Raw genomic sequence first — 288358 nt, 5'->3', positions numbered from 1 at the left:
ATGCATCCCAGGATGCCATTGGCCACGAGGGCACATTGCTGGCTCATGGTTAGTTTATTATCAATCAAGACTCCCCGGTCTTTCTCTGCAGAGCTGCTCTTCAACAGTTCAACCCTCAGCCTGTACTGGTGCAGGGGATTGTTCCTTCCCAGATGCAGGACTCTGCACTTGTCCTTGTTGAACCTCATGAGGTTCCTCTCTGCCCATCTCTCAAGCCGGTCGAGATCCCGCTGCATGGCAGCACAGCCTTCTGGGGAATCAACCAGTCCTCCCAGTGTGGTGTCATCAGCGAACTCATCCAGGTCATTGATGAAGATGTTGAACAAGAACCAATCCCTGTGGAACTCCACTGGCCACAGGCCTCCAACTTGATTCTGTGTTTACAAATACGTAAAGGGCAGGTGTCAGGAGGATGGAGCCAGGCTCTTCTCAGTGATGTCCAATTATAGGACAAGGGGCAGTGAGTACAAGCTGGAACATAAGAGGTTCCAAAGAAACATAAGAAAAAACTTCTTCACTGTGGGAGTGGCAGAGCATTGGAACAGGCTGCCCAGATTGGTTGTTGAGTCTCCTTCTCTGGAGACATTCAAAACCCACCTGGACAAATTTCTGTGTGACCTACTCCAGGTGGTCCTGCTCTGGCAGAAGTGTTGGACTAGAGGTCCCTTCCAACCCTTAAGATTCTATGATTCTGTAATTCTGTGATATCTCTCCAACTTAGAGGTAAGAGTGTTGTGGGGGCAGTACCAAAGGACTTGCAGGAGGCCATGTAGATGACATCTGTAGCTCATTCCTTGTCCACTGCTGCAGCCACTCTGTCTTAGAAGGCCACTAAATTAGCCAGGCACATTTTGCCCTTGGCGAAGCTGCGTTGGCTTTCTAGAATCACCTCCTTGTCTTCTGTATGTTTCAAAATACCTTCCAGAAGGATCTTCTCCATGATTGTAAAAAAATAAATATTGCAGAGTCTCTCCCTGGGAAAACCTGGCCATGGTGTCTGCTTTACCAGATAACTATTTGCTTCATGTAATTTAACCCTATTGCCTCTCATAGGTGACTATAGCGTGGGTTTGAATCTTTTGTGTCAGTGGCTTAAAGGTAACTGATGGGATTAGGTTGTAATTATGCCTTCGACTTTCAGAATATTATGTCATTAAATAAGTATCAGTCCAGATAAATTATACTGAGTAAATGTTTTTGTTATTTGGACTTCAGAAGAGTGCCCGTAGAGAAGAGACTGGGAATTTTTCAAACTTTGATAATTGTGTAATAACTCAGAGATTTGGTTTTTTCCCAAGAAGTCAGGATATATAGACACATTTTCCTTTTTGAATGACTCCATTATCTTCCCTTTGGGCTAAAAAACTCCAAAGGTGCAAAAGTAGAGAAGGTTTGAGGGAAACATCACCAGATGTTTATATGAGAGACCAGAAAACATAGAGCGAGCTTGAATGCTGTTTTCATTTCAAAACTCTGATACACTTGACTGTATCTTGAAGTCTTATAAAGAGAATTGGGTCAAGAAGAGAATGTATTTCTCAAGGACCTGCTTAGCAAAGCATTTTTCTCAACAACAGCAACATAGACATTACATTTATTTTAACAGTCAGCTTATGTTGCAGTGTTGAGATTCTCAACACCTTGATGATAAAGTGGCCAAAAGACACAACACTCCAGGAGGCAGAACAGTAGTATGTGTTAATCACCATTTGCATGATCTGCTTGATGTTCCAGACAGTTTTAGGGCTGAGGGTTATGAAAGCTAAGAGTAGGATAAGACAGAAAGAGAAAACTACACACGAAGAAGACCAGGGAAATCTGAGTTAGCTGTGAGAGTGCGCACAGCGGTGTATCACTCCCACAGTCACAGCTCAGTGGCTTTCCTGCATTGATATAACAGAAGCCCTTTGCACCTCTTTGTTCCTTTGACCTCTTTTCCCTTTATGAACTGAAAACCAAAGCCTATCAGAAACTAAATCAAGTAACACTGAAAAGAAAAAAAGTCTATACAGATTTCCTTTATAGATACAAACACTGTCTCTTCTGCTGTGAAGGCTGCTTCTTCATCCTTTTATTTCAACCTGGAGTCACATTTAATTTGAGCACATTCCATTTCCTTGGGAGAAGATTTTCATTCTAATGGATCCATTTTAATGGACTCATTTTAACACACTTCTGTGTAAAAGTGAACCTGAAAGCAAATAAGCAGAGTCTGTTACAAGTCAAACTAAGTACATAGCAATCATTTTGGTTTTCACCAGTTCAAAACACTGATTCTGCTGGTTAAAATAGCTCCAGCTAATTTGAAAGCAAGAGTTAATTTTCAGCATTGCACAAACACACAAAACCATGTGAAATCTGCAAGCATCTGATGAAATTAGCACAGACTTCCACAAAACACTGACAGTGACCTTACCAGGAACGTTGGAAAAAGACTGGGAATAAAGTTTGGGGCAGGACCTAGATTCAGGCCTGGGTTTGCTGGAGAACAGTTGGGATTGAGTCTACAGGCAGGTCAATTCTGCATTGTATCTAACATGGCCCCTGGCCACTGTGACCAATACTGGAGAGGTGCCCAGCCCCAATTCCAGCTCTTCCAGCCTATCCAAAGACAGAGCAGGACATGTCAAAATAATGGCAAAGCAGAATTTTGCCAATTGTTATTATAACTCTTTTTCTCATTTAAGGTATGTAAATGTCTCATCTCAATAATTTCCTAGACAAAGTAAATATTAAAACGAAACAAACAAAAAAGATAGATACATCAGTGCTCTGGTCCCATTTCACCTGTCTGTCTCCAGACTACTTCTCTCCCTATTTTTCTAGGGCCACGCTGGGGTTTCTCTGCAATGTTAAATCCCAAACTCGATGGTCTCTAGCCTCAGTTTTTAATATCAATTGCCATAAGGATGGCTGCCTTGTTCTCCTTGTCAGAACTTCAGCATGGAGGGTAATAGATGGCTTCAGCCTGGATTCCTGCCAAGAGGGCTCTGTTGTTTTCATCTGTGATGCACGAGCAAGAAAATAATGGGGTGAAATGAATTTGATTAGACTGAGCTCAGCCTAGAATAGCATTTAGGCTCCAATTTTGCTCTTCTATGCAATGATTTTATATCCTTGAATTCAGCACAGGTTTAACCATTCTTTTAAGCCTTATTTAGAAAGACAGTATCTCCTTTTAAGCTTTATAACCTTGTCATAGACTCTCTCAGAGCTGGGCTCATTGAGTTTGTTTAAATTGTATATTCTGTATTTATTAACAAATATCAAATAAGTTTTGAAAGAAAAAGACTGAGATTTTTTTTTTTTCCCAGACAAGAAATTCTTCCTCCTGACAAACATTGCTTGATTTATTTTCTTCTCGTCCACAGTGTAGCTTCTGACAGTTCTGCACTTGTACCAGTCACAGGAGCCCCACACACCAGCATAGCAGAAGCCTACAGAAGAACCAAATAAAGAATAATGGAGAATGTCTTACATAGCTTTTCAACTCATGCAGGAGCGCCACACTGTGCAACAAAGAAGATAATTTTGCTGAGAGAAAAGGAGAAAAAATGTGACAGCTTAATCTATGTACTGTTAAAGTTAATGGGAAATATCCAGATGCCTTTAACCAGTGCTATGTGGAGCTTGAGTCTCCTGTTACAGAGACTTAAGGTTCTAAGAGTTGTGTCGTTTCTTGGTGTCAGTTGTCATAACTCCACCTGGAGCTCTACCAGTCTACCCTTTTGAATGTCTAGCCCATTTCAACATTGAATTAATCAATTAAAGAAGAAAATCACAATACAAATTTTTCAAAGACACCATGAAGTTGAATCTGACTCTGTTTCAAATGTAGAAACTCCATAACAGCATCATAAAATCAGCTATTCCTATTTAAATGTGCTGGTAGAAAAAAGACATTGTGGTGTAAACTATTTTGAGGCCAGCCTAGAGAAGTTTACATTAACAGTTGTAAAGATTGCTATTTTTTAATTTACATAATAACTAGAACAAAATAGATTCTTCAAGGACAGACATAGAATCATAGAATCGCAGGATGGTAGGGGTTGGAAGGGACGTCTAGAGACCATCTAGTTCAACCCCCTGCTAAAGCAGGTTCATCTCCATCAGGTCACACATGAATGCATAACTTCTTTGGCATTCTGAAATTGCTATTATACATTAATACTAACAATCTGTCAGGGTGAACTTTTATGTAAACAAGGAAATTGTTATGCCAGTAGATTTGAAGAAGGCTATATGAACTATCTTACTGGAAAGACCAACACCAAAGATGCTGAGATACGATAGTGGTGAGATCTGTATCAGCACACTGCTAAATAAACCAACATGGCCATTAGACCAGGAAATCTACTGAGAAGACCTGTTCCATGGAGAAGGATCCCATAAGGCCTTGTTCAGGTGGACAACCATATGAAACCAGCCTGATATACTTGATCTGCTTGAAGATGACTCTCCAGACTGGTTGTGGTTCTGTGGTGGTTGGGTTTTTTCAAGGTTTTGTTTCTTGTTGGCCTTTGTTTGTTTAGGTTTTGGGGTTTTTTTTTAAAGAATAAAGATGTGCAAGGGAAAATATTTAGTAATTCAGTAAATCAACAATACTCACAGACACACCCAGTCATCTCAAAGAAGACACTACTGTCCTGGTTTAGGCCCATCAGGGAACAAAGACCACGATTAGCGTGACCACAAAGGCCACGATTAGATTACTCTTCATTAGTACTGAAGAGGCTGAGAATTGCTCAAGGGCAGGGAGAGCTTAATTGCCGCTTAAGGTTCAGGACAAAACAGACCAGGCCACTCGGTTTGGAGAAGAAAACAGAAAATAATTTAATGCAACATCAACTAAAACATACCCCCAAAAACCCAAAACATAACCAAAATGAAACAACACGGAGTAATACATCAATGAAGAGTCCAACCAGCCTTTTTAAGAACACCTTCTTGCCACACCTCCCCTCTTCCCGGGCTCAGAGCCCTGATCCCGGGGTTTTTACCCTGTCCCCTCCTGAACGGTTCGGGGGGGCAGGCAGTGGAGGTCTCAGTCAGTCTGCTCCCAATAGCTTCTGCCGTCTGTCCCTCCTCAGGACGGGTGAACTCCACACCAGCCCTCCCTGCAAGTCCGTGGGGTAACTCACACGCATGGCAGCCCTGCACGGGCTGCTCCGATGCGTACTTATTCCAAAGGCTGCAGCTCCTCTCTGCCTCTCGTGTGGGGCTGCTCTGCAGCCTGCAGGCTCTCCAACACGGCCTGGGCCATGGCCGTCTCCCCACACAGTCCCTCGCCCGTCCGGGCTCACTCACACGGAGCTGCTGGTAACTCTCGGTCCTGCCATGGATCTCCATAGGTTGCAGGGGCACAGCTTGTATTCTTGCCACGGCTTGCAGAGGAGTCTCTGGTCTATTGCTTCTCCTTCCTTCCTCCTTCTCTGGCTGAAGGGTCCATGTGGTTGCCTCCATCTTGTATCACTCATACACCTCCTGCCAGCACTTCAAATCCCCGTCCCCTAAATAGTGACGGCAGAGGCGTCACATTGGCCCAGCCGGGCCAGAGGTGGGTGTGAACCCAGGAGCCGGGGGAGAGTCCGAAAACTCTTTACCGGGTCTTCACTGCAACCTGCTCCCCCTGTTACTAAGCCAAAAGCTGCTCCTTGCTAAACCAGAACAACTACTCACAGCAACAAACAAAAACTTGTATATAATCTTTTGTAGGTCTCAGCTATGCACTTCTTGTGTCAAGACTAGTTTTTACTGTGTAGAGTTAGCCTGCCACAGTGAGCTTCATCAAATCTTTATCAAAACTTTTAGGGCAAGCGGAAATGAGTGAGCATGCTTTTCTACTGGTTAGAGCCTGTAAGACTCTGTATTTACAGCAACACTGAACTAGTTCAACTTCTGAGCACACTTCACAGGCTGTACAAAGGAAAGGAAAAAAATAAGAAAAGAAAAAAAGTGCTTTTCCCTGCCACTGAGAAATAACCAGAAATGGAGAGGTCTGACATGAATCTAAAGTTTTCTGACATCTTCCTTCCTGCTATCTGGACTGGTGGTGGAATAACAGATACTTTGGTATGTTGAACTAGGGTGGTAGGTTTTTTATATCTTCCGGTGGATGATGTGGATGGATTTGTAACCACCTCAACTAGCTGAAAGACATTTAAGAACAGACATTTAAGCATAAATTTCTCTGTAATGTAAGACCTCGCCCAGCTGTAAAACGTATTCATACTGAAAAAACCCACTGTGAGGTATCTGAGGATCTTCTGGAATTATGGTTACTATAAATTCAGAGTGGTAAAGATTATTGGCTAGGTTTGACTAAGGGGAAGAGCACTTGGCATTCTTACACGTGATGGAATTTGTAATAAGAGACATCCTGCCATCTTCATTTTATCCTGTAAATATAGAGGCACATAAAAACAACTGACAGGGTAAAAATAGTGGAGCCGAAGGACATAAGACAGCAAGATTAGTGGCTGCCCCTATAGCTTCCTGTTCATGTAGCATGAAAGAAGATAAAATGTCAAGAGAGAACTGAGAAGAAAAATAAAAGTCATGAGGGGAGACATTGTTTCTGTCTCAGGAGCAGATTTACCCTCCCAACATCGGGGACTGGCCTTGGACTTTCTGTATTTTGTGGAGAAGCTTGTGGTAAAAAAATAGATGGAGCTGCAAACATGGTAAAACCTTCTGGAAAGTAAACACTGCACAGATAAAAACAGGTCCATTGAGTGTTTCCAGAGGAAGAAAAAGATCCGCTATCTGAAGGAAAGCAAGTTCTGACTCAATTTATTTCTCTTTCTGGAAACAAAAAGAGCTAAGCAGCTCAGGAAGCTGCAAAACATCAGTGACTTCAAAGAAGCAGGAGGCTGCTGCTGCTCTGCTGCATTCAACAGGAGTGCATGGTCTTATCCAAGAAACAGAACTATTTGGGGAAAAGCTTGCCAATCCTCTCAAACCTGTGGCTTTCCTTACTCCCTCCTAATCTCTACTGGGTTCTTCGCAGCCACAGCAGAAGAAAGAGAGGGGCTACTGGGGAGCTGCCCATGCATTTTGTGTTAGTCTGTTGGAGAAAGTGACAGCCATGTTAGCCTTTACAGCCCCTGCAGAGATGTGCTGACCTCTGCCAGCTGCCTGTGGCAAAAAAGCTGCTCTTTGCCAGCTCTTTGCTCTTTGCCATGTTGTGAAAGGTCCCTGCTGGGGAGTCTCGACTGCTCTTGGTGCAATGCAGATATTGAATTGCAGATAATGTGCCTTTGAATCCCCTGCAGGTGCCAGGGAGCAAGTGGAAGCATGCAGGTTCCAGTATCTAAATACCATACGGATTTCCACGTGGCAAGAGGTTACAGCAATGGATCCCTGGTGGCGTGTGTGGTAAAGGCCTGGGAAAGTTGCAAAATGCAGCTGTGAAGAAAAGTGAGGGTGCTGAGGAGTTATCCATCTCACTGGCAGGGGTGAGAGGGAGCAGAGTGGGAGGACAACTGGTGCTGTAGAGCTGGTTGCCCTGCACCTTCACCTTACAGCAGGTTGGGAGATGCTTCAAGTGTGGTTCTCACATGTCCTCCAGCCATGCATTGCAAGGGCACGTAGACCTCTCAGCCTGACTATTATACATCCTGCAACATGTTCATTTAAAGGCTCAACCTGTTCACTGTGGTTTGATATAAAAACTATTATAATCTTTCATCTGAGCTTGGAGTTCCTTCTTACTGCAGAGAAAAGTCTTCACCCTACCTTTGCAGATATTGTGCAGCACGCTGGGTGCTTTGTGTCCTGGTAATGGGAACAAATCAGCAGGGGTGGAAAGCATGGGCCCTGATGGGGGGGCCACACCTGGAGGGACTAGCAGAGGAGTGCCCAGCAAGTAGCTTTGTGCCCCATCTCACAGTCTCATCCTTCATACTTCACTGCCCTGGCACTGGAGAGCTATAAACAGGCACTGACGCACGCGAGCATCTTACCTGTCTGCTGATGGTGCCATGCTGGGAAAGCTTTTTAGGAGAAACCATTTGCACTCCTGCCTTCAGTTTTTGGAAGCTGTTCAACATAATTTCCACATTGCCAGGAAAACACATGGCCCGAACTTAGGAGCTAAATAATCACTTTAGACCTCAACAGTAACTGATAGTAGCTTATCTTCTCAGGCTTGTCTACATTGCCTACTAAATGATAATCATAATTACAGCCCTAATTATGTTTCAGCCCAGAATATTTGCAGATAACCTTAACTTTTGATCTGTTTAGTCTAGTTTTCCAGGTGGTAACAGATTTAGAAACAGGTTTTTAAACAAGATATGACTATTACGTTTCTAATAATAGGGGAGTGTGATCTCAACATTGCCTGTTATTTACCGACATGTGGTACAACCATTTGAGGGTGGTGGTTATGAACACAGACTCATAAATGTAAGTTCACTTTTTAGTTATTTTCTGTCTATGTTGCCTGATCTAACTCTTTGCATAGTGAATTGGATCTGATTTTTGTTGTTGTTCTGATGAAATACCAGTATTTCAGATACTTCTGATATTTCATATATTTCAGACTAGGAGTGGGCATCTCATGTACCAAGAATTGCTTTTAAATTCACTCCTCAAGGAACCTTTTTTATCCCAGCTCTTTTATCTGTTACAGGAGTGTCTGAGGCAGAACCTCAGCCCTCGCTCTCCAGAGGTTCCCTGAAGCACTGTATTTGTGTCCAAGGTCACAACATGAGTTGTAAAAATGTTTTGAGGTCTGGAGAAAATGCCTTACAGGGAAAGCCTTGAAGAGCTAGGTCTGCTTATCCAAACCAAGGCTTAGCTGTGACCTGATTGTTGGAGAATTACCATAATAGGTACTGTTGTCTCTTGGGAAAGCAAAACATCACATGCAGAGGGCTTTCAGTATAGTTGAGAACTCAGGCCAAGGTACAGATGCAGAAATCAGAGGCTTTTGTATCAAAAAAGAACAATATTTCAGAAGAAAAATATGGTTAATCATATGCTATGATAAGCTATGGAAATAAGGGATGGCCTTCCTGTCTGTGGATATCATTCTGAAAAATAAGCTTTTGGCCAAACTCAAGTATTGGTGATGAGGTCATCACTGTGGGCAATTTCACAAAAGTCTTCCCCTGGTTTTAGACTCTCAGAATCCCTTAACTAGGTCCATCATGCTCATACAGTACTATCTAGGACTGAACAAACTCTACTTCCATCAATACTAGAGGGAATGTGTCCTTGAAGCTGCCACAGTCTTTCTCCATTTGATCAAGAACATGATAGTAATTATTAATGATATTTTTCTGTCTTTGAAAGGCACATCATAAATTACTGTGCAGCTTTTTTTCCCCCTCATTTCCTACCATAAAACATTGCAATATTGTACAAAACTGATGAGCTCAGACTGACTCCTGGAAAGGACAATAATGAATTTAATTTCTGCTAATTTTCTGGCCCTAAGCACTCCTCTGAGCCCTCCTGTTATCCTCTTATGTGTTAACAAACTGCTTTAAGGACTGTTCCAGACACACCATGCTGCTGGGACTAGGGTGCACCTCTTTGAATGGTGGCATGTGCAGAGCTGCACTGGGGACTACCTTTGCTCAGTCCTTCATGCTTGGGCAGGTTTTAGATATAGACTGTCTCAAGTTATTGTCCATGAGATCACCTATTTATATCTCCCTCAAAGATGGAAAAAACACTACTTCAGCTTCGGTTCATAAAGCGTGTTACATTACACTCTTAAACAGAAGTGAATTACATTCCACATGAAGTTTGTTGTTTGGCCCCAGCCTGTTGTTCAGCTCATTAAACTCTCCTCCCAGAAGAAAACATCAGGAACTTTGATCTAAAGTCTTTTAGCGTGAACCACTTGAGCATCACTCCAGATGCTAAAGGAAGTACTTTCAGATGCCTTCTCTGGGTCTGTGTCTCAGGGGACCTGTAGCCTTTCAAATTTGTCCCAGCACGGGTGACTCAGACGTGCTAATGCAGGCTTTCTTATTTGTTGGTGCCTAATTTGTCCCAACCTACTGACTTGCTATGGGTTATTCTAGGTTCAGGAAGCAGGATTTATCAAGCCATTTTAATTTTTCCTGACAGATACTGAGGGCTCACTTAATCATCATTTGTCGTCATCATCATCATCTATCATCAGGCTATTACTACTACATGCTAGTCCATAAAACTGTGAAAAACTTGGTGGCTTTAGTAAAAGTCTTCTGTCTATAGAAACTGATTAGGAGGTCACATAAAATAGTTGCACATCTGAGCTATGATGGTGCCACAAGGCCTCAGCTTCAAAGTGTAATCCATAACCCAGTGTGAGGCACATAGAACCTATGTAGCACTTGGGAGAGCTGATCAAACCTGGAAAGGGATTCAAAATAGCCCAATCATAAACAGAGGGCTCATTAAAGTTAGTAAATGCTAACCTAGGGATAGGTGATAATGGAAATCAAGAATTTCTCTCTGATTACTTTTAACTGACCAGAACTGGGGAATTTTCTTGGACCCAAGGCTTTTTCTTCCAAAGTGAATGCCAGACCCATTGCCCTATTCTGTGTTTTTTCTCTTCATTTTGATGTTTGCTTCATACTTTCCATCATGGCTGAGGAAGTGAAGGGGAGTGCAGCTCCACAAGTGGAGATGGGTAATCCTCTCCTCAGGAGAGGCAGGATCAGTTACAACAGTGCAGGACAGTTACAGACTCTGCTTCCTGGCAGCCTGCAGATATGCACCAACCAACAACTTCTTCAGCATCAAAGCTTCATGTGCAAGTTGCATGGTTTTGAGGCACCAGGTACAAGTGAGAGACAGACAAGCTCCAAAACTACTTGCAGATAAGTATAATAGTAGTGCTCAGCAGTCTCGAGCTCTCTTGTAGGAATGAAACCAAATTCTTCTTTGCTGGGCCACTTCCACCTTTAGCTAAAAATCTGGATTTCACACCAGCTTCTGCGTTGCCTCAGCCCAGCTGTTGATCAGGTAACATCACCTCAGCAATAATAGCTACTCTTAAACCCCTGAAGATCTTCTTCGGTCTATGGTGTGAAAGACACTTGTTGACCCTTTTCCTTTCCAGAAAAAAATAAAACAAACCAGGGAAATTGTACTGCCAATAATGAGATAAGGACATCAGCATGGCATCAGAAGAAGACCCAGATTGCCATTGTCAATCCTATTGCACTGAACATGCTAACATGAAATAGCTGTGCACTCGTTAGATGAGGTCTTCAAGGAGCCTAGCCAAGACAATCCTTGTTTTCTGCCCCTTGACTAAGTTTAGACACCAAGTGATCCAGATACGGTCTTACAAGTGCCAAACAGAGGAACATTCACTTTCCTGGACCTATCTGGCTATAGTCTTGCTAAGGCAGCCCAGTAGGTGGTTGTCCTTCATTGCAGCAAGGGTATATTGCACTTGCTTTCTACCATATAATTTTATGCAAAGCTGTTTTGCAGGCAAGCATCTCCCAGATTGTCATGCTTCCATCCTGGGTGTAGGACTTGCTCTTTTCGAACTTTATGAGGTTCCTGTTGTCTTGTTTCTCCAGCCTATCCAAATTTCTCTGAAGGTTGTCCCCACCTGTGACTGTATTGACCACTTCCCCCAGTTTGGTGCCATTCACAGGTTTTCTGAGACGGCACTCTGTCCCATCATCCAGACTACTAATGAAGATATGAAGATGGAGTACTGGTCCCAGTACTGATCCTTTAGAGTGCCCAGGAGTTACTGAGTGAGAGCTGGCCTTTGCACCACTGACCACGATATCTGCCCTCAGAACTGAGGCAGCTGTGGCAGAAGATGGAGAGCTGAGACAATCTCTTCTCAAGCTTCGTGCTACGCTCCCAGGCCATATAAATATTTTTTTATGCAGCTGGAAGGGACAAGGACTTATCTGGTATCAATCAGAATAGCTCACTGGGGTGATACTGAAGAGGTACAGATAACCCTTGATCTTCCACTTCTCTCAGCAGAGAGCTTATCTTACTTAGTAAATCCCATTACCTGTGATTGATCTGGGCAGGATAAGCCCCAGAGCTTTGATTTTAAAACTTCTACTGTTTTTTTTTTTAGGGAAGAAAAATAAGCATACTGTTTTAAAAATGACTTTCACTGTAGAGTTGCGTTCTCCATTTCTTTGCCTTTTGTTTCCAATGTTTGGTATCTCCATTAACACATTAGTTGCAGATCTGACAGACAGCTGCTATTCTTGGTCCTGTCAACACATTTCACTGGAATAAAATGACAGTCACAGCTGTGACTCATTACAAGAAAATGGCCTAAATATAAAATAAAGGCTGGGTCAAAAAAGCCACAAGAGTTAAAAAGAGGCTGAAATTAATAGCATGACTGGAAATAGGCCTAGGCTTGGTGAAGCAGATGAGACAGGCTGCTGTTGCTTTCCCCATCTTCCAAATAAGTATAGAGTGAGAGTTTCCGAGAAAAGGCTTCCCTTCAAGGAGTGAGTCCATCAGCCCTCGCCAATTGCCTTTGAGCACCTGTGGACTCAATTCCTGGATGTGCACATTCACAGTGCAAAAACAGACCAAGTTATGGCAGAAAGATTACAAAGTGACTATGTGCACCCACAGTTTTGATCTCTTTTTATGGGAAGTTAGTCACGCTTTACAGTAGAGTGCATTCATTAATAGGTTGAGAAATGATTCTTACATCTTTTAATAAATGACTAATTTTATAGAGTCCAACAGTGTCTGAATCACTTATCAGAAGATCTTGCAACCAGCTTTAACACTTTCTCTCTGTTTAAGTAAAACTGCTTGAAAAAGTCATATTATTCATGTCTTCAAGGGGTTGGACTAGATGCTCTTTCGAAATCCCTTCCAACCCTTAAGATTCTGTGATTCTGTTATTCAGCATTGTTTGTAAACCCTATTATAATCATGTCTAAAACAGAGACCAAAAAAATTTTACAACCTAGTGGCAGCAAGAGGTTTAGTGTGCAGGCCTCACTACCATAGGTCCTCAATTTCTGTATCTCTCTCTGCTAATGACTCACTGAAAAATGTTGTCTGAGGAGTTATTTCATTTTCTTTCCCCCTAGTCCTCCAACATCAGCAATCTGAGGATCCGTTACAAGGTGTGTGCATTATGCCTTGAAAAAAGTAAAGTCTCTAATTTGGAGCTGGGACCAAAATTCTTGTTCTTTCTGAGGCCATTGAAGTGCTGTTTTACCTGGTGAACCTACTAGTCTTAGATTCTTCAGCTATAACTCAAAACTAAACAGTAAAACAGTTCTCCCATTCACCACATGACACTGAAATTTTGGATACTGTGAACACATTGCTGTGTCTATGGCACAGGAGAAAAGTGAATGTAGACTTGCAGAGAAGCTGCCCTTCTGCTCTGCTTCTTCTGCCTATATATTAGACTTTTTGAAAAGTTGTATATTCTCCAGGTGCCTTTTGCCAGGTGGTTATATTGTGGAGGAAGAGAAACAAAGACAAGGAATTTCAAGGTAAAGCTGAAGAAAAGCACTGTAAGAAACAGTTTGGAGAAGTCATCAAGGTCATGCAGCCTGCTCCCCACTATTACCATCAACACCACACCAGAACAGAAATTCTTGTCTTTCCAAGCAAATGTTGGCCTAAGCCATTTCCCAAAACCCTCCAGCCAAATGTGCAACAGTTCAGATGTGGAAACAGGCTACCCTATGCAACCTCCTTATTTAAAAAAAAAGAAAGTGTGTGTGTGTGTGGAGGGGGGTAGCCAGGTATAGTTGCAGCACATGCAAGGGACTGGCTAGCTCTGGTCTTTATTGAGTAGTGTGTTGAACACCTGGGCCATGCTTGATCTCCATCTCTAGGGATGGGCTGAAGGATGGATGCACCAAATGAGTAGTCAAACCTGTTGCTCAGAAGAGTAAAAGCCAAGTTTGTGCTTGTTTCAGCTCTGGACAAACTTATAACAATGACAGATTCAAAGTACCGTAGCTTCAAGGTTCCCTGAACTTTGAGGAACATATGTGGAGTCAGACTTGGATCCATGGCTGGCTACAAACATACAGCACCAGGTGATCCAACATTTTTGGGAGCATAAGCTTCCTTATCCATGTAGCCTCTTCCAACACAAAATTCCTCTTCCTCTGATCAGGAGCAAGAGGTGAGTGAGTGCTGCAAGGTCAGACCTTGCCATGCAAGAGCGTGTTCTTCATTTTAGATAGAGTGTCACTGTGAGAAATCAGTACCAGAGAGTAAAAAAAATCAAAGACTTATGCTTTGTAAGATATATGAATGGCCTGCTTTATAGAACCTTCTTCAGTGGTGTGAGAACTGCTCTATCTTCCTCATTCCCTACTGTGCATCTTCTCTTACCAACAGAGGAGTACCTAAGACTTCTTCCATTGTTCTATAGCAGGGAAGGGGGAAAATGTTAAAGAAGGATTATCACCTTATTAACAAGTGTAACAACCTATATCCTAGCACCTGTGTGAAGTTTCCCCTTCTACTCAACCTTCTTGCAGTCACCCAGGCTTTGTTTAAGTGACATTGCAAACACATGGGAAGAAAGATGGAGAGCTCATCCCCACCCAGATCCTGTGGAAAGTGTGGACCTGTGTGGAACTCATCTGTCTTGCTTTGAACAGAGCAAGATGATCTCTGGAAGTCCCTTCCAAATTCAAAGATTCTGTGATCTGGAAAAGTCCAATAAACACTGGAAAACGAGGTAAAAACAGAAAATTTCCTCCATGCTACTTGTGTGACTCTATCCCTCAGGTTTCTTTTGCTCTTATTAAAAATGAAACAAAATGAAACATTTGGTTTCTGGTTGAGCTCAACGTTCTTTTCAACAAGAAAATTAAATATTTCAGGTTTTCATTTTGGCAAGAAAATCTCCAAAATATTGGGTTTGGCTTCAGCTGTGTTCTACCACTGAACTGCAAAATCAATTATTTGCATAGTCCTAAGTGTAAGGTAAATCTCATCAATCTCTTTAAAGTAGAGAAGCTTAACAACCAAATCTTTTCAATGAAAGGATACATTTACAGGCAGGGCTATGATATATTAAGACAGTTTTCCAGCAGCTAAGAGTCCTCAAATTCTGCAAAGCCCATGAAAACCAGTACTGCAAGGCAAAGGAGCTCGTGTGCTTTAATCTTGCAATAGAAACAACAAATATAACCTCTGGAACTAAATATCAGTCTTTGAATGTTTTCTTCTTGAGCCCATGTCTGCTGCCTAAGAGAGAATGAAATAGAAATGCTCAGTTGCAAATGGTATCCCTGCTGCAATCCTGTAGTGTTCCTTGTTTGTGTGTATTTAAATAGTTTAAGTATAACCTAATGAAGCTATTGTCTCTGAACCATAGCAGAAAGATTTGTCCTGAAAAACTAGGTTCTCTGCAAAAGCAAAAGAGGATTTTGAAATAGGCTGAGAAAATATATGAACCAACCCCATGGGCACTTAAATAGGGGGAAAAAAAAATCTTCTATACTTTGCCATTTTTTAGCAATTCTACATTTCTGTCAGTCATTTCAGAGCCTGATTTCTTTTTTTCATTTTGTTTTCTTAAATGACAAACTACAAAGCATAGGAAACTGAAGGGTGAGTTAGAAGCTCACACTCAGTAACAGAGTTACAGTGCCATTGGGATGGCACAGATGCTGTGGGAGAGCTTGACTGAATATTAATTTCATGGAGTGCATTTAAGAAGGTTGGAGAGAGTAGGTGATCACAGGGGGGTTCAACTGCTGGCAAAAGACAGGTCTGAGAGTATGAAGCTTTGCTGTGAAATGAGTCACAAGCCAGTGAAATGATTATTGGCCAGGATCATCCCAACCCTAGTCTGTGGGAAGATTCATAGAATCAGAGAATGGTAGGGGTTGGAAGGGACCTTTAGAGATCATCTACTCCAAACCTAGATCAGGTTGCATAGGAACATGTCCAGGTGGGTCTTGAAGACCTCCAAGGAAGGAGCCTCCACAGCCCCTCTGGGCAGCCTGTGCCAGGGCTCCCTCAGCCCCACAGTGAAATAGTTTTTTCTTATGTTTAAGTGGAACTGTTTGTGTTCCAGCTTGATCCCATTACCCCTTGTCCTGTTACTAGCTACTATAGAAAAAAGGGATGTCCCAACCTCCTGACACCCACCCTTTAGATATTTATAAATGTTAATAAGATCACCCCTCAACCTCCTCTTCTCTAGACTAAACAGCCCCAGTTCCCACAGCCTTTCCTTGTATGAAAGGTGTTCCATTCCCCTGATCATCTTGCCGGCCCTGCGCTGGACTCTCTCCAGAAGTTCTCTGTCCCTCTTGAGCTGAGGAGCCCAGAACTGGACACAGGACTCCAGATGAGGCCTCACCAGGGCAGAGTAGAGGGGGAGAAGAACCTCCCTCGACCTGCTGGCCACACTCTTCTTGATGCATCCCAGGATGCCATTGGCCTTCTTGGCCACGAGGGCACATTGCTGGCTCATGGTCAGCTTATTATCAATCAGGACTCCCAGGTCTCTCTCTGCAGAGCTGCTCTCCAGCAGTTCGACCTCCAGCCTGTACTGGTGCATGGGGTTGTTCCTTCCAAGATGTAGGACTCTGCTCTTGTCCTTGTTGAACCTCATGAAGTTCCTCTCTGCCCAACTCTCAAGCCTGGAAGCCATATCTAGGCACACAAAAGAGAAAAACATGACTGAGAACAGCCAGCATGGACTTACCAAGGGCAAATCATACATTGCCATCCTGATTTTATTCCTTGAAAAGGAGACTGGCTCAGAAAACAAGAAAATACCACTAGTAAGTCCTTAGCAAGGCTTTAGATACAGTTTCCCATGGCGCTGCTGTGGCCAAACTTGGGAGGTCTAGACTAGGTGAACGGACTACAGGGCTTCAGAAAAAATGCTGGCCAGGTTGCCCTACTGAAAGAATAAAAGTCAAGGGTTTGATGGGTGATTTGCTTGAGGGACAGTCCTTAGGGTTTGATAAAGGGACTGATATTGTTTAATATCTTTATTAATGATGTGGTTGATGAGAAGAATGAACCTACTGCCAGTATGCTGATGACAGCAAACTAGTGGAAAGAAATAGAAAGTAAGGTTACTATTCAGTGGTGTGTCAGCTAGCTGATGAAACAAGCTGACAGGAACCTCATGAAGCTCAACGAATCTGGGCACAAAGGTACAATAACTGCAAGGACTGCTACAGACAGTGGACAAACTTCCTGGAAAGCTGCTCTGCAGGCAACAAGCTCAGGCCCAGGTAGGAAGCAAGTTTGGGTGAAGAAGGATCCTTAGTTGCATCAGCAAATGCCAGGTGGTTCAGGGAAGTGATTTTTTTTTTCTTCATTTAGGCACTTGTGAAAACACTGCTGTGGAGCTATGTCAGGTTGTTGGTCATTCACTGGAACAGATTGCCCAAAGAGTCTGGGGAAATCTACATCCTTGAATGTAATCAGATCCTGGATGAACAGGACCCTCCAGACTCTGATCTGACTTTGAATTTGGTTCTGAAAGGAGAGAATAAGGCTGGATGAGGTGATTGCAGTGGTCTCTACCATCTTAAATTTTTCTGTTAATTTCTACTTAGTTTGTTTTTCAGATATTATTGTTTGAAGTCCCAGTTACACCAATTTTTAGAATAGCTGATGATTTTGGAGGGTCAAATGCTCATGTGTGCGGAGGGCAAGCAATGGATGCAGCACGTCTTCACTGTTTAAGTTTTTTCTTGGCCAGAAAAGCACCAAATGCCTAAGCACTTCCTTGAGCTTCCTTACAGAGTGAGCAAAGTGCATAACTGCTTTCCATCACAGGTGGTGAAAGATCCTGGACCAGCTTAAGGAGGTTCAAATCATCACTTCCCACTGCCTAGGAAAGATATCTATTCATCAGGTTATCTGCTACTCTTGGTGTAGGCACTGAGAGTGAAACCAAGAAGTCTCTAGGAAACTGAGGCATTTCCAGCCCACATGATTTGTTGGATCCATCCTTTAGCACCTCCTGAATGACACATATCTGAAGTTCTCAGATGAGTAGCAAGTGAAGCATATTTTAGCACAGTACTGCAAAAAAAAAAAAGTCAGTGACACTTGATAAGCTCATCTGACAAGCAAAAAGAAAAATCAGCGTAGCTGTTGAGAACAAAATGCTCTTTTACATCTACAAAAAACCCCCAAATGCCTCTCTGTGTCTCATCAAAGCTAATTTTCCTTGGTTTTAAAGTGTTAAAAAAATTCTAAGTCTTTAGCTCACAAAGAAATGATTAATTTTCTTTTTAATAAGCAGTTATGGCATTAGTCATCTCTTCTGATTCACAATGAAAGCTACGGGGCACAGTGGGATGTATTTACCCAGAGAAGTGTTGAATTTCGTCTGACATGTATACTTTTTAAAGTATTATTACTTGAAGTTTTATGTGTAAAGGAAGACAGGCATAAAGGCTCCGGAACTGGAAATGGCTGAATAAAGAGAAACCAATGGTGTGTTGGAAAAAAAGAATTCTTCAGAAAGTCTTGTTTCTTCTTGCATCAAAGATCTCTTGTGGGGTTGGGTGTTTTGTACCCTTGTACCCCCTTTAAAACTTCCAGGAATGCCAGCTCTGACCCTTCTCTTGGCAGGACCTTCCTAGGGGTTGTCTTTTAACCATGGCTCACCAGGATATGGTTCTCATTTTCCTGTGCTTTCTCTGCTGGCTGATACAGACTGCTCAGCATTCATCTTCCTGGCTGTTCAGGAGTCCAGTTTTGGCAGCACAGATGAGATTGCCATGCTCAAATGTCTCCCAGCCAAGATCACAGCTCCTGGGAACCAGGCTTAAAGGCTATATGAAGGCATACGTTTCCCCATTCTTTCAGGAGTGCAATAACCACTAGGCTCAGTACCTCCATCAGGATATATGATTAGGGCTGGTCCTCTCACAGGAGGTCTGGGTTCTGTTGGGATGAGGATCCTAAGATTATGTTGTCTGTTTCTTGATGATGAGTTGGGAGGAAGTTTATAAACCTCAAATTTTATCCCAAACATCACCATTTTCTACACATATGTCATGAGTAAGGTGACGAGTACCATTATTCTGTTTAACTTTAGATATGGCTTTGCAGATAAGTTGGTCTTTTCCCTGTATGTGCACATTCTAGAAAGATTTGAAGAGACATTTGAAACTATCTCTAACTGTATAATAAGGAAAAAGAGAGAAATAAAATAATTAATAGTTAATTGTCTGAAGGAAAAGAAACCTGATGAGAAAGAATCAAGTTCCGAAATCAGAGGTTGTATTACAATGGGTTGGGAAACAAGATACATAAATCCAAAACCAGACAGATTTTCCTGTATCTCCTCAGCTTCCTCACAAGGTGACTCAAACATAAGCCTTTGCTCTCACTTTCCTGCGTCCCTCAAGCAGTCACTTCTTTCTTTAGAGCAGTGGGATGAGTTGATGTGTCCCATCTCTTCCACATGTTGTCATGCTTGGATCAGTGTTTCAAGGGAGGGAGGGTAATTGTTTTAAAAGAGATCAGTACTCACCGAATTTTGTACAATCTAAAGCCTATGGGTCAGAGCTCAAATTAAGAAAGTGGCTGGACTGGATTACAGCTAATAAGTAAATGAGACAAGTTAGCAAGTCACCTTTAAACCAATATATATCTGTATCTATCCTCAAGCACTTAAGGTTTAGACCTTTGGTTTTACTCTTGCCCAGTGACTCCTACATGGACCTCTTTTTTAATTTTTTTTTAATTATTACTTCTTCTGCTCTCTTACCTGTGTAAGAGAGGGGTTTTTTTAAAGATTGTTTTGTGTTTTTATCGGCCTGCAGACATTTTAACTGGTTCGTCAGTCAAAAAAACCTCTACCTGAAATTTCAGAGTAGCTTAAAACCTCGCAAAGTTTAATTCTTACAAAAGTGAAAGAGCAACAGCACTGGCCTGACTCATACCCTGTAGGAGTAAGTGCTAGCATAAACCTCTCCACATGTATCTGCTGGTTCATCTCAGCCCTTTCAACAGGCTGCAGTCTGTATTAGCTCGTTACAGCGCAGTAATAGCAAGCTTTGGTAAGAGACTCCTCCCTGCCCTGGGTGAAAACAGCTTTTTCAGCAGCTACTGAATTGTCAGCAGTTTATATCATTGTGTACAAATAGGGCGCCTGAGACAAGGTGTGCTGGGGTTTGTGCTAAAAAAATACTGTATATGTTAGTAATTGCATAGATCACCAGTCCCTTGTCAGACCTGGGATGGATGCATTTGGGTGCATTTGGGTGCAGTATGTTCCCTGCCTTCCTAGCCTTTGTTGCACCCTACAGATACAGCTTAACCTGTGGCAGAAGCTCCATTTCAAAACTCTGATCAGGAGGGTCTTTTCTGCCCAAACACAACACATATACAGGAAATATATAAGAAGTGCTCTGTCACAACTTTGTTTTGCATGGTGCTACAGGAGTGTACAGATAGAAGGTACTCAGTGACACTTCTCCCCACGTGCCCTGCTGGTGGCAGGTGCAGACCAGGAGGTCACTCATGCCCTTTAGTTTGGACCTATATCATACCTCTTGGTGGCACTGACTAAGGAGTACGTGTTGTGAATACCACTTTGCTGCTCTGGTCTGTGGCCAAGAGAGAGGGAGAGGACCAGAAATCCTGTGCTTTGCCTTGAAAGTTCCTCCATAGTTGTGTTTCCTCTCCAGGAGGCCCTAAAAGAGATGAGATGAGCATACGTTAATGTTCCTCAGTTATTTTCTGAAATGATATTCACTGAAGTGTTCACTCTGTTAGTGGATTTTTATTTTGCTGCCCAATGTGTTCAAAGTCCTTTTCCCTCCACTCCTTTCCTGGTTTGTTTTTTCTTTCTTTTCTTTTGCAATATGAACACAAGTTATTGTTAATGTTCTACCAGGATAATTCAGAAGCTTTATCTCTCCTAGGTCCCCACAGAACTGGTCTAGGTGTGGAAATCCACAGTTTTGGAGAAAACAGGTGTAAAAAAGAACGCTTGTTTAGAGCAATTCAGAGTTTGGGAAGAAAAAGGGTTTAGATCACCAACAGGAGTCTAGAACCAAAATGATTTTAGCAGTTGTGGTTAGGTAGGGTATGGTAGGTGGAGCTGCAGTGTTCAGTACTACAGTATTTAATAGGGGACAACGTGTAGAATCTTGTCTAAAGTCACATTCTGGGATACTGATGAATTTGTAAACCATTCATGCATTTACAATCATAGAATCATAGAATGGTAGGGGTTGGAAGGAACCTTTAGAGATCATCTACTCCAACACCATGGCAGAAGCAGGTCCACCTAGATCAGGTTGCATAGGAACATGTCCAGGTGGGTCTTGAAGACCTCCAAGGAAGGAGACTCCACAACCCCTCTGGGCAGCCTGTGCCAGGGCTCCCTCACCTGAACAGTGAAATAGTTTTTTCTTATATTTAAGTGGAACTTTTTATGTTCCAGCTTCATCCCATTACTCCTTGTCCTGTTGCTAGATACAATAGAAAAAAAGGATGTCCCAACCTCCTGACACCCACCCTTTGGATATTTGTAAATGTTAATAAGATCTCCCCTCAGTCTCCTCTTCTCCAGACTAAACAGCCCCAGTTCCTGCAGCCTTTCCTCGTATGAAAGATGTTCCAGTCCCTCGATCATCTTGTTTTTTTCATTTACATTAAAAGAAAACCCCAACAACAAACATCCCAGAGGATGGAGGTGTGCTTAGCTGAGCTTTAAACAGCTTACTCCAACATTAACTTGATTTTGTCATACTGATAACATCTGCAAGAAGAGTATGTTGGAAGTAAGAGCAAATCATTTTACAAAGAGAAAAAAAAAATCACAATCCTTTATTTGCAAGTGATATAATTTCTGGTATTTTCCCTTCCAAATGAAAACACTTTTCAGGCAGATTTCCAGTGTGGCATGTGGTGAATTTGAAGCAAAATGATGATGAACATAAAGAAAACACTGTCAGGTTCGATTTGGCTCTATATTTGGGGTTTAGGAAGAAGAAGGGGGAAAAAAAGGGACGAAAACCAATAGAAAGAATTATGGATGGGCTTGTTTTTTAACTTTAACAAAAGTGGTTAAGGAAAACAAGAATGCAAACACTCCTGGTGGAGCGACCGTGAGTCACACTGCAGCTCTGTGTTGGGGCAGAGGATCTTCAGCACGTGGGACTGAGCTCCTTCTGGGACACAGACCACTGCAACGTCTACGTGAACCAGCACAGGTTCAGCCAGCTATGGCTTCCTCTGGCATTACCTCCCCCTCTGCCCCCTAGAAAATGTCTGTAGGCAGCTGTCTAAAAAATGTGGCTTAAAAAAGCAGCTTGTCTGGCAGCCACCTTGTATGTTGGTAAAAAGGAGAGAGAATGGAAGGGAAGCTTTACAGTGAAGTTTAAGCATAAGATTTGGGTCCTTGTTAATAGCAAGCAAATTATTTTAGCCTAAATTTAGTCCTACAGCCATGAGTTCCTGATGTGCAGGTGGCACTACCCAGTACGCCACCTCAGTGTAAGTCCCCAGAAAGCAGTATTACCTGCTGAGGAGACTTGTGGGTGAGAACCCTGCTGAAGTTTTGAGAGGCAAAAATGGGTTTCTTTAAACTTGAAAGTACCAGTAAATTAAACTTGACACTTCCAGTGAAAAAATGTTGTTGAGAGGAAGAGGAGAAACCAGTGAGAAAAATTACCTTCCAGTGGCAAATGAGACTTTGTTCAGCCTCCTTGAGCATTTTCCAAGTTTTCTCTGTAAAAATAGTGAGTAATCATTTGGGTTGTGTAAGTGGGTCAAGCTATACTCTTCAAGTCCAATTTTAACGAGCCAGGCCCTTGCAGTCAATAACTCCATGGCCATCCTGTAATCAAGCATGGTTATTTTAAAAGCTGACAGCTCTGGTGAGGTAGATGTGGGCATCAATTCAACCACTGTACCTATCCCAGTCCCTGCAGAGCATCTCAAGGCAGGTCAGGGATGCTCTAATTAAAAGAAAATACATCGGCCTCCAAAAACAGGATACTACAAAAAGGCATTAAAGAATCCACTGCATAACTGTAAGTGAGTAATTTAAAAGACAAATTCAGCGTCCTGGGGTGGAGAGAGCCAAATGTTCCTTTTCCTGTCATCAAATGTTATTTACTCTAATGTGCAAACAATGAACAGAAGCTTTTTTTTTGCCTCCTGAACTGTGTGAATTACTGTTTAGAAGAGTTTTCCAGTGCTGCTGATTAAGTCCACAGACAGAGTTAAAATATAGCCCACCACACTGTGGCATTTATTCCTCTTAATACCTGAAGCACTAGACTTCTCCTTATTTGTCAAAGAGAGTTTTTTGCCTTCTTAGCATGCACTATCAATCTGATCATTTAAAGATTACGTGCACTAGTCAATTTACCACCTTGAAACTATATTTAGAAAGGCTTAGCCACAGCAGTAAATACAATGTTCACTGTTTCTCTCAAGCTGTTAATTATATCTAGGACAGTCTGGGAAATTCTTCACGATAATCGTGAATATTAAGAGCTTGAAAAACAGCTACTCGGGATACTCTCCTGCAATTAGCACCAATGTATGTGAATGAGAATCATGTATGCCAATAGCCACCTTATTACTCAACAAATCAAGACATTAAAAATCAGCTCAGTAGGATGGAATTTTGCTTATCTGGTTTATACTGCAGATATTGTGGTGAACAAAGTGGAAATAATAATAATAAAGAATATGGTCTGTTGTGTTACCACTCTGAAGGTCACTTGAGGGCACTTATTTCATGCAACGTTGCCAATACAGTGTGTTTATACTTTGTTGCAGACTCAACAAAATCAAGGCTATTGTGTTCCAAATGGTGTTTTAATGGCAGCATAGTGGTTTTTGTTTTATAGCAGAAGCACCTTAAAGCCGTGACAAAATCTTGGTGACCTCTGATTGTCTTCTTGAATATGCTACACCTTTTTAGGTCACATGCTGATATCCTTGAGGCTAACAGCAAAACTCTCTTTCACAAAAGACATCTGTCCACTTTTTTTAGAATACTCTGGGTTATCCTGGATATTTGTACTACATAGTAATTGCCTGAAATATGAATTAATTTGTTACATATCTGGTCTTACATCTGATTGTTTGCATTAAACTTGTGAATAAACTAGTGCTTGTGTTAGGATGGAGTTATGATGATGATAATGAAATAAGAGTTTTCATGGTTGCTAACATATCTGTGAAACTAGGATGATGATTCTTATGTTTTATGTACTGCAGTTCTGGAGAATTTATTTGGCTGCAGATCAGAGCATTCAAAAATTGGTCACCTGATTGTCCTGCCTAGAAGCATTTACGGCACATAATTTAATTGTATGCCAGCTCTGAGCTTGCTGTAACTTTTCTGTAAATTTGCTCAACTTAGTCTATGAAACTGTCACTGCAGCAGTACTAAATTGCCATAGCAGCTTCTTGGTCTGGCTGAAGACACATTGCTTTAGAGACAGAATGAGTAAGAGGTGGAAAAAGTAGAAAAAGAACCAAGAAAGAGCAGACAACAACTGTGGTGAGAGTATAGGAAAGGTTGAGATTGACCAGGGCAGCTGAGAGAGCTGTACAACCCCTCCTGAGGCAAATAAGATTAATATTACCAACAAGGAAAGCCACATGCTAAAGAGAAGAAAAGAATCCTTTATGGTTGGGCTCAGGGCCTCCTATGGAAAAATACAAGGAGGTATTTATTTTAGCTACCAAGGGTACCAAAATTTGAAACTACTGCCAGTGTTTTAGGCTCCTGTCCAGTAAGTTTGGGGTGGGGTAGAAAGAGGTCAATGCACTTTTTATTATAACCACATGAAGGGTCAGTGGAGAGAAGCAGATACCTTTGGAGACTTGCAATGGAGATTGCCTCTACCCTAGTGCTGAGCTAGAGTGATCCTGTCTGCCTGGTTGGATGTCTGACTTTTCCACAGAGACTAGGGGGACATAATACCAGATCTTAGGTGCACCCATTTGCTGGAGGCTACTTCTGATGCCTCGACTTGCCTTTGCATGGTGGCCTTGTGTTCAGTGGCCTACAAGGACATAGCTCCACCTATAAACTATGGCTTTTCTTTAAAAGTGTTCTGGATCTCAAACTAACTTTTATTATAGCTGTAATAAACTAAACACTGCTTTCTTCCTCTTACAGAGGGAGAAATTTAATCCTGGTCTGATGGTTTTTATATTGCTTGGGTGGATACCACCTGTCTGGCATAAAAGGAAGGACTGACTTATTGTTTCACAGGAAGAGTGATTTAGTTTCAGTGCTGGAAACTATATAGTATTTGCTGCTATGTCGATAATGAAGAAATAACCAGGTGATGATAAAATATACTAACAGACAGAAACAAGAAGGGAAGGATCAATCCTTTAGGCACATCCTAATGTATGTAATTATCTTCAGCCTTACTAGATCCTTCTTAGCATTTGGAACTGATATAGTACCAATTAAACCCCTCTGTTTATCTCCTGGGCCTCAGCACTTCCCACTTTTGCCATCCAAGAAGCTCCACTGCCTCAGGACTGACAGACTAAGGAAGAATTCCCCCCATCACCATCTTCCCATGACATTTATTGATGTTTGTTAACAATGTGCTGGCCCAAACGTTGGCAAGTATTCAGACAACTTTGCCTAAAGGTTTGACTGTGAGCAGATTAGTTGTTTCCTTTTACTGAGGTCTCTGTGAGGCCAAGAACAGATGCCAGCTCCCTGTGTGAGGGCAGGTCTCATGCCTCTACTCACCTGTGTATCAGGAACTTAGGAACTATGCTTAACCTCACAATGCCGACTGCAGTTATTGCAAGTTCAAAGGCTCCACAAAGCATGTTAGCACATGGCTCTCACTCCCATGGCATGTAAAGCTCAATACCTCAGTGCAAAGCAATGGGAAAGCAGAGGGCTGGGGGTGGTAAGTGTTCATCTCTGGAGAAGGTCAATGAGGATGGCAGAATCTGGAGAAGGTGAATGGGAGAGGGGAGTAAATAATGACAGGGTGGGAATTGTATGGGCCCAGTGTCTTTCTTGATCAACAAAGCAGGAAAGCTGGTGCACTGTTGCTTTTGTAGCTCCAGGCAGTTTGTAGCCCAAGGAGAAGGCAGGGCTACTGGACGAGGGGGAGGAGACAACATGCTTGGACTTTCTCATGTCTTGTTAATATTGGCCAGAGAGGCTCTAGCAGCAGGCTGAGACTTGAGAGATGCACAGATGAGTTCCCTTTCTGATTTGAGAGATATTGCATGAGTCTCAGAGGTATCCAAGGAACAAGTGGTGTCTTTGGACTTGCCTCAGGCTTCCCCATTCGTTTCACTGGGCTGAAAAATATACTAACTTGTCCATTCTGGACAAGGACACAACTCCAGAACAGTGTCATTTGGCTGTCTCGGCCTGAATCACAACCCTGCATGATATAGATGGAGAAGGCTCAAACCAGGTCCTTCAGGCTCAAACAGGTTTGCTTATGTAAAACCAGCTTGGTGTCGTGATTAGTATTTAGTAACAAAACAGTCTGTATAGGTGTCAGGAAGAATCCTGTAGGTTAAAAGTAATGAAAGCATGAAATAACTCTTTAAAAAAAAAAAAAAAAAACCAAAACAGAAAGACTGAAGTTGTTTTGCAGTGTCTGTTGAGTGTCCTTGTCCAGGAAAGGACAAAGAATGAAAAGAAGGGAAATTCCTGCTTGGAGATGAAATGATAGAGATGTAGAGTGTCTTTAGTTCATGGATCTGGCATAGCAAAAACTGGTGTTCTCTCTGAAGTGTGGCAGGCATACACGTAAATGAGGAGCTCAGGAAGGCTCTGATGAGGTGGAAGCCTGCTCTGGGAATTTTCTGTCAGTGTTCCTGTAATGGTTTGCAGTGTGAAGAGGATGCTGACTAGTTTTGCCATGGGAGAAGAATACTACAGGATTCATGACTTTTTAACCATGAGATTCAGAAATTATTCTGTATCTTAGCCAGCAGAAGTGAGTGTCATCTGCCCCTGCCTGCTTGGACATTACCCGATAATACCCAATATCTGGGTCTCAGGAAGCTGCTACTCCTCTGAAGCTCACTGGGAATTACTGGTGTGAGGAAGTGGGCTTTGGAACAGCATAGTAAGGGTTAGCTCCCTCCCTACACCCCCAGGTCTCCATGCAAAACTGAAGTGAGTGTGACTCCCTCCCATTGTTGTAACTTTCTTAAGACACTTCACTGAAAACTTGCTCCAGGCTTTGTATACAGTTGTTACAGTTAGCACTCCACAAGCAGCTGCATCTTGGTGCCCATGGAGAGCTTTCCACAGAGACAGAGAAACCTAGGTATTGCTGTCTTTGAATCCAGCTCCTTTCTTGGTGAAGGCCAAAACAAAACTCATGGAGCCCAAGTCCTTTACTTGAACCATTTACTGTTAATCACATTATAATGATGAAAAAAGCTTAGGAGGAGGGGGAAACTTCACACTACAAAAAAAAGAGTTCTCCACAGGCTTAATTTCAGCTAGGTCAAAATATTTGCTTGGTAATTTATCTTATTTGGATGACGCTTTTTTATATAGCTCTCATGCTAATTCATGATCTCTGAGATTTACTGAATAATCTACTTCACTTAATAGTTTTTAAGATTTACAAACAGAGTACCCCATTGAATATCATTTGGCAGAAGAGTTCAGGCACATGGAATGAATTCACATTTCTTTAAGCTATTCTCAAAGCAAGACAGTAGTTGAGGAACTGTAGGAAAATAGTATTTAGGTCTTATCTACATAGGGGAAATGACCAACAGATTGCACTGTTCCCTGATAGTTCCCTAGGTACACATTCTCTTCTTCAATAGGAGTGATTTTATCCTGGAAGAATTACTCCACTCTGATTCTAAAATTTAGAAGAGGTCAAATATTCAGGGCTAGATGCTCTTTTTTGTTCTTATATTTCTTATGTCCTCTAAGGATTTGCATGAGGGAAGTTTTTTCCTATTATAATTATAAAGAATTAGCTTGTGTAAACAGCAATTAATTGGCTAGAGCTTTGCAAGCCAAAGAAAGGTTAAGCTCTCTTTCATAAAAACCTCAGCAAGATACACAAGGAATGAATGTGCATCCCCTGGTGACTGCCTGCAGTTGGCTGTTAGCTTCCTAAATCTGGTCACATGGTTGCCTGCAAGATCCTCCCAGAATGTTTAGAAATATTTTGGTCAGAGGAGTGGAAGGACAGAAGATTTTTCAGTGACTCTCACAGGAGACAGGGGGATGGGCTGTATGCAGCTAATGACTTTCCTGCTCCAGAATAAATTGGCCCTATGTGCAGGAAACATTCTTATCTGATGAAGAATTGGAAGCAGGATTGTTTGTTAAAATGTTGGAAAGACCATTGGGTTTTGGCTTCGTTCTTCACTGGATGTTTGGAGAAGGGCTTTCTGCTTTTGTTGCACTGGTTTCTCCAAGTTGGAAGACCATTTTGCTCCACTTTAATATCTCACTTCAAGTTGAGGAAGCCATGGCAGGGGGCACTTCTCTCAGTTTCTAGCAGGGTCTTATGAAAGGACAAGGCTTTGTGTGAAGAAGCCAAGCTTTATCCTGACATCAAGAGCAGAACCATCTCCGCAGTCAGTAGATGCAAAAAACAGAGTTGTCTGCATTTGGTCCACTGAATCTTATCCTGGTGGCTGTGACACAGGGGTTATTGGCATAGTGATGATGTTTTGCTCTTCTCCTGCTGTCTCACTCTTCTTCACTATATCTGTATCTGTGAGTAATATTTGTTGTAAAATATAGCTGTAATAAAAGGGAGGGCAAAGTCTGTAGTTTGAGATACTATCTCTTAGTGGACAAACAAGCGTAGTTTGAGAAAGCAGGCAAGCTTTCAGGTAGGCAAGCTGTTTTTCTGGGATGGAATAGATGAGGCAGGGTTGCAAAGATAAATATGGATTGTGAACAGTTGCCCTGAGTGTAATCAGATATTTATCAGTTCATTGGAGAGAAGGCCTTTGGGATCTGTGGAGCAGACGTAATCTCAGCAGGGAAAGAGAGGCAATGTCTCTCCTCATTTAGAGCCTGTGGGACAGGGAGACTTTAGTGGGGAGAGGAGGATTATGAAAGGTTGTAGAACCAGTATCTCCAGCAAATCCATGGTATTCCACATCCAGTGGGGTTGTGAATCTCTGTTCCCAGGCTTAGTAGGAAGTGGGGTTTGAGGTTGGTAGGAGTTTGCTGTGAATGAAGAACAGAGATCTAGAAACAATAGTGAGCACTAGCAGAAGCTTGTGCAGGAAAGGGAAGCAAAATTAAATTACTGTTAAATTAGTTTTGTCTGGAAGCTCCTTATGGTAGGGACATTTGCTGAAAGATGTTTTCTCTATTAAAAAGGGTTGTGTGGGAACCAAATTATTTTGCATTTCAAAGGAAAAGTTGGTGATTCAAAAAATTTTCCTTTTAGGAATGGAATAACAAAAAGAAATTTTGGATAATAAATTGCTTAGGAGACAAAATTGAAAACAGAAAAAAATAGTGCTTCTGGTCAGTTAATTGAGAGGAGGGGAAAAAAAGAAAAGATACAGAATACTGTGTTTTTCTGGGAATTTAAACATCTGAAAAGTTCTTAATAAAAAAATAGAGAAGTTGCTTTGAGATGGAAAATCAAATTTTGTCTCAAAGAGGCCGAAGGGGAATGGTTTTGACCAATTTTTAGAAAATTACTTCCATCAAAGAAGCCAAAATTTTTTTTTGGGGAAAAAAAAAGCCATTGTGGAACCAGCATTTTCCATTTTTCACTGCAGAGCCAGATTAACCCATGAGTTCTAAATCCCAGCACCCTGATTGAGAGCAACAGGTAGAAGGGCAAGCACGAGGGTCTTGAGCACGATCCCATTGGCTACTGCTGTCAGCTACCTCTTGTCTTGGAACACTGTGCATAGAAAAGCCTGCAGCCCACTCCAGTCACCCATCTGTAGCCGGCTCTGGCGATCAGAGTGCAGACAAGTGTGACCAAAGCTCTGTTGACCAAATTAAATCATCTCCGCAGCTGGTGTGAGGAAAAGCTGCATGCAGAGTACAGGTAGGTTATCTTCCACGGCCCTGTGCTGTCCCCAGTGTTCTCTGTGGCTTGGCAGGACAGACACCCCTGAGACAAAGACCACTCATGGCAGGCAGAAGTAAAAGCTCAGCGAAGGCTCCAGATGAGTGCGTTAGGGTGACGGCGATAACTACTCAGAGACCTTTATTCCAGCTGTCACAGTGAAACAAAGCATTCGGTTTGCTGCTGCCTTTTTTTGTAAGAGGCCTTTTTATAGTTAGTCCTTTTAAATATATCATTAATTAATGGCCAATAAAAACAAGAGATGGCTACCGCTGGGCTAGGCGATTCAACAGCTGAGTGGTTTTCAAGCTTCTCTACATGCATTTTTGCTAATTAGAGTAAGCGAATCGTCTGTTCTGACTAAACTGTGCAGTCAGTGTTGCCTTCCAATCATTCCCTAGTTTCTGGGAAGCGGTTGATTATTTTTAAGGATTACAGGAATGTATTTTCCTATAGGCTGTTCCTGCCCTGGATTTTTTAGACACACTATAGTTGCTCTTAATGAAGTGTAATCAGTCACTCAAGTCAGGTAGTACTTATCCTATCTTTTCTTTAGAGAGCCAGCACTCAACTAGAAAATATGTAGATATATGTTTGATGGAAATAATGTTTCTCTGAAATAAAAATATTTGAAAACATGATCTTTGAAACTCGTGGAATTCACAAGCAGGAGCTGACTCTGATGATGTTGCACAGAAAACATGTTTCGATTCCTTTATTTTCCATTCTTCTCCCAGCACTCCTGCTGTCATTTGAGGCCATGACCCTCAGCTCCTCACTCTTTGTCTTCAGCTTTCCGTTTTATATGTTGGTTTAAGATATGAGAGAAAAGGGAATGGAACATCAGTAAACTGATTTTCATCACTTCATGGAAGAAGAGCTCATGAAGGACGTGAATAAGGACAGCTTCAGCTCCCTGAGCCACACACAGCTGGAATTTTAAAGGATGCATCTGAGAAAGTGTCTTCATACTTTTGCCCTTTTGCTGTGGACTTGCAGATTGCACTGGCAGAGAAAGAGTGCTAAGATACAGGGAGCTTTGTTTGGGATATGTGTAGCTCTTGTGGCTCAAACCTGACATTTATCTTACAAATATCAGATGACTTACTGAATGAAAACATCACTGAGCCATTCTGCTCTTGGTTTAACACATATCTCACAATTATCATGAATGAGTCCAATCCTTCTGAAGTATCACAGCTGGCTGGTCTCCTTTGCATCTATGAGCAGAGACACAGCTCCTATTGAGCGTGTCCACTTTCAGAGATAACTATGTCAGAAATCCATATTTTTGAGAGGAAAAAAAATGCTACTGTTTGGCAGAGGTTTTTTCAAGTTTGAGCAAAGGCAGCTAGTGAAGGAATGGGAAGGGGAAGACAATTGTGTAGAAAGACAGCTTTCAAGCAAGGATCTTGCCAAATCCATAGGAAACAAAGGCTTTCCAAGCTAGCTAGCACCAGATTGCTTTTTTTCTACTGAATCAAGGCAAACACGTGTCAAAACGAAGTGCCAAACTACACCTTGACATTTTGGAAAATCCCCCTAATTAAGTCTTCTTCACTGCTGGGTCTCAGTGAAAGTAGAGTATTGCCTATTCATACTTTTTCCATAACATATGATGGTGTGGAGGAGAGGAGGGGACATGAAATAAAAATGCAGCAGATGCAGCTTCTCCTTGGTGACAACTGGAGCAATACTGGAGCCACAACAGATTGACCAGCACTGGGAGAATCTCTGTGAGCCACCAGTAATCCTTTTTTTAGCCCCTGTGGTGCCTCCTGGTATCTGCTGGTACTTATTTTGGACCGGGAAGCGGCTTAAGTAAACAGACCAACACCTATTTTGGATTCAGGCTTTCAGGCACATGAGCACCATGAGTGTCCTCCTGCATTCAAGAGTCATTTATGCAATTTTTTAGAATAATCCTAGAAATCCCTTGTCACTGCCTGTCCTAAGGCAGTAGGCTCCCAGCCTACATTCATCATAACCTTGCTGGTTCTGGGATGTCTTTGTGGTCTGTCAGATGTGCTGCAGCCTGATCAACATTCTTACATATGCTCATTGCATTGGTATTTTAACCAGCTGATACAAAATATTTATACTCCAAAGACTTTTAGAGAAGGACATATCCAGTCTCCTTGCTGGTCACACTGAATCTTTCACAACTCACTGTCTGGCAGTAGCTTGTAAAATTATGTTTTTATAGCCTAGCTCCTTGACACTAGAGTAGTGGATTTAACCCTTTTAGCCCTTTTTTTTAAGGATCAATATGACAAAATGAGTGTCAGGGTAACATTCTGATAAAAAGAAGAAACACATAGTGATACCAAAACTGTTTAGCAGAATTTTGCAAAATATGTCACTTAAGTTTTCTTTTTTTTAAATAAAATTAAAAAAAAAATAACATCATGATATTGAAGAAGTGTGTGCTGAAAGCATCAGCTGTGACACTCAGCTAATGCAGTATCTGTTTCTCCTCTGCACAATTCTCAGGGTTAACCTCAGCTTTGGTCCTTGTTTCATGTTATCCCTCTAATATAGCATTTGATTCTGTGTGGTCCTGAACTCTCTTAACTCCAGAGACTCCAGACCCACAGAGATAGGAGTGATAAGACACAGCTGAGCTGACATGTCTTCAGAGAGCAAGGCAGAAAGAAATGCAAACTCTCTTCCAAGAGCGCTTGCTTGTCCTCTTGTGTTGAGGTGAAAAGTGAGAGGCAGTATTCAACCATTGACTTGGACAGCATTCAACTATTTCTGCTGGGAAATAAACCCACAGCATTGTTGAAAGGTGTAAAATTGCCCTGTTACCTCAAGAGCTGGGCCAGACCAACTAAACTGAAAATCTTGATCTGTCTAGCTAAACAAAATGTCACTGCTAATCTTCTTGACCTCACACGTGTTGCCTTTCTTAATCCCACTTTTAAAAACACCATTCTAACAAGACCTGGAAGCATGCTGAGTAGCTGCTGGAAACCAAGACAGAGGGAAGCTCCCTAAGCTATGACTACCAATGTACAGGACAAGTCAAGTTTACTTCTAGCAGGAGAATTGCCAGGAGGAAGCCTTTGTTTCTGAATCTTTGAGATACATCTCTATTGCCATCATATTGTCTTTGGCTGTTGGAACATGGAAAGGATTGGTTTTCTTTCTCAGCCACTCTGGCTACGATCTACTCGCACTGCAAGAGCCTATGACCCCTCCTGCTTTCTAGCTCTGGTTGGTACAAGTGGAGTCTCTAAGCATCTGAGTCTTTGTTGCTGAAGTCTTCAAGCTTGTTTTATCATCTTGCAGGGAATTCTGTAGCTTCTGATATAAGGGGACTGGAGAAGACATCCTTGTGTTTGTTTCAGGTCCAAGTGGCTTGCCACAGCAGCTGGCAGTCTCACAGTGGCCACAGCTTCCTTCCCAGTCCTCCCGTCTAAGTATTGTCTACAAATGGAAAGAATGATTTATGAAGAATGATCATATTTAGAAAACAGATGTTTGCATAAAAAAGCCAGCCAGGCACTTTCGGGGCAAAGAAAGAGGGAGAGAAGGGTCTGCAGGGGAGGCTGAGGGGCTCTGCTTCTGCCACACTTATCCCATCGCCTCCCAAGTTCAGTGCAGCTGCTCCTCTTCAGGGATGAACCCTGATGCAAGGGGAGCCCCAATGCCAGGCTGGGAGTCCGGTTGTGTGCCAGGGCTGCAGGGGATGGGAAATGAGGGTCTTAACTTGCCTTCAGCTTACTGTCATCCAGATGACTCTCACAACATTTGCTTCAGCCCACTCCGCACTGAGAGAAAAATGTCTGGTCCATGTTGTGCAAACCCTCTTTGGCAGTCCCAGCATGAACAGAGCACAGAGGTCCCCACATCACAACACAACACCTGGATGCTTTTCCCTTTCCCTATTTCTGTCCTGCTTCACAGCAGGGGTTTAGGCCAGAGATGGGGAGTGATAAATCCACCCTTTCCACCAAGACCCTTCCTCAGCGTTTGGCTCAGATGAGAAAGTCTGAGAATGTCATAATTTTGCTTGTTTGTTTTGTTCAAAGAACAACATTCACGAAAGTGACTTTCACCTCTTTACCCGAGGTAAGAATTTTCATTCCATTTCCTATGGCTGCAGGAGTTCACAGAAAAGGTCAAAGGGAATAAAAGAAAAATAACAACCAAAGGACACGCACACACACACATTCACACACACACACAGAGATTTGGTCCTCAGAACCAAGCTCAAAAGATGGACACAGGAAGATTTCCTCAAACTGTTCTAGTATACAAAAGGATCATATTTTCTGCTGTCTCATCAGGCATGGGAGATCCACAGGTTAGATGAGTCCATGGGCTTCCTTGAGAAGACACAAATTCTCAACAGGAATTTGTTGCAGTAAGACTTGATACTGACAGCAGTGCATCTTTATCATGAGGAGGAGTGTGGTAGAAGGGTCAATGCTACAAGATTCTCCATATATGTACCCCATTTATCTTCTGGGTTCTGAGCTATACTGAGTTGGCATTTCAGTGCACAACAGAGGTTTCCCAGGTCAGGCTCTGCTTTACAGGGTTGACGTTTGGCCAGATGTGTGGAAAAAAATATAAAAGTAGCTGAGAGCAGTTTGGGTCCAGAGGCATCTGGCAGGTGCACATGTGTATTCTTGCAGACGTGTATGGCAGCTATGAGTATTTACCCACAGAGAGCAGCTTCAGTCAGGTCTGACGACAATGTAAGAGAGTTCTGTAGGGTGATCCAAGTTCAGTGGTGAATCAGGGTGTCTGAACTTAAAAACTGAAGAGGCTGTGCTGTCACAAGAGTGGGCAGGGGACAGTAGGCAGCGTCTACCTCAAAACCACACTCCCTCCTCCTGTGTGCCCATCGTCACTCATAGGAAGAGTACGTGGGTGCCATTGGCCTGTCACCCCAGCAGCTCTGCAACCCTGAAGTACATCAAGGCAGGTCTGCAAGCAGGCTGGGATCGGGAGGTAAGGGGGAGAGAAGGGAGGCAGCCCTGCCCATGCCACGGCACTGCAATGTAGTCCAAGCACAGCGCTACTGTATAATGCTATGGAATACCATCATTGACACCCTCTTCTCCAACCTGTGTTTTACTCTTCCTGGCACACTCATATTTGAACCAGCACCACCCCACAGGTAGATCATATAACATTTATAAGCTGATTCCCCTTTGCTAAACCATTTGCTGTAAGCTCAGTGTTACTCTGGAGAGAATTCCTCTGCATTTTGCGTTGCAAATAATTCACATGGATTGACACAAAGTTATAGTCTGTGTGTACAACATGTAGTGTTTAGTACGATATGTAGCTCCTTGCAAAGCATTATTGCATGTACATGCCTGAGATCAATTATTTTCGTTGGAACAGGAGAAACTGCATGATCAGTAAACCTGTAAGTACATCATTTTATTCCTACATTTGGTGGATATATCACAGAATCAGAGAATGGTAGGGGCTGGAAGAAACCTCTAGAGATCATCCAATCCAGTGCTCTGCTAAACAGGTTCACCTTGGTCAGGCCACACAGGAACGTGTCCAAGTGGGTTTGAAAACCTGCAGAGAAGGAGACTTCACATTCTCCCTGGGTAGCCCATGCCAGTGCAATAAAATAAACTGCAAAAGAACACTTTAAAAGCATCCTTTAATTCCAGGTGACCTAAAGTCTTATTTTGTTTAATGAAAAGGACCTATAATAATGCCTTTTTCTCAACCCACAATTCTCCAACTTCAGAGCTCTCCCTACAGAAAAAAAACCATTCCCAAAGTGACTTCATTGCTGCCATTTTCCTTTCTCCATATTCCAGTTAAAGCTACAGGCTTCAGTCAAAGTTGGCTGTTTGGCATGATAAGCCATGTGAGCACAGACTAGAAAACAGTAACAATCCCCAAATTTCTCTCCTAAAATGCTGGTGATGTGGATCTCTGGCACTATGCTGCTTATAAGATTAAAGGGTGTCAACACCAGCAGGGAACTCATCCCTGCAAACAGGCCACTGCCAAGCAGAGGCTTTTGTTTAAGGCATCGCAAACTTACCTCATGTCTCCAGCAAGAGATATGTTCCCAACTCATGCACCCCAGCACTGTCCTGCTCTCCAGAGATGTGGGTCAGGGAGCCTGTCCAGGGGAGACTCTGCCTGTCTGATGAAGGTTTTCTGAGGACCTTGTCTCCCCTCAGCTGGGTGTTCAAGGCACAAGTCTCAAACGCTATCAGAAGCCTCAGCCATTTCTCCCTTGCCAGTTTGTCAAGCTGATTGGTCCAGGGTGTATTTTTGAAGCATTAAAGCCATAAGAGGCTTAAAGTGATAAAGTATTAGGATAGGGTTTAAGTACATCTAAGCTTTTGAATAGGATCAAGCTGTGTGCAAAGTACCAGCAGCCTGTGCAGGCACATGATCTTATCTTTGCTGCCCTCATTATTGTAACTGTCTTCATGCTGATAGTGTTGTAATAAGTGTAATATGAATAAACAGAAAGAAATATCCTTGCACCAGGGAACAAGCCTTCTGCTTTATTGTATCCATGGCATCGATTAACACCTGTATCCTAGGCAGTCTCTGAGGCACATGAATGTACACCAATACACACTTTGCAGTGCTGGCTCTGAGCTCCTCAGAAGAAAAGTCATTTTTTACCCAAACAGTCTCAAAAGCTGGGAACTGCATCATGTTTTACAATTGAGACACACAGATACTATGAGCTGGCACTTCAGAAAAATTTGACCAGCTAATCCATCCACATGAAAAAAAGCTAAGATGCAAAATCCCACATAGCAGACTGCTCCCTGGGTCTTGTTTCCTCTAGAATTGACCACATTTTGACAGTGTTAAGCAATGAGTCAAACAAAATCAAATTAGGATCTACAAGCTCCTCTCCTCCCGTCTTGGTGGTGAGGATCTGGCAAGCTACAATAGACTGATCTTCTCACAGACCAGATTGGCAGACTTTTTTTTGTCCCTGCCTGATGTGAGCTAAAAGTGTATCTCCTCCTGCAGTAGATCAGTCACCTTGACTACCTTTTGGTCAGTGTTGTGATCTTGTCAGTTGAAGATGTCTCGCTTCCCAGACATTTAGGGAGCTGGAGGACAGGTGAGGGTGGCTCCAAGCGCATGGTTGAGGCACGGTTCAAGGAAAGGGTAATACCTGGATTTCAGTCCTCCTCTTAGTTAAAGCTTGAGTACTACACAGAATGTCTCTCAGGGAGACAAACTTAACTACAGATTTTTAGTGTTCCTGACTAGGTGTCTTCATGAGAAACTTTTTCTTTCCTTCCCCCCATCTGAATTACTAGCCTGTGTATGAGAGGTGTTGCACTTTCCTCTCCTTGTTGTGTTGCACAGGGCCATGATATACGCATCTCACTCTAGAGCTCTGATCCTGTGGACCTTTCAGCATGTTTAAAAACAAACACACAGTCAGATGCTTGTAAGACAGGACTACTGTGTCTTGAATGAGAGATGAGAGTAAACACAGTTCCTAGTGCAGTGGAGAAGCTAATGCAGAGGTCTACAGTGGTAAGGAAAATCTGAGAAAGCTTCATAATCATATGGAGGAAAGAGGAAAGGAGTTTCTCTTAATTTTATTCCTAGGAAGAGTACAGAAAAAACCACCAGTGTTGTCAGGGATCATCTCTATATACCTGATATCCATGGCAGCCAGAGTAAGGCATGACAGGATGCTTTCATTTACTCCGGGGGTCTCTGCACTTCTAGGGGTTTGGATTTGACTGAGTCCTAACACTGCCTTTGGTGTTCCCAGAGATGTAGCATATGAACAGACAAATATTCTCCACATTGGCTTCCTATAGTGCAGTAACGTTTTCTTCAGTTCTATAGTTCTGTGGCTGGGCCATTCACTCCCTTGCAAGAGCCCTCAGAAGAATATCTCTCCCACTTAAATGTTTCCCAATAAAGAATAAATATTCAATATTTAAACATTAAATGAGAGATGGAGACAGAAAATCCATAGGAACAGTAAACCGGCAGCTGGGCATCAGGCTCTACTCCAGTGATTAATGAAACATTATATATGGAGTGAATTACTCCAGGAACTGACACTGGCATCAGTCATGGAAAGTAGTCCCCAGCTGGTGGCTGGCACACTGCTCAAGGAAACAGCTAAGGCAAGTTCAAGTTTTTCCAGTCAGACAGAGGTAGTAAACCTGGAAAATCCCAAGGCATCCTAGAGTGTGAGCAGAAAAGGAAATGCCAGTTTCTTATAACGATGTGTCCAGCAGGACCAGGGAAGGGATTGTCCCTCTGTACTTGTCACTGGCGAGGCTGCACCTTGAGTACTGTGTTCAGTTCTGGGGCCCTCACTACAAGAAGGACATTGAGATGCTGGAGCATGTCCAGAGATGGGCAACAAAGCTGGTGAAGGTGAAGCACAAGTCTGATGAGGAGCCGCTGAGGGAGTTGGGGTTGTTTAGTCTGGCAACAAGAGACTGATGAGAGACGTGATCACTCTCTAAAACTATCTCAAAGGAGGTTTTAGTGAGGTGGGGTTTGATCTCTTCTCCAAAGAGATGAATGGTAGGGCAAGAGGAAATGGCCTCAAGTTGCACCAGGCGAGGTTTAGATGGGACATGGAAAGAGTTGTCAAGGATTGGAACAGGTTGCCCAAGGAAGTGGTTGAGTCACCATCCTGGAGGTAATCAAAAAATGTGTCGCTGTGGTGCTTAGGGATGTGGTTTAGTGGTGGAGGTGGCAGTGCTGGGTTAACAGTGGGGCTCAGTTATCTTAAAGGTCTTTTCCAAACTAAATGATTATTTGATTCTTTAAGAAATGCATTCATTGCTTCATTTCTCCAACTGGTTCCAAACACAGTGTTGCTGAAACACTCTCATGAACTAATGGAATTTAACTGAATGGTTTGACCCGACCTGTGTTTGCTTTACAGGGTGATACTCAGTGGCCTACATCTGTGAAAAGCATCAACTCCTTCAGTGAATACCAGTTCACAAAATATGTTGTTCTGCTGTAATCATGTTGCAGATGTATTTACAAAGAGCTAATAAATGCATTTCTGGCCCCTGGCATATGCACTGATGCATGATGAGCTCTATGAATGAGAGCTTTGGAGGATACAGCAGGCAGCACCATCACACTGCAGCTGTAATTCCCAAATGTACAGGGCTTACTCCAAAGCCTCTTAAAATTAATGGAAAAGATTGCACCCTCATTTACTTGGCACAGAAGGGAAGTTTGAGGCAGTGAAGTGACTGCATATCAAGGTGAGCTGAGGTCAAGATTGCCAGAAAGTAGCCAATTACTTGCTATCGTGTCAATATGAGGGATGATTATAAATTACATCTAGTTCACTAGTTGCACTGAGACTTCATTTAATAGTTTTTCTATTATAAAGCAGGATTCAGATATTACAGAGAAAATCCTCCTCACCAAGCTTGCAGTAAGGGAACGAATTCCTGCACCTTTTAGTGTACTGCATGCCCCACCTCAGCCAGTCACTGAGCTTTCACAAAGGAGAGGTGCAAGCCATGAGCAATGCTTCTCAGCTTCAAGCATGCTTTCCTGCCAGGGCATGAAACTTTCCCAGGCCCCAGGACTGCTCAACCAATAACAGCCAGTCAGTAGTGTGCAGGCAGGAGAAGCAATACCCTGAGATGCTTTCGTCTACCCTGTATCCCTGTGCCTATACAGCATGCTGTGGCCATCGCCTGGGGATGGCTAAGTTTGGTAGACTCATGCAAAATCATGGCCAAGGTTGCTGAGTAATGGTGATGAAAGCAGATTTCACGGACTATGGGAGCCTTATGTCACAGTGGACTTCTCATCCCAGCTGGGGTTGCTGGGGAAAGAGCCTTGGTTTTCTCTGAGACATTTCGTTGGCTTAAAGGCACAAAAACGGGTATCTGGTGGAAAGATTTGAGTCTGAACCACGGTGTTGCATGTTCACTTCTCCCAGTACAGTGTCAGCACAGCAGGGCAATGACGACAGTGTCATGCACAAACATGCTGCAGTTCTCCAGGAGGTGGCTATCCTGCACCTATCCCACACAAAGTGAGAGAGGTAATGGCTGATAAACTCATTATTGTCTGGACATCGGACACAGGCAGGTGGTGCTGGTTAATAGGTTTCATACACGTCACTGCTCAGGGAGGTCTGGTTTGGCTTCTGCTGGTCCTGCTCAGTGCCTGGTATGTGTGAGACGGTGCAGGCGATTTTCATCCCCTTGGCAACACTTCTGAATTTCAGAAGATAATTTAAAATTCATAGGTCTCAAAACAATCTTAAGCCCTAATTGTTGGGTTTAGTCTTGGTTTGGGTTTTTTTTGTCCTGCTCTGTGTAAGGGGTTTCTGTGTAACCTTAAACCTCTGGTGTAAATGGATACCTGGAGACTTAATGATTTAGACTCCCCATTCAGCAACAGAAATGTGTATGCTCAGACAGGGTCAACTCCCAAATGCCTTAGTTGTCTGCTCTTTGGTTGTGAAACAAGAGCCTCAGTATCTTCCAAAGGTTGGCAAACAACACCCTGTCCAAAGAGCACAGCATCACATATTTATCTACATCACCCAGTGCACGTGACAGTGAGTAGGAGCCAAGAGTCAGCCTCCTGAGGGACCCCATGCCCAGGAGGGAGCCAGGCAGGGCTGTTTGCTTTCCCCAGGTTCTATATAAAAGGAAAGGCTCCCTGCTGAGCCATGGCTTTGGAGGCTCGCACTCTATAGCAATTCTGTTGGGCACGCTCTGAGCCCTGCAAGAGACAGACTGCCTTTCATCAGCTTTGTGGATGGGAAATTAAAAAACAAGGTTACTCCAGAAGCTTTGTAGAACAAGTTACATGTGTTAGACTGTGATGGTGACTTGGAAATAAAGAACAAGATGGAGCTTTGGACCAGGCTCGTCAGTGGTGTGAGCTACTTCAATCTGCTGCTTAATTTCTGTTTCTTGGCTGAACATCATACTTTCCAAATGGCAGCTCTGAAAAATGGACAAGGGCAACCTGGGGTCTGACAAAGTGGCTGGGTTCCAGCAACTTCAGGATATTGTCTGTTTACATCAGCTCAGGGGGCCCTGCCATGAAAATATTGCTCATGCTGGAAATCCAGAACAGAAAAACTCTACCCATCTGCCTTCTCTGGTCTGATGTCCAAGAAGGAATGGGGTTGTTTTCTTTGCTTGCTCTCTGAATCAGTGTATGCACTCCATTTTGCTTTTCTGGTCTCTTAAATGATCAGAATAGACACTCTTAAAACCACGAAAAGCAAGTCCCCACTTTGCTATGCTGTTCTCGTCTCTAGCATTTGTTGCTCTCTATTTATTAAGAAACATCCTCTTAATAAAAACATCCAAGAAATCAGTCTTTGTTTGCTGATTATACATTCAGGTATTCTGGATTTATAGCACTCATTTACCATAATTGAAGCTTATGATGAGTGCAAATTTTCTGCTAAAAGAAAAAGAGAAAATAGCAAAATGGTATGGGGCAGCGTTCATGCAGGGAGAAAGCAATGATTGTGTCATTTGTTTTGGAGGGTAGGTTTGCTATTAAGCTGAAGTCTAAAGTAAGGTACATTGATTTACAGGAAATTGCTCACTTACACGCATATTAGACATTTACAAACCCTACTTCAGAAACCCCTGAATACTGATAAGCCTTTATGATTTCAGCCAAATATGTCATCAATAACATCAGTATCTGTTTATAAACCTTCCTTTTTGGTTTTTTTTTCCCCTGATCCAGGTAGTCAAAGTTCAGGAAAATATTTGTCTTTGGTCTTTGCAAAATCAATGGCTTGAAACTAAGTGACATTGTCCTCTTAAAAGGGAACTGAAGGAACCCAATCCTGTTTCCTAGAAAAGCCTCAGAGAAGCAGGAGAGCCAATGTGACTTTCCAGAGACATGACACCCTTCTTTTTGCGTTTGCCCCTTAATGGAAAAAATAATTGATTATTTTCATTGTCCCCTTGCATCTTGGGAGCCTTGAAAAATGTTTTCGTGATCTCCTGGATTACTTGTGCAAGAGTTATATACATGACTTGAAACAATGCATTAAGAAATAAAACATCTTCCTATAATTAGGACAGAAAATTTGTACTTGGCCAGTCCCCATCTGAGCTGTCAGTGGGACCTTTTTCCTGAAAGCCTTTGGCCGCATCTGAAAGTCCTGATTTAGCAAATCACTCAAGCACACGCTGCTGTGAAGTGGATGTAGTTAAGAGCCTCTCAAGTGCAAACCTATGCTTCACTCAACCTTACCTGTGTAAAACTGCAGAAAACAATCTGTCTTTTGCTTGTCTTTGCACTCCAAGAGAGATAGAGCTTTAGCAAGGAGGTGGTGTCCCCTTTTACATATCAACACAAAGAACACAAAATAATAGAACTTGGCACTAAGGCAAAATACATAAAGATCAAGTGGTGCATCTATCTGTTGCTCTAAAGCAAACATTAGGAAAGGAACTGCTGAAGAGCAGATCTGCAGAGAGAGACCTGGGAGTCCTGATTGATAATAAGCTAAATATGAGCCAGCAATATGCCCTTGTGGCCAAGGTGGCCAATGACATCCTGGGATGTATCAAGAAGAGTGTGGCCAGCAGGTCGAGGGAGGTTCTTCTCCCTTTCTACTCTGCCCTGGTGAGGCCTCATCTGGAGTCCTGTGTCCAGTTCTGGGCTCCCCAGCTCAAGAGGGACAGGGAAGTGCTGGAGACAGTCCAGTGCAGGGCCACCAAGATGATCAGGGGACTGGAACATCTTTCATACGAGGAAAGGCTGCGGGAACTGGGGCTGTTTAGTCTGGAGAAGAGGAGACTGAGGGAAGATCTCATTAACATTTATAAATATCTAAAGGGTGGGTGTCAGGAGGTTGGGACATCCCATTTTTGTATAGTAGCTAGCAACAGGACAAGGGGTAATGGGATGAAGCTGGAACACAAAAAGTTCCACTTAAAGACCTGCCTGGACATGTTCCTATGTGACCTGATCTAGGTGAACCTGCTTCTGCAGAGGAGTTGGACTAGATGATCTCTAAAGGTCCCTTCCAACCCCTACCCTTCTATGATTCTATGATTCTATGAATAATCTAAATAATTATGTACAAGAGGGCAGAGCATAGGCCACCATGATACAAGTTTCCCATGTTCAGAGGCAGCTACCAGCACTGTTGTGTTTCCTTTAAACTGGCCACCCTCCATCTGGGCCTTGGATGGGCTACGGCCCAGAAGCACCTAGTCTCTCCATAGGCTGTAAAAGCAATAGGCATGGTCAGACTTTTCACAAGGGCGGCATTAATTTGTTTGATCTACTGAGATTTCACACTTGATTTCCATCCTGCTGTTTTGTGCTCCCCTTCCAATCTCTAGTGGGGCAAAGCTGCTCTCCTACTCACCTACTGCCTCTTGTACATCCTCAACAAATTTGGCTCACATCAGAAAAAAAAGAGAACAGGTCTTACGAAGAATGACTGAAGGAACTGGGGTTGTTTGTCTGGAGAAGTGGAGGTGGAGGAGACGTGCTCACTCTATACACTACCTGAAAGGAGATTGTAGCAAGGTGGAGGTCAGTCTTTTCTCCTAAGTAATGAGTGATAGGACTAGAGGAAGTGGCACCAGGGAGATTTAGATTGGAGATGAGGAAGAACTTTTCCACTGAGAGGGTTGTTAAACACTGACACAGGCTGCCCAACGAGGTGGTGGAGTCCCCATCCCTGGAGATATTTAAAGCCATGTAAATGAGTTGCTGAGGGACGTGTTTTAGTGATGTGCTTGACAGTGTTAAGGTAATGGTTGGACTAGATGATCTGAAAGGTTTTTTCAAACCAAAATGATTCTATGATTCTATGAAAACCAGCAGAAATGGTAGTAACCAGTAACATTTCTGCTTTGCCTAGGAACACGTTCTGTGTCAGCTAATGCTCTAGATATGTGACTGCTCCTCAGTGCTGTGGCTGTGCTGAGTTTTCTCATGGCACTGGAGGAGAAAAATATCAGGCTGGGGTCAACATGAGACTTGAGGAGCATCTGAATCATGAACTGAAAAAAACCTTGACCTGCTGTGTTTGACCAGCAGCTCTGGCACTGCTGGATGGTGTTATTCTGAGGACGTTATCCTGCTGGGATTTTTTCCCAGTGGAAATCCTGAGATAGATGCAGGCATAGAGCAGGAATGCTTTTGTCAATGCATGGTAGTTGGCCCTATTACGCTAGCCCTCCTCATGATGGCCAGACAAGGAGCAGAGGGGTGTCTGAGAGTCTGGCAGTGGTTGGTGAGGTATGGACCCTTGTGGGTTACCTCCCTACAGCCACACAGCTCCCACAGCTAATCTCCACAGCAGCACTCGCTTCAGCTGCAAGAGAATGAAACCAGACAGCAGACAACTCTGCAGATCCCTGAGAATGTCTCTTATGAATGACCATGAGCTATGAGCTGGGCTTCTTCCTGAAGCCTGAGAGATGATATGCCTAAGCTTCTTATCATGGATAATTATGCATGTTCTCATTGTCCATATGGGTGCCTTATCCTCATGCAATGGTACAAGCTATTTCCCCCTTGCTACTCAAAAATGAGGGATGGAGGAAAAGAGAAGGTAGGGGAGGATTCACTGTCTCTTAGTTTACCCTCCTGTCAGTCAATCAGCAGCAATCCCTTCCAGATAATAACAGAAAAATGTGCCTGTGCAGATCAGCAACTGCTCATCAGCCTCTATGAAAACCTGCTGGGACTGAGCTTGAAGTCAGCGTATTGAAATACAGCATGCTGGCCGAGCTAATGAGCTGTAAGAGCAAAGGAGAGGGGGAGAGGAGAGAGTGGGGAGGGGGAGAAAGAGAGAGGAAGTTTGAGGATCCAGTACTTGCTGGGGCTCTGCTGGGAGACGGGCGCTCACATAAACAGTACCTGCAGCATCCCAGCTTGGGAGCCATAAACAGGAGGAACAGTGGCGGCAGCAGGACAGCTCTGCAAGAGTAAGTGGTGCAGAGAAAGGAGGGAAAGCATTTTCAAGATCTACTGTAGCTGCAGTATGCCCTTGAAAGGATCCCTGCCTTTCCTCACAGCCTTTTCAGACCTCTTCAGAGCATCACTTGGGTTCTCAGTGTCTCCCTAAAGCCCCACGCCTAAAGCAGATGTGGCTGTGTTGTATATGTAGTTACACATACATGTACACACACCCCTTGGTATGTCTTTGAATGGGCAGTCATGATGCAGTGTTTGGCATACAGTTTAGCACCCAGCCACCCCTCTGTCGTTAGCAGATCATTTCAGGTGTTTGCAGAATGTGCACACAGGATCTCAGCAGCCATTGCCCCTCATAAAATGATGTTTCCTCCGGAGACACAGAGGCCTGGGGACAGCCCTGCTGTCCATGGCGCTCCCTCCTGTAAAGGACACCCACTTTCGGAGATCATCTCCCCTCTTTTGCAGGCAGCCAGGAAAGGAACATGAGTTTGTTTCTTTCTCAGGTTCATAACAAAGCTATCCAGTTCTAAAATTACCAAAGTGAAATGGAGGCTTATGAAACACGTGTGTGGGTGTTAATGGAGACAGAACCGCTCTCGTAACTGCCTTAAAAGCTATTTCATAAAATAGTTTCATTGTCAGGGACTTTAGGCATACACGATTAATATCTTAACTGACTGTGCCTCATTCTGTATTATCTCAAAGGACAAATTTATAAGATGATACACACTATTTAGTCTTTATAATGCTTACCTCTGTAACTGGCATGGTCTGGGAAAGCTTTACCATCATTGCTACTTATAGAAACGTATTAGCTTGTCATAAACAACTAGAAGTAAATTAATCAGATTCCCAAATGTGTTAAGGAGTTAGCTGCTATATATAAAATTCCAAAAGCAACCTGAAATCTGTATGAAGCGAGGTAAATATTACTTAGAGATATTAAACAACACATGCATAAATCAGCTTAATTTAAAGCATCCTCAAAACTACCAATGCTGTTTTGACTTGTAACATAAGGTCATATATTTTGTAGAAAAGCTTTTAATGAAAATGTGTGGATTTAAAAAAGGTTACAAATAGATTTCCTATTTCTTGACACTTCCTTTTAATATTTGGAATAGTATCATTAGGGCATCTGTCCCTTTTATTAGGTAGCCTCAATGTGTTTAAAAGGGAAAAATTAAAATACCTTTTACAGAATGCCTTAAAACACGCTTCCCAAATGTGTCACGCCTGGGAATTATCTATATGCCTCACTGTACTTGCTGGAATCCCTCTGCTTCTCCAAGCAGTATGGGATGCTCAAGGGAAAGGAGATCTTTCCTGTGAGTGGACAGGAAAAGCTGTCAGCTTCCTTAGTCTTGCAAAACAAAGACAGAAAAGAGATATGTTTGTTGTTTGTGAGTATGTTAGAGCAAAATACCAAAAAAGCTCTTTCATCTAGTGGAAAAGTTTGGCACAGAAGTAAATACGAGCATGTTAAGAAGATGAGAATTGACAGGTCTATGCAGCCCAGAGATGCTGTTTCTGATGTAGGGATGTTTAGGGAAGAGTATAAAAATGTTATCCATTTTAAGTTATCCCCAGCACTCCTCAAACATTGTGAAATAGTACAGGAGTGAAGAAGGATTTGACAAAGTTCTGAGATTAAAGAGGGAATGTGATGGCCTAATTTTCTCTGAAATAAAAGGTGAGCTGTCCTTGTCTTCAAAGACCACTCCAGCATCAGACACATCTCTCCTCTACTTTTTCTTGGTAGAAGTTCTCCATAGCCTCAGAGGGAAGACCAGTCTTCTCTTCTGGTCTGAAAGACCTGGGTCATCCTGTAAAAATAAAAAATCACATCAATATTCTTGACATCAGGAAGTGAACAAAAAGGAAAGAAGGTGTACTTCAAAGCAGAACTGATGCACACCCTGTGTTTCCATTAGCTAGATGTCCCCAGCCCTCTGTACAATGCCTGGGGACACTAGGTTATCCTCCAAAGGTTCTCTCTGGTCCATAACTTCAGACCTAGAGACTGGTTCCATCCCCATTAGAGTCACAAGCCACCAGTTTGCAGAGTATATGCTGCCCAGATAGAGAAAACTGTCTTTGGGGTCATGGATAAAACCAAACAAGGCTGTTTTGACAGATGACATTCCCATCATATATTACTGGGAAAGATTGTATAAATCTTCATCACTGAAGAGGAGATCTACTCGGAAAAGTCATTATCAGAAGGCACACCCTTGCTGCACATACTTCTCATTGCCATGCCTTAGGTTCCTTTCTTGCTTTGATTTATCCCTCTGTGGAGCTGTATCTCCCGCTCCACCACTGATGTCTTCTGCCCTTTTGTAGGACAGCCTCCAAACCAATTTGTCCTACTCAAGTTTAGACATCAAATGAGGCAGCTGAATCACAACAGTGGGTGCACAGTCTATGAAATGGAGAAACACCTCCAGAAGGAGATCGGGCTGGAATTTAGTTTCCTTCTCCTCTGACTTGACTATAAGATACCTTTAGGGTAATTAAACCCCTGATTTACACATCGTAACTAGGATGACTCAAGCAGTGTCAGAGAAAAGATGTTGTCAGCTATCAATTTTTTGTCCATTTGGTGACTTTTTTACAGCTGAAATAGCTTCAGGACTTCCATTCAAGACTGTTCTCCAGCCTGACTTGCCAAGGGCCTGCTTAGAGCTCATGTTGCTACACTGCCTCCTCTTCCCTCTTCATGTTCAGTAAGGGTTTAGCTCTGTTGAGCATCATATTGTTTTGCCTGACAGATCTCTTCTGGAACATCTCTGTAAATGAACATCATTGCATTGGCTGTAAATTATTTCCAAGTGCAGAATTGTCACAGTGAAGGTGGCTTAGGTCTGAGCTCTCTTTCTTTTTTCAGTCTCTGATGGCTTATTTTATTAAATTGCTTTGCAAAGTAGCTTTTAGATGAAGTTGCACAAGCTTTTGTGCCCACAGCTCAACCTTTCAAAGACAGTGATGGACTTAAAAACACAAGGGTATAGCTAAAACAATTTGTGAAACTTCACATTGTCTGAAACATACAGGAGCAAAGGAAGAAGGGAGTTTATTCACCTATTCACAGTTATGCCTTCTAAGTCATCTTCAAATTTTTTCTCTGTCATCTCTGGGTTTGTATGTACTGGTGTTGCTTAAACCTTGCTTAGAACTCACAGGGTTTCTTTTCCTCTGCAGACTGTGCTATTCCTCCAGCCATAGGAAGTCCACTACTTCCTATGGCGAGGGTGAAGTCCACTACTCGTAAACACAGTCTGAGAAATCCTAGCTGTTATTGAAGGCCAGGGCAAGAGACTTGAAAGGTAAGCAAGCAATTGGCACACTAATGGATATTTGAGGTTAGACACTCTCATGGTAGCAACAGCTACCCTGGTCTAAAAATACCTTGTAAGATTACATTAAGCCCAAGGACCCTGTGTAAGAGCTATTCTCACTTGAAAACAATGTCTGTGACTTTCAAGGCAAGCGTATTTGTTGTTTTGCAAAAACCTTCCTCTGGAGAACTTTTCTATCTTCTCCTGTTGTCTCCTGCTCACAACCCCTATCATGGTATTTTTTTCTTGCCACTGTTTAATGTTTATCTTCCTCTGCAAAAAAAGAAGTCAGGTGGAGAACTCCTTTCTGGGTATTCACACAGCATGTATTTGCGTTTTTGGGCAGTATCTCAATAGCACGATGTTCTTCAGATAATCTGAAATCACAGAGGCTATGCAGGTAGCAATCTATGCACAACTATAATCGAGTATGCCAACAAGAATCAAGAGTCCAGGAACAAAACTGTCTGAAAGCACAAAGGTTAGCTGCCAATTTTGCCCCAACAAGTATATACAGTCCTGGCTCCTATAAACTGCAGGTTAAAGGGCAATGGCATCCTGCAGTGGAGAGCTCTTTCTCTGTTCTTCAACCCCAATGAATTTCAGGCTATATTTTACACTTCTGTGTGGACCAGCAGTAGAGCGACATTGGTTTGCAAGAAAGCCTTTAATCTGAAGGTGCTTCAAAAGTGTCAGAAAACCTTGATCTAATCTGACAAACTGCAGCACCTCCAGAGGATTCATTCAACTTGAAGTATTTCTTTTCCTTTTTTTATTTTCCCTTTTAAATCCTCAGTCATGATGTGAAGAGGTAACAAAAGTTCCCTGCTCCCGCCCATTGCTGAAAGGTATTCAGTTTCTCCAGCGCTGATGTTCTGACAGCTCAAATAGCAAGCAACAAGGATTTGAGTTGTTTTTTGTTTGTTTGATGGGTTTTTTTCCTGCTTGCATGAAGGCAAGGGCTGCATTTTAAAAGATGCCACCAGCTTTAGACCGTAGAAGAACTACAGAAAAGGACAGTGGTGAAGGGACTAGATGCCCTGCAACCGGTCTGGCTCATGGTGGGTCCTAAGCAACGCAGGCAGATGGGAAGTTTCTGCAGGAGACAAAGATGTAACACAAGCACCTTCAGTAAAGCAGGAGTCAAGTGTACTGTTTTTACAACCTCTGGCTTGTGTCCAGACTTTAACCTCCCTATTCCCTCCCTACTCAGCAATGCTTGGTCTTGGCTGAGCCTTAGCCTGCTTTTTAGACGATTTCATTTGGCATCTCTGATGCCAACAAAGATCCCTGCCTGAAGGTTTTCAACTGGAACCACTCTTTCCTGGTGTGTCTTTCTTGATAAATTAGAGGTAAGCAAACAGCCTCCAAAACAGACTTAAAGAAGCACCAATATAAACAGAAATGTTTTGCTGCTGTTTTTACTTGGCAGGACCAGAGGCTGAACTGGGTAAATAGGGAACAGAGCAGTATTACACTTCACCTCTTTATCAGGGTTCAAGGAAAATCCTTCCCTCCTTTTTTGTTTTTTTTCATATTTTGTGCATATTTTGGAGTTCTTTTCAGATGATAATTTTATTTTTAAGTTTCAGTTTGGGTTTCTGGAAAATGAACTAGCTGAAACTGATTGTGAAATTATTCCCTAGCAAAAGATAAACATGACTCATGCAGAAATGCTGACAATCAAAAGAGGTTTTCACACACACACACACAAAATCTTTGTTTTTAAAGAGACTGTTCTTTGGTTACCAACTATATGCTTGCATGGTTTAATATTCTCTGTGTTGCAAATAAGCAGAAGTTGCAAGTCTGCCATCTTGGAGTAAACCTAGAGCTGAGCTGATTCCCATCCTGCTTGCAGTGGGAGAAGAGCAAAGCAGAAGGCATCAGGATTTCACAAAAGGGAGCAGCGCACCTTCACATAAGGTCCCCAACTCCACTGTGGGATACAAACTGTCTAAGTACAGAGTATAATGCACAACATTTATTCACCATGACAAATTTCTGAATAATCTTGCTCACCCTATACATGCCCAATGGAGCTTTAAAACTTGACAAGATACCGGGTCAGGCCACTTCAGTGTTTCTCATTTCTACAGCTTAATTACACTCAACATGAAAATACTTCTTCTCAGTTACCAGTTTCCCACCTTTTAATATCAATGGATGTATTAATTGGATTCTCATATTCTTACTCCACAGCACATCCATTCAAAGGAATAAGTGCTTTTATAGCAGTATTATATACTCGATTAAGGTCATGTTACACACTCATTAAGATCAGATGGCTGCCCATGATGGATGGATGGATGTACTCTGAGTTTAGCAGTGGGCTTGACAGTATGAGGTTAGTGGTTGGATTTGATGATCTTAAGAGTCTTTCCCAACCAAAACAATTCTGTGATTCTACGTTTCTCCAGTGCTAAATACAAAAGGATGGTCCTTGGCTATGACTGCTCACAGTTCTAGCAGACAAGGCTAAAAAATGGGGGAAATAGATACTATTTAATAGAATCACAGATTCAGTCTTTCCATCCATGTTAGCTGCTCCAGTCCTTTGCCATCTCTGTGTCCCATCCTGGACTCAATCTGGTATGTCCAGTGTCTCTTGTACTGGAGAGTCCACAGCTGGACACAGCACTACAGGGGTGACCTCACCAGTGCAGAGCAGAGGGAAGGATGCCCTCCCTCATCCTGCTGTCAATACTCTTTCTAAAGCAGCCCAGGATACAGTGTGTCTTCTTTGCAGCAAGGGCACTTGCTGGCTCATGTTCAACTTGGTGTCTACCAAAACCCCCAGTGCTTCAGCTGCTCCTACCAGTTATGCATTGCCTGCACCCCAGTGGGCAGAGAATTGACATCAAAAGAGGAGTGCAGCCCTACTCAGGCCATAGGGGAAGGTTGTGTAAAACCAGGAACTAGCTTAAATCACAATTTCTCCTTTTGTGTGCAACAATTTTTCCCCTTAACACACAGCAACTCTATTTGTTAACAATTTTTAGGAATACCACATCTATTTCCTTTCTGGATGATTTTCATTATCATTGCAATCCACAGTGAGTTGTGACCGGGACAAACTACAACTCAGTCATTCCTCTCATGAAATTGTTATCTAACGAGATAGCTCAGTGTGGAGGGACCTGCATTCACTCTCAGCACCTGCTGGAGTGAGGCTCCAGTTTCTGGCCATCAGATCTTCGCTCTGCCTTCTGCTGCTAAGCATCCTGGGCACCTCTGTTCTCACCTGAGCCCTTCCAAAATTGTGTTGACTCCCGTTAACTCTACCAGCCTCTGCACATTCATCCACCCAGGTCATGCCTCCGCTGTTATTTATCCTCTCTAAACAGAGCGAGTCCTGTTGTTTAATGATCACTAGCAATAACCAGAAAGACCAGGGAGTGCAGGAAATGCCTTCTGGGTCAGATCAGTCTCTGTCTGTCCTGGCTGTCTGGGGAAAGCACATAAATGTTGGTGCTACCCAAAGTCCTTTGTTCTCACAGTGCCTCACACAGCAGTTGTAGGAAAAGGGATGTTACTATGTCCTGGCTTCTTTCTTTGGGAACTGTTTATGTTCATGAGGTTTTTTTCTCCAGTTCTTTTGCTCCTGTCTGTGTTCACCACCTCTAGTGGCAACAAGTTCACAAATTTCTCTATTTGCCACGTAAAATTTTTCTTGCTACCATATGTAATAATTTAATTCACATTTCATTGTGTGCCCACACTTCTGTCAAGAGGTCAGGAGTACAATAGGTTTGCATTCCCCTTGCTATTGCCTTTATGCTTTTTATGCCTCTATCATACCCTTTCTCAGCCTCTCCAAATTGAAGCAATCCAGCCTTTTCAGTCTCTCTCCGTAACCAGTTTGCCCCATTCTCCTCATCATTTTAATTGTCATTCTCTATAGGTTTGAGTTTTTGTTTTCTTTTTATTCTCCTATAACCTTATTCAGATTCAGAGATCAAAGCTGCACACAGTACTCCAGGTCCATGGGTGCACCAAGATTTTACAGCATGGCTATTTACACCACTGAGGCATGTTATGTAAACAAACCAAACCACACCAGACCAAAATGGAGGATACAAACAGTACAGACAGGCTGAGAAGAGCTTCAATATTCTACAATGACTGTAGATAAAAGCAACAGTGAACAACAAATAGGAAGGACATTGAAAAGTGAAGTTACGTCCTAGTGAGCACAGGAGGAACATGATGCTTAATTAGAGGTTTGATATTGAGGCCTTAGAGAAGGAAAAGCTGTAATGCTTGGTCACAGGCAGCTCCTGTGGGCAAGGAGCCAAGAGATGAAAAATTGGAGAAAAGGCTTGAGCAACTGTTGAGTGCCAAAAGAGAGGGGAAATAATCCAAAACCTTCTCTCCTAGGATCCATGGATATCAGAACAAAATGGAGGGTTGAAAAAATACATCCCATTTCACTGAGAATACAACTTACTTAATGGTCTGCAAAGTAAAGAACCTGGAGGAAAATCCACTCTGAACCTGACTTTTCATGGTGAAAAGTAGCTGATTGACACTAGTAACAATAAAGAACAGAGCTACTTAAATTCAGATTACCACAGGGTAAAATCCCAATGCAAACGTCTAGGATTTTATGAAAGCAATTTAATTAGTCACAAGTGACTAAGATTAAGAATTAAAATCAAACACTATAGGAGAAGGCTAAAAGATACAATCTCCAGCTTGCAATAGGAAACAAGGCTCCTGGAAAAGAGCACAAAGGCAAAGAGGCTTTACAAGGGAAGTGAGGTTTAAGAGGGAAACTTCAGCGGTGACAAAAGAAGGGAGACAAAGTGACAAGATAGACAGGTAATTCTGATATAGAAAAGATAAGGCTAGAAGAAGATAAGAAGGTAAGAAAACAGGAAAAGGGCGTTTTAGTGTAGAACAAATCCTCAGTTGTTAGATAAAATCTTGAGGATTTATGATGACAACAAAGATGAGGGTAAATGTCTGTGTAACATACTCCATCTGTACTCCCCACAACCAGCTTAACAATGTCTTTGTAGGGTGGACCTGCAGTATAAGGAGCTGCAGAAAGCTAACTCTTCCTCTAATGTACAAGAAACAATTCTTTATGTGAATGCTTTTCAGTGAATGCTTTCATCTGGCTGGGTGGAAAATGAAGAAATGATCTCTTTCAATAAACATGAATGGCAGTGACAAAATAATCAGTCTTAAAGCTGCAACAGCCTTACATAGATATTTAGGTAGGGCCAAAACTATGCACCTATGTGTGTTTTTACCACTGGAGTTGTTGTCCACAAAAGGCACATCTTCAGAATTTAGACCTGAGTTGTCTTCTGCATAGTTTGGCTGTTTTTTTCTGGCTTTAAGTGTACAACTACCCTTACTGCCTCTTAGTCTTGGCTAAAGGACAGTGATCTGGCATCCATCTACGACACTGCTGGAGAGGCAGAGCAAGAAGGGCAGATAAGCAGATTGGGTCTTGCGCTGCAAGCGGATGCTGGGGGATGCAGGAGGAGGGCCAAGCAGAGCCTCCTTGCTGACCTTCTGCAGGCTGCAGCCAGATAAGGACACAAAGCAGAAAGATTCAGATTAGACTGACAGCATCGGGGTAGTAAAATATCTGCTTATTCAGTGCTGTGGTTTGGGATGGGAAAACTCAGCAGAGAGGCCCTTTCCTCACACACGTGTGTGTTTGGCTTCCTCTCACCCCACCATGGTGGGTGCCTATTCTTGACTCCAGTCGAGCTATTCACGACACTCAGACAGGGGAACTGAAGCACTGAGATTAAGTGACTTCCCCACCAGTTGTGACAGCTGGAAAGAAACTCAGATTTCCTGCTTTGCCATTTTGGGCTTTACCCACAAAGCTTCCCACCACAAGGGCTTCAAATGTCTCCTTTACTTATTCCCCTGCTCCAAGCAAATTGCTCCTCATCATTAGTAAATAACAGCATTGAGGGTGCTCGAGCTCAGGCATGGTACTAAGTCCGTTTGCTTCTCTTACCTCCCTTTCTCTTTCCTTAAAGCTCACTAACTGCTAGTGTTAGCGCCCAAAGCAGAAAGGGTCCTGCTGCTGCTAAGCATCCCCTGAGGCTCTCTGGAGCCTCCTCACCTGCACAGGAACAAGAGACATGCACAAGACCCTATTTCCCTCCATCATCTGCAGGCTACTTCACATGGCCCATTGCACTGCAGCAGGGCTGAGGATCATGCAAGCTGCATGGTATTGAAGTTTATGCAAAGGTGAAAGTAACTGGTGTTTTCTAAATGAAGGGCTTTGTGTGTTTGTGCCTGGCTTGTAGACACCTGTAATACAGAGTATTGATGTTTCTGGCTTCTAATATACACAGGTCTGTCTGAAATGTCATTATCTAAAATCTGAAAAGCTTTTATTCTTGTACACCAGGATCTATTTCTAATGCATGGCATGATCCTTCACTCAGGAGTGATCACTTGTTCCCCATTAATTTCTCCTCTCTGTTTCATTGCTCATTGAGCAACCTCTGATCTTGCCACTGCCCCGAAAACCGTGGCAGAAGAAATGTCTTGTTATCTGCGGGAACACCCTTCCCTGCCCATCATGCGCCCCAGCAGCCCCAGCACAGCCCCTGTCCCCATCGCCCGGCCTGCAACCGCCTCTGTTATCTGTGCTTGCCAGCCCTTCCTCTGTCTTTTCACTCTGCCAGAGCAGCTTCCTGTAATATTTTTTGTGCTGCTTGTATCTTAACTTCTACCTCAAGTAATCTCTGTCTCTAGTGAGCACTTTCCACATCACATCTCTCTGCAGACCATATATCTTTCTTTGCTCCCGTCCCTCACACTTCCTCTGATCCTACTGAATCTCCTCTTTACCGACTTGTGATTTCAAGGTTTCCTGTTCTCAGGAGCCAGGATCTCTAGGCAATATAAACCGACAAACCAATTTGCTTTTGACCTTCCACTTTAAGTATTTAAGCAAACTCTTGCTCCGTTACACTCCAAGCATACATTTTAAAAGTTCATTTCTCCTGTTTCTTGGACATGACTTTGGACCAAACCCGGTTTTTAATCTTTGCTGCAGTTAAGAATTTTCACAAGGAATCAGTTAGAGGCAATGTATTTAACAGCTTGGTTACAGCATAACAATGTGTGTATAGGAGAGTCTAAAAGAAGTTGCAAACATTCCATGTATTAAGACTTAAAACTAAAAAGGATTATCACATTAAAATATATGGATCTACATTTAGGGCTCTCTATATGTATTTCCTTCTGCTTCGGAGAAATCAGGACATTTAGTGAAAATTATGCTTTAAGTATATGGACCACTGAATGGTCAAGGGGACTGGAACATCTTTCATACGAGGAAACACTGCGGGAACTGGGGCTGTTTAGTCTAAAGACGAGACAGGAGAGATCTTATTAACATTTACAAATATCTAAAGGGTGGGTATCAGGAGGTTGGGACATCCCTTTTTTCTATGGTGGCTAGCAACAGGACAAGGGGTAATGGGATGAAGCTGGAACACAAAAAGTTCCACTTAAATATAAGAAAAAACTGTTTCACTGTGAGGGAGCCCTGGCACAGGCTGCCCAGAGGGATTGTGGAGTCTCCTTCCTTGGACATCTTCAAGACCTGCCTGGACCTGATCTAGGTGACCCTGCTTCTGCAGAGGGGTTGGACTAGATGATCTCTAAAGGTCCCTTCCAACCCCTACCATTCTATGATTCTAGAATTCTGTCATATGGAAAAGAACAGTTACTGTTCTGTGCTACAATTTTTTAGCACCAAGCAGCATCAATATCCAAAGTAACACAATTTATTATTAAATTTGCCTCTTTTCCCTTTCAGGTGATTAAAAAAAATAATGCAACAAATAGACTTTTAATTCATTACCTGAGGTTAATGAGAAAAAAAGTGTGAATACTGGCCAATATACATTTATAAAATTTTGCTCATAATTTCAGCACACCTAAATGCAGAAAGAAATACTTTTTTTCCTATTGATTCATTAAATAATTGATCTGTCAGTAGTCTTCTCCATGGAGAGAGCTGGATTACAAGTTTTCTTCTGAGCACATTTGTGATAGTCAGTCTTTGACCAGAAGTATGTTAGTTCTCCAGCTTCAGTTGCAGCCATCTCTCAGCACCCAAGTTCTATGCTGGGAGCTATGCCCTCAACAAGTGCTGTCTCAGGCCCCTCTTGGACTTAAAGTTAACTACATGTTTATGTTCCCATAAAATCAGTTGGTCTTAATTGTACACTGAAGAACTTTGCAGAGTTGATGCCAGAGTTCAATTATGTAGTGAGTGGTTCGAGGGAAAGTGTTAACTGCAGAGACCAGCAATGGAGAGTCAGGAAAAAATTAATTGCTCTCCACACAACACCCTTGTATTCTCCACATACACCCTTGTATTATTTACTTCCCTATTTAACTTACAAATCTTCCTGACAGATGAAGTTTAGATTTTCAGTTGTTTCACTTGTGATTCCTCTGGCTGTTTTCTCTCCTAAAGTTAGCCTGAGTAAATATTTGACTTTGTCCCCTAAGCCACTGCATACCGTTGTGTAACCTAATAAACACTTTTATTTCATTAGCACCAGTTTATCCAATGTTCTGGACTATTTGAGAGTGGATTTCCAAGAAGAAAAAGGAAGAACATGTTCACAACCACAGACACCTCCTCACCTGTTTACGAAAGACAGCGCAGGGTTCTGCAGGACAGAAAAAATCCTGGCAAAAAACACCACATCTCACCTTTCCGCAACTCTCTGCAGTCTGTATCGATTCCCTCAACTAAAAGCCACATCATTCAGTGTTGAGATAAAAATGAACGCTGAAAAGTAAGGCCCCTGTTCTCCTCTGCCCAGTAGGATTATTGGAGCAGATTCTGCATTTATATGTGTGCTGAACACCTCCCTCTCCCTCTTTCTCCCCCTCTCTGCTCTGCTTTCGCAGTCAGGGAGGCAGTTGGACACACACAGGTACGCAGTGACGGCTGCATTTTGTTTGTAGCCACTTGCTTCAGCAGTGTGTAATCCTTGCAAGGAAAAGGGGAACTGTGGGGAAAAGTACAGCCTCATGGCAGCAATCAGCTGGAGTCCCAAGCCTGTGTCCTACCACAGCCCTCTTGGCCGGGGATTTGGGTTGTGATGCCTGGCAGACTCACTGCTCCCACTGTACCCACTTCCAGAAAGCTCACTTTTGTCTCTGCTGTCCTGTGGTCTCCGTTTGGGACTCAGCAGGACTTTCTGGGCTACATCAGAAAACCATGGGAATACAATACTGTGGAAAATGCATGGCATAGGTCTTTTTCCAAGGTCCTTTGTGTCCAGCTGAGGAAAAGACGTATAGTAAATGACTGAAAGCCTTTGGAGGTGTAAGAACATGATCCACTACAAAATCTGCTGTGGCACAACAACTCCTCCCTGAACGAAATTTGGAGTGGCAGAAGGAGCTTGTACTTTGTACAGTGTTCCTCACCATGTAACCACAGCGGCTCTGATGATACTGCCACCTGAAAAACAGATTCACTGTCTTAAGGATCCAAAATGTCACCCTTCAGAGGCCTCCAGGAGCCACCTAGGTCTCTCCATTGACTTGCCAGAATCCACTCTGTAAGTGCTCTGCATTACTCTGAGCCATAGACAGAATTTTATGGTCAGCCTTTACCATACCTGGGCCACATACCCAAAGAAGGTGGTTTGAAAATAGCCTGACACCTCTTCTCACTGGAAGAACAAGGAGTAACTGGCAGCAATCCTCACATGGCAGTCTAACACATATGGTCTTTGTAAAACAGTTCAGAGAATCGTACAACAACAGATGGTTTGAGTTGGAAGGGACCTTAAAGACCATCTAGTACAACCTCCCTGCCATGGGCAGGAACTCCTTCCTCCAGACTAGGTTGCTCGAAGCCCCATCCAACCTGGCCTTGAACACTGCCAGGGATGGGGCATCCATCACCTCTCTGGGCAACCTGTGCCAGAGCCACACCACTCTCACAGTGAAGAATTTCTTCCTTACGTCTAATCTAAACTTCCTTTCTTTCAGTTTAAAGCCATTACCCCTTGTCCTAGCACTACAGACCCTTGTAAAAAGTCCCTTTCTGACTTTCTTGTAGGTCCCTTTAAGTAGTGGGAAGCTGCTCTAAGATCCCCCTGGAGCCTTCTCTTCTCCAGGCTGAATAACCTCAACTCTCTCAGCCTATCTTGACAGCAGAGGTGCTCTAGCCCTCTGATCATCTCTGTGGCCTCCTCTGGACTCACTCCAACAGCTCCATGTCCTTCTTGTGTTGGGAACTCCAGAATTGGATGCAGTACTGCAGGTGGGGTCTCACGTGACCAGAGTAGAGGGGCAGAATCCCCTCCCTTGACCTGCTGCCCACGCTGCTTTGGATGCAGCTCAGGATATGGCTGGCAGTTTTCAGTCATTTTGCCATTCTAGGCATAAAAAATAAAAATCCAAGGACCTCCAAACTGATTCCATTTAAGCAGAAAGCTAACACATTTTTATCAGTGATGTGGTATTCCTGTGTGCTGCCAAGAAAGCCCCAGGAAGCGGATTGGAAGGAACTGGTGTATTTTATAAACAATCCAAAGAGTTCAAGAGCGTTTTCAAGTATAAATTATTACTGAAATCAAAGAGAGGGCAACATTGCTATAACATCCTCAGATTCAGAGCCCTTTCCAAGTGCAAGTGCTGCCAAGCTTATCTTCTCCTGGCATTTGCTTGGGTGGCTGTCCTGGAAGTCCCTGAGGCATGCAGACTCCTCCTGGCAGCACCAGCAGGGCTGCTGTAAGGAGACATAGAGTCCACTCTGCTGTTGCGGACCAGAGCACCAGACCCGAAGCACAGGTGGGGATGGATTCTCATAGGGATAAATGTTTGTTGTTCCAACAGTATTTAGTTATAGAACAGCAGGGCCACCCGACCCAAAGGCAGAACGGCTGGCCACACCATCCAAGCTTCTGACTCAGTATTTGCTGAAGTAAAGGCTATATTTCATCTGCACACACCAAGTGGCTTGTTTGGCAATTTGCCTGTTAGTTCTTTTCAGTCAAGGAGCCAAAGAGACCTACCCCAAGCTGTAAGCTGTGCTCAGGACAGTGTGGCTAAGCACTGCCCTTTGCGAAGACAGACAAGTGTATCCTGCTGAAGCAGGCAGGTGTCCTTGAAGCAAGGTGGGGAAGGGCAGGAAAGGGCAGATCTGCTCCATGACCTCTCTAGTGGGGCCATGGGAGCTGGAAGCATGACCAAGGCTGTTTCCCATCTCTGTGTCCAGGAGATTTGAAGATATTTGAAATTAGGTTGGTATGGTAATTCAGGATTAGAAATGTTGTATTTGGACACTTTCTAAAATGGAGCATACAGGAAGAATCAAGGAACATGGATGACCATTCAGAACTGATACATACAGCAGGAACTAGAGCTTTAAGTACTTCCCCATAACTTAGTCCTTCTGAGGGGTGTTTTCTGAGTAATTTCTAAGGGCAAAGGATCTTTAAGAGCTTAGCCAGTCTTTTAAGACTCATCTTCTGAAAACCATTTGTAAATTCCTATTGAAAGTTCATGAGGCTGCTAGGCTACAAGCAAGGACACCAAAAACACTAGTTAAAAAAACAAGATAATAAAACATGTGTCCTCTTTTGACTCTTACCCACTTCTGATTCGGATCTTTCAAGGTCAACTGCAGATCCAGAGAATGAGCTCATGTCCTGCCTCCAGGCTGGCACTGCTGTTGAGGCCTCTTGCAGAGCCAAGACTCGGCACAGCTTCAGCCCTGCGCTCTGCCCCTGGGCAGAAGGGCACACGGACGGACAGGGACCCACACAGGATGCATCCAGGCAGCTCTCTTTTCCTTCCTTTTTACTCTTTTGTGAGACTCCTGGAACATGTTGGCACATGGTGGAAAAAATGCAAGGAGCAAGTAGAAGTGTCCAGGGCCATCTCCCTCCCCACGGGCGCTGGGCCACGGGTCAGCCAGCACAGCCTCTGCCCGCATCAGGCCCTGCAGAGGCCAGAGGAGCCCCTGATGCCTGTAGCATCACATGAAATGCCCAGAGAGAAGGTGAACTTTGGGGGTAATCCATTTTGGAATTAAAAAAGGAGAATATATCATCTGCACAAACTCTCATCCACAGCAAGAGGCGAAACCTGTTTTAATCAGAAAACTGGCTGGCAAGGAGCACAAAATCTTTCAGAAACTTTTGAACCCGTCTTCTCCTCCCTCTTTTCGTTAACGGGAGTCTTTTATCCTGTCATGAGCAACAGCAACAAGACTAATTAGTTTAACAAGTACAACAAATGGTTTTATTGACAAAAAAGAACCCTTTGAAATATACATTACATTCACAAAGGATTAAATTACACCCTATTATCCACTTTCCATAAAATAAAGATTACTTTGATAAATCACGACTAATGTTATCTTTGGCTGATAAGAACTCTGTGCTTATTTGTGTGGCTTCTATAAATAGTGTGTTCTGAATTTTTTCCCTCCCTAAATATAGTCGATGATACAGTCTGCCAGGCATTTTCCTGCAATTTGACAATGCCACATCTGTGAACTAGGCAGCAAATGAAAGCTTCATTGTCTGAATATGAAACATGCAACAGTCTCTTTCTTTTTTGTCAGCTGCTCTGCAGTAACCTATCAAACATTTCTCAGCCGTATCTTGCTTGATCATGGGGTCCTTAAAGCAAGGTAGCAAAAATGAACTTTTTTTTTCTGTAAAGGGAAAAGTATTTGTTGTTCATCTTTTCATTGTATGCAAAGTCTGGGGGATAACTATAGCATGAGAGGTTTTAAGCTAATTTAGGCCTTAATGTACATGAGGTATTTACAGTAATGTACATAAGGGGTAAGTGTACATTTTCAGGTGTAAAGGCTCCTTTGCACATTGTTATTCCATAGTTTTGCACTAGAGGGTTCTGCAGATTACTGAAGATTTACCCACATCGTACCTTTGAAGGGATGAGCAGTTAGTCAAGGACCAAGACAGAAGCAATGTTCTGGGTTTCCTTCAGCTCTACACTATCTCTACACAAAGTGGCTCTTCACTCCAGGGCGCAGGGAGCTGGAGTACTAGAGGACCTTTGTGCAACAAGAGGTTCACCCACCTTTTGATCATTTGGTCACCACCTTTCCTGTGCTGGTGTGAACATGCCCAGTGGAGCCCCAGCCCAGCAACCCAGCTAGGCAGCGAACTCCTGCTTCACTGCAGCACAGGAGCACATGCATCACCTTTAAAATGCCTGAAAAAACATTTTTTTTTTTCTAAGCAGCTTGATTCTGAAAAGCTGAAGTTGGCTTCCTACCATCATGCAGCAGACTGGAGCATGCTGGAGAGACCCCCCCACAAAGGTCATTCCCTCTTGCACCCTTCAGGACAAATACCCGAGTTCAAGTTACATTCATTTCCCATCTTTTGAAATTCTTTCAAGCTGTCTCAGAGTTCAACTACTGCTTTGTATGCCACTGCGTGACTCAAAGCATCTCATTTTACTCCAAATGGCCCAAGGGTTAGAATTGGAGCAGGAGCTGCAGGATTGTCTTGAAGTTTACTTTGCAAAGGGCTTGAGCGGTGGGGAAAAGATGCAGAGGTTCTAGAAACATTGAGCAAGTAAATCCACTATGTGAGAGAGCTCAGTTGAATGACACACCTTTTATACTACCACTACTTCCACTACCAGTTTGCATTTCATAGCTTCTCTGAACTATTCCAACACAACACCGATTTATGGCATCTAACCCTACCATGGCTGTTTTGGATGGACGCCCTGATCACCAACAAATCTCTTTCTTTCTCTCTTTCTGCACTTTTCCCTCAGAAGCAGGTGGCGGTGGATTTCAAACACACACCCGTGTCTGTGTTGCTTCTGGAGGGTGTGTTTTACTCATGGAAATATGTCTAACCCCTTCGTTTAATTTTCACAATTTGACAAGCTTCCCACCTGCTGGGTTGCCTGCACAGTGACTCAGCAAGGGGAGCAGAGGCATCAAAGAACAGCTAGAGCTTGTTAAATGAATGGAAAAGTTTAGTGGTTCTGCAACTATTTTCTTCCAACACATATTTCAAAAACTTTAATAAAAATAATTACAGCTGAGCCTATTAACAGGCAAACTACAGAGCCAGAGTCATACATCTCAGAGGATAGGGAGGAGTGCTCTGAAACACTGCAAAAACAAATGTATTATCACCTTTCCAAACCTCCTTAAGCTTCTCTTTTTGTACACTAGAAAACAAAAAAGATACCTGTGGCTGGGCTGCTGTGTGCCTGCTACGATTCAACCTTATGCTTTATTTCCATGGAGGTGTGCAGATTTATAAAGAGGCAAGGGGAAAATTGTACACACAAGATTGAAGAGAGAGGCAGTGTCACCAGTGTGGCTGGTGGCTGAAAAACCCTGGGTCCAAGTCAAACCAATCTCCCTAGCTTGGCATTTGATGGCTACTCTGTGGGCAAAGTCCTGGGGCTCTCGATTCTGTTTCGGCAACTCATGTATTGGAGGTCAAAGATAAGGTCCTCACATACATGCCACAGGGGCAAATTCCTCCTTGCTTACTCTATCTCACGTCTCCCATCTTTTGCATTGATTTATGCAGAGCAGCTAAAGTAGAGAGAACAAACAGCTGCCCCATCTCCTCTACACAGCAGTCAAGGATTTGAGTGCTCTCCAGAAAGGTGGGAGATGTCAATTCCAAACTCCTTTGGCCCAGAACCCAGCTCTCTCCTTTCCAACAAAAGTGCTCTTTGTGTCATACAATGCAAAAAGTGGCCTTTCACACATCTGCTCTCAGCACTGGGCTGCTAGCGCCCAACACCAAGAGCACTGCCTGCTGTATGCAGTACCCAAGCAGCTCTCCTCATCCAGCCCTCCCAAGCATCTCTCTTCACTCAGCACTCCCCAGCATCTCTCTTCATCCAGCCCTCCCTAGCATCTCCCCTCATCCACCCCTCCCCAGCATGGTGCTGCCAGCACGGAGCAAGGGCCTCACTCCTTGAAGGTGTGCTCCTCCACATTACAGTGTTAGGCACCAATGGCAGAAGCATTGGCTGACAGCCTCATCGAGGGGAACCTGCTTTAGACTGGATGATCTCCAGAGGCTCCTTCCAATTCCCACCATTCTGTGATTCTGTACCTCAGCACCTCCTCATCACCGTGACACTCAGGTCAGACCTGCAGCACCCGTCTGAGTATGGGCCCGGCCCCAACACCCAGAATGATTCCGTTCACTGCAGTGCTTATGGGTCGTCCATCCAATCGAGCGACTGGAGGGCTGCAGCTTCACAGCTCCCCATGAGGAAATCCTGGGAATCTGCAAAAATAAAAGCATCACAGATGCTAAGCTAGAAAAGGCAGGTCAAAATCTAACCTTTTCCTTCCCTTTGGAAAGCAAGCAAGAGGAAATAACAACGTGAAAGACATAAGTCAGTAAATCAAATGCCTTTATTGACATTCTCTCTCATTTGTGACCCTTTGGCATTTACATTAATTGCACAGACCCAAATTAGTGATTGACTTTAATTTTACAAGTTACCACTTCTGTAGCTTTTGCATTTTTATTAAATGAAGATAAAATCACGGGTAAGTCTCTACGTGGACTCAAAGATAGGAAGTGACTCCTTACTAATCCTCATGCAAACTACAGACTGATTATTGGAGACTGAGGTTGAGTGCAATTCCAGGAAAAAGTTCACTCTTATGAGTATGTTAATCTAATAACAAGCTAATTTATAATCCTTTCACAACTGATGTAATTTTCACATATTAGATAATAATTATAGGCATATTAAGCAATATTAACATTATTAAACAACAATGAACAGCCTTCTGAATACATAGTATAGTAATGTAAAATCTGAGTCATTTAAAATGCCTCACCTAGTAAAAAAAGCATAATTTTCCATTAGAGCTTTTCTAAGCTTCTTCTTACAGATCTCAAGTTTTTAAACAGAACAAATCTAACATTTATGCTTACAGAAGAATTTACGCCTGATCCAAGAACTCCAGGGAGACTTACACTTTCAAATCCTTTTCTATTCTACCAAGAAATTATGCCTATGTGGAAAAGGAGCTATTGCTTTATTGTGGAATTACCAAGGAAGCTGATTTCTGAGTATACTGGGTATCTCTTGTATAATGAGTTTTCCAAAAACTAAAATGTATTGCTGCTGCTCTTCTCTCTTTCTTGCTCTTTTGCAGACATACACTAAACTGCAGACTTGGCTGCCACTAAGTATATATTTTATATGGAGAATATTATTACTTATAAAAATAAAATATGAAAGTTATTCAATATGAATGACTGCTCACCTCCCCCTTGATTTATATCAAGAAGTCACATCTCATATGAGTGGAAACTCAGGCAAATGTAATAACTGTGCAGCACCCATACAACAACAGAGGGAAAAAACAAAAGTGAAACGTTTCCAATGAAACAGTTTAAATAATCTTTTAAAAACACCCAAGCAAACAAAAAAAATGGAACCCCAAAAGGTCTCAAATTCCTTTTGCTAATTTTTGGATTCCTGAAGGTTTCTCTATAACAAACCTTTCCTAAAAGAAAAACACGTTTAAGAGATTTGCAGAAAATTACCACAAGGCCCAACAGAGAACAAGTGTCCTACTTGTGTTCTTCTTTTGCTGGAAGCAAAGGTCCCATAAACCGTAACAGTCTATATAACTAGGGTTTCTACAGAGAGCAGCTTCAGCTTTGCACCGAAAGAGGAAAGAAATGAAATCTTCCCTCACAGCTTTCTACACATCAGCTTCCAACAACTACACATCCCAGCAATTCCACCCACATTCCCAGGACAACCTGTGGCAGCCACAGGTGAACTTCATGATAACGTTTAGGGGTGCCACTGCAGACATATGCACCAAGAAAATTTCTTGGTGGGTTGTTAGCTGAATAAACACTTGTACTAGAGCAGAAGGGCCTTTTCTGTACTTAAAAAGAAGCCAAACTGAAAAGCACATGTGAAGGAAGAAAGGCCATATTGCTGTGCAAACCATTTTCCTAATCTGGGTTGTTTCTGGTCCCAGCCTTAAGAAATCATCAAGTTTTAACTGATATCAGGATTTCTACAAACAGTTGCACTAGAACAAAATCCTTCCATAAAAGAAAACTATACAAATAGCTTAATGCTTTAAGTTCCAGGTTATGTATATGCCTATAGTTCAAATATTTCTTTTCCTTACAGAAAGTACCAGAACTAGCCACGATGACAACTGATTCCAAAAAAGGACATACAGATTTTGCCCCACAGATGTAATAAACAGGATTTGGAAAATACCATCCAATACTCTGAAATTATTTATGAAATGTACAAGTGATGAACTTGAGACATTCAAAGTATATTAGTTGTACTGAAACTACAGTTATCAGTGTTTACTGATGGTAGGCTGAGAAAATAGTGACAAACAGGGAAAAAAAGAGCAAATAAAAAATACTGGTGAGGTCATAAGAGACCCTGGTTCAACCTCTAGTTGAAAGGATTATGTACAGCAAGGAAAAAGCTTCTTTCTCCTTTACTCCCCTTTTCAAAGAGATTGTATATTATCAAGGTCCATTTCTATTAGAGGAATACATTACAATAATTTTTAATCTATATTCTATTTTCCAGCTTACAGAAGGTACTCAAAGACACAGGAAAGACTAGACTTCTGCCAAGCAGATTAAAGAAAACTGCATTCCTACATATTTTAACCATACAGTTACACATTAAAATTCAAACCAGAAAAATAACGTGATGCGAATACTCAACAAATACAGAATTACAGATTCTGATAAACATAGCAAGACTATGAAAGCAGTGCCTGGACTTGATGAGGAGATCTGTGCAGTATGGTTTCTGGGTCCTTATATTCGTTTGAAGGATCCATCACAGCTGCATATAACTCACTGTAAGCTCTGCAGACCAGTTCTGTTGACTGTTTTATTATCTGCTCTCTAAAAAATAAAACAAAGACATAACTTGCAAACTGTAGGGAATATAACTGTACTGCATACAAGGAACTCAAGGTACACACTAAAAATACACATTAAAATCAGTCTCAGTTACATTAAAAAAGCCCTTTTATTTCAAATGTGAAAACAGTTTGAAGTTTTAAAACAAAAGAAGGCTCCTTCACCTCTTTGTATCATGTATAATCTTACATATATGATCTGGATAACCAAGAAATTAATTTCTTTATTGTTGCAAACACGAAAAAAACCAGCAGAAGGATTTAATCTGCACACATTAGTTTTTCACCTGCACTCCCCTGCATCTTATAAAAGATGAAAAAACTTAGTGATCTACTTTCTACCTCTTCTGTAGGAGGCAAAGGTCTGACCTTTGTGAATACACACATATGCTCTTCGCTGTACCTTGACAGCACTCGATTCCGTAATCGATCCAAAAGGAAGAGCGAAATCAATCAAAAAGTGACCGTTGTCAGAGATTTAAAACTTGCTACAGTCTCTTATTAACAATGCTATGAAGTCTGCATCTTGTTCTTTTTCTGGATCTAAATGAGTAACAATGCACGGAGATTGGATGCTAAATTTAACTGGAAAGTTTTGGGGTTTTTTTAAGACCAATTAATATTTTTAGTTTACATTGCCCATTGAATCATTTTACTTTAATCACCATGGTGATGTGTTCACAGTTGCAGATGCATTTTTATCTATGAGAAACAGTAGTTACAACTATTTTACAGCCAAATCCATGCACGTGGAATACCAGGAGAAGATGAGGAAACCAAGGTAACCACAAACCCAGAGTCAGCCTGGCTGCAATGTTGAGCAAAGGAACAAAGATACCACAGCTGAACCTGCTAAAATCAGGGCTGAATTTGACAGCTGTTGGGAACTGGCAAGTGTAAAAAACCTCAACGAACAAGTGCGTAGAATTTCGTCTTTTCAGGAAATACTAAGAATCAGAAGCTATGAGAAAGAAGATTCAGAGCCAAATGTCTAGGATATGACAAAGGATCTTCTAAAATCTGATGCAAAGTATCCAGGTTTTCAATAAAAAAGGATCAACTGCCAGTATTACTGGATTATTAGCATATCTGAAAAACAGACTGGCCTCAGAATAGCAAATTCAGAAGCACTATTGTGAAGGGAATATATTCAAGGTGCTCAGGTAAAACAACTGTCTCTGAACACAGTGTGGGATCACTAAGCTAGTGTAACATGACAATCTTTTAAGACAGCATCGCACACAGAATTTGTAGAAAATTAAGTGTATTGCACCAAATAATACTAAATTAAAAGAAAAAGTTCATTAAAATATTCCAGAGGATTGAACAGCATCAAACGAGTCTTTCCATCACATAATGTCAGTGTCATTAATCAGTACATTAGGATTTCAGTTGCCATAACAACATGATACATTTTATCACTAACACAAATGGCAGCACTTGCTAAAAATAGTAATGCCAGCATTCAGTTTCTGTGATCCGACACAAATGCAAAGAGCTCTTCGAGACCAAGAAAACACAAAGAAATGGCTTAAAACTTTTTAAATGAGGAAAAGAATTTGAGAGACAGGAGCATGCACAGGCAAACATTGGAAGGAACGTTCTTTACTTGCAAAGGTTAAATGATATTGCCAGAGAGTATATAATACACTGGTCCCTTACCAAAAGCATGTGGCCTGACTTGGAGAATCAAAGAACTCCTGGGTTCCAGCTCAACTGCTGGAACAGTGGATCACAAATATGTGATTTCATGGAAGGCATCTTCAAAATTGACATCAAGTGTCTGCAAAACTAACTTGAAAATTGCAACTACTACAGCCAGAGGCTAAAATTATAGTAGATAATTTTAAACGTTAAATGTTTTGCTTGAATTTTGAGAAACTTTAGAACTTCCAGATTTATTTACTACAAAAAAATATTGTCTAGTAAGACCCTGATTCTACATGCATGCATCTCTGTAAACAGGTATCAACTTCAGAAGGATTCCTTGTGTTTAAAGGTATTTGTTTGAAGGCTAAGGAGCTAACAGATTTGAGGGGAGAAGGGGTTTAATTCAGAGCAGAACCTGACCTGTTACAGCAGGTTAAACTCCTGCATGTTACCCAAGCTGCAGCAGCTACAGCAATCACCCTCAGACAGGCTCACCTCTCAGCCGCCCACTGTTGCAAGGCAACATGAATTCAGCTTAAATTGTGCTAAGAGAGCTCTGAAACGCTTATCAATGTGATACAGCTAAGGATGCATACGTGTCTAGTTTATCTTGGTTCACCTGACAGAGGAAATTATTAAGTCAAAGCAATTTCCCTGTACCTGAGTCTTCATGGTAGCATAAAGTCCACCTTTGAGAAATTGCTTCTGTCTTAGCAGTGAAAAATTGAGGCTTTCAAAACACATTTACTGTTATTACAATTTTTAAATAGACCTACATTAAAAAAACAATACCAAGAGCTAAAATACAGGTTTGATAGCTTGACACCTAGAAGCAGAAGTTGCAATGCTTCGTTGACATTACTGCTTAGGCTACCTTGTGTGATCTGTACTGGAGCAGAACAACTGTTACACAACAGGGTCAGTTCTGCTGGTAACCTCAGCAATAAGACCCAGTCAACTACTGAGAAGCACCAACATCCGCCATGCCAAGCCACACAAAAGGTATAGGGCAAGTCTTTGGATGAGGAGAATGTGAGCTGGACTAGCTGATCACTGTAGGTCCCTTCCAACTGGTATTTATTCTGTTCTAATACCTTCCCAACAGTAAATATTTTTCCCTTGACATATGTAATCTTCTAATTGAAAGATGCTGTAATACACTCCTGCTGAGGACAAGTAGTAGTGATGAGACTCCAAACACTGCTGCATTACATATAAGGTGATGTGCTGGTCTCAATTTCTGGTGTCTTCTATAACCTGCATTCTTCACAAGACCATAAAAAACCATGTCGAGGAAAGTTTTTGATCAGTGCAATATACAAATCTCTGAGTTTAAGTACTACAAAATTTCTTCATATGGTTCACATTTAATTGGAAAGAAATTCGTGGCACCTTCCCTAACTTTAGAGGTTCACTTACATTCAAAAAACAAAAGATAATAAAGTCCTCACTTCCAGACTTCCAAGAAGAAATCACTAAACCTACACTGTATTAGGAAAAAAGTAATCTCAGCACAATTGTCAATGAGACAGAATGCCAATACTCTACAGCAGAAGACAAGAAGCTGAAAATTCTAGACCTGACAGAGCAGTGGGGATAAAAGAAATCCTGAGCCAAGAATTGTGCATTTCATTTGTCTTTGGAATGCTTACAAAACAGTTCTAAAACAATTTACAACTGAAGCAACAAAAAAAAACCCAACTGATGACAAAGTGAACATATTTAAAATGGATGAAATGAACTCATTTTGACGGTGACTGTTAAATCAGGAGTAAGTGCTTCAGAAAGGTACAGAATTACATATTCCTCATTGCTTTTGTTCAAAAAGAAGAGGGTCAGTACAAAACTGAATTGAGACCTGACAGACAATATAAATCTGATCACAGCTGACAACTTGAATTCTCATCACGATCCACTAAAACCTAATCAAATTCATCTTTCTGACCATTATGCAGGCATAATAGAAATTCAAAGGTAAGGTACTTACTTCACAGTGGCACTCAGAAGGAAATTCAGCTGGGACATTAACAGACTATCTGGAGCAGACAAATAGCGATCAAACTGAGCCTAGGGGTGGGGAGGAGCAAAATATGAGAGCAATGAATTAAGAACTTGCTGCTAAATGAAAATAGGTAAAAACATCCATCTCTGAGAACTGATTACATTAAAATGTCACCTTACTTGAAAAAAAATTCTCTTTTTAGATATTTAAAATAGAGCTTAACATCATCTACAAATGTTCAAGAAAAAACTCAATAGTCCAAAGGAAACATCTATCTTTAGCACCTATGTCACCAAAATTCTAAGTTTGATGATCAGGGGAATGGAACATCTTTCATATGAGGAAAGGCTGTGGGAACTGAGGCTGTTTAGTCTGGAGAAGAGGAGATTGAGTGGAGATCTTATTAACATTATAAATATCTAAAGGGTGGGTGTCAGGAGGTTGGGACATCCTTTTTTCTATAGCAGCTAGCAACAGGACAAGGGGTAATGGGATGAAGCTGGAACACAAAAAGTTCCACTTAAATGTAAGAAAAAACTATTTCACTGTTCAGGTGAGGGAGCCCTGGAACAGGCTGCCCAGAGGGGTTGTGGAGTCTCCTTCCTTGGAGGTCTTTAAGACCTGTCTCGACATGTTCCTGTGCGACCTGATCTAGGTGACCCTGCTTCTGCAGGGGGCTTGGACTAGATGATCTCTAAAGGTCCCTTCCAACCCCTACCATTCTGTGATTCTATGACTCTGAGGTGTACAGGTGGAGGGGCAAATGAGAATCCAGCTTCCGTAACTGCCCATCTAAGTTTCCCATGCAGCTGGTGTATGTGTGTATGCACCTCTGAACATGAGATTTAGTCTACGCAGTGCAGAAGGAATACAGTAGTATAAGGAATCCTGTAGCTTCCAGACAGAAATCTAGTCCAAGTTAGACATGTTGCATGTTTCTTTTTACATTTTTCTTTTTACTTTTTGGCAGGGAGACATTGCTTAATAATCTAATGAGCAGTTATGTTGGGAAAAACAAGAGCAAGGGACCTAGTTCAGGCTCCTCAAACTGCTTCTGGACCTACTTCTCCTTCCTCATACAGTGAGTGCTTTGATTCTAATAGTTTGGAGAGGAAAACACTAACAAAGAACATTACTCATCTTCAACTATCTATCAGAGAAGTTGTGGATGCCGCATTTGCAAACTTGGAGGTGTTGAAGGCCAGGCTGGATGGTGCTTTGAGCAATCTGATCTACTGGAAGGTGTTCCTGCCCATGGCAGGGAGATTGGACTAGATGGTTTTTAAAGGCCCCTTCCAATCCAAGCCATTCTACGGTTCTGTAATCAAATGGGTGACTATAGAGAAGATGGAGCCAGGTCTTCTTATAAGTGAAAAGGAATATATATTACACCAAGGAAAATTCTGATTAGATAATAATAAGAAAAATTCTCACAAGTAGTGTCATCAAACACTGAATAGGTTACCCAGAAAAGCTGTATGATCTCTACCCTTGGAATTACCCAGAGGCAAGGCCCTTGGCAACTCTATCTAATGATAGCAACCTTCCTGAACACTGGATCAATCTTCTCCAGATGGTAAACACAAAAATCCACACCCATCCATCATTTAAACGTGCAAAAAGTGAGCACACATGACTAATGAAGTCACTCACAGTTATCAAGAATTAACTTTTTGGAGTTATCTGCCCTCATTTGGAAAGCAAAGGAGCTTCAGCTGAGCAAGAGGTATGGACTTTACTAGAAGCACATATGAACAATTTAAAAGGCTGGGACCTGGAAGCCTTTTAAGTTAAGCTGGGAGGCAGTGAATCTGTCTGCAAGTACTCTCTCCACATGGTTTAAATCTCAGGAAGCCAACAGGCTGTTCCATGGGACTTATGTGGGTTTGATTTCAGAGTATTTTAAATGCAAAATTAATAAGTACTACTAGGAACTCACACTGATCTGAGTAAACCACTGAGTGCTCTGTGCCAGGGCTCTGTCCATCCAACCAGCTGAGGAATCACTGGCTTAAAACTTGAACAGGCTACACTGACATAATTAGGAGGGATTCAACATGAAAATTTGTATAATACCTTTCTATTAAAAAGAAATAAAATTAAAGGATCTTTTTCTTCAGGGGGGTATTCCTGTACTGCTGGATGAGCAGGCCTTACTTACAGTTAAACTTTCAGGATAAAGCTAAACTTGGCTAAGCAAGAAGAGTGACAGATAATATTTTGTTGCCCACTGAACCGTGATATTGCTATCTCTATTCAAAATAGCCTTCACATACTCTAAGAAAAACAGTATCAGATGATAATTTATTTTAAAACATATTGTAGCTTTCAACTTAAAAAATAGAACTGTGACATTTGCCCGGCACCTAATTCTGAGTTTAGCTGAACTGTTTGCATAAAATCAAAGCCTTAGGATTAAAATTATAAATGACAGTAGAACCTATATTTCAAAGCATACAGGCAAAAAAAAAAAAAACCCTTTCGAGATTAAAACTAATTAGAGCTAAGTATTTGCTTTTAGCAATTTAAGATGACTCATGGGATAACATTCTTGTAAGTAAAGTTCTGTTTCTCAAGGCTTAGAAACTAATATTCCATTACTCCCTGTTCATAAATAATTTATGTATTTATTACTTCAAGTGGTCAAATTACTACAAATGAAGAAAGAATTCCCAGACATGTAATTTAGCTATCCTTAAAGACTATGACTGGTTAGATGAGTATCTACTACATCCCATAATTAACAGTATTCTTTCCCATGTCACAGTATCATCACCAGTACGAAATTGTAAAATGCTTACCATTGCAACCTTCAGGGACACAGAATCCATATTTGGCAAATTTGAAAGAGGACCCTAAGAATGAGTAGGCAAAAGAAGGGTAAGAAAAAAAGGTCATATTAGCACAGGGAAAAATGTAAGAAATAATAAATTCTACAATCAATTCAGTGTTAAATGTTATTTGATCCTGCCACAGGATCTTAAACATTTGGAAGCTGAATCATTGTATCAATGCTGAAATGCTGTAACAAATAAAAATACTGAGTTCTTAATATGTCCCTTTCTTCCTACTTCACAATTAAAACATAACCTCCAAAAAATCCTTCCAAATGGTACTGGATTAAAAACTGAATTGCAAACTGGCCACATCCCCTTGGTGTTCCAGAAGACAACTTAGCTCAAGTCATCTGTCCTGTGACCATGAAAAATCCAAGTCTGCTTCCCACTAATTCTTCTGTGCTGGTTTGGCACTACGATGCCATAGTGCCTAACCCCCTAGTAAATCCTGTGAAAACATCACCTCTGTAGCCAGGCACCTGGACACATACAAATGGAAATGGCTACATTCTATTAAACAATCCACTCTTGTCTATCGGGAACTGAGTTTAGAAGTGGGTAGGCTCCTGATTAGGAAGCCAAGTTGAGTTATTTATCAGATTTATACGCTTATTTCATCTTTATACATAAAAATCTGTTGAGTTTGGGCACTTTATGCAAAATTACTGGCTGAAGAAACAACTTAAAGCTCTCCATCAGAGGTTTGTTTTTTCCAGACAACACTGTTCTTCCCCTTCACAGAAGATCATTATGGGACAGAGGCAGAGTTGAAGGGAAGAGGAGCTGTATTACCACCCACCACGTAACAACTGTGGTTCACAAGAACGGAACAGCATAAGCTCTGAATTCCAGTTCCTACCTCACTCTTAAGAAATATGAATTTTTCACTTTTATAATCTCACTGTCTTGGTGCTAGATTAGTTAGAGCAATCAATTCTACCATTTCTTCACAGAATAAAGCAGTAATTGTCTAATCAGTAATTGCATGCAGGGTATCCACTCCGTGTATGGTGTGCAATGGAAGAAATCTGAATGCTGCCTGCACTGTAGGTCTAATATGTTCTAGGTGTCATGGAAGTGGTATATATACTCAGAATATCTGTTTTAAAGACAGCTTGACTCTTGGCACTTTCTGAGGTGTATTGAACTGCCTACACAGTTACTGTGAGAACATACAGGATGTCTGTGGTGTATAGATCCTGTTGATGGTACAGAAGGATTGCTGCATACCAAACCTGCTAGGCTTGCTGAATATACACTGTAAGAGAAATCTGTACTAGTAAGGTGCCTTTGTCTAACAGTCCTGGTCCCATGTGAAGAATCAACACATATTACTGAGTTCTGGCTTTCAGAGGAAGCTTCACTTGCAAAAGTAGTAGTGACACAATTCTTCTAGTTGGCAGGTATCTCCTTAACATGTACATTATATAAGCTTACCTGTTCCTGTTTGTGTTGCTGCACAGAGTTGTATATGTAACTCAGACCAGCTCTTGTTAACACATAGGAAGCCTGTTCATTTATAAGTGTATCTAAATGAGCTTCAATCTGAAATTTTAAGCATAAGATATTAAAAAACATGTGCATGAGAATATTAAATAAAACAAGCTCTGGGGTTAAAAGATACAGAAACACAAATCACAAGAAAAAAACAGCTACGAAGAAGAAAAGGCGAGTGATCAATAAAGAAGGGAAAAAAACCCCCACGTACAGGTTTATCATTTTATCCATTTACAGATTCTGTATTAAAAGGAGTCAGTAACAAAAAAATTAATAATTCCTTCATGTCCAACTAAAGAATGGTTTTTTTTAATCCGTAAATTCAACAGTAACAAAAATTAAGACTACCAAAGCTCTGATATTAAAACTTGCTATATAATTTTATTTTGCTATAGTTCTTTGAAAGTATGTGATAAAAATCATCTAACACTTACTGAAAATATTGATAGTAGCATGGCAGCTTTATTACAAACAAGAGAGAGAGACAAATCTTTCATAAAGAAAATAAAACGGAAACTAAAACTTTGCTTTAATTATCTTCATATGAAAAAAGCCATTAAAGTATTTTACATTCTTCCCATAATCTTCACTTTGCAGAGAAACCTAACCAATAAATCCAGTCACAGCAGCAGCAATCATTTTTTAGTTTGCTTAGTCTTAAAATATATTTGGTTATATACACATTATTATTTCATTTATACAGGTAACTACCCACGCTTCTTTTCTTTTTCTTTCAATCCTAAAGAAAAGCAAACACTTAATATTAAACTCTAGTAAAATGCAAGACTTCCAGGTCTGATATTTTAAGAGTTCATCTTTTTACTTCCTAAAATTGTTTAGAAAAAACACACTTTACTTTTTAAATCATGAGGGAAATCTTAATATTTCAATTTGGAGATTTTAACCATCTTAGAGACTTCTTTTTCCTATGAAAAATGTTTTTCTTATTAAATATGTCATTGTAACTCCACTTCAAGATTATACATAAGTAGGTTATTAAAGATACTTTTTCAGACTTTTCCTGTATTTGTAAAATGTCTGAAGAAAGTAAATGGTATTAAATGCAGAACCTGCAGTTCCACTGCTTATTTGAAATCAATTGCAACATTTACTGTGAAAAAGAAACTCTGATAATGGAAATTAGAAGTGCCCCAGACAGTTTGGTGGGGTTGTCTGTTTGCTTGTTTCAGAGCTAAAAGGTGACAGAAATTCTAATTAGGAGTAGAAAAACGTCTCAGATCCAATCTCTTCTGATGCCTTCAAATAAGAAATTGAGCCTTTTTTTCCAAGCCCCTCAGCTCCAAAAACTCTCCTGAGATACACAAAAGAGCTGTTCGTGTAGGAGAACTATAAACAGGCAGTGCCTCAGTTTTCGCAAGTCATATAATCACAGAATGGTACGGGTTGGAAGGGAACTTTAGAGATCATCTAGTCCAACCCCCCTGCAGAAGCAGGTTCACCTAGATCAGGTTGCATAGGAACATTTCCAGCTGGGTCTTGAAGACCTCCAAAGAAGCAGACTCCACAATCCCTCTGGGCAGCCTGTGCCAGGGCTCCCTCACCTGAACAGTGAAATAGTTTTTTCTTATATTTAAGTGGAACTTTTTCCGTGGTTGACAAACTCCATTTTCATTTCAAATGGTACCACATATGAGCTCCCATCCCGGTGCATTAGGCGACACCCAATGAGCAAATCAAGGCAGAAACAAGGACTGAAGTAGTAACTTCCGCTACACTACGTCCTAGTATAAACTAGACGATGATGAACTATGTGACAGAATACAGTGAGATGTTTGACTGAGCTTCCAGCTCCCGTTGGCTGCTTCTTGCACAGTTTGCAGATGAGTATTAGAATGATTAGGATAATGAAGATATTCACTGGTAAGGGTTTATTTGCAACTAAACCAAACCAAAATAAATCTTCTGATTAGTTTTTTGTCTGTTTAAAATAAAAGATGCTGTGTGCCATAAGATCTGATATCTGCTACTTGCTTATGGCATCTGATAAAGAACTCCTTTTATTTCATTTCCTTGATTTAGAATTGACCCAAAGCCAACACTACCAAAGAGAAATGCATTCACTTCACAATTTATAGACTGAAAAAGGGACAATAATAAGTTTATTTTCTTTTGGGGCTGTAAAAGCTTACCTGAAATTGTAACATTTCTAGACGTTTGTCAGTGAATTCAAAGAGAGCCAAAGTAGTCTTCATCATGTAAAGGGAATTTACCATGAAGGTTGCCATATCAGCTGTGCCCAAATTACTAGCAGACACAGTACACATCTGTAACAACGGGTCTAGCACACAAGACAAAACCTAAAATAGAAAATTCACAGAAAAGAGGGAGGAAATCATGTCACACAAAGCTTCTAAGCTCTTTCTGTCTCTATCATATACTTATTTCCCCAAGCAGAAAAGAGAGAAATTAGAGTTTCCAACTGTGAAAATAGTTTTCTACTGGATTTGTCAGCAGATGATCAGGTACCATAGTGATGGGAAAAGTACAAAAACCTGAGAAGAACAGATTCTAACCTAGCGGGAGGAAGAGTCGCCCAGATTAGATAATTGTTAATTGTTCAGTCTTGAGGGTGTATTTACTTAATGGAGTAGTAATTGGATAACAGAATTTAGATACTGTGTTAAGAGTACCACTCCATACTGTACTGTAATTATCCACTTTGTTAGTCACCATCTTATTCACATTACAAACCTGGGTTTGGTAGAAAGCTCCAAAATGAGACCAGACACAAAAGATTAATGTTTACCTCCTTCTGTGTATGGAGACTAACTTATACTTTTCTTACTCTCCCTTCTGTTCAGAGCAATCAAACATTCTTATACCTGCACAAAGTCAGCCTGACGGGCATCCAGTGGAACAACTGATGAGTCGTGAGATGCCAGAACCTCCCGCAGCAAGTTCAGTGTCTGATTTAGTGCAGAGCTCGGGCCAAGATCGGGAGGTGGGAGTTCAACCTGAAGAAAAAGATTATCTGTTTGTGACTGGGTTTTTTTAATCAACAGCAAACACTGTCCAACCTGTTAGCACAAACACAACCTGACATGTTGGTTGGGACAAACAAGTAAAATTAAAATCCTCCTTTTATTTAGACAATGTCTATTTTATAATCTAGAGAAACCCAAACACTACTGGGTTTGGTAGTAAAAAACCTCAAACATTTTCTAGATTAGGTGCCAAAGAACAGTCACATGGTTGGCACCACTGAGTTCACTTTGAGCAGAACCTGTAAACACTCCAGAATCTAGAGGAGGTACAGTTCTGAGATATTAGGGCCAGACTGCAATAGCTGAATGAAGTCCCCTTGACAAGGCTGCACAGCCTCTGCCATGCTCAGCACACTCACGGATGCAAAACTCTTAATCCTGAGCAAATCTGTATCTTAAATTACCAGCGTAGAACTGTGCACAAGCTAAGTCAAGTACACCTACATAAACTGCAACAATACTGCAAGAGCTGGAAGACCTACTTCAAAGATGAGAACTGGGAATCACAGATGTTTTAAAAAAAATAATAAAGGTTTGTAAATCTTAAGAGAAAATAACCACTTTCTAAGTCAAATCATGAAAAGGTGGAGCAATAAAATGGACTGAAATTCTATGCTATCTTTAAATGCAGGTTCACATGCTTTAGCCCTTTTTTATAACTAAATTCATTAAACACTTCAAGAAATGTTTATATAAAACCTAGCAGATCTCTTTTTCCCAACTCACATTCCTCAGGATCCACTCCACATGGTTGCATCTTCTTGTCTTCAGCGCTGCATCAAACTGGGTTCCTGCTGACTCCAGACCCTTACTAGAACCCAGACTGCCAACAATCCTCTTCCCTCCTTCCTCCATCTCCCGCCTACCCAAAGGTAAACATGAACCTGGCTGTGTCCCATGGGAATAAGGAGAACCCAGCAATAGAGAAGAAGCTGACATTTCAAGGCATCACCTCTTTCCAGAAGGATGCAGGGAGAACTAAGTTTGGCTGGGACTGGCCTGTTGTGTCTCAATCAAGTTGTCTGGGTACCGCAGAGCAAGGCATTGTGCCCTTCTACAACATCCTTTAGGCTCCAGCTCAAAAAAAGACGCAGGCAGCTTTGGATTGACCACCAAGACACAGGTAATACGCTCCACACCTTCCCGAGTGAGAACTACTGATTAATAACATAAAAACGTAGCTATCTGAGTCTTAAAGGAAGGAAAAACACAATAAAAATCAAAGGGGCAGAGACTGATAATCAAAGAAACCAAGAAGAATATAATAGGCACTTTCAGACTGGAACATTACAAAGCCTTCAGGAAATGAATCTATACCTCATGAACACACCATCAGAAAAAGAAACAACTCTGTCTATGAAGCCAGGCTCAGCTTTCATGCTTTGCATGTTTCAAAATGTTTGAGATACTGTACATGTCCTCACTCTATTTCCAAGACAGATCAAACAACAAATTTTTGCATCCTTTTGAGTACAAAGCATTCCTCTATTCTCACTTTCCAAGAGATAGTATACTGAATTTGGGGAAGTAATGGAAAACTACATCTAATAGGTTCAGAGAGTTGTGCAGCACAGGCAATCTTGAAAGCATAAAATAAATATTCGAGCAATGAAGTAACAGAAATTCAGAGAGGCACTTATTCAGTGCTGCTTAGTAGAAAAGTTTACTGAAATTTACTGAGTTACTTTCTCCTTGTTTATTCTTGTTATTAGTAGGAGTATTGATTGTGCCCTGAACACACTGTTCTCAGACCTGAACTGGACCGTGTTCAGGGATATTTTTGCATTCATTTGAGACTAGAGTCTGATGGAGTTTTCACTTCCAACACTCACATAGATCATGGCAATGATAATTTCAGGCTTCTTTGCATACAATATTTGTCTGCTGAAGTAGTTGATGTTCAGAAGGCTTCTAAATTAGCTTCATCTTTCATTTAATCTGTTCTTTTGAAGTCTACTGTCTTCTAGGTGGGAGCAAGGAACAACATTATGGAAGAAGACAATACCAGCAAGGAAAAAAGGTTCAGATCATTACATTCTATTGAGGTTAGCTTGAAACTCCTGACTCCTGCAATCGAGGCAGAATTATCAGTAAGTGGAAGGAAAATTAAAGCAGTTGCTATATTACTTTTAGTTTTGAAAACTCAAACTTTTTGCACACAAACATAGACTGGTGTTTTTTCCGAATTAAAAAGGAAAATCTCAAAACAGAAACAGCCAATTTAACAAGGAACCTACTGATTTCAAGTTGTGAGAGATAAATTGCTGTTCTAATTTAAAAAACTTTATGCCTTGATTGTTTTACATGCACTAAAAGATTATTATAATCAATCCTATTTCCAGAAAAGTAGATTTGAAATGCATGCTGAATTTTTATTTTTGAAGTGTGTGCTTCAGATGCAAGCCAGGCAGGAGCTAACTAAACAGTTATCACTGAAGTTCTGCAGCTGCTACTTTACCAGCACTATGACACTCTCTAACACCATATTAAGCGTCTAATCAGTTACAATCAGTTCAGTCATGTAGAAATGAGGCCAACCAGTTGTTCAGCCTTTCAAAGAAAACAAGAAGAAATTTCCAATTTTTAAAATTCAATATACAAAAACTGAAAGAAATTCTCCTAAAACTACAATGGACACTAGAAGTTGTACATAAGATTTACCATAAAGGTTCTATCTTCATTTTAAGTTCTGAGTATCAGTCAGTGGGATTTGTTACTAAGCTGGCAATCCTCCTCCAAATAAATATGCAATCCAAAGCAGGCTTCTCTGTCTATGAGAGCAAGTAGCTCAAAGGACGTCTTGAAGGATTTAATAAACATGACATTTGCCAAAAATCAACAGTCAGAACAAACCAATTGTTACCAGCGCTAAAAAGCACTGGCAAGACTGTCCAACACTGCTTCTGAAAAAGACGAGCCAACAATGCAAAGCAGAGACAGCATTTGCACTAAAAGCTGATGCACAAAACCCTCAGTGACACTGAAGACAAGTGGTGATGCACAGCTTCTACATGATGTCAATCCCAGTCTCAAAGCTGCAAATGGCATTTTAAACCCTGAAAACAAAGTGGCTTTGCAATGATTCTGTTACTGCTTCATGAGTGGTTTCAAGGAGTACTGGAGCCAAAAGAGATTCCCTTATGTATTGCCTTTCTTTGACAACAATGGACTCACTTTCAGGCAGTATGCTGAATATTTCTGTTATCAGATCGTAAAGAGCTGCCTGAGAAGTGAAAAAGAATGACATAAAAAGGGTTTCTCAGACTGGAGAGTCTGAAGTTGCAGGAACTGCTGACTACCTTATTTTCAGATAACAATCAGGATGCTTGAGATTTTCTATGTAATGAAATAAAAAAACATTCATAGGAAAGTGCTTCTGAGCAAGTCAGCAAGTACTCTGAAGTAACCAGGGACTTTTCTGTATCTTTTAGACTGATGGCTTGACAATCAAGAGGAACAATTCCGATGTAAGACTGCCTTTAAATTTCCATACAGCTCCGTGTTTATGACACTCCTTATGTAATATGGGACTTTTCAAAAACAGACATGAAAAGAAAGCTATTTTCCTGTCCTAGAAAGAAGAGCCTTAAGTCTCAAGTTTCCCATCGTGCTTCAGAAATTAAATCCCAGGCAGTTAGAAGGCAATGCTCAACTCAGCATAATCAGTAATCTAGGGAATTAAACTCTGGTCTCTGGTGATGAGGACACCAGAGCCAAATGACCATCCAGTCACTTGACTATACATCCCAAGGAAGGGAACTTGAGGTGATAGTATATTTAAGGAAACCTGCTTTGTCTATATGTATATTCCCAACTAGTTATACTTACGAGAAACTTTTGCATAAATACTATTCTGATCTACTAGATAGACCATAGCTCTTAAAAAAAACATTAAGAAAACACATTCTCTTTAGATTAAATAAAATTTGTATAACTGAGTTCCAATAAGAATTTGTTGCTTACAATTTTCAGGTTATTAGCAAAAACTGACGCTACTGATGGAATATGATCACTGAAATGGTGTAATTCACAGGGGCTACATTCTTTACTTTCCAAAAGAGGCACTTGAATTTATAAAAATAAAATATTTTTTATTTAAGAACATCCTATTTGTATTTCCATCTATTTCCAAAGTTATTTAAATTGCCTTAAGAATAACATTTTAATCACACTAACCAACAGCTGACACTCTTTGAAACAGGCTTATCAATGCCTTAGGATGCAAAACATAAGCAGAAAGAAGGAGCCATGATTTCCAGGCTAAGTGAAAAGTAATTTACTAATTTTACAAGTCAGTACTCTCTTAGTGCGTAAAGGAAGTAGCAAGGAAGCCTTTGCAATTGCATATGTAAGCACAAAGGGTCTGTTTTCCAGTGCTTTAATCTTCTCTGAATATAATAATACCAAAAAAAGGTGAAAGCAGTTGCAGTGCACACATGGCTAGCAAAAGGCTAGTAAAAAGGTTGGGAATCCTACTAATACATATACATGATTTTGGTCTGAACACAGACTAATGAAAGAGATGGTAAAAAGCAACCTTCAGGTTCCTCAAAACGTAATAGCATTTGCTACTATAAATTAATAAAGATATATGAAAAGGCATAAAAGCTGGTTATCTGTATATATGAACACACAATAAACCAAGTAATAAGAGAATTAAATTTATGATAGAATAGAATCTTTATCTCATGGAAATGAATGTTTCTCTGAGTTTAATTCAGCCTATTAGTTTTGTGGTTTTTGTGAAGTAAAAATGATTTCAGTCATGAGGAGATAAAGACAACACCCAATCAATTCAGTAGTCCACTTATAAAGGTAGTAATACAAGGTGCTTCAAAGGACCGACTAAAACTCTCGGTTACAAGAAATATGTATCAGTACAGTAAGATTATTTCTCAGCTTCAGCTACCTCGTTGCTAACTCCTGAAGCACAGTGATTAATAAATAATTGTGGATGCCTTTGTTACTCATCTAATCCTCTTCTCAGTCTCTTTAAGATTTTGACCTCAATTATATCCTGAGGAAAGATCACCATAGGGCACATATGCAATGTAAAATTGCCAATGTTTCAGATTTAATTTAGAAAATGTGTTTATGAGAAAGAGCAATATTATGGCCTTTTTGCATGACATGATAGGCTCGGTATGCCATCCAGTATTTGTAATAAAACACCACTGAAGGTGGCACTGCAATCACTGCCTCTCTTTATAAAAGAATGGCGGCATCTAGAGCCAGAATCCAGGCTAAGGGCTGAGGAAAGGGGAACTAAGATGACAAAGAGGATTACACAACCTTCCCATAGCAACAATGCAAAGCACATTCACTATGAACTGGCAGATCACGATTCCTTTATCGCTCCTTTTCTCGTTCTGAATTCTACATGTCTCCAAACTGAAAACAGCACATCACCCAAAACAAAAAGTACAAAGAGTGTGAGTTACTTGAATAGAAAAATCATGCTGGATCCTGTTTGAGTACAGATGTAAGACCCAGCAGGATAAACAAAGCAGAGCTAAATATAACAGATTAATACAGAGCTATCTTAACAGTTTCAACCAAGAAAATGTCCTTCCTTAAGCACTACTTTGTTAGTACATTCTTTGCAAGTAAAGAGCAGTCGTATTTTTGCTAAGGTCCACCAGCCATTTCTCTTCATAAAAGGAACACGTACACAGATATTTCATTTTAGCTTACATATTAGGAAATAAAATGTATTGAGCAACTCATATACAACTAGTGTATGCTCAGAGCAAGCTGAAAGTTTTATTTATTTATGGTAAATTCATATTGTCCCTGTCCACTGTACTTTTTATGAACTCAAGCTTTAACTAACCCTTGAAGAAGCATGAGGAACTACTATTCTGTGATACCTCATTCACATGGAAATACCCCATGACAACAAACAACATACTAATTGGACTATAGCAGTAAGGACTGTGAGTAGTAGCAACTAAGAAGCAACCAGAAACAAATGAAACCACTGAAAGAAGTCACTGTGATATAAGGAAAGGAAGCAGAGGAGGAACAACTGTTCCTTTGAGAAAGTCATTCCTTAGGCCTTGCAGAAAGACAGGAAATTAGGACCAGACACAAAGCTGTGCAGAATGAGAAAACGAGTCACAGAGTAGACTCAAAAAATCTCACTGCAAACTGTCAGCAAACTGCAAGACTTTGCAAAAAGAACAGTTTCTGTAAATCTGGGTATTTTTTTGCATTTTTCCTGCAGGTTAAATACAAATAATTTAGAAATACATTTACAAAACTTTACCATTTGCCTTCCATTCCAAACTATTTTTTTTAAAACTGGAAAAAAAATTAATGTGAGAGCTTTGTTGATCTCTGGGGTTATACAATAACTAGGAATACAGAAAGGCATGTCTTTTTGGGTTTAGGGCCCCGTAAACTCATCACATCTCAGACAGGGCTGCTGGATGTTGGCTCTCCCTGATAACCATCTTATCCTTCATATGTTCAGTGATAACATTCAGGATGAGTAGTTCCATCACCTTTCCAGGGATGGAGGTGAGGCTGACAGGCCTGTAGTTTCCTGGGTTGTCCTTCCTGCCCTTTTTCAAGACTGGAGTGACATTGGCCTTCCTCCAGTCCTCAGGCACCTTGCCTGTCCTCCATGATCATTCAAAAATGACAGAGAGAGGCTTAGCAATCACATCAGTCAGTTCCCTCAGCACTCTAGGATGCATCCCATCAGGACCTATTGACTTATGAGCCTTAAGCTTGGCCAACAAGTCTTTAACCTCTTCCTCTTCCACCCAGGGCAAGTCAAGGATGATTTTGAAACAAACCTTGTCCATTAGTTTACTTGCATGAAGACTCAGACTATTAAAGAATATTTTCTTGCTCAACAAATGCATTTCTTCAATCGTTGTCAACAGTGTGGCTGCACTGTTTCCCACAATACCACTGAAAAGAAAATTAAGATTAATTAAATAATCTGAAAGGCAAGCAGGGAAGATGATAAGGTCAGATACTTTAGAGAGCATTTCAAATGCAATCCTTTTTTAAGTCAAAAATTTCAACAGCTAGTGGCAGGGAACAGCTCTCTATATTAGCCGAGAGATTTGCTCGTAAGATGACTGTGAGAACAACCACTATCAGCTCCATCATTAAGCAGATATTAGGTACAGGGTAGATAAAGCTTTGCACAAACTTTTTAGCTGAGTTCCAAAATCTAGTGGATTTTTGGTTTGTTATTCTGTAAATCTACTTCTGTTACAGAAAACAGATTACACTAACAAAAGGGGTTAATAACTATTCTGTCATACTGTCCTTTCTTCATTGTGATGTTAGGCATCTACCAGAACATAAGAATTCATCCCTTGAAATTGTGTTGAGCTATTACACTTACCACAAATACTTTATAAACCTAAAACGGCACTACAGGACTATGCTCCTCTCATAGGTACACTTTCTATCTAAAATGAAAGGGCTTTTAAGCTACAAAACTGGCAGTGAAAATTCACTGCAACACAATAGAACTATTTTAAACTTGTAGCTTCATTTTCAGATGATAATCTTATTGCATTTAATAGATCATTTCTCAAACTGCACATTCACAGAATCACAGAATCTTAAGAGTTGGAAGGGACCTTGAAAGACCTTCGTTACTCAGGCATATTTCTTCTATGCAGAGGAGATTACTCAGTTGGCAGGAGGTATTTCCTTCAGTGGTCTTCAGTGTGTCATTAACAGGACAAAAAGCAATAGATAAGACTGCCTAAGACCTTCCATTTTAATATCACATTTTTGATTGTCCCAAGCTTTATAACCACTGGGAAACATTAACTTTGGTGACAGAAAAATGACAGCAACAATCTTTTTTGGCAGTAAAATTAGGAATAGGTCTTATATTTGTTCTACCTCTGACCTGTAGTGCCATCACAACTGATGAATTTTAATACAGTGGGAGGTGCTCAAGAACCACTTATCTCTATCTGTCCAACACAGAAATGTCTGGGTAGACAGAAAAGAATCTCAAGTAGTAACATTAAGTGACACAAATTCTCAGAAGTGCAGTTCAGTCCAGGGTTGTGGAGGAAGACTCTTCCGCTACTGCTGTTTCTAACCAACACCAACTACTGCAAGTGTCACAATGTATAAAACCAGCAGTTCTGACTTCTTTCCTTTCTGTTTTCCTGGTGGTATCTGGGAGGTTAGAAGATGCCTGGTGCATCTTCCATAACGAGATATGGAAGGAGGCATGTATCTTCCCAACAGAAAAATGCAAGTGCATACTTATAAAAAAAATGGTATAAGAACATGACTGTTTAAGGAAGCAAAGAAAAATTGAAGTTCTAGAGACAATTTAATTCTAACATTTTCTTGAAGAGGACTTGACTCTGTCATCTTCAGTGTTTTGCATAGTTTTTTGTAGACCATTTGTATCTACACAGAACAACAAAGAAGCAGTTTACGTGGAAAATTGGTGTTATATTCCAAAACAGATTTGAGATGAATTGGGAGATGACAACAAATAAATAGCATCTGCTTGACATCATGCACGCTGATGCCACAGAACAGAGCAAAAAATAAGCCTCAGCAATACTTTTTTTTACTGTACCAATCTTTTTGCTAACATTGTGCATATAAAGAGATCTAAAGATTACATACTTCGTAACTCTGCATACCTGATTGTATGGTGGTAGAACTTGAGAAGATTAGAAATCTTGTAGAGTAAAACTGCTCCTGGCTCGGCAACAATCACCTGCTCAATTCTAACCTGCAGAACAAAGAAACAGAAACATCCTTCAGGTCACACATTACAAAAGCCAACCTCTATGATTTTATATTTATTATTTTATTATTTAACTGGAAATAAATTTAAGAAGAGAATGTCCAGTTCACTGTAGCATTCTGCTTGAAATAAAATGCCTCTTGGTTGCCAAGCCCCTGAGTAGAAAGCAAGTAGGTACTCATAAAAAAAAATTAAAATTAGGTAAAAAAAAATCTTGTTTCCCTATAGATTTTTGTTGCAACTTGTTACTGAAAATTTGAAAATAATGAGATCATTTGATGGATTAATACCAGTACATACTGGAATTCTCCCCAGCAGCAAGTACAACTGCAAAGTGCAAAATCCCTAAACTACAACAGTTCATCATTAGCATCATGCAGCTACTCAGAACATCCACACTTATTAGGTATTTTACTCAAAACACAACATCTCACCTGGATTAATCTCTCCTTCACTTAAAGGAGAGATTACAGTCCTCCTATTGGTATTTAATCACATATATTTCTAACTAATGACCAGCTATGTTGAATGTTTATCTCAGCCAGGGGATATTGGCTACACAGACCACAACAGTGCTGACTGTCTTCATAGTTGGATAGTTGATGTTTTTTCTCCACAGTGTACACAGTCTCAATCCACTCATAAAAGTCTGTCCCAGGGTCTATCTTTGGGCACTCATGAAGCAGTGACTCTGCACTCTTCTCCCACGTGCCTGTGTGTAAAAGGGCTACACTCAAATCATAGCTGCCATCCACTCTCCCAACTTGTTTGTCTGCTGTTCAACAGAGCATGATGTGCAGCACTGACTTCTTATCAGAGCCAGCTGGAGGGAGAGTTAGTTAACGAAGATTCTGCTTCCTCGATCCTTTCCTTTTGTATCTAAGTCATAGCCCAAAACCAAAGCACATTTTTTGGCCCTCGTTTGCAAAGCTCAACACACAAATTTCAATGCTCAAGTGAACTTTGCTCCTCAATACGTATGTATATGCAGAGATATGTCTATATATATCTCAAATATCTATCTCTAATGTTGTATAAATGGTCATCTGGGCAGGGATACTGAGTACGCTCCAGATGTACATCAAAGAGAATAAGAAAGGCAAGAGAAAAAGATGAAAATAAAAATACTTATTAAAAAATAAAAGTAATTGAAAAGAAAGAATTGAGAAACAGAAAAAAAGACAGAATAAGCAGGAGAAGGAAAAAAAACAAACAAAAACAAAGCACAAAGATTTTAGCGTTAGGAAACAAAAATGGTAACCAAAAAAACTAAGCAGGAAAAGAAGCATTGCTACTTCCCACATAGAAGCCTTCAGTGCATAGAAGAACCAAAATTTGCCAATGACTCAACCTAATGTGCCCAGGGAAGTCCTTACAGCTCTTATTGTTCCTTAATCCTGTGCATCCTGTAATCAGTTGACCATAAAAGACTATCTGAAGTCTACATAAGACATCAAAAACATTTTTTTAGTTTTGACCTCATCTTAAGTGCAACGGAAAAGACGAGGACTTTAAATGTTTTTTAGGGTCCTCCTACTTCCATCTGAGAGGCCTGTGGCAAAGTATACCAATAGTGAATACTGGAGATTCACTTGGATGCCTAAACTCAAACCAACTATTAGTAAGGAATGCGGGCAATTTATACTGTATATAAGTATAATTCTTCTTCAGAAGTAAGAAAACTGTATCATATTGTCCATTCACATGGAAAGGCATAAACTAGTAAGAAAATTCTACATAATTCTGTTTTTTAAAGTGCTCATGGAAGTTCTATGACTTGGCTTTTCTTAAGATATTTTATACTTCAGCATCAACTCAAAGTGACAGTTTTGCAAGCACCAGCAGAAATCTACTAGAAAAGCAGTACACTGTGGTGCCACGCAACTACTACAAAGAGTATTTTCCCAGAAATTCATGCAGTTATTTTTCTTATTGTGGACAATCTTCAGAAAGAACAATGTATTGTAGAAAAGACTCCCCTAAACTCGGTCTATTTTTGCTGCTCCTCTGAACACGATGCTTTGCAATTATCTAACTGCATAGTACAAAGGCTTTTCAGCTTGAGGGGGTGGGGGGGTGAGGTAGGTTCTACTTTTTTTTTTTTTGTTCTATGGAAGATTTCCCCAGGAGAAACAATAGGTACTGCATATTTTACCTTGGTAAGTCTAGACTGGCAGTGAATTCACCTAAGTTGCATTCTATTAAAATACAGAATACAATGGCAAGTCTTTAATTGTTCTTTTAGGGTTTCTTTTTTCATTTTTATAAGTAACTAACTACTGACAATACTTTGAGGGGTATTTCTACAGATAGCAGAAGCACACAAGTGGAAGCAGTTTGGCAATCAAAACAGACCCTATTCTGTACCAAGGCATACAAATCACAAACACTCAAAGACCAAAACTCCCTCTGACTTACACAAAGGTTTGATTCTATCCCTAATTACTTTGTTGGAATGCACTGAAATACTGAACTCAAACATCAAAATTCAGTATTAACATAACTAAAGCATGCAAGAACATAGAAATCTTAGAAAACATCATCTTAAAAATAAAAGCTGTGATAATTGTTTGTCTAATGTGACAGGTGCTTCTCAACAGGTTAAAAACTACAGGCTATAAAGGATGATTGTGATTACATGGCAAAGGCACAAACTGAAACACAGAAGGTTCTGTGTCAGCATCAGGAAATATTCTTATTGTGAGGGTGACTGAGCACCAGCATTAAGTTATCCAAAGGGGCTGTGGAGTTTTCATCCCTAGAGATATTCAATAGCTGTATGGACACAGTCCTGTAAAACATCTCAGGGTGGCCACGCTTGAGCAGGGAGTTTGGACCAGAATATCTCCAGAGGTCCCTGCCAATCTCAACACTTCTGTGATTCTGTGACATTCTAAATGTCACTTTCTTGACTTTTTTTTCTCTCTTTAGACCTTACCTCTTCCATATCAGGAACGCATGTATAGTATTCTACCTGTTAACATATGACACTAAGTACCTGGCAACTGGACACAGTTGTTATAGCTACAGCACCTTAAAAGAGCTTAATTATAACAGTATTTAATACAGTAGATTTTACTTCAAAAACACTTGGATTTATACATTGCACAGTCAGGCAATTATTGGTAGCTTCACCATCTGAATTATTTTATTCTGTGCTTATGTGAAACACTAAGGAGACAGTCAATCATTTGACACAATTATTAATGGTCTCCTAAACTGACTAAGGCTACAGCTTGAAAAAAGATAACTGTGGAGGGATGTGACAGAAATACAGCAAATCAAAGTAGCACAAAGATGGTAAGTAGGAAACAATTTTTCATGGTCTTTTTCAATACAAGAGCTGGAGCTGCTAAAAACGAAAGGAGTTGGATTTTCACACAGCACACAGTTACACTGTGCACTTCTCTCCTGCAGGATATGTCTCAATTACCAACATTTAATATCAACTTGACATAGTCATGCAAGAAAAATCTACCGATTTTATTAAAAATAAAGACAATATGGGTCAGTAAGTCCTTAGAATGTTCTCAGTAAGCCCTTACAAACAGGTGAGTACGATATTCTACACAAGTATCATGACATGAGGGCATAACCTGTACACTCTTCCTTAAGTGTGGTCACTATGAAAAACAGGGCAGTAAATTAAGCTGATTTTTCATTTAACCCACTACTGCCATTCCTATATACTTATCCCAAAGCTATTTTTTTATATAAGCACTGCTAAACTTAGGAAAATAAAACAACATTAAAATGCAGATTTAGTATCCTAGTATGACTATGACTATTTAAACCAGGCATCTATGAAATCTTCAATTTTGAAGGGTTTTATGATTCTCAAAGTTAAGAGTTGTTAACCAAGAGTGATGAAATACATCGTAGAGATGGGGACACAGAACATCAAAAAACATGGCAGAACAATTTTTATACTAGAATGCTAAGGAAACCAAAATACTTCACCTTCAGTGGCCTGCAGACACCTTCTGTGATGTGCCCAACTACTTCTTGAATATTTTCTTCCACACCTACAGATAACGCAAACACATGCTAAGATTATGCAAATGTAATTCTCTTTTCTTCAAGACTACAAAACAAATAAATAAACTAGGAGCTACTCCTCCATAAAAAACATATAAAAAGCACGTTATTTTCTCCACAAGACTACTTTACACCTCCACTGAACTTCAAATCTGGCCATTAAAAAATAGCTACATAACAAAACAGAGTCCTAGAAAGCCATTACCTTATGCTACACAGCTGCTTCCTAGCACAACCTAGCGCCTGGAGATTTGAGAGAGAAGGAGGAAGGGGAAGAATATATGATCTAGCAAGAAACTGTCACAGTAAGGCTCAGCACTAGTACTTCATGAAATAAACAGGAAAAAAAAGGCCAGTGAGACACTCAAGGAGCAACAGTAGGTACCGTTTTGAAAGGCCTGAATCGTAAATACATGTGCCTGTCAGCCTTTGGTACTGACATGCTCATGGCACTGTTACAAATTAAATCACATATGTACCTCCACACTGCTGTGTGCTGCAGCATTAGCAACTGAAACTCATCTTTCACAGAACCATGTACAAGACAGAATATTGCTCTATCTTATCATGGAGCATAAATGAATTGTTGCATGGCAACCAGTACTGTCATAAATCAATCAAACTGAAAGCAACAGATCTTCAAGCTCTCACTTCAGTAACAACTCAGAATAGATTTATGGAGAAAGCAATACTTTAATTCTAATTTAAAACTTGTCAACAGGAGTTCATCTTCAGATGGGACCCATGCAATGAACAGTAAACAAACTGACTGTGACATGTGATAGAAATCAGGTAACCTGAAGCTATATTTTGCAGATCTTATTTGAGACTAAAAGAGATCACCTCTGAGAGCAAAAACTATAGAAGATCAGAGATCTGTGCCAATGTCTTTTTACACCAAGATATGTGAAGCAGAAACCACTGAATTCAGCGTGGTGGCTTAACAATTTCAGTGTCCTAAACCGGTAAGGTAGTAAAAACATGATTATATTTTTAAGTATAGATATCAAAGAAGAAAGCAAGATACCACAAGATATATGGTCTGTTATGTAAAAGTTAGCTCCCAGATACACTCCAACCATTTACACATTTTTTAGTAGGAACAGTCACACTTCTGCTGTTCATCAATATAACAAGCACCTAGCACATATTTGCAATGGCATATCCGGACCAGATTGACTAAACAACAAGTTGTTGTGTATGAAAGTTTCAGCTGCAAAAATATGCAAGTTCTAATACCAAAGAACATGGAATTACAATCTTGATGTATCATATGCTTGTGCTTTCATGTATGTTTTAATGGCCAATTAGACTATTTTAGATTCTGCAAACAGTAAAAATAAATCTTCCAGCACAATGGGTTATATTTCTGTTGCATTAATACACCATACTGACATAAAAGGACTATGGAATAAACAACATCTAGAGACCCAAAAATAACTTTCAGAAAACAGCCCATCACTGAAGATATGCTTCTGGTCATCTGCTACACCACCTATTACTCTTTTCTTTGTATGCTTTTACAATGGAGAGATCTTTCTTGGACTTCATTTGGCTTCTGCTCTCCAGCTGAGTTCCTCTAACTCCATGAAAAACAGGTTTCTATTGCAAGTCTTAAACAGATTGCCTGCAATTCTCCCTTCTCTCCGAGGTGCAGGACCTTTCTAAAATGGGAAAGCTCCTCTTAGCAGAACACCTAAGCTCCAAAGAAGAGAACCAGATGCTTTATGTTTGTCCAGTACAGTGTAAAATAGTCAAAATTTTCTGAATGTGTTTTCAGTGCTTAAAATTTTAATACCATTTTTGGTGAGACTAATTTTAAACAGAAAACATTTGCATGCTTAAAGTTGTGAAATGTTTTAAGAGCTATTTTTGAATTCTTGATTATGAGCATCCCTTTTTTCTATTGTATCTAGCAAAAGGAAAGGGGTAATGGGATGAAGCTGGAACACAAAAAGTTCCACTTAAATACAAGAAAAAACTATTTCACTGTGAGGGTGACAGAGCCCTGACACAGGCTGCCCAGAGGGGTTGTGGAGTCTCCTTCCTTGGAAGTCTTCAAAACTCGCCTGGATGTGTTCCTATGTAACCTGATCTAGGTGATCCTGCTTCTGCAGGGCGGTTGGACCAGATGATCTCTAAAGGTCCCTTCCAACCCCTACCATTCTATGATTCTATGAGTCTATGATTCTAAATAGTTTGTCCTCTTTAAAGTAAAAACTGGGATGGGAACATTTCTCCAAAAATGTGGCATTTACACGATTTTTCTTGTACTGGAACCAAATCCACCTCTATCTTACCCATAGCTACACATGTGGCTTTTTTTTAAGGGAAGTTTTCATGTACCTGCCATTTACCACATTCTTCTTAGTCTTTAAATTACACATAGCATACAAGAGGATTTAAATAGAAATCTGAACTCAGAATGCAGATGTATCAATTAAAATGATAAATCCAGTTCTCTCCGCAAAAAGTTACTCAAGTTGAAATAAAATTAAAAATATTTGACTGATCTAACTTTAGATTCCCAGGTAGGTGTCTCATCTATAGTAGCTGCTTGGGCTCCCTCTATAGGTACAAGAAAAAAACCCAAAACAAACAGTTATGATTAAAGTCTCCAGAAATGCCTACATTAGATCTAACTTTCGTTGGCAAGATCTGCCCTCTGGACATAAAAGTCTCTGTCACCATCTTTAATAAATGTTTACTTTTAAAATTACTACGTGATATTAACTCAATCTCTGTTGTAGCCTGCACTACCAGACACCTGAAGGCTGTACAACAGCACAGGAAATTCGACTTGAATTTCTCTGTACTGTAGATGTCATACTCACTGATTAGCTTCTATCAACTCAGGACCTGTATTTATATAAAGTATATAATCTCAAGGTACTTTCTTGAGAAGTGCACTTCTCATCAATGGTTCTTGTACATCCAGTGTTATTAATTACTGTTCTGTCTTATAGATCTTATCACATTTCCCAAAGATGCAGAGGAACAGTTAACAGACAGCACCTCCCAGGCTTTGATGCTCCCAGCATGAGGCTAGGAATCCCTCTTTACATTTCTTGGGAACTGCACAACAGTAATGGCAAACCCATTCCTGTAGAGCTTAGGAAAAGATATTTTTGCTTCAGACATAAATATTGAATCCCTTATTTCTACTCATCTCTTGGGGAAAAATGTTTTGGTCTAGTGATTTTTTTTAATGTCATTTATATTCCCTGTATTCTCAAGTAGTTCACTCTAATGTATGGCTGAAATACTCTAAATATACCTAATTATGTAGCTATAGCATCTCAGTCTGGTGTCCTGCCAGAAGACCAAGAGACTTAATAGTTAAAGCATTGCATAAAGATCTGGGAGAACTTCAGAACAGAATGCAGGCCTGAGCAGCTTTAGTAGACCTGTCTACAGCAGAACCAGATTCAGTAACAGCCTCCCTGGGGTGAGCTTTTCCTGAAGGACTCCCCAGTTATAGCTGAAACATCAGACAGTCACCTACAAAGAACTGCCATGTCTTTTTCTCTACAATAAAACCACCATGAGGCTTGCTTTCCTGTCTCCCTGAGATACCGTCAGTAAAAAGTATTAAATTCACTTCTATAGCCCATTGTAACTGTAGTTTAAAACAACATTCCTTCAGTTTGATTTACAATGGTTCCTAAACAGCCTACTTGCTCATATACTGTTAATTGAAAAGGCAATTAATACATCCAGCAGTAAGCAAAATGAGAATTCATGTTGACTTTAAATCCCAGAGCAGGACTCAATTAAAATGTACAATCTGAAGAGCTCATCAGATACAGATAAACATAACTTCTTATGAGTTTATTACAACTGAGTACATATGCTTTATTTATTAAATAAGGAAATCTTGACTGAAGCTATGGAGGTAAACCACACTACGGCTTCTACAGGACAGAAGTCTTTAAAGTATAGGTCAAACTATATAGCTCAAACTAAAGTATAAGTTAAAAAAGAGCAAAGGAGTTGAAGAATAAGCATGAGAATCTGTAGTTCTGTTAATTAAAGAAAGCTTTAGTATTAAAAAGGTTCACATATGTGTGAGTGGTCTACTTGGAGCTCTGTAAATCTCTACTGATAACATCACATGGCAAAAAAAACTCATTTTACTTCTAGCATAGAAGGAAGCAGATTACAGGAAGAAGGAATTATATTTTAAAAATTTACTAAACAAACGAGCAAGGCACAGCAGGAACCCACAACATATCAATAAGCATATCATAACCTATGACAATGTTTTGAGAAAGGTCTGTATTCATATATCTTAACTGACAATTTTTGAACTCTCAACTACAGTCTATAATGTCCCTTTGTAAATTTAGTGTAAATCTATCACAAACACAGTAAAATGAAAAGAGTGCATTTTGAAATACTACTCTTTGTTAAGGTCTTTCTTCTGGCAAAATGCAAACACTAGCTTTCTCAAATTACTTCCAAGAAAATCTAAGCTCAGACTCTTGTAAGTAAAATGCAGCCTAAGAAATTAATCACACTCTCTGACTTATCACAAACTCACTTTCTATCACTTCCCAATTTATGTTTTAAAATCTAATACTACCTTGAATAGTTACAAGCTTTAACATAGCTTCTAGGTGTTCTTTTTCAGAAGCAGTAGCTTGATGCAGCCAGGCCAGCATGTCTCCTACGTACCTAAATAAAGACAGAAACTTCTGCATAAATCAGTGGTTTACAGTGTCAGGGATTCCAAGTGCTAACAGGCAAAAGAAGGATCACTTCCTATACACCCTTGCTAGTACTGTACCTCAGAGGATCGTGGGAGTGCATTTCAATAGGGCGGGGAGTACCTCCCAGACCTCCTCTAGTAAGAGCATCTATAAAGCCACGGACTACAGCACTCCTCCTAGCTGTTCCAAACTCATCCAGCGTGTATCTGTTATTGAAACACGAAAACAGGTTAAAACAAAAGTTTACCTCATCATAGTTTATAAGTTCAACTTTACAGTTAATAAAAGTAAACAGTTTTACAGTTCTAGAAATCCTGCATCACTGCTTCGACTATGAAACATTCAAAATCATCTGATTTTCTTGATTCCTCTACACAGACACTAAATGTAACTTACCTTACCCCACACCAATAAATCAATGAAAAAACAACTTTGCCATTTTTGTACATAGGAGCATGTATTGACAGGTCTAGGACTCCTGTTCACATGTGGTCCAGCTGACTGACAGAAGCAGTAACTTACTGCACTGCAACATAAAGCCTTCTCCTTCTAGGCTACCATATCATTAGCAGAAAAAATCCCTATTTCTATATGATAGGTATTCACCAGTTTTAATCAAAAGAGGTTTAGTCGGATATTTAGTAGATGGACAATAGATGGCCCAGAGTGAATAATCTCAAATGGCTTTCAAGTATTAGATGAGGTATCAAAAACATATACAGCTCATTTTTGGAGCAGGCTACCTTCCTGTTTGGGCCGCAGCACAATAGAAAGGATGGGAAATGGGCACTGCCTGTAACATCTGTTCAATAACAGGATTTTTACAAAGCCACTGAACACTCCTATTTCCTTAAAATATCAAAATTTAAGCATTTTGAACAAAACATATAAATTACAAAGGAGAAAGAGAAAACGCACATAACAGTTTATTTCTTCAATATAATTGAAAAAATGCCAAAGAGTGAGCATGGTGTCACTTACTGATGACACCCAGCAGCTGAACAGATATAAAAACGTTAATCATAAAAAGCATGTTACTCACTGACTGAAGTTAAATGAGGACTGCATTGACAAGAGATGTGCAGAATGAAATATAAAAGAATATAATATATTGTTTCAACTATGTTCCAAGTTCAATTCTACTATGTTTAAAAAGTCTGAGGGAACCTTTAGTTTTGCTCTTTCAATCTATGTTACTACTGGGGGGGGGGGAAGGGCGGTTGGAAAGTACACTGAAGAATCCGAATATTTGTTTAAATCTTTTTCTTTATATACCATACTTATAAATTGAGAAAGTAAATATCTACCATTTTAGGGAAAAAAAAAAAAGTCCAATGAACAATATCTTTAACAAATTTCTATCTGCAAAAATGATGCAATTAAAAGCAGGAGAGTTCTGGCATCTCTCTACTACCCACAGTCCAGGAGTAGCAGCATTTGCAGTGAAAAATATCTCAACTGTTGTAGTCTGGCTAAGCTTGGGGGTTTTTCTCCTCTATAGGAGAAAATACATAATAGATCGTTATAACGATCTACATAATAGATCATTAAAAATACAGCAGTGAAACAGATCTCGTGATCTTGCTATTAGTTTCAAAATAGCACATAATAATGATCATTTTGTTTTAAAGAGAAAATGGAAAATACCAATTTTCCTCCTGCTCTCAGTAGAATAGGGTATTACTATGACAAAATCCTGCACCTTAAAAAATCAGTAATAACTGTTATTTACTCTAGAAACACAGTATTTACTACCATGATATTATACATACTCATGTTAGAGGAAGAAAAGAACATTTGGATTCTTTTCAACCCAGTTTCAATTTTTTAAAAACCCAGTAAAGTAATGATCATTGTGGGGAGAAGAAGGAGGCAGGAAAAAAGCTATGAAAATCAGTGGTTGATGAAGAGGAACACTGCTTTAAGCTATGACTCCATGTATTTTCTACTAACAATTTTCAATTTTTCTGTTAGAACCAGGAAGTGAAAACCAAACTGAAATGTTTATTTCAGATCCCTACAGACTACACTTCCCTATTCATGGTGCAATTTTTCTGCCACCTTAAGTTAACTAAGACATAGATCAACATACGAAAACAAGAACTTGTAGTTTTGTTTCTGAACTGTTGCCCTTCTCCACCTTACTTTCACCCAATCAAATTACAATTGTTATTAGATGCAAGGGTGGTGATTTAAAGTGTTTAGTTCACACAGCAGTGCTCACATGCATAAGCCCAAAAATTTAACATGAGTTTCTTACGTGACTTAAATTTTTACATTTTTAGCTCAGCAGTTTATTATGTTCTAAAGATATATTTTTTTTTAAAAAGAATAAACAAATTCTCAAGACTTTAAATGTAAAACATCAGTACTGCAGTTTTGACAATATTGCTGTATCAAGTAGTTAAACATGATAATCTATGATGAGAGACATAGGGCTGCGTCTTCCACAGTAACATTTATTCCTGGCAAAAGTCCTACCTACCAAGTCCTACCTTGGGTAATACTAGTACTGCTGTTTGTGAGAGAGATGTCAGAAGAAAACTAAAATCTCTTTTGCAGATTCATTTTAAACTGGCCAGCTGTGGATTTAGATAGAAAATAAGTTTTGTTTTTTTCCATAAATGTTAAGAAAGCAAAACAACAGCTTTATGAAGTTTGAAAGTAACATAATGTAACAAAATATTTACTACAGAAAATATAAACTGTAGCTATAAAAAAATCCTGTAGAAGTCGGTGAACACAGTTGTGACTGGTCTTTTGCATCTGTGAAAAGAAAGCCTGGAAAAGAGAAGGCAAGAAGGGACTTTGCAATCGCCAGCCATCACTAGATGTATGGCAACAGCCCACACAATAAATAGCTGGGGAGGTCGAATGTCACCACCTCTCCCTCACATTAACTAGCAGAACTGACTGAGCATGTTGAAATGTGCTCTCTCTCTGACACTGACAGAGTTTTTAAGGTCCACTCGCGCTATGCATTTTCCCCGTGAGGAGCTCCATGGAGACACTGTCACATACCTAAACCTTTGCACATTTGACACTCTTGAAGAAAAAGTTAGCCTGGGAAAGACTGCCTAGTACCCTGCTGTCCTGGATGCTTATGGGTAAAAGTAATTTGCAATAGTTGCAAAATGCAATGAATGAATATTGAAAATTAAACAAAACTTAAAAGCAAAGAAGTCTTAACCAGTACCTCTCTGGGTATGGTCACAGTAAAACAGTTCTTACAGTGCCACCTCGTGGTTAAATTGTCTTTACTAGCCACCACTTGTTACCTTAACAAGTCCCTTCAGCAAATTCTGAACAAGACCTAAATAGTAGTATTATATATCTATATACACGTATAAAAATGTATCCCTACGCTTTACAGGCCCATACGTGGTAGATGGTTTTTAATAGATTACTATGCAATTCATAACAAAAGACATTCTTACTACCAGTAGTACTTCACTGAAAGCTAATCAGCCTTTATCAATTTTTTACTTTGGGAATTTAGATGAGACAATCACATGCTTTGAAGGGCATTTTTTTTCCTCAGAAAAAACCTACAATGAGAGCAGCAGAAATCTACAATTCATTTAGATTAAGATGAAAACAGTCTGACATTTTACTTCAATTAGAAACCAGTAAGTTGGAAAAAGTCCAGTGACATTTACTGTACCATAATTATGTCAAAAAGACTTCTGAAGTTTAAAGAAGCTGCAATATGACTTTTTAGACTGTTTTTGTTTAATTTTTAAATTGCCACCATCTTGGGCACTGTAATTCATTCCCTTCTTTACATTTTGTAGGCTGGAAATAGTAATTTCTGTTACATATAATCATAAATATCTACTTACTTATACAGGACAGGCCTATCCTGTAAAGCCTCCATGGCTTGAGCAAGAACTGGAGAAATGTCACATGATTCCTGTGTTAAAGTCCTGCATTCATCTATAAAATACCAAGACAGATCAAAGTGCATTCTTTACACTGTAGTATCTTTTATAACAATATGCCAAACAAGAAAATAAGTTAAAAAACTTGACAGTTTTTGATTTTGAAGTCTTCTGAATATGCTATCTGGCCTAGTTCATGTTTAAGTACACACCTCCGCAAGTAGTACACTTTACTGCCGAATGCATGTCCATAGCAGAATTCAACCATAAGGAAAACTAAAGGAAACTATAATATCTGTTTGTGTCCATTTACAAATGTTAAAACATTGTTTCCAGGTATAAATTTATAACACATTCCAGGTAAGCTATTAAGGAAAAACGGAGCAAGTCTTCAAGCAATCTGTTTAACTGGTTTTTTTTTTTTTTGGTGGGGTTGGGAGGTTGGTTGTTTTTTTCACTTTAATCACATTAACTATATAATCTTGTATATGCCATGCAAGAATATGGTAACCAAATAAACTACATCAAACACTGGCATAAAAATGATTAATTTCATTAGAGCAAAATCACAACTCTTATTTGAGGTTTCAGCACCCACTGAAGCACAGCTAATGAATGTAATATCACACTGCACCAGCTTTATTCTGCAAATCTTCCTGTCAATGTCTTAGGAGAAAAACAATAAAAAGCACCTATATTTTACACTATCAAGATGCTACATCAAACACTGACACTTGGATTCAGAGTATATATGCAAAAAATTAATAATCTACTATAATTCAAAAGAGCATCCTGGTAAGATAAGGTTGGGGTTTTTTCTTTACTAAGGTAATAAAATAAGACACTCCTCTCACTAAACTAGATCTTACTACTAATTGTCTAAAACAACAACTTCCCTGTAATCTGCAAGAAAATGAAATGCAATACATTTCAAATTTGCTTAGACTACCAAACTAATACTAGCTGTTCTCTGTGGAAAACCATCTAAAATACAAATAAATAATATACTTTTTCAGATAGAGGTGAAATTGGCCCAAAAAAGAACAGAATCTCCAATTAACTATTTGGTTCACAACAAATCTTTCACTAAGAAGGAAACTCAAAGGTTTGTTAATGAATCTTGGAAAGGGTTTTTGCTCAGTTCAATCCACAACAAGGAACTGAAGGAATCATCATAATAATATTCATAAACATGAAAACATTCTCAGTCCTACTTTGAGTCCATCTGTAAAGTCGTTCATAAGATGTCTCTTGCAGTAAAGCCATCTGTTCCATAATTTCCAAGCTACAAGACAAAAAGATTGTATTTGTAACTACCATTTTAAGTAGTACTAGTAAGGCATATACAAATCAACTGCAAGAAATCATTATTAAAATGATGAAAATTTAATATGCTACTATACTTTGGGGGTTAGTGAAATACTCTGTATAAGTCACATGAAGTAAAGAATGAGGCCTTGCAGTAATTTCTGGTTTTAACTAGTAAGTAGCTATCATGAGCTCATTTAAGTAGTACTCACCCAGCCCTTTGCTGATTTGTCCGGAGAAGAATCTTGACATCATCGTGAATTTGCTTCACTCTTCCCAAAGCCTTGAAAAAGTCCTACATCAATTTTTTTAAAAAAGAAAAAAAAAAAGCACTGTTTAAAAGCAGTAACTTCTCATTCAAATCTCTAGCACTCTATGCTCCTCATTTCAATTCCATATTTATGTTCCTTGCTGGTTAGTGATCCAACTACTGCTTTTAAAATACAGCTTCTCTCTACCACCTCTCACCTTTCATCCCACCTTAAGAGCCTTAGGGATTTCTTCTTTCCCATTGCATCATCCATTTCCTCTATCAATAAAAAAAATTTATAGCAGTAAAGATGTGTTTTAAACCCATTTTTTGTGTGGCATGCGTGTTATACATTTATCACATAACACTTGGGGAGATTTTGAGGACATTACTATGCATCCCATCATATTCTCCCCATAAACGCCAGCAACTACAGTGATACATTGAAAAAATTATAGAATACAATGATTAGAGGATGACATTTCTGGTTTGATACAACTGGGTAAGAATTTATTAGAAAAATCAAACATTTGCAACAGACCACAAAAAGGTTTTGCAGGATAATGTTTCCCACCCTGAATAACTCAGCAGCAGCAAAGGTAAAAAAAAAGACGTGGATGTACAGTCAAAAAGTTTATTTTGTTACCAGTTTAGAGATCATATGGAAATCCACTAACATTTTAAAACGGGTCTTATTATAAAGTCATCTTTCATATATTAAGGAGGAGACTAGATAATTCAGATGTAACTGCTACACCTTTTGTAGCCAGAATACAGCTTCCCTCAGGAGAGTAGAGTTTTATTTGGCTCAAGTCATGTAAAAATACACATATCTTAAGAGAAGAAATACACTGCTTTAACCTACTGCTTTGCATCAACTGTGATGAAGATCATGTTTATAAGAATCAAAATCACTCCTTTTTCAGTAAAAAAAAAAAAAGCATTTAAAAATTGCCAGAACAGAAACCTAATTAAAAATATTTAAAATGTTTTAGGCACGCTGGTTGATTCTCTCACTGGGGAAAAACACACGCATGATTTTACTCAAGTCTGTCATTTTGGTAGCACAATTGTGATTACATCTCAGTTACTTCCACACATATATTACATCAAAGTATCAAAAGGACTAATCCTCCTGGTGCTGCAAACCAAGCACTGAATAAGTAGCACAGCACTGCTAACATTGTTCCCTGCAACATGTGCTTTTTAGAAATCTGAATGTTCTTTAGCAGTTGGTACAAAAGCATACAGCAATTACTCAAGTGCACAACCATTTAACATATTCCATTTATGCTTTCATTAGCATTGTTTATGGTTATCTGTTCCATGCCCTTAATAATGTCTTAACTGCAAACAGGATGCCTGCAGAAAGGAGATAGTACATCTCAGCAGGTAGTCTACATTTAAGTGAAGGTTTCTATGCAACTACAATAAAAAAAATCTATTAAGTGTACTCAGTTCTCTCATTATTCCATTTGTTTTTACTGCAGAACAATGTGACACCTTATTCAAACTATAACCATATTCAAAACCTTCTTTTGGAAGGTGGCTAGAAGTGAATCAGCACCTAATATCTTCATTAACCAAATAATAATGAGGGAGAGTCTCAGCTTACGCTGTTTCCAGTCACTGAATATATATGTATATGCAAAATACACTCACATGCACAAGGGTCATACTACAAATTAAAGAAGCACTGCAAGTTTCTCATTTGCTTTATTTGATGAGGTTTTAAGACATCTTCACTGAAAATTCAGACTTCATAACGAGCTTTTTGAAGTACGGAACCACACGATAGCTCATTTGCCCCTTAAACTCATCACACAAACTAGAATTTAATGTTCATTTTCTCTCTTGTTGCTTGAATCTTTCATCACACATTTCAAACTCATCAGAAATTCACCATTCTGTTAAAAGGTACATTCCTCCATAAAAAATTAAATTAGAAACTAATAATAAGATCTCATGTACAATTCAGCTAGGATGCTTCTACCATTTTAGTTCAAGGCAAAGCTTTTAATGTTCATTGCACTACCTCAGTAATTGGCTCATCCTTCGTGCCTCGAAGGAGGTTCATTTCATCTGGTGTCAGCTGGAATTTTGCTATGAATGCATCTGCAACTTGTGCTTTCATTTCTAGTCTCTGACTGTAATAAAACAAAATGAAGAGGACGTTATCTTTTCATGCTTATCTCAGATTTATTTTGCATATTCATACTTTTGGAAATATAATTAGCATTAGAAATGAGCATTGCTAAGTTTTCATAGTACATCTTTAGTAGTACATAGTTACATGTTCACATACAATTTTCTATTAAGCTTACATAGATTACTGAGTAAAGACAATATCAAAGTAACTTAGCATGTTTGAAAAATAGTATGCTCTTTGAAATAAAATACTCCTTTAGTGTTTGTATCACAGGTACTTTGTGCCTGTACACTTGTCATGTTGGCAGTTAGTTCCTCTCAAACTCATGAAGGAAAGAACAGGATTTCAGAGAGAAGCAAAAGGCTGCAGCACCTAAATGAGAAAATGTTCATTAGATTAATCTACTTTTTTCTAGAATTGATCCACTTCTTTTTAACACCACACAGTTGGGATACAAATTTATGAGTCGCACAAGCAATCAAAACATTAAAGGCCAAATCTCTGGCGTGTGACCCTCTCTGAACAAATGCTGCAGGGATGGGAGATGCAGACGCCATCTCCTGGGCAGTATCTTTATGCCGGTGTTTTGTCACACACTTCACAACCACAGAAGGATCCACAGGAAGGGACTGGGATTCCTATAGCAACGGAAAAATTGCTCAAACCATGGTCTGAGTGCACAGCACTCCAGGAAATAAAAACTATTTTTTCATGACATTGAGAAGGCACTAACTAGCTTTTGTAGAAGAATATGGTGTTAAAGTAATTGAACCATTTCAGCAATTACTGCAAGACAAATACACTACTACACAACTACACAGCTTGGTAGGACAGGCAAGTACGCTTTTAATACTGAATGCAATAATTCCATTTCCTTGGAAGATCAAAGCTTGAAAAGTAAGCTTTTATTTACTCTTACCCCTTTTCTATTATCTAACTGCATCCAAAACTGAGAAAATGTGGGCTGGACGATCAGGTAGTGAGGTGGATTGTTAACTGGTTGAAGGGAAGAAGGCAGAGAGTTGTGGTCAATGGGGTGGGTCTAGTTGGAGGCCTGTATCTAGCAGAGTCCCTCAGGGGTTGCTGATGGGACTGGTACTGTTCAGTATATTCATTAATGACCTTGATGAGGGAACAGAGGCACTGTCAGCAAGTTTGCTGATGATACTAAACTGAGGGGAATGGCTGACACACCAGAAGGCTGTGCTGCCGTTCAGTAAGACCTGGAACAGGCTGGAGAGTTGGGCAGGGAGAAACCTAATGGAATTCAACAAGGGCAAGTGCAGAGTCTTGCATCTGGGAAAGAATCACCCCATGTACCAGTAACAAGTTGGGGAATGAACTCAGAGAGAGTAGTGTAGGGGAAAGGGACCTGGGGGTGCTGGTGGACAGCAGGATGAACATGAGCCAGCAATGTGCCCTTATGGCCAAGAAGGCCAATGGCATCCTGGGGTGTAGGTCCAGAGAGGTTTTCCTTCCCCTCTACTCTGCCCTTGTGAGACCACACCTGGAATATTGTGTCCAGTTCTGGGCCCCTCAGTTCAAGGACAGGGAGCTGCTTGAGAGAGTTCTGTGCAGTGCCATCAAGATGATTAATGGAGTGGAGCATTTCTCTTATGATGAAAGGCTGAGGAAGCTGGGGCTCTTTACCTTTGAGAAGAAGAGACTAAGAGGAGACCTCATTAATGTTTACAAATACATGAAAGGTGTGTGTCAGGAGGATGGAGCCAGGCTGTTCTCAATGATGTCCAATGATAGGACAACGGGCAATGGATATAAGCTGGAACATAAGAGGTTCCAAAGAAACATAAGGAAAAACTTCTTCACTGTGAGGGTGAGGGAGCACTGGCGCAGGCTGCCCAGATGGGTTGTTGAGTCTCCTTCTCTGGGGATGTTCCAAACCCACCTGGACGAGTTTCTGTGTGACCTACTCTAGGTGGTCCTGCTCTGGCAGTGGGGTTAGACTAGATGATCTTTCAAGGTCCTTTCCAGCCCTTGAGACTCTGTGATACTGCCTGGACTACCTTCAGCTGAGAAGCACAGAAAACTGGCTTCCCCTGTGTAGACATGTATGACCTTCCCATCCTGCAATGCCACAAACTCTAATTTTAGAGAACAGATTAAATGTTTTGCAATCATCAGTGCTCTAACATCCTCAACAGCAAGAAGGAGGGGTATATAAAATCCAACAGTATATGAACAGCAGTTTATGACAATCAAAAAGGAAATCAACCCAGTACCTGTAAGTTACATAGAAGACACCTAAACAAAAAGGAAAACCAAAAACGCATACAATACTACATCTTTAATTGATAAGTCAGGTTTCCACAGGGTCCTACGCAGATGTGGTTATTTTGCCTTTCCATTAACAGTTTTGCAATGCTTTTAATTCATTTCATTTTCTCTAAATAAACACTACAGTTGCAAATTCATGAAACTGAATGTTTCCCAGGGAAGAAACAAAAGTGATGGAGGATGACTTTGGCCAACTAAACTGGCAGTGACAGCAGATGCATCCATAAAAAAAATACAGTACTTGCCAAGCAATCTGGTGGTAGCTTGCTGAGCGAGGAAGAACAGTGAAGGAGTCTAAAAAGGCGGGGGCGGTTCAAAAGTGCCGACACAGCTTGGAATAAAGAAAATGCAGGTACAAGGAATAAAAATGGTATTTGGAAGGAAGGAAAGACACCAAGAAAACATTGTGATGGTGAAGGAGTTGGAGTCAAGTTTTCTAGCACAAGAAATAGAGTGAAGAAAGAAATTAAGAGGGAATGGAAAGTACCAAAGGATTCTAGCTAGAGATGAGGGGCAGAGAGGGTAGATGTACAAGGCAAACGGTCTGAATAGATCAAAGTTTCCCCGTCTTCTCTTAGAATAATTTTGTCTCAACCTCTCTTATCAGAGTGAGGACACAAAAGACCATCTTCAAACTTAAATAGACTTGGCACTGTTTTCTAGCCTCATTGATATGCTTTTCTGACACAGGAAGTGTGACAGATCTAAGCAATGGAAGAATGCTATTTTGAACACATTTATTAAATTTTCAGAAGGAAAATTAGGTGACAAAATCCAAAGAGTCTTCTCTTCAAGGTGTAACTTCAGATGGAGATAGAAGAAAAAATATCCAGAGAAGCTGTACATAAAACATTCAAAAGAATTAACAGATAGGGGAATAGTAACTGAGAGATCTTCTAATAACTATGTCATTCTCACAACACAGGTCAAAGGTGGATCAGGTCTGCTCTGTAGTGACATATTCTGCCTCAGTCAACCCTGCTCGTCCTTGCTCTGCACTGTCCTTTCCACTGTGCCATAACTGTTGCTTATACTATCATGGAATTGTAGAATCGTTTCAGCTGGAAGAGACCTTTAAGATCATCGAGTTCAACCTTTGTCCCAGTCCTATCCACCACTAGATAATTTCCCTAAGTGCAACATTCTCCGTCTCTTAAACACCTCCATGGATGGTGACTCCACCACCTCCCTGAGCAGCCCATTCCAACGCCTGACAACCCTTTCAGTAAAGAAATTCCTCCTCATATCCAGCCCTGAACATGCCCTGGCACAACTTGAGGCCATTTCCTCTTCTTTTATTGTTACTAGGGAGAACACACCAACCCCCTCCTTGCTACAACTTCCTTTCGGAAGCCTTCTTTTCTCCAAGCTAAACAGCCACAGATCCCTCAGCTGTTCCTCATATAAGATATGCTCCAAATCCTTTAAGAGCTTGGTAGTCCACCTCTGGATCCTTTCCAGCACCTCCATGTCCCTCTTGTAGAGAGGGGTCCAAAACTGGACACAGGATTCGAGGTGCAGCCTCACCAAAGCTGAGTACAGGGGAATGATCACCTCTCTACTCCTGCTGACAACACTGTTCCTGATCCAGGCCAGGCTGCTATTGGCCTTCTTTGTCATCTGGGCACGCTGCTGGCTCATGTTTAGCTGCTGTCAATCAACATTTCCAAGTCCCTCTCTGCCTGGCAGTTTTTCAGCCACTCCTCCCCAGGTCTGTAGCACTGCTGGGGGTTGTTGTGGCCCAAGTGCAGGACCTGGCACTTGGCCTTATTGAAACTCATGGCACTGGCCTTGGCCCAGCCATCCAGCCTATCTAGATCTCTCTGTAAAGCTTCTCTACCCCCAAGCAACTTGGTGTCATCTGCAAACTTACTAAGGATGCACTCTATCCCCTCATCCAGATCATTAACAAAGATGTTAAACAGGAGTGGCCCCAGTACTGAGCCTGAGTGGTGTCACCACTTGTGACCAGCCACCAACTGGATTTAACTCCATCGATCATGAGTCTTTGGAGATCTAAAGAGTTTTTCACCCAGGAAAGTGTACGCCCATCCAAGCCAAGAACTGCCAAATCATGCAGTGAATCGGATCAGAAAATGAATCTGGAAGGAAAAAACCCAAAAGTTTTTCATATATTTACTTTTGGGTAGCCGAGATTATATGTATTCTTTAATCCAGTTTACCACAAGCCTGTACTAAGTGACTAAGTACTGTAAAGGGAACCCCCTGCACTAAGTGGTCTGCCAGGACTGCATGCTGCCACAGGAGCACAATGACTATTTATTTCACTGCTGCCATGAAACTGCTCATGAAAATGACACTTCAGAACTCTTCTGGGGCATCAAAAGAGATCATCTCAACAGCCAGTTACAACAAATAATATGACATAGCTACTAAAATTGGAAATCAAACAAAGACAATTAAAATGTCACCCAATAATGGTGCTTTCAACAGCACATTCCTGTTTCATGCAATTGTGCTGAGAAAGTCTAATCCATCAACATAACCATCACCGGATCTATTGGAAACAATGGACAATGCAATTTAGTGAATTAACTGTATTTAATAGTTGCTCTGAGTCTCTCATCTTGTGATGGAAATCTCAATCACAAAGCTGAAAATACTTACACTGGATTATCGCTCCCTTTAGCGAAAATAAGGAAGGTAGGAAAGAGACTAGAGAAAACAATTGTGAGCCATTCTTTGGTTTAAATTGAAACAAGATCTCCCATAAACACAGGAACAAATGGGATGTTGAGAAACTTTCATGTTCTTTGAACCTGTGTATCTCCTTGAGTATCTCCTTTTAAATGTTCTTACAGAAGATCTCCATTTACTATTATCTCCTGTTCTTCAGATATTTTTTTTTATCTATACTTTCACCAAACTGGGGGCAGGCGCAATTCTGATTTTAGTAAATACAATATACAAGGCATAATGGATTGTTTTCAGCTTGCTTTGCAGATTTGTTGGAATTAGGGTTGTAGACTTTCAAAACACAATGATTAGAGTCAGCAACAGTACTGAGAACATGTTTGTTAGTTCTCACTGGACTTCTTGTCCAGTTCACTCCTAGGGTTATATAAATTAACACTGGCAGAAGATCTCTCCAGTCAATCTCTCTTCACTTGCAAGCCCTCATGCTGCACAGCCCTCTCTTTGTTGCTTTTTTGCTGCTACAGAGACCAGGGTTCAACCAAGCACTGTGCTTTAAAGCCATTCCCATTCCTGGCTGTGTCTTTTTCTAACACCTGCCATAACTGCTCACTGACCCACTGTGCACACTCCAATCAAGTAACTTCTATAAAACACAGTCAATATATTAAACTCCAGCACGCTGGCAAGTTAGAAGTTTCACTATTCAAACAGAAGAGAACAACCTCAAGGTGGCAGCAATGTTCCATCTACCTTTCTTAACATAGCGACTCTGAAGAGGTGAGAAACATCCATCCTAAATCTAATAGCTCACATCTCAATTTTGATAAAGAAATTTTGAGATTTCTTTTAGGCTCTTTAAAAAGAACATGGGATTTCAACAAGCTTCTTGGTTTCAAAACCCAGGTTAACAACCTCTGCTTCTGCTGGCTATGAAAGTTGCTGTGGTTATCAATCTCCCTAAGAAAAGGATCCTATATCCTAGATTATGGATCAGGAATAAAACACGCAAGTGCTACATACCCTTGACTTCTATCAGGCAGTATACAGTATTAATGTGATCAATATGTTCACATAAGTATTTAATTTCTTTTTTCCTCACACATAAGTTAACAGAAAAATGATTCAAATCCAATAATTCTTATTAAAGCAAGGAAGTAGATTAAAATACCACTCAAGTTTGCTGTAGTTACTTTACTTTGGTAAGTGCTATGCAAAACATAATGCTGGAATAAGGCCACCTTACATATAAGCCAGAGCAGTCAGTACCTGTGCAGACACTTGGACATTTCAAGAGCCATTGGCTTTTCTATAAACATAATCATTTCTAAATTGTATTCTAAGCACTCACGGACTACAGCAGAGGAAAGGTCACACTCTGCTGTTATTCCAGAATGTGGTTTCTTTTTTTTTTTTTCTTTTACCAAAGTTATCCCTGAATAAAGAAACAAAACTAACAGATCATGGGAACACTACACTGATGAAAAGTGGAAAGTGCCAAGCACTGGTAGACTTTGGAGCTTGGGCAGGGGACAGGAATCCAACAAAGAGCAATTCCCCCAGCTTTAATCGTTACCAGGGAGACAAAATTCTTTCGCAAGAGAACTCAAAAGGCTGGGCAAACTATGCACTTCATGCACTTTTCCCTTGAATGAAATACAAATGTGCCCTGTTTGTTAGGATTATCACCTAGACAGCTCAAAAAATGAGCTGGAGAAGAAATAGGCTTTTCCAAAGTTTAATTTTATCTTGCCACCAAATACAGTGTAAAACTCTGCTAGCTTCCTTTGACCAGGACAACTCATAGCAGCACATTCCAGAGTTATTTTCTATCTGTGGTTCTGAGGATTCAACACATTTTTAAAGTCTCAGAAAGATGGAGTATTTGTAACTCAAAGAAATAACCACCTTTAACAGATACGTTTAAATGCATTTCAGCAGTGGCTGGAAAAAGTGTTTTTCTGTGATTTCTGTGGAAGGCAAATATATAAACTATATAACCAAATACCTACACACAAGTAAGCCTTAGGAAACCATTCCTAAGAATAAGTACCAGTTGAAAAAATGCATTTGTAAATGCTGAGAATAAATGTTTTTATTCTACATTTTATTTGTCAAAGAACTGAAATACTGTGAGAAGTTGCTCAGTGACTGATTCCATCCCAGATTATAATTATGAAATTTTCTCCTTAATTAAAAACTAGGCAGGCACAGAAAAATCCCAGCGAACTAATGTTCCCAGGATACAGGAAAACAGCAGTAATATTACAGAAAGCTTTAATGAGGCCTCATCTGGAAAACATATCACAATCCCCATCATCTGTGTTCAAGAACAATGGACTCCCATCAGACCAGAGCTAGCTGCATGAGCATGGAAATGGAGAACCTAATTTGTGAGAGGACATGAAGGAAGCTCTTAAGATAAAGGACAAGATGAGAAAACTGCCAATTTATATCCAAGAACTAAGTTGGAAATTATCAAGGGGCTTTTACTGGAAAGAGCAAGCTTTTGAGCTAAGTGTTCCAAGAACAGTAACACATACAAAATGCAAAAATAATTCCTTAATTATATGTTGAATAGTTGATGAATTCATGAAAGTCATCACGCAAGTGATACCTGGCAGCAGTAGAGTGGACTTGAACTTAGAAGGTTTCTCCCACCTCCAAGTTCTCTCTAAAGATTGCTAACCTGCAATGCTGCAGCAATGCCATGTAATACATTCTCCTCTAAAAATAAATAGGTAAAAATCAAAAAGGCTAAATCAGAAGTTATGCAACACACAATACTAATTGCACTGAAATTATTTGAACCTTGCCGAACAGATTACTAAACAGTAGAATTAAAAAAAGAACCTTATACACTGTAAATAAATTCATAGAACTCTGTAATATTCTACTTGCACACCAATTAGGCTTCCTATAAACATCTTTGATATGTATCTACAGAGTAATCTGAATAGGCAATTTTTGCTTGCAGAACTTTATAACAATCATGTGATACATATGCTTACTAGAGAAACCAGTCTTTAGAAACTAAATCTTGTGTGTTTACTATTGCTAACTTATCAACACACATTAAGTTAAAAAGCACTGTATTTCCAGTGACTAGATTCTTTTTCATCTTGAAAGGGTTAGTTGATACTATCGTACCAAGCGAATATGGTACCAAACTGGTATCTTCAGCATATCTTTTATACAATCTGATAAAACACACATTTGAAAGGGGCCTGCCTAGTCTAGCTTCAAATTTGCCATCAAATTCAAAAATGCCGCCCAAGGCATGAAAATAACACACTGTTCTCTACATCCACCTGGAATAAGATCAGAACAAATGAGCTTAACCAGCAGCAAAAGGAGAACTAAATCAGATAGTAGGAAACCAATAAAGAACCAAACTCAATTTCCAGGGAAGACCATGGGCTCTCTGTTCCCGGGCTCTTCTAAGGGCAGATTAGACAAAAATCAGCCAAGAATGGTATGTCACTGATTCTGCATTTCTGATGGATGTTTCCTCAACCTGTAAGACCATGCCTTATTTCATACTGATCAGGAGTACTTCATGCCTCTACTGAGTATATGGTTGCCAGGTAGAAAAGCTGGCACAAAATAAGCCTTTGTACTTCCTCTGCTGGTCATGGCTATAATGTGACAAATTAAGAGGTTTGTTTTTTTCTTTCAGATCAATTTTAGCTGGTTTGATTCCTGTGTTATGTCCTGTCACCTATGCTTTACTTTGGTGCAAAACAGGAAATAAAATCAGCCTCAGAATTTCAAGACTTCATCCTCCCCTACACGGAGTTATAATCTGATTTAGGCAATCACTGCTTTTTCTCATGAAGCATATTCATAGGAATAAATGTAATTACAGCTTTCAAAAGGTCGAGACATGAAATACATCTCATCAGTGCAAACCACCAGATCACCACTTCCCTCAGCATGCACTGAAAGCAAGCCTCTTTAACCTACTACAAATACTGCTGAATTTCCTACATCATTTACAAATTGACTATCCTGAGAAAGATATTTGTTAAAAACAGACAAAAGCACCACCAAGACACAAGCGTGAGAGATCTGTAGCCTAGCACTACAGCAGCAGCAGATGTTTAGTAAGAAACATTTTTCCAAAGACTTTTGACCTTGTATTGAGCACAGAGGTGACAGTCACTGAACTCCCAGAACTGCATTTACTGAATTTAAATAAAGAACAAGTCTGAATGTCATTCAATTAAAATAAATTAAAGTACACACTGCTACATTGCAAAATATGTTTGGGAACGTCACTTCTTAAAAAAATATAGTTAAATGTAACAGTCCTAGTGCTACAGAAACTGCTTTTCCAGAATCAACATAATTAATAGGGACTCTGACACCAAAACACACATTGTGCTCTGTTTAAGAACACAATTAATTGAAGCTAGCGAAACACAATTAATGTGTAAACGTGTTCAAGCTTGGAAACCTTAGCCTGACACAAAAAAATATCTGTCCATGCCATTTCCATTCTTTTGTATGGTTTTCAGAGCATGATGGTCTTCACTTCCAGAAAACTACTTCTGACTCTCACTGATTTTCTGTCTCTGCAGGCTTATTTTCTTTGCATTCCCTGAGCATTTACATACACTCACATAATCACTCTTATTTAATTTTTAAGAATTATTATTATAACTATTACCTTCTGGTCTCTTTCTTCAATTGTTAGATCCATGACTGTCATTTGTGGCTAACCTCAACAGGAATCTTGCCTAATACATTACCATTAAGTGGCTGATAGAACTACTGTAAAGCCAGGCTTCTGGCATTCTGTGCAGAGTATTATGGAACTGAATTGTTCTTTCTCAGGTTCAGGAACTACTGAAATCTAGGATACTTTTTTCCCATTGTAAGGTGAAGTAGTTTAGTATTGCAAGTAAACTTTTAGCTTTACACAAAGAAAAGAAAGAAGAATCCAATTTTAGTAAAACGAGTCCAATTTTGGTAAAACAAGTCACAGCAAGCTTTCATTAATATCTCAGATGAAGGAGCAAGATCCTTTTTCTATCAGACTATTAGCAGCGGCAATAAACAAATCCACATATTTTTCAAATGCAGTAGATGTTGTTTGAAAACAAACTAATCTCCTAATTACTATACATAAAAAGCCTAATGCAACCTGAAAGCAGTATTAGTGTGCTCAAGCAAATGTACAGAAATTTAGTGAAGACACTGAAGCGGATTTTGAACAATTCACACAAATTGTCTGAATTAACTACCTCAGTTTTTCTTTATTATCAAATTTTGCTATGAAATACATTAAAAGAAATATCCTTGTAGTGGGTCTGGGATGGTAGTGATTTTCCACAGCAGCTCTTGCAGTGCTGTGCTTACTGTTGATATCAATATTGTGACTACTGCTCACACAGCATCAGGGCTGTCCCTCCAGCATTCCTACCCCCACCTTCACCAATAGCTGTGGGTTGGCATGATCTTGGGAGGGACTATGGCCAGAACAGCTGACCCAGGCTCACCAAGGAGATATTCCATACCATATGACATCAGCTCAGTAATATAAACTGGGGGAAGAGGAGCAAGAAGGGGAGGCGAGATTCATTTCTGGCCTTCCCAAAGCAACCACTACACGTACTGAAGCCCTGCTTCTCGGGAGGTGGCCGGACATCGCTGCTGATGGGAAGTACAGAGTAACAGCTTTATCTGCTTTTTGCTTTGCTTCCCACGCATGCGGCTTTGCTGCTTCTTTATTAAACTGTTTTTATCTCAACCCGTGAGACTCCCATCTTATTTTCTCCCCTTCCTTGACTTGCTGAGGAGGTCGGGGATAGAGCGGTGTGGTGGGCACCTGGCATCCAGCCAGGGTCAAACTACCACAATTCTATTTCAGATTCTACATTACTGAACAGCAATAAATTAACCTTGTATTACAGAGAGATGAGTTGAATGGTTTGGATTACTTTATCTCACACTATACGGTTCCTTAAAGTTGTGCTAAGTCTCAATTTTAAGGAGAGAAAAGGAAAAAATAAAACTCTAGTTCCTATGTTAAGCAGATTCCATAACTTAAACCATGTGAAGGAAAACTGTTCTGTTTCTACTGTAAGGTACAGTTATTTTAACTCGTCCTCACAAGAAATAAATTTAGAACAAGCAATCTACATAGTCAAATAAATGCAGCAACTCTGACATATTCGGAAATATAACAATGCCACTGCATTAATGAGAGGGTACTTTTAAAATTTGTTAATCAAGTAACATTTTATTTAGCATTTATGTCAAAATGGGTCTGAAGCTCACCAACTAAATTACAACAATGCTGCAAAGCAACAACCTGAGAATACAGAAGTTTTCACTTAAATTTGAGACGAACATCTAATATTTTCTACCTCAACTATCTAAGTAAGTGTCTTAAATTATACATTTTACCAATATAAGACATCTCAAATAGCTCATCTGGATTACCTGCAGGTTACTGCAGATGGACCACTATACTTTCAAACCACAAAACTGAGAGACCAGGATGATCGACAAGGAGTTCAGGGAAGAAACTTAGGAAACTGAAAAATGTCTTAGAATCACAGAATTGTTTCAGCTGGAAGAGACCTTTAAGATCATTAAGTCCAGTCCTTGTCCCAGCTCTGTCAACCACTAGACCATTTCCCTAAATGCAACATCTCTTAAACACTCCTGGGGACAGTGACTTCAGCACCTCCCTGGGCAATCCATTCCCATGCCTGACAACCCTTTCAGTAAAGAAATTCCTCCTAATATACAGCCTGAACCTCCCCTGGAGAAATTTGAGGCCATTTCCTCTTGGTTTATTGCTTTTTACTAGGGAGAACATCAAATTAATACAATGGAAAAACTCCTCAGTATAATAAACCTAATACCCACACAGAACCGCTGACATAGCCACCTCTTCACAAGGACTAAAGAAGAGAATGGACACACACAAAGACAAAAGCATGAACATTTCTTACTTAAAATGTTCATCCTCATACTGAAGTTCCCATGGCTACTCTGCACCTTTGGAAAACTTCATTCTTCACTCTGCTATCATGCAGCTCTTGATTTTAAGAAAATGCTAGAGGTTCAAATGCCACCAATGGGATAAACTTCTGAAGAGATATTTTATATATGTAAGGTGAAAACATACTGCAATCTAAGAAAACAGTTCATTAACTATTTCAATCTGCCCTTTATTTACTTTGTATAGCTAAGGGAATAAAGTTACAACTCTAGTGAAAAAGACTTTGTCTATTGACTTTACCTTCTCTGGCTCTAAAGTGAACATCCTGCTCTTTTAATGGCAGTTTGCTTTAAACTTGATACTAACTGTAACACCTTTTGACAAACATTCCACAACAACTGATCAGGCATGAAGAGGGTTTACCCAAACCAAAAGTTCCACCTATCATTTACTAAAATCCGTCTTAAGACTATGACAGAGAAACAACTGGTCATTTTATTTTCATGGTAGCACATTTTCCCTAAAATTTCAGTCAAGTACAAAACTTAATTTTTTTTTTAGAAGGTAAATCCCTGATTACTATAAATGCATGGGAAAGTTTACTCTCTGCTCAGTTTCAGAACACTGAATCAAAATGTAACATTTTCCTCCTATGAGAAAATGATCAGCTAAAGTAGATCAAATAAATGGTAAGCATAATAGATGACCTTACTTTTGACCAACAGCTAGTACAAATCGTTTACTACAAGCCAAAGTAGTTTCAGAAGCTATGGTTTTTAATGGCCAAAACCAATGAAAACAGGTGAGGATTCAATGTAGCAGTGAGAAGGGCAGAGTCAAAACCAGTGTAAACAGCTGGTTCAATAAAAATGACTGAGTGTATTATCTAAATGGTGAATGGCAGGAAGATGGGACATCCCTTTTTTCTGTTGTAGCTAGCAATAGGACAAGGGGTAATGGGATGAAGCTGGAACACAAAAAGTTCCATTTAAACATAGGAAAAAAACCTATTTCACTGTGAGGGTGAGGGAGCCCTGGCACAGGCTGCCCAGGGAGGGTGTTGAGTCTCCTTCCTTGGAGGTCTTCAAGACCCGCCTAGACACATTCCTATGTGACCTGACCTAGGTTGACCTGCTTGTGCAGGTGGTTGGACTAGACGATCTCTAAAGGTCCTTTCTAATCCCTACAATTCTATGATTCTATAATCTCTGCTGTTACACAACGTTCAGTAACTATCATTGTGAAAAAGAACATAACTAGTTTGAAAAAGAAGAACCTAACTGATGTTACTTTTCAGGGTAATGTTTAAAAACATACCATTTCTCATCACTGATTTAAGAACTTAACTCAGATTCTGCAGTACATAAAAGGGAATTTGTTTTTTAAAATACATGTTGATGCTCAATTAAAGAAATTACACAGAAAATTCTGACATTGGTGCTATTCGAATACAAATTCCCATCATTCTACACTTCAAGAAACTTCTACCTAACTCATCTTTTTCTTGTGAAATACCTGCCATAAAATAAACAGCTGGGAGGACTACACAGAGTAGAAATAGAAATCTAAGATTGGTGAAATCTGGAGACCACTGTGACTTTCAAAAGGAGAAAAGATAGATCTTTTTACAGAAAGAACTAAAAAAATGATAGGCTCAGCAATTACTATCCTGTTCTAGATTGATTGTTCTTGCTTTAGAATCACTGTTCCAACTACCTTCTTTTTGAATGGGTCCAGGTTCTACCTGTGGATTTTAACCACACAATATTTTAGGACAATCCTTAGAAGACAGAGATGGCATGCTCTCTCCATTTACAACTCTGATGGCTAAGAAATGTCATCTAATGTGCTTAAGGAATCAGCAAGACCCATATTTTGTCTGACTGTAGGCAAGATTTCAGCTTTTCAAGAAACCCCTAACATTTGGCAGCTGATGTCTCTTCATATGCCTGATGTACACCAAAGTGATGCACCAGAACAGTATTTAATGAATCAAAAGCAAAGGTGATTCACATGCCCCACACAGAACAAAATGGTCATCCCCCTGCTTTTGCTTTTTATAAGTTTAGCCAGGAAAAAAGTTAATTTTATTAATAAGTGGCACCACGAATCTTCTATAACCATCATACTGTAATGTCACAAGAATTGTTTGGCTTCTGCTAGTGGATACTTCAGGATATAGTTACAAAATAGCCTTTAAAGAGAACTTTTCCCACATGTGCACTCTAAGGTCATAGCCTTAGAAGGACAGGCTACTTCCAATCGTTTTTTCTTCCTCACACCATGGGGATGTTCTATCTCTTAAAGGAATTAGAAGATTTAAGCAAGCTATTGTGCCAGTAAGGACTATAATGTAGAAATACTGATGTACAGTCTGCATAATCTCCTTTAATGGAACTTAAGGCCAATTAGACAATCATCATTTGGGATTGGTCTTAGTGCTTCAGAAAAAGGAATCAAAGCAGTTTTCCTTTTCTTGAGAATATGGAAAAAAGGTGATCCCTTCTCTGTCCTACTACTTCACATACTTGTATTTAAAATAACAAATTTTGTAATATATCACTTCTGTTCACTTAAACTGTGACTTTGCCAAATTCTTCATTTTATACCAACCAGTATTGTCTTTTATGTAAATATTCCACATTAAACTTTTAAAATTGAGACTCTCGCAGGACATAATCTATGTCTTACCACAGTCCACAACATGAACCTACTGATTTTGAAAGCACACACAGAGCTATCCAAAGTCATAATTTCTTCTAGAAACTTATCACTGGAAATAATTATTTCTACTCTCCAGCGAAGTGCATATAATTTTCAGAAAAAGGTTATAAAGCAAGGAGATTTACTCTTTTCCCGACAAAGGCTAAAGCTGTAAAAACAGACGCCTTAACCATAAAAATGACAAAGATTACTTGAATCTGTCTCAGGACATTATCCCCTTCCTATCAATAAAAACACTGAAAAGAGCAAAATACAAATCTTTTCTTCCACTAGAGGTTAAAGAACCAAGAGAAAAATTGGCCTATGTTAAGCTCATTAAAGAGCACTTACACATTTCACAGTTAGCTTTAAATATGGCAGGGCAGATTATAATCCAACTTTCGGTTCCTACATACAGTCCCTGTACAAGAAAGTGATTTACAATGGATATGGAGCACTAGCAATAAGAAGCTTGTGAAGCTAGTGAGACATAGAGTAGTTCCACATCTGTTACAAAACAATGTAATTCACGTTATCAGCAGACATTAGGTAAAGTACATCCACGTAGAACATGCTTCACAATTGTAACCGATTCCCTTCCCTAAAAGGTCATCTTTTATGACAAAAAAGTACTAATGCATGTTCTTATCTTTTTTTGTATCCTTTAGGAATAAACTAAGAATACGGTGTTAAAAACAAAATACAAATATAATAAAAAATCTAAAGTCATTACTCAGAAATGAAAGCATCAGAACCAGATGTAAAATAAAATTGCATCAGTACTGTCATGTCTTCAAGAAACAAGCAAGGTGGTATACGTACTTTTCTGCTTGGAGCTTTGTGGTTTTTACTATCAAGTCCTGGGTTTGTTCCTTTGCTGCCTAGAACACAATTAGAATTGTTAAGTATGTGAAACGAACACAAACATTTCAAATGTATTACACAACTTTTAAATTATGTAATACTTTCGAGGCTTTCTGACTTTAAGCAGTTCAGTGTACTCTTTGAGACAAAGGGCCTTCTTGAAATAAGGATTCATTACCTCTCCCTATTTTGTGGCATGAAGAAATAAATTCATGTCCTCATCCATATATATTTTCACCTTTATGTACATTTATATTCACACAGTAAATTTTTAATTTACATTTAATACAAAAGCATAAATGTTAGAAGATGTTCTGATTATTCCATTTCCCCCTCAATAAGTTTTTGTTGCTATAAAATGGAACAAGTTCCTTTGGATGCTGAACTGCTCAGCACCAGTGTCCATCCAGCAATTTTAGATGTGAACACAGCTGTCTCTTCCAGTCTTCGGAAGTTTTAGCTCTATAGTACGATCTTACAGGACCATAAGGACCAAGCGCAGTGCACTTAAGAAGTCCATCAGCTGCATGACTAAAGGGATTGCTGCAACTGAAGTTAAAAGAGTTTAGAAATTTATCCCTCAGCAAGAGGAGGAGACATCCAGAACTGTTCATTTCCCACTGGATGCCATCAGCAATTTTTTTAGGCAGAAAAATGTGAAGATTTAACAACAACAAAAAAACTCTAAAATCAAAGTGCATTCGGTATGGAAGAATATTGCAAGAAGGGGAAAGAGCTATAAAGATGTTCTGCACAAATAATTTCAGGACTGTAATATGTGTAAATCATGGTGTTTGCCAAAATGATGATGCCAGACTTGGAACCCGTGAGAGGTCTAATTCAAGTATATAGACACACAGATTCCTTTCAGCCTATCTGCCACGTTACACTAGTTACAACTGAAAGAGGAGTCAAGGCACAGCAGACCTTAGAAAGGTGAAAGGACTGCAACCACTCAAGTATAACTTGAGCCATCAGAGAGAATCTGAGTTGTTCCACAAATACAGAGAGCAGGCACCGCTGAGGGGCCAGTTGCTGAAGGACACTGAAGGACACTATTGAGTACTGGTATGCAAATTTAATAAAAACTCAACAGAATATACCAAACATTTGGTAATTCCAAAATAATGTAAGATCTCCTTAAACTTTTTATATCTTATATAAATCATATTTAATATAGCTACGTTAAAAAAATCTGTAGTTTTTTCTAATAATATTGATTTTCAGTGCTTCAAGCAAACATAAAAACCAGACTATTGCAACAAAGACTGGACCAGAACGATTCACTATGGAAATCTACTAATTCCAGACCAATTTTCCCCCCTTCCTTCAAAATTGCAGATTTTAATAAACAACAACAACAACAAATAAAATCAAGACACACAATAGAAAGAGAGAGGAAGGAAGGCAGTGAGGGCAATTTTTCTGCATCTAGCTAGATACATCAGGAAGCCAGTTTTTATTTCCATGTACTCAAATACATACCAGACACTTATTACTGTAGGTAATGGAAGAGCCTACATCTAAGCAAAGCAAGGTAACTGTCAGAAAAGATCCAGACACACCCAAAAAATCAAAAAGTTGACATTTAATATTTCTTACAGATCGAAAATAGCAATTTTTTTTCCTCTGCACATCCCTATGGGAATTAAAAACTTTCATTATCATTCAACTCCACTTTATTACATTCCAGTACTCGCATTCTTCTCTCCCTTTCAGCTATTGCATTTATCGAGTCTCTGTCCTGAAACTAAATCTGACAGTATGTGGTTATTTGGATTGGATGGTATTACAAATTTGCAAAATAAAAAAATGTAGCAGACATTTTTTGTTTATCATCCTTTCCTGTCTTGTATTTCTTCTCTCTTAGCATACTTTTCTGTCTTTTATGTTATAGCTCCTCCTCTTCCTATCCATTTCCTCTACTTAGCTCATTTTTGTCTTCTTATTCTGCTTAAGCACATGCTTGCAAGCCTTCATGTCCTATTATAGATAAAACACCAGAGTATTGCACAACTGAATGCTAGCTCATGGGCTTATTAATCTACTTTACCTTCACACAGACAAAGAAAACATGGGTTGAATTAAGACAAGTTTCAGGTTCCGCAGGGCTATAGAGCAAACCTCCTGTGGGGCACAGAACAAAACTATCTACTCACTTTAACAGAAAAATAAATCACTGGAGAGTAGCTCCACTCTGAGCAGTAAAAAAAAATAATCACTGATGATAACTGCACTTCATGATCTAAAGACAGGAAAAGAGCAAAAATGTCCATGGACGATTGACTCATTTCCATACCTAAGGGTTTAATCAGTTCCTGAACTGCACTAGAGAATACACCCACATTAACAGTGTTTAAAGAGATCTGAGACCTTCGAGGTGCATCACCAATGGCCTTTCAAAATTGAAAATTAAGTACTGCAGTAGGCTACATTGTACCCTCACACTTTTTGGAACAAGTCCATCAACCTACAAGCATTCTTAAAGGAACTATATACAATGACTACGAAATCTAGCCATCTAAGGGTAGGGGGACATCTAATGGCCCCACACACGTTAGGAGGTGAAAACCAACTGTTTTCATAGGATTTTTTTTAGTGAAGGACTCTCATTCAAATGCTGTAACTTATGCACTCTATTCAATACAGATTTAGTTTGTCAAAACATCTACACTTCAGCATCCATAAACCTTTTAAACTCATCAGTGTATCAAATATTGAATTTATACACTAAAACCAAGCTAGGTTTAGTAACATATTCTAAAATATAAGTGTGTGTTTTTTTCCCCTACAATATTATGGATTCAGCATTTGTATGAAACAGAATTAGTTTTGCTGCATATCAGCATTTTGATACAATGTTATGAAACAGACAAGTAAAGACTGCACAATAGATTTGTCTCTCCTCTATGGATTACAAGATAATTTCTTATGAACATACTTGAGGTACTTAAATGAACACATAACAGATGTAGTCAATGCAAAAGGCACACAATTTTTTAATAGAAACATACAATTGTAATTAACTATTTAATGTCACACACATTCAGTCTAATAAAGTATGTTCTCCACTCACATAAAAAATGGACATCACATGGCTATTCTCAAAATGCATTCTAAATGCAATTTGGAAGAGATTAAAATTATTTCCTCAACATGTTTTCTGAACAAGTAAAGAAGATATATATTAATATCCTGAAGTAACATAATGTCACAGCTCATCCTCCCAAAGAATTATTTACCCTGTTAAAAAAAGGTACCTGTATCTCAAAAGGAAAAAAATGAACAAAAGCATATCTATTTACATATTACCTTCAAACGACTGGACATATCTTCACAGCAGCTGCTCATCGCTTGCACATCTTCATTTATACTCTCAAGCTCCTAAATAAGTTAAAATAACAGTGACTGTGGTTTAAATCAGAAATGACATGTCTAGGCCCAGCTTCATCCCACCAAAAGGAGATGCACAAGGTACAAGGGAAATAGTTGCTCCCTGCTGATCAGCAGAGAGAAAGCACTTCAGCAGTCACTGGGGATTTTTATCTGTTTGAAACATCACCTCTCTGCACAGAACTGTCATCAAATGAAACATTCTTACTGTGGAAGTTTATTTGTCCTGGAAAGCCCAAATTTCTCTTAATTCTTTTTTAACTTTAAATCCCATCACAGTACACTTCTAAGGCAGCTAGTCACACTGTAAAAAAAAACACAAACCAAACCCAAAACAGCTACCTCCTTAACTTGCTTGAATATGTGGACAAACTCTTCATTTATGGCTAAGCTTCGCCGTTCGATGTCTCCACGCAAGTTCCTTCGGGTGCGCAAACTATTTTCCACAAAGAAGGTCGAGAGAGCCTTGAGAGCTTCCAGCATTTCCTAGAAAATAAAAAGAGACCTTAACTTTCTGCACAAAGAAGCAGGGTTACAAAGAAGGAAGGTGCATCATCTGTGACCATCCCAAGCCCGTGGTGTTATGAAAAAAAAACAACAAACCACCTACCTACTACATGTAGGTTAATTACTGCATGTAGGTTAATTACTATACACTTTTAGGGGAAAAACGACCTTAACACACTCCAGACCAGCTAGCAAATAATTGAAATAATTGCTGAGTCTTTCTTCTTCTCGTATGTTACAACACACAACTTTATTTTAGAATACACACAACTACTATTTTACAATAGCTTCAACTAGTAGGACTGGAGCAGTTAAAGCGTGACCGATCCACAGCCAGAAAACATTTAACTCAAAATAAGCTTGAGCCCTCCGAGCTCAGCAATACCAACCTCCCTGCGATCCGAAGGGACCGCACAGGTGCGTGGCATGGCACTGGACAGGCAAAACCCCGAACTGTATCTTTGCTTAACCCTGCAACCATCAGCTTGCGGCTCCGCAGCGGAACTGAGGCTATGACAGGGCTCGCTTCCCAGTGTTGGAGCCTATCGCGGCTCGCAGATGCTGACGGCTCATCCGGCCGAGTCGCCGCAGGGCGCTCCCCGCTGGGCAGGCCCGGCTCCGGCCCGCAGGCCCGGCCCCCGCCTCGCCTCCTCAGCTGCCGCCCGCCTCACCTTGTCGTTGTCCAGGCGAGTCTCCAGGATCTTGTTGAGTTTGCGGGACAGCGGGTTGCTGCCGGGGGCTGCCGGAAGCCCCGAGGCAGGCGCAGCGGGCGGCGGCGGCGCGGCGGTGTCGGCCATAGCTGCAGCCCTCCCCAGGCGCCCGCACACAGCGCCTTGGCGGACCGGCTCCGGTGGAAACGCGCTCCCGGGGCTTTGGTTCCGGGCCTACGGTAGCTGGGGGGGCGGCTGCAGCCCTGCTCCCGGTGCCGGCGGCCAGCGAAGGAAAGATTTTGGGCTGGTCATGAGAAAGAGGGTTCGGTTTCTGAGGTCGGATAGCCGTATTTATTTCGTGAAATAAATGCTTTAGTTTTGAGCATCCCTAAAAGGGATCAAAAATAAATTGACTGTGTTGCATAAGCTGACGGCAATGACAGGCAACGTGTTGGAATGCTATTTAATTGTCGTTTGTTTGCTTCCTCGCACAGAAAAGGCCAGCTTTTCTGCACAGCCCGTGTAGTGTCTCATTTCCACTCTTGGTTGGTCAGCAAGCAGGTTTTGAGTTATTATCAGACACCTTGATTCTCTTCTTAGTTTCTGTTCCTGCGCCCTCTTTCACAGATGTTATCTCCTAGATACCCTTCTGACTAAGCTGCCAGGAGCCGGGATCTCCCTTCTCCATGTCAGAAGAGATAAAACAGCATGTAGTCATCACAGGTGTGAGCAATTAGTATTTAAGCATGTCAAGAAAATCCTATAATTGGAAAGATCCCCTCCCAACTGTAAGTTGGATGCTGTTAGCAGTTTGAACCTTTTAAAGGCTGTTAACCTGGCAAATGAGTTGACAGAGTGAAGGCACACCCTGAAGTCTGAAAGATTTGAACATCTAAACCACAAGTGTTAGATAAGTCAAGATCATTGCCAAGTCTTGTCCAGCAAGTTATACCACAAACATACAAGGAGCCACAAAGAATTTTCCTCTATTAGTTGGTACATGCATTTTCTTTTGAAGCATCCAATTCTTCTTTCAGATGCTCCTTAGTGGCTGTGCATTTCTTCAAGAATGTGTTTTATGAGACAGAGTGCTTCTAGCTAATGGATCACACTGGGCTGGCAGGAACCTATAGGATTTTGAAACAGCACATGTTTATCTGTGCATGTGTTCTCCTGGGAAAATGAGAAGAATTTTTTTGAGGGAGAATGTTTTAATCTTCCACAACTGAAGGAAATATTTATATGAGGACACTAGAGCTTATCTTTTATTCTTTTTTAAGGAATATTAGATGCAGCTACCAAAAAAAAAAAAGAAATTCACAGAATCACAGAATCTCTCTTTTTCTCATACAGATAATGTTTGCAGGCTAGATTTTTTTCCTCAGAACACAATTTTTAAACCAAAAATTCAAATGTGATAGTGAAAACAGGTCACCATCTAAAACTCAACTGATGTGCCGTGGCTTGTATGAGTCATGAAGGTGAGTTTGTTGTGACATTCTTACCAGTTTGCTTGTCCACCAGCAAACCTCCTGTTAACTGGATGTACATTGTGTGATAAAACCATTGTGAATTTATGACCTGTAACTGTCAGAAGGGACTTTGATTTCAATTATAATTTTCTGTGTATCAATGAGAAGCAGTTTGTGTAGTGTATGTAATTTACTCAAGCATAATTTCCCTCTACCAAGTCTAGAAACAGCAGCAAAACTACAAGTGCAAGCAAAACAATGTCTGGTACACGAAGTTTTGTGTTGATTTTCTTATCTTGATTCCTTATTATGTTGAGTTTTAGTGGTTTTGGGTGTTTTTGTGTTTTCCCAGGAGTGGATAGGAAAATAATTATTTTCGTGTTTTCCCAGGAGTGGATAGGAAAATAATTATTTTCACTACAGCTCATGAAAGTGTTGATAAAACACTTATTAGGTGCACTACAGAGAGGATCACAATTTAGCCTGCAGAACAAGAAGTCTGTGGAATACCACCTGCTATCTACATACCCCGAGCTAATAACGCTGTTGTACTTTCAAGTGCTTGAAGGTACATGTATTTTTTGAAGGCAACGACAAAAAGGTTTGCAGTAGTGACCTGAATACATTCCTCAAAAAGCAAAGTAAGAATAAAACTCCAGTGGATGAATGGGTTGACTGGGGTCAAAGATGTGACTGCAGCTGGTATTTCCCTACCTTATGGCTAAAGAGGAGTGATAGAACAGGACATAAAGAAAATCTTTTCTTAAATACAGAGGAAGAGGAGTAGCCTTTGCTATGAGTGTCGTCATAGGCAAATGGGGGTGAAAAGGGAGAATTTTTTGTGGTGAAGGAAAACAGAAATGTAAAAAGGCATTAAAAGAACAAACATGGAAATTGAGGGAGGAAAAAGGAAGGGAAGGAAGGGAAGGAAGGGAAGGAAGGAAGGAAGGAAGGAAGGAAGGAAGGAAGGAAGGAAGGAAGGAAGGACTAACGCAGAGCTTGCCTCAGTATGATACACAGAGGACACAGGAACAGGAAAGATTATGAAGTCAAGGAGGTGAAAAGACATGTAACAAATGCCTATTAGTTGTATTTTCTCATGGTGTACTGGATAAAGAGAGTTTGACAATGCTACTGTTACACACAGTTTACAGGCCCTGATGCTTTCAGATGCAGTGAAGAAGAGCATCTGCAGGAAGCTGGCTATGATAACTTGCTGCTCAACTATGCCACTCCTGTGAAAGTGGTAACAGCCCTGCAGCATCTGTAGAAGATCAGGTGAGTGGAACTTGTCTCTGCCAGGCTCTCCATTGCACACAACACACCCCAAAAGAAATCCATCATTGCCTTATGTTCTTCAGTCGTTCTATGCCATAATTATTCAACTTATGCATTTTGATGTCGTTTTGTGCTGTGATTGGGCTAGAAAATCTAGCCGATAGGCAAGAGCACATAAAAACACTCCATGTCTTTACGTCAGAGTTGGATTTTTTGATGGTTTATTTTCCAGGAGGTTAATATTGTAGATACATTCCACCAGACCAAATCAGCCCATTCCTTCAATTAACAATTTTTCAAAATCTCAGAGTGTTGACCTCATTCTGCAAATTAAGGTATGACTGTGATTGATTTGGACAAAGCTCTCCCTGACAGCAACTGCTAGTCATGTAGTGAAACCTGTCTGTGTCCCCTGAAGCTCCAGAAGAATGTATGGTTCTGAAGTTTTCAGTAAGCTCATGCTATCTCACTTGAGGATTTATTGTCATGGCTCACAGTCAGCAGAAGTGGCTATAGTGTATGTGATGCTGAATCAGCCACCTGGTTGAGGAGCTGTAAAACTCCTGTTTGTTATAATTCACTGAAAAGATAGCACTAGCAGTACAGTATGCACTTTGCATACCAAACCCATGAAATCTTCCTGTTCATCTCCTGCTAAAAAAAACCCCCAATCATTGATTTTAAGGAAACTACTGTGTGTTAACAAAACTAACGGGGTTTGGTCTAAATATATTTGGCTCTAGAACTCTACAGAATACAGGACTCCTCTAAGAAAACGTTTGACTAAATTACATGGCCACATCCCGGGCAAGGTCCGTAGCATTGGTTGTGGTACTGCCACTCACTTCAGTGAGGGCCTGAATTTCACCTAGAAAAAAGGAAATGGCTTAGATGGTGGAGCCAGGAGAACTAATATCTGTCTGTGGCTAACTAGCTGTATAGCCTTAGTGACACTGTCTCTCTGTGGGTGAAATATAAATCTTATTTTTCTTTACCTATACTCATTAATATGCTGATGAGACCTGTCATACAGCAGATTACTGTTGTAATAACAATATATTATCCTTATAATAACAACATAGCAAGTAAGAGGAAATTTTTTTTCCTGAAAAAAACCCTGGAAGCAGAACATGAGTAACACATGATATAATGTTAACACTGTATGCCAGACCTGCTATTCTTTCTCTTCAAACAGTGGCTGCCTATAAGTCTCTGGAATGTGTTCTGTTTTACAGATGAAGTAAAAGTAACCCAAACAACTGAAGAAAAATTAGAACTATTCACCATCAGGCAAAGAAACAGTAACCTTCACTAGGTACTGATCTCAACTGACATCAGTCTCTAGCAAAAAAAATCAAGACAATGATACCTAAATTACTGGGCGGTGCCTTCACATCAGCCAAATATGGCATTGCTGTGACATGGATCATGAGAAGCCAAAGATATACCTAATCACTCATATAACTGATGGCATTAGAAAAAATATGTTTTGAGTAAGTACATGAGCAGCACAAGCTTTAACATGGGCCATAACTGCTGTAAACTTGGCACAGTTCCCTTTTTCAACAGCTCCTCCAACTGCTGTATTTTAATCCAGACCTGTGGGTCAAATATCCATGTCTTACAGATCTCAGTCAAATCTCTCAGTGTTTTCTTCCCTTGACTTTTCTGGTGTGTTTCCTGTGAACAGAGTGCTCATTGTGATCATTTAATGGAAATCCAGACTACTGCCTTAAGACCTCACAGCTCATGATGAACCATGACTATTCTTTACTGAAATGCCTGCATAGCTTAGGCAATTCTTGTTATTCCCAGAAGCCAGCCACTATGGTTGCTTTGTGTTTATGATTTCAAGTCGCTGAAGACACATGATAAATGTAGCACATATTGCAGCCATTCAGGATTCATACAGGATTCCAAGATAATATTACTCTGCTTGGCAGCACAAGAGATGCATAAATGTAGACATAGTAATAAAACGTATAATAAAGTACATTTTTGCAGCCTTTTCCATTTCATTTTCTCTGTTGCATTGACTGGCTGGTCTCCTCTTTTGAAGATGATTTGTCTTTTCCAGAGCTCCTTTTAAACTCCTATTGTATAGCTTCAACCCTCTTGCCCATTTTGCATCTACCCCCTCCACACTTCTGCTACACAGGCAGAGTAATAACACTGGCTTCTCTCAGCTCCAGCCAATTTCTTTACCAAAGTATAGTCCCTAGTGTTAAGAAATGCTATACTGGATCTGTTCCTTGGGATGAAGTTGCATGATAGATTTTTCACCTTGCTAACCAGCAAATCCTGCACAAATGTTTGTGTCAGAACTAGAGGGACAAGAGTGTCTGATCAGGGACACCCAGGGGATAAGACTTCCCTTTTAAATTGCAGCCAACAATGTTGTCAGTCAAAAGTGATTCTGGAAGCATGAGAACATAAGGAACTCTTGGGGGGACAAGCACTGGTGTGGCATGGGAGCAAAAGTGGGGCACTGTCCTCAGAAAAGCCATTGTTTTGTGAGACTGCACCTTGGGGATGTTGCTAGTGCAAGCACATAAATGTATTGACAACCATGGCAATTTTCATAGCACCATTGCAACATCAGCCAGATTTTACAGGTAAAGGGTTTCTCTAGTGCTAATAAAAATACTGTTTGGCTGAATTTAATGGAATTTTATTGCTACAGCTGGAAAATTAAAAGTTCTCAAAATGCTACAAGTCACACTGTGTCATCTGTCAGGAAGGAAGAAAAACAACTTCTCAGCATCTCCGATGTGGAGTTACCTGGTATATTTGGGTTTGACTCCTTCTGTAAAGTTGACTCAGGAGTGTCCTCCATGCTCGCCTCAACCATTCATCTTTGTGTGGCAGCTCATGTAGCCCTTCCAAAGCTTTGGCAAGATGCCATCACCCTCAGAGATGCTTGGGATCTGCAGTGGATAAAAATAACTTATTACTTAACAGCTGACACTGGCTGCAGTCACTGCAAATGAGTTGCAAACATTTTCCCTGCAAAGATCTGATCACCTCCAGAAGAAATATGTTTAATCCTAATGTTTCTCACTAAAATTATCCTTCTGGTGGTCATTTCTGTCCTCATGGCACCATTACAGCCCTGGCAGCCAATAATTATGTCCCCAAGGGAAGGCAAAGGTCATAGGAAGCAACCTTGTTTCTAAACTTCAGCGTTTCTGGTGCATATTTATCCATTTGCAATCTGAAAGCGTAAGGCTGGAATGAATCTGGACAGCTCTGCCAAGAACAGGCAGAGTGGCAGTGACCGAGCCTGTCTCAGGGTCCCTGGGTGGCTGTGGGACATCAGGCAGGAGCACGGTGATGGGCTGCCAGCTTTGAAATGCTACCCTGGGTACATCACCCAGGGTAGTCAGGCTGTCAAGTGGCTGGATAACACAGGTGTCAGTCTATGATTATACTGGAAGGAAAAAGCATTGTACATTTTGCTGCTGAGATGAGAGTTTTGCCAACGCAGGAGTTCTCTGTCAGCATGTACTGCAGCCGAGTAGGTTGGTTCAGCTGGTGTACAGCACGGCATCAACAGCTTTGTGAAGCACTTGCATTCCCTGGCAGGAGCTCAAGGAGCATTTCCAGCAACCTACAATTACAATATTAATTACAAGAGACTATCAAGTTCCCTAGAATAGGCTCCAAGCTTCCTTTTGCATGCAAACTAGCAAAGACTTTCTTGTCCAGAAAGACAAGAGCAGGTAGAGCTCTCCTCAGAATATTATCAGCCTGTTTATACATCACCCATCACTGTCAACTTCCCTTAAACAATGAGACCTTAAAACATTGCAGCACATGCAGATGAAATGCCTTTCAAAAAACAAATGCCATGTTGAGTGAACTGTCAATCTGGAGGATTTTAAAGGACATTTTAATGTTAATTATTAGGGAGTTCTTTTGACTTCTGTCAAGTACATCGCCTTTTACATTATGAAGTCTAGAATCCTAATAATGTAGGCACAGTAACACCTTAAAAGAGAAGCATCAGCTGCCTTAAATAGATTGTAGATTGCAGCACTAACTGGCAGAAGTTAGAAGACTATCTTCAAGCAATTTTTGTGCCTCACTGAGGAAAGGTTATGACAAGAAATGTCTATGCTAAGCTTTCCTTTCACTGGTCAAAAAGCAGATGCTTTTGATGCTTTACCAGTGATGTGATTGCTGTTCCACTGCTGATTTAGAAAACTCTAAATATTACATGGCCTGAATCTCTTCTCATGCTCTTCAACTTGGGGACCTGAAGACTTTAAGACAAAATTAGGTACTTATGGTGGGGTGCATCTCACCAGTCTTCTACACTCTAAAAGTCAGAGATGAAGTCTATAGCTAAGCATTCTATCACAGGAGTGATAGAAAGGCACTTTCAGAAGGCAGTTCATCTTAAGATTCCTTCCTAGTCCACTTGCTGCATAGAAAACTTGTATGACAGAACATTGAATAGACAATTTACCCCTATTGATCTGACTATTGCTTTTGCTTTCTCTGCAAATAACACTAAGAGTATGCCCCAGCTTCAGGATTGCAGATATGAAATACTGTGTTTGAATTCTCGTGTAACTCCAGACTCTCTTTCTACTAATCAACAAGAGGGTAAAAAATGTGGGACGTTTGATTATATGATTAAATAAATAAGGAGTTTTATTGCAACAGCTAAATGATCCACTTGGGAAGTGTAGGCATGTGATATATCAGCCAAATCCATATAATTTTGGGTGAACTATCGTGGACTTACCAGTTGCAGGGATAGAACTGCCCAAGGGCTAGTTCAACTTTTGAACCTGAATCAGAAAATCTTGTAGATTTTCATTAATAAATCAGTGGTGCAGTCTATTTAATACAGGCTCCTGTTTCCTCTTTTCCTGTCTCTTGTTTCTTCATTTTGTCACTTCTTCTTCATCTTCCTGTGCAAATCCTTCTCTCAGAGGTACGTGTTTCAGTCTATCAGGTATGCCTACTTCAGACTCATTACTCATCTTCTCAGATACCAACATGAATCTAATATTCTTTTACTATGATAGGATTTGGACACAATTTCTATTATCAGTAGCAGAGATATTATTCCAACATGCCACCAGAGGGATATCAGAGAGTGCTTAATTCATTGAAACTAATAGTTGTTTTATGAGAGTTGTTTTCTGAGAGACTAGAGCAAGAGCAGGTATTTGTGTGTCAAGCTCTGTTCTCCAAAGTGTTGGCCACTGACTCAAAGATGTGTTTAAGTGCTTGATGATTCATGGCTAGAGTTTCTGTGTTTTACAAGGTTGAGACAAAGTTCCTTTCTTTTTTTCAGTCACTGAAATTAACAGAAACACTCATGGATGGCTACTGCCATGTAAATTAAGTTCAGATGAAGAAACATGATGGTTGAGAAGAAAGAGGAAGGACAACTCTTACTGCATCAGTCAGAGAGGAAGGATGCATTGCCTTGCTGAATTTGGAAGAAGAGAATAAGAACTGATTCTCTCCTCATCACTACCTCAGCCCAATTCTGCCTCATTTTCCTCCAGATCATTAAAGGCATGAGCAATGGGCAGTTCTTTAATATGCAGAGCTACCACAGAGTCCTCTCTTCTCAAATGTGAAAGTGGTTTAGCAAATATCTGGCTTCTCTAAGGAAAGCTTATGGTCTATGTTTGATGGTGTATGTTTGAGGGAATGATTTTTTTTTTTTAAGAGTCTTTGGTTTAATGTGTAATTTCCCTTGAAAGTGGTAAACTGCAAATTAAATGGCAAAAAGCAATTAATTATTGAAATGATAGTATCCTTGTAAAGGTTAAGAGGTAATATAAATGAAGTTCCTGTGAGCACATTAATGGAATTACTATCTTCCCCCTTATAAGTGTCAACTGTAACGACCTTGCTAATTAGCTTTTTCATTGGGACAAGGAATATTGAAATATGTAGTTATATTGCAGAAGCACAATCTATGACTAGGTTATTTTGCTACAACATGATACAGAGAGAACCCTTTTACATGTAGTTAAGAGCACTTCCCAGTGCATGTGGCTTTTGGTGGACACAATGCAGTTGAATGGCATAGGAAGAACAACTTGTAATTTTTAAGGATAACAGAGGCCAAAGTAAAAGATTAACACAGACACACAGACCAAAATACACCTCTCTTCATCTTGCTGCAGCTTTGCTGTAAGTACAAGGCATTGCCAGAACGTGCTTCAACCCACTGTGGCTGACTATCGCTCCCCACACACAGTGCTGGGCAGATAACCTGGGGTCTACAGCCCAATCTGAGTCTCAGGTACTCCCTGTGTAGTATTTTTAATATGTGGAAGTGTAGATACACGTCTCTAATACATATATTTACTAGATTTCCTATTGACAAGCCTTTTAGAGAGCTTTAAAAAAATGAGCTTGATTTTTCCTCCATTAAGAACACATTTCAGATGTTGATTCACTGGAAAGTGGGTACTGTTTGGATTTCAGATGGGAAGAGTGGGGGTTACAATTTTTCTGTGGCTAAGTCCGTGTGACATTTCAGAGGTCCCAGCCTCATGGAGTGCCTGTGTATGAACCTCAGGGTATGATGGGGAGGAAATGAACTTCCACTTGTAAAAATGAATTGGCCTTTGTCCCTGACAAGAGGATTTTCAGCTTTTCTTTCTAAAAACCCCAGAAATCATTAGCCTCATCCTTGGGAATGTGATCTAGCATGGTGACCTAGATGCAAATGATTGCTATTGCTCAGGAGGAGAGGCAGCTCAGCTCCAGTTCTGCAGCAAAAACCTTGGGAGGAGGAATAGGAGGATGCGTTGCATTCCCTTGACAGATACAGAGTCACCATTACATATTGTGCAGATGCACCTCACAAGCCTCAAGATAGTAGCACCAAGGTGGTTATGAATTACATAAATTTTGTGGAAAACAGAAACAAACTGCTTTCTGCCCCCACTTTTCACATGCACACGCTTCTCTGCAGCCTGCATCAAATGCTTCAGGCGAAAGCAAGAATAAAACCTGTTCCATTTCCTTGGGGCCCAGGAGGTCTGAGGCCTGCCTGTGCATGCTGGCTTCCTGCTTCCTACTCCCCACTGCTGACCCAGGCCCACTCTCCCTGTCCCAGTCAACCAGCTCCACTCCCTCCTGGGCTGTGCTGAGGGCTAACCCAGGGGCCCAGCACGCTTCTGTCCCTGTTTTGAAAATGTGAGTCTCAGCTGATAGCCAGTCCCTGAGGCTATAAACTCGAAAGAAAAATCTTCTTCCCGTTGCATGCATCGTTAAACAATCTCATTGTTCAAAACGTGCATGCCACAAAGTGCAGGAGAAGACTGCGCTTTGTATATTCCCCATATCTTTCTTTCACAGTGTCTAGGGAGATAGACAGATGCTCTCTTGGTAAATAAGATGACATAATTAAATTATTTGTATTGGGTCTATAAGCACAGAAAACATCTTTCCAGTAGATGAGCATTTCTTACTGGGAAATTGTTCTTTCATCATCCTGGTGTTCCTTATTTTTTTGAAGGCCACTTGGGAAATTCTGGACTGAAATCACCCCTGTGTTTTTCCTGAGTTTGTGTAGGACTAAGGCAATTCCTTGTCAAAGGAGGATGGATCTGGGACCTGTCATCGCAGAGCTTCACCACCTTGGCAGTGTTTGCAAGGGCAGAGCAGGCATTTCTTCCTTCAGCCATAGGGACAGTGCAGAATAAACCCCTCTGGCCAATCCCACAGCCACCAGGCTTGTCAGCAGCAGGACACAAAAGAGATAATCAGCAGCTTGATTTACTATAGCTACTATTTTAGAGCCTTGCAAAACACAAACCACCTGGTGGCTTTTATATAGTAGATGATAAGTAATGATTTTAGAAAGATGAAACAACATAAGGAGGGTTTAGGGCAAACAATAAAGAATACTTCCCCATTTTGCTTTACATTGACATTTGCATGTGAGATTAAAAGACAAATGTTAGCAACAACAGCATTATATCCAGTAAGATAACTGTCCTTCAGAAACTTGGTTAGTTCTGCTCATGAACTGTTAGTAAGAGGACTTATATATCACCATGAGAAGCACGATTAAAATAAGTACTAATCACCATATAGGCTTGGAATGGAAGTGGAGAGAGTATCTTTTGTTTAGAGTGAAGTTTTTAGGCCAGGATTCAGGTTTAGATGTGACATCCCAAAATCTCAGGAGTCTAGTTCCACACACAATAGAAAACAGGCACTCTCTCTGGGAAGAGACACCATATGGGTGTATTAGGATCAAGGTGACTTGAGTTTGTTTTCTTACTTTCCTCTAAGAAATTTGCAGGTGTTAGACTGGAGATTATCTTTTTCTGCCTGTTTAGTTGATGTTTTGCATTTCTTTTCCAGCTGCTGCAGATTAGATGTAATTCCAGGCAAATATATTCTCATATTATTTTCCTAACAGTACTTGTCTTTTTGATTTTTAGTGACTGTATTTGGATAATTGGGTTGGCTTTCTGTTGCTCCCAGTCCATGGCCTCGAGTCTATTGTTCTGCCTACACCTTTCTTTTTCATATAAAATCGAGTACAGACATGACCTGAAGATCCAGTTTTGTCAGACGCTCGGAACCATGTTTGCATGATCCCTCTCCTGTGGACCACACAAAAGAAAACCAGATGGCAGCCTGCAAGATACAAATGTCTTGTTTCTTTTTCTTGTCAAAGACTGAAGAATGAGATGGAGGTTCACTACCTGATGCATTTTCCTTGGGATTTGAGAGCATATGTACTCCCCTGTGGCATTTTATGTGACAGTGGATTGTCTTCCAGGGTATGCTGTAATGAAAGAGTCTGTGGCCAAGCCTGTGATGTGTATATTTAGCCAGGATTGATTTAAGCACAGTTACAAGATTTTCTCTCTTTATTCTGCTACACTGATTAGCTCCATTGAGTCTGCAGGGCCCCATCTGTAACAGCAGCTTAGTCAATGGATTGAGGAAAAGAGAAATGGTAAAATCTATAAGCCCATCTTACTGCTAGGGTAGTTTTCTGATAGTATATTCATGGGTCTATGATCTAGTCTGACTTTCAGTGGTTCCAGCAGTGGGAAATCTGCAGCTGAGGTTCCCTTAACCAACTCTGGAACTTTCTCAAAAGCAGATTCTCTTAAATTTCAAAACACCAGAACCAATCTTAAAACCAGCTGCCATTTCAATATAGATGGGACCCTGGAGACCAGGACTTTTGTTATTGCTCTGCTCCAAGGAGGTCTCTCTGCTTTTGTGGTTACAAGAGAGATTGCAGATCCTGAAGCACCACATAATAACTCCTTTTTTTTTTTTTCAGACAATTTAGATGTGTATTGAAATATTTCAGCTAACTTTCCCAGTAAAAATACCTTTAAGCACAACATTCCCTAAAAGGGGCAGCAAATGTTGATACAGCTGAAGCATGTTGAGTTGTAAATATTAGGGAAAAAATGGAGTAAGAATTTGGATGTTAGCTTATACACACAATGTGTTTCATTTGTTTCTAATCAAAACAAAACTCCTTCTCTTATTTCCTTACAAGTGACTAAGTCTTGCAGCCAGTTTGCGGGGGCATTCAGAGACAGTTGGCAAGATAAGATGCTTCAGGAGAGATGCAGAATTCAGAGTACAGTTTCCATGAGGGAATGCAGAATGGCAGCAGCTAAGGGAGTGAACGTAAAGGCCATATAAGGGAAGTAAATGAACTGCTGTAGAGATGCCATTGGCAAAGCAAACACTGGCTTGGGGACCTTGGCATATGCAATGGAAGAGATAAATTGCATGAATAAATGCATACTTGCTTGCTTCTCCCTAGGTTTACAAAGCCAGATTTAAGAAAAACTGTTTACATGTGTGAAACAGAAGTTTTAGTCATTTTAATGCCAAGCAATTTCTACGCGTGTCTAATCCCAACACATACCCAATTTAGACATATTTCTCAGTTTCATTACAACCGAGGCCCTTGGCTAAGGAAAGAATATCAGACTGGGTCTTTAAACAATTGTGAATGTAATAAAAGCACTTCATTCTTCTTTACACCAACAGTGCAGTTGAAATGTCACAACGTTAACACAGTCCCTGTGTCATTTCAGGTGTTGGTAAAATGAATAGCAGGTGGTAAAACACCTGACTGAGTCAAGTGAAGGCATGAGAGCAGTAAGTATAGAGTGTCTACACTCATTGAGAAGTGCACAGCTCCTTGCAGAAGAGAAGACCAGAGAACTGCTGCATGCTCCAGGGGCGGAGGCTTGGCGCCAGGCAGAAAGCTGATTTGAGGGGAGGGTGCTAGAATGGCATGCTGCAGAGCCGGCTCAGCCCTCAGCCTTGGGAAAGTCACACTAGCTGCCTTTCTGTCAGCTACCCTGTGAACACATCCACAGTTGTGTTTTGGTGTGGATGAAAGGCACACTTCGGGAGTCAATCTCCAGATCATCCCCACTTCACATGTTTTGGTTTACCCAGCAGTTGTGAATACACAAAGTGGATGCAGACTTCTACACTAAGGCAAAAGACAGCTGCCAGGAGTGCATCTGAGGCATTATGAGTGCTCATGGGGTCCTCGGTCAGTCAGTCCATAGACATAGTCAGGCTGGAGTGAATCTGAAGAAAAAACTGTGGAGAAGTGTGAGTGATCATTCAGGTCCTCAGCACCAATGGATTGGATCTGATCGATCTACATCACTTGTTAATATAGACATATACTGGGTGGATATAGCCTAGAGGTAGTCAGGGGGGCACGGCTGTTTTGAGGGTATGCTTTCATTGTCTTCCTTGTGAAGCATATTATTGCTTACATTCTAGCACTCAGCCTATATTTAACCCACTTCTTTTCCTTAAAGAATGTGCTTGAAATGTTAGGATGGAAACCTCGATCTTGCTAGATACTTTCCAATCCATTTTTTATCCCTTGAGAAAAATATGCATTTCAGTAGTGTTCTAATTTTAAGACTTTGCATTATGGGGAAAAAATTGGAAAGTCTTATTTTAAAAATCCAATAAAGTGGCTTTGTAATTTAATCCTGAACATGACTGTTGCTATTAAATGGTGTAAACACGGACTGAGTGCAATAAACCTCACTTCCACTTAGCATTAATAATATTAATGATCAGTACTTAAATCACCTGCCATGTTCCAGGACTATGTAAGAAACATTACCAAAGAGATTTTGCATGTCTGGTGCTGACATAATTTAAACCTGGCATAAAATTGTCTTCCGTCTGAAGGAATTTATTCAAGCTGCAGGGCTCAGGGGAAAAAGCAGAATAGGAAATCTCTTTTTCTCCCAGAGGCTCTGTGTGCACCATTCCTCCTCCCCCTCAGAAGACAGCCCCTCCCCAAAACTTTCCCACTTCAGACACCCTGGGAAAAGGAGCTACCGTCTCTCCGCTTGACCTAACCCAGCCGGGATGAGCTGCTTGGTACTCTGGTCACATTTACTCTCGCCATAGACCAGCTCCTGGAGTGTTGCGATCAAAATGCTGGATCAGCAGATCGCACGCAGACATGCACATACACACACACACGCACCCGACTTACACGCACACCATCAGGTGATTAGACCATATTTTCCCATGTAAAGACTGCAGTCTTCCTCCTCTTCTTCCAACACTCCATCCCCGCCGGCTTTTTCCTCTTCTCTCTCCACTCCTGCCCTTTCCTCCTGTCCCTCCGCGGTTCCGCCGCCCCACGCACCCCGCAGGCAGTCGCCGAGCCGCGGCGGGCGGAGCGGAGCCCAGCCCGGCGGCGCCGCTGCGATCCCAGCGGCTGGCTCGGGGAGCCGGGAACCACCCCCTCGGCCCCCACCGCCCCAGCCCAGGGAGGGCTTCGGCAACAGAGATCCACCAGCGGCCCGACCCCTCGCAGCCGATACCCCTGCCCCGGCTGGCGCCCCCCCCCCCCCCCCCCCTCAAGCCCCCGCCCGGCCCCACGCCTCCGGCCCCGCAACTGCGCCGTCCGCGGCGGGTCCCGCCCGGGGAGGCGGCGGCAGGGGAAGGGGGAGGAGAGGCGGTGGAGTGCATTGCCTCCCAAGGAATCAAACGGGGGGAGAGAGGAACGTGCGGAGGAAGAAGGCAGGGAAGGACGGGCAGGGCTGGGGAGGGTCCCAGTGCCGGTCCCGCCCGCCTCGGAGCGCCCGCTTCGCCCTCACGCCGGGACCGTGAGGAGAGTCACCCGGGGCAGCCGCCACCCGCCGGCTCCGCGCCCATGTGCTCCCGGAAGCCGTGGAGGGCAGCCCCCGCGCCCGGTGTGTCAGTAAGTAGCCCTTAGCCTCCCCTGCACCTTGCCTGGCCGCATCCTGGCACCTCCGGACCCCTCACCCTCCAGCACTCCCTGCGCGGCTGCACCCCCTTCCTCTCTCGGATCCCTGCCTTCCCGCACTCCCTGTACGCTGCATTCCCTGCACGACTCCAGATCCTCGAGCCCTAAGAACCGCGTTCCATTCCCCGATCCGTATCCACCCTGCACGGCCACATCCCGTGGACTCTCTCCTCTCGGATCCCGTTCCCTGCTCCGACACCCTGCCCCGGCCGTTGCCCTTGCCGTTCTACTGGATTCTCCGGAGTCCCGGATCCCTAGCCCTCTCAGCCCCTTGCCTTCCCGCATCCTACCCCTCTCGGGCCCCCGTCCTTCCCGGATCTCCCTGCCACCCCGGACCGCTCTCCCTTCCCGCACCTCTGTATTCTCCTCTCTCCGTTCTCCTGGCCCACTCGGATCCCCAGCTCTTTCAGCACCTCTCCCTTTCCAGCCCTTCTCCGGCCGCATCCTCCGTTCTTTTCCCGGACCCTTTCCCCCTCCCAGCTTACTCCTGCCGGACTCCGTGTCCTCCCAGCCCCTTCGCTCCCCGCACCCCCTGCCTCTCCCTGAGCTCCGGCACTCAGCCCGTTGCTTCCCGGCCGCCCTCGCCCCCTCTCGGCCCCGCGGGCGCGGAGTTCACTCGCTCCGCAGCCTTCTCCTCGCATCACCCCGCCGAGTTTTGGTTCCCGGCCGCCGCCTTCCCTCGGAGGGAGCCGGATCTCTCTGCCGCCCCCTCCCAACCCCGGAGGGCGGGGAGCGGGGTTTCGGGGCCGGAGGGGTGAGTCCGCCTCCTCGGAGAGTGCACCGGCTGCGGGCTGGCAGCCTCCGGGGAGGCAAAGCTGCTGCCACGCCGGAGCCGGCGGGTTTGTAGGAGCAGGACCCTGCAAACCTCCATGTTATCCCATGTTTCCAGCCGTACCTCCTCCCGTGATTCAGGGAATCATCTTCCCCAAGTGCCGTGACCCACTTTGCCGTAGATGTTTGATGCCATGCCAAGACACAGGCAGATTTTTCTCCAGATGATGCCTCTGGAGGGATGGAGGCACCCTATGCCCCTCTCCCAAGTCTTTTATTCCAGAGTGGGTGTTTTGAAGGTTGAAAGGCACTTCTGTGGGTAGGCTATGAGTGGATAGATGCATATTTCTTGAGTAACAGCATAGACCGTTTTTGACATTACAGGAGGGAGTTCTTAGAGTTTTCAAAGTAAACAAAAGTTTTCTGTGGCTCACATGCTTCATTTCACTTACAGACTCTCTACATTCCCTCCTTGTGCTGAAGTAGCATTAATTTTATTGCCTGTACATGAATTCACTGATTGGTGTCTAATCATGCTTAGGGAAAAAAAGAAAGCCCCTGTAAAAAGCTATTGGAGTTAATTCGGCAGCAACTGAAAGAAATGAACATAAATTTACCAATGCAGTTGGAGCAATGATCCAGCATGGATGTAACAAGAAAGACACCTCAAACCCCTGAGAAGCAGTGTGTAGGTTTCTGAGACAGTCACATGCACTTGGTCACACAGCTTGGAAGCTGGGAGTTGTCCGAGAAGGATGCAGAGGGGTTAGGGCTCCTGGATTTGATCTGGGAAGAGGCAAAGAAGAGAGGAAGCTAGGCTGGAATACTACAAGAGACCCCTATGCTGCCTGAGGTTCTGTGTGGGTGAATCCAAAAGATGTGTCAATGTCTTCACCTACCAGGAGCCTATCCGGGAATTGAGGTTCCTGGCACTTCCAGGCATCAAGTGCTACAATCATTTTTTGCACAGAGATGCCAGCAGCTTAAGGGAGTGCTGGAAAAAATGTCGCTTCATAACACTTCTCTCAGGGGTATGTTAATGAGGTTTACCTCTACCACAAGGGTCTGATCTTGAAAAGCCTTAGGCACTGTGAGTGGTTTTGCACTGAAGCTCTGCGGGGCCGTGTATAATGTGAAGTACATTCCCCAGGCACTGCAGGAGGAAGGCCCGCCTACCTAGGGATAAGTGAGACCTAGCCTTTTTTTCACTATCCGTGTGGGAAAGATGAAGACACAGAGTGGAGAAAAGTGAATAGGCAAGTACACAAGGAGCCCCAGAAGGTGGCTGCAGAGTGTTCCTGGATGCACACAGCAGCCTGTGCTGGTCAAGCTGCCTCCCACCACCGGCCCACTGTCCCCAGCAGCCAGTGTTGCCAACAGTGATTCTGGCAGCTGCTTCAAAGGATGGGACAGAAAAGTGAGATGTCTAAATGAAAAGAACTGTAGGAAGGAAAAGCACTCTGGGACATAGACATTTTTTTAAATGTCAAAATTACTGAACTTGTGCTTTTCTCCTTTTTTTGTGTGCTGTTATTTAATTAGGGACATTTGACTTCATGATGGGACAGAACGTCACCCTAGCTGTTAGGATTCGACATTCCCCTGGTGTGAGGATTCGTCAAGGCTGAGAGACTCTGAATTATCTATAAACCTCCTCTAAAATACACAGCTGCTTTTCTGCCTCCCCATTGCAAGGCGTCTTGGAGCAGATACAAAGATGGCCTCTAGCCTCACCTGTGCTGGCATCGTCTGGGCCTTCCTCTCTTTCTTCTGCGCTGCTGCCTCCTGCGTGGGCTTCTTCATGCCCTACTGGCTCTTGGGGTCTCAGCTGGAGAAGTCAGTTTCCTTCGGCACTTTCCGGAGGTGTGCCTACCCAGTGCGGGATGAGAGCCGCCAGACAACCGTGATGGTGGAGCAGTGTGGCCGCTACGCCTCTTTCCAGGCCATCCCAAGTGCCGAGTGGAGGATCTGCACGGTAGTGACGGGCCTGGGCTGTGGGCTGCTCCTCTTGGTGGCCCTGACGGCGCTCATGGGCTGCTGTGTGTCTGAGCTCATCTCCAGGACTGTGGGCAGGGTGGCAGGAGGCATCCAGTTCCTGGGCGGTAAGTGCTCATGTGGGGAAGGGAAGTTTTAAATGCGTGGAGACTCCTCTGCTGCTTTGGGATGAGGGGGGAATTAGTCAAACTTTCTGCTGGTGAGGGAGCCCACTTGACTTCCTCAACAGTTGAGCTGGTTGTGTGTATGCCTGAATATGGCCCAAAGATGCTGTTGCCTGTAGTTACTCTTGTACTTATGTCCCTGTCCAGTTATTGAGCAACCTTTGAGAGTTGCATGGCAAGTGAACTTCTGTGGGTCAGCATCTCTGCAATGGTTTTATGGACTGTAGTTTCCAGCAGAGCTCAGCTGGGATGGAGGTACCTGGAGAAATGTGAGCGCTGCATGGCCTCAGGGAGCATCGTGGTTTTGCAGAGGAGAGACTGTATTATGTGGGAACAAACTCTCTTCTTTCTCCTGCCTACCCTCATCGCTGGCACAGCTCCCTCCACCTCTGCTCTCTGCAGCTGTGTGGATCTGGCAGCAAGCCTGTGGCCCAGGTTTGAAGTAGGGGTTGTTTATCTCTGGTGGAGGTGGCTCACCATCTCCCAGGAGGATTCCCGCCAGGCTGTCTGACCCATGCTGCCTGCTGATGGTACACAGGTTTGTTGAGTTCACGGGGTAGATGGTGTGTGGGAGAATTACCTCCCCTCCTTTTTTTAGCTTGTAATTGTATGGAGTATTTGTAACTGTGGAGTGTTTGAAGGGTATGAGACAATAAACAGGATCCTCAAGCGTGTTTTTTATAGGGCAGTTTTCCCAGTAAGTCATCACTCCCTTGTCATCGGTGACATGTGACTCAGTGGCACTCACTTTCGCCTGGTGCAAGCACTCCACTGCCTGTGTGTGCTAACTCCCATAAGGAGCTGTGCTTTGCCGAGCTTTGGGTGCTGGAGCAGCACAGGCACCAGTGTTTCGGGTGCCCTGTAATGTCTGGTTCCAGTCAAACACCCCAGCTCATGCCCCAGAGGAACAGACTGCAGTGGGACCCCCGCCTCCCTCCCCTCCAAACAGAAACTTTTCCCATAAGGGCAGTCCACACACATGCCAAGTCTGCAGCCCTAAGAAAGCATAAACTCTGCTACTGTCTGGCTGGGAGTGGGCAACCAAGGCCAGGAAAGGGTCCTGTGCTGAGCCTCCAGCCAGGTGATGCCAGTGCAGCTCCCTCCTGGCTGCATGGAGCCTTGCCTCCACCTTTTTGAGTAGTTTCTGCACTTTAGAGCAAGCTGACCCCGTCACTTCCCTCAGCTCTGCGACCCACAAGCATTCCTATGTTTAATCCGGCCGACAATTTGAAAGTGCAGCAGCTGCTGGAGAGTTCTCTCCTGGGAGCTGCAGCTTCTTGAAGCCTGCTCCGTTATACAATTCCAGCTGGATAGCCAGGGAGTGGATTTTCTGTTCAGTGACACTCTGCAAGCCTGTTCATTCTGGTTGTTTTCACTTACAGCCATCACAGACTTGTGCTTTAACCACCCCCTTCTTTCCAACTACTGGCCGTCTCATCTGTTTTTAATTAGCACTTAGCCCCTTCCTTGCACTGTGCTCCCCTGCCCGCCTGCAGAGCGGGGCTGGCTGTGCTCGTGCCTGCTAACAGCCACTCCAGCAAACACTGCAGCTCCCAACATGGCAGGACCCTTGCTCCTGCATGACACTAGTGTGGGATGAGGGTGTTCACCCTTCTCTGAGGCTGGATGGTGGCTCCTGTGCAAGGAGGTGAGAAGTCCCTTCAGAGTGCAGCATGGCCACCGCTGAGTTTGTTCCAGCTGACCAGGCAATATCTCACCTCTCCTGGAAGTGTGTGGGCAGGTAGCACTTGTCCTCCAGGTGACAATTCAAAGAAATGTGAACTAGTGATACAAAATGAAAATGCCAACAACTTTGCTTACAGTTCAGAAATTAGTTACACAGCATATCTAATTTTCTCCTCTGCTGGCTTTTATTGTTGTCTCTCATTTCACTCAGCACTGCTGGAAGTGTGTAAGAAATGAGCAAAGTGAGAACCTGTCATTTCTTAACCTCCTTAAAGCCCAGCTGTAGGGACACAAGGGAGAGGGCCAGGCAGTGAGAGCCAATGATTTGAATGAGCTGACGGGATGTATTAGGGGAAAGTTCAGATCCTTACACCCTTAATCAGATCCTTAGCTGCTATAAATCAGTATAGCTTCATTGTTTAAATGACATGACTATATTTATTTATATGTCCAACTTCGGCACTGTAATTATTATGTTGTTTTATGTCAAGATAGCCATGAGCTGTTCACTTTATTTGCTAACCATTAATGCCAGCTCTCTGTTCCCTGTGCTACAGTTGTAGGTTTAGTTATATACCACAATGTGTGCTTTGAATATGGCTCAGTGGCAGTACAGTGATTGTCATTTTAATTGGCCTAACCAAATAAAACACTCATCAGTACTTCTTTTTTTTTTTTTAATTGGGGGAAAAGAACCTCTTCTTATCTTTATGTGAAGAAAAAGCCCAGGGAAATAAACTGCCTGCTGAGTGGTGGCATTAATTCATCCTCTGTGTTAGGGTAAGGATATGGCTAGGTAGTTTCCGTTTCTTTCTGTTTTAGCCACCTGCACCAACACCCTGCTGTAGCTCATGTTCCAGTGGTGGAGGATGAGTGTTGGAATAAACCATATTTCTCTTGAAGTTAGAAACCAGCACAAAGACATGCTCAGTGTAGCTAGTTTATGGCTTTAGCAGTGTTCCATTAGTCTAGGATCCAGCATGATTTAAAAACATAGGCTTGATGAGGAACTAATCCAATTGACGACAGAGTATTAGGGAAAGCCTGAGGCTGGGTGAGACGTACAAGCTTCTGAAGCCGTAGTGAGCCAAAGCACTAAGGCTGCTAAAACTAACAAATTCCAACACTGGAAGAATTTTAACTCCTGTGAGGAGATGACAGAGAGGTTTGCTTACCAGAGGTGGTAAGCAAACAGCCTGATCCTCTTCCTCTAGCGATACATAGGAGTAACTCCAAGTAGGTCAGTGGAATAACACCTGTATAAAAGTAGCACAGCTTACACTCACTGAATGGTGCCAAGGTTTTACAGCTGGGATTTCCCCAAGTCGTATGTGGCAACTCATGGGAGTGAATTATTCATGAGTGCTTATACCATAAATCTGCTGCTCCTCTCATAAAAATTGAATGGCAGAAACTGCAAGAAACTGCAGATCCATGCAGAGTTGTAAGGGCTCTTTAGATGTTGGCTGATCTCATGTACTTAGTCTATATTTGCTATTCACATGATGCTGGCTACAGAGCACATATGTATTTTAAGATATCTCTGGGATGATACACATTGAGCTTCTATTCCTAGTAGGAAGATTACAACATAGGCTTTTCCTTCCATGTGCCATTATGAGACCCACTTCCTTTCCCATGCATGGCCACATGGCAGCTCTGTAGCCATTGCAGCAATGGCTTACATGAAAAATAATGCTATTTTTAGCTTTTTCTAAGGCAATTTGGTAGTGAGTGACAAGCAGTAGCCAAGACCCCAAGGCCAGCCATTTCTGCAGTGGCTGTCAGTGGGCTGCAGTCCATGGCTGGCAAACTGTTGCTGCAGTGTATCAGAACATGCTTCACAGATGTTACTGTTGGATTGCTTCAAAGAACTGACAACTGAGGTGAAAGTTATGCTATCTGTAACCTCTTGAGGGCACAGTTATGTAGATGGATACTGTCTTCACTGATAACAGTAAAGGCAGAGTTTCCAGCTGGTTTCCTTTGAATGTTTGGAAGGCTGAGGCATATATAATGTAGCTAGAACAGACTGCAAGGACGTATCTTTGCCCATAACTGTTGAGGGCATGACAGTAGGAAAGGAAATTTAACAAATCTGTGGTAAATTGTACTCTGTAATTATTGATCTTCTTTTCATTGTGCCATGGTAAGTCAATTCCACTTAAATGGGGAGACTAGAAATTTGCAGGTAGGTAGCTCAGATATGACATACTAATTTGGTGAATAGTTTCACTCTCTGAATGCAGAGCAATGATTTTAAGAACATAGCAATAATTTTAAGAACATAATGAACTTAAAGGTTAGCCAGTTTTATGAGAGGCAGTGGATCAAAAGACACAAGTCTTGCAAGGATGGTCAATTTAAAGAGTGTTACACTGGCAAGGTGAAGATTTTCATTAAAATGGTCAGCACGCAGGAATTATAGATGAAATCTGCACTATCTCAGAACTCCCTTTGTCTGTGTAAGACAGCTAAGCCAAGCTCAGAGGGGTATAAATCCAAGGGAACAGAGCATGAAACAACCTGCTGATTTAGACACCTCTCTGAACCCGACTCTTTGGCCCTGATTCTGAGTGGCATGTGGGAAGCAAGCCCTCTGCACGGTCACAGGGTAGCCATATGGTTTGTATTGTCATCTTCAGTACTCATTGCTTGTTTATTGTATGCAAGTAAAGTACAAGTTTTTGATACTCCCTTCAATATATGAACAAAATTTTCAGTGTTGTCTTCTCATTTCTCTATCTTGTTTCCCTCGTGTCTCATGAGAGTGCTGAAACTCCTGAAACTATGGTCCTTGAATTGCTGCGTAGGAAATCTGGAGAGCTCTTGAAGTAGAGGGTGAGAAAAGGATCATTTAGTTATTTGAGAAAAAGGAAACATCTTAACAATTTCTGATTTCATCTCTGGAAAAAAGTTGTGGCTTTCTGAAGAGAGCTTCCAGCATCACATGAAACCACTGCAGAATCCTTCTTAAGTGTTCTATGATAATAGTGGGCTTAATAGTTTCCATCACCCATAGAGGGCTCAGGACAAGTGCTTGGTGGGTGCAGAGAGTAGAAGAACAAAGAATATTCCATCAAGTATGGAGTGTAGGGTTATAGCTCTGTGTTGTCTGTGATGAAATCTTAGAGAAAGCCTTTGAGATTTTGGGCTGGAGATTTTAAACTGACAGATCCAAAGGAGATCTGCAAGTTGTTTACATATTAATGGCTGAATCTGGATTTGCAGGTGGTACTATCAAGTGTAAAATGTAGAGGACAGAGAATGGAAGAGCACTAGGTTATGGCACTGTGAGACCGCGTAGAGAGGCTTTCCCTCAAAGGAAATGCTTTGAGGAACAGTTAAAAGGAGAGATGGAGTCACTGAACCTAAGTCACATTTCAAGGGATGTGGCTGGCAGTCAAAGACAACCCATGGGTCAAGGAGAACAAAGGCAGTCTTGGTTCTGAGATTGATGAAGAAAAAGTCATTAGGAGCTTTGGTGAAGGTAGTTCCACTTGACTTCTGGAACAAGTAACTCTTGGGAAGGGTTTGTGTGGAGCCGGAGGAAAAGAACTGCAGGCAGTGACTAGTAACCAGTATTTTGTCTGACAGCTGAAGTGTCAATCTCTGTTTCCTGCCTGGAAGACTAAGGATAATTTTCTGCCTATAGGACAAAAATGCAACCAAGAAGAGGCTTCTCTTGGTCAAGAGGTTTCCAGGAAGAAAACAATCACCTCAGACTCTCTTACAGTTCTTCCAAGCCTATCCCATCCGTTTTACCCATCTATATGCATTCTTCCCAACTCCTGAAAAAACCCAGGCATAAAAACATGCAAAAATGGCTTATTCATTCTTTCATCCTCTTCAGCCTAAAAATATTTTTTGAAAGGCTAAGTTTTGGAAGAGGCTAGGGAGAGGCATCTGCTTCTGTCCACCATCAAGCCCTCTTCTTCCCCTGTAGATTAGCTGCTCAAGGCTGTTTTGCCACATGTTCCTCTCTCTTTTTCTCTGATGCAAAGCCTCAGTGCCTTTGCTGTGCTCATATAGACTTGTGACAGGGAAATCTTCATCCTAGACAAAGACAAGCTGCAGGGTAGGTAGTTGTCCAGTGTATATCTGCAAATATAAAGACACTCCAAGAGGGGCATATAAAAGGAACAGATGCCTCACCAGGTGGTAACAGAAGAAGAGCAAACAAAGAATGTGGCACTGTTAAATGCTGTTAGTGAGTGATGACATGTCATATCATAGGCTCATGGATTCAGCAATAATAAGGCCAACAGAGAACACTGTGACTATTTAGTCTGAGGTCTGCTGTAGCAGTCTGAGGTCATAGAACAGCCTTCATATAATTTCAGTTTGAACAAGAGTGTATCTCTGAGAAAAAACAAACTCCTAGTCTGAATTTAATTAACTTTGAGAAAAGCAGGACCTTCATAATTGTTCCAGTAGTGAATTACCTTGACTGCTTTTCTTCCAGAGCTTTAATGCAAATTTTAAAAATGTAGCACCAAGAACATGTCATTATAAAGTTACATTTTCCTGAGGATCTTGGTTTCTTTTAAGATCCAACAGTTAGATAGATCCAACAGCCTGTATTGAAGCTGCTTCATAGCTGCTATGTTTCACACAAGTTCTCTCTCACGTTTTCTATTGGCATTCATCAAAAGATTAAGTGCAGTATGCAGTCTTGCAGCTTCATCCCTTTTTGGCTTGACTTTGACTCGCTAAACTGCATCCTGTGCTTGCTAGTGCCTGTGTTCAGTATCTGCTTCCTGGCACTATAAGGTACCTTCACATGCTGTGATCTCCATGATCAGGGGACTGGAGCATTTTCCTTATGAGGAAAGGCTGTGGGACCTGGGGCTGTTTAGTCAGGATAAGAGGAGACTGAGAGAGGATCTCATTAATATTTACAAATATCTAAATGGTAAATGTCAGGAGGTTGGGGCATCCCCTTTTTCTGTGATATCTAGCAACAGGACAAGGGGTAATGGGATGAAGCTGGAACACAAAAAGTTCCATTTAAACTTAAGGAAAAACTATTTAACTGTGAGGATGAAGGAGCACTGGCACAGGCTGCCCAGGGAGGTTGTGGAGTCTCCTTCCTTGGAGGTCTTCAAGACCCTCCTGGACACATTCCTGTGCAACCTGCTTCTGCAGGGTGGTTGGACTAGATGATCTCTAAAGGTCCCTTCCAAACCCTACCATTCTATGATTCCTGATTCTATGATTTGGAGTCCAGATAGGTAAGGCAGGGAAGTGTTATTGTTTGGGAAGATGTTCAGAACAAAGGAATTTAGACATTGATGTTATCTTAACAGATTCTGTAGCATATATTTTATTGAAGATTAGCCATCTCTGTCTCTGCTGGATTCAGATAGGAGTTAAAATATAAGAAAAATTCAGGACTGAAGCTGAACCCATGCAATATATGTCCTCTGTTGCTCTCAGTTTATAAATAACATTACTTAGATTCCTGCTGTCTTAGTCAGGTGTAGCCTGCATTTCTTGAATCTTTCCTCCATGCATGGGCCACCAAGTCTGACTGGAGGGGAACTGAAGTTAGCAGGCATTTAAATGAAATAGGTAAAGAAAAGGTGCAAACTTAGATTCTGTATATTCTTAAGAGAGAGTCTTATTTCCTGTGGTTGCCTTTACCTTGCTCACATAAGTTCCCACTGTGGCTGTTCTGCTGCCCCAACAGATCTATCTGCACAGCTCGTTTTGCGATTGTTCCCTAAGGAGTCCCACTGAAGGAGACCTGAGTTAGCAAAGATTCACTATTGAAACTAACACCAGCCATTTTAAGAAAGCAGGTTAGCAAGGAAGGATCAGTAATAAACATTACCGGTCATAAAGTGCAGGATTGGTAGCTCTGAGAAGGGCATCCCTGCCAGCAAGGTCATGAACGCCACAGAACAAGGAGGGAGCTGTAATGCTGTTAGAATAGTGGAGATGCAACTTGAGCAAGACAAATGATGCAGAGAATAGCCTTCATAATTAGCTGTCTTTGTTTTTTTTTTCTTTCTGTCCCCAGCCACTTCAGATATCTTGACTCTTTTGAGGTTTCAAAATCTTAGGGGAAAAAGCAGCAGGGCCTTTACGGGCTGCAAATTTTTGTGTGTCCTTTGACATCAGTGACACTTACTACAAATGACATCAGTATTTCTGTCCTAGGGTGAGATTGTTTGATTGTGACATTAGCCTAAAATGAGTGTGGTTCTAAGGCTGAGTTTCTTCTTGCAGAGCTACCCTAGTGAATTGTTTGTATATAATTGTGCTTCAAAACACACATTCCTTTTTTTCTGATTGATTCATTGTTTTTTTGTTTGTTTTTCCCAATGTTATTTTCCCTTAATATAAATTTTGACTAAATACACGTGGAAAAACCCCAATGATGCAGACTTTCAGCCTAGAGCACATTCTGCAAATTGGATTTTAGGTACTTTGGAAGCATATTAAAAATGGAAATGCTGATGTATTAAAAAAAAAAGATGGTGCTAAAATATTGGGAAGAATCTCTTTACTTGTCTTATTTTTCCTATTGATGTTGAATTTAAAAGTGATGTTTTGAATATTGCTGCAGCTCTGTTGGGTTTAAGCAGAATTTTGCATTAAGAACAGAATTTTTGATCTAAAGGAAGTCCTGGAGTGCTGTTTTATTTTTCTGTAGAATGGAGTTCAGGCTTCTTGCTTTTTTCTTTCGTCTTTTATTAGAAAGGAACAATGATGTTCCACACTTCTCTGATGCTTTTCATTTCAAAAGGCTTTGCTTGCATAACCTAATGAAACTTCAGAAAATATGAGGCAGGGGAGCACATAACATATTTTGCTGGTGTAGAGTTAAAGTAAATTCAGCGCTACTTCACTTCAGATTCTCTGCATTTGTGTTGATTAGAGCAGAATCTGGGTTGGACTTAGCAATTTCGTTTCTGCATTGAAAGATGTGGCCTGGTTTGTTTTCTGAGCTTCAGGAGATATTCAAATATCACTGGGAACTTCATTTAGGCATAAAAATGTTTCAATATTTTCCAGTACAGATGAGGTCATATGCTCTACAGACAAGAGAGGACTATTCCCAATGGTGTTTTTTTCCAGGATTTTGTCCAGTCTGGTGTTCAATGTCTATATAATGTGGGGTTTTTTTCTTCATTTCTCTCAGGAAACACAACTTCCTAGGCATTACACTTGGAATTTTTGCACAATATTCAAACTGAATTTTCCTTTCCTTATTCACCTCCATTTACTTCTTCAATAGACATTTTTACCTTCTAAGCCCTTTAACTTTGACTTTAAAGGTACAATAAGGCAACAAACTGTCTTCAGTTTTCAGTTTCTTTTCTCATTTCAGTGAAGTCAGGTGTAGAACTTGAGGGTAATGAACGTATTGCTCCTGCATGCAGGTAAGTGAGCAGGTAAGAAGGAGCATAGTGTAATTAAGAAACACGGGTATTTGTACAACCAAAACTCCACCCACAGTTGCATGCCTTGTGATGGCGATTGTGTTGGCTGGCGTCCTCTTCAGGGATTTCCTTTGGCTTCAGCAATGTTAAGCTTTTTATCTTGCCCAAGTGCAAGGTCCTACGTGGCATTCAGACCACGTGAGGATGGCCTTAAGTCACAGAGGATAAAGAAGCACAGCCTCTCCTTAGTCTTGGGATAACTCTGCCACCATAAGACATCATAGATCAGAGGGGAAATATTGTCTTTGACAGATCCCTTCTAGTAACTGTCCCATATCTTCTCAGGCACAAAAAATTTGGCATGGTCAATGCATCCTGATAATACTGGGGATAAGGTTAATTCAGTAGGCTTGATTAGATCTCATTTACATTGTTTTTTCCACCGTCAGTTCTCTGATGTCATAGGTGTTTCTGAGAATAGAGGCAGATTTTTTCCCTCCAGATTGACTTTTCCTTAGAGCCTGACCTGCTGAAATCAGCAGCGATATTCCTCCATGGGGCCTAGGGGAGGGCAGGATCTGGAGCTCAGCGCTCTTGCTACTCATGGTGGCTTGTGGGATTTGGAAGAAGTTGCTGATGTGTAGCAGTGCAGAGACCTTTGTGGGATGCCAGATCCTACCTAATTCCCCCAGGTACGGAATATTAGTTGCAGCATGACTAATGCCTTAGAACAAAACTGAGAGGGCTGGTGTACAACAAGCTGTGTCCATGTGTGCCTATATAAGCCCAGTCTTTCATGAGGACTGACCGTTTTCAGTTGATTTGCAGGTACAACACTGGGCTAATAGACTATTAAGTAAGCTTGACAGTAGTCTGTAAGAATATAAGAAAAATATTAATGAAAGAAAGCCTAAATAATTACCTATTAGAAATCACTGTTATTTTTATCTTGTAGCATGATCCAAAAGGCTCCAGAGAGAATGAAGCAGAAAATGCAGAGTTCTGATAAACACTGTATCATTTCTGTAGTAATGTAAAGATCTGACCCTTTCCTTTGCAATCTGTTGTTCAGATGTCTTACACTGTCTTCCAATAAAGATGCCTTTGTAACATAAAGTGGTTATTGCTGCTTTGAGAAGAATGGTTTTCTAATAAATGCGAAGGGATGTGGAGTTTGTTCCTTGCATTGAGGAGAATGGATCTGAGATAAAGCCACGAATGATCAATAAGGAATAACAAAAGCTGGTTCTGAAATACAGCACCCTGTGAAATGACACGAAACCCACTAACATAGTGGAGTGTAAGAAGTAGCCTCATGGTTTCCAGGGAACGTGCTGCCCAATTTCTTCACAAGCTCAGGCTTCTGTCTGAATCTGATGCTATCCGAAAGCTTATTTGGGAAAATGTTTTTAAATATATATATATATATATATATTCGATCACAACGAACTTGATATTCAGAGTATCACAAGTGATTGTGGTCAGACAGACTATAGCTGAATGCCAGTTACTGGGGAGAGTTACCAATATGTTTAGTTTTGGGAATCTATAGAAACTGGAGTAGCATGGTGTTGAGGGACTTCTGTGAATGTGAGAGGAAATTTCTTTGTATTTCATTTCAAACTTTTCTATGACCCAGCCCAGGTACTGCTGCATGACTATGAGCTTTTATTTGTACAAACATCTTCAGACGAACTGATTCTGACTAATTTCTTGTGCACTTTCTAGAGTAGCAAATGAAAGGAAACCTCTAAATGTCTTAGTAACAAATGACAAATCTATTGCTTTCATGGGTAGAGCCTCCTCTTCAGATAACCTGCATCATTTTGAAAGCTCTTTTACTTCAACTGCATCCTCAGAAAGGTGTGAGCAGAGATGGGAGCAGTAAGAGGCCAGAGTTAGAGTAGGCAAACACAAACAAAGAGAGCAGTATGTTGCGCACTGAAGGAAGCAGGGAGAGGGGGCAGGAGAGGGCTGCAAGGGGAGAGGAGCTTTACTCCCTCGTAAAGCTCCATTTGCCCTACCTACAGACAGACGTATCCTGTGCTGCTCCAGACTCGCTGTGGGTTTTTCAGGTGTATGGGTTACATGCAGCAAAATACAAAACTTAAGATTGCTGTAATGTGTTTTAGATTTCAAGAACTTCTGTTAGTTTTCAAGTCCTTTTTTTTTTTTGGCACAGCAGAATAAACATGATGAATGGCACTAAGCACTGGGATAAACTCTTTGCAGACAAGAGAAACCCCCAAACCAGTACATTCTGCAAAATCAAGAGGTTATTATAAAAGTCAGGACATGCTTACAAAAAGTGTGTTTACAAGAAACCCAATGGCTGGCTTTGGAGAGCTTTGTTCAGTACTGGAAATCTCCTCTCTAACTAAAAGCTTGCTCTCTGGAAAGTATTCTGGGGTCACCATCTCCAGTGAGTGTAGAATCTGGCTGTTCGGGCTAGGCTGCAAGTTTAAGCAGGTTGCAGTAACGAAACCCATCAGTGAGGCAAAGATACAGACCCCAAGGCTCTCTGTGCAGCCAGGGACTGAGGCAAATGCTGATGTACCCTTACCATCTGTCCCCCAAACTACTGAAAACTCCTCAAGCCGCTGACATGATGAATGTAGCTGAAGCTATTTCCAAGAGTGATGGGCTGCACGGCTTTTTTGTCACTTGTTCTCAATCAGGGTTTGAGGGATCACAAGCATAAATGAATGCAAGCACACTTCTGTTTATGAGATCAGTCTTTTCTTAATGCTGTTTCAAAGCAATGCTCTTGTAATAACTAAGGAGTAAAATGATTTCTTAACGGACTAAAGCAGAGTAATGCTTTGGAAATTGTTCTCCTTGTGAGCACTGAGCTATCTGTTGAGCAGTCTGTTGGTTCCTTCTTCCCCTACGATAGCATCGTCTTCTATTTCCTATTCTCCTCCACTGACTTCAATTCCCCAGATTGTGGAAGGAGACACCATGGCTGAAGATAGTTTATGCTGATCCATTCACAGTTCTGTTTAGCTTGTTCCTCTTTTCCGTAGCAATTTGCAATAAAAACTGTGTGAGGAAAGAACTCGGTGACCTGTGAGGGCTGCGACAAGCCTTACCCTGGAGATGGCAAATTCCATTTCAGGCCACTAAGCCGGAGATCCGGTGCTAAGAACACAGGAAGCTGGGAGGATAAATACTGCAACTTTTCATCTCATGCATAAGAATTGCAGTCTGTTTTGATCTTGTGATAGAGAAAAGTCATTCTGCTTATCTCATCTAACATGGTGGCTAGCCTGATTACAAACTTCCCTGCTTGGCACCTTTCTAAATTCAATTTGGCTTCCTGTGCCCTTGGCACACAGTGGGCTTCATTAAATTTCACAGCAGTTAGTTTTCATTCCCTCTGTGACACCTTTTTATCAACATTTGACTCTAGTGTAATTTCAAGCAATTGTGCTTTTTTTACAAAGCGCTTGTACCATAATAATTTGGCAGAGCAGGTTGGGGAAGATGATTCTGACACCGTTGCAAATCTTCCGTGTAGAAAACTAATATATGGGAAGCCAGGACAGCGTGCAAGTGTTTTTCACATGTGATGATAACAAAAAGGAGCTGCTTCCCTTCTTTCTCTGGTGGTATCATTGAAGACTGTCAAAAATGCAGTTAAAGAGCTTGCTTTAAGAGGCAAATTCTATTTCCTCCAGGCTAATCACAGCTTTATTTGAAAAGCAGAGCTAGTGGACTGCTGCTGGATTGACAACCCAAGGTTGTCAACCTGGGCTGCTTAGCAAGTCTACGTGACTTTTCTTTTTAAAAGCAGCTGAGGAAACTGGTTTTTTAGGAAGGCGTGTGAGTGCGGGAATGCAGAGAGCAAATGTGATTGTCTTCCTCTTAGTATCTGATGTTCATTCCCTGGCAGGTGGGATGAAGGAATGCAAGAACCCCAGCATGGACCTGGCATCTCTTGTTCACATCACTGCTACCTCCTCCCCAGTGCAGAGGCTTTTTTTTCAGATCTCTGTCTAAGGCAAATGCTGGGCAGATTTGTACAAGTGGTTTTGTGTAAGTGGTTTTGAGGTGCACTCTAAAAGCGCATTTTATTTGCAGAATGCCAGCCCTTCTGGAATGTTGGCCCTTTTTCAGTCTGCGAAACTGAACATCCAAAAATAATGTGTTATGGTTTCTCAGTAAAATTTTTTAAAGTACCTATTTAAATATTAATTCAAAGTGAAGCCAAAAAGTTCTTAAAAGTGAGCTCTGCATTCGGAGGTAACTCAGAGACTGACAGACCTGTGCCTCACTGCAAACCAAGGGCAGCCAAGATTGGGAGACCATGAATCATTTTCAGAATGAGACTGCTGATTGATGAAACTTTTCCTCATGCCCTTTAGAAGGTATTAGTTCAAGTCCTTTCAGTTTAACTAATGGAGTGTCTTGCTTTCCTTTAACCTAAGGTCTTCATAGTCCCTTTGTTGGCAAAAACATTTCCAAATGCACAATCTTGAGCCTCCCTAAACATCTCAGGTTTTCCTTAAGCTTTCCTGGAGGAGAGCTGGGGATTATGGGCAACTCCCCACCTTCTTTCCTGGAGGGATCTTCGTGTTCTGTAGTGCCTGTTGAGAGAAGACCCTCTCTTTTTGAGGATTTTCCTCAAAGAGACCCTCTTCCTTGGAGGCTTCCCATGGGATGGGACTGGTCAACCCTGTCCCTACATATATGCAACATCTTCATGGGCTGACTGTAGTTTAGATCTCAGGCAGTGGCTTAAGTGTACTAGGAAGGAGGAGACCTAGTTGTGCCAAGAAAGCAAAGAGTGTCTTGCTAGCAGTGTCTTTAAACATGCCCTGTGTCTCTGAAGGGCAGCGGCTGCTGCAAGCACTGTGTGCTCAGGGTGCCACTTCTGAACTGTGAGCCACGTATGCAGCCAGTGCAAATAGGCACAGTGCTGCCAAAATCAGCCCTGGCTTGGATCTGACTGGAAAAGGTGGCCTCACCCTTTCTTCTGGGGATAGAAAATGTCTTTCCAGATACCTTTCCAGATATCTTTCCAGAGTACTGTTTCAGTGCATGGGCCTCTGGCCACGGACGGAAATCTTGCTTGTTTTTTCCAGGTTGGCTGAGTATGTTGCTTTATGGATGAAGGCATAACTAATGGTTTCTGTGAGGCTTTTTTTCCCTACTAAGCTGAATGTAAGAATACAGATTATTCTTTGTTTTAATATGAGGGCAGGAAGTTCAGGATCTTTCCTCAGCATTTCCAGCACAAAATACTTCAGTGTAAGCAGCAGACCTAATATAGCAGACTGTTCAGCAATAAAATTGCTCTGGGTGAAGTTTCTTTCTCTTTCACATAATTAATCATTAGTTTATATCTTGAAGTCTGGATATCCTTATAAATTTTCTACTTAGGGTAACAGTAGAGGTTTAAATCACAAAAATCGTGTAATCAATTATAACCTAATTTTTCAGGCATCCGATAAGCAGGATTATTTAGGCATCAATATTTATAGAAATGTTTTGCCAATGTGGCTGTTGGCAGCTCCAAAAAGGTAAATAATCAGAAGACTATTTGAGAATGCAAGTACATGTAAATCCTAGAAGAGCTATATATCTCCATATTTTACATCTTAGAAGACTATAATATATGACTATGCCCTTTTGTTTTTAGATGATATATTTCATTATCAGTGTTGCTGAACACCTGACTTGGTGGGTCTTCAGCTAGAGAGAAACAAGACTGCTAATGCCACGTGGATCTTGACAGGTGTCTCTGAGTATTTACAGGCCTTGATATATATGCAAACTGGATATTTCAAAACTGATTAACATTTCTGAACCCTAGTTAAAGTTTATACTTGGCATTTCAGTGGTGTCAAGGCAAAATTAATGAGCTCAAAAGATATGCAGTCTTACTGACATCTTAGAGACAGAGAAAATATAAGCCACTGAGATGAGAAACGTCCCGCTGAAAGACAGAATCTAACTTGGATTTTGGAAGAGGATCTGCAAAACTGGCTTAGTGCCGTGGGCAGACTCCGGTGTTACACAATGGTGTTGCTGGCTTTTAGTGACTAAGGTACCATCTTATATGACTCAGGACTCTACCGAGTTGTATGTCCTTTAATAAGTCACTTGGAAATCTTCTTGAGAAACGCTAACATATTAAATATACAAATTAATCTCTTGAAACAGTTCATATAAACAGCATTTTTAAATGTACCCAGTCAAGAAGTTTTTCTGTCAGTGATGCTTAGCAAGCAAATGCAGTGGCTCTCGTGAGAATAGTCACTTTATACTTAGTGTTGATTTTAGGCTGCCTATAGTAAAAAAGAGAAAGAGGAATTAATTTGTCATGGTGAGGTTTTGGTTGTTTGTTTTACATGGGTCAGCAGTAATCTTTACACATTTAAAAAGTGTGAATTCAGAACCAGTTGATAATTTTTAGGACCCAGTTAGAAGAGCATCAGATCAAATACTATGGCTTTTAAGAAATCATACTTTTTATTTGTTTTGTAAAATAAGACCCCAAATCAAGAATAAGCAGTAGTCTTGTTTTGATAACACCCAGCATCTGTAGGAGGGTATGATGAACTAACTGTGTGTCTGTAGATGGGTCTCTGCATTGCCTGATAGAAGGGCTGTGTGGCCCTTCTGAGTGTGGTGGAACTGGCCAGCTTTTTTAGGTTGAGGAGGAGCAGAAGCTAATTGTTAAGTTATTTTTGAAACTGCAAATATTTTGCCATATTTTCACTCTGCAAGAAACCATCCAGTGAATAAGGCAAAAGTAAAGAAAGAGGATCTGCATAGAATCAGATGGCACTCTAACCACTAAAGCGAAGGTAGCTAGGGAGGACCTAGGAAGGGAAGATGTTTGGGATGGAAGACGGATTGGACTATGTAAGTTTCTTTCCCCTTCTAAGTTTTTAATATATTTTTGTGCTTGCTTGTCAGAAAGGTTATCTTAATTTAGACTTTAGCAAGGGTATAACAGCCCCCACTACTTCCATTTACCACTCATTTCAGTACATGGTGACCTATGCACTGATCCATTGACACAGCGACCTGGATTTGATCTTATGTCTGGAAACTATTCATGTCTCTTTCATGAAATCTCTTTGATTCCTTTTCATATTTTCGTCCTTTCATCCCAGGATGCTCTTTGGAGTACTTTTTGTTGTATCCAGCAAGCATTCCTTAGTCATCATGATGGGGGTTGTTCCCATTTAAGACCAGATTGCTCAGGTTCTCTTTAAAATATCAGAGTTTTTCCTTAACCTCTAAAGATACAAGGACAATGGAGAATCTTCTGTCTTGCAAACAGATGGTGAGAGGTGCTGCTTCCAGATCAGGAATAGAAGCTCTCTTAGAAAACAGAGTGAGACTGATGTAAACCAAAGGGAGAGGTGGTGTGCTTTTCAGTGATCTTGAACAGCACCTAAACGAGAATGGAAAGCAAATGTTGACACATGCCCACGGTCTCAACAGGTTTAAATGTTGAATTCACAAGTTACAATCAGATTTTTCATTGCAGCCTGTCTCTAAATACTCACAAATCAAACTCACAAGGCAGGTGCATCTTTAGCAAAACTAATCCGTCTTTGAGATGGATAACGATGGCAAAACAGAACAGCAAAGAAAGGAAGATTTGAGGGAGCTTAAAACTGCACAATTTATTTTTTTTTTCTCTTCACCATTTAACTACAGAATTTGATGCCATCTCTGGAAAAGCTGATTGACAGAATCCCATATTCTAAGTTATAAAAGTACCTTTCCATAATTTATCTTCGCAGTGTCTCGTAGCACAGATGCAAGGAATATTATTTCCATTTTACAGATAGGAGACTAGAAACTTATTGAAGGTTGCACATAAAGAATTGTTGAGTAGAGGCCTTCTAAGTCTTAGGTCCATAAGCAGGCACTGAAGCAGCTATCATATAAAGCACTGCTAAAATACACAGGTATAACAATGTGCATCTTCCTTACACGAAGTTACGACTACAGGATTATCTGCTTGGCATTTCTGAGGCAGAAGAAATCTACACTGTGTGCACCCTGAGCTGATGGGTGACTGCAAACAGTGTTGGTCACAAGCTAACACACTGTTTCTCAAGGCAACTTAGTGTCGAGCTCCTTGCTGCCATAATTAAGTAGCTTTTTTTAGTCTAGTTGTGCAGAAGGCATGTCCTGACTGAAAGACACAGCTAATTTTCTTTTCTTTGTGAAGCTCTTTTTGTAATAATAAATGGTATCCCATGGTTCAAAAGAGGTCATGGCTTCTTTTATATGCAAAGATAATATATGCTTGTTTAGATGACTGGTTTTCAGCCTTTCCTGACTGGTTGACTCCCTAGACTGCTGAAAGGCATGACTATGCTTGCTCTGCTTAGTTACCTTTTGTGGAGCCCTCACAAAGGTCCACGACACCTCCTATGATCTTGGGTCACAGTCTGAAACCCACTAAAAACCATTGTAAAAAAATGTAAAGTTTTCCATTTCCATGGGTTTGTAGGTTAGAGTGGCTTTGTTGTGTTTAGTGAGTTCTGTTAAGGACATTCTGTTCTCCCTGCATACAAAGAGCAATAATCCTGTATGCTTCTGGTCAGAAAAGAAAACAAGCAAACAAACAAACAAACATGCAAACAAGGGATAGATCTGCCATACAGATTACAAAGGGAGTCAAAGATCTCCTGGAGCCATTACGTGGTCATCTTTTGTATATATAAAATACATAATTCCTGTACTATTAATCTGTTGTGGAAATACATATTTAGAAGGTTACTGAAATGTGGATTATGTATTCTTTCAAAAGCGTTATTAGAGTGTTTCTCCACACTTTCTAACTGGGTCTTTCACAGAAGCAATTCATAGCTCTGCAAATTACATGGCACTGAACAAACAGTGCTTTGCAGGATGCTACACAACATCATATTCAGAAGGAAAGAAACATTTAATACCAGTGGTAGACTGCTTTATAGGTTGGCACTGCACCTACTTCAAACCCTATGTGCTCTTAACTACTCTTGAGATACACCTGCGTTAAGGGAACTTAAGTACAAAACATTGCACAAAAGCTCCTCCCAAGCACTGTGGTCTTCCTGCATTTTAACTTCCAAGCTGCAGGACTCTGTCTTTCTTTTGCATCTTCTCATTTCAGGAGGGATGCTCAGCTGGGTAGCTCAGCAGAGGGTAAATGGTTTCATTGAAATATAACCCCCATATTTGCAAGAATCTGAGATGTCTGTCTTTTTTTCATATCTTCTGATTTCAGAAGGGATGCTCAGCTGTTTACCCTCAGTGGAGGGTAAACAATCTCATTGAAATATGCCCCCATCTCTCCCTGTCAGTGCAAAGAGAAACAAACTTTCTGCCTCACAGCATTTTGAAGGGCAGCAGGAAAGCCGAGGTGCCCAACAACCAGGCTGATGGCCCCTGCACCATCTGAAGAGTTTCTTGTGTGAGGAGCCTGGCAGCTTGCTTGGTTGCCATGGCATGGGGTCTGCTTCTGGGGCACATAGTAGGGAACATCAGTACTTGGATAGCGATGGAAGTTTTACCACCTGTAGGAGCGGGACCTTGATATACTGTGCAGCAGTGACTTGGGATCTATGTATGATACCTGAAGAAGAGTCAAGGCATTGATACACCTCACTGCAAAAATTGCAGGAAATCCTGTATAGCTGAACCTGTCAGGCAAGGTCTAGCACAGCGCAACTGGTCGTATGGCATGTCCCAGTAATGGAGTCTTTATGGAATTGTGCCCATGAAGAACTTAGGCAGCTCCTTTATGTGCTGTGAAGTAGGACAAAGTGCCAAACAACAGAGTTTTGTGATAATGGGATTGCAAGACTAATTGGCACATGCAGGTAGCAGAGGACACAGGGAGAATTTGCATTTGCACGTGGGAAGAGTGAGTTAGAATGACTGTACCTGCTGCCTGTTATGTGTCACATATATTTGATATTTTTAGTTTAATACTTCATTGTTTTATTGATTATTTTAATTTTCCGAACTACCTCAGTGTAAAAACATATCACAGAAGATGATAATGCTTTTTATTCATGTAACATGCTTAAATGATATTTCTGAAGTATCAGCATTTCATTTATCTTGCAGTCATAGTTATTCAGTGTCTCCTCCATCTGCTTTTATTTAATTGTGACTGTATAGGCAGCAGCCACAAAGATAAGTCTCTTCAGGTCGATCAGTGGCACAGAATGCCTTCCATGTGCTGCAATGAGTTTTCTTGATGTCTGGCAATTAAATGGAGCAATCTTTTTTGTCACTATTCATGACGACTGGCATGATACTGGGCATCCAGTGATGTGGCTTGGTGCTCACGTGCGTGGCAGACTCTCCCTGAAAGTACAAAAAGGATAGGTGAAATAAATAATTATAGAGTTGTCAGCTGCTTTAAACAGTCCTGTTCAGCTTCATAACCTGGTCTTGTCAAGTTTCTGGGATTTGATGCATTTTTGTGAGAATGTATTCTTCAGCCTTTTCAACTGTTGCCAGAGAGAACCTCCCTCTGAAGTTACTGCTGTTTAAAATTCAAGAGCGCTTTCAACTTCCCATCTAAGGCAGGGTTTTCTACAGAATGAAGGCATTCCTTATCACAGTACCGTATTTAATACATCCTTTTTGATGCTGTGAACAGTGACGGAGAGACTGGAGTCTGTGTATGGCTGTCAGCTGAAATTATACTCTTCTACATCTGTTTACTGCTGGGACAATACCATTGTTTCTTGTGGGATTTCTCCAGGTTCACTCCTCATGTAACTGAAATCCATATATGCACCTTCCAGCTTTCTGGAGCACACAGACACAAGCCCAATTCCCTTTACAAGGAAAGGAATTTGCCCCATGTAGGTTTTTTTTCCCCTCAGACTTGTGTGTATCCTGACTCTTCATTGACATGACTTGGATCTACAGAGTTACTAAGCTCAATGGAAAAGAAAATATTAAATTAAGAGTTTATTGACAATTTTATCACTGAAAATTACTGTGTGTTCACAAAGGTAACAGCTTGTCTTTCCTATTCTTTTTCTCATTACACCTTTTGGTTTTTTTTGTGAGCAATGTGCTTTAACTTGTGTTATGACTTTGAGACACTAACAATTTCCAAGAGTGGGTTTAGTTTGTCATTTAAAGAAGCAGACGCTTTCATTAATTTAACAGTAAGCTAAAATCTATTCCCTTTGATCAAAACATTGGAAAAACTCCTTGAACTTACCTTAAAACAGTGATGAACCAGCCTTATTTCTCAGTGGTTTCTGATATGACTTGCATGTGCTCTGCCTTAATCCTCATCATACCACTCAGTTACCCACTGGGAAATAAAAAAGACATCTCCCAGAGGGAAGAACAACAAAAATTGCTTTCCAAACTATTTTATTAACTTTTTTTTTTTTTAAACATTAAAACTCCTTGGACACATTCTTCTCTTCTCTTGGACATATTCTTTTATTTTTATTGTGTTTTTAGTAACAAACAAATGCTGCCTCACTCATCCCAGTAATAAAAGGTGTTTCAGCACAGATTCACAGGCAGCCATACAAACTGCCCACTATGTGAGGAGCTTGTGCAAGCTGTTTGGTGAAGGGTTGCACTCCTTTAGTAGGTTTTTTTTTTTTTGCAGGTTGACAGTTTTTTTGTCCCTCTTGCATTTGTAGGAGCTCTGTGCCCTTACATTTTCATGGGACCAACACGTGGCTTCACCTGGCTCCTCTGTGACTCTTGTAGTTACCCTTATGCTTAATGTTTGAGAAACCCTCCTGTTTGACTGAGGAATCAGGGTGAGGAGACCATCGGGTTATGGAAGGAATGGCAGCCAGGTGCTGTGGCATGGCTACATGGTGCCTGGCTGCAGCAGGGTCCTGTGTGAGCAGAAGGCCCACCTGCAGAACACAAGGTTAGAGCTCCAGATAGGGAAGAGACTACTACAAGTACAATGTTGATCACTTCAGGCCTTTTGAGAGAAAAGAACTTCTTTTCACTCTGAGTGATTTTATATTGAAGACCTGCTCAGAGGCTTAATTACCTCTCTCCCCCAGTGAAAAGCTTAATTTTGGTCATGAGTAGTAGTAATTCAGAAGGAGCAGTTGGAACAATTAGGTGAAACCAAGATACAAGGAGTGAAAGGGTTCCTGAAATGACATTTTGATAGTCCTTTCTGTGTGAGACAAAGAATTGTTCTGTGAATTAGCCTTTTCCTGTTGAAGCATGCCGATGTTTCTGTCTCACTTCTTTGGTTTGGAGTACTTCTGCTATCAAGTTTGTTTCATATTTCCACACTGAAGACAACTTTTTTGCCCAAACACCTGTCTCTCCTGTGCTTGAGCCAGTGGATCACCTCACAGCACTGTTACATCCTCCTACTAAAAACAAAAAGTTCAGAACACGTTTATAGATTTTTGGCCATTTACGAACATTACTTAGCAACTGGTGGTAAGAATGAGCCCAAGATTCATAATGAAGACAGTGTGCTTGCTCTGTTACCAAAGTGTCCATAGTGTCCCTGGCATGATGAAAACCCATTGGTATCCGAGGAGATCAGCTTTTTCGTTCCTCTCACATGGTAACTTGCTGCTGAGCCTCTCCACTCTCTTAATTAAATGGAGTGCTGGATGTAGCTTTGTCTTATGAAGGCATTTGAGATGCCTGCATCAGGTCTGAGGACTTCTGCCAGTTTTGATGTTCATCTGTGTTGTGGTTAATAACTGTATTTAGCTGGAGCAGGGCACAAAAGCGCCCCTGGAGATCTGGCTTGAGAATCATCTCAGTATTCTTACAACAGTGACAGTCTTGAAAACTCATACCTTAGGTCCCAATGAGCCAGATACTGGGATCCAGGAAGGTGTTCTGATCTCCTGACCACCTCCCAATCCTACTGGCCAGCAGATTTCCACCACCCTGCCACATCAGGAGCTGGTCTGCCTGAAAACTGACTTGGGAATAAAAAAGCAAAAAAGCGCTATTTTTAGCTGGATCAATTCCCTTATCTGATTGCCAGCATGGCTGCACAGATGTTTGTGCTGGCATGATGGAAAGGATGCTGTGGGAGTGGGAATGAGCAGTCACAGGAGAAGGAAGCCAGGAACTGTATGCATCACCGAAAAAGGGTCCATACACTTGTAGCTGAAAGGCAAGATCCTGCCACTGAACTCAATAGGAAGTTCAGTGGAGTTCTAAAAGGACAAGTATTTAAGAGTAACAGTAGATATAAGTGCAAGTCATGGTGACTGTGGAAAGTGAACATTTTAATGTAAGAGAGGCAGCCAGAACAGTCTGAGAAGCATTGACTGGAGTTACAGAGCAAGAAGTTTTAACAGAGCCTTGCTGAAGCTGTGAGGGTTTTTGTTTCAATGAGCATAACCGAATCATCACAAAAACAGCAGGTTGTCTCTCATAGACAGATTTTTCTGAGTACACACTGTGAGAAGTACATGTGATAAACAAGGTTAGGTGCTTAATTGTTTAGAAAGGAAATAACTTCTATTATAATGCATTTTTGCAAGGGCAGCTTCTGACTTCCCTGCCCTGCAGCATCTATAACCAAATTCTTAGTCACAGCTCAAGGCTGCAGAACTTTGTCACTATTCAGTGGACAATGCAGAGATTTCATTAATCCTCAAGAGGTGGGGGGAAAAAAAAGAAGGCAAGCTCCTATCAATGAGATTTCCAAAGCCAGAGTTTATGCACTGTAATGAGAACAAGTGAAACAATCCTATGGTTTCTTTACAAGACAGTGTGAAGTTTGTACCCAGGAGTGCTTGGCGGTGAGGCTCCTGTACATAACATTTAAACAGTACTTTCTGGAGGGGAGAAAACAGATCTTAAATTCAAAGTCATGGAAATTTCTAATGCAGTTTTTCAGGTTTAATTTTGCATGTAATTGTGACACAGTCTGTCTTCCTCAGCAAGACCTAATGCTGTAATACATCACAGCACTTTTCTCTGTTACATAGTGGCTGCAACCAGATTGTGAAAATTTGAAGCTTTTTCTCTGCAAAGGGAACACTCATAAAAAGGTGTTTTTCAGAGCCGTGTCAGCTGAAGTGTTTTTGTTGTTATGCTTGATTGCTTTATGATGCTGTTAGCATCTTCCTTATGCACTACACCAAACTGATCCGTCATGTCACTTCAGTACCCAATCTGCCTTACATGCATCGTCTTGCATTTTAAACTTAAGACACGGTCCTCCAGTTGCAACTATCTTCTCTTTGTGGCTGTAAAACCCACAAAGAACAAGTTTACTGAGGATTGCAATATAGAATTTTTTTTCAGTTATATGAGGGAGAATGGCAGAAGTGTCTGTGTTGCCAGGGACTTTGTGGAAGCTTTCTGTTTCCAAATAATGGAGCAGAAGGTGTCAGAGGCCTCAGAAATCTTACCAAGCTACAAAGAATTGCATTGGTATCCCAGAGTGAACGAAATCCATGCAGTGTATGTTACTAAGCACCTCCAATTAGGACCACTGCTCTCTGAGTGCTGGCGAACATGAAACCCCCTTCCAGAGACCCAGTGGATTTCAAATCTCTCACTTAAAGCACATTGCAATGTTATTTTTTTTACACATCTCTCCCTTTGGTCTGCTGTATATTTGCTTGCTTAAGGTCCAGTCTGATGTCTGACAGTGCCAAGTCACTGTGTAATTTTCAGAAGAACATAAATATCAAAACCACAACTCCAAAATTATAGCTGAAGTTCAGTGTGCTCTATTTTAGCCTTCTCCTCCCATATCTAATTTGCAATGGGCTGCTGAAGTTAGCTGCTACCGCATGGCTGCTCATTGTGAAACCAGTGCCCACGATCACTTGCTTTTTCTATGGAACCAGTGGGGCACAAGGGGAAACCCGTGATCTCGGTGACAGTGATAACAATGCAGAGTCGGATCCTGACATGCAGGGTAGCTGGGGTTGAAACTTGGCAGTCAAACAAAAAGAGCTCAGTTTTAAATCTCCATGCTAAATTTTCCTAACACTTAGATTTAAATGTGGGGCTGTTTTTGACACGTGCACGGTCTCTCACACTGGAGTGGGTAATTTTTTGGTTCAGAATAGTTATCTCGGTATTTGTGGATCCTGTACTTCAACAAAAGGTTACGAAAGCAGTTTTAAATACTTTGTGATAATGTCTTAAAGTGTGCCATAAACATAGCAGTTCAGCTTCTCTACAAGCAATGGCATTCCAAAAATAGGAGATGTTGCTACTCTGAAAGGCTGTTCCAGACCCTCAATCCTTTGATGGTTAGAAGTCTTCTCATCTCCAGGCTGAATTTATGTATTGTTATTATGTACTGGCTCTTGAGCCAGTGTTGACCCTCAGCCTAAATAGCTGTTTCCCTTTCTGCTGTAAATTGCTCTGTTGCATTTATATGGAAAGCAATCTCAACTTTCATTGTGTTGTTCTTTTATATTTTTGATCTTGAATTAATTTGCCTCCTTTTGTAAGGTAGAATTTGGAGTCACCTGTCTCACCTTGTTAGTCCTTGTCACAAATGTGCACAATTTTGTTGCTGTTTTAAATTTTTACAGCCCTCAGTTCTTCAGGTGTATATTTTCAGCCAGCTGCTGACATTCTCTGTGTTCAGTGAAGGGAGACAGGCACCTGCAGTAAAAGCTTGATCCCACCTGGCTTAGATCCCACACATATTAAGAGAGAAAAAATAGTCTACTGGAGATGTCTCTGGTCAGCATGGAGAGAGCCTTGACAAGTCGCACATATAAGATGCTTCACTATTAGCTAGCTAAAGTTTGGTGAGATGAACCCTACCCATTCTGAACAACCTTATAGGGTAGCAGTCAGTCTCTTGATGATCTATGAGTACACCCATGCCCGATATTGATGTGGTTCTCCTCCTTCAAACTGGCATTGTAGGGCAGGAAAACACCTCACAATCTTTTTTAGAATCGGTTCAATGACACCACAGCATAATACTCCATCATAGGTTATGCTCCACTGCACTGAATACATCCCAAAGGACAACTCTGGGAGGAATTGGTTGCTTGCCATCCATGTGGAAGGCCCACTTCCCTGATTGATTATCTGGCTGCATTTCACACTTCAGATCATCCCTGCATAAGATAACTCTGCCCAATGAATGCTAACATTGGCACTACAGGTTGTGCCTTGCTTAACATCAGGACTTGCATTACTAATTTTCATACTTTGGTTTCAAGATCTTCACTGGATGACCCTCTGTTTGCATATTTAAATGACAGGAGACTCCATGAATTTGCAAGCATAGTGACAGCATCCTTTGTTCACTAATTAGGCTTAGTAATGAATTGTGAAGCTTATATTTGCACAAGCAGACCAGTCAGGACATGGTGCAGCAAGTAAGCGCTATATCCTGTATTAAATAGACCTTTTTTTGGAACTTGCTCCATTGGCATGAAATTGTGCCACGAATGAAACAATGTACTAGAATAAAAAAACCTCAATGGGGTGCCTTGACAATGTAGTTTGTTAATGCCTGAACATCTGTAGCTGATTTCAATTATTTTTGATATCTTCTATCCTGCCAATAAACATACTGTAATCATTTTTTTAAAGTATTGAATTCCTAGAAATATAAGATCTTGCTACTAACATAAATTCAAGCTCTACTGAGGAGTGGGATGAGTCCCCTTGGGGGTAAAGAGGTTGGTGAGATCTTTAAATGTGTGGATTAGCAATGGGAGAATTAATGAGTTGTTATTATTTATAGAAGCAACATCTGATCAGCGTTTCCTCATAATTTATTCTTCCCAGAACCTGGTTATACTTTACTTTTCCTCAGCTAGAGGCTTTTGACTCAGTAATATTTCTTCTACAGAACCGAGATTTACCAGTATTTTAAATGGTGTCTCCATTTTGTGCTAGAGTAATTACTCCTGATTTATGTTCTATCTGTTTTACATACACTAGGCCAAGTTCCGACTTAAAATTCATGCAGCCCCATTCATGTGTAATAGTTCAGAGGCAGAGCAAAGCAGCTGTGGAGATGCCTGAGACCCCAACTCAGACCAGAGATTTCCTTTGTGATCCTGACCAAGTCCCTCAGGTTAGATTAATTCACCTGCAAATGAGATAGCTGCCTTGAGCTGCTCACCTGGTCTCTCTCTACAGTCAGAGAGAGCAGGTCATTGATCAGAGGTTATTAATGTTACCCTAAAATAAACAACTCCTAGGTTTATGACAGAGGCTTCATGATTTGTGCTCCAATATTTGGTGCTCCTGCATGAATGTCGGGGACTTGCCGGAAAGCTCCCCTACTTTGCAGTTTTGTGTAATTCAATGATATTTGTGTTGTAGTAACTCCTACCACAGATGCAGCTTATCTGTATCATGATACCTATATTGCTTATCTATATTGCTTATCCTATATAAAGGAATAACAGTGAGGAATGCCTGTATAAAGTAAATGCCTGTGAGTTTGCACCAGGAAGAAGTGGAAGATGTTAGAAGATGACGTATGGTTTCACATGTGATATCAGCTTGTCTGGAGCATCAGTGCTATCCCAGCACCTCTGGCTGTATTTCATACTGTCTGAGCCAGCAAAGTATCTGAATCACTAGGATCCGCCACTTGAGAGCCTCCCTTTAGTACTGATTTGTAAGCTTTAGCCTCTGTGATTATTTCTGTTCCATAATCTCATTACCTAAACACTCCTATATTGAACAGTCTGAGTCACTTATCATCCTGTAAACTAATTTATTCCAGTCTCTTCTGAATGTATTTGCTTTTGTCTTCTGATGGACAGAAATACCTTTGTGCCTTCTGCCTCATGCTGCTGGCATCCTATCTATTTCTGGCCTTTTCCCCAGTCCTCCTGGTACTCTCTTAGATAGCTTCTATTTCTTTAGTTGAAAACATCCTTGATTCCTCTACTGTCTTTGCTGCCTTGTTCCAGGTCCTTCTTTTGTTCTCCTTTTTATTTTCTTTTTAGTCTTGAGTATATTTTCTTGCAGTCTCCTCAAAATCATGTTTAGTAGTTTCCTTGATGGTTTTGTTCTCTGTACGTATGCCATATTACAATAACCCTAACTCACGTATGAAGGTGTCTTTTCCTATTATTACCATTATTATGCCTGCCACATTCATTACTAACTGGCAGCCACAAGCTTTACATATTAAAGATTTTTCCCTTGAATACCCTCAATTTCTCCTCTCTCAAGTTTATTTTCTTCTCAGTGTATGGGACAAATTATATGCATAACTACCATTAATAGTAATGGGAACTGTGTGTGTAAATCTCCCTTGTGTTGGAAGGAGAGTGGGCCTCCGTGTTTCTTGTCATCAAAGATGTCATCCTGGTGGGCTTTCTCAGTGCTTCTCCTTTGGGGTTTCCCCCTGCCTTCAGCCCCTGGCACATGATATGCAACTTGCAGGGAAAATGTGGCACAAGTCACGGTATATTAAACAGATGTCAAAATCCATTCCGAAGAATGGGTAAGCTATGGTGAGGAAGTGCAGAATACAGACAGTCACTAAGGAGGATAAATGTGAGCTGTGCTTTAATAATTAGATGAAACATAAATAAAACAGTGACATGCTTTGTTTCCCCACTTACCTCATGAATAGGAGACACCAGCTTTGACTCTTCCTTGCTGGAAGGGAAGCATCAAGTTCAGTGTTGTTATTCCAGGTTTGAACTGATGAAAGTGAAGAAAAATTGGCTTTATTTTGAGAGATTATATGGAGGGAGTTGCTGGAGAATAATGAAGCTATTGAACTGTTTAAAGTCTCCTGTTATAGCCTTGTATATGTCAGGGCAGAACTCACACTTCACCTGTATTATAAATTAGTATCTGCTGCAGATATACATATTACGGTACCAATGTGTTGCATGAGTGAGATAGGAGACTGAACCTTGTCAGAAAGGAAACCGTAAGGGAATTAAGCCATTTGGCATGGTAAAGGAGGCTATACTGTGAGGGATAACAGATTTTAATACAAGAAACAGCAGTGCCACATGATGACTCCAGTGAGTGCTTTAGAATGTTGAACAAAGCTACTTAACTGAAACAAAAAAACTTGGCCACATTAAAGGCTATCTTGTGCTTTTCTTCAGAAGTCATAAACAGACCACATACTGAATATTGCTTTTTGCATGTAGTGGAAGGCTCCCCATTGTCCCATTGGTTTCAGTAGAATGAGACTGATTTGTAAGGTCTGGCTTCTCATGCAGGTGCCGCTGTTATTATTCTTTATTAATTTGTACAGCATCCAAGCAGGCACTTTGCAGTCAGATACGGTGAGGTTTTTCCATAAGGAATGTAAGACTGTAATTAATCCTAGCAGTGGTTTCAACAGGACATTTCATGCACTTAAAATACACGTTGTTTCTAGAATTAGATCTAGAGGAGAAGTAGGGACCACTCCTGCAAAGCTGTGGCATCTACCCTGCAAAGCTCAAACTCCTTGTCTTTACCTGTCAGCATCTCACCTGCTCTGTGATCTGCTGACCTTTTGCACTTGGGCTTTGATGTGTAGGAAGGAAGAAGTCCTGGAGCTGCACAGTGCAGTTGTGCACTCCAAAATGCCCCACTAGGAAATCCCAGGAGTTGGAAGCTCATAGCCGAGCTGTTCTCTCCTGGTGCTTGTCTTGACTGAGATGCAGCCGTTGTGTAGGTTATGTAGCCATAGGTGATCTCCATCCTTAGCAGAGAGTAGAAGTCCACCTCATGCTACATCTGGACAGCAGAACACCACAATTTCATAAATACTTTGTGTGTTTTCCAGTAAGACGTGATAGACTATTCTTGTCAAATATCAATGATTTTTAATAGTCCCATGTTTTTGATTTCTATTTATTCAGGACAAATTGAGTCCTGGAATAAATAAGAACAGCTCCAAGGCACACCTTAGGATCAAATACGAAGCAAGGCTCTAAAGATACATATTTCATCTCATTTGGCAATGGGATGTGTGCTGGTATGTGAGAAGAGGGCATGACTTGGCTTTCACACTCTTTTTTGGTTTTGTTATAATTGTCTGGGTGTCTGTCCTTGTAGTTATATGTCCATGTAAGGATTTACACACTTTTAAGTGGCTGCAGACTTGAGCCTAGAAAGTACCTTTTACAAGTCAAGAGTTGTTGACAGCTGATGCACCATTTACGTTTTACTTGAACAAAGCATTTCTGAAAGCAGTAGAGAAACAAAGACTATGCTCAACCTGAAACTAGTTTAATGGACTTATTTTTTTGAGTCTTTAAATTATTCTAATTAAAAAGTAACATTAAAATCTACATAAAAATTACAAGTAATAATCATAATAATGATATCTAGATTTTATGTAGCATTTGTATTTCTTATTAGTGGCAGTTTCCAGCTATGATGATAATGTGTGAAATAATTTCCATGGGCTCATGCTCTTGCTATGAAAATATAAGCCAACCCATACTCTTTAGTGAACACTTTGTTATAAAGAATCTTTATAAAAAATTGGTCACTTGGGAAGCAATTACTAATAATTACAGAATCCTTCATCACTGCTTTTGATCTCTTGCATGCATGGATCTAAACCCCTAATATTCACATTGCTGACAGTACAGCATAGTTCAACAATAGCTTTGATGCCAATAAGAACAAAAGGGCTTTTAAAAAATATTCAATTCAGCAATTACTGTCACAGCTCTACTCCTTGAATGCAACTGTGTGTGTTCTTTGCAGTTAATGAATTCATTCTACCTTTTAAAATTTACAATACTTTTTTCCAGCCATTACAGTTTTTAGATGCAATAGTGATATCCATCATCACTAGGTGTTTGCTCTGTTGAGCGTGTCTTGCTCTGTTTGTAACGTGTACAATTACTTTTGAACTATAGACAAGATAATAGTCTGGCCATTTCATGCCTTCGGCAGGGGACATCTGCCAAGCATATATTGTACTCTACCAATAGGTCTTCAATCTTTTGCATCCCCACAAAACTAATTTTTCCTGGGGCTCTGTATAATTTGTCTTGTCTAATGAAAGTAGAGTCATTTCACAAATGACGGGCAGAATGATTCTGGAAACATGTATTATAGAAAATACTTGCCTTCTTTTTCAATGTGAAAAGCTGATTTCTTCAATGAGAACAGTTTTCCTTTTGATTTTCCTGGGAACTGTGACAAGAAAACATAGAATGAGACAAACACAGATTATTATGCTAAGGCAAAGGTATTTAGAATAGGTCTGGAATGCAAAATGTACCAGTGAAATAGATGAGTCATACATCCATATGACTCATGTCATACATATATCAATCATACAAGGTGAAATACAGCCAACATCGTTCACTTGTTGTAAGCTGCAACCCATCACTGCCACATCAGGCAGTGTAGTCTTTGATAAGCGATCATCTCACCATCCAGCATCATCACCTCAACAGCATCTCAGAGTGCTCCCAGCTTTCTTAGAGGTTACTGCTACCTTGTGCCCGGTCACTGAAAAGTCTTTAGTCACATGGAGAAGGGCCACGCTGGGTCCTACTGCAGTGATAATAGCCTTTGCTTCCTACATCTCAAGGCAGGAGATGCAAGGTTCTGTGTCCTGTGATCAGTGATCACCAAAAGCTGGGCTGTGGCTGGTGCATGTGCCATCTAGCAGGGCTTCTCTGAACATGGGGCTGGATGTGATCACTTCTCCCTTTCACTAGCCCAATATAGAGGCCTCTTTCCATCTTGAAGGTACCACCTGTACCTACCTGGTAGATGCCAGAGCAAACTGACCAGCTCTGCCCAGCTGTGGGGCCAAGGAATAGAAAACTACAAAATCCTGGGTGAGGAGAGGGTGGATAAGGGCTAAACATTCGCTGTTTCATCCTGGGAAAAAATGAACATTCATCAGATGGAACTACTTGGGAGATGAGTTCAAAAGTGACAGGAGATTCCCTGTTTAACAGGCAATGAACCCAAGGGACTTCCTGTCCAAGGATATTATGAAAGTTCACAGAGAAACTGGGCAAGCATTTGAAAGAGAGATTTACAAAGGATTTAAACAGGTGAAGCACACAAGACTTAGAAAATCTGCTCCGCTGAAAATAGTCAGTGTCTAAGGTAGTATGTGGGGGAAATATTGTAAATATTCACCCATTTCTCATGTTTCACTGGACATGGGCTTATGGCCACTGCTGGAGGCTGGAACTGGGCTAGGTAGACCCTTTGAACCAAAATGTCCACTCATAAGTCCTCGTGTAAACCACAGCGCTGGGACAGAAGGCAGCAATCACGATCATCCCCTGCACAAAGGCAGCAGTCTCTTTATGCCTGTCTTGGAAAGATGACATGATTGGAAATCAGCTGAAGTTATGCATGTCTGGGGCATTCAGGAATAGGCCCTGAGATGTGTCTGGCTTGACTGTCCTTTCTTACCCTTTTAAAGCCTTGAAATCATTTATTTCCAGAGGATCTTGAACGCTTGCTATGTCAGGTTGGAAGTTTGCCACTGTTGTTCTGCATCTGTATCTCTGGGGATTTGCTGAATGTTTTGGTTGAGTCAATTCCACTTTAAATACACTTCAAATTTTAAACAGTGATCCCAGCAGCAGATTCAATCAGCAACAACATAAACACATAGCTTTCCTTCCTCTCTGCCTGGACTCCTGTGCCACAACTCCTGATACGCTCCTGGAGCGTGAAGTGGCTGTGGAGTTTCAATGACCTGGCTTATCTCCTTCTGTCAACTTAAACAAGAAAAAAACTCCCTTAATAAATCATGTAATTACAAGTTACACAGAGATAGGAGTCTGAAACCTGCTGGATTAAGGAGTTCTACCTATCATTTGCTTCCCTCGAAGCAAAAAAATGACCCCTGGCATCCTCGCTCCTCCTCTGCCTGGTCTTTTGTCATTCTCATACCCGGAGGGCTTTACTGTGGACCTGTGGGCTTCCTTCCACGTTGATCAGTGCAGAGTCTCACTCTCAAATTAATCAACTGTTTATGATGTAGCGTTTCCTCTGCTGTGCTAACCACTTTGCTTCTCTCTGGAAATGACTTGCAGAAAAGCTGGAATACTTAAATACCTGCCTGTATCTCCAACTGTGTCAATTGCTTTCATTAAAAAAAAAAAAGTTTCTTCCTGCATACTTTACCTTCCCAATATCCTTCAGTGGTCTATACTACAGTAGAACCACATTGAGAATTAGCCAATGCAACAATGGCTTATTAAAAAGCACTTCCATAAATTATTTTGATCTTAAAAGGAGTTCCTAGTTTTATGAACTTTACTTCATTTGAAAAATCATTTTCATTGGCCTTTACAATAAGAGATGGATTTCTAAATTTTGTATTTTCTTTCTTGTACACAATGCTGATAGCAAGTCTTTTCTAAGACAATAATTTGAGATCATAGGATGCCTCAGACTTCCTCAGCAAATGTGTCTAGGAGCAAACCTGTTTTGCAGGTTTTTTTAAAATACATGTATTTTAGACCTGACCCTCTGTGCTTTGCAGAAGGGAGCTCTAAGTTTGCAGGCAGGCAGGCAGGCAGGGCCACATCCGACTTGATGATGGAGTGAGTGTGAGACTGGGTGCTGCTGCAGGATCTGCAAGGCGACACGGAGCCAGTGCAGCCTTGAGTGAGACCCTCAGGTACAGAAGAGCCAGCTGAGAGGCTGTCTGGGCTGTGAAGACTTGAGACCTCCTTTGCCTTTTTCATCCTACTAATATGCTAGTGTGTAGTATAGACTGCTTTTACTGTGCTCATCACGATACTGCCTGCCTACAGGAATCAGGCTTGTCTTTTTTTTTTCCCCACAAACTCAGCAAAGTGTAGATTAATGGCACTTTCTGTTCCTCCTACTTTTCCTCCTACTCATTCATTTGCTTTGGGCAGCAATAAACTCAGCAATTATAGCAGCAGCAGCCGCCGCCAGCTTCCAAACAACAAATTTGGCCAAGAAGAAAAGCATTCTTCAAACCTATACCATGCTGCCCAGCCCACAGAACAAAGTCTGTACCTCCCAACAGTGAGGAAGGCAAATGCACTGAAACAGAGGCTTGCAAACACTTTTCCCTTCCTCCCTTGCCAAAGGTAAACACGGAACTGGTTTGCAAATCTGGCTGAGGACAAGGAACTGTTTACCCCATGTGTTGACAGAAAGAGCTTCCCCTTCCCTTGCCTTTAAATTGATAAATGTCTAACATACTTCATTGTCAAGCAAAATGTCATGCAATGAGGACATGGGGGCATAAAATTACTTGGACAGATCCTTACCTGCCCACACAAGAGGCACTATATTTCACATTGCATTGAGGGTTTTTCACCTCCAGACTCAGGTTTTCAAGCATTGCTCTTGATAGCTTTCTGTTAGCTGCAATGAGGGGAATGCTGCAAGCAGTGACACATTATACTAAGCCAAAGTTTTTTTTATTTGACTATGAGTAAATCAGAGTTTTCACTGGCTTACCTTTGATTACAATGTTCATACTCTTTGGACAGTTATTACCCATCTTAGGTGAGTCAGTGCCAGAAGATGTCAAAAATGAGGTCTGTGATAAGTATAGAAAACGATGAGCATGGAACAAAGGCTGATGGATCTCAGCATTAGGGGCAAAAGGATCTGAAATGACCACCAGACCTTATTCCTTTTCCAAGGCTAAAGGAAAAAATGAGCTTTCCTTTCACAAGAAATTCTATGTCAGTTTAGGATCTGCCAAGATTTATAAGGCCAGATACTGTCCTCTCCTGACTTCTGTGGCAGCACTTCACGTGGATCTGAGGACAGAGCATAGTCTACTTTTCAACGAGTCTCCATCCTTGTCTGTTGATAGGCAGTGTTTTGAATTTAAAGTGAAGCTGCAAAGCCAAAGTGAAGTCCTCATGGACATTTCTTCTTGTTTTTGTTTCCCTTAATCAAGGCCAAACCCAATAAATGTCACTCAGACTAAAAAATCAGATACTTTTGCCTGCTGGGGGAATCTGTGGGACTCTTTGCTCTGATAATCACTCCTGTGCCTGAGTCAGTTTGACCTGGACCAGCAGGTCTGATAATTTACTATTGCTTTTTCTAAAGAACTATTTTGGGGATTCCCTGATGGCACTCATTAACAGAGGTTGCCCTGTGGACTGCAGTTCCTTTGTGTCTGCAGAAATGCCTCCGGACAGATGAGAGATGGGCCTTCTGTGGTTAAAAATAATTACATAAAATAGTACTGCTAACTGGGAAAGGCAGTAAGGCCTTTGACCTTTAGAATAAGTACTGCCAGAAATAAAATAAGGTGTCAGGGTGTTGTTAGAATTAAGTGTATTACTAAGTCTAGTCGGAAGAAAGCCAGCATCTTAAATGGAGGGCACCCGAGTCTCTTGTTGATTGCAAATGACACTGCAATGCAAATCATGAGCCAATGTTTCAGGCTGTTCTGTTCCCCTCTCTCTACTCCTGGGATCATTCTGTAGTCACTTAATCAAGAGAAGTCATGTTTCCTAGAGATGCATAGGGGCCCAAACAGCCAAGCCAGCAAAACCCACAGACTCCCAAACAGCCAAAATCTCCTATTGAGGAACTGTAAGAGGAAAAATGCTGAGGAATCTAATACTTGATGAGTGTAGGGTATTGCTTTTTAAAGCTGCCCTCTGTAAGCTGCTGCGGGGAGGGGAGGGGAGCAGAATAATAATTGGAAAAGAAGTATGTCAGAGTGTTACCCTCCTTCTGCTTCTCAGAAGGCTTTAGAGGTGGGGTAGTGCCTCTGCTCCATTTCCTGTATAGACAGGATGAAGGAGTTGTTATTTTAAGAGCATGGACAAATTTCAGCCCCTGTCTAACTCCACATTATACATGGTGAGGATCTGCTATCTTTCTCTGTGTTTATACTAGGCCATGAAGTGCAACATTAGCTGATGTATGCTCCCTGGCCATCCTAAGGCTGATAGCTGATGTTCCAAGAGTACACGAAGAACAAAATAGGATATAAATCTCCTCTTCTTCATAAACAACTGTACAAGGTACTGTAACTCTTCTGTAGGAAAGGAATTTTCATTTCACCCATGTGTGACAGAAGATCTGTTAAATAACCAACAGGCTTGGAGCTTTAGAAAGGACTGTAGCGTGATCTCTGTGGACAATTATATTACACTTTAAACAAATGAATTACCAGTGGAATAGGAAAGAGAATATGCCTGAAGCCAAATGTCTCCATAAACCATTGGAATAACAAGGAAACTGATCCTTCCTGTCTCCCATTTGGGCTCTCTCAGCTGCCCATTCTGCATTGTGATGCTCATTAGACACCCTGAATTTTACTTTTAAACCACCAGCAACTGTTTTGCTATAAAGCTGAGCCATATATGTTTTCTAAGGCTTTCCTTACAGATATGAGAACAATACAGTGAAGGATTAAAAGAGCAATTGCCATGGCTTTTCTTTGAGAGGGGTGAGTATTAACAACCCATTTGCCCCAGGGGCTCAGTTGCAGCTGGAACTAAGTCTCAGTGGCTGGGTAGACCTCTGATTTGCCCGAGGCCATGTGGCAAAGGCAGAGGCAGAGGCAAGAGCTGAGATCAGGAATTCTGGGCTTTCCAGACTGACTTCCTTCTGCTCTGACCTTGAAAATTTAGAATTCCAAGTCTCTCTCCTCATATGCATTATTTAATAAAGAAGAACCTTTTCTTAAGTATTCAAGAAGGCAGACACCTTACATTTCTTCCTTCTATTCTACTGTCTCTCACTCTCACTCAAGAGCTAAGCCTATTTAAGTTTCCTATAATGATGCATATTGTAAAAGTTTATTACAACAGAATTTAATGGCTGGGAAGAAAAAGTCTGCAGTCTGAAGTATTATATCAAAGGTAACCTTTTAATAGGAAATTTTGCAGACATGGTAAATTTAATCCGACTCAACTATTTGACTCTTCACAGTGTCTTTCTCATATCTCTGTGAGACGGGGAGAAAACAGGCCTGATTTCTCCTCTGCCTTGCATACTTATTTATACTTCTGCAAAGTGCATATCAAGTTCTTCCAAATCCCGATGGCAGGATTTTCCATGCAATTGGCAGAGGAGCTGAGAAGTGCAGAAGGGATCAAGCAGCAGAGAACAGCGGCTGTGGCCCAGCCTTATCCTTCTCAGCTTTAGGCATCTGTAAAACTGAGCTTTTGCATGTGGTTGCCATAGGTGTCCTCTGTAGTCAGTGATGAGAAATAGGCCACCTGCAATGGAAATTGTCATCTAAAATTTGGTGAATCAATATCTGCAGGTAACTCTGCCTAGCTCCAGCATAAAATGCTGAATTCGGTTGCCTTAACACAGGTGTTTAGCATCATTTGAGATGCCCAAAGGAATCTTTCCTGTCCTCCAGCTGCCACTCCAGAATTGCATGGGTTTACCATAGATCTTATGTCATACCTGCCAGACCTGTGCAGACATCTGAGATACCCTAGGGAATCTCAGATGTCTGCACAGGTCTGGCAGGTATGACAGAGATACCCTAGGGAATCTCAGATGGCACCAAATACTTATGTTTACACAACGGATTTAATCTCTAATTAACGAGACTACTAGATTCTGATTGGGTAAACTGAGATGAGGGAAATCTGAAGTTTGGAATAGGCAGTCCTGAATATAGCCTTTAGTTCTTGCACGGACGGAGAACAACAGATTTCCATCACCACAGGCTAACCAGTTTAGCTAATAATAGCACTTTGGGCATCTCTTGAATGCTCTCACTGAATTAGATGTGAGCTCAGAGGAGGACAAGAACATAGACTCAAGTGAGCTCTTCAAAAATCAATTGTAGACTTCCCTTCCCTGTTTTCCCATATTGCCAGGTGCTTGGGATACAAGCCCAAGAGTTGGAGAAAAGATTGCCTGGAAATCAGGTTTTCTTGCTTTTCTAATTGTATCCTGGATGTTCCTAATAACATCTTTTCACAGCCTCCTCTTCTTTAGCTGGGTGTCATGATATCCCTTCTCAGGAGCTTTGACAGATTGTGGAAAAGACTCTGTGTTTGTTTATTTTTGGGGAGTACTTGTCATCTCTCATATCCTGAAAAGGCAAGGTGTGAACTACACTGGGATATTTAATGGAAGAAGTAGATCCTGTATGTACTTCAGGGTGGTGCTGTGGATGCATGATCTCTTCCTCTAGCAAAAAAATACTGCATTCTGTTATTCTGAGAAATGAATCACAGTTCTAACTGTAAGTAAAATCAGAAGAGAAACACTGAAATTCTCTGTGATGTGATTGTTACTGACCCCCATTGCAGTTGTCATAAAGTTTGATCTAGCATATATAATAATCTGACATTGATCTAGTGAATTCCTTGCCTATCTTGAATACGAATTTCATTTTCTCTGTTTCTTCTCCTGTGGTTCAATCCTTTACTACTTCTGTCTTCTGCTGATTACCTAGGAAACCTATTGTGTTGTTTCTGTTACTCAGGAATTCTTCTACCGAGAGCTGTCATGATCTATAGTGCACATCCTGAGCTCCAGGTGACAAATCACATAGAGAGTGAGCCCAAGATTTCCCATGGCCAAGTGAATGCAAATTGTCTGGTCCTAGAGCAATCAGTTCTTCTATCAGAGGGGGCATTGACCCCCACCACTGTCAGGAATACTCACTGTTTTTAATACAGAGCTAAGCTCAGTTTCCACACAGCGTTTGACCTTGCCTCCTTGTGGAAACATATATAAATTTCTACAGGGCTTAAGTTAACACTCTCCCAGGCTGTCTAATAGGGTTCTACAAAAAAAAATTGGTGGGCTGTTTTAAAGAACAAAAATACATTTTTTTAGAGGTAATTTGAACCACTTTGCATCATGCCATGAGACTGGCATCAGTTTCAGTTCAGTGCAGGGGGGTTATTAAAAGATTCCTAGGAAAATGTTGTTTTCTATTGCATTTTCTAGATGTTTCTGGCAATATGTTTAGGAGGTGAGTTGAGTGAATCTGTGCAGATTTCAATAATCTAGCTCTCCAGTGGATTTCTTTTCTTAGTGGAAATCCCCTGCTTAGCCCCTTAAAACCTTTCTAACTCTTGGTTCCCGTGGTGTGTTAGTGGTAGGTAGCCTTCACAGCTAATTCTCCTTTAAACTGAAAGAAAGCATTTCCAGTCTAAAGAGTGGCTCCTACTATATGTTTAATTTGGTTTAACGACTTCAATTTCAATGATCAGTTTCAGATACTTCCGTTAATGTTCTTAATTGCTTCCTGTGGGTAGGAAACTTGCCCCCGTATGAACTTGCCTATATTTGATACCAGAAATAAGTTTGCACAAAGCCTTATTCAGACTTAGTGGCATGTGTCTTTGTAGCATGAAGGTAACAGAAGGTCAAAGAGCTAAAGAGAACAGTAGGAGACATACACCGGTAAAATATCCAAGCAGCATGCACCTAGTGTGCACGCACGCATGTTCTGGGTTTGCATGGCACCCTACCTCAAATTCCTAGGTGCTACTGGCATCTATAATTGATCTCGGCATTGCGATGGAGGCTATGAAGGACACCTAATGAAGCTTTCCTGGGGGATAACTCATTTGTCAAAAAAGATATATAAAGTATCACTTTGTTATAGGGAAGTCATTACACAGGATGATAGGCAATGGATTGATAGCCACCTCCTAAGGCGCAGTGATCTTTTGTCTTTATGATGTATAGGCGTGCCATTATCCTAGGCTCTTGTAACAGGGGTGGTATTCAGCAAGTGAATGGGGCTCAACTGAGCTACTGGAAAGCTTCATTTGATGTGCAAATGAAACGTCCTGTTCAATAGGGTACACATGTCCTGAATGTGTGTACATGAAACTCCACTTAATTTCTGCCAGAGCCTGTGAAGAATACAGTGTAACGGATAAGAACTGGGACCCCTTGAGGGGCTGCTTATCTTACTGTCACTAGCAGGAGTAAATTGAATTTCTAGTCTGTAAGAGCTTTCCATTCAAAGTGAACAGCTTGACGTGTGCTGTAGCCCTGATTAGGGAATGAACTCATGAACCAAAGGTTGAAAATTATCACACCTAACCAGAACATGCAGGAAGGAGCTTTCAAGCATATACTTCAATACTTACATCCTTGAAAACAAAGCTCTTAGCAAAAAAAAAAAAATCCAGACAAAATATTCCTTCATAATCTTCTCCTCCCAAAGGTGCATTAAAAATATCTTTGCACTTGTCCGGCTTTGTGAAGGAAAGACAAAAATGTGAGATCACATCCCACTAAAAGAAAGACAAATATCCTACATGTGTCTATTTTTTGACAAACTGTGAAACTCAGAGAAGCTGCTACTGTTTTCAGAGAGGCTTTGCACCTGCCAAAGATCCACTCAAAACACCTTAAAACTAAGTCAGGTAGACAGATCTTGTTTCCAGCCAAGAGCGTAACACTTGAGATGATATATCTTGAACTTCAGTGTAACGTAAATGGGCCTAAGTGAAGTAGTTTAGCACAATAGGAAGAATCAGATTATGCCGTTAGAAGGAACAGCTGTATGTGAAACCGAAATAATTCAGATCATGCAGTGTGCTTCTGTTTAAGCCAGAGTAAAGATAAACAGCCTTTGTTGGATTTTAACTGGGCTACTTGGAAAATAAAGGACTACTCAGTCTGAATAAAAGTGAAGAAGTCTGGCCCTTTAACATGAAACTAAATAAACCCAATCTTTCTCTCCTGAATACAGGAACTAAAAGAATCTGTTCTTGAAAACATCTATTTCTTTTGTACTCAGAGACTAAGTTAAATAATTTCCTAGTGGAAAGTAGATTAAATTCCAGTTATGTTAAGCAGTACTTGCAGCAGGAGAAACATTTAAAGTGAAATATTTAAAGTTAAATTCAGGAGAGTCAGGACTAATTTGTGAATCATCAAATGCCCCAAAGGCAACTTGCATATAAATGCTCAGGTTTGCACTTTAGTTTGTCATCATCATCAAAATCAATTCTTCCATACTGTGTGACTAATATGTACAGCAAGACTTACTAGTGGAACAGAGGTTATAATAAAAGCTTTTGTCTGTCCAGGTAAGATAAGGCTCAGGCACAAATTTACACAGCTCTCAGTACTCTGTACTAACTCTCCACAGGGTCTCTTTACTGGTGGGATGTATTGCGCATATAAAAGTATATATCTTGCCTAAGCTGACTGGTATAGACTCCCTTGACAGCCAATGAGGAGAAATGGGTACTTCAGTGATAAGAGAGAAGGGATAATTGCCCTGTGATGCTACACACCTTCCTCCCTGCACAGGGGCGTCTACAAAGGGCTTTTTAGGGGGAACTTTTTGCTGGCTACGTGTAGCAGAAACTAGTTTCTCCTTGTGGACAAGGTAGTTACTTCTACACCGCATCTAAGAGAACTATTTCACATCAAAACGTTTTCAGACATGCCCTGTCTAGGGACTGCATTTTGCTTATTGGTGGCTTATTTTGGATTTGCATAGGAATAACTGAAAAGAGGTTTTTTTTGGCTTATAATAGCCAAAGATTACTTATTATAAGGCTAAAATTTTGGCATCCACAGAGATATAGAAGATGAAGCCTGAAAATAGAGAGTAAGATTTATAGAAAAGCCTCCAATAAAATAAAAAGTAAAGTAGAAATTAATTTACTGGACTAGTGACAGAGAAATATATAAGTAATAAGAGGGAATAAAAGTGTGACATGCAGGAATCCTGGCAAAAGATGGCTTCTATTTTATGAATGCAGTCATCTAACATGGATAAATCTGGCTTCCTAGGCAGGGGTCAGTCATTCATCCCACCATCACAGAGGTGATGAAATTATTTCCCTAGGGAAATAATCGACAAATAACAGCAGAAAAACTTGAAAAAATCGTTATAAAATGTGCAACCACTGCACACTATGATTTAACCCATTCCTGTACACCTGAGTATTCTTGCTCTCTTTTCTCTGTAAGGTTACAGACAAAGCCAAAAGCCAGTAGGCCCAATGAGCCAAATGGCTTTTCTTTGAGCCACAGCTCATGGCTTTGTGGTACCATGTGAGGAGTATACAGAATTTTGAGTGATTTATTTCATTAATTTCTTCTTCTTTGCCTTTTCCTCCACCACAGCTGTGAGCACTAGTGGACAGGAGGGAAAACACAAAGCAGTGCAGAAGGGCCCCATTGTGCTCATTCTTTTGAAGATATGTTGTTAGTTCTCCAGTGAGTATCAGAATTTGCTGTCTCAACATCAGGCTTCTCCGTGGCATGCTGAGTGCTCCTACCCACTACCCAGGACGTGTCTTGAGTCAGCTGGAATCCAAATGTGCTTTTTGGGAGTTGCAAGAAGACTGTGTCAACACTGGAGGATTTATGATTTATGTCTCCAGTTAATGTTCTGTGGTTGAAACTTTCCAGTTCACTTCCACAATGATTTGGTGGTGATTGCTGGGAAAATAATTATTTTCCATATCGAGTGTGTCTGCTCCAAGCTAAGCTGATAGCATGTGTCACAAAAGACCGATTCAGAGCCTCTTGGTTGTGGCTCTCTTTTGCTGGGCTGCCTGAGCCGCTGAAGGATGAAGGTGCTGTGGTTCATGAAGGTGCATGTTCAAGTTGCAAGACATTTGCCTTCCTTTTTCATTACCTCTGTTTATTACCTGTCCTCATAATTATAACTGGCAATTGATAGAGATGGAAGAATATGAGCAGCCAGATGTAGTCTCTCTCACACCTTGCTGGGCTCTTTACAACCTCATTCATATTTTAGGCTTGGCTGTCACTAATTTTATACAAATTGACCGTGTTGCAAGACAGTGTTGTGGGAATCTGAACCCTGAGGTCTGCATGCTTGTGGGGTGAGGCATGGAAGTACACAGCCTCTGTGACAGCCTTTGCAACCTATGAGACCTTTGGGTACTCATTGCCTCTCTCGGGGGATGGGGTTGTCCCCATGCAACCATGACCACTGGAGAGGCCTCTTGGGTAAGCATTTCCCTGCCTTGCCCCTCCTTGCCCATGCCCTCTGTTTAGGGGCATGACCTCCTGTGTAGCAGTGTGGGACCTAGTGTGAAGATGGAGATGCATTTTTTAGGGGCACAGCTGAGAGGCAGCTCTACTGAGCTGTGCCTTTACGGTTGGGCAGTGATTGGACAGCTAAAAGCTCCATCTTGAAGGCTCCTGCCCTGAAAATGCTGGCATTAACTAGCAGTACCTTGCATTAAGGTTATGCCTCATGAGCATTATGCCCCCTGTACCCCAGTTTTCAAACGTACTGAGTGCACTGAGGTTACCAATTCGTTCTCACAAATTAGTAGGTCACGGGACACGTTTTCACACGTTTCCAGCTTGTGTTTGCACCTGTCAGAAGATCTGAATCCTGATATGACATTTGGGAAAATGCTATTTGCAGACCAGAAATTATTTACCCAGCAATGGAATATTTTGCTTGACCAAGGCAGTCTTTGATCTTTTGTTCCAGGGTTTTAAGAGTTGCACCGCCAGTCTCTGGCAGACTGGTAGCCAGTGCCTTTTGTAAGTAATCTCCTTTCAAAGCCAAGTGACTTTGGCTACCTCAGAGTCTGAAGATTCCTTGTTTTATATATTAGATTAATTTTCTGGGAAGTGGATTCACATTTTAATCTGCATTCGAGCATCCACCTTGCAAATCCATTTAAAGCAGCTTGAATTATTTGGCACGGCAGCAGAACCCCCAAGTGTGAGTTAGCTTTCCCGAGGAAGATTTTCACTCATTCAGATTTGGGTTTTGAATACTGCCAGCGACAAAGCAGAACAAAGAAACTCAACCACCTAAACAGGGTTTCCTCATTACACCTGGTTGGCTTTGTTTTTCAGGCTGTGAGTGAACCACTGAATGAGTGCACAGAAACACTTCCAAACTTGTAGTTACTGTATAGTGAATATACTATAACTCATTTAGATAAATGAAAATACTGGAGGGCCTCAGGCAGCCAATTAAACATTTTTCCCAAGTTAAGGTAATGCCTCAAGAAGATCTATTTTTATACCTGCTGACAAATTATGCCTATGCTTTTTTTTCCTTCCTGACTGTAATTCTCAGACAGTGAAGCGCAGAGTAACTTTCCATTGCTTTGCTCTGATGTTTTACTATTTCATGAGTTAAAATACTGAAATTCAGAAAGAAATGGACCAATGAGACAGTTTGCCAGGTAGGTGTATTATTCTCCTGTAGTCAGATGTCTCACAGATCACTGCTCTTCTAACACTTTTTAATTAACTTAATATATTTTCTATCAGCAACTCAAAACAAGCAACTGTTTTCAGAGGGAGTTACTGACTTTGTGGATCCCTCACTGACAGCAATATGCACAGAAAGAGTTTAGAGAAACTGCTTTAAAAAGCGTTGTGTATTTACAGCTGCCTCTTTTTCTACCTCCAGCCTCTGCTTGTGCAGCATTACTAATTTACCTTGACAATTGACACTCGTCGTGTTTCCAGCAACAAAATCTGTAGTGACACAGTGACTTAGCTTTTCTGTTTGCTGTGAGAGCAAAGGGAATTATGCTGTGCATTGCTGTCTGACCCTCATTATGCATTGCATCTCTTCTGGCTGGGTGCTGCAAGATGGGTTCATTCCTATCTTGCCATCTGCCTGAAGTTGTCATAGTCCTTTCAAAGCCACAGACTCATCTTGCATTGTTCCATACAATTTATGTATAATTAGGACTCTGACAAGCTTTTGGGTCCTGTGTCCTGACTGTAGGGTATCAGGTAATGCAAGATGGTATGCAGCCTCTCGCCTGCTCTGTGGGTATCTGAGTGTCAAGTCCTTCTGGTGCTTCACGGTGGGGAGGGAGTCTGAAAGTCCATGCTATGCACATGTGGGAGATATGCTTACAGAGGAGCACAGACGGACAGCACGTGCAACCTGGCAGCTCAACAACGCCATCCGTCCTGTCTTACCACCTTTACACTTTGTTTAATAAACTTAGGGAAGGGAACCTGCCGTTTTATCTCTGTTCTGGGAACACAGTCCTGGGGCATAGGCTGGAGGGGAGGATGAGAGGAGGAGGAGGGATCCCTCTGCTTCAAAATCCAGCCTTAATTACTGCCTGTCTCCTGTACTGTTTCCACCCCCGCAGCTGGCACGGTCTTCAAACAAGGGCCATGGGCAAAGCCTCAGAAATGAAATCTACATTCATCCCCACCCTTGTGAACAAGAAGCCCTGGCAAGAGCAACTCCTGAGCTGATGGCAGCAGTGAGATGCATGAGCTGGCAGCCCATCTCTCCTTGCTGCTGCTGCCTTTGGGAAGTCACTGTAGACTATCTCTTCCGTGGAGCCACCATAGAGAAATAGCCACCAGTAGATAGAGAGTATTTTTATTTTAGATCATCCCAGGAGAATCTTCTCGAGCACTGGACACCACCCCCTGGGGCCAAGCTCATTGGGGTGTGGCTGTGACTCCGAGACCCCTGATCTGCCTTAGTTTGTCCTAGGAGAAGTCTCATTTATCTTCTGTCTTGCCTGCTGCACAACACAGTATCTGACCTTACCTGGCACCTGCTTCTCTGTGCAGCCACTGACAGCGTTGGGATACCCAGAGGCCACAGCTGACTGGACAGGGGCTCGGGGAGAGGTGATGTGGCAGAAAGTAATCACAAACATTGGTGTCGACACTGACTCAGGAAATGCCTGAGCTGCAAACACCTGCTGTAGGATAAGATTATGTTTTCTGCCTATCTGTTTTTATCTCTATGTGTTTTCTCTTCAGTCACACTAGTCTGTCAGCATCTTCCTTTGGACCATCTGATTGAGTCCTGGGCTAGATCAACCTTCACTTTCCATCCTGCCTTTGCGAGGAATAACAATCTGCTCTTCACCTGGCATCTACTGGCAAAACAAAGAATGACTAATGAGCTCACTGTTGGCATGAACTATTTTAAAAAGGGGTTTTTTTTCAATTATGTAATTATATTAGTATATGATTATATATTAAAAATGATATTTGTTTCCAAAGGAAACAAAACCACAAAAGCAACTGCATGCACTTTACACAGGAAACTTGGAGAGAATGAATTTGTAGGCTGCAGATTTATAGATGTGTTTTTATGGCTTTTATCAATTAGGCTACAAGTAAGAGCTTTGACGTGGTCAAACGCAGGCATGTGCCCTTAAAATTACTGAGAAATTTCTCAGCAGTTCAATAATTGCCAGATATCGTAGGTCACACTTGTATAGCTCAATTGCTACAATATATATCAGAATTCATATTGAGCATGTTTTATTACTGAGTTAGGAAAAGAACAATGGACACATGAGATGATCCAGGTTTTTCCTGATGGGGAAGGGATGGGAGGCATCCTCCCTCTCTCCTCTGAAGGATGCAGGATGATATTGTGTCTAGTTCTAGGCCCCTAGGTTCAAGAAGGGTACGGAGTTGCTTGAGAGAGTTCAGCACAGGGCCACAAAGATGATGGAGTGGAGCATTTCCCTTATGATGAAAGGCTGAGGGAGCTGGGGCTCTTTAGCTTGGAGAACAGGAGACTGAGGGGTAACCTCATTAATGTTTACAAATATGTAAAGGGTGGGTGTCAGGACAGTGTATCCAGGCTCTTCTCAGTGATGTCCAGTGATAGGACAAGGAGCAATGGGTACAAGCTAGAACATAAGAAGTTCCAAAGAAACATAAGGAAAAATTTCTTCACTGTGAGGGTAACAGAGTACTAGAACAGGCTACCCAGATGGGTTGTTGAGTCTCCTTCTCTGGGGACACTCAAAATCCACCTGGATGAGTTCCTGTGTGATCTACTCTAGGTGGTCTTGCCGTGGCAAGTTGGTTGGACTAGATGATCTTTCAAAGTCTCTTCCAACCCTTAAGATTCTGTGATTCTGTAAGAGGTACCCTCCGTCAGGAGCAGCTCCATACTGCTGCTGCCAGTGCCTGGTTTGCTGCCACAGGGATCACTGGGCATGGGCACTGTAGCCCTCAGCATGGACACCACTTTGCACAACACAGTATGGCTGCTGCTGCTGTGGCTCCTGCCCAGCTGAACACTGGGAAGCTCTTTCCTCTTTGCTCCAAGAATAATTAATGTTCTGTGAAGACAGGCTGAGGCAGTTGGAGTGGTTCAGCCTGGAAAGGCTCTGGGGAGGCCTCAGAGCAGCCTTCCAATACCTAAAGAGGCCTAAAAGAAAGCCAGTGAGGGACTTCAAATGGCTTTAAACTGAAAGAGAGGAGATTTAGAATAGATGTAGATTTTTTTTTTTAATGAAGACGGTGAGGCACTAGAGAGATTCTGGATGCTTTGAGGAAGCTGTTCTGGTGGAAAGTGTTCCTGTCCATGCAGGGGGGTTGGAATTCAGTTATCTTTAAGGTCCCTTCCTATCCAAACCATCTGTGATTCTATGATTTTTCCTAAAGCAGCCCTGGTGAGGAGTTGGGATTGCCAGAGGTCGTTTGGGAACATTTGCTAATGACCTCCTTGGTCCCACTGCTGAATACTCATTTACATTATGAATTTCACTTGACAGTCGTGTTTGCTGCCAGAAGTGCTGACTCAAGATGCCATGAGGTGAAGATGTCGGAGCTAGCAGAGATATTTAGTAAATCTGCACAGGCTGCACTAATCAGGAAAGAAAGGGATAAAAATTCTGATTAGAGGTGACATCATTTAGCCTAACGTAATTTTTTTCATGCTTTTAAGAACATTGTCACACTGAAGGTTCATATACTATCTGCATCTTAAACCTAGGCTGTTAAAAAAACTTTGCATATAATATCCAGATCTAATCTTACTTTGCCAACCAGCAAATTTCCAGGAAGAGCAGTGAGAATCTGTAATTTAATAGCGTTTATTGTGATGTGCAATTGATGTTAAGAGAAGAAAATTTAAAAACTAGCTGTACTAACTTTGAAGGGCCTGAAACAAAAGGGGAATATGCATGAATAGCTGAAGATTACTCAGATAATAGTAACATAATAAATTTAGAATATTATAACATACTTTGTACAGTGAAGTAATTTCATATTCCAAGTGGAGAACAAATATAAAGAGCTTTCCTAGAGCGTGTGGTAGATTAATGAATTTCAAGCAGGCACATCAAAGTACATCTAACAATAACACTGTCACAAATAAAAAATACTATGGGAAGAAGTTAAAACATAAAGACAAAGGGCTAATTTTTTGATCTCATTATGCTGGTGTAAATCCAGCATAACTTTGTTGATCTCTTCTGTGACTCTGGGTCTAGAGATGGGAGTGACAAAGTACAGAATTTGATTCGGGCTTAAAGTGGGGAGAGTATAGATCTGTGGGTGAATAAAGCCCCAGGTTTTTAGGAGATGAGAGATCTCAAAAACATGGAGAAGGAAAGCCTGGAGGAAATGGTTGGAGAAGCAGAGCTGTCTTTTGCTGAGGTGTGGTGTTACCCTGGCTATAGGATCTCCATCTGGGTGAATGCTGATCTACAAAATGCAGGAGGAGTCTCTCCAGAAACCCAGAGATCAAAAGGGATCTGAAGAAAGGGATGACTCATGGGTGGTTTGGGAAATGTGTGGGGTTGGAGGAGAATGTAAAGCACTTTTAGGAACATGGCTTCTCTCTGACAGAAAGCAAGGGGGAGAAAGAGGAGAGACACCCAAGGCAACTGGTCCCCTGGGTCATCTACACGTGAGCTGCCCATGGCAGAGTGCAGAGTAGACCATGGAGGGGGTGGGGGCTGGCTGTGGGGCTGCTGTGGTGGGCAGCACATCTGGCTAGGGCAGTTCTGGCAGATGACAAAACTCTGGTGGGTGAGTGCAGGGACATCCAAGCCAGGACTCACACATCGGGGAAGCACACTGGGACATTACCAGACCCATCACAATCAAGGCATGTGGCTCCTCATCTTTCCAGGGTCAAGCACTTTGGACCAGCTGCAGCTTTGCCATGAGATAGCTGAGCCTCTGATCCTCCCCCACTATAGGGCTGATTCAAGGGGAATTGTTGAGTCATATGCCACCATCAGTGCCTCCAAAGCTCCTGCCTCTCGCCAGGCAGCAGAAAGAAAATGAAAGAGGTGTTTTTTGCATCCTGAGGGTTGTCAGTAATGCTTGAGACTCCTGAACATTTCAGCTGAAATGGAGAAATACGCAAATTCATCCACTGACTGGGGTGACTTTAGCATCTATATGGAGATGGTAAAGCATTGAAGCCTGCATACAATGAACGTAACCAAATATTTTTTCTGGAAGCTGTTCAGTTGTTACAGGCAGGGAAAGTGTGGTTAAGGTTGACACGTCCTCTCTCTTCTGTTAGCTTTATTCTTCCTTAATAGTGCCTCTGTCATAACAAGCACATACACACATACATAAAGTTGAAGACTGGGTAATGACGGGACTTGGCATGACATGCTGTTTGGGTTCTGCAGCAGCCTACTGAAGTGCCACTTGCCTGGTTGCTATTCAACCTGAAGGGATCAGGCAGTCGGTGTATCACATAGTAAAGGTTCCCTGCAAAATGGAGAGGACTTGTGTCAAACTCGGAGGAAGTATTGTTTGAAACCAGAAGAGGAGTTAGTGCTTCCTTCAGTGTTTCTAATCTGTCTAAATGACCCGCACAAAGAAACCAGCTGCAGACTTCTTACGTTTGCTCTTACCTCTAAGTGCAGAGCAGGCAGCAAAAAGAAATCAAAGGGATGTCAGATGTACTGTGAAACTGGGTCACTGCACAGCAAATGGAATTTAATGTGGAAATAAAAAGAAAATGGTAGGTAAAAACATGAAATAAATGAAACTAATGAGAACAGCTCACAAAGAAAGCCTTTGGAATGGCAATTGCCTTGTGTTACTAAAAGGAGTGAACATTTGAGAAATCAATTTCCAAGAAATAAATCAAAACTGGAGAACCTGCTAAGATTCCTTACCACAGCAGTGGGCTCTTCAGTGTGAGAGCATTGTTTTCATCTTATGGGCAGGGAGCAGAGAAGCAGGATATGGTGCCTGCTCTGATTTCCTGAGATTTCACAGAATCACAGAATCTTAAGGGCTGGAAGGGACCTCAAAAGATCATCTAGTCCAAGCCCCCTACCAGAGCAAGACCACCTAGAGTAGGTCACACAGGAATTCGTCCAGGTAGGTTTTGAATGTCTCCAGAGAAGACGACTCCACAACCCATCTGGGCAGCCTGTGCCAGTGCTCCCTCACCTGAACAGTGAAGAAATTCTTCCTTATGTTTCTTTGGAACCTCTTACATTCCAGCTTGTACTCATTGTCTCTTGTCCTATCATTGGCCATCACTGAGAACAGCCTGGCTTCATCCTCCTGACACCCGCCCTTTACTTATTTGTAAACATTAATGAGATCATCCCTCAGTCTCCTCCAAGCTGAAGAGTCCCAGCTCCCTCAGCCATTCATCATAACGGAGATGCTCCACTCTCTTAATCATCTTTGTGGCCCTGTGCTGAGGTGTGAGGAAAACTGCATTTAGTTCTGGGCAGAGCTTCAGAAATGTGTGTCTTTCAGGGCAAGGGGAAAGGACCTTGGGAGGCCTTGGGAGAAATCCTGCTACAAAGTCTGTGGGGAATTTGAAAACATACTTTAAAGTTCTGCTGGTATCCAGCATAGTGCTTGATTGAACAGAGAGCTCCTTGTTAAAAGCTGATGGCTGCTCCAGGGACCAGGAGGAGGAAACAGGGCAGATCTTAAGCAGGCAGGTTTCCCTGGCATGCTATGGGAGGCTTGGGGATGCAACATGCACGCTGTAATAGGAATAGGCAGTTGCAGGTCAAGAAGCTCTTTGGGATTTGACAAGAAAAGTAGGAATGGAAAACTGTGAAAACTTTTTTTCAATTTCTTCTTTCCCGATGTGGGCATTTAAGTTCAGGAGTAACCTCAGGACACTTCTTCTGAGTGGGTGGGACACTGCATGACAAGTTTCAGCAGTAACGAGGAGGTTGAGCAGAGAACACACCTGCACGTTCCTCTCCTTTAGTCCTGTGCCAAAGGATTTTTGGGGTAGGATGTAGTGTTGGCCTAGACGGTGGCAAGGGTGGTAAAAGTAATAATCTGTATTACCTAACTTGGTGGTAGCCCCCGACAGGTACAGGGACAGGTACAGAGTGGAAGGAGAGGTGATGTGTACTGAATATCTTCACCACAAAACTAGGTATTTGCACATGCAAACAGACTAAAATGTTTTTTCAGTTGGCTTTCCAAGCTAAAGCCATGGAGACAGAAACATAGTGGTGTTATTCGGTATATCATAAGCTGCCTTCTGGGAGGAAATAGAGCGTTAAAGTGAACTTTGATGAACCAAATGGTCTATGCTTGTTCCATCATTTTTTATTAATTGCACCAGGTGGTTCACTCTGGGTCTTCCAGTGTATACCTGGATGTTCTGCTGTGTCTCTGAATTAGCACCTGGACTCTCGTTACTGGAAGCCTAAGGTGATGGTGACAAACTATCATCCCCAGGCGTTCTCTGGTAGGGAGATGTAGAAGGAGAAGGACTTCACAGATGCAGAATATACAGAAGCCCCTAGAGTGTACAGATAGGGGCCCCAGAGGACACAGGGTTTTCTGCCCATCAGGAACTGAGTGAGGCCATTGGGGTGTAAACCAGACCGTCTGATAACAACTGTGCTAGAAATTACTCTTCACTGCTAGTTTTTGATCTATGGCTTCCTCATGAGGGCAAAATGACTTTCACACAGATTCTTATCTGGGCACAGGGGTAAGTGAGGTTGGAGGCAGACAGCGAATGCCCTTTTGCAGCAGGCCTGAGCCCAGCACTCTCCTCTGCCTTTGTTAAGAAGAGGCTTTTTGGCAGCAATTGTAGGTGAACGAGTTTTTCTTTATGCCTTAAGCTGCTTTGTTGCTGGCACCTCAGATGCCGCTGAGCTGCCACAGCAATGACAGTTCATCCTTTAGATAGAGGATGTCAGTTGCCAATACAGAGTATTGATTTCTGCTGATTGCTAATGAGTAGGTTGGACTGTAACTCTGCATGGAGAGATTGAGCTGATTCGGACTATTGGAAGTGTCACATGGGCCGCTGCAAATTTCCTAGCTAGGGTTTAGCTGTGTGCTTCTTCAGCAAAGGCAGTTCCCTAGTTCACCCTCTCCTTCCCTTGGTTTGTGAAGTGGGTTTTCATAAGACTGGTGCCTCACCCTAGCCCAGGGCAAGGAATTCAAGGGAGGGGATCAGTCCTCACATCAGAAAATGAAACAACGTGACATATTCATATCTTAAAGTAACTATTTCTGGCCTGTTGAAGTTCATCTGCCTTTAGAGTAGCATTTACCGTGGATAATGTAATGAATCTCCAAGGGTAGGCAATCAGCCATCTCCCATCCCTACTGGATATGCAACTCCCTAACCCTATTTTCATGGATATTTCATCTGCACCAACTCTTAGCTTCAAGTCCCAACTTCTGGTCTGTGTGGAATAATTTCTGATGGTATTGAAAATACCTGTTCACACTTTGTTGGAACGGGACTCAACTGTGCAGAAAAAGAAAAAGAAGAGGTAAAAAGGCTCCTTAATGCAAACTGGATGAGAAATCTTTCCGTGGGAGTTCTAAGCAACGGATCCTCTGTCATCCTTTGAGATTTATTCAGCTGAATTTTGATATTTTGATGTATCTCCTCTGTGCTTTGATATATTTTTCTCCCTGTCAGCAAGTCACATCTTAAGCAGTAGCAGATTCTTTGCAATTAACCAGCATTTTGAAGAGTCACAGTTCCCTTTCCCCCCTCCTTCTCTCTCTCCAGTCTTCATCTGGTATTATTCTTGCAAAGTCAGTGGCAACTGGAAAACTAATCCTGTTAACCTCACTGTAGGCTTTCTGAAATTAACTTCTAGGAAGGAAACTTACTTCTTACTGCACTTTGAGACTTCAGAATTACTCACTTCCCTTGAGCTATACTGCTTTGAAATCCCCACTATGGAAGCTGAATAAAACTTAAGACAAGCATTCAAGTTAATATTAGTCAAAAATCATGTTAGGATGTCAGTATGGTCATGTGGCATAAGACTAGTGCTCCAGCTGGTCACGATCCACCTTCAGCTGCTTCAAAAGAACTTTTCAAATTATTATCTGTGTAACTTTTCAAATTTGTCTTCAACTTGATAACAAAAAAGAAGGGTCATCTAGCACCATATTGATCTTTCAGATCTCTTCTGAAGGGGTGGACAGCTCAAAAAGGTGTCCTCTGTTTAGTCTAGGTGGTTTTCCACCTAGCTATGTTATTCTGTGCTTGTATGTAAAGAATTATTAAGATAGGCAGGATAACTTGTTTGGTTTAATTTGGAAGTTGTGTCTATTTTTTAAAAAGGACCTTCTTTCATGTCATTATGGCTTGGTTTACTAAGTTTTAAGGAGGTCAAACGACTTTGCCACAAATCACAGAGGGACCAAATGTGTAGGGGCATTATGAATATATCAGTCTATGAAAGAACACCTGAACTCTGTGCTGAGAAGGCAGGATCACCTGTACAAAAACTCTGTCTCAACATGCTTTAGCTTTGTGCTTTGTTTTATCCAAAGGTGAGAAACGAGTCACAAGGCTTGCAACATGGCAGATGTATAGCCAAGGAATGCATAACCTCGTGCTGGTGAGGTGGAGTCCTTGCATGAAGCATGTTGCTGGGCTGATACCTCCATGTCTGCAGACTGGTATCTGTGGCATGAAGACAAGGTGGCTGGTAAATAAATTATATCATTTGGATGGTATGAAAATTAGCTGGAAATGTTTTGTATTCCTTTCCTGGAATAGCTGTTCAGGGTCCTTGTTGTTGCTGCAGGGCTTTCAGTTTGCTGATAACATATGTTAAGTTCGACTTACAAGAAGATGTACCGAAGGGATTTGGCAGTGTGAAACTATAATTAAGCCTCCGAAGAGTTTGGGCTTTTGGGGCATGTAAGTTAACACAAGGAAAACTTGGTGCGACTTTAATGGAAAAATACCTACAGTGAACAAAGAACAGCTTGTAATTAGTTCCTCGGGAACCTCAGCATTGTGGAACTTCTTAGAGTTATTTATGTATTTTGAAATCAAGGGTTTAATCAGGTGAGAGGGCTTCTCGGTCAGTGACAGCATTCAACATTCCTGGAGAAGATGGCTTTGCTCTTGAACATCTTTCATACCTAAATGCTATTCATCTCTTATACAAGAGCAAAAGGGGACCTGAGTCACCAAATTCAGCTCTCTGATATCACAAGCAGCCGAATGGTGTGATGACACTGGCACCAACAGAATCTGTTCTCTTAATGTCCTTGTACCATGTATTGGCCATGTTGCTTCCTCAGCATGGCAAAGGAGGGAAGAGGACCTGGAGCACAGAGAGCTTGCTGGGGCTGGAGAGATGCTCACCGGCACACAGATGCATCCCTACAGCCCCTTCCAACCCACTTACCCTGCCTGACAGGTGGTGAAGAAGTCTGGGGCAGAGTCCAGGAACGTGGCAACTTCTCACTGCTGAAGGAGGAAAAAGGTTGAAACCGCTGAATCACACCAACTGCTGCAATTTATGTGCAAGGGAGATGTGGGGAAAGAGCTTGCTCTTGCCATCAGATATGCAATCCATCTGTTATTGATTTGGCCCTTAATAACCTATGATCAACTCATTTTTTTTCTCTGCTTTTCTATATAGCATGGCACGGTGAAGCTATCACAGATCTGATGTTAATACACAGATAATCAGCAAGCTAGTTAATCACAGCATTCAGATGGCTCTGAGCCTGCCTTGCTCCCTGGCAGAGATAAATTAGGGAATGAGAGCGACATAAAACAGTATTTTAAAACTATTAAAACCTAAGTCCACATTTCAGAAGTGATTCTACCAATTACAATTCTGATAGAAGTTAGAAGTCTGTTTCCCATTTTTTATACAGAATGTACATACGTATGTGTATGAATAATTGACACCACTGGCAGTTTTTCTATTAGTAAAGCTACTGTTTATCAATAAATGTGATTAATAGCTGCTTTATCCCAAGATTACATTAGGTCATTCAGTGCAGAGCATATAGCTCCTTCCTCTCTGCCTCTGGGGAAGCAGAAACCTCCTGATCTCTTCAAAAAAAAAGGACGTGACAGTTTACGGGGATGCAGGCAATCTGCTGAAGAGGTTGCAGCAGCTCTTGTGTCTTTGCAGCTCTGCCTTTGGAATCTGCAATCTTTCCTTCAAAGTTTTCTGGGAAAGGCCTCTGTCTTTGTTGTCCCAAAACCTTGTCAGTACGGTGGCAGAATAAAATGCTGGAGCTTGTAAAGCTTGATGGAATCTGAGTTGCACTTCTCAAGGAAGACCAGTGCTACATGACTGTTATAATCTCCTTCGAAGTCCCTGCACAACCATTTGTGACCTGCTTTGCACAGAGGGTTTTGTGACAAAAGTCAGAAAATTAAACCTTTCTCATGACCTTATTACACACTGCTGATGTTTGCTTTAGTAAAGAAATCTTCCAGGAGACCTTTGGTTTCTTTCAAAAGCAATCATACTAAACACTTATATTTAGATATCCAGAAAGGATATCTTCCTCACTGGAAGTAACTCAGTATTCAAGCCAGCACAAAACCTGTGTGTGTTGAAATTCCCCCCACCACTCCTTAGCATTTAATTCCAAACACATGGCCAAGACGCAGATAGACATCAGGTAGAGAACCATTCAAGGTCTTTAGTGTATTTAGGTTTCAAGCTGACCTTCTGTGAGGCATGAGTTGCCTGAAGAGTCTATGGGAATTCAAAAGATGCAACTGCATATCTGTATTAAATCATTTTCTTATCAGGATGCTAGTACAAAAGCTGCCATATCTCAGCATACTGAATTCTTTCCTGATTTTCAAAGAATTTGCTCTGAAAAGGTCTTGTTTGTTCCACTGGAGTTCATGAAGACATTGTGATCTAACTTCACTGGGTGAAGGGACTTGCTTTTTCCTTAACTATGAAGAAAAGGAACCTACCAGTGAAAGACCTTTGATGAGCTTTTGGATGATGCTGGCATGAAGTAGCTTTTGTGTTGTACAGCATACATCTTGGCATGCGGTTGTGAAGAGAACTGCGTATCGGAAAGGTTGTCTCGCTGTGAAAGATCTGGGTCTTCTAAGCAGGAGCCAAGAACACTGGCAGAGTCACTTTTACAACGGTACCATCCTGCCTTCTCATCTCCATGGCTGGTCAACCAGAAAGAAAAGCTGGTCCCAGTCCCAGACTTGTACTGGCAGACTTGTGTTTACTTCTGTACCTGACCATGACATTGAAGTGCCTTGTTTTGTTCCTCGAGGACCAAGATACTCTGATGCACTTCAGGGCATTGCCATGGAGAGAAGTGCATATGCAGAGTCAGCTACAGCAAGAGAGGTGGCTTGGGACCTACAGCAGATTGTTCTTTAATCCACATGGAAGGTAACCATTGTAAACCCTGAGCTTTGTTTCCAGTTTGGCAACCATCAAGCTTTTTTTTTTACTGCAGCACTGAATAACAAAGGGTTTAAAAATACCTGTGCATAAACTCATGACCTCTAAGAGGGTTTTTTCAAAGCAGTGCTTATACTACATTGTAGTTTTGGGAGATGGCCCAAAAATCTCCCTGAGTTGAGACCAGAATAGCACCCTTAGAAATGTGTGCAAGCTGTGAGGGATTACAAGGGTTAAAGAATGCTTATAGCAGTACTTAGGTAGAGGCCGATTTGCCAACCTGAACCAAACCTCAGTTTCTAAAGGCAGTACTTTTGAAAGCTTAATGTTGCCTTCCAAATAGCACCTGCCAGTGCTGTTGTTAATTAATTGATAATCTTCTGTAAGGCTTTATGCTTGGGAACACCACTCGGGAGAGCCCAGACCACAGTCCTTACTAGTTACAATAGTAGTTGGGTCATCGATGTCAGTTGGCTTTGCATCCGGCCCTAAATGCATCTAATATCGAATTATGTGGCCGCTGTGCATTTTCTGTCAAACTCCGCAACAAAGCAATTTCCCACTGCACATTACACTAGGAAACGTGGGCTCCATTGGAAAGTGAGGAAAAAGCCTCCCAACAGCATTTGTGCAACCGTTGGCCGCCGCTGCTGCTACTTTCATTACAGGAAACATTTCCTTAAAATTGCTACTTTGCTGGTGTTGCCCGTTCTCCCATCACTGGCTGCCAATATTAATAAGTCAGTGACAAAGTTGTGCCGCAAAGTTCCAGCTCTGACTTTATTTACCCTTGAGGGGAGATACAATCTTGGGAGGTGCTTTGAATCCTATTATGGTAAACCGTGGCTGCAGTGGCAGGCAGATGAGATAGAGAAAGCCACACTTCCTTGTCTGAAAGCTTTATTAGTAATGTTCCTGAGGGTTGTTTGGTTATTTTCTAGTTTTTCTAAAATGTAAGGCCACCTGCTGCATGTCCTTTTTAATACAAATGTGCTGCTTGGGATGCCCTTCATGGTACCCAAGAGAAATTGCTGTGAACGATTGAAAGGGATTACTTACTGCTGTCTCTGGACCCAAACAAACCCTGAGACTCCCAGGTTTACAGGCCAGAAATGCAGCAGATTTACCACCTAAGGTCACCCCAAGATGAGACAGGGACTGCTGCCTGTGCTCCACTTTGACATGAGTGGAGGCTTGCTTAGATCAGCCTGCTATGTTGGATACTGGGACCTCAGCGGGGCCACAGCAGACCACATTGGACAATGATGCTTTTGACAAACAGGCAGCAATGCAGCCATTTCCAACGAGGACAACCCACACATAACTGGATAATGAGATTTTTCCATGCGGTCCTCACAAGAGATTTGTTTGCTCAGGAAACAAAGATGCGTACCAGGACTTTTAAGTCTATAAATGAGACCATATCTCTCCTCATATTTACAACATGGCTAGCTCTGTCATTTTTGATAACAACACCAAAAGGGCTGTTTGCTCAGAAAACAAGCCCTCATTGTTGAGGAAATTACCATTTAAATTTATTTTATTTTATTAAACCTCTACTGTTTGGCTACCCTTGGTGTGAGAGCATTGGAACGTATACAGAACAGCAAGACTCCTGAAGTCTAAATCAGTCTTTAATAAGGGAATGTCATATTTCATTTAAATGCTTCTTCTCACCTTCTTTTTTCATGTCACCAAGTGAAAATAAAACTAGATTATAATTACATTCCTGCCTCCGCTTCACGTTATTTGTGAGATCTCTCACATTTCTTTCCACCCCTTTTCCACTCCTCCCTAGCTTTGCTACTTGCTTCATGGGCTGTTGGGATCCCTGTGCTCCCTTGAATAAGCAGATGACTAGCTGTGGGCCTTGTTCTTTATGGGGTGACAAGCTCAAGGAGTAAATGCCTACAACATGGAAAGTTTCAAGCCACAGGGTGTCTGTCTGACTTGGCTGGGTGGAAAATGAGGTGGCCTGAGCTTTCCCACTCTCTCTGGAGCATGAAATTGGACAGAGAGTGACTCTGACAGATGCTCACCCTCATTGAGTTCTTATTGCTGCTCTCAGATCCACCCTGTCACATTGCTGCATTATGCTCTTACAAACTAACGTCAAATCTTGCTTCTCCTTAGAGTGCTTGACAAACGTTTTGGCCCAAATCCTTCTTTTTATTTGCCTGAAGCCTCTTTTTATTTTTTCATTCTCGTATCTTAGACCCTTCCTTCCTACTTCATTTTTTGCTGCTTGGCACTTCTCCCCTTTTTGTTCTCTCCCATACTTCTTAATTCCATTTTCCTTTAAATCTGTCTTGTGAATAAGCCTGTTGATCTCATAAGATTTTAGACCATTTGTTTCCTGGCCTTACCACTTCATGGTAGCCCCATAGGGCTCCTAGGACTTCTGAGAGGCATGGCCGTCAGGTAATGGGGATGCTAGACTGCAGTTTCTTCAGGCAGGGATTTTGTGGCTCTGTGTCTGCTAAATCCCTGGTCTCTAGGCTAAATGGTGTCAAATGGTTGCATTTGTGGTACTTAGGACTTCTAGAGCAGTTTTGTTTTGGAGAAAGCAGGTTGGAGCTGAGACAAACAGAGCTGGGAAGTGCACAGACTTTAGCACTGAGGCTAATGAGTAGCCTGGAGATTCATCTCAGTCCCTGCCTCTCTTATTTAGTAGATTGCATTACATTTGGTCTTTGGGAGGTTGTACAGTCATTAAACACCAGTCTTAAAGTCAGTGATTGTATAGTATTAACAGGAATAATAAGATTGTAAAGGTGAAATGAAACTCTTGGGTCACTGGATTCAGTCTTCTCTTGCCACAGATGATCCCATCATGCAAAATCTTATGTAACAGGTAGATATTTTCTTTTGAGGTAGCTGATTGCTTCCTTAAATTAGGGAAGTATGTCACTGACAATGCTACATTCATTACATGATTTTTGCCTTTTGAACTTTAAGCTGTGGTTATACAAGCTTTCTCATCCCAGAGACATCAGTGCTGCCTCCAAGAGTGGCGGGCCCATCTCTTCTGCCTCAGGTGCCTCATTCTTGTCACCTGCTTTGAGCAACATAAGCTTTCATACACTTGGATTTCTAGACGTTATAAGTAAGTGCTATAGATGGAAGCTAACAGCCAGAAAAAAACACACGTACACACAAAATCAGAACATTATCTGACTTGATGAGATGAGTCCCACTATGAAGCTATATGAACACTAGAGCTAGAACCTTGATGCAGCTGGGAAGAGCCAGGAGAGTGCCAGAAGACCTGTTCTGAGCAGTCTGGATTTAAGCCAGGTTAAAATGACTCTTTACTGCAGCCTCATAATCGCCTCTTTTGCTAGTCTTCACAAGAGACAAGAAAAAACCAGCTGCACATTCACTGCCCTTTATCTGATGAAGCCCCTTTCAAGCTTTTCATAAAAATGGGCAGCATTGTTCTGAGTAAAAGAGAAACGAAATTTAATGGGAAAGATAATGGCTGAGCACCCTATAGTTAACAGGCCAGCCATTGGCATGGGCTGATGCAAGCTGAATGCTGTGCATCCGTCTTTAGCCCAGGAAGCAGATGAGTGCAGAGGTTATATGGCACAACTGGTTGTTCTGAAGCTGTCTGATTATGCAGGTCTCTTCATCTGGAATAGTTGCTTGAATATATCTCTGTGACAAGAAGGCATATTCTGCGTAAACTGCTTTAGGCTAGTACACTTAGCAATTTACCATGCTCCAGCTTTTAACAAACACTTATCAGAAATATTTCATGGTAATTCTTGCTGAGATAGATACATGCAAACATTCAGTAGCAGCATTCAATGGAAATTTCAGGAGCTTTTCCACTAAAGCCGCTCAGTGTGTCTGAATTAATTTGTAGTCAGATTGATCAAAAAGGAACATGGCATCTAAATATAAAGGATTCAGTTTGTAACTGATCACAGTCCTTTGTAAAGCCCAATAAATGGGAATTATTTTAAAGGCTTTAAACATATTTTTTATTTCTTATCTTATTTATTAGTATTATCTGTGGCAAGATGCTCAAACAAAGCACAAGGTTAATCTGGGCGATTTACCATTTACTGCTATGATGTTTATTTATTGTACATGGAAGTCCATGGATGTGCCAAACAACATTATTTACTGAATATAAACCCCATCATTAGCCTCTTGGTTTGCATAGCCAATGGTCTGATCTTCACAAAACAGTATAAGCCAACAAAGCCCACTGCCTAATCCAACATGAAGTATACAGCAGCTAATGCAGCTCCATAACAGTAAACCCTAATAACGATCCTTGAAGTAAAATAACGATCCCAGTAAGGACTGACATCCATTATGGTTATTCTTATTTAAACAACAACGAAAAAAGCAAGTACTGGACGTGCCATATGTAAAAGCATGGAATCAAATTTCAGCCTAGAAACTGCTTGCCAACACAAAGTTTCCTGGAATTAGCACAAGTTATAAAATATGTTTGATCCTACCTCCAAACAAGATCTGGACTGTATCTTTGGTCCCTTCCAACTCGGTGTTTTATGATTCTGTGGAGTCGGTGGAAAAATGTCATGGAACTGGTGAGAATTTCACCTTGCAGGTCAAAAGGGGCAGAGAGATAAAGTGATACCAGGAGGCAGTATCAACAGAAGAACATGAGATACAGGCAAAAGCAGTTTCTGGTTTCTTGTATTTTATCTCCTGGTGGGAATTTTTCCTGCTCTGTAATTCCCTCATGTTTTGTGCTTCACGTGTACTGATTTGCGGATTTGTAGCTGTGACACTTTTATTACCCTTAACACCAGCGTTGCCCACACAGACATTGCTTTTCAAACACAGTTGTGGAAATGGAATAATGTGGTGGACAAGTACTTGCTGTTCATCTTTAAAGAAGTATGGCCATTGTGGGTCACTTTCACAGTTTTGAGTTAGTCTTTCTAACTTACTAGTTGTGTTCTACACAATGTCTTCTGCTTTGCTTTCCAGGCAATTTCTGAGTTTTATGCTTCTGAATTGCAAAACACCCTGTATTTGTGGGTTTCTCATGGGCAAACAAATGCAAAGCTGAAACACAATCACCTGGTGGTGCCAAGCAGAAAACTCATCATTCCTGGATGTAAATGTAACATTCTTTGCAGAAACAAAATAATGCTACTGGTGCAGCTGAGATGTGAAAATAAAGAAAATCAGCTTGTGAACACGTAATGAAAAGAACTATGACGCATTATCCTTTTCTTCTGCCTTCTGTCTAAGAATATATACATTTTTTATTTAATGTCTTTGTCCAGAGAATGAGCATCTCTCATTGTTTTCTCCCACACCACATCCTTGAAAAATAAACACAAGCTGTATTAGCATAAACCCTACTTGCTAGCTTCTTTTTGTAAAACAGTGACTTTTCTAATACACTGTCCATATGTCAACAGACCTCAGAGTGTTAAAATTCTCTCATTTCAGAGTTGTTTCCATGAGTGTTTTGTGTTACTGTTACAGCCCTGTGCTTGTGACTGTACTAGGTGCTTTTGTTCCTGCTGGGGAGTTGCTAGTGCTGATGCTTACTCTGCTGTCTGCTGCTGCTGCTGGTGAAATCAATGGTTTCAGGTCCTCTTTGATCTGTGTTAATTACAGAGGGGCATGAAAGCAATGTTAATTGCTTAGCTTCTGACTCTAGTTCTTGTCCTCAGAAATACACTTCTTCTCCCATAATGACTTTGTGTATGCAAACACATAGGTTTTATCAAATGATGGACCATGCCCTTGCCAGTTCTCTGTGACCAGACTTTGAGCAGCAACTTGTTCTGCTCAGTTATATGCTGACTGGTGCAAAAGCAGGCTCCTTGCTTCATAGTTGCTTCCTGTTGGGTGTGAAACCTGAGCAAATAATTCTCTTTTCAAAGGGAAAGTTTATATTGTTTTCTGGATGTTTATCCCCCCACTGTGTAGGTATTAATCTCTCTGTTATGCGCAATATTAATAATTGACAGAGGGCAGGAAACACAAACAGTTTTAATCTAAGCTTCATACATTTATTTAACAACAATGTATTCATTTTTAATGGCATTATGGATTTTTGAGCAGGAGAAAAAAAGTGCACTTGTTCACTGGGATGTGATTGAGGTCTTACATTCCTACGTGGCAGAAAAAGTTCAGACCTGACCTTGAGGCATTCAAATACAATCTTAAATAGTTGTGATAGTACTTAAACCTACTAATTTGTGTAAAAGAATCTTCAAAGGAAACTGTGGTGGAGTGCAATCACTGGAATGTACGTATTCTAGGGCTCTGAATTGCTACCTAAACCCATAACAAGCAAGACAGCACCCTAGACAACCTTTATTAAGTACCCCATTCTGTGAGGGGTGGGTCATGGTCTCTTACCACCAATTATTAGTTTTAATGGCTTTCAGAGTATAGTACTAACAAAAAACTCCAAGCTAACTCCCAAAGCAAAACATGATCCCAGAGTCTATTTTATTGCAGTCTACCCTGCTGTTCAGAAGTAATCTTGTATCTCTAAGTGCCTCAAATACAGCTGAAAATATAGACTGTAAGAAAGCTTTTCCTGTCAGGCTTGAATATCCCCTTCTTTTGCTGAATGCTCTCCAACCCAACCTGTTTCATGTAAGGCTTTTTCACTGATGTCAGGCAGTCCCCATCTCTTGGTGGCCCCAGCCTTGTGCTGGTGCTGATGTTTGTGAAATGGCACAGTGAACTGAGCCAGGGAACTGGCCTGCCTGAAAACAAAATAGCAGGGGAGCAGGGGAAAAAATAAAGGTCTCTGGATTCCTTGCACTTGCCCTCTGTGTGGCAGACTGAGGTCAGAGAAGGTGGAGGAGCTGCTCGTGGGCTTAAATTACGTTGCTACAGGTTGTCTAACCGCAGCCTCAGGGTGAAGCCCTTCAGTGATGAAACGGTTTCCATCAGCTTTGTTAGAACACAAATTCCCAGATGTGGGCTAGCTGAAAGGACCTTCAACAGAGCTTCTGCAGTCATGTAGACCTAGACAAACTGTGCTTGATGGCAGGAGGACAATGCTCACCAGCAGCAATTGTCCCTAAAAAGGTCAGAGAGTCATGTTTAGCATCTTTCTAGCTGAGAAGACTCCTCACCTTTTTTTTTACAATATGACTCTAAAGAAGTTAAACCTTGAATCTTACATCTTGGCTGATACATTCATAAACCAGATGCAAAAACGCTTGCCTATCTCCATCATGAAAGGCATAGCAAGCAGAAATGCCTGGGGGCTTTCTGGGGAAATACACACTTGTTTCATCGCAATCAGCTGTGAGAAGCTCTGGCTCGGGTCTTTGACCTGAATCAATTGATTTTAGGGAGTCAGTTGCAACCTTCTACTCGAGGCAGAAGCTCTAACCAATCTGCCTGATGCCTATTGTAGGGAAAGACTGTTAGAGGTTTGGTGTTGGCATTCCATGATTTTTCAGGAAACAATATTGAGATAATTCTAAAGGAGAACAGGAACCATTTTTCAGTTTCTGAGAATGGGAAAACACATTTTCAGATCAGCCTGATCCTGAACAGCCTAAAGCCTGGGGAGTTATAGGAATTTTAGGGATGTAAGTGATGATAAATGGTAACATGCACATACTGATTTGACAATGGTTGGCAATAAACTAAATGGCTGACAATAAACCAACCATGAGCCAGCAATGTGCTCTCGTGGCCAAGAAGGTCAATGGCATCCTGGGATGCATCAAGAAGAGTGTGGCCAGCAGGTCGAGGGAGGTTCGTTTCCCCCTCTACTCTTCCCTGGTGAGGCCTCATCTGGAGTCCTGTGTCCAGTTCTGGGCTCCTCAGCTCAAGAGGGACAGGGAAGTGCTGGGGAAAGTCCAGTGCAGGGTCACCAAGATGATCAGGGCAGTGGAACATCTTCCTTATGAAAAAAGGCTGGGGAACCTGGAGCTGTTCGGTCTAAAGGAGACTCATTAATATTTACAAGTACATAAATGGTGGGTGTCAGGAGGTTTGGGCATCCTTTTTTTCTATTGTATCTAGCAACAGGACAAGGGGTAATAGGATGAAGCTGGAACACAAAAATTTCCATTTAAACAGAAGGAAAAACTATTTCACTGTTCAGGTGAGGGAGCCCTGGCACAGGCTGCCCAGAGGGGCTGTGGAGTCTCCTTCCTTGGAGGTCTTCAAAACCCACCTAGACACGTTCCTATGCAATCTGATCTAGGTTGACCTTCTTCTGCAGGGAGGGTGGACTAGATGATCTCTAAAGGTCCCTTTCAACCCTTACCATTCTATGATGTATGATTCTATGATTTTATGATTTTACTTCCCCTTCCTTTGATTATCTTTGGCCAAGAGATAGGACAAAATGTCTACTGCATACTTTGGCATGAAATATTTCTATAAATGTAGGCAGACGCTGAAGCTGACTGCAGCTGACTATGGGTGGTAGCTTGAATGTATTTTGTGGTGTTTGTCTTAGGCAAAGGCCTTTGGGGATAATGGACTTTCCCAGCTGGAGGTAAAATGTCAGGACCAAGGTGGGAGTTATTCCACACGGGCATGCAATACAGATGTTACTGTCTCACCTTTACAAGAACTGTTTCTGCCAAGCTTTACTCCTGTGAGTAAACCTTCCTTGGGCTAATTGTCTCATTGGATTTCTGTGGATAGAAGAAATATTTTCATGTGAGAGCAGGCTGAGGCGAGGTCTTGTGCCTTTGCTCTGTTTTGGCTAGATGCAGAACAGCAACATGACTTCAAGATCTTCAAAGCTGCTTTAGTGCTAGATTGTGTTTGAGTTCAACACATTCTCTTTCATAGCATATTGACTCAAAGGCCTGCAAGAAGGCTGAGCTTAAGCACATTATTTCAGTAACATGGATGTAAGGGCTTCCAAATCAGAGCAGATAGTAGTCTGCTCAGCTCATAACACACAATGGTGGAGCTCAGGGGTATGCCTACGTGTCTATTAGATATGCACACAACATCTTTCTCTGTTGCAAGTTTGGACATAATCGCAACTAACATCATTGCCTTGGAAGATGTCTACCCCTGCAGTGACAAAATACTTGTACTCAGCCAGGTGAGATCGCACAAAGAATCTCTCAGAGCCCAACAGCAGAAATCCTATCCCCGTTAAACTCTGCCACTCCCAGCTACAACTGTCTGTACATAGGCAGGATTATCAGTATAATTCACAAACCTAGATAAAGAAGAGAGACACCTTCTGAATTAGTGGAGAGCTGGTTAACAACAGAGAACTCTCTCTAAAGTCCTGCCATTGTTCATGAGAAGAATGTTTTTGTCCAGCCCCAGTTTTGCTTAAGGAGAAATATCAAAGAAAGGAGTGAAAGAAAGGAGAGCTATTATAAACATGAACACCTTAATTTCCCTTCATCTAGAACACTGAAATCTGTAGGAGTCTTGCACACACATCTGGCAGTAGAATTGGGTCTCATCATTTGTGGCTTCTCTGTCATTTCTGCGTTGTTTGTGGTTTGGGTTTGTTTGGGTTTTTTTTTTCATTTTGAACTCCTCCAGTCATTTCATGCTTTTGAATAGATGTGGTGACACAATAGATGTGGTGACACAATGAATGTGGCTGCCCCCTGCCACTGCTATGATCTCTCTGATAATTCTGTCTCTTGAACCCCATCTGTACCCCCAGCTCAAAGTTAGGGCATTAACTACAACCCTTTCAGCTGCCTTTGGTGGGACTTTACTGCTTTGGAGTCGTGTTAAAGTTGATATACAGCTCAATCTACACTGCCCACAAAAGGTAATTGTTCAATTTTATTTTTATAGTCCTTCAATTTACAGCAGGTAGTTAGATTTTGTATAGGTTTATGCATTTCAGATGGCAAAGCCCTATCATTTTAGTGCACAGGTTTCATGTAGCCACCTGCAGACTGTATTTTAAAAAGCCTGGCATTTTTTTGTTGTGGGTTCTGGGACAACTTTGTTACACCTGTGGTTTAATGTGATGTAAGATTAATTATGTCCTACAGGCAACTCTGCAGCTTTTGTCTTTGCCTCTGAAAGGAATACTTTAGAGTTATCCAACCACATTAAGGGGGGAAAACATTACTGCTTTGCCATTTTTCAACAATAGACTGGCCATTGCTATGTTTTAATGGTTTTGAAGCTTCAGAAATTGCATGTAAATTTTTCTTTGCAGTGGGCTACTTAATCTGTAAAAATTGCATTCCTGGGGTCCCAGGCATATTATGAGCTGTAGAGAGTAGCCCAGTCTATGAACACCACCACATGCCACACAATTATTTCCCCGAGCGCAGATAAACCTTAAGAGACACTAAAAGGAAAAGGAGATGCTGGCTGTACTGGAAGACCTGAATGATAGTCAGCTAGATTAGATGGCAGACAAGCAGAAAGCAAAGTTGTTTAGCTTTCACAGGAGACTGCACACTGTTACTTAGTTTAATTGTACTCCATTAAATAATAAACACTGCAATCAGAGCCTAAGGGGTGTTTCTTGGTGTCATCCAAAGTCTTACATCTTTGTTTAGTGACCAACTTCAACATTATGCAAGAACAGACAACTGTCTGTTCTGATGCTGTAAGTGAATTTAATCTAGTGTCCTCTCACCAGCAATGGTCAATGCATCTGAAAATGGTTCTGGATATTCCATATTGGAGCTAATGGGACGATCACTTTCAAAATTTTATCAGTTGGGAACATGTATGTGATATCAAATCCCTTATGCACTTCCTTCCCATGCTTTGGTTGATGATGAAAAGTTAAGCATAAATAATTTTGTCAGTGCTAACTGTTACTGTTGCCTCTGTATCATTAATAAATTCAATTAACCAACAGCTCTAGCATGGAATTTGTGGGCGTCCTGCTGTTAATCTTTAGGCCCAGTAAAAGCAAGCTGACTATCTTTGATTTCAGTCTCTTAGCCTCTTTCCAAGGCATGGTGAAATTTTATCTCTCATCCCATGAATACTCATTTTTCATAAACAAGTCTCTAGTGAGGGACTTTGTCAAAAGCTTTTGCCAGTTTAAATAAATGTCCTCTGCTTGTTACTAAGGGACAGAGTATTTTAGCTGTCCATGTGAAATGTGTGAAATGTATGGGTAATCGAAGGCCAGGCTTTCTCACCAGCAAGATACAAGCAAGGAAGGAGATTCTCAGCTACCTTTAGCTGTCCACACACCAGCTGTGTACTCTAAGTTAGTTGTATAGACTATGCATGAAGAGGGAAGGAAGTAACTCCAAAGAACAGTTAATTTCATCCTAAAAAGGTGTGTTTAAAGGCCTCATTTGCTAAGATGCCGACTTCAATGGCAAATCTGGCTGAGGTAGCTTCTGCTCCTGAATTTGCAATTCCTCCCCTTTGGATGTGCTGGTATAGCTGTTACTGAGACTATGCAAGAAGAGGGAAACTGAATAAATTTGGATGATTTTTAACCTCACAAGCATTTTTAATGGAAATTAAGGATACGGTTTCACAGGCAACTGAGCTGATTTAATGGGTAATTAGCATTGAAAGGTGAAGGTCTGGGCCATCTTCTCTCCTCTCCACTCTCCTCTGACAGGACAGTCCGATCCTCCCTTACGTGCCCAGCCATGTGTTTCCATCTTCTCTCTGCGTCAGCATGATGCTCCTGTACTTGCATAATGAACTTGTCAGGGAAATCATTGAAGAGAAAATGAGCACTACCAAGCATAATGTTTTTAGCTACATTATGTCCTTGGATTTTCTGTTGTTGCACCTACCAGAGTGGCAGCACTGGCGGTAAGGGAAGAGAGTGTGGAGGAGATTGGGCCGGGCCACTTGTTAGTAGTGTGTATTTCTGTGGATGCTAAAATGACTCACGAAACCAGACACTACGTAGACACTGAGTGAGTGGTAAGATTATGTAATGCTTTAAAGCAGGTTGCCTAAGACTGTGTTGAGATTTTCAGAATCTGACTGGACATGGTCCTGGGCTACTTTGGCCTAGATGATATTGATTGAGCAGAGTCCCTTCCAACCTCAGCAGTACTCTGATTCCATGATTAGGGACCGTTCCTCACAAAGACTCTTTTTATGCTCGTCAGGTCAGTGGTAGGCTTTAAAGCCTGGAACCATAAACAGCTGTAATGGCACAGTTGAGAAGTGGCAAACTGGACAACGAGAGCGTGAAAACTTGATAGAGGGTGTTAGGGGATGGGAATTTTATAAACTATTTTTGCTGCTGCAGTCAGCATCTTGTTGAGCTATCTTTATAGAGTTTGAAGCAATTTTGTTCACTCCAGGCACCTATTTCACATCATTGATTGTAGGGGAAGACTTGATGAGTAGCTTAGATTAAATGGGTAACTTTCAGATGACTTAAGTTTGTCAATATGTGCCTTGCTGTAAGCTGCTTCCTATCAGTGCTACTTGAGGCCCAGAATGCAGCAATTGTAAAGAGTTGGCTAGTGTAGCCTTATAAGGCTCAGGGAAAGCCTTTCAGAGTATGGTAAAATCATTTCACTCCTGGGCCTGTTTTTTTGATGTTAATGTTATGCTTGGAAACCTCAGCTGATCACTGCACTTTCCCGATTTCCTGTCTCTAACTGATTTAAGTGGGGACTCCATTAGGACATCACAAATGATGCGGTAATTTGGTATTCTCAGAATCTCTTCATTTATTTAAAAAGAATTAAGGCAATGGGTGAGTCATTCATTATTTATTCATAGCACTTAAGAAAGCACTGTGGTGGATGCTGTTGCAAATGGACATGTTATGTGATTGAGCAATTGAAATCTGTGGATGGCACTTTCTAAAGGAAAAGTTTCCAAGCTTTGACAGCTTTGAAGGAAACTCCTTCTAAATCACCTGAATGACTCTTTTCAAATGGCACCAAAAAGCTACATAAATTCCTCTACACCCTCTGATGCCCAGATGTTGTACATACTTCTTGAATGAGAAAGGCCACACTCTTCTTGATGCATCCCAGGATGCCATTGGCCTTCTTGGCCATGAGGGCACATTGCTGGCTCATATTTAGCTTATTATCAATCAGGACTCCCAGGTCTCTCTCTGCAGAGCTGCTCTTCAGCAGTTCGACCCCCAGCCTGTACTGGTGCAGGGGGTTGTTCCTTCCCAGATGCAGGACTCTGCACTTGTCCTTGTTGAACCTCATGAGGTTCCTCTCTGCCCAACTCTCAAGCCAGTCGAGATCCCGCTGAATGGCAGCACAGCCTTCTGGGGAATCTGGGAATCCCAGTTTGGTGTCATCAGCGAAGATGAGGACATCCACGTGAAGGTGAGATGACTCCTCTTAGTGTATACCAACCACCACACACACATATGTTTATGTAGTCTGCCTTTCTGTGTGTACATGCAAAGTCAGTCTATTCTGTGACTGTTGCAACTCAGCAAGTGTAATAAAAAGCCTGAATTCAGCTGGCTTTCAGGAAATGAGAAAATTGGTGTGCGAGTGGAGGATGAACATAAAGGAAGAGACTTAACTGGTTAAAAAGCACCAAGACAAATATAAAACTGCTGGCTTGTTCTTTAGGCTCCTGGAAAATAAGTCGTCTGTTGTTCCTATGAGCGTTTCACAAAAAAATGCAAACCCCTTGCCAGGTGAGATATTTGCTTTAAAGTTTCTGCACAACATGGAGCCACTCAAACTCATATTCCTCTCTGCTATTTGTGTTCTTTCTACTTTTTCTAAGTATCTTATCAGTGTTTAGAAGAGTCAGTAGATGCAGCCTTGTGCCAATTGAAGATTGCAAAATTGGCATATCTCTGTATGTAATTAGTTCAAGCACTGTGCCAAACTAATAGGACTGCATAGCTAGACTGCATAGCTTCCAGATTATATCTGACTGGCTTGGAGAGGTGGAGACATCAGAACTGTAGGCATCTACTCCACTGGACTGAGAAATGTGTTTATGATATCAAACATGATTTTTTTTTCTGTTGAGTGACATGTAAAAGAACTAAATCAAAACTGTGATTAGTGTGATGAGGTCTACTTTCTCTGTAATTGGTTGTGGCCCAACACTAAAGTCCTATGCTTACTCTTTAGAAGAAATTTGAGCTTTACTACTGGATTTTTTTCTTCTGTAAATAGCACTATATCTATTTTGTGCAGACAGTCTTTGTTGTTATTCTGCATTGGTATCTGAGTAAAAATGAAAACCTGTAATAAACAAGACATCAGAGGAAATAAACTCAAGATACCTTTTTAGTTTCAGTGGGATTTTGAAGGGCCAGTTGTTCTGCACCAGTGCTGGAAATGTTATAGGTTGTCTTAATACATAGCAATATCGAAACCAATCAACCTTAGAAAGTATCTGGTTTCCATCTGCAGGAAAAAAAAAAAAGAATCAAATAACTGTTGTGGGTTTTTTTAATACTGGTCTTTTGTGCTTTCACAAAGCCTGAATATTTCCAGGCAAGACTTTCTGCCTTCAGCCATCCATAACAAACAAAAAAAATATATTTAAATACTCTCCAGATATTTTTACTGTTGATGCTGGAAGCCCAGAGGGTCCTTATCTCCTGAATTTTCCCATACCAGAGGAGATGCTGAGGGAAAAAATCCCCGGTCTCAGATTGCTGTAGACTCAAGTGCAGAGTTCCTTGAACTTTTCTGAAGCTTTGCCTATATGAAACATTTTTAAAATGATGAAACAGCAAATTCTGCAGAAAAGAGTGATTTAGTAGCATTTTCCTGTCATCGTTTTTTCTGCTGAAGTCACTGGCAGTGCTCCCATTTATATAAATGGCATCAAGGTTTCATCTCCAGCCATGATGGTAATATTGCACCTATAGTTTTGCCATGTGTAAACTTTCTATGAAGAATGTTTTTGGGAGAAATCTAGTTTTGTTCTCCCTTCATTAGCCTGTGTAGGAAAACAACAGCATTGTGGACTATGGTACAGCAGGTTAATAGAATTAAAGATTAATGTAAATGTTCTCAAAAAAGTTCCAATTCTGTAAGTACCAACTGATCTAATTTTGTTAATTTATGATGAAACCTTGCTTTTGCACATTTTCAGTGACCTCTTACGGAGTGGGAAGAGAAATCTATACTGTTAGGAAGCAAAGCAGGTAGATTCCAAGATGACATGGTCAGACTGCATCAGCCTCTTTGGAGCTGAATGAATCGGGATTTCTGAGAAATAGCAATATAGTCCAAGTGCTGCAGTTCAATGCACAGGTGACAAATGATACCAGAAACTCACTTGTCCAGAATAACCATCCAAACGGCTTGTCCTTTTCTTTAATAGGAAAGCCCTCACTGTGAGTGGCAAAGCAATGGTTATATGGTCCAAAGTGTCCAGATGAGGCCCTCTGATACGAAGGACAGGATTTTTCTTGAGTGACTTCATCTCCCTGAAGGCCAAACTTCTACCCTAAAACTATGGTTCCTTGAGTATTTCTCTTGATAGCGGTGCTACTTTAACTCTGCTCCTACTCTGGTTGCTCATTCCTGCTCCCATGTTTTTCCTTTTCATGGGTCAATACTGCTCTTCATGTGCCTAAGCACTGAAATGCATCAACCTAATTTGAGAGTGAGGTGAAACAACCATACAGAACAATCTTTATATTTCTCTTTGTTTTGCCTTTCCATTGCTTTTTAGCTGGACTAGTTCTGTCATCTGATTCACAGAATGTCCTCTCAAAAAGCTGGGCTGGGACCTCTGACGAGCAGTGAAGTCTTGCATCTGGGAAAGAATCACCCCATGTACCAGTAACAGGTTGGGGAATGAACTCTTAGAGAGTCATGTAGGAGAAAGGGACCTGGGGGTCTCTGTGGACAGCAGGATGAGCATGAGCCAGCAATGTGCCCTCGTGGCCAAGAAGGCCAATGGTATCCTGGGGTGTATTAGAAGTGCTGTGGGCAGTAGGTCCAGAGACGTTCTCCTCCCCCTCTACTCTGCCCCTGTGAGACCACATCTGGAATACTGTGTCCAGTTCTGGGCCCCTCAGTTCAAGAAGGACAGGGAGTTGCTTGAGAGATTTCAGCTCAGGGCCACAAAGATAATGAAGAGAGTGGAGCACCTCCCTTATGATGAAAGACTGAGGGAGCTGGGCTCTTTTCCTTGGAGGAGATTGAGGGGTGACCTCATTAATATTTACAAATATGTAAAGGGTGAGTATCAGGAGGATGGAGCCAGGCTCTTCTCAGTGATGTCCAATGGCAGGACAAGGGTACAAGGCAATGGGTACAAGCTGGAACATAAGGTGTCGAACTGCTGAAGAGCAGCTCTGCAGAGAGAGACCTGGGAGCCCTGATTGATAATAAGCTAAATATGAGCCAGCAATGTGCCCTCGTGGCCAAGAAGGGCAATGGCATCCTGGGATGCATCAAGAAGAGTGTGGCCAGCAGGTCAAGGGAGGTTCTGTTTCCCCTCTACTCTGCCCTGATGAGGCCTCATCTGGAGTCCTGTGTCCAGTTCTGGGCTCAGCTCAAGAGGGACAGAGAACTTCTGGAGAGAGTCCAGCGCAGGGCCACCAAGATGATCAGGGGACTGGAACATCTTTCATATGAGGAAAGGCTGTGGGAACTGGGGCTGTTTAGTCTGATGAAGAGGAGGCTGAGGGGAGATCTTATTAACATTTGTGAATATCTAAAGGGTGGATGTCAGGAGGCTGGGACATCCCTTTTTTCTATAGTAGCTAGCAACAGGACAAGGGGTAATGGGATGCAGCTGGAACACAAAAAGTTCCACTTAAACATAAGAAAAAACTATTTCACTGTTCAGGTGATGGAGCCCTGGCACAGGCTGCCCAGAGAGGGTGTGGAGTCTCCTTCCTTGGAGGTCTTCAAGACCCGCCTGGACATGTTCCTATGTGACCTGATCTAGGTGAACCTGCTTCTGCAGAGGGTTTGGACTAGATGATCTCTAAAAGTCCCTTCCAACCCGTACCATTCTGTGATTCTATGATAAGAGGTTCCAGAGAAACACAAGGAAGAATTTCTTCACCGTGAGGGTGAGTGAGCACTGGAACAGGCTGCCCAGATGGCTCGTTGAGTCTCCTTCACTGGAGACATTCAAAATCCACGTGGACGAGTTCCTGTGTGACCTATTCTAGGTGGTCCTGCTCTGGCAGGTTGATTGGACTAGATGATCTTTTGAGATCCCTTCCAACCCTTGAGATTTTGGGATTCTCTGAGTCTGGGGAGAAAAGAGAGGGAATGGGAATGTTATGTACTGCCCGTGCAAAAACTGTAAACTGATGTTTCAGATACATATCTTACAGCATGGGATGACTCACGTTCCAGAGGGCCTATCTCTATCTGTTGACCATGCATACAAGCTAAGCGACTAACTTAGATGAAGGAAGTCATTTGGGTGCCAAAATCTAGTTGCCTAGTTGTGTGCTTTAGGGTATTCTTGGCCTCTGACTGACACTCTGAGGGGTAAGTCCTATGTCATAGCTGCCAGGCCTGTGCAGATACCTTGGCTCTGCAAAGATGACTAAAATGGCACTGTTTGTTGGTGTTTGGGCTCCTGAATTGCTCTAAAAGTCCAGCTTCAGATAGTTACAACTAACTTCAGTTAACTAAGTGTGTGACCTCCTCTCCCAGCCTTTTTGACCTAGTCTGGAGCAGTGCACAGGAGGGCTTATTACGTCTATCTCCTAGTGAGTGATGGAGACCAGAATCCAAAAAGAAATGGGCAGCCAGTACAGCCAGAAGTAACTAATAATTCATCCCTCTTTTTTGTTCTAGTGCCTGGAAAAATAGCTGAAATTATCTTTCAATTAAGTTACCTTTTTAATGGCCATGCAATGACATAAAGGAACAACAGACAAGAGAGACATAGACTGCAAAAGATGGTGCTGAGGAGGGCCCATGGCCTTGCATCTCTCTTTTCTACCCTTGGTATGGACATAATATGTGATGTGAGCACACATGCATGACTTCCATCAGCATCCCCCAGAAAGAGCAATTATTCTACTTGTGCACTTGTGAAGCAATTTCCCACTGCCCTTGACTAGCAGTAAAGCATCTCATGTTACTGGCCAGTAGGCTTGAAGGCTTTACCTGTTACCATTCTTGGCTGTCTACCAGCCCTGTAAAGGGAGGGAATGTCTTTTACTCTTTGCCTGTCATAAGCCACAGGAAGGAAATAATGAGTGGAGGAGTTTCTTATTTCCTTGCAAGAATGTGTGGTCCAAGCTGTAGTCTCAGCCCATGCACATACATATTAATTCATTTGCAAAATGTCCTTTTTACTAATGAACTTTCTCAGAAATTTGCCTCTTGCTTTACAGTGTGTCCATGGAAAGCCCATGTGATTAAAATCCTTGGGCATGCCATGGAAGACAGGACCTGCTTTAATTATAATGTGTTGTTCGCTGACCATTAAATAAAGATGAAATAAATTGTCCCATTTTCTGTCTCCGAGGCTGGCTGTTTGAGCATATTACTCATCTAGGGAGAGTGCATTGTATTGCCAAGGCTGAGAGCACACACATTTATCATTAGTAACAGCACAGGGATGAGTTGCTTTTTTGTGTAGCCTTGTCTTTGGTTTGTGAGATTAACTTGTTTTCAACATAGCAAATTCAATGTTACAGAACAATTCCATACTCAGTCATTTGAGAACTGAATATGGTTTTCCATGCTGTATAAGTGCAGGGTTTTTCTGTCTTGATCAGGATCCTCCTAAGATTTTACGGTTATTGTTTGCTACTGGAATGATATATAAGGCTTTAAATATAGAGGAATCACAGTATCATAAGGGTTGGAAGGGATCTTGAAAGATCATTGAGTCCAATTCCCCTGCCAGAGCAGGACCTCCTAGAGTAGGTCACACAGGAACTCGTCCTGGTGGGTGTTGAATGTCTCCAGTGAAGGAGACTTCCACAACTCATCTGGGCAGCCCATGCCAGTGCTCTGTCACCTGAACAGGGAAGAAGTTTTTGGTTGTGTTCCTTTGGAACCTCTTATGTTCCAGTTTGTGCCCATTGTCCCTTGTCCTATCATTGAACATCAATGAGAAGAGCCTGGCTCCATCCTCCTGACAACCACCCTTTACGTATTTGTAAACATTAATGAGGTCACTCCTCAGTCTCCTCTTCTCCAAGCTAAAGAGCTCCAGCTCCCTCAGCCTTTCATCATAAAGAAGGCAAGGTCTTTTCACTATGCATGTAGATGCATGCTCTCTTTGCTCTCTTACATTGGATCTATTTTGTTTACCAATGAGAGTATTTAATCTGCAATATCTATGGACTCAGGCACCTTTAATCCAAAATCTGACATTGCCTCAAATCCCAAATCAAAGCAATTTGATATTTAGAGCTGGAGAGTCTGCTTAAACCATTCTAATTCTTGTCCCTGCTGCAAAGTCAAGTCTCTTTATTTTGGTGTCAAATACGGATTTAAATGCATGATTTTGTCAACCTTTGGCTTCTAATAGTGATAGGCCCATTAACTTCATGACAGAATGGAGAGAGAGACTGAGGAACTGATGCAAAGGAAAGCAGTCATTCAATCCGCCTGTCTGGTATGTTGCCATCATGGAGGCCTTGCTTTGTTTAGTGCTTATGAGGCATGGGCATGTGAAAAGGAGGCAGGAGAGCTTCACTAACATCTTGGTTCAGAACGTGCCACCTAACTTCCAGCTGCAGCCCCTCCAGAAGCTGGGCTGCAAAAGTAGTTTGATCTGTATCCTCTTACCAGTCATGCGGCTGTGAATCCATGGCAGCAAGGGGTCATTTTTGGGTTCAGATCTCCAAAGAGACCCTGGAAATCACGCTGCCTTTCCCTCAGCTGCTTGCAAAGTAGATGGCTTCTAGCTTCTAGATGCCTATGCCCATCCACTGTAAGAGGGCAACAGCTTTGTAATGCCCTGAAGGCACTTCTCAGCACCTCCTGGTTTCTCTCTGAAAGAGAGAGCAACCCTTTGAGGCAGGGATTATTTTATTCCCAGTCTCACAGAGGACAGTGCAAAGTGCTGGTGACAGAGCTGAGGAAACTCATCTTCAAAGTGAGGAGGTAAGGCAGCAGCTGCCTCATATCTGAATGGCCCCCTGCCAGGTAGCACACTGCCGGACTGTGCGTATTACATTTATTCCCCTGGAACAAAGGATCCAAATTCTTAGTGCTTATGGGGAAAAGGTTGGAGGCAGCTCCAGGGCACTGTGTGAAAGGAAATAAAAAAGCAGTTGTAAATCATTACAATCCAGTGAGAGGGGAAAAAAAAATAGCAAGGAGCCCATTGTCTTTTATTACAGTGCTAAATCAACAAGAAAGGAGGTGGGTGATTTATCAAGGTGGAATCCACATTGCTTACAACACCTGAACTTGCTTTAATTCAAGTGTCAGTTTTCTGATCAAATGTTTGTTTGGGTTGTTTTTTTTTTTGTAAATCATGAATTAGCCTTTATGCAAAGGCAGCCCCCAAAAGAGTTAGTTCCTGCTCACAAATAAGAAATGCCATCTGCATGGCAGTGGAGTTGGTTGTGTAACTCTCCTTCTCAAGGTGAGCACAGTTAAATGTAAAAACTCTAACAAACCCAGGGCCCCCAGATCTCCTCATATAGCCACAGTAATAGTTAATAATGCCCTGACTCGCTTTTATCCCTGCTGAAAGCCAGCACTAAAGCAAACACAAGTATAAATAGCTGATTACAAGCAGCAAAAAGACAGTTGAACTAAAGTATTCACAAAAGCTTTGTTCAAAGTTAGGCGATGGGCAATTCCAAGCATAGAAAGAACATCGTTTTAAAATGTTTTGATCTCATCTGCATAATCAATATTCCCTTTTCATGTGCTGTCTATACCGTTTTATTGAACTTTCTGTTTTCATTAATCATCAAGTCTCCAGACTGCCGTGGAACAGCTTCAGCAGACATTCACACATTCATGAGGAAGGTTGCCTCAGCAATTCCACCTATATGGATTGAAGGCAAGAAGGGGAACCATGTGTGGGCAGCAGTGGGAATCTCTACAGCTGAGTAAATGTTCTGGGTAGAGAGAGGAAAGATTTTGTAGAAGATACCATGGTGTTGCTTGTTTATGAAGCATCCTGAACTGTAATATTGGCCTAATATAAGCCATATAATCAGCATAATATAATTAATGTAATATTTTTAAGTTTTTGCAAAGTGAGAGTGGACAGGTCCTGTGAATGGACTCATTAGACACCCTGCAGTGCCAGATATGTTTGTCTGCCTCTTCTCAGAGGGTCTGGTCTGTTTCTGTGCTGGGCACTCTCCAGCAGCTTCCCTGGGTGACGTTTATGAGAAGTGGTGTGCTCAGGACAGCTGTGGTGTGATGTTCCGGTGCAGAGAGACAGAAAACACTCTTTTGGGGGTGACCTTATTTTTTTAGTTGTAATTCTATGTTTATAAGGAACTCTGACTTCCTCTTCATCCTTACTGATAAACTGACCTGGAAGCCAAAAGACATGGATGTTTCTTCCTGTTTCATGCTCCTTGTGTCTTAATCACTGCAAATGGACCTGGATGGTAGACATGTATGGAAAGGACATGGTGGGCATCTGATGTCTGGTATGAGGAGAGACAGCTTGACTGCACCACAGAGGTATTGCAACAGGTACTGAACTGTGACATGGGGCCTGGAGAAATATTAAGGCTTCCTGGGGGTTCATTCAGAGCTTTGCTGAGGGGACAGCCACCATTGGAAGAACCAAAAGCCTGTGGGGAAAGGGTAACAGAAAGTTGTTTGGAACCAAGAGCGAGATGAATTACACCTTTGTAAGAGCTGGGTGTAATCATTTTCATTAAGAACTATTGACTGATGAGGTCCAGGGAGCATGGTTACAATGCAGGGGTGGGGTGGCCCTGTCCAAAATCTGGACAGATCTGTCTAGGAGCAGGACTCCAGCATGTATCAGACCCTTGTTTACACTGTGGTTTCCACAGGTTGTGGATATTGTGTTTGATACTGGTTATCTTTCCTCTCCTTCCCTAAAAAGATGTAATAGAAGGAGAAAAAAAAAAGTTTAATAAAAATTGTAACATTTGCTAAAAGTTACAGAATAGGTTCTACATAAGGACTAAGCAGGTAGGACTGGAAAAGAAGTTACTGAAAAGGTGATGTGAGAGACTTATAAAGTAGTGAGTGATAAAGTGAATAGCAGACTCTCCTGTTCGTTATAAAAACTAGAGGGCATCAAAGAATGTTAGCAGGGAGTGAGTTCAAACAAACAAAAGGAGGAGTTTCATCAACACAAATAGTGAGCAACATCCATAGCAACTGCTGAAAATGCTGGACTGCCTCTTTTAGAAGAGTAAATCATGGCACAAAAAATCTCCAAGGTCTGTTGAGTAAAAGGATATTGCCTGTGGCTGGGAAAGTCCTTGAGCTGCAGTCTGAGAGCCTGGAGTGTCTGTACATGCTTGCTCTGTTCTTCTTCAGATGGCCAGGTAAGGAGCTAGAAGGATCTTTGATCTAACCCAGTAAATCCATAATTGTGATCTGAAAGTTCAGGAAGAGTTTCCATCCCTCTGCATCTGTTTCAAAGACCTGCCTATAGGAGGGTCAGCTTGAATCCTCTTGAAATATTTTCTTGTTCTTCCACATGTACATTGCTGCTTCCTGGTTCAACCATATGCATGCACACTACTGTTGTTGCAGCCTGGGAGACTCATGTGCAGAAAGGAACAAAATCCTGTGCTTTTAAGCTATGTTTGGAGTGCTTTTTAAAGCTTTTTTTTTTTTTTTCAGTCTTTTTTTGTTTTTTTCCCCAACTGTAAAAACACAGCCATACGCTGATGAGCTGAGTGCACTGGGCTTAGTTGTCTGCTTCTGTTCTAGGTAAAGATATGGAAAGGTAAAGATAGTGTAAGCTACCGTGGAGAATTCATGGGTCCAATGTTTTCCAGGGTGTACTGCAAGGCCTGCCAGCTCCTGATACGAAGATAGTTACTTCAGAGCTGCTTTAATTTATGCTTATCTCTACAGGCTTTGGGAAACAAGTTGCAGGAGAGCAGCACACTCCAATTACGCCCTTGATACACTCCTTATCCCGAGGACGACAAGCGTGACAGCCTTTATTCTGCTCCTTGTGTCTGCACCTTGAGAAGGCACAGAAAAAGGGAGAGAAGGAGAAAGGGAGAGGAGTCCTGTGTAGGTAGCAGGAGGGTAATTTCTCTGTCTTTTAAATTCCTTTAGGATTTTTCTTTCTTCTTGGATTTTCTTATTTATGAAAACGCAGCGACTTGCTAGTGCTAAGCTCACCTTAGTTTGTCACAGTAGGATGAGATTTCTAGCATAATGGACAATCAAGCCTCATAGAGTGCTGCAGGCAAATTGAACATTGGTCCAGAGATTTCCAGAACTGCTTTGTCTCTGTCGCTTGGAATTCCCCCATCCTTGTCATCATCAGCTCAACCTCTGCATACCACGTCCACTTCCTTAATTCACATCAGCAAAACAAGACAAAGCATCCTTCAGGCATAAAATATCAACTGTGAACCCACTGATGTGTGATTTCACTTCTCACCACCTTCTCTCTTGCTCTCAGAAATGTTTATGCTTTCATGCCTCCCCAGCCTGCCAGGAGCAGCCACTAAGGCGTTTGACTTTAAATGATGAGTCTGTAGCTGAGGAGGGCAAGAGGCTGGTCTCCTAAGCATGGCTGAGAGTTATTAGTCTGGGTTAATTACTAGGGAAATTTATGTGGTAAGCATCAGTCAAGGCTTAGGCACATCAGATTCTGCTGTATAAACTTGCCTGACCAAAACAGCATAAGAAGACTTTTTGTCTTAATATTATTACTGTATTTGTCAGCTGAATATAGAGCCCAAACACATTCTGAAAATGGGAAATTCAGGCAAAAAGCATTAAATATCCCAGGACTGTGAACGTCAGTCTGCATATCAAATGGAGTAAACTTGGACTGCCTGGGGTGAATGATAAATTATAACAATTTGGCACTGATAGGAAAAGGGCTAGTAATGGAATATAACATGTTGCCCTTGCTTAGGGTTACTGAATCATGTCAAGGGATTATGGAACTGGCATGAGCCAGTTTTGCTAGTGAGATTGTGGCAACACACTAGACAAAAGCAGGCTTGTGGTGCTCATATTTGTTTCATCGAGCCAGACGCTCTTTGAAGCACTTGGGAACAGTTGAGTATTACTCACTTCTGGGTCTGACTTCTCGAGGAGGAGACGTTTGTCAAATAAAAGTGATCAGGTGATCCATGGTAATAAACAGTATTTCTAAGTTTTCCATACAGGATACAAGTGAACCAGAGGGGAGGAAAACTGAAAATAAATAAAATGTTCAGAAAAAAATCTGTTGCCTTGTCATAACATTTTCTTTGTCTCCCAGTTCACTGTAAGAAGTGTCTCCTCAGTTGTTCCCCAGTGTTTCCTCCTGGGTCCTGTGGAAAGCATCTTGTTTGGCCTAGATTTAGGAGAGGGGTAGAGTGACAATGGAATGGCTCTCAACCCATCCTGGCTTCAAAGGAATGAGTCAAAGGTGTGTGAGATGTGATCTGGACTTTCTTCCCTGTTTCTTTAAGCACCTTCCCAGGTGTGGTGGCTTTGAATGCCTGTTCCCACTGAAGCTGCCACAGAAAAGACACTGGGCTACCTGGGACTGCAGGTGGGCTTCAGCCCTTCAGTGATGCACTTACTGAAATGGGTGCAAACTTTGGCTGAGGGAAAGCCTTTGGAATCTGAATTTAAGTAAAACAAAATAAATGACAACAAAAGGCTCTGTGAATCTCAGTGATCTGCAGGTTAACAGTTACAGTAACCAAATGTATTTTAATAAAACGTCTGAGGAAAATCACCAAGGCTGTAAAAAAGGAAGCAGACTCAGCCTTTGCTGTGTAAACCCAGGCTGTTTAAACATGTTACAGCACAAGATGCAGAGCACATAGTACCTGTAGGAAAATCCCAGGGTGCATGTACAGCGCCCGTGAGCAGGGGATGGGTGGCAGTGCCTGCTCCTGCCATGGCCTGCCTGGGCAAGGAGATAAAACACACCATGTTTAGGATCGATGAGCTCTGATCAACGGCTCCACAGTCAACCCTGCCAGCACCACAGAGTGGAAAATCTGCAGGGTTCAATCGGGTTTTCCTATTAACATTCCTCCATTGTAAACCTTGGGCAAGTGCCATGTAGCTGGGGGTGTATGGGAAGAGAGGAGGGCAAACCCAGGCATTATTTCCATGACTGGATGGCAGCATGTGGTGGCAGGGACATCATCTGCTGCTGATAGGGGAGGAGAGAGCAAAGGCAAGAGTAGGAAAGGCAAGGATGGAGGAGAAAGGCAATGTCTACTGTTCCTCCTCAGAAACCCTCATCTTTAGCAGGGAAAAGAGGAGGCTATCTGGGTGGATGTCAGAGAAAATTTCATTCCTTCAGTAATCACAGGTGGAGGTAGAGGTTTATAGCATATGAGTACTACACAGTTAGGTTGTAGATAATGCTGATAAACTATGAAGTTTACAGGTGAAGCCCTCACCAGCACCCTACAGTTTTAAAATGGAAGGATGAGTCTCTCTGCTCTTGCTGGAACAATGCAGTGGGAGCTCTGTGCATCAAGACTGGCATTCCCAAGCGGGACTTAATCTGCTCTCACATAAATAAACAGCATGCAGCTGTCATAAAAGCTTTCATGGATTCAGGGCAGAAAAAAGAGAGGATAAAGATATCTGGCAATTAAAATATTTAATATTCAAATGAGCCTGATATCCTGTGGAGCTGACCCAGAGTGTTTTCTTGTTAGGAAAAGCAAAGCCAGCCAACTGGATGCCTTTGCTTTAACAAAGTAAGGGATTGCTGTAGCTGAGCTGATGCTCTCTGGTACACTATACCTGTCATGCTTAAGGTGAATCTGGCACTGTCTAGAGTGTCATTGCCACACAAAATTTCAAGCGTTGTCCTCAGACAGGGAATTCCATCACCTTCCTTAAGCCAATGAACTGACTGATTCCTTCTCATCCCGCTTTACACTGTGATGCCTAGGCAAAACTAACTTTTTCTGTCCTCTTTGTGAAGCCTGCAAAATCCTCTGGTGGGTAAAAAGCACACACCTCCAATTTATTAATCAGTTGTAAACATATTTTAAACATATTTTAAAGCCAGTAAACAAACAAATAAGCTTAAGTGGCTAAATAAAGTGGCTAATAAAGAGAAATGAAGTGCTCAAGAATGCATTTGTTTCATGTGTTGTTCGGTTTGCAGCTGCAGTGGTAATTTTGATGGCTGTGGTTTTAGGCAGAACCAGTGTGAATGCTACCCTGGTTAACATATAATACAATACTAATGTAATGCCAATTATAGATAAACATCTTAATTAAAAACTGAGGAAAGCATGCCTTGATATTTTCTAGAAAGTAAAATTGGAATGTAATCTGAATCTTTACAAATGCAATGGGGAATAACAGATAATCTTGATACTCTGAGGCTTTCAGCTTGGAAACAGCATTTATTTTGAAACAGCAAAGCCCTTCTGCACAGAAGCAGGCCTGTTTTCAGAAAAACTGCTCACCGTGTTGACAAAAGAAATCAGTGTTTGTACTCAAACACAAGACATATGACTATTTTGGATGTCTTGAAATGAAGAGCATGTTTTCCAGAAAAGGCTAATAGGCTGGCCTATGTAATTATTGAAATTCAAAGCATTTTTGGCAAATGCTTTACACAATAAGGCTGTTGTGGTCACAGTCATCTTATTTTTGCTTGCTTCTCACATATGCCTGTTAATAAAACGTGGCAGCTGAATTAGGACCTGGTACAGGCAGAGTTTCTAGGCACCCTGCTGCTCACAGGGTCCTATGGGTAAAAGCAGGAGGATGCTGATGAAGTTCTGCTGAGGATATCAAACAGCAGTTGAGTGCCACATTTGGCCGGGTATTTAATAATTATCACCTCCCACATCCTCAGGTGCTGCAAATTGTCAGGGCTCCACTGAGCTCTGTGGGCTGTGTTGGTTTCTCCTGGGACATTCAGGCACTGCTTTTCTGCTTATGCATCAAAAGGCTCTGAATCAAACCTCTGAGGAATATGTAGGATGAAAAGTACAATGAATTTAGGAGCAGCTACCCAGGAAGCTAACTTAGTGATAAGAACTTGTTAATAAAGTGGTCGTTGAGAAAGGGAACTGATATTTGAGAGTAACAGGCCAACAATGGAGCTCAAAGGAAATGTTTGAGGCTCTCAGATGTCACAGCTGATTTTTGATATTGAAAAGATATCAGATAGTCGGAGCTAGCTGCACACTGGAGACCAGTGTGAAACATGCTGAGAAGTCTGTCTTCCAGCTGACAAAACAGCCAGGCCATTACATGGCAATCTGGCTAGCATTATATCTTTTAATATATTTCCAGACTTTGGTTTCTGAAATCTCCAGAGGATCATGAGTCTCCGAGGTCATCAAGGTTTCGACCTTTCTTTTATTGCCATAGCAACCAAAGCTGTCTTTAGTGTTTAAATTAGTTAATCAATTGCAGTCCTTGATTTATGCTGGTTGGCAGCAGCCATCCTTGAAAGCTATTTCTTGACTAATATGTGCTTTTATCACAGGAGGGTATTCCCACACCTCAGTTGAATAAGACCCTTTGATAGAGGAATTCACTTCTTCATCTGAATTCAGTACCTCATCTGGGGCCAACTAGTATGAATTACTATTATAGATTTTTTTTCCCTTAGAATTCATCTTAATTTTGGTTTACAACCCCTTAGAAGGAGACGGGGGGTCACTTAATTGGAAAAAAAGCACCAGCTCTAATTGCTACCGTAAAAAAGGAGAATGTTCCACCTTTGAACTGTGTGTAAATGAACTTCCAATGCACAAACACATTAATCACTTCAAAGAATTCTTTTGAATGCGGTCAAAATATGAACCATTTTCTGTTTAACTAGCATATTCTCATAATCCCAGATTCTTCTGAGAAATAGCATGGAATAAAGGATTAAGGGCAAGGTCACCGACTGAAATGCCCTGAGTCCCAAGACTGTGTGTTGATTTACTGTGTGGGTTTGGGTACATGAGCCCTCTGCGACTCAGGTCCCTGAATTGTGAGGTGCAGCTAATACCTACCTTACTTGAGAGAGATCAGAAAGGTTAAGTGATGAGTGTTTTCCTGTTTGAAATGGCACTACCTTCTCTGTTTCCTTTCCTCCGTTAAACAGATATATCTGCTCAAGCACAGGTGCTTGCAGCCAGTTGTGCCTGTGCTCCAAGTTAGCTGAAGACAGTCATAGGCTCACATGGATGGAAAGAGACCTCTGGAGGTCTCCAGTCCAAGTCCTTGGTCAAAGCAGATACTGCAAGTTGTTCAGACTCTGTCCAGGTGAGTTTTTGATGCCTCCGAGGGAGATCCCACAACATCTGTGGGCAGCCCACAGCTTGAATTGATGCTGCTTCATCTCTGCAGGGATCTATTTCTGAGGATTGCAGTCTCCCAGCGATACTTCTTTGTACAGTAACATATTTTAATAGTTTTGAACTTAAAACCTGCTTTGTTTCATTGGACAATTGATGAAGTCAGGCTTTGGCTGTCTTGTGCCTGTGCACATCCTAAGAAATTAGCAGTGCATGCTCCCTGTGGCAGCTCTGTCTTAAAAGTAATTTTGAAATATTAATCAAGCTCTGATCTGTGAGTAGGGTTTTCTTTCTCTTCTAGTCATTGGTAGCAGCTATAAGAATGCCAAGCATGGAGAAAGCTGGGAATTTCTCAATTAACTGCTAGAAAACAAAGATAATGTCTTCTCTGTTTTTGGGGGTGGTTGTCGGGAGGATGAGCCAGGCTGTTCTCAATGATGTCCAATGGCAGGACAAGGGACAATGGGTACAAGCTGGAACATAAGTAGTTTCAAAGAAATACAGGGGAAAATTTCTCCACTGTGAGGGTGAGGGAGCACTGGAATGGGCTGCCTAGATGGGTTGTTGAGTTTCCTTCTCTGGAGACCTTCCAAACCCATCTGGACGAGTTTCTGTGTGACCTAATCTAAGTGGTCCTGCTCTGGCAGGGGGATTGGACTGGGTGATATTTCAAGGTCATCCAGCCCATAAGATTCTGTGATTCTGTATGCTGTCAGCCTGGATCTCGAGGATCTTGACTCCTGGTGAAATCACCATCGCTGGAGGTATTTAAAAGACGGGCAGATGAGGTGCTGTGGGACACGTTTTAGTGATGGGCTTCGCAGTGTTGGGCAGGTGAGTAGTTGCACTTAAAGATCTTAAAGCCCTTTTCCAACCAAATAATTCTGTGATTCAAATCTGACAACATTCAGTTGAAACGGTGTATAAGTACTTCTTGTGATGCCTCTCAGTACCTGTTATTCATTGTGCTTCAGAGAAGGATGTGGACTCTGCAGTGCCAAAGCCCACGTGATGCTGAATGGTGAAAAAGTGCTCTGAACCTTAGTTTTCACTAATGCAGAGTGAAGCGTGCAGTTTGCAGAATCAAAAATAATCCCTGCAGTCCAGCACATTGATTCTTGCTGTTGTCTTAAACCGGTGGTCCCTGGGGACCCGTGTGCCTGGGCTGGCTTCTGACAACATGACCCCATCGTTATTCTAAACTGATATTCCTCCTGTCTTTACACAAATAGTCTTGCAATCCAAATGAGCACACTCTTTGTTATTTTAAAGAGTAGCTGGTACCAAAATGAATCATTTTTCTTTTGATTAGCATTTACAAAGGATAACCTTCGTGAATTTTCCACAGAGGCTGCTGCTGCCGCACAGTGCATCTGGTTGAGTTTTAATCATTTAGCAATTCTTGGCCTCAAAATGCTGTTCTTCCTGGGACTCCTTGCAAGTTGTGTCGTGATGGTCGGTGGGGACAATGCCTTTTTCCCAATGTGCATTCATTGTGTGATAGGATTCATGTTTTACATCCTCTATTAACTGCCAAGAAGGCTGTTGTCGAAGGGAAGGTGACACCAAAGAAGATGCATCTTTGTAATGTGTAATGGCAGCGTATCTGTGAAAGACATGGGACTGAGTGCCAGCTTGGCAAATCAATAAAATCAGAGCCATTTTCATATGCTTGCTTATAGCCTTGGACTCATTTTCCCTGTAGCTCTAAGAGAGCTTTAATTTGGATAACTGTTGATGCAACTTTGATCATGAAGCTGAGGCTTTGCCACATGTATCGAGCGCTTCAAATGAAATGACAGGCACCATATTTGCAGCTCCTGTGGAACAACACTATCCGTTTGCAGAGGGATTAATTAGTTATGGTGCTCAGAGAAGGGATTTCAGCAGTAACTTAAGGAATTTATTGCTTAATGTAAAAGAAATGAAGTGGGAGAGGGGATGGAGATTAGGATGCAGCTTGCTATTCTATAATATTTAAGCTGATTGCAAGTATTCAGAATAGTTCAGATGTCACTTTAGCACCAGTATTGAGCCTTTTAATCTGAGTTTATTTTCTGATGCGACTCCATGGCCGAGAGGCATCCAGGCCCTTTGTGAAGTTAACAAAACCGAGCAAGTGTGGGTGCTGTGGCAGACTGTGCGTGGCCAGCAGCCATCAGTCATCCTTGCCACTGCCAGCTGTGCTATGAGAAGCAACAACGTGCTTTTAGTTGCTGTCAGGATTCCTCGTGACTCCTGGACACTGTTTAAAAAGTACCTTACAAAAATAAGAGGCTGTGGTGGCCTCTCCTTGAAGAAGAGGTAAACCAACAAGACTTATGAATACAAGATCTTGGGACCACAGAGGAGGTTTGTGTTGGACTTTTGAACTCCTTCCTAGCTTTTTGGTCTGACAAGGACTGCATCTGCTTCTGGGGTAACACCATAGCGCTGCCAGTGTGCGTGGGATAATATATTCAGGCCTTGGTCATATAAGAAACCCTTTAAATTATTTGGCAGCAGCACCCCTCATGGGAGTGAAACTTGTGTGTGAAAACTGCCTAACAAGGAAAAGAGGGTGAGAGGAACCTTACAAGTAAAAGGTAGGATTTAGTGTCTTCTCATTTCAGATGTCTGATATTAAAGCCATAGATGTCATCTGAAAAGTCACACTGAGGAGAAGCCACTGAATGAAGAAACCTGTGTTTATAAGCACACGTGAACTGCAAAAAGCAGAGTATGCCTTTGATGTCCATGTTATCTGTGGGGAATGTTTTAATTGTGTGCAGGTCACGAGTGGTTGTTTTGTATTGATTTCAAATTACATAACCTTTCACTCTCCACCAGGCTTTACTCTCATTTCTTTTTTTGCTCTGCACTTTACCTTTTCCTAGCTTTCTCTGGTTTTCCCTCAGTTATTCTTTACTTTTAAAAAAACCTGCAGAAACTTCCTGTTTCTGTCTTACCATCTGGTCTCACTCCACAGTGGCTTTTCTGCTAGATTGCTGCCACTGGAACTGCATAGCAGGTATATGCTATTCCAGGCACATAAATTTTCCACAAGCAGCTGTTACAACAGTGGATTTTGCCTGGAAAATGCAATTTCAGCATCAATTAGGATGACAGTGGTTTGGACCCAGGATATTTAAAAGCAAGATGCAATTAAACCAAGATCTATTTCTAAAAAGGAAAGGAATCTAATCTTTATAGCTATTAGTCCCTCTTCAAGTACCAGAATTTTATCATATCATTTTGTCCTTTCCTTGTTTACATAGAAGCTCTGCTTTCTCCTACAGACAATCATCCCTTCAATATTCATCGCTATAGTATCCAAATGTCTTCCTCCATGTGACTAATGATTGTCATATGTTTTCATTTTCACCCTGTCCCTGAGAGCAGTGGGATGTTCAGTGACATCATTTTGCAAGTAGTAGGAAGAGATTTTGTTTGGGTTGTGGTTCTGTTATTTTTCTTGACCCTGGTTTTTGGTGATTTCTTCCACCACACCCTCCCCCACCTTCTAGGTCCTGCACAGGGGCTTTCATTTTTCTTTTTCTTTTTCAATTTGCTCTAATAGCCTTCAACATCTTCAGTCATTCTCAGTGCATCTCCACCTCACAAATACATCTAGATCTGAGATGATTAATCATGGCATGGCAGTTTATTTTCTCAAAGGTATGCATAGCTGAGTAAGATTTAATGGGCTTCAAAGGACAAACTCTCAGAGGAGCAGCAGGACATTTAAATTATCTTTTTGAATAGTTAGAGGAATTGTCAGGAAAACAATAGTAGTGATACAGATAGATATTGCAAGTGAGGGCAGCGTGGGGAGATGATTTAGTTGTAAAATGCATTAGCAGGGGACTCCTCTGCTGACACCAGAAAATTCAGGTTACTGCTGAAAGCCGGTTTTTAAACCTCACTCTACCCATGCTGATCTCTTCATCCAGGATCGTTTCTAGCAAGTGAAAGCTCAGAACACGTTGACTCTTCCAAATTAGCCGAAGATGGCATTTTCCTGTTGATTAATGAAAGCCTGGCAACCAGTGAGCCAGACACTGACAAAACCAGGCTCATGAAGCACTCACTCCAGTTTTAGTGAGCCTCTGCCCTGAGCAGCGCTCCTCCAACCCTTCCCCTTGGCTGAATACTTGCTGTGTTGAAAAGCATGACTTTTAGTCATCCCAAAAGTATTTGGGAGCTTGCCCTGAGATTGTTGGAGAAGTTTTAAGGATGAGGGTCACCAAAGAGGACAGTGAGGAGCAAGAGGTCTCATGCTTGAGAGCTTGAGCCAGGAGGCTTGCTGCTGGGGAGATGTGAGCCCCTGTCTCCTGGGAGAGCAAAACTGCTCCTGGTGTGCTGGTTTCAGTCCTGCTTGTGGAAGCTGTTTTATCAAGTATGTACATAGTCATTGCATTCACATGGATAAATAGGAATTTCCCTTCCTAAGCAGACTACAGCCTCTTTCACGCTTTGTCCCGCAGAATAGTTATTTCTTCCATGCAAAAGGGGGCAAGTCCAAGCCCTGGGACTCATCTGGGCTTACCCTTACGTGGGTCAGGATGGAGCAAACTGCTTCTGAGGTGCCCTGGGTGGATGCATGAACCCATGAGCTATTGGCACTGTCCTGGTGTGAGTGTGCCAAAAATGAGCTTTTCATAGCCTTTGTTGTTCAAAGTGCTGATAGAGAAATTAATCTGTTTGGGATTTTTGTTTCACTGACAAATACTTAAAAAAAAAAAAAGGGAACTAATAATTTTTTGCTTTATCTGATTGGTTATTTTTTTATAAGTCAATGCTGTTTTCATTTTTGATGTAGGGGCCAATTATGACATTAACCTTGATAGCTGTAATATAGAGCATTACTCCATAATTGTTTCTCTCTGCATTTTCATTGCTGAACTGTTTCAGTTTGAACTCTGGTGTTTTCCTCACTTGACAAGCAGCCTTCATTTTATAGCTTAATGCTGTTAAACAACGCTATCATCTGCTTTCTCATTTTGTAACGGTGTTTAGCACTAATGATTCATGCAGATGATGTATACACTCTATAACAGAAAATAAATACCATGGAGTTCACTAGAAGAGTCGTAATACAATATTTGAGAGCCTTGTTCCCCAGAGAAAGGGAACTGTAATTGGTTCCATAATGCGTTTGCCTGATGACTTTTCAGCTTCACAGTCTATGGGACTGACTTCTTCTCTCTGCTGGCTTCCCACAGCAGGCCGAGTTGAGCCCCAAGGAAGGTCTGGAGCACAGTCCCACGTCTCCAGTGGGGAAAGAGGAGCATAGCTCAGTCCCAGAGCTGCTGAGCAGCTGCAGCCATGGGCAATGAGTTTACATGTGAGTGGTGGCAGCTCCCTGGGTCTCTCTTTGAGGCAACCATATTGCCTCAAATCCCTGCAGGGATTCACCCAGAGCTGTGCATGTCAAGGCTTTGGGATGTCATCTTCATGGCTTTCTTCCAGTCTGGGGAAGGTCTAACTTCTCCTCTCCAGTCCCTTCTCTGCTTCTCTGAGTATTAGTAGCTGCTGGAATTTGGTGGATGGGACTCAACACCGTGCTGTAGTCACAAGAACATACTTTTTCCATCAAGCACTTTAAGGGTGAACTGCCGAGTTTCTGAGGCATCCTATTTTAATCAAGTGGCTTGCAGCACTTTTGGTGAAGGAAGCTCACCACAAATCACAGTCACAGGTATTTTTTTTTCTGAAATCCAGAGGGCATAACCTACGGCCAATAATTAAGAAAGTAACCAGTGATTATGTTACCTCACTGCTGCTGGGGATCTCCTTATAGGGGGCTGCTTTTCAGAGGCTGAGCACTTAATGCTAGGGATAGACTCAGCTGAAGCACATTAAGCCCCCCTCATTTCATTAGTGATGCCTGCAGCAGTGTGCGTTTCTGGCTGCACTCTGAGGGAACAGCTCTTCTCATCACCAATTAGTTATCAGGACAGAAATCAAGCCATCCTTCTGTGTTAATTCTGGGTCTTTGCACTGCAAAATCACCTGGCTGTACCAGAGGGATGCAGGACAGGCACTGAGCCATGCTCATATTCCTATTGAATTTTCCAAGGTGCACACTGAGTTTTGTGCTAGCTGTTGGGTGACAGATAACATGTGATCTGGCCTGAAGTTAGGGTGCTTTAGGTTCTTTGAAGCACAATCATCAAGGAAAACCTTTCAACATTTTTACCAAATTTGAATAACTATAGTGAATTTTACCTGTTCAGTACTTTATATCATGTGGCTGTTGCAATTTTTGCTTTGATACAAAACATCATGAAACTAGATAGTCTTGTGGACCTGTGTCCACATTTAATCCCACAGAATGCCTCATATTCCGAACCTTCAGGCTATACTCCATAACCACAGTTCACGCTCTTTGTTGAAAATTCCTTCCTGCTTTCTGCTCTCCCAGCTCTATGTTTTTGTCACTTGCTAAACAGATTGTAGCTTCAGACAAATAGCTTTCCAATAATAACTAGAGGTGGTAGCAGCCGTGTCAAGGATATTATAAAATCCTGCTGTCTGTGCTGTTTTGCTTAATCTTGACAACACAGCCAAGAGAACCAAGCACTGAACAGAAGGGATGTAAAATCTCCTAACTCAGGGCAATGACAGATAGCATGCTTTGCCCTTTTGCAGATCTTTATGAATGGTTAAAGTTACAGCTAGGCTTGGATTAAACAGCACTTGAACCAAAATATTGCATTTGGGTCTTTCAGACGTTCAGTCATTTGAAAGATGGGGGAACATTTAATCTTACGCCCACACAGACATCTTCATTTCCAAAACAGGATCTCTCCTGATGTTTAATGACTCTCCAGCCTGTGTTGAAACTGAATGCTGAAAGGAAAATACATCAGTCAGCAAGAGAATGCTAAAACTCTCTCTGTACTCATTCAAACATCATTGTCAGCATCTCAGGCTTTTTAGGGGTTTGTACATGCTAAATATTCTGGACAATACTCTTTGTAGCCTGGAATATCTTTACCGTGCCTGTTTTGTGTAGCAACTCCTCTTTTCTGTCAATCCCACATCTATATTTCATTAGCCAATTCTTCTTTACTGCCCAGAGTAAAATACTCTGATTCTCCACGAGCTGGTTCTCTGTTTTGCCTTGGTTACTGATTTCCTTCATGTCTGATCCCTTTTGACAAGTTGTTTGTTCCTCTTGAACTTGACTCAGACCAACTGGAAAATGGAAACTCTGGAAACTGCTTACTGTGTCTTATTTGAGATCTGCTTCATAGATGGAGTTCATCTGTGTCACAGATGCGATGTCAGGTTATTCTAAGCTCTCTCCTGTCTTAATGGCAAACTTTTGTTGATTACATTTTTTGTGAATAATGGAGATTTTGTGTGAATGCTGTAGTGTTGTTCAGTTACTAATTAGCACTGAGAGTTGTCAGCAAAGTAAAGGGAAGGTTTTAGATGAACCTAAATTGTAAGGGATGCTGAGCCTGGTTAGTGATATCACTTCTTTTATGGGCTAGTCAATGTCTGAAGGTGTCAGTAGCCCTCATGAAGATCAGAATATCTTCAGTGGCATTTGTCACTCTCGGGGCCAGACTCTTCTGAAGCTGCCCCCAAATAATCATCTCACTTTGACATGGCAGTAGACCAGGAAGCCAAGAGCTACATAAAGGCACAAGGAGACTTAGTTTAAGCAGGCAGCCATCAGCTAGGAAGTTCACAAGATCTTATTTTATCTTGTGTGTTATATCCTGTCCCTGCCTAAGAGAATGGGAGTATCTGGGGGAAAAGAGGAGGTCCAAGCCTTACAGATGGCAGCTGTGGGGCAACAACACATATTGTGAGCTTGACGTGTCTGTGCTGGAGCCCTACTTGAACATCTGCCAGCACAATGAGCCATCTGATAAGGTTTTTTAATGTTGATTTACCTCCACTGGCAAGCCTGCCAGTGAAATCAGCCAGGAGTTTCAGCTCTCCACTTACACCATGGACATTTGTTGCATGTGAGATCCCCTGAGGTGAGTGAAGCTGCAAAGGCTGTAACCCAATCCTAAGGAATTACCACCAAATCCACCCCCTCAGGAAGCGTAAAAACCCATGCACGTGGCTGCAGGGCAGCTCAACTCAGGTGGTTCTTCTATTGCAAACCACTCTCCAGGTGACTTATAGTCACTGGGGAGAGTATCACAACTATTACTGCCAAGTGAAATAACGCAGGAACTCTCCGCTTTCCTCTCACTTTTATTTGTGTCTCTCTGAGACCTGGTGGAAAGAGTTTAACTTTTCCTGTGGGCAGAAATGTTAGCATGAAACCCAGCAACAGATGCTAGTTTTTGGTTTTTTTCCCAGCACCTTGATGTCTGCTATTTTTTCTGAAAGGGGACATTTTCTCTTTATTTTCTTGACATTAGTTTTCATCATGTAGTTTTTTTCTTTTGTTTGTGAAAAGATGAGAAGTTGATAGGAATTTAGAGCAGAAGGTGAAATGGCAAATGTGTTCTTTTCACTACTTGCAAGTCACTTGGCAGACAGTTTGTGACAGTAATAGTGTCCTTTCCACTCTTGGCACTCTTTGACCCACCATAACTTCATTCAAAACCACTTTTTAGAAGAGAGACCTTCCTGGGAGATCAGCCTTAGTTTGGTGACATAGACACAGGCACCTTTGTTGTACTGGGAGGTGCTGGTTCATAATGACCCTGGTATGACAGGTACTCAGGCTCTGAAAAGTATTGCTTTAGGTGCCATTTGTTGGATCCAACACTATAAAGAGAAAGGCAATAGCATAAATAATCTTGTCTGCTGTGAGACGCTGCAGATGCTGAGCTATGTGGCATGTGGAGCTCCGGTAGCAGCACTCCACATAGGCCTCATCTCTGCAGTTGTTACTCCATTTTGGCTGTTCAAACTCTTACAGGGTTTTCCTAGAAGAAAACAGCCCCATTCATCATTCCTACTGTGAAACAGAGGATATTCACATGACAACTTGTTGCTGCACTGTTAAATAAATGCAAGACCACGTAGGTTTGTGATGGTTGGAGCTGTGTCTGCCCGGTACTAAGGGAGAGGTGTAGCACAACATAGTCCTGAAATAAGTCTGCACTCCACATGTATGGCTTTGTCAGAAAGCTGTCATTCAAAACAGGTGCTGCATTGGTTTTTTTCAGCAGACGCAGCACACAGTGCACTCTCGTGCGTTAGCTAATGCTCAGTGGTGGTTTCATGTGATGGATTAGCTGTAGTTTCTTCTACTCCTTGGGAAGGTTACATTGCTGCCAGTATCTTTAATCCTCCTGTAAAATTCCAACATTCCATTTAGTATGCAAAAGATAATTGTTATCATTCATGTTTTGAAACAAAAACAGAGATGAAAAATATTGAGGTAAAACAATCAAAAATTTCAAAGTTTTTAATCCTGTAGAACTTGAATATGCTGAAAGTCACAGATTTTGAATAGAACAAAATACTGCTGAATCAGTAACAAAAGCTATCAGACTTGTTATTGATACATTTTTGGCATGGTAGTTTCTTTTGTTCAGTTGCTTGTTTTGTACAATTCCTTAGCAAAAGGTTTTGTTGAGAATGACAGGCGGTTGGGGGAAGGGAGAGATGGGGAGTGAAAACAAGAGAAGGTACGGAGGCAGGAGAAAAAGAAAGGAAAAGAAGGAAGGAGAGGGGAGAGAGAATGAGAGTGAGAATGAGACAAGGGAAGAAGACGACAATAGAGAGAAAGCAAGCAAGCAAAAGAACAAGAGCAAGAGAGCGAGAGAGTAAGAGAAAGAAAGAGCAAGAAAGAAAGATAGAGAGAGGGAGGAAGGCAGGCAGGCAGGAAGGAAGGAAGGAAGGAAGGAAGGAAGGAAGGAAGGAAGGAAGGAAGGGAGAGTTAACTGGACTGATCCAGTTTCCAAGTTAAAATACAAAAAGTGTTGAGTTGGGGTTTGTTTGCTGTATACAGGGACAATAAAGAAAAAAACCAAACCTCAACATTCAAAAGAGTACCATTCTTTGATTCTATGAGTGATAGATCTCATTTTTTTAATTGGTTCCACTTGTTTCTTCCCACGATTTTCCCCAACTATTGGGAGTGTTCCCTTCACATCTTTTGCTCATGGAAGTCGCTCACCAGTCTACAGCTCTTGTTTCCTCTAGTGTCTTCTTAATACTTGCTTCTTTCACAGTGCTTATGGGGAGGTAATTCAGCAATAGTGACCTAAGACAACATTCAGGTGGATATTTTTCCTATCTGAGTAAGGGTAAGACGATATTATAACTATTTTCTTACCTCTCCCTGGCTTGGTTTTAATTAATGTATAACTTTTGGTTCCGTTGCATAAATAAGTTGCATTCAGTTACATCAAAGCAAGATAAATGAAAGTCAGTGAACTATAGGCTTCCTTTAGTCTGTGTGTGAATGCTGTTATACTGGAGCCCAAACTGCGGTTGGTTTAGAGCACAAAAAGTTGCATGTGCAAAAATCAAGCGTAAGTTCTCCTTTATACATTTTTTATAAGCCCATATAGTCTCTTGACTTAATTTCCTTTTTTTGATAAGATTAATTTTGATCTCTGAAAGGAGAAATAAGTTGATCTGTCATTGGTATTTCTTGTGCCTGGAGCATCCATTACGACACACAAGCAAAAATGGCTTGTCTTTTCTGAAAACTACTGACTACAACAGAAACCTGAGCATGTCAGATCATAGCAGAAGCTGTCAGGCTCCAAAAATTAGCAGAAGCTTTAAAAAGTTAAGTCTAGATGATCTAGCAGTGTTTGAAGTAAGGTTAGTTCTTTCCTTAAGTTGTTCTTGCTCTTCCTCTCACATTTTGAACTAGAAATTGTGGGAGCGGGGAGTCAGGGCATCTAAAACTCTTCTTCACTTTTAAAGAATTAAGGCATCCTCCCCCTGCATTGCTCCCTTGTGATGCCAGTAGAAATGTTATATTTGATACAAATCTAGAGCTATGGCCCAAAGACTTCAGAGTATTAAGGAAATAGAGGCTCCCCGCTTCCTCATTAAGAGTATTCTTTTCTTATCTACAAATATATGCAGATAAGATGCTAATTATGTGGATCCATCTGTTGTAGTTAAAGTGTCATAAATGTAGATCCTAAGTTTAAAGCTGTTCGTAGAAGCTTATTATATTTCAAGTCCTTCTTTTTAGAGCACTATTTGCATCTGGAACAAAGTTTAAGAGGCTGGGGAGGCCTGCAGATTGCCCATAGGATAATTGTGAACCATATTTTCCCTCTCCTTGGGACCGTCTATGGCAAAGCATTTTACTCAGCTGTGGCTCTTTTTGTGACATCAGCTCCCAGCACATGAACTGTACATCTATTAAACACCAGGAGGAGTAGTGGGAAGGAGGTGTTTTCCTTCTTTCTTCATCAGTAATCTCTTAACCTGCTGGAGAAGAACTTTTGCATCAGCATTTCTACAGATTTCTTTACTATGTCTAATTTTCATGTGTTTTGTAACGTTCTCTGGGATGAATAAAGCCTTGGATAGGAGAGAGAAAAGGAAAGATGCTTGATTTTGAAGTACCTAAAGGGCAGGTGGGAGAACTGGGAGCTCTTTTGATGCAAGTAGATTGTCAGAAGTACACTGGAACTTTTCTTTTTGTTTTAATTCTGATGCAAAATCTGAAAAAATCAGGGAAAGATGCACACAATGCATTGCTGCATCAGTGGGAAAGTCTCAGATGTCTAGCACTCTATTTTTCTCTTACAGTTCAAAGCAAACCCACATAACACATAGCTTTCTTTAGGAACACAACTAAGCACTCACATTTGTCTCTTGAACCACCTCTGACAAGAAGATCCCACAGTCTCTTTTTTACCTGCTCCTTGCCCCACCTCCCGCCACAGGTCCAAACCTTGGCAAGCTTCTTGCCTTCACCATCGCTTTCAGATGCTTCCTTGGAGAGCAGATTTATGAGAGGACAGGGATATTTACTGGTTTGTAGTTTTCTCTTGTGGTCCAGCAAGGTGTGTCACTTCATGGAGATGCCAGCAGCTGGTAAGAACTTCCACTAGATGATGTTAGAAAACACTAGAGACCTTTTAAAGAAGGGAAGCGGCCAGTTTTCAAGCAACGTGAACCAACAATAAATAAGGACAGGAGAATGAAATCTGTGCACGGACGGCTTCAGTCAGGAAAAGCAGGCCAAAAAAGTACTGCAGTATGGCAGTGAAGGATGCTAGTGCCATCCTGTTCAATTGCTGTCTTGGAGGGACCTTGTGTGAGATTAAGGGTTTACAAACCAGCAGTGAGCCAGTTTCATGTGCTCTCTCAGCATGTGAGGGGGCCCTTCAATGTGAATGCTGAAGGAGTCATCATTGTCACATGGCTCTGTCCTCAATTTTACTGCATTTTTCTTAAGAACACGATGAACCCTACCTTGCCTTTTGGAGGAAAAAAAAAAGGGGCAATATCATAGAATGGTAGGGTTGGAAGGGAGATCTTTAGAGAACATCTAGTCCAACCCCCCTGCAGAAGCAGGTCCACCTAGATCAGGTCACATAGGAACATGTCCAGGCAGGTCTTGAAGACCTCCAAGGAAGGAGACTCCACGGCCTCTCTGGGCAGCCTGTGCCAGGGCTCCCTCATCTGAACAGTGAAATAGGTTTTTATTATATTTAAATGGAACTTTTTGTGTTCCAGCTTTATCTCATTATCCTTCTATCTTCTACTGCATTCTTGCTTGTACATAATAACATCTATTGGTATTAGCCAGAAAGTTTTCTGAGGGTGTCCTAGAAATGTATAGGTACTAAAAAGCAAGATTTGGTAGAATTTGGATGACAAATCAGTATAACCTTCCTTTTCACTTTTTCAGGCCAGTTGTGATGGTGGAAATTACTGTTTTCCTTGATTCTTACTATTTCACTATTTTTCTCCTGAAAATATTTAAATGTAAACTCCCGATGCATCACAGCTCCCATTTCACAGGGAAAATGTGGCCAAATTAAAGCATGGTTCAGATTCGGGATCTGAGGCCTTTGAACATTTGTGATGCGCAAACTTTTTTAAAGAAAGCAAATGTCATCCAACAGTGAGTCATCAGACATGAGAGAGGTCTAAGGAGCTTCCTGGGAGTCTTTCATTATTCTCAGTTGTTGACATTGCATTGGGTACTATGTAACAGTTGGATCACTGAGAAATGTCTCTTGTTGGAAGTCAGCCTGCAACAAGGTAGTGTGCTTCCTCACAAAGGCTCGTGGCTACTGGAAGTGAAGCTGAGTGAATAGCTTCACAGACAGGTTAAGAAAGATTTGACAGAAGGTAGGTAATGTCTATAGAAAGCAAACATCCTCCTACATCATCCAAGCTCTATCAGGAATGTGTAACCAAGTCTGAACAGCTTCAGTCTGGCAGGCAGCAGCTATTAAAGCTACAAAGAAATGTAATCAATTTGCATTTTGCATATTGATTGCTGCATTTTCCAAGATACACCTTTCTATACTGATACTGTCACAGTCCATATGCCATCAGCATTAACACCCTCAGATTCCCTTCTCCTGGATGGAGCAATGGAAGGGGTAGCTAATACAATTTGACAGCCAACCTGAGACACTCCAGAATCTGCAGCATAAGCTGGCTCACATATTTTGAAAAGGTTTAGCAGAGGTTCTCCCCCTACTCTCTGACTGGGGGGGAGTTATATAAAAGACTTTTTAATATTAAAATATTTCCTTTTTTCTATGTGGTCTTTAAAATAAAGCCTCTGGGGCTGTTAATATCTCTGATGTTATTGCTTTGAAGACTGCATAAAATGATTTTAAAGGAGAAGCTTTTAAAGCACTCATCCATTTCTAACACTGGCAATCAATTTGACTTTGTAGCTTTAGATATAAGTGGAAACTTTGATATAACAGAAGTTAAAGGCAAAAGATTTTGCATGACAGTTTGAACAGATGTGTTATTTCTAAGTGCTGAACTTTCATTTGTTAGGATTTCATTTGGTGAAGGATGCTTTATAGAACTGCAACCATCTCACTGCATTTGACTGCAAATTGTTAAGTGTAAAAGATCTTTTACCTTTTAGGCAGCTAATTCAACAAAGAGAAAAATGAGTCTTTTCTACCTAATAGCGAGGAATTCACAAGATTTTTAGCACATTAGCCTTTGCATCAGCCTGGAAGGAAAAAAAACCCCAGACACATTAAGCAGTATCTTTATTAAAAAGATCAGGAAAATGTCTGATAAAAAACGTTAAACGGTGTTTAGATTGTCTTTGCCCTGTTGCAACTTACTCTTACATGTTGCTGTGTGGAAGAGTTTAGGTGGGAAGGGGAAAGCTTACTGTTTTGCAGCATGGTTTCCTCATTTCCATTTCTGAGAATTGAAAATAATTCTCATATTTTGAATGACAAGATTTTTCAAGATTTTACAAAAGCAAAAAGGCCACGGGTTAAATGAAAGGTGGGTGAACTTTGAGCATTGAGTGGTGGTGTGAGACTTCTACATTGTAGATGATGACTGTATCTACTGAGATGGAATCAGTCTGATAAGAGCTTCCCCCTAATCTGGCTGATGGAACACTCATCCCTGTGAAAGAAAGTTTAAACTTTTATTATGAGATCCTGTAGTTCACACATCCTATAAATTTAACATGGGGCATGAGTTTGCAGAGGGAGGCCTTTTACCCTCGTTTTAGGGCAATGATTCCATCTTCTGTCTAAACATTTTAGAATGAAAGGGATAAAAGTTTCTTCTTTGACAAATGACAAATTCTGTTATAAAAATGTTGCATTCAGTGTTTGTTCCACCACCTGTAATTGTGTTCCACATCTTGATTTCTCCAAGGTTATTGTAGCAGCAAGAGTACCATCACCACAGAAGGACCGGATAATGGATTTCTTTTTTCCAGATTAGTATGAACCGTCTGACATTCTTGAACTAAACTCAGTCTGCTCTTCTAGCATCTTTTCCATCCTTCCTCAATACCTCTTCAGCATTTATTTACAATTCACCTAAGATGATAGTATTTAAGTACTGCTTTTCCGTAGAGACATATTTTTGAGTGTTTCACTTTTGGTTTTGTAAAGGAAGAAATATGACTTAAGATGACTGCATTTTTCCAAGTGGAAAGGATGTTGTAATATGAATTCAGTATCTTTATATCTACACAGCTGTATAGCTACCACTGGGGACCGTGCTTCTCTTATGTCTGAAATTACTTTTTGCATTTGTGATAATACAGCTATTTAGATTACTTCCTTCCTTCCATTTCTTGGAATCATTTGCATTTTTCCTTAGAATGTTTCCTATTTTTTTGTAGTTTACAAGAGACTTGGGGTTTTTAATATGTAACATAATATAAAAGGAAGGCTATATACCTTTGAAATATGAAAATTAATGCATTACAAATATCCACATTGAATAAACAAGTTTTCTGGTTTCACACCAGAAGTGTATGATGTTATATGGCACTTAAATGATGTCTCAAAATGTCAAGCTCATCATCTAAAGGGAAATGATATCAGCATAGCATTTAGCTACATTTTGAGCCATTATTCAATTCTTTGACGGTCAGGTTTCAAGGAAAAAAAATGTTAATCTGGCTGATACTGTAACTACCCTCTTAGAAAGACAAGAAATCTGCCTCAAAATGCTATCTGTTGTCTTTATTACATCTGTTTATGTTTTATCTATTTATATTGTGGTTGATTTATATTTATGTAACACACAATTGTTCACATTCATCTGTTACAAAACCTCTGTGTCGCAATCATGGACAAAGAAGAAGTATCCTGCTAGCCAAATCAAGCATTGTGAGAACACCTGAAAAGCACATGTTTCTCAGCTGAAATTACAATCCCTGGTCCAAACTTGCATCTGGTCTAACTTTTCAATTCAAAACAACATCCATTTCAACATGCATACTGTATGTGAGGCAAAATACATCCTTTGAGAAGTGGATTGAATCTTTCCCCAGATGCAAGCTTGCATGTGTTTGTGACTGCAGTTGGGAAAACTGAGAAAACAATAAAATCTCTCCTTTCCTGCCCCAGTATCCCCCCTAGTTCTCTGGGATTAGCCTCTCTGATGAGCAGTGTTTCTGATGCACTGTGGGGTCCTGGTCCCTCCCCATTTCTGTACTTGTTCTCATCCCAGCATATAGTTGGGATGCCACAAAAGTCACATGCAGAGGAGTGGAAAGCAGTCCCATAGTCAAAATGTGTCTCTGCAGACAGACATGAATGGAGTTGCTGGTTTGGTTCGGCTGGTGTCTGGCACGTGTCCCAGGACAAAAACCAGACGTCCCAGCAGGTTTGATTTCCCTGGGGTGCTGAGCACAGGTTTAGTATCTCTCACAATGTGGAAGACCACAGAAGACAGCTGAGACAAATGGGCAGGGCAGCATAGCAAAGATTGCTGTCAGGCATTAGAGACATTAAACTCATGTTTTTATGGTGCTGATGAGCTCACTGGGTTCATAGTTCTTGCACTAAAAGAGTACAGTGAGGCAGAGCAGGGGCAATTCTCCTGCACTCCTCTTACCTTCCCTTCAGGAGCCAGATACTGTCTAGTGTCAGCTCTTGGCGTGTAGATTTGATTCATGGCATCCAACATCTCACCCAGGATTTATGCTATGTCCAAGGGACTGTAATCCTCTGTTTAAAGTTTCTGTGATGAAAGGCTTCATGTAAGTCGGCCACTCGGTTGCATTAGTGGATGTTTATTGCTATTCTGATAGAATACTTACAGGTATCATAACTTTTGTCAGACCTGAGCTCCAGGCAGAGAGGCATAAATAGCCAGGGGAAGGCTGCTCATACCACAGTCAAGCCCAGGACACACACCCTCTTCAGTGGAATCTGGCTGCGTATCCCCTCCCGGGGACTTCTGGGGTGGCATAAGGATGCAGAGAGATTTGCCAACACAAGCATCTCTCTCAGCCCACCATTCAGGAAGATGCAGGAACTAAAATGAGGAAAATTGCAGGGAAGACTTGCCCAGCTGTAGAGGAAACTTCAGGATGACAGAGATGTTGATTTAGCCTGGTGTTGTCATTCTTTGCAGTCGCGCCAGCTGCCCCAGGTTCTGACTGTTCATCCACAAAATTTCAATTCACAATCAGTATTGAAGAAGCCACACTTCAGAGATTAAGTAAGGCCTTTTTTTTTTCCCTCACATCTGCATGTACTAAAGTAATGTCAAACTGAGCAGAGAGCAGAAACAGAAAATATAGCATGTCCCTCTGCACTGAATAAGTCACATGATTTATTTAGCATTTCTTTGCCAAGTGAGAAAATAACACATTATTACCTTTTTTACTCTGAAATACCGGTGCTTTCACTGCTATCTCGAAGTAGCTGTTCAGGGTGCACCAAATGTGACAAGAACTATTTTACCAGATGTTTTCAGCTTAACATGAAACAGAGACTGGCTCTTTGTTTTCCTAATGTGCTGGCGTGCGCCCTGCTCTGCTCTGCGAGGGGAGTGAACTCAGAGCCCTGTTAGTCACTCACCCATAGATGGAGTGGGGCTAATGTTCACATGAAAATGAAAATAACTGTGATTCCAGTAGGTCAAATTTCTCAGAGTACAAAATAATAAAATGGGCAAAATCTATATTTCACATGGCACAGTCGCCCACTAATGAAATTCCTAAGTTGTTTCTGAGTGATTTCAAGACACTGTGCCGTAAAATCTTCAAGCATTTCACTAGAATAAGCATGTGGTTCATATGTAACAGTCAACAAGCTCCAGAACATGAATGAAGCAGTAAGGGCCTTTCTTAGAGCACTTTTGTTGTGAGATTTATTTTGCCTTGGAATTATTTTTCAGAACTGACATTTGTGAATTATAAGTATTTTTTTCTGCCGGATAATGTGGCTGGAAACAAAACCATGCAGAAAATAATGTACTTCTATATTGTACAAATGCAGTTAATACTCTATTAAAAGAAAAAAAAAGTGTTCTCAGAATTTTTTTGCATGTCACAATATGCAACTGCTGTATAAGCCAAGTGATCTTGCACAAAGGAAGTCCTGTGGTGAAGGTTTTGATTGTTCTTAGATAAACAAAAAGGAGTCTTACAGATTTCATAATGACTCATAACAGCGTGATTCATAGCAGCTAAGCTGTTGGGGTCTTTGAAGAAGCTCAGGCCCTGAATTTTACATACATTAGAGTTTCTTTCCTGCATTTTAATGGAGTTAAGTAGCAGTGAGTTAAGCGTAAAGGGCTTCCATGATCAGTTAAAAGTACTCCTGAACCGACAGAGTTGTAAGGAGTTGCGGTGCAGACTTCTGGATAGATGGATTCCCACAGGACTGTGCAGAGTTGATGCCAGAGGGAGCAACAGAGCCCAGAGAGAAAAGTTTAAAGCTTTGGAGGCACACACCATGCAGTGCCCCTGCATGCTGACATGGGGTTTATTGAACAGCATGATTGAGCCTGTAAATAATCCTACGGGACAATGGCATTTTACTTCTCTTTCTAAGAAAAAAAAAAAAAAACGACCATCCATTGCTTTTTACTGTCTTGAGTTTTCATTAATCTACTGAATAGATACTTTGCACTCATCCCATGTTCCCATTTACAAACTGCAAGTTCCTGTTCAAACTTTCCGCTCCATCAGTCCATGTCCTTCCTAGCTTATGCCAGATATCTCGTATCTCACTGCTATTTGACTCACAAAAGTTGCATTTCCCAGTTTACAAGCATTCTGATTTCAGCCATCCCTTTGGCTTTTGTCCCCATCACTCCTTCTCAAACTGTATCTGGGTTTTTTTTGTGACTTTTGATACATTTAATTAAGTCTATTCTGAAAGAATAGCTTTCTTCATAAAATTGCCCAGCAATCTCTCCTAGCTTGTGGGCTTGACCTGACTGACCAGCTTCAGCAGCCTGCAACCCTCAAGAGATGGAAAAGAGATTAAGCTCATTGCTTATTAGCCACCGATCACAGCCCCAGATGGACTTCATTGCTAATGATAACTTAGGCCCAGATCTAGTGCAAGCAGATACGATTTAGGGCTGGATCACTCTGGTTGATCACTCTGAGTTGTATTTCTCTCTACTGTCTCAAAACACCAGCCCTTACTTTAGCTGAATTGTTACTACTCAGTGCTTTTGGGTGCTAGAAATGTAAAACATGGGTGCTTCCCTGCAGAAGGTGATCACACTGAATCTGGCATGTGTCATAATAATAGTTATTCATTTAACTTGATATTACATGACAATATGACCTCTCTACCAAAATAAGCATTGTCTAGGACTTTTAATAAAGCTGAATCTTCGTAAATCCATGTGCTGGTCATGGTGAAGTATCATGATGTCTTTAAACTGTACTCTCTACCTTCCTCTTCTTTTCTGTTAATCTCTGACCAAGCTCTGGATTAATTTGACTGTTTACATGCTGTAAATCTCGCAGTGGGTTTTTCTTTTGTGGGACTTTGATGTTAACGCAAAAGAGCCACTGAGTCCTGTAAAGTCAAGGCTGTTTAATTTTATTGAGACACCACAACAGAGAGGTTTTAGTGGTTAAACCAGTTATTTTATTTGAGAAACTTAGGAAAACTCGCAGCTGTGACATGGTAGCTCAAAGACTCTTGCTTTAATGAGAGGCATGCAGATGTCTGTTATTCAAAGCACGAGATAATCATCAGTGTCTGAACAAATTCAAGCTGATATCAGCTTCTGCTCATTTTGTTATGCAATTTCCACTTACTCCATCTGTCACTCATATTATAAAGAGGAGATGCGCTGATAAAATAGAGGATTTACATGCTTCCTGGAAGTAAAACCTCGATAACCAAACAGTAGCATCTGGTTTCCACATCCATTGGTGAGAACCACTGTGATCTCTTTCTTAATACAGGCACGATCCAAAGCGCATTGAAATTTGACAAAAGCTTCTGCATCCTTGTAGTCCAGCTCATTGCTACTGAACCCTTGAAGAGCCACCACAGCGTAAAAACTGGCCCCACAGTTTGTTCCCCTTAAAGCTTTAATAGCCTGCATTTTGATCCTTCTGACTCACAGCTGTACAATGCATTAGTAGTGTAAGTGGGTCACATAGCAGGTACCCCTCACGGCATTTTTCATGTCTAGGAAAGGAAATGTAGGATTTTATGCAGTTTTTTAATCAGAGGGAAAAAATAAACTCCATTAATGAGACACTCCAGTGTCTCCAAGGCTTCTTCTGCATCTTCCCACATTACTATTGTCAATAGTGTATCAGCTGGACTGAGCTGCGTATGATGGATATTGAGCCTAAAAATGAAGGAACATCCATTAAACCCATTCCTCCTCCTAATAATGCTTTAAATCATCTGCTGATGCCATCTCAATGGTTGCAAATCCCCAGCCTGTTTCTGTGCTGAATTGCCCCGAAACATATCGGGACACAGGCATGGGCCAGCCCTGGGTCCTGATCCTGCTGGTGATATGGAGGGGGGATGTTTTCACCTGCTACTGGAGTGTGGTCCATGGGAGAGCATGAGGCTGCTAGAGAGGGCCATAGTTCACCAACAACCTGAGTGATAACAAAGACCTGATTCTTTGCTGGAAGTTCAAGATGGGAAAGGGGGAGGGCAAAGAAAAAAGAAAGGGAGAGCTGTTGAAAGTAATTCACTAATGAACTTCTGGAGGAGGACACGTGGGACCTGGCTGTGCTTGGGTGTTCCACTTGAGACAAAGCCAACGGCTTCCTCTTCTGTTACAAAGATCTTAGGGTTATTGTTTAATGCAGTGATAAGTACTGCATGAAAATAATTGGCAAAATAAATGATGACAGTAAGTAATGTAAACTCCTAAAACCTTATGCACAAATCTAACTCACCCCCCCCACACACCACAACAGCCCCTAAAAACTGTTCCTCATTTGCACTGTTTCTTCTCGCCCAGCTTTGATGCAGTGATTTGACCTAGTTTATCTCTGTCTGTCAAAAGGCTACCCACAGTTTCACAGGGAGCAGGGCTGCTCACCAAGCCTGTCCCGTCCCTGGCACTGCCTGCAGACTGCTGCCTTTTAGGAAAGGTGCTGCTGTGCTCTACATCCGTAAGAGGATCATGATAATCTCCTTGACTATAAAGTTGATACCAAGCAGCAGCATTAACTCCTTTTTTTATTTTTGCTGCTTAGGTGAGGAAGAACACTCACAAATAAACTCTTTGGATATTATTTTTCTAAGATAAGCATTTCATTTACTCCCTGGAACAAGCAACATTCTTCCCAGGAGGTGGAATAGGTTTTACTGTATAGCAATGTCTTATTTTTTTCTACTCTTCATCCATTCTCTCCTCCATCTGCATTAAATTGGTTGCACTGGCTGACCTGAAAAATGTCAGCTAAGATCTTCCTGCACTGAAACTCAGGAAAAACTAGTCTTATTAAAATAAACATGACAGGTTATGGCAAGAAACCCGGTGATGATTTTCTCCGTCTTCTACTGTGGGCCAATTTGGAGTTTGTCATGACTATCTGCTCACTAAGTCTCAAGCATTTCATTTCTTGCTGATGAGTAGCAGCCACTAGTGCCTGATACCATCTCCCCATGCAAGGACTGAGTCAGCTGGCACCTCCAGCTTGACATTTCACCTGGAAAATGCTATTATGTAGATCATCCAGTTTCCCATCTCCCATTTAAAACCTGTGGAGGATGAGTGAAAACTGAACAGGTACAAGGGGACATAGGAATTGCTCGTCTTCCCCTTGGTCTGCATGGAGTCAATCAGGTGACCCTGGAGACTGCAGAATGGACTCACTGGAAATGCCCATGAAAGGTAAGAATCCCACTGATTGTTAAAACAGAGGGCTTTAGTTGCCCCATATCAACTGAGCTGCGGTAGCCCCATGGCAAGAACTTCACCTGCCACAAATGCAAAACAGTTTGACTTACCTTGACCTTCTCTTGTCTCTCCCGTTGGTAAGGAGGCAGATTGTTCCTGTAGGCAGCTCACTCCTACCTTCTTATTCAAGCTGATATTTTAGTAAAATATCATACCACCTCTCTCTCTCTCTCCACTCCCATCAAAAAGCATCAGTGTTATGGCTCTGCCTGGAAAAGCATAATCTGTCTGAGGAAGGAGATCTGGCTGGTAGATGTGCTTTAGGTAGTGATAGCAAAGCAAGGAGGGGTCCCTGGTTTCAAATACTGCAGGAAAAAAGACATTGCATAGCATTCAACAAAGTAAAAGGGCTTCTTTAAAGGGGCAAGCTGCAAACTGAGGCAATTCCAGCCCAGAGAACCCTTCAGAAGAGAATACAAATCCAGATTGCTCTGTCCTTACTTTTCATGGACCCTGCTGGCAGGAGAATTTTACTGACATTCATCTTCATTATTCATTTGCAACTTTCACCTTCTGCATTCAAGAGGCATTTTGACTGACAGAGAAAAGCGAAAAGAGACAGATATACTCACTGGGGAAGGCTTATATATAATTGAACATGTAAACATTTGCAAGTCACTGTTATTTTTACAATTATATGAATAACATTGTCTTATACTCATAGGCCTGAGCCTATGCATTGAGCTATGTAAGGCTGTGTACAAAGCAACTCCTCCTAATTCACTGCTCTACAGGCCCTGAGCAAAGAGCGAGCGCCAGCGTTGTGTGGTGCTTTGCGCACCCTCACTTCGAGGCATCACATTGCAGTGAACACTGGAACGTGGGTGTCAAAGACAGCTTTTCGTTGGCTCTGCAGAGAAAATACAAGCTGTACCTACTGCAGGGACTTTACCTTGCAAACTATCCACCCAACTCTTTCCTATGCTGTGAAGAGTCAATAAAGTAAGTTGTTTATGTTCCTACTCCATTCTGCTGTTGGGAAGTATCCAAAATCAGCTGAATTAGTGTCAGCTGAGTGGCAGGGTAATAACAGAGGAGTCCTCAGAATGCTTGTCTTGTGGCGGTTCATAAGGAATTAGAAAAAGTTTCCCTTGCACAGCTTTTCAGAGGACTTTTCAAATGCACGAAAGGGTAAATCTATTTGATGATTGCCAGCAGCATATTTTCAGTACTGCTGCTCACTGGGAGGAGCTTCCACCCAAATGAGATTGGAAGGGATCTTCACCCTCAGTCATAACTTGGTAATGCTCTTTGTGAGTACAGTGCCTGTGCTCAAAAGGAATCTTGCAGGGAGACCACCCTTCTTACCCTGGGAGTTAAGCTCTCTTTGGTGGTACACATCTCTCACCATGGCAATGGGAATTGAATTTTCCGCTCCCTGAGCTCTCCTGGATACTTAAACCGGCCTCATGTAATACTATTGTGGCCAGTGTCATTGCACCACTGAAAGCTAAATGAATGAATAAATTAGAGCCGTGGCGTCTTGGGTTGCAAATTGCATCCAAGCTTGTTATTGCAGTCGTGAACTCCTTTTGCGCTGACAGACAAAATGATGCTTATTAGGCAGTTAGGCAGATCATTGTAACGAGCCAATGCAAGAAGTACGGCAGCGAGGCTGTGTATCAGAGAACTGAGAAGGGATTATCTCTTAAGAAACCTCTTCCCAACACCAATTGCCTTTTGACTGCAGGGCCCTTTCATATTACACAACAGTTTATTCTCTCTTATTGATGCAAGTAATCCAAGTTTATGGCTCCTATCACAATCTTTTCCTCCTTGGCCTTTTAATGGCATTTAATATAGAAGCTATTCCCATCTCCTTGAAAGTTTGTGCTCCTTGAGCTTTCAGCTTTCATCCTGCTTCTATTTCTTATATCTCTGAATATCCCTTAATGTCACATTTGCAGCACCCAGTTCCCTCTTTGTCTCTTTTCTGTGCAGTTGTCTTTAAGGCTTATTCCTCAGCCCCACTTTCCATGTTGTTCCACAGCCACTCTCAGCCATGAGCAGCACTACAGGTCCCCTCGGCTCTGCACACCTCTCCAGGACTCACTCAGGTGCCAGACCACTGTTTTGGATCCCCCTTGTTCTCTTGATGTGTCTAAACTGGACTCCTGACCTGTCTAGGTTGCTTCATGGAGGACTGAAAACAAACTGAGCTGGGCTAGAGTTTGATAATGTGCCCAAGCTGATCTGCTGGCTACTTGGGATGAGATGGCCCTTTGCCCCTGACATGGCACTATGTTACCCATCAGTATGCCAATTGAGAGGGCTAATGCCAGCAGAATAATAGACCTGCAAAAAGCAATGGTTTGGGTGTTTTGTTGCCAGTGAGGTGAAGCACCTGGAAATCATCCTGGGGCCAGAGAAGCCCCATTGCTCAGCTTCCGTGCAGGCACAGCAAGTGACACTGAGCATTTCCCAAGGGAAGTGGCAAGCTACTGTGCTCTGGAGGAGGCTGCTGTGCCTGGGGATAACAGCAGTGTTATTTTGGGCTGCTGGTCCTCACAGTGTTCTGTTTGATGAATATGAGGATGAGGTCAAGCTGAGTCTTTGTCACCTCAATGGGAATGAAAAGTTAATGTGATGAGACAGAAGATTGCCATCTAGCTTTGGGAAGTAATGTTGTCTTCATATAATATATCTATGTCTATATATCTAAGAATGTTCCAGGAGAGCTCGTAAGCGCAGATGTGTTTTCCTGGTGAGATGTAGATATAATCCTCCATTTAACTGCTACCCTGAAGCCAGACCAGAATGATCCATTTGGCTGTGGAAGAGTTGCCCCAAGAAAGCCATAAACCTTTACTGCTTGGAGACCTTTGAAATTGGACTGAACTCACCGTGGTGTTCAGCACAGATGAAAGCAATGTGCTGCAGGGAGCAAAGCATGACAGACTACCTCAGGGAGCAACTCGCCCCTTGAGAGGCCAGGATTGGGTGCATATTGTCCTTTTCTGTTTCCTATTTGTGGAGCTTTGCTGTGTCTGTTAGAGACGTGTAACACTGTGATCTGCTGTAGGGTGCAGTGGCACCATATCTTAATTTTCATTTTTTGATAGCTTAAGTTGGTTCAAGTATTTTGCCACATGCCAGCCTCTCATTCCTGACTCTGTGTTACCCCTTGTCCCGAGGAAGAAAAGAAAATGCTTACTTTCTACTTAATCACTTTGTCAACACATAAATGTTTGGGGCAGTAACATGCTGGGACAGTTGTGGAAGAAGTGAGGATGGGAGGGTTGTGAAGGGTGCAGACAGGGCAAAAGAAGCCTTTCAGACTGATCTTCAGTGACAGCCAGCTGGAAAGATGGTCTTACTCTGGTTCCTGTTGCTGACATTGTTGAAGTTACCTTGACAATGCTAATGTATTTTTCAGGTGCAGATTTGGATCCAATATATAGACACCAAAATCCCATCTTGATTAGTTTTTGTGTAAAAGCCACTTTCCAGGGACATTTTAATAAAAAATAGCAGATGTTTGCACTATCAAGTTTTGTTGTTGTTGCTACATGCAAACTGCAAGAAGTACCTCATATTTAATTTATGCTTATTTCACTTATTTAAAAGCAAACAAAAGATGCATTCATAAACCATGAGGAAGAGTATATCTTTAACTGACAATTTGGTATTGTTTCCCAGGGACATGTTGTTCCCAACCTGGGTAGGTGGCCAGTGAGGTTATTGTAAGTGTTGAGGCATACACAATGAAAAAGGTACAGTGGATTTTGCTGATTTCTAGAATGTGGGATTTGTCAGCCTGTTGGATTATACCTGCTTATTGCATCCTCTGGCCAGTCCCTATGGCTTCTGCAAGAGGAACACTTACCTATATCACAGCCTCTTCAGATCCCAGCTGGATCTGCTAGGTTAAATGGCTAATTGAAGGTGAGTGCTGCAGTGTACACTAGTCAAACTCTGTAGTTAAAATGGCAGATAATTTCTTTGTAGCTGCACACAAAGGCAAATGTCTCTGTTTCTTTTGTTCGTTGCCATCCCCACAGCCAGCTATGAAAGGCTACTGACTTAATTGCATAATCTAGCAGGACTCAGTGGCAGGGCTTTAACTTAACCGTGTCTAAAGTATTTGTGTCATACAGTCACTCTTTCTTCTGCCTTTTTTCTGTGCACTCATTCCTCGTCTGTGTTAAGCCACATGGGGATACTGGAAGATGCTGTAGACCCAGATGTCTCTTGGAATCCCAGACTGTGGAATTAGCTGTGGCCATTTCAACACTAGCTGGAGAGATGTATCATTTAGTGAATAACGTTTAGTTTTGGTGACAAGATTTGCGTATTGAGGCTTCCACAGACTGTACCACAGGCTGTGAAAGTAGCTGTGCCCACTCTTCCTGGAGCAAGAGTTGCAGTGGGCTCTGCCCTTGGAAAAGTTCAGCTTGTTTATTTGCTTGTTGGTTTGATTTTTTTAAAGTTTCCCCCTTCCCTATTAAACAGAAGGATTGAAGGAGAGTCTGAATGAGTTTGAGTCCAGCCTAAGTCAAGCAATAAATTACGTGATTCACCCAGTTGTTCCTTTTACTTTTCTTCTGGGTTGCAGTAGTTCAAATCTTGCGTGAACATCTTACCTCCTCCTACCCTCTATGCCTCAGGGTCTCCAAGCACCACATAGAGGCAAGAAGTCCCTGTGCCTTTTGGAGCTTTAACGTAATGGTTGCACAGAATCCTCTGGTGGGAACTGGAGTTATGGCATTCATGATTCGCCCAAATCTCTCTAGTGAGCTTGGTAACATTTCTCAGTTGTTATAGGTGCAGCTTTTTTCCTTCAAAAAGCAGCATCATGTCAATAAAAGATAAAGCAATCCACACCTTATATGTGTTTATTCAACTCCATGTCTTCCTTAAGTTGCTTACTCTGCTCTTTGAATCCTTGCAGCTGAGAGACAGTTGGAGCTGCTTTGCTTTCCAACGGAGCCTCCACCTGAGTACTAGCAGTGTCTGGAAGTTGCACCAGAAAGGCAGAGCAGCCAGGGTGAAATGTGCTCTTTGGGCCTTGGCCCTTTCTGCTTTGTTACCGTGAAAAGCCAACAACTGAATATAAATTCGTTTGTATTCAACCTGGCTGTTCTGCTTCCAGACTTCCTTTCTTGTCTGCAGCTGACAGGATGTCACGAGGAAGTGACAAGGCACTGACAGTTTGTATGTCATGGTCCACTTCTATTTGAACTTGATTTTTATCTAGTAATGAATCAAGCCACAGGAGTCCAGTCTGGGAAAAAAAAAGGAAAGTGTCCCAAGGAAGCAAGCTGAAGCCAGGAAGTTTTTCAGTCCATTTGGAAATAAGAATGCATTACAATGTGCCTTTTCCCTCCTTACCAGACCCCTGTGTTCTCACAAGGTAGATTGGGTATAAAAAGGGTTTTGCATTATTTATTAGTGTGCCTCTGTCACACATAATGAGGGCTATAAAGTATGTAAGAGATTATAATTGGCTATCTGCAAAAAGTAATCCTAAGGGGGCTGTGTAAGGATCAAATAAATTATGCTTCATTATAGTAGTTATGCCAAGGATATTAGAAAATTGTTTTTAGTTGGAGGAGGAAAAAGAAGAAGCAGAAAAAGAAAAAACCCTCATTACTTCCCAGACTCACTTCTGTCAAAGCTTTTACAGATTGAGGCAAGATTTAGGTCCTTCTCTTTAAAATTCCTGACGTACTCAAGATGCTAAATAAGCACTTGTACTTGAACTTGTACAAATGCTGCATAAATGAAGTTTATCTAAATTGTTTTATTAATAAACTTTATTGAACTCTCCCATGCAGTTAAGAAGTAATCCCAGTTTCCTTCTATCCACTGTTGGCACATCAGCTTTCAGAAATGAAAGTTTTATCTCTTCTTCTCGGAGGGATATGAATTCCTTCACCACCCACCCCAGCCCCTGAATCTAATTGTTGGTCTGTTAGTTCAGGACAAGGGAAGAGTGGCAGTAAAATACTAAGGAAAAAAAACAAGATGAACAGCTGGTCCTGGAAGCTGTGATGCTATTATTTTAAAATAAGCATTTACATTTCAGAAAAGCCAGGACAAAAGGAATCTCCATGCTTCTGACTTACTTCTAGGGTTCTTCTGATGCTTCTGAGTATAGTTTATGCTACAAAGGGGATGCCCCTGGAGTACCAAAGTTAGACAAGGAGAAGTCTTGTCAGATCCGGGGTGAGGGAATATCCCTTCCTTTGAAGCAGTTGCTTTGTAGTATTCTATTATTAAATAGAAAGCCAAGGAAGGACAGAGTTTTTCTCATGGTACAACATAATGGAACAATTTCCAGCACTGGAATTTACCTGTAGAAATAGCGAGCTAAAGACTGTGGCTAAAGATCTGACTTCACTGAAATCTGTAGCTAACTAAACTGCTTGATTTCACAGGGGCCAGGGTAAGGTTACAAGACTGAGTCTGCAAGGTTACATGTTCTTTTGCATGTTAAATGTAAGACTTTCACAAGCCTAAAAATATACCTTATAGCTCTTAAGGTGCCATAGTTGTACCAGTTCCTGTCCAAGCTGTAAGGTGAACTCATGTTTTGGAATTCATGGGTAAACCAGAGTATGGACAGAGTTGTGTGAAAACTATAAAAAGCAGGAGCTGACTGCAGGGACAAAGAGCAGTGGAGGGATTGCAGCCTCTATATTGGGTCAGCCTGCACACCAGAAGCCTCATCCAACTCCAGTCTTTGGCTGTTTGGTGAATGTGTAAGTCTGTAAAACAACTTTGGCTTTAGTGGGTTTATGTGCATCTCAACAAACGTATGTCACTCATTTCATCTCTCAAGTATAAGTTGAGGGGATTCAAGCAAGGATCTGCTGCACAAGTGGCCAGCAAGGATCTGGATGTGTCACAGGAGTCATCATGGTTCTGAGCAAAGAATGCAAATAATGGCTAGTATACAAGGAGAGCTGAAACTAGGAGACCTTTCCTCCTTGAGGACTTTATAGTCTAAGTGGCATCATTAGTTGCTTCTGCACCATCTAATGTTAATCTCTTAGCTTGTTCATTTTCTGTTTGCTTCCATTGTTTTCTTACATTCGCTTTTAGTCCCTGTAGGAGGTCCAACCAATGCTACTATTGCTCTTTAGCACTCACTACTCCTAGGTCCGAATACGAATGTCTTCTTATGTCTAGCAATTGCATGCTTCAGTCACCAAGTATTAATCCATTAAGCCAATGATCTTGTAAATTGAAGCAGAAATATTAAGTGCTGGGGATGGCATCAAGGCACTGATAGGCTTTTATCAAGGACAGCCTTTATAGCAAAGATGTACTTGAAGAGTCTTCCACTGCTTATAAAGCATCATTCTTGGAAAGTTTTTAGGAAGAGAGAACAATAATGAGCTCCAAGAGTCACGCAGTTCATTTTATAGTATTGCTATTTAGTGTTGCCATCGCCTTCAAGGTCTTCATTTAACTTGATTTAACTCTCATTTTGGTTTCTCTCAGTTGAAAGCAACAAGTTTCATTCATTATCTAGCTTCTCTGATAGCATTCTGGCTTTGCCTTTTGATTTTTGAAGGAAAAACTCCAACAGATTGTTGAAGCCGGCAGCTGCAGAACTCCTCTGGATAGAGAAGTCTGTATGGAATGGACAATTCCATCAGGAAAACCAGAATAAATTTGAACTGCTTAATCCATTGGAGAGAAAGCTACCACAAAAGGGGAAGTAAATGGGCTTCTCTTTCAGAGCCCTGGTAGAGGTTTAACAGAGTCTATGGTTTAAGGAGTGAACTTAAATTACCAGGTAAAATATACAGGTTAGACGATAAGAAAAGCTGCTGTTCCAGATATGGAGCCACAAGAACTGACTGTTCAGAAGGTAGTGGGATCTCTATTGTGAGAGGCTTTTAAAGAACAGATTAAACCAATATTTCTCTTGGAAGGTATGAGTAGAGCTTGTCCTGACTTGGAAGCTGAAGGATGGATTAGATGACTGCTTGATGTTGCTTCCAACCCAAGTTTCCAAGACTTGTGTGTATATGTGTGTGTGTGTATGTTCTCTGCATAAAAGAATTTGCTAAATGATACAGGAAGAGGATGACGGGAAGCAAAAGACTCCCAACAAAAAGAGCTGGACAGTACTGATGCATTACTCCATTGCCTTGGTATAACTCACAGGTGGGTGGGGAGAAGGGGATTTTAAAATGAAGTCCAAGGTGGTCTCACAAGCTCATTATGGGAGAAGCATATATTTCTACTCAGTTCTTTCCTGTGGCGCACTAGTCTTCATTACCAGAAAGAGTTAAGTATGTTTGAGACGTTGATAAGGCTGCACATATGGGTTTTCTCTGGAGAGGATAAGCAGTGGTGCCAAATTTTTCTGAGCTGCAGATGTGCAATGTATTTGTAACAAACTGCAGCTGCTATCCAAAATTATGATTTATCGTATTTTGTGGCAAACTGAAAAATGGGACCAGTTTGAGGAAAATTGACTTGATAGAGTGCTTTTTCCTTTGCAGATTGGGTCAGTTATTGAGGTTGAATACCTTTGTGGAGAAAGCACAGAAAATTCCACATTTTCCCATTATTTAAAAACATTAAATAATATCCTTTTCTTGGATATGTCAAATGAAGCAAACTTTAGGGCATGTAAAAATCATGCAAAACAAAACACAGACAGTGTGGAAACAGTATTTTGAGTGTCACATAGTTCTCACTGGAGCTGAGCTGAACCTTATCATCTCATTGAAAGCAAAGTAGCTGAGAATGAGGTAATAGTTGTTTCTAGTTTAATTGAGGAAGCCATCCAAACAATCCATTTCCTGTGGAGTCTATTATCACTTAGCTTTTACTCAATTTCTTTTGATTTTACACTGTAATTCAGCACAAAGGCAAACTGCACTGGGTATACCTTTGCTCATGCACAGGTTAATTCTCGTGCTTGGCTGTGTGCTCTACAAGTCACCTTGTGGGTGTGGATGATGTTTACAAAGCCTCTAAAAGGTGCTGCAGCTACAGCAGCAAACAATAATTTAGACTCTTTCACCAGTTCCCATGTATTTCACAAGATTTAGCTGTCTGTGACTTACCCGCCAGAGCTTTGCACTGTATGCATGTTTGATGGCTGCAGGCATGTGTATCAGCCCAGCTGGTGTGTACATTTTTGTAGAGTAGGGAGAGGTTTAAACCCATGAAGCACAAGTGAGAACAGTATAAAGGAAAAGTGATTCTCAGCTGTGTTTGGTGACTGCCGCTGGCTTTTACAGCATTGTGGCAGTTTATCTTACTATATTTCTTATCCAGAGAAGGGGTTTCCAAACACGTTTGATTTGAGAGGTCTTACAGACTCTCCAATAGAAAGGCAGACACATTCAATCTTTTTTTCCAGATATATCTTGCCAAATAGTGCATATGAATGTGCTTGGTAGTACTCCGTGGTTTGCCAGAGGATCTGCAAACCGTGTACTGAAAATGCTGTTCTGAAGTCTTGAGTATGGCTGAAGTTATACAGAGATGTACAGTGGCTGATCTTCCGTTAATCCTTGGACAGCTCAACTGAAATAAAGCAAACAAAAAAAAATTGTTGTGAAAAAAGGAAGGCAAATTGTCATGGAGTATTTCCCCACTGGATGTATGCTTTGCACCAGTTTCAGTTCGCTTGTCACTTTCCAGATGTGCCACTGAAGTGAAGGAGCTGGCTTGACATCTTTGTTGCTTTATCCAGCATCCACAAAATGCTGTTTTTCACAGATCAGTGAACTAACAGACATGGAAAAGCGATTCTTTGGTATTTAATCTGCGTATGAATATTTCCAAAGACTAGGACCATCTAGAGGTGAAATGACAGGAGTGGTGCTCGGGACCCAGGCTACTGCAGACTTTTCTTTAATGCTTGTAAAAAATCTTAGTCTGCCCAGATTGTATGGAAAAGACATGGCAGTGCCTGTCCATTTATCCATTTTCCTGCTTAGGTATCTTCATTGGCACAGGAAATATTTCCTTCATTCCCTACTGATGGTCCTACACAAGATCAGTTCCTGTACTGGGAAATCCTTTGAGTGTGGAGCTTCTGCAAAGGCTCTGACTGGTTTTGTCTGATCTTCAATTGCTAATGAAGTACATATTAATGAAAAGGAGTATGCCTTCTCTGCTATGACTACTTGGAGCATTACGTATTTTGGGAAGTCAGTTATTAAACGACCTTTTATTAATTACAGTAGGCACCCTTGTGTTACTAATGGAGTGATTTCTATTTAAATACACTATGTCATGTGCCATATGCTGCTTTAGACTCTTTGAACTGTCAAGCATTTGATTCTGAGCCACGAAACGATGGGGTGAGCACACAGATGCGTTGTCACATAAAGAAGTCTGATGGCATGTGATAACACTCAGGCTTTTTTTTTTTTTTTGCCATAAAGCTTATAAATGTACAAGCAGTGATCATGGCTTGCCAAACAAAAATGAGCTGACAGACAAACTCTAGAGTGCTTTCTGGGGTTCTTCAAGCAGTTATACTCTGCAGATTCACTCTGCCTTTAACTGGACTATGTCACATCCTTTTCAGAAAAAGTGGTGTCAATCATTTTATTGTGTGACAAACTATGGGAAGAACAACACAGAGACTCACCAAAGCTCGTCCTGAGTGGTCTAGCTCTGTGGTTGCAATTGAGGCAGATCAACACTATTTTGTAGCAGCAACTTGTTTCCATAGAAATAACTGTCTTTTAAGGTAGAGCATACAGGTTTACATTCAGGAGCAAGACTATTTTTCCTTTAGTGTCCTCTTCTTCCCTGATATTCATGTCATTTCCCAATTGCAATATTTGTTTCTTAAGAATGAGGGCAGAAGGTCAGAGATAAAGGGTGAAATAAAGTGTTGGTAGCTTTAGGCCCAATTCAATTATGGATTCATACACTTTTTAAAGGTGTTTACCATACAGATACTTTCCCTTGAGGTAGGTTTCTAAGCTCACATTAAGGTCAATAGATATCTAGGGTGAAACTCATTAGCTGAAATATAAATGTTTTGCACTGTTAAGATATCCTGGGGTTCACAAGATCTCTGTGTGGGCTGGCAGATATGCAGGGGAAATGTGCCCTGCTCTGGTGAGGCAGCTGGAGGCCAAGTGAAGTGGCACTTTAGCTGACAGAAGGGCATGTGTTTTGGTGGCTGAATTCCATTCTGAGTTGATATTGCCAGTTCAGTCATTGACCTACAGATGTCTAGTGCTATTCAAGATGCCGTTGACTGTCTGCCTCCGGCTGCTAGTACAGATGTGCCTGGCTTTCCCTATTGGTTCTGTGTCATGTCTGCAAGTCTCATGGGAATGTCTCTGCTGTCTTAAGAGGTAGGTGAACTTAGGTGTGTCCTAGTCATAGACCTAAGTTTATATATTCTTGAAGATGAGAAAAATATTTTCGGATTGCCACTGGTTGTGCTGACAAGGGTCTCAATTCAATTGCCACAGCAAAGGAATCTCCATATGTTTGATATGTCCCATATGTTTGATATGACCCATGCTATTCTGGAGCAGGAGCTGGTCTCCAAGTGGGCTATCCTGATGAAATGCAAGTAGTCCTGTGTGCATACACGAAGCTTGAGTCCCAGCTGCCTTAAGCTGAGGTGCATGAATGATACTAAACCAGAATCCAAAAGTCTTTCATATTGGAAAGGATGTTGAGAGGTCACACAGTCCAATCTTCTGCTTAAAGCAGGACCAACCCTGAATCACGACTGTGATAATTACTTTCATGCCTCTGAGTATCCACTTAGACAAATGAAAGCAGCCAAGCCTGGGCTTATCCAGACTGCTTAGTGCAGTGCCTTGTGCCTAAACACTGAAGGATTCCCAGTCTTGATACTCCTTCACTTCATCCATGAACACAGAACTGATACATACAGCTGGAAGTCTAAAGAAAAATGCTGCTAATGCTGAAATATATCCTGTTGTCCACACCTAGCACCCATGGCTGGGAGAAATGGCTGTGGTGAAAGCCTTCTTTCCCCCTCCTCATCTCCTTTTTTTTTTTTTTCCTTTGTGATCTGAACTTTGATCTCTCATCCTCTGGGATCTGTGGAGCTTCTGTCTGAAAGATATTCTATTTGGTACCAAACACTTCTATCATCATTGGCTGAGATAATGAAAAAGTAAGAAGGACCGTGTGATCTGGTGGTAAGGGAATCAGCCTGGAATCTCTGCTTCAGTGGATATTCATTCTTTCATCAATTGATATGTCTTCCAGATACCCTCCACCTTGACCTTGTGTCCAGCCTTAGCCTCACTTAACCATAACTAAAAAGATCTAAATCCCCTTACATATGAATGCTGCTGTATAATATATGGTAATAAAGGAGTCTTCAATAAAATATCCAGCAGCACACTGTAATTCAACTAGTTCTCAAAGATCATATTACTCCTTCTACTGCATACATAACATAGGATTAAATTATTGGATTACTTAATAACTGGTGCCAGCATGTGCAAACTGTGGAGCCTGTTTACTGCTGCTTTATAAGATCTAGTTACAAGAAGTACTTCCAGGGGTGATTTTCAGAGATTGGAACTTTTGGGAGCTACAGACTCCTGGAACTCCCCCCACCAGCAACTGGTTTTCAGGTTTATAAATTGGTGCTGAATCTTTCCTTTCCACAGCAGCAGCTGTCACAGCCCTTGTTCACTTGTCCTCTTACCAAATGGCTCTTATTAATTCACTTGGATTTGGTAGCAACTGTGTGCTTGGTTTCTCCCATCTTCCTACTTCACTGTTTCTTTGGGGTTTCTCCCAGCCCCATTTTCTGAAGGCTTCAGTATTGCTTTCAAAATTCCCAGGGATAAATACAGCAGATAAACCTCTTGGGTGGCAATGTAGCATCTCTGGGTGGGGAGATTTCCCCCACTGAGCCTGAAGCACTTCTGAAGTAATGAGCACATCACCTTTGATCAAATGAAAATCAAAGCAAAGAGATACTTCATCTGTCAGAAAACTCCCTTGTGCACCTTCCAGTGCCCCATGCCTGTAGACAGAGAGAGCGTGAGGACTGTGAGTCTCTCCCATGGCACAGCCTTTGTCATGCTCGATGCTGATAGTAATTTGGAGGCCTTTTCCAAGTGTCCTTTGCCACTGGCACTGCTTTCTTAGAGCTCTGGGACATGGTTGTAGGCAGGTAGAAGCTCTTGGCTGAGACTATTTGCTGAGGCTTGGGGCCAAGCAGCTGCTAAGCAGCAAGTTCTTATGGTATGGAGTAACTAACAGACAAAGTCTCATTTGAAGGATGAGGTTGGATGGTCAGAAGGAGGGGAGTGAAGCAAAGACAAATGCATTGAATTAAAACCTGGAGATCAGAACCAGAAGGGGAAGGATGGCAGGGTTATGCCCTCGGTTGAAAACCCATGAGTGCTGTTTCCATCACACTCAAGATGAAGCAGTGTTGCTGGAGGCAGGATCTGCAGAACATTTTGTTCTCTCTGGTTTATTTTGCTGTTCTTGTGTTTCATTTTTCTTTGTGTTTAGAGTGCCTCTAATGTCCTGCTATAGCAAAGCCTGAGGCAGAAACACCTTGAGCTTGAGTGAAACCCTGAAATGACTTGCTGTCTCCCCAGCTGTGACCTTTGTGAGAAGTGGGGGCAAATTTGGTGCAGCATAAATGTCCCTTGTTGCATTATTTCACATTGTAGGCAACTGTACCCTCTGTTAAACAATGCACTTTCAGTTCACGGTCAATAAGGAACCAGTGAAATGCCTCATGTTCAGTGACTACTAACTCAACAAAGAACTATTGGAAAAAATGTTGATCTCATATTTAAGCCTAACAAAAGCCCGGGTTAGATGCATGCCTGGGTTTCCTAAGGGATAGGTACTGACAGCAATGGAAGGGACTGGTGTGATAATGTTTCTGTTAAGGACAAACAGAGATAAATCGAAGGACAAACCAAAGAAGAGAGTGAGGATGTCAAGAGAAGCAGTAGTAATGTGACCTTAAAGAAGGGGTGCTTCTGGTTGAGGAGCTTGGAGCTGCTGGTGTAAAGAAGACACAATCCCTCACTAACGGACCTGAGATTCTGCTATGGCAGGTCCTGCTCCTCTCTTTGCTCCATCGTATCCTGCTGCTTTGCCCGGGCTCTGGAGTTTGCTTGAAACTGCTCTGACCCACTTGTATTACTCCGCAGTTGCTACTTGGTTGCAGGTCCTGAAGAGTTTCCTGAGCAAGGACTTCAGAAGCTGCGTCTTCTGAAGTATTTCATGTCACAGTTTTTAACCAATTATTCTTTAACCCCATTGTTTGTTGATTAAGATATATCTGAAAGCAGCAGACAACTTTATGTGCCAGCTCAATTTTACTTTCACAGTGCAGGCTCACTTTTATAGCAGCTAAATGCTTTAAAGCCATTACAGCGAGGAGAGTTTTTAAGTCACAAAAAACAGAGAGTCTGGGTCTGTAATGCGTCTAAAAATTGGGGTTGTTTTGCTTGTAGAAATTACCTTCAAGTGACAGATGGGAATGTGAAAACTTTCTATCATCTTTGAAGATTCAGATGGGCAAATGGAGAAAAAATTGTGAAAGGAAAACTCATCATTAAAATGGTCTTGAAAGGGATGACTTCCAAATTATTGTCTGTCAGCTTCTCCAGATGGCCTGAATATCTGTCAGATGAGCAGTGTTCACTAGAAATGCCTAGCAAAAACAAAACCCCACAAACCCTCAAGAAAAAGACGTTGTTTCTTTTTGGTCAGATCTGAAAATGAAAGGGGGAAAAAGTAGAAGATGGGGGACAGAAAGGAAGAAAACACTTTGAAGAAGATGTTTCTCATTAGAAAGTGATGGTGCAAAAGGTGGTATTCAGTTCTGGTTTTATTTTCTGTCTGCTGTACGTGTATCAAGCTTGAGTCATTCCTTTTATTTTTCTAGGTGGGAACATGAATTGAGTTTTCACAATGACACTGGGCTCTACCCTGCTTGAGAGACTTCTCATGCCTTCCCGCTAGGGCAGTGCGGGCCCCCTCTGACTGCTGCCCAGGGAGGCCCTTTATGGTGCCCAGCAGTCCTTTCCGCTGCATTCATAGGGTGTAACTGTGACTGGAGCAGAGGAGATACACAAAAGGAATACAATTCCCAGTGGCCACGTAGAAGACTCTTAAGAGGTCCATAATCAAAGAAAGCCACCATTGGTTTTGTTCTTGTTTCAAAATACATTTTCTAGCAGCAAGACTCAGAGGGTGAATCTGAAGCCAAGTGCATCATTTTCTGCCATCATTACCTCTCTTTGTTGATCAAATTGATGTTTTTCTCCATCAGATTTATCTGAATTATGTGCTTAGGTTTACCCTGTGTGAGGGAGAAGGAACCATACTGGCAAAGGTTGAACTGTATTTAACAGGATTTTGAGGATGCAATGGTCAAGTGGACCGAAAACAAAACAAGAATCAGCCATATAGAAATCAGGGGCATGCTGTGACCTCAAGTGTCTCTTAAGCAGGACTTGCTAGCTAGGAACTGTCAAGACAGTTACAATTAAGTCATGGTATGATGCCTACATGTAAGGCACATCAGATCTGAGGGTAGAGGCTCCCATTAGAGCCACAGTAGCAATCTGAGGATGGCTGATCGCAGGGATTTTCAAGCTTGCTTTTCTGTGCAATGACGTTTGGCAATTGGTCTTTCTGAGAGTAGTCATTTTGCTCACAGCAAAATCTGGTTAGTGTTTCTTGGCTTATTAATCCTTCTGTATTAATTGTTTGAGACTTGCCTATGTCCAAGCTATTCTTGGAGATATTAATAGTGGTTAATACTTTACCTCTTGGAGTAAACTGATTGCTGCATGCCACAAATCATTTCTTTATCACTTCAGAGGTGAAACATAGATCTGTGCCAAGCCACTAATGTAATTACTGTCCCTTCCCTGCCGCATCTACCATATGCAGAACCTGTTAGATGCAATTATTTTCAATTACAAGCTCCAATCCAAACAGACAAGATCATCTTTCAGGTGCTAAGTGTTACTAAAATATGATCACATGTGATACCCGCTGCAAGAGTGACAGTGAGAGCAGTCTGGGGTGGACAAAGATTATTCTAGGTAGTTTACTATTGAGGAATACAATCTCTGACCCCCTGGTTTGCAGTTTTTCAACTGTGGGTCTGGGCAGCTCCTCACTTAGCACGTGGTCTGGGCTTGGCTCACTTTTTGAAGGTATCCAGCGCTATGTGTGGACTGAGCCTGGTGGCTGCATGGAGCCCTGTTGAATATTGAAGCCAAGTACTTAATTCTAGTTTTGCACTGCCAAAACTGGCTGCATTAATCCAGGCCTGTATCTCTCTCCTGTGCCTGACTCATGCAGCGAGCCTGCCACAGCCACAGCAGTGTTTCACGGGTCAGGGCAAGGAGCCCCTTTCATTCCCCAAGGCAGAACTGCTCTGGAAAAGCCTGTCTCTGACAGTGCCAACACCTCCACTGGTGCATGGCACATCATCCAAAACAGCTTCCAAGTGTCAGCAGCATCTCTGCTGCCAGCCGGCCCTGTCCCACTTACTGGCTCCCTCACATCTTGACGCTGCAGCCCCTTGTTGTGAAGGACCTGTAGAATTCCTTCGCCTTTCTAGTTCTCTTTATGACTGTAGTAGATAATGGAAGATGACAGGTGATGGTAATTACAGCATGGTAGGGTTGAGTTTTTTTCTTTTTTGCTTCCTTAAGAAATGTTGCAGGCATTCTAGGCATTTTAAGCCACTGTAAAGCCAGGTGTGGTGTCCTGGATAGCATAGCTGGCTAAATACAATAACTATAGGGCAGGCCAGGATGTGACTCTTAAGCTAAATCAGTAAGTGCTCTCTACTGAAGATGCAAAATTAGCTTAAAGATTTCCTTTGGGTTTGCAACCCTCATATTTAACTTAGATCTTTAAATGGAGGTTGCAGCTGTTCATCTACATTCTGGGTGATTAAACAAATTGACTGTGAGCATGTATGAATTAACAGCGGTAACAGTGGGCAGTCTATTTTGCTTTTGCAGGGTTCGATCCACACTTTTTGTTGCTTACAAATAGAAGTGGATTGATCAGAATGGAAAGAAGAGGGTGAGGGTCTTTCATCCGAGTCTTCTCAACACCGTGGGCTTTGAGGCACCCTCAACACTTTTAGTGCATAAAATAAGGGAGCTGAAATGCCAGTTCACAACCTCACTGCCCATGCAGACTCACGCAATATCAGCCCTGCTAAAGTCATGCAGAATCCTGCTGAAAGCTATGGGACATTACAAACACAGGCTTATACATATATGGATACCTCAGGGCATAAAGCAAACCTTGTGAAACCTTGTTGGTACCTGTGGCAAAATTTTTCTTGCTGACTAGCAGTCTCTGAGTTTTAGTGGGAGTCTCATACTGAAGGCAAATCCCTGAGTTTGGCCCAAACTTTGCCTGAATGAAGTACTGGGGAACAAACTCTGTTGTCAATAGACCTAAATCCACAGCAGGCATGTACACGCCACTACAGAGAAACATTTGAATGTCCATCAAAAGCATCTGAAAACCAAGGATAACAAAGGAGATGTCAAAACACCAGATTTAGGACTTGTGGCCAGTTGGCACCTGTGGCAAAATCAGTATTTATAGGCATAAGCCTTTTTGCCAGGCAGGAATGTAGCCCTATGCACCCGGCAGCATCTTTGGTCTCTTGCAGGTTTTGTGTTTGCTAAATGAAGCATGTGAGCTTGCCTACGGTTTTACACCCTGTCCTTCACAGGTGCTGCTGCTCATGCTTTGGGGCACTGGTGTTAGGCCGCAGTTTCCCATTTGGTCTCATTGTTCCAGTCAGGGCAAGCTGTGAGGCTGCAGTGCTCCATGGCTGGCACTCCATAAATGAAACTGCTAAAGCTCATGCTCAACTGGAGAGCCAGCTGTCTCTTGGATAGGAAGATTTTCTGACATAGCCTACTATTTTTCCCTTATTTAGTTTATTTCTTTCTAAGAGGCACAGCTGATGGCGAGACTCAGCAGTGGGTGCTGTGAGCTGGGTATTAGACAGTGTGGATTGGCAAGCATCCATGTACCAGTGAGGCAGTTGCTCTTTTGAAGCAATTTAACATTACTGTAGTGGATTTTTGACTGAATCCCAGAATATCTTTTCACTGAAACAGCTTTGGAGTTACTGAAATGAGGATATGACAGGAGGATGAAGAGGTCGGGGTTAAGGAAGGAAATGAGTTGCCAAGGCTTGCGGTCACTGTATCCAGTGTAGCATCTGAGGCAGAAAAAGTGAACATGTATAGGTGGTTGGAAGAAGATGAGCTGTGTTTGGAGGGTGGCACTGGGAAGTGCTGTGAGATATATTCCTGGGAACAAAAACCCAAATAACAGCTTGCAACTGCAACAAAATCTAAAGATAGCTGAAAACAAACAATGCTTAGTGAATGCAATGGGCACTAGACACTGTTGCCACCTGAGGAGAGTAATTGGCAAGTGCTGAGTAAGAGTTTATTCTGAGTTTGGAGGGGCAGCATTGTAATGCTAATAGTGCTTTCACTTGTCTGCAGTGCTGCTGTTTTGCCCTTCTGGAAGAACTGGGCTGGAGGCTTTCTCAGGCCCCTTGTGAGAAAGGGCTGGCTGCCATTTCATGGTGTCCAACACAGGCAGCTGCAGGCCTGCCTTCCCTCCTGCCCCCTGCACACATCTCCCTGCCCCTCACAGTGCAGCCTTTTGAGCATTTGCAAGGTCTCCCAGAAAGTCTGTTCAAGGACACCAGTCGATTAAAACCATCCCAGACAGGGCGGTTAGCTTTTGGCCAATGCAGCTTTGGAACTGTAGTTGGCCTGGGCTGGTATCTGGCAGGTCATGGGCAGCATGGCTGCTTGGGAAGGGCTCAGAAGCATAGCAGGACACTGCCATGGTCCACAGGTCTGTGAGATTGGCATCTAGGTAGTCTTCCTCCCTTCCCTATCCATTCTCATCATCAGTGGTGATGTTCCTCCTTGCCCTATTGGGTCCTGCCCATTCTTAGCAAACCAGCCATGCTGTCAGCACTTCATAACACCCCCCTCACTTTAACAATTCTAGTGTCAGTCAGGATTTTTCAGGGTTTTAATCTGTCTTTAACAAACATAGTCCCGGTTTTGACTCAGATTCTCCTGTCAGAGAAACATCCGTTCTGAGAATTTAATTAGAAGCGACTCTCATTTACATGGATTCTACCAGCTGCCTTCAGCTCTGAGGCCCTGCGGCAAAATATCACATGATACTGTGAAAGCAATTAGAGAGGACATTAGAAGAAACCATATCCAGGTCAGGCAAAGTTCTGAAAATACCTAGCATTCATGTGTCCTTAATTGCTTTCCTCCTTGTACAGCTGTTGGGTGAACACACTGTCTTGGCGTGGGCTGCCTCGGGGATTTATTTTCCATTATGTGATGTAGATGTGGAGAGAGGTACAGGCTGAAAAGGAAAGCAAGAAGCAAACTTGAGCAGCAAGAAAGAATTTTAATTCAGTAGAGGAAGACCTAAGGAGTTCATATTTGGCCTAAACAGGGGCAGATGTGCTTGGAGGAGCAAGTTGCTGAGCTACTTTGTTAAAAGCTAAGATGCTAAGAGCATGAAACATCTCTTGGAGAAAGATGATATACCACTTCTGGACTTCAGTACTTTGTTCTGATGTGTCTCTGACCAGGTCAAGAGGTGATTTATGTATCTTACAAGAGCGTCAGAAATATGAGAAGCTAAGAATCTTGAAGATGGAGGCAGTAGAAATGCACAGCTAGCTCCAGGCCCTGAGTAAGAATCACTCTCAGAGCTCCTGTTAGACTGATGTGATGTCCTCAGTGCCTCTGTCACCACATCCAGGATTTTTCTACTCCAGGAGCACTGCAGAAATGCTTCACTGCGGTACACATTGTTCTTATTGTGGAAAGAGAGGAAAAGCAAGATGGTGTGAGGTCAAGAAACTTGCCCAAAGTCAATTAGTGACAGCTGTAGGGCTTGAAACCATGTCCCAGTCCTGTGCTCTACCTAACAGGTAAAAGGCACTGCTGCAAACTTTTTGAGGACTTGCTTGCCTTTACAGCCTGCAAAGTGTGAGGCTCAGCCTGCCCATTATCGACATAATGATTTGTTTCCAATCTTGTAAATAAGATCTGACACAAAGGAGGTAACATTTGAATGCTGTAGCATACATTGAGATGTTCTCTCTGGGCTGTCTGTGTAAGAAGCTTTGCCAGCTACACCCGCTTGTTGGCAGCTGCTGCAGTGACAGATGAAAATTGCAGATGAGAACACAATATGATAAAAATGCCTCTTCTGCAAAATAATCATGGTCCACTGAGTGGTTCCCAGCAAGATCTTGTGAAAGTAAAGACACAGCCAAAACACATCTGTTTGGGGCAGCATGAGGGCTAGAGAAAGCAAAGCATGTTGTAAATGTTAAAACAAGCATGAGAATAGGTAAACAGCTCAAGACCTCAGCTGATTTAGCTGAAATGATTTGAGAAAACTTTGTGGAGTGTGTACTTGTGGTATGAATTGATCAGGTGACATGAAACCGTTCTTCCCTGGCTTTTGAAAGACTGAAAACCAGTGGAAAACGACAATGCATTAGCACAACTGTCAGTTTATTTTCCCTGATAGAACCTTGATAGACCCTGGTTGATTGTTTTTTTAATTAATCAGAAGCAATCAACTTGTAAGTGCTGTGATTAACACAGCTTCTATTTAACCCCGCGTTGAGTTTTCGAAATACTAAATGTAGCAGTTGTACAAAATAGATGAGGAGCCTAAAAGCTCTCAGATAGAAGCTCCAGAAACTGAGGATGGATTCTGGTGCAGAACCGTGAAGGCTGCCTCCAACCCACAGACCAGCTGTAAAACAGTGTGCAGAATGCAGCAGTGGAAGTCCAAATAATTTGCTTCTGTTTTTGGAAGAAGAAGAGCTGTTGGTTGATTTTGGTTTTTTTTCCTCTGAGATTCCCAGATGGGAGTTTGACACTTTTGATTCCCAAGTGGCATCCTACATTTTAGCTAAAGAGAATTGCTTGTATGAGCTTCTGTTTTCTTTTCTCTCCATAGGTTTGTTGATTGGCTCTGGTTGTGCCCTCTATCCTCTCGGCTGGGACAGTGAAGAAGTCAGACAAACTTGTGGTAACCTTTCCAACCAGTTTGAATTGGGTGAGTTATCATCAGAGTATCTTGGCTACATTAGACTCTTCTATGTGTTGTCCAGAAAAGCAAAGAAGGACATGAGTGCAGATTTGGAGGAGCAACTCAGTTGTTTGTGCTAGGGTACTCATATTTCATCATTCTGGTGAGGTGCAAAGGCAGGGAATTTCAGGTAGATATGCTGGAAATATTTTCCAGAAGAAAATGAAGGACTGTATGTGTGTTTATCTATTTAAGACATCAGATTTGGTAGTCTTGCAATATGGGGGCAGACACTGCTGGAGCTGTTGACTGGATAGGCAGAGGCATCACATCACAATGCAGGTCAGGGTAACTCGCAGTGAGTGCAATTATGTCAGCCTTCTCCCAAACAAACTACTGGTCTTATTGTGGGTGACTGCACTGAGCACTGGACGAGAGCCGGGGATGTGGCCAAGCAGGGCTCACACCCACATGACATGGGGTGAGCTGCCTCCAGAGGAGGCTCTAGAAAACAAGGGCCACCAATAGCCTTAGGATTTAAGCAGTGTGTGGATGGCCAGGATGTGATAACTGAATACATCTCCAGGTCCTTAGCCAGAAGGATCAATGCAGCTGCTGTTGATTAAGTGCTCTCTGATCCTGTGTTACTTGAGGAAGAGGGAGATCTTCAATCTTCCTGAAGAAGCAGGAGAGACTGAGCACCTCAAGTCTCAGAGGCAGGCTTCAGAGCTCCCACTCCCAAGCATAAATACAAACACAGAGCTCACATTTCCAGCGTCTGCAAGCTAAACCTTGTGTTACTGTTAGAAACCAATTCCATAGCTGCGTGTGCAGAGCTTGTGGTAACCTGGCAGTAATCCCAGTGCAAAGAACAGTAGATGAGAATGAAACATAAACCTGCTGCATTATCTTTTAATTTTACACTGATATTTCTGTCAGACTTCAGGAGTAAGGAATTTTGTTTTTAATCTCTGAGATGTTTCTTGTGAAGATATGCAAATGAATTGAGGTTGAAAGGTAAAACCAATATTGCTCTGGGAGAGATGCTCCAGGTCACCCTCCCTTACATTACTGTGGTGTTTGGGGGTGCATTTGATCTGGCATACGACTGGAAATTCTGATTACCAATACCAGCACCCATCTCTGTTACTGCCACTGATGTTATCAGCAGCCACTAATAGTGCCGCCCAAGGGATATGTCATGTGTTCTAGAAGCTTTACCTTGTTATTCTGAATTCTAATAGCCTTCTGTGCTATTGATACTAAATTTTCTTTCTCATTGAAGTATAAAAAGTTCCTACAACTTTTTTATTCGTATAATAATCGGAAGATATGAACATGAAGGAAGAGACAGCAATGAGAAATGTATATCCCAGGATTAAGATTCCCAGCTCCATAGAATGATATCTTCAAGTATGTAGCAGACAAACTAGGCAAAGCACAGCAGTAACTATTGCAGGAGCAGTGGAGTTCATTGCTGCCTGTGGTCAGTCCTATGCAGAAGCCTGAAACAGTTCCTAGCCAGCCCATTTACCAGCACCCCATCTGAAAGACTGGCTGACCCCTCGCTGGTGCACATTGGTGCCTGCTCTTCCATGCCAAGCATGTGATCAGCTCAGCTTTTGTGATTCCTGCTTGTGTCCTCCTGACAGCCTGCTTGTTCCCAGGCTTCAGTTGCTACTCTCCCCACAGTGCAGAGAAGTGTTGCCTTTCCAGATTCTCTGCAAACTCAGAGGAAGGTGGGTGTCCTGCCAGCCTGGGCAACTTGAGGACAACACTTAGTTGCAAAGTGTGAACTCCTTGAAGACCAAAGTGTGACAGTCATGCACACAATCAGAGCAGTCTCTGAGACCACTTTCACCATCTCAGTCTCAACTCATGAGTCAGATACTTGCGCAAATTGAGTCACTCTGCTGTGAAAGTCAGTGAAGAAAGCCATGTGAAAAATTTCATCTGACAGCTTTCCTTCCAGGTACACATAAGGACCATGAGATATGTTGCATTACCCGTGAAGTCACATGCTCTGACGGTATTTTCTGGACCCGGAGCACACAGGGCATGTGTTACACATGCCTAGACTTGATGGGAGTGCTGGTCTCACCAATCTGCTGCAATCATATGTTAACACATTAATTAACACATTATAATGAGAGCTGAAATTTGCTGTAGTGATTTCCACCAGGCAACTATGTCACTAAATACCTCTTTTCCACATACATTGGCAGTGAATTTAAATACTTGGCCAAGTTTTTTTTTTACTTAACTTCAATGCCTGGTTGATGCCGTGTTAGCAAAATCATCTGTAGGAAGAGGTACTGTCCAAGGCCAGTGTAATGACCACACTGCTTTTCATCTTTCATAAATGCCTCTTGGTTGGTAATAACCCAAACCCTCTGGTCTTTTCCAAATCATTAGAGACTGATTTACTTATTATAGCCTACAGGCCAAAAATGATATTTCAAAGACTTAATCTACAAAGTCTCAAGACAAATTTAAGTAATTATTACTTTCATTTGAATATTTAATTTGATTAAGCCACAATGATATGCTTTTTGTTCCTGAGTCTGTGAAATGAGTTGTCTCGACCCACATGTATACACACTGCATTCAAAATCTGCCCCCATAAAGCTGAGCTGCTGAGAGTCCTGCAGTGTTTTGCTGTTGAGGGAGATGGTGGTGGTGGGAGTGCTGCTCCTGCACCTCCTCCTGCTGTGGGTGCTAGAGAGGATGACACTGAGAGCATGTGGTTACTCTCAGAGGAGAGGGTGTTCAAAGGGATGCTGATCATCAGCCAACTTTGAGCCTCGACAATGGCAGAGCAACCATTGCAGTTTGGGCCACAGAGAACATGTGTTAGGAAAGGAAGGTCAAAACACACCAGATTTGACCACAGAGCCAACAAAGTGGAGGTTCACAAGTGAGATTCATTCACGACTGACAAAATGTGAGGGGAAAGAATAGTTGAGGTTGAAGGTAGATAAGATAAGCCAGGAGCTGCAATCTAAGTGGCAGGTGCAGAGAAGGGACTCCAAGAACTCGTTTGAGAAGCAGCCAAATAGTGCATCGTGAAATCTAAACCAGAAGTATTCTTGAATTAGCAATTAAAAGAAAATTTTTCCTTTACCAAAAAGAGGCAAATCCACTTTCCCTGTTGTACACCTTCCCTGGCTGTAGAACACGTAGGAAAGCCTAATCCTTAGTGGGGGTGTTAGATAAGAAGTGCTTCTCCATGCCTTCAGGCACTCTGAAAAGGCATTAGACTAATAAGCATTCCAAATAGTGCTGAGATAGGCCATATTGTGAAGAGTGGACCCCCTTCCTCCGCCTCTGCCAAACACACACATTTCTGTGTACATTCCAAAGCAATATTTTCAAAGGCTGCAGGACAAATAACCATGGCTTTAATTTGCGTACAAATGGATTTGAGTACTCTTTTTCTGGAAAACCTGAGCTGACAATGTGAAATGCCCAGCAGTTTGCTGCTCTCTTTAAAACTGGATATTTATTTGGTTTTTATTAAGTGAACTATGTCCAAGGGGTATACTATAGCATTTATGTATTTAATTGGGGTAACATTTTTCAATTGAATTATGCAATTTTATTTTCTTTCAATCAAATTATATGTGGTTATACAACTTCATGTCTAGAAAGAGGAGTCATTCTTCAACTGAAGATGCCCTGTCAAGGACAACTGCATTTGTTGATTAAATTTCATTCAATAGATGAGCTGTTCGGCTAATGAGGATGGGGAGTAACCAGAAAGGCTGGTGCACCTGTAGAGGGGCCTACTCTCTGCTCTTTTCTCACAGTCTGGTTTTGCCATCATGAAAAAACAGCACAGTGATAAATTAAGGCTTTGACAAATGACCTTTGGCAAGACTTGTTGGGGGCAGGGTGGGAGGGGGGCGGGGTCGTTAGGCTGTGATAGGTTCCTCTGCTTCTGGTTTCCAGCTCCCTAGCAGTCAGCTGGACCTCTACAGAGGTCTTGGGGCTTTGGTCCATATTGTAGCATAACCTCTCAGATCACAAAGGGAACAGAGTTCCTACTGAAACACCAGACTATGAACTGGGACAGTCTTCTGATGCTGTTTTTAGGATGGCAACTCCCAGAAGAAGGATGATATAAATAAATGAGGACAAGAGAGAAGAGATGTTTATACTTTAAACCAGTTCAGTTATTTGCTTATTAACCAAGTTGAAGTCCTTACTCTAATTTGCCCACAGGCTAATGCCTGAGATGGAATCTGGGGTTATAAACTATCTGTGCTCGAAGGGACCACCTTTCACCTTTACGAGATGTCTGAGGATGGATCAAAATAGTTTTAATCTCTTGTTACTGTACCAGCTGTTATTGTTATACTGCATTATTTACACCCTGGAGTTGCCTGTGAGCCCGTTCAGGACAACACTGATGTGTCACAGCAGTTCAGAGCTGCTGACTGAAGGGTGTGAAAGTGAGTTGGATCTACACAATGCTGTGGTCTGCAAAAGAAATTAGCAGGCAATTTCCCAAAAGCAAGCATCTTTATAGCATATCATACGTTCAGTTTTGCTGAGCTAGAGGTAATAATAACACTTTAGTTTAATTTCTAAATGTACTAAATAAGAGTAAGAGCTAAAAAATGAGGGCTTTAGCAGGAGATTCATTAAAGTAAGGCATCCTGCATTAAGGTGAGAGTTTGTATTAAAGTGAAGACTGCACTAGACATTTACAAAAGTTTTCACATTTTGCAAAACTTAAACTGAAATCTTCTGAGTTTGCATGCCTTTTTTAAAGGGAAATGTGAGTGTATATGTGTGAATACATTAGTATTTGTTTTAAATGTCTAAAATCAGTATGAGACCTCACTTTAGGCCAGTGATTTCCCTAGACATCTATGAGGCATATGGAGACTGCCCAGTTGCTGCATGCTCATTTCTGTTGTGATGGGTGCAAAGGCAGCTACATCCTAAAGAAAGTCCCAGAGAGGACAAGGGCATGCTCAGTTTAACTCACAAAATCAGGCTTCAGATGGCATACAAGAGCAGTACCAAAGAGCCTAAACATATGATAGATTCATTTATCTAAACATAGATTTCTCATGCCATTGTAGGTGCCCGTGGTCTGGCCTCTCTCTACCTGCCATTTCCCTACTAACAGATGTATGAAATGATATTATGTACTTAGTTTATTTACCCGAAAGAATGAAGAACAGGATTTAAGACAAACTCCAATTTTTAAGTTGAAATACTTGGGGAAAAAAGTCTTATCTTCCTTTGAGGAAATAGGGAGTGTTTGAGTAGTCAGGGCTCAGCCCAGATATTCAGTGCTCCAGAATTGTTTATGTCCTACCCCTTGTTGTGAGATATTACTTTTTATGTTGTATTTTTCCTACCTAAGAACTACTTTTTTATTCTGCTGGACGATCATTTGTGTGAAGAAGCATCCTACAAACATGGCTTGATATAATGTTTCATAATGCTTTTGTTTGCTATTAAAGGCAGTAAAAATCACAGGGCTAGCAGAAATAGCCTGTGGCTCAGGTCTGGCCATCAACGTGCCCACCTGGCAGCTGCTGCCAGAGCCTGCCCACAATGCATTCAATGCTTGTTGGAGTTCATGACATCCTTACGACACTGGGAACAGTCTCCTGCCCTATTTCTTCTGCAAGTTCTACTAGATCCCCTCCAGTTGTGTCATGTTCTCTGGCTGTCATGCTCTGTTGTTACCTGTCAAGCACAGAAGCAGCCTAGGTCTGAGGGCCCAGCTGCAGCAGCAACCAAAGCAGATGGCTCCAAAGACACACCTTTGCTTGCCCTCTGTGGCTGTCCATCCACCTGTGAAGTGCTGTGAAAAGGCTCTCCTGGCCAAAATAGCTATCTGGAGAGCAACTTGTAAGGCTGTCTCCCATCATGAACTAAACAGGCATTGGAATTGCTCTTAAAAGCTCTCATAAAATTCTCTGTTGAGGGATATCTGTTTCCAAAGATCATTATTATTAAGGTTCCCCTTTGCTGCTTTTAGAAGGCTTGAAATATCTTTAAAAGAGCTGTTGAGTTGATCATTACTTTTGCTGTAGAAATAGTAAACGATCTTTAAAGCACTTTAAAAGCAAACTACAGTTACTAAAACAACAACATAAAGACTCCACGGAAAGCAAGGAATATTTAAAAAAAGCTTTGTCAACTAGTTAATTTGCCTTGGGTGGCATCATTTCAGCATCTGGCTGAGTGCTGACATACAGTGCCAAAACGATCAAGAAAAGGATTTAGTGGGTGGGACAATTTATTAGAATCCTATTAAAGGCAAAGGCTTCAGAGCTGTATTTTGATGAGCAATCTATGTGACAAAGTCAGTTTACTTGTTTGCAGATCCTCTGCAGATAGCTCAGAGATTTTACCAGTTCATTTTTTTTTTGACTGGGACTGAGCACAATCTTTACGAGTGTACCTTACCCATAGCTGCTGAGTTCTTAGATAAATGAATGAATCAGCCTACACACTAGTAAAAGAAAGTATTTCATCAAGAAACACTTCCTCTTTAGTTCTACCTGGATAACTTTCACTCTTGAAGCTTTATAAGCCTTTGGTGACTGTATCAAGCTCTGTATACATTCTATCTAACACAAGGCACTTACCTTTGTTGCCAGTTAGAACAGAGTTATACAAGGACGCTCTGCAGAGGGTAAGGTAAGATAAGCAGGAGCATCTAGAAAGGGACTCAGACCACATGGGAGCAAGTACCCAGTATTCTTTGTTATTTGAAAAGGACAGCTAAACTGCTTGGCTGTAATCTCTTCACAGCTAAAGAAAGAAAAATAGGTGCTACTAGAGCAGGGTTCACCTGCTGTATTTTAGATGTCTGCTTTAGGATGAAATGAAACACATTTTTGTATGTGTGTTACTTTGTTTCCTCATGATGTACAGAGGGAGCCTGGGGGACTATCCAGTGTGAACCTCTGCACTGTGGATGTTCAAAGAGAGGTGAAATTAATGTCATGTCTTTCACTAGGTGAGCTTCCTGTTGCCTTCTTCCAGGAGGCTGGGAGAGCTCATTAGCAGGATGTAAGCTGTTTACTCTTGACAATTTGATCATTGTAATGGACACAAGGTATTGGTTTCTATGTTCCTGTTCCATGGTAAATGCACACCCACAGCAAATTTTACGTTTGGTTAAAGAAAGGTGTGTGAAAGAGAGGAGGATTTGTTCATCTAAGTGAGTATCTGCATACAGCAGAAATGAAAAGTTTCAAGTTGGCACCACTTCTTCCACCTTTTTACACTTCTGAACTTGATGACATTTATGTGTTTAATTACAGACCAAAATAACTATATATTTTATTTTACCAATTATAGATGACTAAATAGATTGATCTATATATGCATAAGAAATCATACATTTTTTAAAAAGAGAAATCCATTGAGAAAGTTGTGTATGTGCAACAGACAAAGAAACCAGCCTCACTAAATTAATGGTTTGGTATCAAGCTATTTGTTTGGCTGCAGTTTTACCTTATATAGTGTTCTTTCTTTGTGTCACGTAACTACTTTAATCCTTTCTGGATGCATTCCAAGTTTTAACTTATTTTTTTGCTTTTGTAGCTGATTTCACTGACAGTTTTTCATTGTAACTGTGCCAAGAAAAAAAAAAATCTGCAGCTATTTAATTTTTCTTGGCTTTGTTTCAAAATAATTGTGCCTTCTTATTAATTAGCTGATTATCTTTTACATTCATTCGTGGCTTTCATATCCCCAAATCCTTGTATATCCCTTAACATCACACTCCTTCCTTTTTTTCTCTGATTACTTTTCCAACACCCTGATTGATTACATGAATTCACATTCCCTGTAGTAGTAGACTTTGATGAGAAACTGTTAATTAGAGTTCCTGCACAACTTCTTGCAAGTACGAATTGTAGTTTTTATTTTTGGAGATATATCATTTGTATTCTTCAGCCCATCTAATTCTAAAAGCTTTTTTCTCCTTCATTGTGGAAAATAGACTGTGTTTAAGGTTTAATGATTACAGTTTGCCAAATACTCCAGGCTGCAAGCCCAGAGTAGTCTTAACATTAATAGCGAGGAAGGTGCAAATATTTAAGATACTAAGTCTTGTGATTAACAGGTTTGCATCCAAGACACTTTCATGTTCTGGATATTTTTTCATAACTGTCAATTATTAGTTATTTTAGATGAAAATCATATGTTATTACTGAGACCTTGATAACTATATGTGATAATTATTTATGAGACATTATTTATGAGTAGAAATCCTGGTAAAATTCTTGTTCAGCAACTGGATCCTGGCACAGCTCCACGGTAGATCAAAACTATCCGCAGAATTTTTGTTGCCGTATTTCACTTGCTCACAGATTTGTCTTAATCTTTATTTGCCTTATGTGCTGAAGAGGAACAGGGGAGCCAGGGGACACACATCATGGCCTTGAGGATCATGTTGGAAAACAGGAAAAGGCATGGTAGTGTTTTTTAATAAGCCCATCCATCAGTGGAAAACTACCCTTCCACATTTGTTGATTTCTTTCAAATATTGTGTTATGTTCTGTGGAACTCTCTTCTGATGAATCTTCTTTTGATGGTGTCCTCATTCACCTTGCTTTTGTCCTTTATCCTCGGGGACTGCAATTTCTTTCAATCCTTTTACAAAAGAGAGGACTGTAATGTTCCCACTCTTTCCTTCTTTTATTTGCTTGGAAAATGGCCATCCATCCCTATAGCTGCAAGGTCTGTTATTCTATGATTGCAGTGTTCATACTGACATTCTCTTGCTGTCAATCCCAGTAAAACAAATGTGAAAAGAAAGTTCTTAATGGCTGGCTACAAATTTACCTGAGCTGACTTGGACAGTCCTGCTTCACTGAGCAATCAAGAGCTCCAATTATTTATGCTCTCCTTTACCTTCTGCCAAAAAAAAAACCCAAAACCAAACCCAATTATCCAGAACTAACAAAACAACAAAGGCCCAGCTTCTTCAGCTGTACTGACCTGTCAGGTAAAGACTGATTTGTTAAAAGCTACACCAGTTCAGTGCAGAGAAGGAAGCTGCTGTGATACATGTCATGTGTCAGCTAGAAGACTACTTTGGCTGCTGAGGCATTTACTTTGGCAAACCAGATCCAGCCCATCTTGTGTGCAAGAACATGTGCACATTCTTGCACGTGTCCCCATGCCCTCAAAAGACTGGCACGCTTCTACCTGTATCTACGGATTCCTATGCATCCTTAAAGAAAACAATGGCTTTTGTGTCTCTGTGTGTGTGTGTGTGTGTGAAGACTGACAGGATTTGAATAACTGTGTTAATTCTGTCAAGTAATTAGGCAGTCTTGCTCTTCATTTTAGAGTTTTGACATCAAAAAAGTGTGAAACTGCAATGCAGCATTTCTAATCTGATGGGCTCCATGAATGCAAACTGCTTTACTTGATGGTTGAATTTAAGCCCCAGCTCTGCAAAGAACTCTTAACTATTTCCTTGCCTCGGAATACATGACTAGTCCCAGTGATGTCAATGCAATAAAATTTGAACATGACAAAGGGTCCTTCTATGGTACCTGTTATTATAATATAAAACTACAAAGCTAGAGGGCAAAGTCTGTTTTCTCAAACACATAACATTTCTATAGGTGTATTCCTTTCCATTTGATGTTACATTTAATTATTCATCAACCCATCTTTTTATAAAGCTTCCTGTTCCTTTTAAAATGAGTGTTTAATATCAAAGTGAAGCAGAAATCATTTTACAATTTAAACTGCAACTAAATTACCCAATTATTGACAACCAATGATCTTTCTTTAGGGTGCAGTGGATTAAAATAGGTCATGCATGTAGTAAAATGAGAACACCAGAGCAGAAACATTAACTCCAAAAGAAAAAAAGAGAAAAACTCCTTGTGCAATACAGGATTATAGAAGGGGTAGCACTGTTTCATTTTAACACGTGGCTATGTAGTCTATGGAATCATACATTGCAACTTGTACTTCTCAGATGGATTATCTCTGGCCTTATAGCTATACTTAGCTTATGGACCTAGGCCTTACCTGTACTTACAATGACAAGTATAGCCATGGCGTGTACCTCAGACACCTTCTGCGCTGCAAGCTCTTCTTAAGCACAATAGCTTGGAATGCTGTTCTGCTCAGCATCATCCAAGTACAGATCAAGCTATTTTATCTGAGGCCTCCCATTGCTCCTGACACAGCCGGGAAATAACGGCCAGGTTTATTGCTGTGTTATTATTGCTCTAAGGTCAGGCTTCCGTCTCTTTCATCCATTCCCCTGTGCACTCCTATTCTTTCATTTGTTCATCTTGACCCAACTCACACTTGTGAACTACATTGCATTTGTTAGATCAAGAGGCTGCCTGCCATGCCTCAGAACATTAAGTAGGGCAGCGGTCCTTAGGGTACATGGAGCATGATATGGAGAAATGAACCTTATTTTCCTCAGCCAAGACTGAACGTGTGTGTTTCTGAGCACATCTCTGACACTGATTTAACCATTCTTTTTAATATGTATCATGTGCACTCTCCCCCCTCTCCTGTTGCCAAGGCACAAAAGCTGAAATCACACCATGCAAAAGTTCAAATTTACTTCATTCTATCCCCCTTGGGTCACAGTTTTGGGTGGTGCTACCAGGTGAATCTTTAAACTCTTTTTGAAGTAGCATTTTGCCATTTCTTTTCTCTACCTGGAAGGATTGCAATGAAAAAGATTTACTTATTTCAAGCTGCAACTACAATTCTCTATGGATTTTAGGAATGCTTATCAATTTTAAAAGACCTATGAGATGGAATCCATCGTATCACAAGAAATGCTCTAGCACACCCCACCTGAGTATAAACAAGATCATTTTCAAAGCAATCCAGTGGGTTTAGTCATCTGGTAGATATTTATGTCTAGTTTTGAAATTCTCATCAGAAGCTATAGACAATGTGCATACAAAGGCAAAGCATTAGATGGTCCAGAGACAGGTCTCTCCAGGGACTGCTAGGTGACTGGGCAAGGATCAACATCAGTGACATCGACAGGTGCTTGGCAGCTTTCCATGCTTTATGATTGTCTTCTCTTTAGGAAGTCAGACTCTCTGTGTGGTCATCTGTAAAGAAGCCAAGAATAGTGTTGATCTACAGAGCATAACCAGATTACAAAACCAAATAGATCTCTGTGTCTGCTCCAACACATTAAGGAGAGAAGATAATGAGCTCAAGCCAAGGTCACAGCTCCTCTAGTCTTCTGGTCACAGTAGGATCTTTGTTTCACTGGATACATTTTTGAATAAAAAATGTTGAGGGTTATGAAGAAAAAATGAAACAAGTCCAGTGTATCCTGCTGTGGTGTCAAGTTGAGATCTCCAGAGTGGGTAGAAGTATGAGTGTTGCCTCTCACTCACATCTCCTTACAAAGCTGGCCTGACAACATCCTGCAAGAGAGTCAAGGGACATGCTGCCGACATGTTGAGATGTATAGATGTATCTTGTGACTGAGACAGAATTAGCCAAGCTGATAACTACCCAAACCCAAAGTCTGGCCCACAGAGGTGGGACAGAGTATGGACATGCCACCTGTTTCAGCTCTGTCTTTCTAAATGGAAACTCAGATGTTACCTTCTGTCTTCTGCAGGGAAGAATGGTTTCTGCTGCTTTTTCCAGAGGGTAGGGAGAAAGTCTTATGTTGCTGCTTTTGCCCTGCTGAGACCACTCACTGCTCAAAACAGAGCAATATCACCCAAGATGGTGACACAGGGAGAACCTCAGTTGCAATGAGTTCCAGGTACTCAAAATCAAAATGACCAAGGTGATACAGCCCAAGTGAAAATTACTTTCGAGATGGGCTAAAATCCTGGGGAGTAACAGTAGCCATCTCCTTGCTTTCGGAGATCTCTGTGAGGAGGTTTACTCTCTGCTCAGCTGCTGCTTTCCTGGCCTCCTCTATTGCAGACACAGTGGTGCCTGAAAGGGGAGCAATCACTTTGTGGTCCACCATGGGATTCCTCAGCACCACTCCCTGGTAACAAGTTTGGGTGTGTAAAGATACTGAGACCATTCAATGTATTCAAGGCCAAACTGTGCCACTGTTAACAACATTAAACAAAAAACAATGACTTTTTGAGCAATGAATTATGACCTTGGATGAGGACAGGGAAATTTCTGTGGTGTTGTATGTCTGCACTTCATTCCCACAGGAGGCTCCATGCAGATGATCCCCTGACATCATGCTTCTTTGTGGTTGGCCAAGACTGATGCCTGTGCAAAGGGGATGTGCGAATGGGTTCCCCACAGCCATGTCCTGGATACTTGTCACTGGTTTGCATTCAGGTCCAGTTTCAAGCACTGGCACTGTGATAGTGGAGCTGGACCAACTCAACTACTTCTGAAGAGCAGACCCTGGCCCAAGTTACCTGAAAATGCTCAAAAATCTCAGTCAAAAATAATCAAAATAATCTCAAATGATGCTCAGAGGAGGAGGATAAAGAGTGGGAAAATCCTCTTCAAACTGCAGCTACTGAGGAGAGCAGTGCTGTATGTGCTCCCTGAGTCAGGTGGGCAGAGGGACACCCATCCCATGGCTGGCATGCTCATGGTCCCAGTAGCCACAGCTTGGACTGTCATGTGGCTTTTCCCCGTGTGGAAAACAGCAGCTGGCCAAGCAAGTGAGCTCAGAGGTTTGTTTGCTGAACTACTATAGAAAATTAAGAGGAACCTTTTAAAGTTTGGCTTCTCTGGTTGCTTGAATTACGTCCCACGTTCCCTACCTGAGGTAGACATCTAGAAACCAAGAAAAGTGCTTTTTTTCTGGATGGGCAGTGATGAGGGTGGCGGCGGCATCTCCTCCTCCAGCTAACATCGTGCTGTGTCTGTGTTTCCCTTGCAGGCACCTGCCACATCGGCTGGGCCTACTACTGCACAGGCGGAGGCGCGGCGGCAGCCATGCTGGTGTGCACCTGGCTGGCCTGTTTCTCAGGCAAGAAGCAGAAGCAGTATCCCTACTGACCTGGCCCAGGGCGCCGGTGCTGCCAGGCGCCCCAGGGGCTATCTTCTGGATAACGACAATGAGCGAGAATTTTTTAAGTGCATTCTCTCTGGAGCGGGCATGGGGCGGGATGGCTGGCAGCCCAAGGGAGGGCAAGGGAGGGGAATGGCAGCAGAAAGCTACCTGGCTGGGCTGTATGAGGACAAGCCCACTCGTGGTCTGCTCCACAAAAATATAAGTAAGGAAAACTCTACTTTGGCAGATGGTGAAATGGTGCATGCACCGATGAATCAAAAGGTTGACGAGAGGACGGCAGTGCCAGGGAGGCAGCTCCTCGGTGCACCACTCCTGAAAGCACACATGCACACACAGATGTTGAACGTGGCACAAAATAAGTAGAGAGGAAACTTCTTTTTGGTGACATTCTTCTTTCTTTTCTTTTTATTTTCCTTTTCTTTTTTTTTTTTTAACTTCCTTCTGATGGTTTAAAATTCAGTGTTGCAACACTTTTAATCTATACATTAAACTTAATAAAAGGACCAATAAGCCACTTGATCAGTATTTTGTATATTCTCTACACGTTTTTCTTCCCCAAACATTTAGCCACTGCTTATTCAGCCCTATATAACTTTTATTAAGCCTCTGTGTTTTCAGCCTTATTACAAAAATGCAACACAATTACTTGGCATATGTAGCCTTTCCCTATAGTACTTTTATGAAGTGCGGTAAATGGACATTTTTCTGTCCATTGGAAATTCCACTCACAGTACTGTAGAGCTCTTGTTGGTTACATTCAACTAACAGGAAATTTCTTCCAGACATAGATTTCTGTTGCTGTTATGTTTAGCTCATTGATGTTGTATTGTGCTGTACCATGTTTATTATTTCAATATTCATTTTTGTAAAAAAAATATATATAATATGTGCTATTTTATGTTTGTATTTGAAAAATCTCTGTAAATAAATTTTTCCTTGGTCAATATTTGCAATGCATGGTCGTGTCAATAAATGAAAAAGTTCTTTCCCGGATCCCCATTGGAAAAATCCTCGGAACTAATCATGACTTTTATGACCGTCCTTTTTCCTTGCAAAACACATACATTTAGAGTTCAGTTACATTGTCTGAGGAGAGAGATCTATCGCCACTGGAGGCATTCAGGCATATCCCATGGTTTCGCTATCTGGTGTCCTGCAGGACTTATTGAGACTCTCCCCGTTTCATCCTGGCTACTGTGGACTAAGAATTCCACTCAGCACTACCTATCCCTATTTAGGCAACTGAAATAAGCTCTTAACTTCCTTAATAGCATCATCACTGATCAAATACCTACCAGGCAGTATTCCCTGTGCAAGACACTGGCACTGTACATGCAAAATTCAATTTTATTTTTTTTCCCTTTTAAGAAAAACAGTGTGAAATCAAAACATATAAACTTGTAAGGGGTTTAAATCATTACAGTAATTGATATCATTACCTTTCAAATTTGTTTTTCTGGTCTTGTTTTCCTAATACAATATTTCTATCATGTGTTTCTAGGTTCCTGTCTATGTTCTAGTGGTGTTTCTGCTGGTTAATAACACTTGTAGCTGTCATGGGTCTGAAACCGTGTAGTTGCTTTGTACATTACACTGGGCAGCTATTTGGAGCTGTGTGGAAATAGCAATGTCAGCTTCCAGTAATCAACCCTGATATTGCTGTACTGAATTTTATCAGGTTTCATTATAAGCTAAGCACTATTTATTTGCTTTACAGTACTGTGCAATGAAAACAAAATTGTACTTTACTTGTCCCAAATTAGCCCCTAACAGCCCTGTCGTACCTGACTGCACTGCTGCTGAGAGGTACACCAACCATGCCATGGGTGCTTGCCTCTTCCAGTGGCACTACCACCAGTAGGACATGGGGCTTTTCCCTCCTGCTTCCAGGTTTCGGGGCTCATTCCTTCTCATGAGTACTCAGAACCATACCCAAACCTCTGGCAGGACATCATTGGTGTTCCATATACCCTTGCAGTAAGTATGAATATGCCTGTTAACGTTGTGGATTGCTACTTTATTGAAATTGAAGGAGATATAAACACAACTTTGACTGTGGTTCCCCAAGCTCCAGTAGGGTTTTTGGCAGGTATCTTAATAAAAAAATGCTGCTTTTGTGCTTTTGCTGTGGAAACATGACTTTCCTTCTACTGAAACTGCACTTTGCTATACAAAGTTTCAGTGACTTGGCTATAAAAATATATGTCTTACTATTCTAAATTGGATCTTTTTTAAATTACACCATGGAGAATATTTTGACCTTTTTTTAGGTCTTCCTGTGCTCAGGTTCAGGGCTTGATTTATCATAACAAACTTGAACTATGCAATTACTTCGTGAAGAAAATTACCTTTTCGTTACGATGCAGTACAATTACAGCGTAGCTGACTTTCTCTGAATTTGTATACAATCTCCTTTTTTAAAGTTGGACTTGAATAAAATGTCAATTTTTAATAATCAAGCCAATGATATATGCTGCACCTGCTTTTGTAGCAGTTTATCATGCAGCCTTCAGCTGCTGTGATTTGAATAAACCAATCACAGCTTAATTAAGTTTGTCCATATTTGTGCATTTTGGTTCTTACATCCATTTTCCACTAGAATATAAATGCCATTTATTATCGTGGTTATCAAGCATCACAGCTACAAACTCTAATAACTTTGAACTGGGCAAAAGATTGTTTTCAGTTTCACAGAATGAAGTGTCAATGAAATATTTACGTTATTTACTGTGTTTAATTTTCCGTTTTTTTATTCTTGAAGAGCTTGGCCTTAGACTTGTCAAAACAAAACACGTTAAGCTTACACAGGTTCCTAGATCAGTCAATTCTGTCCTGGTCATTGTTAGCAATTGTATCATACAATCCTGTTCAAAAGGTTATCAACTTGCATTTTAAAAGTATTTCAGCAGTTTTTCCCTGACAACTACATTGCTAAAATGTCTCTCATTGGGTGATTCGACACTTCCTGCATTCCAGACCACTCTGTGTTCTGGAGCTCACTATCAATGCAATCTACTTCCAACAAACACTCTGAGAACAGCAAGTTTCATCTGTCACTCCTAAGTAGTATAGGAGGTATATAGAAACAAATCATATTATCACAGACCGTTGTTCATTATAAGAAGCCATCTTAGCACCACAGGTGGTAAGAGATCTCAGAAGGTGTATAGTTCAGCCTCCTGCCCAAGGCAGGATTTGTCATGAGACTACAACAGGTTGCTCAGGATTTTATTTCATCTGATCTTGAAAACCTCCAAAGATGGAGATGCACAGCATCTCTGGGCAGCCTGTGCCACTGCTTGACTGTCTTCATAGTGAAAGAGTTTTCCTTGTAACTGATGTCTTGTTTCAGCTAATGACTATCAGCTCTCATCCTCCCACCAACAATCACTGAGAAGAGCTTGTTTCCATCTTCTGTCACCTCCCCATAGTTGCTGGGTGCCTGCTATTGGGTTATCATGTATTGGCACTCTCCTTCCTCCTGCCCCCGCAATCTTTTCATCAATCTGAATAAGCCCTGACCCTTGGTCTCCCCACACAGGACTCCAGTCCCCAAGTTATTTCCAGAAAGATGCTCTCTGGCCACACAGCCCCTGGCCTATGTACCTGCAGGAGCTTCTTCCTTCACAGGTGCAGGACTCGGCATTTGTCTTTGTTCCTTTTGTCCCATCCTTCAGCTTGTCTTAGTCCTCCTGAATGGCAGCCTTACCCATCAGTATACTGACTGGTCCTCCCAGTTCAGTGTCATCTGCAGACTTGGTGAGAGCATGTTCCTCCAGCTCTTCCAGGTCACTGATAAAGGACAGGTTGCACTATACACTTCTGATACTCCACTCTCTATAGGCATCCAAGTAGGGTCCTACCAGGAGCCATGACCTTGTGAATCTCATCAATCAACCAGGCTTTTGTCCATCCATTGCCTACCCACCTGTCTGGACCATCTTGGCATCCTGGGATGCATCAAGAAGAGTGTGGCCAGCAGGTCAAGGGAGGTTCTCTTTCCCCTCCACTCTGCCCTGGCGTGGCCTCATCTGGAGTCCTGTGTCCAATTCTCTGCTCAAGAGGGACGGGGAACTTCTGGAGAGACTCCAGCGCAGGGACACCAAGATGATGGGGAACTGGAACATCCTCCTTATGAGGAAAGGCTACAGGAACTGGGACTGTTGGGCCTGGAGGAGACTGAGGAGTGGCCTCATTAATGTTTACAAATATATAAAGAGTTGGTGTCAGGAGGATGGAGCCAGACTGTTCTCAGTGATGTCCAACAACAGGACAAGAGGCAATGGTTATAAGCTGGAATATAAGATGTTCAAAAGAAATACAAGGAAGAATTTCTTCACTGTGAGGGTGAGGGAGCACTGGAACAGGCTGCCCAGATGGGTTGTTGAGTCTCCTTCTCTGGGGACATTCAAAACCCACCTAGATGAATTTCTGTGTGACCTACTCTAGATGTTCCTCTTCTGGCAGGGGAGTTGGACTGGATGATCTTTCGAGGTCCCTTCCAACCCTTAAGATCCTGTGATTCTATGAAAGGGGGCTACAAGTGGAAATAAAATGTTGGGATCCTTTTGCCTTAGTATGCTTTCACTTTGCTTGGATAAATACAGGAAAAAAGGGCCATCAACAAATTTAGAAATATAAAGGATAGGAAAAATAATTGAGCTCTGATAGTTGGAAACTTACTTGGTGTAGAAGTTTGTGAGGCAAGGGGAGGTGGAAGAACTTGATACAATACTTTATTTACATAAGTTTTGTCTTTGGAGACAGTTTCAGGAGAACGTATTTTGAGTAGGAAATTCTCTCATCCAAATCCCAGATTGCTGAGGACTTCACCAGTGCAAGACTTGTCCTGAACGCTAACACAGTGCTTCCTGAGAGGGAAAATGCGAATCCCATCATTGAAGCATTAAATCAGGGAGAATCTTTTCTGCATACATATGAGGAATGTGAAGGACCTGTCTGGAATTTGTGAGAGCATTATGTTCTTTCTGTGAAATAAAAAAAAAAAAAAAAGAAAAGCCATTACTTTTCAAGACTTACATGTTAACAAATGACTCAGATTTTTGCTATGTAGAATCGTAAAATGGTAGGGTTGGAAGGGACCTTTAGAGATCATCTAGTTCAACCCCCCTGCAGAAGCAGGTCCACCTAGATCAGGTCTATAGAGTTTACTCCCTACCCAAAATACAAACATATGTCTGTAAAAAAACATGAGCCTTTAAAAATGTTTTTAAATGAGAGTTACATAGCTTCTGACATGGTCTAACCTCTCTGTTTCCTTTTTTTGATGGAAAATTCAGAAATCAGTTGCAACTGCAATTTATCTGTCATTCTAGAGTTTGAAATAGTCCATGGAAGATGTCAAACTGGATGACAAGACAGATGATCTGTACATCAACATAAGCATTAATTCTACTCTAAGTACTTAACCTTTCAGAGAAACAATGGTGAAATTAGATATGTCTTTTTTTAGAAGTGACATTTTAGTGTAATCCCTTCAGCAGACAGCATTTAAAATATGTGCTTTTGAGTGAGTATTAAGTGTTTTTATTATTATTATTTAAGTCATGATGGATCACAGAAAATGAGAAAAATTTAGAAACGGTTTCAAGCTTGATTCTTTTAGTGTCAGGAAGGAAGGTTACTGGGTTAAATAGAAATAGATGGCTTTTCTTTCATGTTCCTTACCAAGAAACGTAATATTCCTTGCAATGTATATGAATATTTTAGCTGAGTAAAGACAGATTCTGACTTCTTTCATGGACAATTTTACAATCCTTTAGCCTGCTAGAAGTATCTCTTAAGAATATCAGCGTGTTAGGGATATTCTACGTTATGCCAAGCATATAAAATTAAGCCATCAAAAGAAAAATTATAATCTCAAAGGAACATATGGCACAACTGTATTATACATATCTACATCATCAGGGCCCAGTCCATTGTTGTCTGCTTTCCTGGCTGCCTAAGAGCAAATGAACTATATGTTACTCTGCTTTAAGCACCCTCCATCACACAGGGATATTTTGTGGCCCTCAAATATCACCTTAACAGGCACTGTGGACCATACTGAGCATCACTAGAAGTATGATCATCTCTAAACGTGCCTTGAGCATGATTATTACCCTGGTGGTTATAAATCAGTTTGGCTTGTTGGGATGAGAATGGTAAAGCAATGCCAGAGCACAGAAAAGTTGTCTCTCAGCTGAAGTCTAAACCAAATGCAAGTCTGGGAAGAAAGTCTGCTATCACTATGCAAGCAGCTGTTGGCTCCTCTCTGCGGCAAGACTTAGCAGCCCAAGGAGTGAGCCTGTAAGTCTGTAACCACTCGAGTAACTCTGCAGACATCTTTTCTTACAGGACAGGCACAGAGGCCACTGCTGGAGTTCCCAAGAGAATGCATTAAGGACAAACAATGTTCCCATCTTGCTTGTTCACCTCAGAGTCAGTCCTACCTGAGGGAGAGGGGCATGCTCATATGCAGCCTGAGCTCCTGTAGCAAACCTGGTGTGTGTGACCCCTGCATCAAGCCTCAGCTTCAGGATGGGAAGCCAAAAACAACAGCAGCGGCCAAGGTGCACCATGTGCTTTTGAAAACGGCATGCAGCCTTGCTTTGCATACAAGAGTGTCTTCATCCACTTTGCATTCTCTAGGAGCTGCAGGCAACTTTGACTCTCTTCACACTGGCCAATAAAATCACTGTACAAGTGTACTTAATAAATAAAGGTTGTTGGGCTCTGTAGACGGAGTCATGCAGTAAAGAACTTTTGCTCCAGCTCATCACCAAAGAAGTGCTTCATCAGGTAATGGATGACAGCTTCCTACACAGGAAAAACCATCCTGAGTGGGTGGTTTTGTACAAATTCCTCTGCCCCTCTGTGCAATTATTTTGTCCTGTTCCCTAAACCTCTGCCAGATGTGAATGCTTTTCAAAGCCTTGGACATTTTAAAGCATGGTAGCTGCTAAGGCTGCTGCAAGCATTTCATGTGAATACTTCATTTTCCGTTAAGGATTCCAGTTATTTCAATGGGCTTGGACCAAACTCCATGATCCTGATCCAAAAAATATAGGAGCCAATGGCACAATGGCCAACAGTCCACCAGCTTAACTCAGGCACAGATTCAATGGGCTAAATGCCATAACTATTGTATATCTGGCATCTCTTTTTTTTTCCTGTGCAAAAAACGAAAACACACACATTTTGTATGAAAAAAAAACATAAATCCTATATAATGCTTGTTTTTTACTTATCTAAATGTTCCTTATCATCTGAGAATTAGCTAAACCAAGATCCTACAAATGCAACATCTATGTGGCAATTAATATTGGCAGTGAGTATTTTAAATAGTTATGTCTTCAAAGATCAGAAACTTTTTTTAAAAAACAATGTTTGGTACTGATTTTGCAGAGAAACAAGCTGCCAGATTTGTGTAATAAAGCACCTTTTTTTTTGCAAAGCAAGCCAGTTGTGTGTCCTTATCTCGCCTGTTCCAGAGGAAGAAAACGAAAAATGGATTAACTAACATAATGAACATTTCAAAGGATATCTGTTATATGATGTAAGACTGTGGTTCTTAGCTGATAGTACCAGGCTGGGTGTGTCCGAAGGGACTCTTTCTATTGCCAGATGGAAAGGACAAAGAACAGAAAATAGAATCATAGCCATATACTGAGGGGTTTATTGAGGACTCCACTATAGGGTGGTAGTAGGTGCTCTGCACTTATATCTCACTGTGGCTCAATAACTCTATCTGAAGCATTTGAGTAATTCTCCTCCATGTTATACCTCCAAAAGTATCAGTAAGCTTTCTAGTTGTATGGCACCTAGGAAAAATATTTCCCAGTTTATCAGTAGGGCACCCAAGTCCTATCCTAAAGTAACTCCACAGCAAGAATAGGGGTTAATCATAGAATCATAGAATGGTAGGGGTTGGAAGGGACCTTTAGAGATCATCTAGTCCAACCCCCCTGCAGAAACAGGTTCACCTAGATCAGTTTGCATAGGAACATGTCCAGAGGGGTCTTGAAGACCTTCTTCTACTGAATGGTGGTATCTTTTGATAGGGAAATATAGAAAGGAAACCTCAGTTAATACACAAGCTATAATTAGGACAATACATTTGAAAAGATGAAATGCTGCTTGCCTGGTGCTCAGTGGCCATGTTAAGAATGGCAGTGTAAGGTACTAGTTTTTAAGTAGCTGTCAATATACCATTTGTTTTCTACACTTCTGGGATTATTACCTAATTATAGTGTACACAGGAATTAAAAAGACTGAGTGCATTACTACACTCACCTCTCTCTCTGGCTAAAATCAGAACTCTTTTTCACAGGATGTTGACTTCAGCAAGTCTGAAGAACATCTGCCACTGTTCTCCTCATCATGCTTTCCAGTCCTGTACTATAACTTGCTGCTGCAGAGTGTGGCTGTCACTCCTGGAATGTTTCAAGCTGTTTCTCTCTGATCAGAATATCTCATTTCAGGATAATCTGTTACCAAAAGATGCCACAGTATGCCACAGCAAATGAAGTGTTCCCTTTCCAAAATTGTTACATTCCACTCTTTTGTAGCCTATTCAACAACAATAATGTAATAGTAGTCATCACTAATATATTTTCCCTTTTTTCAGGCATTGGGGGCAACAATAGAAGTCACATGGCAGGCAATAGATTCATCTGCTAGGGAAGGAATTAACTTTTTACAAGACAGCAGCATGTAGAAAAAGAAAGCTAGCCATGTCCAGATGTG

General features: G+C 41.4%; 2 protein-coding genes across 4 annotated transcripts; one reads left to right on the top strand and one right to left on the bottom strand.

Annotated features, from left to right (window-relative positions):
* Window positions 1–59858: 59858 nt before the first annotated feature.
* Window positions 59859–122448, bottom strand: COG6 (component of oligomeric golgi complex 6). 3 transcript variants are annotated; one of them, XR_009818524.1, is made up of 21 exons: window positions 122304–122448; window positions 121468–121611; window positions 121045–121116; window positions 117691–117749; window positions 102144–102255; window positions 100071–100153; window positions 99765–99835; window positions 98512–98605; window positions 94747–94875; window positions 94543–94634; window positions 89880–89944; window positions 85813–85904; window positions 83971–84088; window positions 77006–77137; window positions 76313–76480; window positions 74103–74210; window positions 72630–72683; window positions 69814–69893; window positions 64521–66159; window positions 63346–63522; window positions 59859–61456 (listed from the first exon to the last, which is right to left on the bottom strand). XR_009818524.1 is itself a non-coding variant. In XM_061994107.1 (19 exons), exons 1-19 carry the CDS (start codon window positions 122427–122429, stop codon window positions 66012–66014), a joined length of 1947 nt encoding a protein of 648 aa, XP_061850091.1. In that variant the 5' UTR covers window positions 122430–122448; the 3' UTR covers window positions 63636–66011. The 3 variants fall into 3 exon arrangements, 2 of the variants coding, with proteins under 2 accessions (XP_061850091.1, XP_010197302.1); XM_061994107.1 differs by lacking the exons at window positions 59859–61456; window positions 63346–63522 and having other exon boundaries at window positions 63636–66159; XM_010199000.2 differs by lacking the exons at window positions 59859–61456; window positions 63346–63522 and having other exon boundaries at window positions 63636–66159; window positions 122022–122397.
* Window positions 122449–137022: 14574 nt separating this feature from the next.
* On the top strand, window positions 137023–280556 carry LHFPL6 (LHFPL tetraspan subfamily member 6). The gene is made up of 4 exons (XM_062020454.1): window positions 137023–137261; window positions 139641–140200; window positions 266539–266637; window positions 279476–280556. Exons 2-4 carry the CDS (start codon window positions 139816–139818, stop codon window positions 279592–279594), a joined length of 603 nt encoding a protein of 200 aa, XP_061876438.1. The 5' UTR covers window positions 137023–137261; window positions 139641–139815; the 3' UTR covers window positions 279595–280556.
* The last annotated feature ends 7802 nt before the right edge of the window (window positions 280557–288358 follow it).

The sequence above is a fragment of the Colius striatus genome, chromosome 1 (genome assembly GCF_028858725.1).
Source record: "Colius striatus isolate bColStr4 chromosome 1, bColStr4.1.hap1, whole genome shotgun sequence".
Lineage (NCBI taxonomy): Eukaryota > Metazoa > Chordata > Aves > Coliiformes > Coliidae > Colius > Colius striatus.
The sequence above is the reverse complement of the archived record's forward strand: the minus strand, read 5'-3'. Positions and strand labels throughout refer to the sequence as shown.

Excerpts from the sequence above, each read along its gene's own strand:
- COG6 (XM_061994107.1), bottom strand. The coding sequence starts at position 122,429 with ATGGCCGACACCGCCGCGCCGCCGCCGCCCGCTGCGCCTGCCTCGGGG. Across the intron at positions 102,256-117,690 it reads ACAAAGCTCCAAGCAGAAAA|TCAGAGACTAGAAATGAAAG; the intron begins GTACGTATACCA and ends GTTTTATTACAG. Across the intron at positions 76,481-77,005 it reads GTCAGGCTGACTTTGTGCAG|GTTTTGTCTTGTGTGCTAGA; the intron begins GTATAAGAATGT and ends TTTCTATTTTAG.
- LHFPL6 (XM_062020454.1), top strand. The coding sequence starts at position 139,816 with ATGGCCTCTAGCCTCACCTGTGCTGGCATCGTCTGGGCCTTCCTCTCT. Across the intron at positions 140,201-266,538 it reads AGGCATCCAGTTCCTGGGCG|GTTTGTTGATTGGCTCTGGT; the intron begins GTAAGTGCTCAT and ends TTCTCTCCATAG. Across the intron at positions 266,638-279,475 it reads TTCCAACCAGTTTGAATTGG|GCACCTGCCACATCGGCTGG; the intron begins GTGAGTTATCAT and ends TTTCCCTTGCAG.